This window comes from Hemiscyllium ocellatum, chromosome 28 (genome assembly GCF_020745735.1).
Source record: "Hemiscyllium ocellatum isolate sHemOce1 chromosome 28, sHemOce1.pat.X.cur, whole genome shotgun sequence".
Lineage (NCBI taxonomy): Eukaryota > Metazoa > Chordata > Chondrichthyes > Orectolobiformes > Hemiscylliidae > Hemiscyllium > Hemiscyllium ocellatum.
The window spans coordinates 18447639-18735996 of NC_083428.1; the positions used below are offsets into that span (position 1 = coordinate 18447639).

At 40.2% G+C, this 288358-nt stretch overlaps 1 protein-coding gene and 1 pseudogene across 2 annotated transcripts; both read right to left on the reverse strand.

Annotated features, from left to right (window-relative positions):
• Positions 1 to 465: 465 nt before the first annotated feature.
• stk11 (serine/threonine kinase 11) lies at positions 466 to 140545 on the reverse strand. 2 transcript variants are annotated; one of them, XM_060846412.1, is made up of 10 exons: positions 140116 to 140545; positions 88443 to 88526; positions 84219 to 84308; positions 81945 to 82077; positions 74142 to 74278; positions 73555 to 73682; positions 65685 to 65742; positions 54491 to 54681; positions 33921 to 34156; positions 1655 to 1743 (listed from the first exon to the last, which is right to left on the reverse strand). In XM_060846412.1, exons 1-9 carry the CDS (start codon positions 140475 to 140477, stop codon positions 33942 to 33944), a joined length of 1398 nt encoding a protein of 465 aa, XP_060702395.1. In that variant the 5' UTR covers positions 140478 to 140545; the 3' UTR covers positions 1655 to 1743; positions 33921 to 33941. The 2 variants fall into 2 exon arrangements, with proteins under 2 accessions (XP_060702396.1, XP_060702395.1); XM_060846413.1 differs by lacking the exon at positions 33921 to 34156 and having other exon boundaries at positions 466 to 1743.
• On the reverse strand, positions 132548 to 132648 carry LOC132829257 (U6 spliceosomal RNA; annotated as a pseudogene).
• Positions 140546 to 288358: the final 147813 nt, after the last annotated feature.

Sequence of the window (288358 nt, forward strand, 5' to 3'; positions counted from 1 at the left end):
ACCATCTGGTGTTAACCTATTAAAAAAATACTAGACTGCATAATTTCAACCTGAGTTGAGATGTTTCAATGCAAACTGGTTGATTTGTCAGGAAAACACATTTGTATTTTCTCATGTCTCTATTAATCAGAACAAGAACAAAACTCTTGGCTTTGTTCTCTTAAATCCACATTCAAATTTGGGTAACAACAGATCTAAACATAAACCAAGATTATGTCAGATTCCTACAGATAATAAATTTTTTTTAAAACCCTAATTATTCAGGACCAATTCATTCTGGTCCAGCACTGGATTTAATAAACGATTATACCAGCTGAATTTATTCCATCAGGGAGATTTATCAAACTGTTGCATTGTTTGATTTACTGACTCCAGGTGTGAGAAGGAAACACAAGTACCTATTGTCTATTTCCACTACAAAGAAATAAGATACAGGGTAAAGAATTCCACAGAGTCTTACAGTGATAATAATAATGGGAGCTACTTTAGTACAACAAGTAATGCTTTGGTTCCACTACAGTGTTTTGATAATTCACAAAAACAGCCAGTCTGCAATGTGTGCACTGGCTTCATCAAGAAATAACATGAAAAAACAGCAGCTGCAAATGTATACAAGATGCATTCGTACACCAGTGTGGGACCTGTTACAGAGGATGCTAATAAGACATCCTGTCTTATTATCAACACAAAAAAATTGAATGCATTACTCTCCTCTTATCAGTATTTTACCATACAAATTATCAATCCAATATTGCAGCAGAAGGTCCATCTTACAATGCTGGCTGTAGAAACTTTTCTGGTTATCATGCGTCAAGTCTTCTATCTGTGATCCATCGAAATACATTTGCATCTACCGCATAAACATAACAATTATCCTTGAAACTGTAGCATCCACTTATATCTGTTAGTGAACAAGACCAGGTCTGTGTGTATAGTATTTTCATTTTTGTCTCTTAAAGCTCTTTTGGTATAGAATACTGTGGACAAAAAATAAAACTGTGTCAAAAAGTTCATTGGCATACCATTAATGAAAGGAATGCATGTGTTGGTACGCCCAACAGGTGGGAAGCTATCTGCAGATTGATTTGCTTAATGTAAATCATTTCTAACAGTGATGTGACTATGGCTGTCAGAAAACAGTACCAGAAGGTAATACTTTTCATAATAGGCCTCTCAATAAATTGGGGTGTTTCCTGCAGCTTATCTACCAATTCCAAAACCTTGTCAAATAGTGAATATTTCAATACTTAAACTGCTCCTTCCATTGCTCCCAAAAACGGTAGCAAGACATTTTCATTCGACGTGTTGACTTTTCTTAATGAACCAGCTGCAGAGCAATACAGATTAACCCAGACAAAAGTACTAAACCTTTTGCCCTTTATAAATGTATATTCCCTTTCTCCAAGCCCTTTACAGCATGCATTTACACATCACAATGTGTACTATACTGCAGGTATAAACAGGAAACAAAGTAGTCTAAAACATAAAGTGCATCTAAATGGCTTTGCACAAAGTTCTAAACATCCATGGTTATACTTCTGTCAAACTCAGGATTGTTGTTATAAACTGTTGTCATTGGGTGGTAGGCTGGACAAACATGCTGTCTTCATTCTATAGAAGGCAGGAATTATTTTCTACTTATTCACCGCTTCTTTCTTCTTTTCTCCGTCGCTTGCCTCCAGTGCTGGTCCGCACAGGCACAGAGGCAGCAGCAACACCATAATCCTCCAACTTCAGTTTGAGCTGCAACAAATTGTGAGAAATAAGCATTAATTAAAATCTGCACACCAGTAAAGGAGTGACATCGAAGAAGTTGTGCAATGAGCCATCGCAACTGGGTTCAAAGGGTTGTCGAAGAAAACAACATTCCTGAAAAAGATACTCAAACAAAGGAGCTAAAAGGTTCAAGGATATCAGCCATCTGCAGTCTTAAGTTTATCACATGCTATATTACTACAAAGCCATTTGAATTAACCAGACAGTATCATAGAACCAGAAAATTGTGAGAGAACAGGAGGCCAATGACTTATTGCTGGTTACAAGAGCAGATTGGATAAGTCTTATTCCCTACAAGTCCTGCATGATTTTCTTCTCTTTAGGTGCTTATCCAATTCATAGAGTCATAGAGATGTACAGCATGGAAACAGACCCTTTGTGCAACTTGTCCATACTGACTAGATATCCCAATCCAATCTAGTCCTACCTGCCAGCACCCAACCCATATCCCTCCAAACCCTTCCTATTCATATACCCATCCAGATGCCTTTTAAATGTTGCAAGTGTACCAGCCTCCACCACTTCCTCTGGCAGCTCATTCTAAACACGTACCACCCTCTCGTGAAAAGTTGCCCCTCAGGTCTCTTTCATATCTTTCCCCTCTCACTCTAAACCCATGTCCTCTAGTTCTGGACTCCCACACACCAGGGAAAAGATTTTGTCTATTTATCCTATCCATGCCCCTCATGACTTTATAAACCTCCAAGGTCACCTCTCAAGCCTCTGACACTCCAGGAAAAACAGCCCTAGTCTATTCAGCACAGTGGCTCAGTGGTTAGCACGACTGACTCACAGCACCAGGGTCCCAGGTTCGATTCCAGCCTTGGGCAACTGTCTGTGTGGAGTTTGCACATTCTCCCTGTGTCTGCGTGGGTTTGCTCTGGTTTCCTCCCACAATCCAAAGATGTGCAGGCCAGGTGAACTGGCCATGCAAAATTGCCTCGTAGGTTAGGTGCGTTAATCAGAGGGAAATGAATCTGGGTGGGTTACTCTTCGGAGGGTCGGTGTGGACTTGTTGGGCCGAAGGGCCTGTTTCCACACTGTAGGGAATCTAATCTAAGGAGAAAGTGAGGACTGCAGATGCTGGAGGTCAGAGCTGAAAAACGTGTTGCTGGAAAAGCGCAGCAGGTCAGGTAGCATCCAAGGAGCAGGAGAATCGACGTCGATTCTCCTGCTCCTTGGAATCTAATCTAATCTATTCAACTCAAATCCTCCAACCTTGGCAACATCCTTGTAAATCTTTTCTGAACCCTTTCAAGTTTCACAACATCTTTCCAATAGGAAGGAGACCAGAATTGCTCGCAATATTCCAGAAGTGGCCAAACAAATGTCCAGTACAGCTGCAACATGACCTCCCAATTCCTGTAGTCCGTACTCTGACTAATAAAAAAAAAGCATATCAAATGCCTTCTTCACTATCCTTTCAAGGAGCTATGAACCTGCACTCTGAGGTCTCTTTGTTCAGCAACATTACCTAGGACCTTACCATTAAGTGTATAAGCCCTCCTAAGACTTGCTTTCCGAAAAGGCAGCACGGCACACTTATCTAAATTAAACTCCATCTGCCACTTCTCAACCCATTGGCCCATCTGATCAAGATCCCGTTGTAATCTGAGGTAACCTTCTTCACTGTCGACTACACCTCCAATTTTGGTGTCATCAGCAAACTTACTAACTACACTTGTTATGCTCACATCCAAATGTATCTACCTCCATCACTCTCTCGGAAAAGACATTCTAGCTCACAACTGCTGAGTGAATAGAAAAGTGTTTGTCTCTAAAAATCTGATCAAGTCTCTAAGATTGTCAAGATCTGTTTGAAGTGCACTAACTTGAAATATTAATTGTTTCTCCTTCCGCAGATGCTATTGTACCTGCTGAAGTTTTCCCAGAACTTATGTTTTTTTTTAAATAGGCATGTATTTGGGGCAATGTAATTTAATGCACGAGAGATCCGCCCTCATTTTCCAAAGCAAAATCAAGATCTAAATGAATGCTTGTGTAGATACAGTTTTGAAAGAGATTAATCTTAGAGTTCACTGTTATTTCAGGCAAATATGTTTTACCCATATTTACAGATATCATACTAATTTAATTTTGAGTTGATCTTATTTATTATAGTTAAATAATTGTCTCAGGTATTGGAAGTTTTAACTTTACCATTCTTGTCTGTGTAAAATCAGCCAACTAATTAAAACCATTTAATCTTTTTTCCAAAATTCCATTAACACCTCCACTTCTCTTCCTTCTACAGTTGGGAATTACCAGCAACATATTTCAGAGTTCATAATTTCAAACAAATAAGAATTAGGGTTGGGTTTGCCTTCCACATCATCTTGAGAACATTTTTTACAAATTCATGCATATAGTTTAAAATAAAAATTCATACTTTCCACACAGATTTAGATCAATATTTACTATGATGATACCAATTAATTTCCTGGTTTTTCAACTTTCTGATACACTTTGACTGTTTCATTCTTCCCCACCACAAACACAGGCATCCTGCCAGGTAGGAAATTGGTACCAACAGAACAATCTGTATTTGTATAGTATTTCTTAGAGAGTGAAGCATCCCCAAGGTGCTTACCAGCATGACAAATCATAACTTGATAGTAAATCACATGAGAAAATACTAGGTCAGAGGACTAAAACACTGGTCAGATAGGTTTTAAGGAATGTTTTAGAGGAGGAAAGAGGGGTTTTTAAAGGAAGATATTCCAGAGCTTAGCATCCACCAGTTGAAGCAATAGCCAGCAATGGTGGAGAGATTATAACCAGGATGGCAAATGGCCAAAATGGGAATGCAGATGTCCTGGAGGAGAATACAGAAAAAAAGGGAAGCGCTAGATCATGGAGGAATTTGAATAAAAGGATGATTATTTTAAAGCTGCTTAACTGGGACCTAATCAAGTCAGCAGGCACAGGGATGCTGTATGAACAGGACTTGGTTCAATTTAAGACACGAACGCAGAGTTTTGGACAACCTCCAGTCTACAAAATGTAGAATGTGGGTTGCTCACCAGGCATGTCCTGGAACAGTCAAGTCTAGAAATGACAAAACAGTTGAAGGCTTCAGTGCCAGATGACATGAGGCAGAGTGTTGTTGGAGAAGTGGATATATAGGTGACCTTAGTGATGATATGCAGCTGGAAGCTCCTTTCTGGGTTAAATATGATGCAGCGTGACAAACAACCTGATCCTGCCACACCCTTCTGACAGAATGAGGTGGTGCTTGGCAGCTAGGGACCAGCAAAGCTCCCCCTGAGGTGTGCTGCTCTGAGAGTTCAGGCACAACAAAGAGGGATCCACACAAGAAACATAATGAACGGAAACACAGGGGGACTAGAATTTGAGGTCAGAAGCAATGTTCTCTCTAAGCTTACTGAGAGTCGCACAGGTGCTTGATGTAAATACATGATCCCTTTTAATATTTTCTTGTGTAGCTTTGCATGCACTGTTAACTTAAGCAACCAGACTGATTCTTTGGGAACTTTCTGGTTATTATGTGGCCACTCAGCATGGAGAGATCTGAATGCATTCATTTTGGTCTTCCCAATATTTAGCTGGTGAAAATCTTTTGTCAATCAGGCTGGCAAGTTAGTGAAAAGGTCAAAAGGGGTGATGGTTGGGAACAACCTGGTGTTGTGAGAGTACATGTGTAAACAGAGGCTGCGTTTTCAGATGATGTAGGTTAGACTCTCAGAGAAGGTAAATAAGAGTTGCAGCGTGGGAGCAGCAGAGAAGTCACTGCCTGCCCCTTTTGCCCAGGGTGGGGGAGTCCAGAAAAAGGGGGTATATGTGAGAGGGGAAAGATTTAAAAGGGACCTATGGGCCAACTTTTTCCACACAGAAGGTGGCACATGTATGGCATGAGCTACCAGATGAAGTGGTGGAGGCTGGCACAATTACAACATTTAAAAGGCATTTGGATGGGTATACGAATAGGAAGGGTTTAGACGGATATGGGGCAAATACTGGCCAATGGAACTAGTTTAATTTAGATTATCTGGCTGGCATGGATAAGTTGGACTGAAGGGTATGTTTCAGAGATGTATATTTATATGATTATAAACAGAGTGGAACCAGGTGAAGGCACTCTCACCCAACTGGATAACAGGGATAAGATGATTGAGGAGGATGGTGCAGTCAACAGTGTCAAAGCCTGCGGACAAATCACGAAGGTTGAGGAGGGATAGCTTACTTTCATCATTGTCACAAAGGATGTCATCTGTGACTTTGATACAGAGCAGTTTGTGAACTGTATTAGGAGAGGAGTCTCAGGAACACATTTGGCAGGTGACAGTACGTCACCCAGGAGGATGTTACAAAACCCATCTCCTGTGTGACGTCAGAGTGGGAAATTTTCACAGAAAGCTACAAAAGCCATTACAAATTCTGCAATTAGGCTTAACTTTGAGAGTATAAAAAACAAGTTTGCCATGGAGAGATACTGAGAATTGAAACTTCTCTGCCTTAGGCAAACCTAACCACATTTAAACTGGGAATAACAATATAATGTCACTGAGTTATGTCAATAATTAAGTTTCCCTATAATGATCATCGACTTTGACAGTCTAGGTCTTGATGCATATGAACACAAATTGCTTTAATATCTGGAGAATCATGAATGCACCATGTTCCAAACTAATCATCAGTGAACATCCTGACCTCCTACCTTATGATGGAGGGAACATAACTGATGAAGCTGCTGAAGATGACATGCACATTACCTGAGTAATATAGCAATGTCCCAGTACTGAACTGATTGACTTATAACAAAAACAACCAGCATCCTTTGTGTTTGGTATGATTCCAAATAGTAGCCAGATTCTCCCTCGATCCCATAGACTCCAGCTTTGAGGATTCCTTGATGACACACTCAAATAATGTCAAAGGTAGTCACCCACACTTCCCCTTGCATCCAGTTATTTTGTCCATGCTTGGACCATGTCTGTAATGTGATTAGGGGCTGAGTGGGCCTAGTGGAAGCCAAATGAGCAACAGTTGGCAGGATACTGTTGAATTAATGCCACTTGCTAGCACTGTCGATGATACCTTAATGCCACTTGATAGCACTTTACTGATGTCTGAGAATAGACGATTCAGGTTGGATTTGTCCTGCTTTTTGTGGACAGCATAAACCTGGTCAATTTACCACATTATTGGATTCCAATATTGTAATTGCAGCACAAAGCTTGGCTAAAGGCATGCATAGTTCTGGATCCTCTTCAGCAGATTCTTGATATCAAGTAGTGTATCGAATTGCCAATAGACTGGTACCTGTGATGCTGGGGACCTCTAGAGGAGACAGAGTTGGATCATCCAGCTCCTTTTAGTTCTTACATTTCTTTCTATTCTGTTTTGTTTAGTTCATAAACATGAAGGAGAACATAATCCAGAGGGCCAGGTTAATACCTTGGGAACACAAATTTAAATGCCACCTTTGCACCTGGTGGAATTTGAAATAAATTGATAAAGTCAGAATTTAAAAAAAACCAGTCTCACCAATGGTAAACAAGAAACAACTATTGATTGCTGTTATCAAAAACCTACAGAGTTCATTAATACCCTTTAAGGAAGAAAGGAAATTTATCATACTTACCTGGACAAAGTGGCTGGTTCTTAAACACTCTTTCAACTGTTCCAGCAAACTACTCAGTTCAGAGGCAATTAGGGACAGGTGTCAAATGATGGCCTTGCTAGTGACACACACCCATGAAAGGATAAACAAAAAGTTGGGATCAAAAACCTTGGTTCAGGAATGCATCTCCTGATATTGATGATTCGGAGGAGCTGGTGTTGAACTGGGGCGTACAAATTAAATCACACAATACCAGGTTATAGTCCAACAGGTTTATTTGGAAGCACTAACTTTCAGGGTGCTGCTCCTTCAACTGGTAGCACAACCACCTAATGAAGGAGCAGTGCTCCGAAAGTTAGTGCTTCTAAATAAACCTGTTGAATTGTGACCTGGTGTGATTTTCAACCTTCTCCTGAGTTTACATACAATTAAAAATAGAAAACCTGCTTCAATAAGTGATTATTGATATTTATTACAGAACTTAGAATAGGGTATTCATGCTCACCTCAATTAATTGCTGTTGGCTAAACAAGGCTCATCCCTATATTTAGGGCCCATTCTTCTGACCCTTCTCAACAGAAAATTGATGATTTGGAAAAAACATTGTCAGAAGATAATAAGACTGCAATTTTATTGCAAGTCTTTAATATATAAGGTTGCATTCTGGTGTGTAACAAACTGTCTGGATAACTCAGTTTAACTGTAATATTTATCTCCGGTCATGATAATAGGTCAACACCAATCATCATCCTATTACATGTGGAGATATTCATTATATAACACATTGCCATGCCAGCTGCACTCGAGAAAGATGAGAAATCATTGCCATTGCACAACATTATGCAGACAGTATTGGAGAGAGAGCAATTGAAGATGAATATGTACTTTACATATATTAATAGGTCTGACCCATATGATTGGCAGTGGCAGCTATAGCACACAATGTGAACACATGGATACTGGCATTTCTTAAGTATGTTAAGTGACAGTGAATTGTCAGTCATTATAAATGTCTCAGGAACAGAACAAATTCAGACAGAATAGAAACTCTGATCAATTTAGCTAGTTCAAGACAAATAAAGGAAACAGTTATTTGGAACACAAGGGTGTTTATGTACATTATAATGAGGGCAGCAGTCAGTACTTATGGAAGATGACAAGAAGCAAGAAGATTGGGTCACAATGTCAATCAGCAAAGGTGTTATCCTCAGCATGTGTTATTCTGTACTTCAAACTAATTACTTATTGTAAAACTGGACACAAAAATGTTGGGAAAGATGGCTGAAGGGTCACCTGACTTCTTTTCTGGATTAGAAAATGTCCCTCTCTTAAAAGGGAATAAAAGAATATTCCAAACTAATACGATTCAGTTCCTGAATCCATGGCATCCTCATCATGTGACTTTAAACAATTTCTAGTCTTTTTCCCAAGTAAGGTAGAGTGGTTATGTTGATTACACATTCTGAATTGTAGCTGAACACCTCTGAAGATTTGAGACAGTCAGTATCTTTGTTTTGGAATGACGCATTTAAATCAGATAACAACTTAGAGTTCTGAGGAAGGGTCGTTGGACCCAAAACATTAATTCTGATTTGTCTCCACAGATGCTGCTAGACCTGGTGAGCTTTTCCAGCAATTTCTGTTTTTGTTAAAACCATTTTGATTGGTTTCAGAGACAAGTTTGAATCACATCAGTCTGGAGTATTCTTTTGATTCAGAGTCTTTGTTGCCTTCATTGGTTTTCAAGATAAAAATCAGCCAACAATTGTTTGCAGGCAGTTCCACCAAAAGACATCAAACCATTAGGTCAGCCAATCTGCAAACTCTGAATTTGCAAACATTTTCAGAAAAAGCAAAAAGACATCAGGTTGCCAGAGTATATAACTTATTTCAGTTTGAAGTTCACATGATAACCAACCTACCAGCTAGTCAATTGAATAAACCTAGTTACCTGTTACTTTCCAATTTACAAAATCTTTACTTCAACTTTAAGTTATCAAAATCATCCAAGAAACCATAGGTTGCCACATGGGAGGCAGGACATTGTAAATTGGAGACTGAAATAACTACAACCTGGAGCAGTATACCTTTGTCTTTACCTGCACCAAACTTTAGGTATGTATGTATATGTACGAGACTGAGTGGGTAACATTGTATTAATACAGGTTAAATGTGAGACAATAAATAACCTTCTTCATTTCAAAAACCACAAAGGCTTATGGCTGTAATAATCTGCTTAGAATGTACACTTCAGAAGATAAGAAAACATACACTTCTTACCATAAGAACAGACAGTAGGAGAGGAAATGACACTGTTGTTCAAACCCCTATCAATGTACTTAGCCACTGGGTGTATCATGCTAGTAATCTGGGATTGAACAAAAACCAAGTTGGTAAGAGTCTACATTATAGCAGAATCAGAATGGCAAATTCCAAAGTAGTTCTATTGGCTACAATACAGCTCCTTGCCAACATTGGGAATTTGAGGCAACTTCCAGTGGCTGCCACAGTCTCAACATACCTCAAATTTTATGCATCCAGCTTCCACCTACATAACCAGCAAGACAGGATGGAAGGAGCATGAAATGCCACAAAGTTTGCTGCTTTCAAATGTTGGTGGCTACTGGTATTTTATTTAGAATCATTGAGTTGATTACTTTCACCATTAACAACAACAGCACAATATATTACACTCAGTCTTGTTTATTTGCTACCTGTGGGTCCAGGTACTCTCAAGATTGGACCCAGGCCCTCAGCTGATTTGAAATGTCTCCAAATGCATATATGGTAATCCTCAGTGTGCAAGTGGGTGTAGGACTACACCCATTATCTCTTATAGCATCTGGGTGCAAGCATCTGCATCTCATGGTCTAGTCCAGTTCCACATGTGGTCTGTCTTGGTAATCTCTGCACAGGAGAGGGTATTAGTGGTCTCCACATTGTTATCTGCTGTTATATTTGTTCCTAGCAAATATCGAGGAGCGAGTGAGCACTCAATCCCACTGCTGACTCTCCGCTATTACGAAGGATTGCGCACATTAACCAGTCAAGATAATACTGAGTCATCACAGAATGAAAAAGATTGCTGCAGACTGGTGGGAAGGGGCATTGGAGACACTCTGAACATTCAGATGATGGGAAGCTACTAGAACAGAATGACACTGCTGACTACGTAGCTTCCAACCATAAAACTGTAAGGAATAAGAACAGTCGGCCATTCAGCCCTTCGAGCCTACTGTGCCATTCAATAGGATAACAGCTGATCCAACATTCCTCATGTCCGCTTTTCTGCCTTTTCCAGTAACCCTCGTTCCCTTACTGATCAGGAATCTATTTATCTCAGCTTTAAATTTATACAAGGACTCTGCCTTCATAGGCCTTTGTGACATGGAGTTCCAACGACTCTTAACAGTCTGAGGGAAGAAATTCCTCCCCTTCGCAGTCTTAAACTGGTGCCCTTTTATGTTGAGTCTATATCCTCTGGTCCCACACTCTCCCAAGGGATGAAATATCCTGTGAGCATTTACCCTGTCAAGCCCCATAAGAATCCTTTATGTTTCAGGGAGACCACCTCTCAGTCTTCTAAATTCCAATGAGCACAGTTCCAACCTGTTTAGCCTTTGCTCATTAGACAATTTTTCCTTATCAGAGACCATCCTAGTGAACTGTCTCTGAACTGCGTCCAATGAAACAATGCCCTTGCATAAGTGCACCTGTACTCCAGAAGTGGTCTCACTAGCACCTTTTACAGTTGCAGTAAGACTTCCTTACTCCTATACTCTAAAGATCCTTGAAATAAGGGCCAAGATTCCATTAGCCTTCCCGATTATCTGCTGCAGCTGTATTCTAGCTTTCTGTGTTTAATGCACAAGTACATCCAAGTCCCTTTGAGTCACAGCTTTCTTCAGCTTTTTCTCAATAAAATAATATTATGTTCTTCCTTTCAAAATAATCAACATTGCATTTTCCCACCATGAGGGCCTTTCCCAGTTTGCACTTCAACTCTCGAGTCTAATCACAAAAATTTACAGACAGGGTTGGAATAAAACTATATCATCTGTACAGAAAATCAGCTTGAAGCCTGCTCAACAGTCATAACACACTGTGGTGGGATAAATTGTCTTAACTGTGTGACTCCAACCCTCATTGAGTACGAATTCCTGCCCTCAGGAGCTACAGTGCCACAAGCTCTATTGCACACGTATTGCAGGCAGACCATACTGGTGATCCCATAAAACCCTGTGTTTTGTTAATCGGGGTATTGAGTCAGGGAAGGCTTGGAAAGCTTTGCACACACTAAATGTATTTGAGCATTGACAGTCTATTATCAAACTCAATCTGGGCCTTTTAACAATCTCAATAGCCCCAGAATTATTTATTTACAAATGGTGGTGGAAGAGGCATTGACTTTGCACACAGCTTCACTCTATAATTTGACTGAGGCCAGGGGTGGATGTGTAGGTGGCTGGCTGGGCACTGTACCACTAAAAACACACACATATTATCTACGTTCAACTGTTGCTCCTGGCAGACATGTCTAGTGGCATCCAGATGCTAGGCTTCATCTGTCCATTGGACATTGGACATTGTCTACTGCACAATGTCCAAAGTTTTGGCTGTTCTATGCGTAACCGGCAGAATCAAGTTCGCTCAGCAGTCACTGGCAATCCAGTATATGAGGCACAGCAACTTCAATTTCCAGGGTTTTTAATAGTTTTTAAAAATGCATTCAGATAAAATGGCAAGATTAGAAGCAATGGTAAAACTTCAATCAAAGGGTTGAACTGGATAGGGATAACAATGAACCTCAAATTTCTGCTTTGTTAATTTTTAAAATGAAGTATTTATAATGCTACATGCAGGCAGTTTACAGTAAATAGTTAACTAAAACAAAATAGTTTTAGTACAAATATTTGTTCGGATCCTATTGCTGTTTTGTGAGGTTTCCAACAGATATACAGCTAACATCAATACAGCTTAAAACATGCTGATTTGAAAGTAATTGATTATTGTTTAAATAAGCAGAGTTGTGTGATATGGAGTGACCCCGTACCTGGCTCAGGAAACAAATTCAATCTTTATATACCACCACATTTTCTATTGGATCTTGGAATGGTTAACATAGAAATAAACATTGAAAGCAAAAAGATTGTTAACAGTTACGTGAAGATTTTAGGTTCAGAAGAGTCCATTAGGTTAATTCTATGTAGTTGATTAAGCAGGCAAATCTTAAAAGGAAATAATGATGTGATCAATTGGAAGGGGAAGATTGAATTTTAAAGATATTTCATGGGATCGGGGCATCACTGGTAGGGCCAGTATTTGTTGCTCCTTTCCTAATTTGCCTTGAACTGAGTGACTTTGAGTCAAACGCAATGCTGTAGGTCTGGAGTCACATGTAGGCCAGACTAAAGTAGAATGGCAGATCTCTTTCCTCAGATGTTAACAAACCAGATGGATTTTTACAACAATTGATGATAGTTTCATGGCTACCATTACTGAGATTAGCTTTATACTCCAGATTGTACCATACCAATTTAAAGTATACCAGCTGCCATGGAGAGATTTGTATCTATGCTTTTGAAGCATAAGCCTGGGCCCCTGGATTACTAGTCCAATGATATTACTGCTATGCTATTGTCCAGTTAGTTTTTTCCCCAATACCATGGTCTGTCTGGGCCCTCCAGTCAAGTAATGCCAGTAAATTTCTACTAGAGTCAACAGCTAACAATGCTCACAAGCTTGGACCACTGATAGTTTTTCATTCAGCTTTCATTGCTACATGTTGAGAACCATCTGGACTTTTATAAAGCAGCAGGGCTGAAATCAAAAATTCAAAAGCCATAAGAGTGATCCAGTGCCCTCCCACTATTATAGTATCAAGTCTCCATAATTTTAAATAGGAAATGAATATTATTATTGAGATTCCCTGGTGTTCTTAGTCATGTTCCCTACTCCAGCACTTGACGGAAGGCACAATAGTGAAAATATCTTCAGGCACAAAGCCCATGCCTAAAAACCATTACGTTGACATAGTGACGGTGCAGTGATATGAACAGCTTTTATACTGAACGTTATCTTCTGAGGAAAGGCAGTAAAGAACCTTGACATGAAATAGTGTTCCGGTCATTTCTCTCACTTTTGTCCCTATATCTGTTCATGAAATATTTTCCTCTGAAGAAAATCCATTTCTAACCAGAGTTTGAGGGATTTTATACTCAACTGGAAACCGACAAATACACTAATCTCATATGTTTGTACTGCGCATATTGACTTTTACATACTTTAGAATGATATAAGGACATAAAACAGAGGAGCAGAAGGCAATTCAGCCCATCAAGTTTGTTCTGCTATTCAATGTCACCTGGGCTGATCTGATAATCCTAAACACTTCCCTGCCTTGTCCCATAAACCATCATTTCCTTCCCGATTAAAAATTTGTATGGCTTAGTCTCTACAATTGTCTGCAGTGAAGAATTGCACAAATTCACAACTCCATGGGAGAAGAAATTCCTCCTTATACCTGACTTAAATGGGTGACACTTTAATCTGAGATTACGCTCTCTGGTGTTAGGCTCTTCCACAAGGGAAAAACAAACGTTCCACATCTATCATGTCAAGTTTCCTAAGAACCTTATTTATTGTTGTGGTTCTGTTCGCCGAACTTGGAATTTGTGTTGCAGACGTTTCGTCCCTTGTCTAGGTGGCATCCTCAGTGCTTGGGAGTCTCCTGTGAGGCGCTTCTGTGATCTTTCCTCCAGCACTTAGTGATTTGTATCTGCCGCTTCTGGTTGTCAGTTCCAGCTGTCCACTGCAGCGGCCGGTATATTGGGTCCAGGTTGATGTGCTTATTGACTGAAGTTGTGGATGAGTGCCATGCCTCTAGGAATTCCCTGGCTGTTCTCGGTTTGGCTATTGTAAACTTCAAAACTTTTATAACTGTTCATGGATTGAAAGAATCAGCAATCATTTTGTCTAGAATAAACCTTTAGAGGGTATCGGGCAGCATGGTGGCTCAGTGGTTAGCACTGATGTTTCACTGTGGGTTCGGTTCCACCCTCAGGTGATTGTATGTGTGGAGTTTGCACAATCACCCTGTGTCCGTGTGGGTTTCCTCTGAGTGCTCGGATTTCCACCCACAGTACAAAGATGTGCAGATTAGGTGTGTTAGCCATAGGAAATGCAGAGTTACAGGGATAGGGTGGGTCGGGTGAACTCGATGGGCTGGCCTGCTTCCACACTGTAGGGATTCTATTGTACTTTGACAAGGACAAACCTATATACAAATTGAAAGCAATTAGCTATGTCTGGGGGAAAGAGTCATCAAAGCTACATTAACTGTTTTGATTTCGGGCTAATAACTGGCTGCTTTACACCATAAGGACAAATGATTGCCCTGCAGAAGAATTTAAGGAATTAATTACAGGAAAGTTGCAACTTCAAACAGACTGTTAAGGCTAACTGTAACAAGGAACAAAGAAGTTACTTCTAAAAAGGAAGCCGCTGCCGACTCAAGGACTCCAAAAGAGTGATCAATATTTTGGATGACAGAATCTAAAAATCTAAAGGACAAAAAAAAATCTGTATAAGAATTCAACTCCAGAACTTTTTATTAGCAGAACTTTGAAGAACAACGCTGTACAAGGATCAAACATTGGACATTTCCAGAGACAGACACTGTTGTTTGGAATCATAGCTGAATTCCACCATTAATCGGTTAATAGCCTGATTGGGTTGTGAGACTTAACTTGCTTACTTGAGGAGTCTTATTTTGGCTGCTACCTGCAATAAAGTTTAAACCATTGTTTTAGTAAGTGATTGCGAGATTTCTTAAGTTGCCAGATTAGAGGTAACTTGCAGTGATTTACCTACAACAGCAGATAAAGGTAATATAGAATCACCATCAATTTCTAACCTGAGCAGTCTTGAAAAGTTTAGGTTAAATATACAAAAACCTCAGATGTTTATGCTCTAATCTTATTCGCATAAATAGTACTATTGGCTTAGTCTGAGCACGAGTTGCTTCCTCTTTCGAATGAACAAAAATTTCTTTATTTCTTAAAGACTGCTCCATTTTGCAATTGCTTTAAATATTAAACCATAACCCATTAACCAGAAGTCTTTCTGGTATTTTTAGCTTTCCCCAAAGGAACTGACTTTAAACTTGTACATACTAATTTCCAATGAATTAAAAATTTCACCCATACCTACCCATCCATATAGGTACAATTCTTTTCTTCCTTTTCAATATAGATTTTTTTTTGCAAATCCCAATGCTGTAAAAGGAGGAAAAGGGAGACTGACTCATGGAATTTTATTAATATTGATTGCTGAAAAAAACACTAGGATGAGTCATTCCAGCTGAACTAGTATCATGACATGAATGAACAAAGCCAGAGGTAAGTTCAAAGTAAAATTACAATGTACAGCTTTTCACCCTCCTCCAGACTCCTACCCATATCCTTTAACGATCTCAAGGCTATAGAAGGCCCACATATTAACCCCTAAAAGAGGTTTAGCAATATAACACAAACAGGTGCAACAAACTTTACTCGTATCAAAATCTGGCATGCTCCTGTGCAGTGCTGTAGTTCCACTTGGCTGGTACAATGCTGAGATGTGAGCAAGAGCTGAGAATAACAGCATCTCCTTGGTGGTAATGTTTCAGTCACTGAATTGCTTGGTGTGTTGCTGCCAGGTTTTCAGAGGATTCTTTGGGAATTTACTTGTTACGCTACCACTAATGTGCAGCCAATTGGTAGATCAATCTTCTCCTTCACAAATACTTCCCCAGTCATCTGATCATCAGAAGGCCATTGCAGCACTCGGATTGCTGTAATTTTCATCAATTTTTAAACTTAAACAAAAAACAACCAAGATGCTCATCTAATTCTCAGTCCTTTTGGTTTTACATTGATCCATTTTTCTCTCTGGCATGTGAATACACTGGATTGACTTGACAACTTAGGCGCTGCCTAGAAGTAACCTACTGTTTTGCTTTGTTAATAACTGGTGCCTCTCTCTCTCTCATTAGTTCCTGGCCCAACAGTAACAGCAGCAGATCCACAGAGTTGTCCAGAAAATCTCTTCTTGCTCACACTAAGACTTGCAATGCCCCCAGTTGGTAAAGTTAAGTATTACTCAAAGTTAGTGTTTGAGACTTTTCATTAGTCTTTGTCACAGGCTGTCTGTAACTCCTTTGTCACCGAATGGCTAAATTTCAACCGAAAACAACAAATGCTGGAGATCACAGCAAGTCAAACAGCATCCACGGAGAGACAGCAAGCTAATGTTGAGTCTAGCTGACTCTAAATTCCAATCTGTGTCATTGTTAGCTATATGTATTTTCATGTATTTGTAATCAAGAACTTATTTCTGTTCACTATGCTGTTATAGGAGTGACACACCCAAAATTGGGACTTACATTGAGGTATCGTCATCTTCTGCAGCTCTCAAAATAATATTCACATCCCTTGGCTACAGTTTCAATACTATTGGTCATGTAAAATTCACCCTTTAGTGAGAACTTGCTTGTCTAACATTGTGTGCTGAACACCTTCACTCAGTAAGCCATACAACAGACATTTTCTTTGGTTTCCATCGAAGCTAGCCTTTACGCTGCAAGAAATATGCAGTTCCTTAACTCCATCAGAAACTGAAAGACTGTCTTGTCCTCTGACTGCTTTCGGCAAAGTTTGAATCTGTAAATGATGACTTCTTGTCATGGTCTGAAACACCAGTGCAAGTTCTAAAGCTTTTACAAACAGTTTATCTGCATGCTGTTCTGGGGCCAAGAGATTTCTCAAAGGCTTTTTTTAAAATTCCAACTGCTGTGCTGTGAACACACAGCATCACATTCCCTTCCTTGATCCCAGAAGACCAAAAAAAGACTCAATATAAGCTGCAAGTTAAATTATAGAGGTTGCAGGGCACCAGAAAACCAAAGAAATAAAATCTTTTCCTTGCTCCCACCTGCAGTATTAAATTAAAAGAATTAAAAGACTGATGCGGGCCTTCAAAGGCTGTAAAGCAGACTCCTGAAATCATGAAAGGCATTAGCCAAATATAAGCATTTATTTCTTTCCAATATTTAATTCATAGTGCATATTTAATAAAATTCAGTTTGCCCATGGGATTTTATTGTGATATTGGCCAGTGATCAGATTAGGATAGCTTTCTTAAAGATTTTGATGGTTTATCACCATATGTCAAAATCACAAAGCGAAAAACTGGCGTGATGTCTTGAGAGTTTCTTAAAATCATGCAAGGCGGCAAATTTTACAAAGAAATTTGGCAGGATACAATCACCAAACAAGTATGTGCAGTTGAGATTCAAACTGAATCATTATTAATGGATAGCAAAACTCTACAGTTTTTCAAACAAATCAACTGATGTTGGCATCAAAATTGTTCTGTAAGTATAGAGAACTGCAATGCATCAAACTCAGGCTAAGCTTAACTGCTATACTTTCACCAACTCTCCCTACAGATGCTGCCTGACCTGCCAAATTTCTCCAACACTTTGTTTTTATATTGTTACTTCCTATAATATCACGTGGTGGAAATTTACTCCACTTCCTTTTTCAGAAGTCTTTCTCTTGGGCCTCATTCATGATGAGGGGCTTTTGCTCGAAACGGCGACTCTCCTTCTTCGGATGCTGCCTGACCTGCTGTGCTTTTCCAGCACCACACTCTTGACTCTAATCTCCAGTACCTGCAGCCCTCACTTTAGCCCAGGATAGAAATACAGCTTGACCTTAACAGGAAAGCAATGAAGGAATTTAGAAATGGTCTAGGGGATTACTTCACTTACTATATTTCTAACTGCTGCTGATTTTGTCAGAAGTCTAGAGTCAACAGTTTACAGCAGATATAAGATGTGAAAAGTTTTTTTCCTAAAAAAATCAAGCTGCCAAATAACTACTCAACTGTCACTACAAGATCTTGATGGTGAATGCTAGGAGGCCTCGAGACCCCAATAGCACAGAGAGCATGTCAGAATATAAATAGCATCAGACTCATCCTTGAATTCTGTTCTTCGCAAAATATTATGCAAAGTTGTTGAGGCATTCTTCAGAATAATTAAGAGTAGAATTAACTGGCTTGGAGGATAAAACAACTGCCTGAATGCAGGATGCTTCTTGGTATTAGTCATTTACTAACAGAAGGAAGCCTTTCAGTCATCAAATCAGTCTTATTTCCCCTGCTCTACCACTGAAGCTCTGCAAGTTTATTTCCTTCATATGTCCATCTTATTTCCTTTTGAAATAATTGATCACCTCCACTTCCACAACCCTTCAGAGAGTCACTACTATCCACTGTATTGAAAGCTTCAACTACCTCCCCCACACCGCTCATCTGTTGCCCAAAACCTTACAATTTTGCTCCCTAGCCCTTCTACTATCAACTATTAGGAACAGATATTCTTAGTTTATCTTATCCATATTTGTTAGAATTGCACATTTCTATCAAATCCTCTCTCAAACCTTGCCTCCAAAAAGAAACAATTTCAAATTCTTGAACCTAACTTTGTAGGTAACGTCCTTCATTTCTCTGGAACTATTCTAGTTAATCTTGTCATCACCCTCTCGACATAGAAACGAAGTACGTCAATTAATTAATTTTGAAATGTAGTCAAACATTACTAACAATTTGTACACAGTAATGTCAAACAACAAGTGGAATAACTGACTGAGTAATCATTTTGATGTTAATTCAGGGAGGAATATTAGTCATGATACTGCAAAAAACTGCCTGCTGTCCTTGTGGTGCTGCAGGATCTTCTACAATCACTTGTACAAGTAGATGCAGCAGGTATATCTTATTTGCAATTCATCACGGAACATATTAACTAAGTGCTATTGAAAGGAAACCAGCCATCCAGGGATGCCACAGTTTGATAGGTGAAGCTATAATTCATTTAATAAGTAAAGTTTGTTAAGATAAATGCTGACTTTCCATTTCTAGATTATAACAACTTAAATTTCTGCTGGTATTTCAACTCTCTTGAGCCCTTGTCTCAATGGGTTTCCTAATAGTATCAAACCAAAGTATTTGAAAAAGAAGCAACTACCATGGATTGCCAGGCAGGAATGTACAGACAGAAAAGTAACATCTCTCTTTGGTAATATGATCAAAAAGTCCTCTCCCTAAAAGTTACTACAACAGCAGATTACAATAATATTAAAAAGATCAGAAATGCTTAAATAAGTTCATGGTTCTTCAGAAGAATTATGATAATAATGTGTTGTGCTTTACAAGGCTCTGCATGATACAAGCATGCCAAGTTAACTATCAGCAAAAATCTTAAATGCACATCTGCCAATATGTCATAAGTCATATCGACAGGCACTGTCATAGCCATCAAGCAAATGGAAAATTTTCAATCGCTGTTTAAAAAGAGCACAAATGGCTTCTGCAATCGGTTGTGATGGCTTAAAAGAATTGAGCTGTAAACTGCCTCATCAACATGCCAGCATTGCAACCTCATTGTGTCAAGGGTGTAGATTTGCTCGCTGAGCTGTAGGTTTGATATCCATATGTTTCATTACCTGGCTAGGTAACATCAGTGGTGACCTCCAAGTGAAGCAAAGCTGTTGTCTCCTACTTTCTATTTATATCTTTCTCCTGGATGGGGTTCCTGGGGTTTGTGGTGATGTCATTTCCTGTTCATTTTCTGAGGGGTTGATAGATGGCATCCAGATCTGTGTGTTTTTTGTGGCGTTGTGGTTGGAGTGCCAGGCCTCTAGGAATTCTCTGGCATGTCTTTGCTTAGCCTGTCCCAGGAAAGATGTGTTGTCCCAGTTGAAATGGTGGGTTTTTTCATCCGTGTGGAGGGCTACAAGGGAGAGAGGGTTGTGTTTTTTGTGGCTATCTGGTGTTCGTGTATCCTGGTGGCTAACTTTCTTCCTGTTTGTCCTATGTAGTGTTTATGGCAGTCCTTGCATGGAATTTTGTAGATGACGTTGGTTTTGTCCATGGGTTGTACTGGGTCTTTTAAGTTTGTTAGTTTTTCTTGGAGAGTGTTGATGGGTTTGTGCGCTACTAGGATTCCGAGGGGGTCTTAGTAGTCTGGCTGTCATTTCTGAAACGTCTTTGATGAATGGTAAGGTGGTTAGGGTTTCTGGCTGTGTTTGATCTGCTTGTCATGGTTTGTTCTTGAGGAATCTGTGCACTGTATCCGTTCTTCTTGAATATGTTGCATAGGTGGTTCTCCTCTGTTTTCCAAAGTTCGTCTGTGCTGCAGTGTATGGTGGCTCATTGGAATAGTGTTCTGATACAGCTTTGTTTGTGTGTGTTGGGATGGTTGCTGGTGTAGGTAAGCATTTGGTCAGTGTTTGTCCATTTTCTGTATACGCAGGTTTGTAGTTCTCCGTTGTCCTTTCTTTCGACTGTGACGTCCAGGAATGTGAGTTTGTTGTTGGTTTCTTCCGCCTTGGTGAACTTTATGCCTGTGAGGGTGTTGTTGTTGATGTTAAATGTCTCTTCTATCTTGTTTCGTTTTGTGATGACAAAGGTGTCATCTACGTAGCAGACCCAGACTTTTGGTTTGATGGTTGGTAGGGCTGTTTGTTCTAGTCTTTGCATTACTGCTTCTGCTATGAATCCTGATAGCGGAGATCCCATGGGTATGCCATTGGTTTGTTTGTAGACTATGTTGTTGAAAGTGAAGTGGATGGTGAGGCACAGGTCCACTAGCTTCATGATGTTATCGTTGGTAATGTGATTGATGGTGGTTGGCGTGTGTGTGATGGTTTCTTCTAAAAGTGTGGTAAGTGTTTCCTTTGCCAGGTCGATGTTGATGGAGGTGAACAGTGCTGTTACGACGAATGAGATCATTGCTTCATCTTCCTCTATTTTGGTGTTTTTGATGATTTTTAGGAATTCCTGGGTAGAGTGGATGGAGTGCTGTGACTCTTCTACTAGGTATTTCAGTCTTGCGTGTAGTTCTTTGACCAGTCTGTAATTTGCTGTTCCGGGTAGTGAGACTATAGGTCTGAGGGGGGCTCCTGGTTTATGGATTTTTGGTAGTCCATAGAATCGTGGGGTGTTGGTCCCGTCGGGTTTCATTTTTTGGAATTCTGTCTTGTTTAATTGTCCGGAATTGTGTAATTTTCTTAGGAGATACGTAATTTTGTTTCCTAGTTGTGGGGTCGGATCTAGTGCCACCTGTTGATTGGTGTTGGTGTCTGCAAGTAGTGCATTGGCTTTCTCTAAGTCGTCCCTTCTGTTTAGGATGACTGTGAGCCGACCTTTGTCTGCAGGTAATATAACGATATTTTTGTCTTTTTTGAGGTTTTCTAGGGCGTTCTTTTCTTGTGTGTTCAGTTTGTTTCCTTCCCTCTTTTGGCTCAGAGTAGGTGCAACTGTCTGTCTAATCGTTTGTTGTGTTTCTTCAGTGAATTTCTTCAATGTGGTTTCTAATGCTGCTAGGAAATCCTGCTGGTCAGCGTCTCAGTAATTGAAATTTAATCCTTTCACTAGCACCGCTTTTTCTGTGTCTGATAGGGTCCAGTCTGATAAGTTCTTTATCCATGCCCCAGTGTTATCGGTTTTGTCTTTTTTTGTACGTTCGTCAAGTTTTTTCTTCAGGTCCCGATTTTTCTTTATCTGTGTTTATCTCATTGTTGTATTTGAAAATTTCCAATAAGTTTTTAAAATTAGGCTGTTACTGATTAAAGTGCAAACAGTCTAGTTAGCAATTTTTAAAATCTTTTAATCTGAAAGAAAACTAAGAAACTGATGACTTAATTGCTCAGATTCGTCCATTACCAGTCTCTTCTTCCTATTTTAAATCCCTTGCAATTTAATACTGACAACATAAAGAAAGTTTCATTTTCTGCTCAAGTAATTAATGTACTCCAAAAACAATGGGTCTATGCTGTGGCACAGCGATTGGCACTGCTTGCTCAGAGTACAAGACACCTGGGTTCAATTCCAGCCTTGACTGACTGCTGGTGTGGAGTTCGAACAGTCTCCCCATGTTTACACAGGTTTCCGCTTGGTGTTCCGGTTTCCTCCCACAGTCCAAAAACATGCAAGGTTTGGTGGATTGGCCGTGCTAAAAATTGCCCTGTAGTGTCCAGGCAGGTGTAGGCTAGGTGGATTAGCTGCAGTCAATGTAGGGTTACAGGGATAGTGAGGGATGCTCTTCGAAGGGTCAGTGCACACTCGCTGGGCCAAATGGCTTCTATCTGCACAGAAGGGATTCGATGAACTAATTTCTTAAAAAAAAGTACTTTTTTCCAAATTGATACTGCCTTTAACATTTATGTTTATATTCTCTTTGTAAATCATTTCAAATATTGTTGCTATTTTGTAACTTATTACTTTGCAATTTCCTCCAATAATTACCATATACTTCCTCTGCAAAATTTGCAAAGATTTGTAATATCATTTGTTTTAATGAGATCTGCACACCTATCCATTGCAACAAATGATTAAACAGAGGCACAGAATTAACATTTATGTGAATAGTAAATTGTTAAGTGTAAATATTTTTGGTGAATGGAAAATAATTGGCAAATGAAGATCAAAATGGGAAAATGTGAACTTATTCACTTTCCCAGGTGAAACAGAAAACTAGCACAATACTTAAATGTAGAGAGACTGCAGTACAATGTGGTTTCTGGTGATCTGGGTGCCCAGGTACATGAATCAAAAAAATAAGTAAATGGATAAGAAGGCAAATAGAAATCTGGCCCTTATTGTTAGAGGCACGAAGTACACAAGTAGGCAAGTTTTATTACATCATCTACTACATCAGAATATTCATTGGAGCAATGCTTCCTTTGCTTTGAATTTAAAGCTACAACAAATTCTGAGTCTTCATCAAGAGTTTTATCAGTTTCTTTAGTCAATGCTGCTCTTTGTTCCACCTGGTGGTAGTATTTAGTATCATCAGAAATTTCATGAATTGCGTCTACACAAGTTTAACTAAAATTGCATTCAAACTGCATTTCTAAATTGTTGTATGGTTGTAAAGTAGGAAATTTATTTTCTCCTCAAATCTCTTTTTTTCTCCTGTTTGCACTTAGAGATGGCGAGTCATTGTGGTGTGCAGTCGTCTACAGAAGGAAATCTCACAACCTTTCCACTAGAATTGAATGTAAGCAATTAAGTCATGCTCTGATCAGTTACTTTGACAGAGTTTCAAAAAGCTATTAATTCACCCATGCAGTTAACATAGCCAAAGCAATGAGTTGAAGCCTTGGTCAATACTTCTCCACGATCTCTGGGCACCAAAATCAACTTCAACATTTCCACTATAAGCCTGGCTGGAAATATATTAACTTGTTGTTTGCGTGATTTGAAATAAAATATTAAAAGTTATGGATAAATTTCTAGGCTTAACCGAACTTATGAACTGGACTAGAAATTTTAATTCTAGCTGGGCATGCAAACTAGCTGGGCCAGAGTTTATGCTAGGTGTGATAAATTAATCAATAAAGTTACTTCATCAAGTTACAGATAAAATTTGCATTAATCCCTTCACTTTAAGTATTTGGTTTTAGGCTCAATTTCTGCAGGGGTCCAGGTTTTGTAGAAAATCAGCTAGGACTGGAAATTAAGACATGAATAAGGATCTTAGCAACAGATGGGCTGCAACAGGGGTGAAGTTAGGTAATGTTACAAAGGCGTTGCTGGGAAGAGCAAGGGGAGTTGGTGGCTTGGAAATGAAGTTGGGAGTATGGACAATAAACAATGGTTTTAATCTTAATATTTAATTAGAAGATTTCTTTTTCTTATTTCGCATTGAATACCAGTTAAGCAGTGAGATAATTTAGAGACAGTGGAGGAACCTTGAGAACTGCTGCGGTAACGTTAGACTAACACTCTGCATTTAGATGATACCGAAGGGTAGGACATAATCAAAAAGATGAGAGAGCCACTTGACCGGAAGAGATGATGCGGCACCAGGAAAGGAGGTCATTGCAAGAGTTTATCTGTGACAATTAGATATGAATGGAACCAGGTGAGAATAGCATGCCACAGTTGGACAGCGTGGAGAGGTGGAGGAAGATGGCATGGTCAATTGTGTCAAAAGATGCAGACAGGTTAAAAATGACAAGGATAGTTCACTTTACATAGACGCAATTTGTGACTTTGAGAGAAAAGGGAAGGATGATAACGCACAAAGACTATGGGGTCAAGGGTTGGCTTTTGGAGGAAAGAAGTAATGACAGAATTAAACCACAAAATTTTTTTCAAGTCAGTTTCCCTTGGATTTACAGAAGCAAAGATTAGGGTCACATTAGCAAAACCTGCCAGTGAGAAGTAATAATGATTTTACTAGGGATGAGAACAAAGGTGAAGGGGAGGTGAGAGCATAGTCCAGCAATATTCAAATAATAGATACACAGATCTAATGAGGATGGTTAGATCTCTTGAAATAAATCTAATGTTCTTGCTCATGGTAAAAATAAGACCTGTATCAAAGTACTGAAATCACAGAAGGTTATATCTTAAAGAACTATACATACAGAAAAGCACGCAAACTACTCCAAGCAACAGTTTTTCAGGTAATGAGGAGAAGAAAGCCAGTGCAGTAGTTTATGAATTATTCATGACAAGTCCAATATTTCTGATATCTCATGAAGGATGCTTCATAAGGAGATTAATGAAATCTATCAACTTTGAAATGAATAGTGTGAAACACTGGATGGAATATTAACATCCTGATTTTCTCAGATGAAATTATAGTATGATTTTAGAGGAGAAAGTGAGGTCTGCAGACGCTGGAGATCAGAGCTGAAAATGCGTTGCTGGAAAAGCGCAGCAGGTCAGGCAGCATCCAAGGAACAGGAAATTCGACATTTCGGGCATAAGCCCTTCTTCAGGAATGAAGAAGGGCGTATGCCCGAAACGTCGAATTTCCTGTTCCTTGGATACTGCCTGACCTGCTGCGCTTTTCCAGCAACACATTTTCAGCTATAGTATGATTTTAGCCAAGACAACAGTGTTCTTACAGAAGTTAACATCAACTTTTCAGCAAAGCACAAACTCCTAAAATTCTACCTGTTCAAAAAGGGGTTAGCTCAATGAAATGTAAATGCTACAAACGTCACCAATCATGATCTGATAAAATAGTTCTGATCATCAGTTTGTTCAAAATCAAATACTGCTCAGGAGTAAAATAACAAATAAACAGCACCAACATGTATGACATTCCTCCATTATATTTGCTGTGAAAGGCAAATAGATTTTCTTTATTCATAAAGATGAGAATGTCATTGGTAGGTACTTGTTATCGATACATTAATTATTTGGGAAGGGAGAACCACTTCTTGAACCACTCTAGTCCTTGCAGTAAAAGTTATCAGCATATTTGTTTGGTAGATAATTCTAGGATTTTTATCCAACAATGAAGAAATAGCAATTGCAGAATAACATGGTGGTCACTATGTTCCCACTGTTCTTGTCCTGGGTCATGAGTTTGAAAGATGCTGTCAGATAAGCCTTAGCAAGCTGCTTGAGTGCATCGCCTGGATCATACACTGTGCAATCACATGGTGTCAGTGAGTGGTTGGAGTGAATGGGATTCCACCGAAGTAGACGGTTTGATTTGAATAGTGTCAAGCTTCTTGCGTGTTGTTGCCGTTGTGCTCATCAAGGCTTACGCAGAGTACTCCATTACATTCCCGTGCCTTGTAAATGGTGGATAGGCTTGGAGGAGTCAGTTGGAGATATTTGCTGCAGAATACCCAGTCTCAGGCTCGTTCTTGTGGTCACAATATTTACACCACTCCTCTAGTTGTCTGCTCAATGGTATCCCCAAGGATGTTGATGGTGAGCAATCTCACAATGGTAATAACATTCAATCTCACTGCCTTGTTGTAGTTGGTCATTGCTTGGCCTTTGAGTGATGCAGGTATAACTGGTTACATTTTTGGCCAAACCCAAACATAATTAGACCTTGCTGCAAGTGGACACAAGCTGGAAAGTTCAACTTTGTTTCTTTCTACACAGTTATTGCCCAAACCACTGATTTTTTTTTCCTTATTAACTGAGTTTATTTTAAAGGACACTAAATCAAAGCTTAAACTGTTTATTCTGATTGATTTGGAACGTTTAAATACACTACTTAAAATGAGCAGATTTTCTTAGCATTCATCAAATTGCTGTTGTATGATCATTAGATGTAAAAAGTGGCAACCATGCATACCTATATAGGTCACTGCAATGCTCAACATTAAAAAGTATGTAATTTTTCAGAAATTATTTAAAAGATTGACTGAAAAGTCTAGATCAATTAAGGCAGTTGGAATACCAGAAAGATAATTAATTGGCTGGTACTGATAATGAAAAAGATTTACAGGTGCAGTTCAGAACTGAGAGAGAAATAGAGGAGTAAGATCACCAGTTACAGAATGACTGCAAGCTCCCAAAGACAGAGTTTTTAAACTGCTTCTATCTACCAACAGACATCAAATTGTATTTTGCTTACTTTGAAGAACTAAATTCAAGTTAGACATTTGACAATAGCCCTACCCACTGAATTAATTTTTAAAACTCCAACTGTACAGTAGTGGGAAGACATACAGCCAAAGCTGTTTTAAATACAAACAGGATTTTACACCATATAATAGAATCACAGCATAGATGTAAAGTGGTAACGTCATATATGAATTCAAAGCAATTAGGTGAGTAAATGTCACGTTAATCTTTACGATGGTTGGGGGTGGGGGGGGGGGGGGGGGGGGGGGGGGGAGTGAAAAAAACAGGTCTGAACTGAAAGCATAACAAAATCTTACTGCAATAGGGGATAAATTTAAAAATCGCAACACCAGGTTTATTTGGAAGTACTAGCTTTCAGAATGCTGCTTCTTCATCAGATAGCTTGCTGGACGATAACCTGGTGTTATGTGATTTTTAAACTTTTTCTACCCCAGTCCAACACCAGCACCTCCACATCATGCAATCGGGAAGGCACTGGCTGAATGGTATTATTGCTACACAATTAATCCAGACACCCATGTCATGTTCTGGGCAGACTAGCTCGAATTTCATCTACAACAGAGGGTGATGTTTAAATTCAGTACAAAAATCTGGAATTAAGAGTCTAATGACAATCATGAAATAAATCATTGCTGATTGTCGGAAAAAAACCCATCTGGTTCACTAACATCCTTTAGGGAGGGAAACTGCCAACTTTACTTGGCCTGGCCTACATGTGACTCCAGACCCACAACAATGTGGTTGACTCTTAACTGCCCATTAGGGATAGGCAATAAATATTGGCCTAGCCAGCAAAACTCACATCTCATGAATAAAAAAAAAATTGGAAGCCCCTTGTAGATCTGAATAAATGCAATATATAATTTTATTCTACTTATCAAAATAATACATTCCTGTGATAGTCATATAGCATCAGTCCAACTAGTTCATGCCAATCATGTTCCCAAACCAAACTAGTCCTACTTGTTGTGCTAGAGCCCTATCAAAACCTTTCCTATTCATATACTTATCCAAGTGTTTTTTTAATATTGTAACTATACCTGCATCCACCACTTCCTCTGGCTGTTCATTCCACACATGAATCATTCCCTGTATAAAAACGTTGCCCATGTCCTTTTTAAAATCTTCCTGCTCTCACTTTAAAAATATGCCCCCTATTTTTAAACTCCTTCATCCTGGGTAAAATACCTTTGCCTGCATGTTTTTTACATTTTTCATCTTCATCTTATCTGTTGTGGACCTAATTCAGCCACTTAAGGTCAAGGGAGTGCAATAAAGACTCTCAAGACTGAGTATTAATAGGAGATGATTGTCCTTTAAGAGGATTGAAAGGATGAGTTTTCTAGTTTCTGGAGTTTAAAAGAATGAGGGTGATCATATAAAATCCTTAAAAGGCTTGACAGGGCAATTTTCCCTTCACTGGAGAGTCTAAGAATAGGCATCAGTTTCAGATTTATCCATTTAAGACTAAAGTTAAGAGAAATTTGTTCATAGGGTTGTAAATCTTAGAATTCCTAAACTCAAGTGTTGTGGAAACAAGTTATTGAGTATGTTCAAGGCATCAAGGGATATGGGAATAGTGCAGGAATGTACAGTTGATGTAGCAGTTCAGCCAAGACTGCACTGAAGGACAGAATGGCCTTCTTCTGCTCCTATTACTTGTGTTTTATATACAGCTCATTAGTAAAGACAACAAATACAATGCAGCAGTGCAGTTTTGAATGCATTCTTTTAAGGGAAAGATCAAGGAGAAGGAAATTGTGCAGACAACTTTCACCAAAATGATATCTGAAATGACAGGCTTTAGTTATAAAAGGAAAGTTAAGAATTTTTTAATTATATACTCCAACAAAAAAAAACTGATAAAAGGTGTTTGAAGTTAAAAGCAGCTTTGACAGGATAATTTGGGAAATCCATGACTTGTTGCATGAATCAGTAACTTGGATGTACAAATTAAAGAGCAACTCCAAAAGAATGACTGGAGAGGTTACCCAGATGGTTGTTAGGACACATAATATTCTACAAGCAACAGTATTGAAAGCAATCGGTCTCCCTCCTGTTCTGTTTCAATTAAAAATGGATATGCTTCAAAAGTTTAATTTGTGTTTTCAAAATTTTAAAAAATGATTTAGAATGAGCAAAGAAACCATGTGCCCTGCACTGTATTTGTGCATTTCTCTCTATCTCATTGACCACACACAAGTGAAATTAGCTGTGGCCTGTTCTGTAACCTTCTGGAGTACAGTTATGGTCACCTAACGTAAGAAAGGATGTTTTGTATTGGAAGTATCAATTGATTTGTGGGATAAAAGTTTACCTTATGAGGAAAGGTTGAACAGGTTAGGCCCAAATCCACTGGAATTTAGAAGGAGCGGTGATCTTATTGAAACATTTAAAATCCTGAGGGCACTTGAAAGGGTGGATGTGGAGCAGGAAAAAAATGCTTCTTTTCCTTCCTCAAGGGTAGTATTTCATTCTCACTCACGTGTTTATTAGACGATGCAATTCATGTAGTAATAATACCTACTGTATTGTGTTGACACAGGATATTTAGGCTCAAATCAATCAGAATTCACTATCTCAGCAATTCTACGTCTTCTTGGATCCTACATAGTGATTCAAACTGTTTTCTCTCCTTTGCAGCCTTCCTCTCAAGCATCCTACCCTCCCCAGGCCCCTTAGACCCTCTTGTGGCCCTTATTCTCCCAATCTTACCCCTTGCATGGGGTAAAGCTTGTTAATAGAATTTAATGTGGGAAAATGTGACGTCATCCACTTTGACAGGATAACAGAAGATCTGAATATTATTTAAATTGGGTAAAAACTGCAGAAAGCTGTAGCATAGTGGGATTTGGGTATCTTCATCCACAAATCACATAAACCTAGCATCCCAAAGATCAGCATGCATTAAGAAAGAAAATGATCCCTTGACCATTATTTCAAGGGAATACAATATAAAAATAAAGATGTCTTGCTAAAACTATACAAGGCACTAGACAGACCATAACTGAAATAGTGCAGAGAGTTTTGGTCCACTTATCAAAGGAAAGAATATAGTGGCATTGGAGGTTGTCCAGAGCAGGTTCAACAGATTGATCCCAGGAATGTAGAGATTGTCTTAAAGGAGAGGTGAAGTAGGTTACCAATTAGCATTTAGAAGAATAAGAGGAGGCCTTATTGAAACATAAGATTCTTAGGGGCCTTGATAGGGTAAATGTGGAGAGGTTGTTTGCCCTTGTGGGAAAGTCTAGACCAGAGGCATAATCTTAGTGTAAGGAGTTTCCCATTTAAGACAGAGATGTGAAAGACTTTTCTCTCTCCAAGGGCAGTCAGCTTGTGAAACTCATTACCACAGAAGACTGGTCATCAAGTATATGCAAGGCTAAGACAGACAGATTTCTAATCAAAATAGAGCGTTATGAAGATAAGATAGAAAAGTGGAGTAGAGGATAATCAAATCAGCATGATCTCATTGAATGGCTCACTGGGTCAAATGGTCTACTTCTGCTCCTACATCTTATGTACATATTTGAATTCATTACTTAATTTAATCAAATTGGAGGATCATGTGTCATGGAAATCACCATGCTACAACAAACTGGTGTAAGTTTCCTTCTTAACTAACTTATATTCGCCTGGCACGTAGTGTATGGCAAGATAATATACTTGTGCCACTGAAGTTAATTTCAAAACTAATTCGAATGACAAGTGATAATTTCACTGTACATAATGATAATGTGTAACTGATAAGTAAAAATGAACCATACTTCTGTACTCATTCTAACCATTCCTTTTGTAAATGCTTAAGTTGCTGCAATTCAATATAATTTTCTAGAAGTAATATACACCATGTTTAAAAAGTTAACTGTTCACCACTGATAAGTTTAACAAAACTCATGTAAACTAAATAGGTTAAAGCACAGGGCTAAACAAAAATACTTTAAGTTTCATTCCAAATAAATGACAACTTAAACTAAAAATCAAATTTTGTGGCAAGAGTTTGTTCCACAGTGGGGTCTTTTCATTGAGTTATGAATTCCTAGGTATTAGTTAAGCATTTGCATTGGGAAATGTATATTCAGCACTTCATACAAAGTCTTTTCTCTGATCTCTACATATACTTATTTATTGAGCTAATCTTGTTTCATCCAATAAACTATAATTTAACTTAAATCATAACTTTTAAAATTGAAATGTTTTGTACACAAGCATTGAACAGAACTACATAAAAACATTAGGATCACTTATATATCTCTAAGTTGGTAGAAAAATAACATTCAGACTTTATACAACTAGAACTTTAGTAGCCTGAAGGACATCTCACTAGTTATTTTTAAAATATAACTAAACTGGGTGTTTGCTTATACTCTGCTGTTAAATTTCAGTTATTAAGAGTTCAAGCTGTTCTTTGACATGTTTATGGAAAACAGCAAGTTGTTCCTCGATGGTCTAAAAAGCAGGTGCACTGACAAGCAGAGCTAATTTGCAAGACAATGGCCACAGTCAATTTATCGTAGAAGTAATGCCAACAACAATACCTGAAATGCAACATGTTACTGGTGATGATCCCCATAAATAAACAATAATCTTTGGAAAGATCAACACCTCAGTATATTCTTTTTCCCTGAAAAGCCTACGAAGAGATGAAAGACCCATAAATGTTGTAACCACGAGAAGTTGACGAGGTACTTGGATAAAGAGAGGTCAATATTTTGTTCAAGAATCATAAACGCTGCACATTTCAATGGACTGCACATATACATGTTCTAAGTTGTTATAAGAGTGGTTCCTTTCAGAATGCAACAGGATACTTTCAAACCTTTTATTCAATTTAACACAGCACCTGCAACAACAAAAATACTAAGAAAAATTGATTATTTAAAATGTTAACCAAAATTTCTACAAAATTGGAGTCAGTAGTATTTTTGGGATTTAGGCTATCTGAACATACACGATACTGTTGTCACAGCACATCACTAGCAAAAGTTGGGAAAAAGGTTAAAGTTTTCATATTTTTTGTACACTAATCAGCAACTGTGACAACTCTTCAGGAGGCACAATATAAACACATTGGTTTCACTATGGTTAATAAATATAAAGAAAAATAAAATACAATGGCATTTCTGTATGAAATCATACAAAACCAAAAAGTATTCATTTACAAATATGTTCCATTTAATTTAGTCTTCAAATATGGTTTTCAAAGCAGCTGTGAACTTTCAATCACCAACTATTTTCTACCAAAACTGTGGTTTGCTATACATTTTTCAACATACAAAAGTAATCATTAAAAAAACTTTTATTTGCCAACTTCAAGGAGCAGCACGTCCTGGGTCTAGACAGGTTAGAGGCAGAATGGCTAGTTATTATTCTACTGCTAACAGTCAAGTGCACCTACACACATGAAATAATAATGGAAAATCAAAAGTTATTTTGTTCAGGTAGCACCAGCGCTATTAATTTAGTTTGAAAATGGGCACTGCAGCTGCACATTTATAACCAGCTGTAGTATAGAAGAATGGTAGTTCTTCCTTGGAGAATTGCAGAGACTGGATTTAAAAAATGATTAAATAATTGTACCAATTTATAAAAGAATACGTTAGGAGGGAGAGAGCAAGTAATAATTTAATGTTAAAAACATAAAACATCTAACGTACTGCTCCTTTAACAGGTTCAATTTTTAAAATTACAATCCTGTTTCACAAAATTAGAATTCAAAGGACAAAAGCTATGTAACATGGCAGTGTAGAGTCATTCCCACCAAAATACTACAGTTACATTCTTCAAATCCCAAAACAAATCAGTCAAATCTACCAACCACATGTACAATACACTCAAGATTTCAGGGTGATTGATGCAAAGCCTACAGGAGCAGAAAAGGCTGACATCATCAGTCTCATCTTGCATGTTAAAAATTAGTCCTGGAAGCTGCGCAGGAAACACCACCGCTGTCTCAGCCACCTAAATATTCCTTGCAGTTCATTTCCTCAGACAGAACCCAAAGCTGACTCAGACATAAACCATAAATAAGGCAGGAACAATTCTCAGCGTGTACATGACACTATTATTTGAGATTGGGAAAGAGTTTAGCTTTCACTACAAGGCATAAATCTAATGGTAGCAGATTGATTACCCATTATATGCACTGCTGGTGTTTTCTTTTACATAAACAACAAGGAGAATCAGGTGGGGTGATCCTTAACCAGCAGTTTTCCACCAAGCAGCGAAAATTAAAATCTATCCCACAATATCACAATTCTTGCTTTAAAAAGCAGCTCAATGTTAGACTGGCTACCTGCTTTAAGGAGCTTTGAGGGATCACCAACCTCAAATGCTCTGACAAATCATTCAAGCTCTTTCAATACTAAGAATACTCTTTTTGCATAAGAGGTTCTCAAAGTACAGCAACTCTAAATTTAGGAAATTGCAAAAACAAAAAGGGTGGGATAGTTACAAATATAACTCAATATGTATTGTAAAATATATATTATACTCATTAGCTGAACTTCACCTTCAGTGACATGAATGGGATTGCTACCCTTTATAAAAATGAACTGAAATAAAAGTAATGTCCTTCTGTCACATAAGTCTAGTATGTTTACAGAAAAATAAATCACTTTCAAGTATATATTTAAAAAAACAGTAACAGAGGCTGTTTTCTAAATAATTGAACAAAATTTATATGACAATAATCACCCAGTGCAAAATGAGTGACCTACCATATATTTTTTGGGAAGCTTTAATGTCTTGATCATATCATATCACAACATTAAGTCTGTAATACGAATATGGCATCTGGTGACTTCATGTTGGGTTTCCATTCAACTACAGTTCAATTTTACCCAATTTTTATTATGTTTGAACTGGAAAAGTATAGTTTAAAGCAATCTGTCACACTATGAAGTGACAGTAAAGAAAGTCATGTTCACTAATATAGTCATATCTCACAGAGACTAATGACTGGCCCTATTCGATTGCTATGAATCAATGCAAAGTCTCTATTCCTTAACAAACTTATATACACAATTGGACTGTCACATTAAAGTGTGCACTTCGATAGTGTCCAGTTCAAATATAATTTAATGGAAGCTCCAGTACATACCACACAGAGTTTACAGATGGGTCATTGCTGTTTACATGCAGAGAGTTTCCGAATTTTGCTGCTACTGGTGGAGGCTTTGCGGGATGGATTGGAAGAAGAGCTTGACCTCCGTTCATTTTTGACCTTGCTGTTAAACTGTCCTGCCTCTGTGCCATTCATGCACACTGTTTTGTGGCTGCCTTTGCTCCTGTTTTGGCCGTTTTGCTCAATTTCTTCTTCAGGCACCTGCACCTGTCCTGTGGAAATAATAGATTTTTTTTTGAGAACTGAGAAGTAATTCCAAGTGGCTTTTTATTTCCCCATGGGCAGAAAATACCCGCCCCATTAAAAAAAATAAAAACACTGTTAGATGGATCAGCCTATTAGGCACAGCATTTGGGACCAAGGACCTTGAAAGGACCACCTACAGAAAAGCCACATTCTTGATAAGCAGCCCAGATGGGTGGAAATCTGAAAGCTTGCTCAATTAGGCAAATAGTTTTGAACTGCTAACTGGTTAGGCATTTTTCAAAAAAAATATTAAAACCTTTAGTCAAAGTGAGTTATCTAAAAAAAATTCATACAGTTCTATGGTTGCTACCTAATTGCAGTTACAGCTATGCTAGGTATCAGCAGCTCAGCAAGTGTGGGGTCATTTTCCAGACATTTGCACTCTTGCATTTTGCAATCACTAAACAAAGCCACTGAGATAACTAATCTTCTTTGAAGTTACTTTCCCTCACCATTTGTTCTTAGGAGGGAGTAAATTTCACAACTAAACTAAAGCTATCATGCCAAAATTAACAAGACAAGTTTATTTATAACTAAGGTGCAGTCAAGAGCTACAAGACATGGCAAGAGATATGGAAGTGGATTTTCAACACGGCCCCAAGACATAAAACCATAATTAAGGATTTGTGCAGCCATCTATAGACATAGAATAATTTTAATTTCAAGTGAAAACAATGAAAATTGAATTGACTGGTTCTTGCAACAAATTTGGACAACAATTTAAAAATTTACCCTCACATATTCATAAGTCAGAATAGCTCTTTCCAAAATGTTTTCTTTGCACTGTTTGACAAGACCGTCATGTTTTGAATGTCTTTAGGGTTAAGTACAAATATAATGATTCTACGTCAACCTAAATTGTGGGATTATTTGGAGATGCCAGTGTTGGACTGGGGTGTACAAAGTTAAAAATCACGCAACACCTGGTGTTGTGAGATTTTTAAATTGTGGGAGATTTGGTTTTGCAAAATTGACTGAAAGTACTGAAAAGAGTGCAAACATATAAAAACAAAATCAAAAGTATTACAGTTCTCAATCACTCGAGATCAAAGATACAACAATGTACCACTACATAAGACATTTTTTAAAAAGCAACCATACTAGCAAGGCCATCCTTAGTTTATTCAGTTCTTGAGAACATTGAGATGATCATAATGGGCATTACAGAACAGTTTGTATATTTGCTGACTATCTTCCACCGCACGTTGTTCACACGTAAACTATTTACACAGGATCTAATAACATTTGGAAAAACTGCCCTCGTCAGCAAACATTGTTCCCCTTATCTAAAGACTGGCAGTATTCATAAAGCAGGTGAAGTGGCTTTTAAGTATGTAGATGGACCTGGACGGTTGTTTTTGGATCAAACACATGCTGAAAGATGGTGATAGATTACATAAATATAACAGAAAAGCTAAGATCTTATAACGAACAGAGTACAATATTTGTCCAAAAGAAACGTGAAAATCAGTTTGGTGATAATATTTGTGCCATTCAGGATCCACACTGTCCACAATATTACTTTTTTTCTAATTCACTTGCAGGATGTGCGCATTACTGACTAGCCAATTTTTACTGCCTGTCCCTGGTTGCCCTCAACAAAGTGGTGGTGATCTGCCCTCTTGAATCGCTGCAGTCCATGTGTTGTAGGTCAACCCACAATGCTCTTAGGGAGGGAATTCCAGGTTTTGACCCAGTGACAGTGACAGTGACATTCCCAAGTCAGGATGAGGAGTGGCTTGGAGGGGAACTTGCAGGATCAGTGGTGTTCCTTGTCCTTCTAGATGGAAGTGGTCATGGATTTGGAAAGTACCGTCTAAAGATATTTGGTGAATTTCTGCAGTGCATCTTCTAGATATTACACAATGCTGCGACTGAGCACTGGTGGTCGAGAGTGGATGCTTACGGATTTGATAGCAATCAACCACATCACTTTGTCCTGGATGGTTCCAAGCTTCTCGAGTGTTGTTGGAGCCAGAACCATCCATGCAACTGAAGTATACCATCACACTACTGATTTATGCTTTATAGATCGGTGGACAGGCTTCAAGGAATAAGGTGGTGAGTTACTCACCACAGTACTCCTAGCCTCTGACTTGCTCTTGTAGCCACAATGTTTATGTGGGAAGTCCAGTCAGGTTTCTGGTCAATGGTACCCCCAGGATGCTGATTGTTTGGGGAACTCAAGTGATGGTATTGCCATTTAATGTCAAGGGTGGTGGATAGATTGTCTCTTATTGGTGATGGTCATAGCCTGGGATTTGTGTGTTGCAACTTGCTACTTGCCAGCCCAAGTCTAGATTTTGTACAGATCTTGTTGCATTTGAACTTGAACTGTTTCAATATTTGAACAGTCACTGAACATTGTGCTATCAGTGAACACCCCTACTTCTGACTTTATGATGAAGGGAAGGTCACTGATGATGAAGCAGCTGAAGATGGCTGGGTCTAGGACACTTTTTTGAGGAACTCCTGCAGAGGGGCCCTGATGCGGAGATAACTGAGCTCCAACAACCATGACAATGCCAGGTATGACTGAAACCAATGGAGAGTTCACCCTTAATATCCATTGATTCCAGCTTTGTTAGGGCTCCTTGATGCCATACTCAGTCAACTTGCTGCCTAGATTTTAAGGGCTGTCACTCTCACCTCACCTCTGAAATTCAGCTCTTTTGTTCATGTTTGAACCAAGGCTGTAACAAGGTGGGGAGCTGAATGGCCCTAGCTGAACTCACACTGTATTTTGGTGAACAGGTTATTGCTGAGTAGGTGCTGCTTAAAAGCACTGCAAGCGACACTTCATCACTTTACTAATAACCAAGAGTAGACTGATGGGGCAGTATTTGACAGGGTTGGATTTGTCCTGCTTTGGTGTACAGAAATTTTCAACATGGGCAGATAGATGCCAGTGTTATAAGTATACTGGAAGAGCACAACTAGAAGAGGGTCAAGTTCTGGAGCACAAGTCTTTAATACTATTGCCAGAATGCTGTCAATGCCCATAACTTTAGCAGCATCCAGAACCTGCAATCAATTCCTTATGTCATGCGAAGTGGATTGAATCGATTGAAGACTGGTATCTGTGATGCTGGGGACCATGACAGAAGGCTGAGATGGATCACCCACACAGCACTTCTGAATGAAAACTGTTACAACTGCTTCAACCTTATCTTTTACAATCTTGTGTTGGGCTCTTCCATCATTGAGGATGGGCATATTTGTGGAGCCTTCTCTAGTAAGTTACTTAATCGTCCACCATCATCCACAACTGGTATGGCAGGACTGCAGAGCTTAGATACGATTGATCGATTATTGGATCGCTTAAGTCTGCATTTCACTTCTGTTTATGCTGTTTGGCAAGTAATCCTGTTTGGTAGCTTCACTAGGTTGACATTCATTTTCAGGTATACTCTCCTGCATACTCCATGGAACCAGGGTTGATCCCCTGTCTTGAAAAGTGTGGTGCTGGAAAAGCACAGTAGGCCAGGCAGCATCCGAGAAGCAGAAGAATCGACGTTTCAGGCATAAGCCCTTCTTCAGGAATGAGGCTGGTGTGCCAAGGGGGCTGAGATAAAAGGTTGGGGGGGTGGGGGGGGGATTTGGGGGAGGGATGCTGGGAATACAATAGGTGGAAGGAGGTGAGGGTGAGGGTGATAGGCCGGAGAGGAGGTGGGGGCGGAGAGATCGGGAAGAAGATTGCAGGTCAAGAGGGTGGCGCTGAATCCGGGGGTTGGGACTGAGATAAGGTGGGGGGAGGGGAAATGAGGAAGCTGGAGAAATCTGCATTCATCCAGTGTGGGTGGAGGGTTCCCAGGCGGAAGATGAGGTGCTCTTCCTCCAGGCGTCATGTGGCCAGGTCTGGTGATGGAGGAGGCCAAGGACCTGTACGTCCTTGGCAGAGTGGGAGGGGGAATTAAAGTGTTCAGCCACAGGGCGGTTGGGTTGGTTGGTACGAGTGTCCCAAAGGTGTTCCCTGAAACGTTCTGCAAGTAGGCGGCCTGTCTCCCCAATGTAGAGGAGACCACATCGGGTGCAGTGAATACAGTAAATGATGCGTGTGGAGGTGCAGGTGAATTTGCGATGGATGTGGAAGGATCCATTGGGGCCTTGGAAGGAGGTGAGGGGAGAGGTGTGAGCGCAAGTTTTGCACTTCTTGCGGTTGCAGGGGAAGGTGCCGGGAGTGGAGGGGTGGGGGTGTGTGGACCTGACGAGGGAGGAGCAGAGGGAGTGGTCTCTCTGGAACATTGATAGGGGTGGGGAGGGAAATATATCCCTCGTGGTGTTGTCTGTTTAGAGGAGGCGGAAATGACGGAGGACAATACGATGTATCCGGAGGTTGGTGGGGTGGAAGGTGAGGACCAGTGGGGTTCGGTCCTGGTGGCGATTGGAGGGGTGGGGTTCAAGGGCGGAGGTGCGGGAAATGGAGGAGATGCGGTGGAGAGCATCGTCAACCAAGTCGGAGGGGAAAATTGCGGTCTTTGAACAAGGCGGCAAGTTGGGCTGTTCGGTATTGGAATTGGTCCTCCTGGGAGCAGATGCGGTGGAGGCGAAGGAATTGGGAATATGGGATGGCGCTTTTACAGGGGGCAGGGTGGGTGGTGATGTAATCTAGGTAGCTGTGGGAGTCGGTCAGTTTATAGTAAATGTCTGTGTTGAGTCAGTAGCCCGAGATAGAAATGGAGAGGTCTGAGAAGGGGAGGGAGGAGTCTGAGACGGTCCAGGTAAATTTGAGGTCGGGATGGAAGGTGTTAGTAAAGTGGATGAACTGTTCAACCTCCTCGTGGGAGCACAAGGTAGCGCTAATACAATCATCAATGTAGTGGAAAATAAGGTGGGGGATGATGCCAGTGTAGCTGTGGAAGATGGACTGTCCCACATATCCGACGAAGAGGCAGGCATAGCAGGGGCCCATGCGGGTGCCCATGGCTACTCCTTTCGTTTGGAGGAAGTGGGAGGATTGGAAAGAGAAGGTGTTAAGAGTGAGGATCAGTTCAGTCAGTCGAAGGAGGTTGTCAATGGAAGGGTACTGGTTGAGTTGGCGGGAGAGGAAGAAGCGGAGGGCTTGGAGGCCTTCATGATGCCGGATGGAAGTGTTTTGGGACTGGATGTCCATTGTGAAGATAAGGCGTTGGGGGCCGGTGAAGCGAAAATCATGGAGGTGGTGGAGGGCGTGGGTGGTGTCCCAAACGTAGGTGTGGAGTTCTTGGACTGAGGGGGACAGGACAGTGTCGAGGTATGCAGAGATGTGTTCAGTGGGGCAGGAGCAGGCTGAGACATTGGGTTGGCCGGGGCAGTCAGGTTTGTGGATTTTGGGCAGGAGGTAGAAATGGGCGGAGTGGGGTTGTGGGACTATGAGGTTGGAGGCAGTGGATGGGAGATCCCCTGAGGTGATGAGGTTATGGCTGGTCTGAGAGTGATGGTTTGGTGGTGGGAAGTGGGGTCACGGTCAAGGGGGCAGTAGGAGGTGATGTCCGCGAGTTGGCGTCTAGCTTCAGTGGTGTAAAGATCGGTGCGCCAAACTACCACTGAGCCTCCCTTGTCTGCCGGTTTGATGGTGAGGTTGGGGTTGGAGCGGACAGCTGCACGCTGTGAGGGTGAGCGGTTGGAGTGGGTGAGAGGGGTGGACAGATTGAGGTGGTCAATGTCTCGGCGGCAGTTGGATATGAAGAGATCCCCTAGTTGATCCCTCGTCTTGACAGCAATGCCAGGTCATGAGGTTGCAGATTGTACTGGACAACAGTTCTGCTGCTGTTGATGACGCACACTGCCTGATGGATGTCCAGTCTTGAATTGCTAGATCTGTTTGTAGTTTGTTCATTTAGCACAGTGATTGCACTGCACAACCCGATGAAGGGTATTCTCAATGTGAAGACAGGACTTTGTCTCCACAAAAACTATGAGGTGGTCATTCACTGATACTGCCAAGGACAGGTGAATTTGCGACTGCCAGATTGGCAGGATGAGGTCAAGTATGTTTTTCTCTCTTGTTAGTTCTCTCACCACCTGATGCAGACCAGTCTAGATCCTTTACTATCTGACTAGTTTGATCAACAGTACTGCTGTTGAACCAATCTTGGTTGTGGACATTGAAGTCCTCCAACCAGAGCACATTTTGTGCCCTTGCCAGTCTCAATGCTTCCTCTAAGTGCTGTTCAACATGGAGAAGTACTGATTCATCAGCTAAGGGAGGAAGGTACGGAATTAGAAAGAGGTTTCCTTGCCCATCTTTAACCTGGTGCCATGAGATTTTTTTTTGGAGGCCCAGAGTCAATGTTGAGGACTCCTAGGGCAACTGCCTCCCAACTACATAATACTTGTTGCCACCTCTGCCGGGTCTGTATTACCAATGGGGCAGGATGTATCCAGGAATGGTGCTAGTGGTCTCTGGGACATTGTTTGTATGGTAAGATTCCATGAGCATGTTTGACTAGTCTGTGAAACAGCTCTCCCAATTTTGGCAAAGGTCCGGATGTTAGCAAGGAAAATTCTGCACTTTGTCATTTCCAGCGCCTAGATCAATGCAAGGTTGTCCATCCAGTTTAATTTCTTTGTTGAGACTTCAAAGCGATTGATACAACGGAGGGCTTTGCTAGACCGTTTCAGAGGGCAGTTGAGAGTCAATCACATTGCTATGGATCTATAATCACACACGGCAGATGGTAGAATTTGAATTCTGGGTTCCCAGAAAATTAGCTGAGTTTCTGGATTAGCATTCTAGCAATAATACCACTCGGCCATCACCTTCACACTCACCTTGCAGAAACCGGCAGGTGAGTGGTAATTTAAAATAAAATCATTCAGAAGATTTAATTCCTAGGTGCAGAGGGACTGCGTCCCCTGGCTGAAGAGTCTCGAATTAGGGGTCATAACTTCAGGATAAGATGCAATTACTTTGAAAATGTTAGAAGAAATTTCTTTACAGTCTTGCCAATCTTTGCAATTCTTTAGTGAAGAATGCTATGGATGGTCAGTTACTAAGTGTATGCAGGATGCAAGTTAATAGATTCTTTGGCATCAAGAGAATCAAGGGACATATGGACACGGCAGGAAAGCAGAGCTGATGTTCAAAAGCTTGACCATGATTTTATGGAATGGCAAGGCAGGCTCAAGGGATGAAGACCAGATCAGGTGCTTATTTCATAAATTCTAGCAGCTTTTGTCCACACAGAACCAGCATCTTTAATTATAACTTGCTGTAGTAAGCAGGTAGTAAGCATATCTACCTGAACACAGTCGGCTCCTTCATTAAGTATGCTTATAAGAATCAGATGAGATAATCAGGGTCTGACTACAATTTATTTCCACATGTCAGAGTTAAATATCATTTTGCCTTTCCTATCAGATGAACATAGAACAATACAGTGCAGTACAGGCCCTTCGGCCCTCAATGTTGCCGACCTGTGAACTATTCTCAGCTTGTCCCCCTACACTATCTTGTCAACATCCATGTGCTTATCCAAGGATTGTTTAAATCGCCCTAATGTGGCTGAGTTAACTACAATGACGGGTAGGGCTTTCCACATCCTTACCACTCTCTGAGTAAAGAACCTGCCTCTGACATCTATCTTAAATTTATCACCCCTCAATTTGTAGTTATGCCCCTCGTACAAGCTAACGTCATCATCCTCGGAAAAAGACTTCCACTGTCTACCTTATCTAATCCTCTGATCATCTTGTATGTCTCTATCAAATCCCCTCTTATCCTTCTTCTTTCCAATGAGAACAGTCCCAAGTCTCTCAGCCTTTCCTCATATGGCCTTCCCTCCAGACCAGGCAACATCTTGGTAAATCTACTCTGCACCTTTTCCAATGTTTCCACATCCTTCTCGAAATATGGCAACTAGAACTGTACTCAATATTCCAAGTGCGGCCACACTAGCATTTTGTATAGTTGCGGCATGATATTGCGGCTCCGGAACTCAATCCCTCTACCACTGAAATCTAACACACTGTATGCATTCTTAACAGCACTATCAACCTGGGTAGCAAGGATTCAAACCAAAAGGATGCCATTTCAGAAGAGTATAAAGGCAGTAGGAGTATACTTAAGAGGGAAATCAGGAGGACAAAAAGGGGACATGGGATAGCTTTGGCAAATAGGGTTAAGGAGAATCCAAAGGGTTTTTACAAACACATTAAGGACAAAAGGGTAACTAGGGAGCGTATAGGTCCCCTCAAAGATCAGTAAGGCAGTCTTTGTGTGGAGCCGCAGGAGATGGCTGGGGGGGGTGTACTAAACGAGTATTTTGCATCAGTATTTACTATGGAGAAGGACATGTAATATACAGAATGTGGGGAAATAGATGGCGACATCTTGAAGAAGGTCCTATATTACAGAGCAGGAACTACTGGATGTCTTGAAACTCATAAATCCCCAGGGCCTGATCAAGAGTACCCTAGAACTCTGTGGAAAGCTAGGAAAATGATTGCTAGGCACCTTGCTGAGATATTTATATCATCGATAGTCACAGGTGATGCACCGGAAGACTGTAGGTTGGCTAATGTGATACCATTATTTAAGAAAGGTGGTAAGGACAAGCAAAGGAACTATAGAGCCGTGAACCTGATGTTGGTGTTGGGCAGGTTGTTGGAGGAAATACAGACAGACAGGATTTACACGTATTTGGAGAGGCATGGAGTGATTAGGGATTGTCAACATGGCTTTGTGCGTGGGAAATCATGTCTCACGAAATTTTGAAAAAGTAATAAAGAAGACTGTTGAGGGCAGAGCAGTGGACACAATCCATATGGACTTCATTTAACAAGGTTCCCTTTGGGAGACTGATTAGCAAGGTTAGATCTCATGGAATGCAGGGACAACTAGCTATTTGGATACAGAACTGGCTCACAGGTAGAAGACAGAGGGTGGTGGTGAAGGGTTGCTTTTCAGACTGGAGGCCTGTGACCAGTATAGTGTCACAAGGATCAATGCTGGGTCTACTACTTTTCATCATTTATATAAATGATTTGGATAGAAACACAGGAGGTATATAGTTAGTAAGTTTGCAGATGACACCAAAATTGGAAGCGTAGTGTACAGCAAAGAAAGTTACCTCAGATTACAACAAGGTCTTGATCAGATGAGCCAATGGACTGAGGAGTGCAGATGGGGTTTAATTTAGATAAACGTGAGGTGCTGCATTTTGGGAAAGCAAATCTTAGCAGGACTTATACACTTAATAAGGTCTTAGGTAATGTTGCTGAACAAAGAGATCTGGAGTACAGATTCATAGCTCCTTGAAAGTAGAGTCACAGGTAGATAGGATAGTAAAAGTAGCGTTTGGTGAGAGCATTGAGTGTAGGAGATGGGAGGTTATGTTGCAATGTTGGTTAGGCCACTCTTGGAATATTGTGTGCAATTCTGGTCTCCGTCTTATCGGAAAGATGTTGTGAAACATGAAAAGGGTTCAGAAAGATTTAAGAGGATGTTGCCAGAGTTGGAGGATTGAGCTATAGGGAGAGGCCGAGTACGCTGGGGTTGTTTTCCCTGGAGCTTCGGAGGCTGAGGGGTGACCTTAGAGGTTTATAAAATCACGAGGGCCATGGATAGGATAAATAGACAAGTCTTTTGCCTGGGTTGCGGGGTGGGGTGGGGGGAGGTAGTGGTGGTGAGTGTTCAAAGCTGGAGGGCATAGGTTTAGGTGAGATGGGAAAGATATAAAAGGGATCTAACTTTTTCAGGCAGAGTGGTGCATGTATGGAATGAGCTGCCAGCGGAAGTGGTGGAAACTGGTACAACTGCAACATTTAAACTGGATGGACATATGAAAATGAAGGCTTTAGAGGGATATGGGCCAAGGATTGGCAAATGGATCTAGATTAGGTTGGAATATCTGGTCGGCATGGACGAGTTGGACTGAAGAGTCTGTTTCCATGCTGTACCTCTCTATGACCTGTTCTGATCTTTCTAGTACCTTTGTCCCATGACTATATTTGCAGCTTTGATTTCAGCCAGAAATAAAAAATGCATATGAAACAATTTTCAAAAATTGTGTGTATTTTAATTCCAGAAAAAAATGGCTAGTGATTTCAGTAAGCTAGACTTTATATACTGTTGATAATCTTCAATTCTTATCACAAAAAAAGAGTATCACCTATTTAATCTGGTAAAGAAATACAATTACAATGTTTACTTCAGGGAAATAAGATTTAAATCATAATATGCACTAAATGTTGTTAGTGAATTTAAAAACACAAGTTTATAATGACGCATTCTTAGTCACCCAGTTGCTTGCCCAGCAATTTACTTTGCTATTTCCAATCAACAACTTGTGCAACATGATATGGGATTAAGAGAAATTGTTTAATTACACAGCAGCTTTCTTAAAATAAAGTGTTTTATTTACTTGTGAATATTAGATTGTGAGAATTCCGAAACCAAAAAAATTCTAAAATTCATTAATAGAAAAAAAGAGTAAATGAAATTGGTAACTAAGTTTCTTGCTCACATTCAAGTTAAACAATAAGAAACTTAATGAAGACTGTACTGTGATTAAGTTTCAAGCATCAACCACTGCAAATTGGATTCCAAATTGTCAATATAAGTGACAAAAAAGATAATCTAACCCCAGCCCTGAGACTCTAAACATTTAATAAGTATTTATGGTGCAAACAATATAATGATTAACTAATAATTATCCAGTATCATTTAACTTTTAGCCATGCAACCTGCTATAGAAGATCTTTGTTGGAGAAACAGCTTTACTTTATGCACAACTGTTTCAATCTTCTGAAGAAGAATAAAGTTGAATTTACTGTCAGAGAAACATATATAGCTTTAAAATATAGAGTACAAGACAAAAAAAAACAGACTTTGCTCTTTCTGGATAGAATGTTAAGCCCTCTGAAAGATTTCAGGTCTCAAGGCCCAGAACAACTTTGTTTCAGCAATTTACAGAAGTGCTCAAACAACAGGCCAGATCACAGTTTACCATCCTATTAAGGATGGTAAATGGGCTATCAATACTGAGGGGCAAATTAGATGGCCCCAGAGGGAGAGATAAATGCTGCTTGCTGTATGATAGAAAACAGCAATATATATTCAAGTTTGTCTATATTTATTAATTCTTCAGCCAGAAAATACTGTTTTATGATTAATGTAACATTGCTGGCAGCTAATACTAATACAATAACAAAAAGAAAACCTGTTTTCTTATCTTTCAATCTAAATTTTCAAGATGGCTAGAAATTAAGAGCTATGACAATATCTATGCAATAGCATTTCAACTGAATGTTACTTTGCATTCAAAAGTAATAAACTTACCTTTGCTAGAGTTCAGGTTGAAAATGTAATGAGCACAGTTGTTCATTTGCGTAATGGTATGCTTAAACCACCTAGCTTGCTTCACATTTCTTAATCTGTGCAATATTCATTCTTACATCACTGAATCTATCCAGTCTAAATATTCCACTAACAATTCATAAACATCTTGCAGATTTTATGCCTTCTGTGCATAATTTTAATTTCTCCTACCACAAGATTTAAACCATTAAGGATAGATTTTCATCTGGGTATTTTCATAGGGAAATATATATCACTCAAAATTTTTTTTTATAAAAATGGCCATACTGTTTTTCCAAACAGCAAATGAAATTTTCTTAGAATCCTGAGCACAGTTCTTGCCACTGTTTTATGCCTTTTTCAGCCAATCAGATCTTCATTAGCCTTTGTAAATTGTATAACGCTTTTTGTTAATTTTATGCTCTTATTTCTTTTGTTGACTATAGTTCTTTGATTATACAACTTTTTTTTCCTTTCTTTTAAAGGTTTGCTCAGGTCTTTTACCAAATACATTTTTCTAAACTACTACTGTTCATCTGCAGTTTTAAGCATAAGCAAGTTACTGTGGTTAATTTATGTCTCCCTGCAAAGTCAGTTTTTACTCAGAATTCCATCGAGTTTACAGGGCACGAATGAACTACTCAACACAAATTACCTGTGCTCTACATGTCTCTTCCCACCCTTCACATAAACTTACGACATGGCCTTTCATTCCATTCTCTCTCCTGTAATTATAGAGTCAGAGTCAAGAGTTCCTTTAAATACACGTGCTGTTCACCTCAATGACCCCTTATGGCAGCATATTCCACATTCATAGAACTCACTGGGTGAAGAGGTTTCTACCGAAATTCCATAATTAAAATTACAAAAATCAGATCGTCCATCAGTCACCTCAGCCTTTCCTGGTAAATATTTCCTTGTCAACTGCTTTTACACATTCTCTAGTACCTCTATATTCTTTTCTCATAATCTGAAGGCGTGATCCAATTTCAAAATCTCAAGTTTGCGAGTCATTTTTCTCCCTCAAACCTAATATCGATTCCAATCATATGATGGTCACTTAAAATTCATGACAAAAAAAGAAAGCACTGCTTTTCATTAGATTTAACATGCAATTGAGTACGGTGCAAGGGTTTAACTAGCCATGCAAAGCATACTTATTTATTTTTAAAAAGAGAACAGTGAACCGAGGTAATTTCTTTCCAAAAGGTAATAATAATTCCAATTTGCATAATAGTGTCAATTAAAGAATCCTTGAACATCTGCAAGTGATAGTTATTTCAATTAAATATATTAATATTTCAGATAATTCAACAGTAAACCAGTGAAACTAGCCACCATAGATTAATTACATACTCAAAATTATGTACTCAAAATGTAAGGCAGCAAAACAACTGCAATCGCTAAAACTGCTAAATACAGAAACATAGAAACAGGAGCAGGAATAGGTCATCCAGCCCTCTGAGCCTGTTTTATTGTTCAATGTGATCATGAATTAGATTAGATTACTTACAGTGTGGAAACAGGCCTTCGGCCCAACATGCGCAACCCACCCAGACCCATTCCCCGACATTTACCCCTGTCCCGAACACTACAGGCAATTTAGCATGGCCAATTCATCTAACCTGCACATTTTTTGGACTGTGGGAGTAAACCGGAGCACCCGGAGGAAACCCACACAGACACGGGGAGAATGCGCAAACTCCACACAGTCAGTTGCCTGAGGCAGGAATTGAACCCAGGTCTCTGGCACTGTGAGGCAACAGTGCTAACTACTGTGCCACCATGCCACCCATGGCCAATCATCCAACCCAGTTTTGGTTTATCCCCATAACCTTTGATCCCTTTAACCTCAAGAACTACATTTAACTCATTCCATGTCTTGGCTTCAACCGTTCTCCCAAGGCTCACCATTTTCTGAGTGAGGACATTTCCCCTCAGCGCAGTCCTAAATGGCCAACACTGCATTCTTAAACTGTGACTCCAATTCTGCACTTCCATTGGTTGAAAATATCCTTTATGCTTACACTGTCTAGTTTTATTAGAATTCTATAGGCTTCTATGAGATCCCTTTCGTTCTTCTAAACTCCAGTGAACATAGTCCTAAATTATCCAATCTCTCTTCGTACATCAGTCCTCCTATTCCAGGAATTTGTTTTTATATAAAAGACCCTTTGTTGCTCCCCCTCCATAGCCATAATATCTTTTCCTAACTAATGAGAAAGAGGTGTGGTCTCACTATGGCCCTATAAAGCCGTGAAAAGGGAAGCCTGCTCCTACATTCCAATCATCTCGCTATGAAAGTCAACATGCTACTTGTACAAGGACACTCCGGTCTCGTTGCATTGTCCCCCTTTCCCAATCTATCGTCATCCAGATAATAACCTGCCTTCTTGGTTTTGCTACCAAAGTGGATAACCACACGTTTAGCTTCATTATATCTGCTATGCATTTGTCCACTCAGTCAACTTGTCCAAATCAATGAAGCATCTTTGCATCCTCCTCAAAGTTCGCCCTCCCACCCAGTTTTGTGTCATCTACAAACTTGCGAGATATTACATTTAGTGCCCCAATCTCAATCATTAATATATATGTTGTGAATAGCTCAGGTCTTAGAACTTATTTCCACGATAACCCACTAGTGACTGCCTCCCACTTGGAAAAAGAGATGTTTATTCTAATCATATGTTTCCTGCCAGTTCTCTGTCTATGTCAGTACTCTAATCTGAATCCCACACGCTTTAATTCTACATGCGGATCTCTTATGAAGGCTCTTATGGAAAGCATTCTGAAAGTTCAAATACATTACTTCCACTGGCTTCCCCTTATCAACTTTACAAGTTACAGCCTCAAAAAATTAAGTAAATTTGTCAAACAGGATTTCCCTTTTGGAAAACCATGCTCTCTCCGATCCTGTACTGCTTTCTATGTGCTTTGCTCTTAAATCTCTTATAATGGACTCTAGCATTGTGTCACTGTTCGTGTAAGACTAACTAGACTATAAAAGCACAGAAGTCAGGCAGCATTTGAGCAGCAGGAAAGTCGCCGTTTCCTACTTATGTTCAAATCGTCGATTCTCCTGCTCCTCAGATGCTGCCTGACTGGCTGCGGTTTTCCAGCACCATGGTCTTCAACTCTGATCTCCAGCATCTGCAGTCCTCAGTTTCTCCTAACTAGGCTATAATTCTGTTTGCTTTCAGCACCTTTTTCACAAAAAATAACAGGATTGCATTGACTACCTTCTAATCCATTGGAACTGCTCTCGAAAACATAGAATCTTGAAAGATGATAGCGCAGGAATAGTGGATGCCTTAGTTGACTTTAAGTATTTGGGGATGTAGATTACCGGACCCCGGAAATTTAATCAATCTTTAATCCCATCAATATTCCCTGCACAATTTTCCAATTAATACAGATTTCCTTCAGTTCCTCCCTAGCTCTAGATGCTACACTCCTCAACATTTTTGAGACATTGTTTGTCTCCTCCTTTGTAAAGGCAGAACCAAAATATACATTTAATTAGTCTGCCATCTCTCTCTGTTCCTCATTATAGCTTCCCCTGTTTCTGACTATCATGGACTTGTGACTTAAATAATATGTTTTCCTGCATGTACGTTTGAAGTTTGTGATAATTTTTTAATGTTCTCTGTAAGCTTACTCTTACATGCTATTTTCCCTTGTATTCCACTTCCTTGAATCTAATACTACCATTAATTTCCATTGTTAGCCATGGTTGGGCTACCTTTCCCATTTCACCTTTGTGCCAGACAGGAAAGAACTATTTTTGCAATTTAATCTATGCATTCTTTATATCTTTACCATTGCTTATGTACCAATAGCGCTTTAAGTAACGTTCTCCAATTTACTATAAGCAGCTTGTGCCTCATGCCATCATTGTTTCCTTTATTTAGATTAAGAAAGCTGACAATAATAGCTAGAAAGAAAGACATCCAATAAGACATCATTTTTTACAACAACCGAATATCTCAAACTGCTTTCCACGAATTGTGATGTAGCCATTGTTGTGATATCAGAAATGTGGCAGCCAATTTGTGCTCAAACTTCTACAAACAGAAGTGCAAGCATTGGAAAACTTGTACCGTTTATGACAGTTCATGGAGACTTGCGCCCTCACACACCCCATGCCTGTGGAGTGGTACCTCTCAAGCTATTCCTCCTCTCTGTATCTTCCCCCACAGAGAAAGATGCCTATGATTTACTGTGGACTATTTGGTTAACCAATACTTTTTTTTTTGTAATGTTGGTTGAGGGACAAGAATAGGTCAGGAATAGCTACCCTGCTCTTCGTCAAAATACCTGTTCATATCTACTAGTCATTTCGTACCCAGTTGAACATCTCTTCCAAAAGACAGAACTTCCAACAATACAGAACTGCCTTAAGTACTGCACCTTAGCAGCAGCCTTTATTTTTGTGCTCACTGAATTCAGAATGTCGAGATTCACTTAGCATGAAAGGAACATTTAACCTTACACTGTTGTATTTTCTTTACAAAGCCAGCCATGCATTTAAGATAATTGAATATGTAGTTAGTTGTAAAGATCAACAAAATAGCAGTTAGTTTTTAATGCCTACATAAGTCAAAAGAGTCATAATTAGCACTTAAAACTATCCACTTAATTATAGATTAAGCTTCAATCTGCCTAAGAGAGCATAGAAATATGCCTTCTATTTAAAGAGGGACTATTCAAACCCCATTAATGATCCACAACAGCAAGAAAATATTTGGATAAAGTACATACTTGATGATATTGCAGCACAACACCTTAAAAATATTTACTGTGAAATGAGAAATCATCTCCATCTCTCATCTTGAAAAGAAAAGCAGGGCTAATTCTTTTTTAAATAAAAAGTTATAATCAAAACAGATGTCACTACCAACTGGAGACCCACAGGCACCAGACTTCCTCTGGATTTTGCTTAGGTTTTCCCAAGAATGTCTCCACTGTGACAAAAATATTCATGTTTTAATATCATTGTTGTAAAGTTTATGACATTTCAGCTCCACCTTAATCCCTCGTGCACATCCCAATCATCTATTCATGCTGTATAAAATGTAATTGAAAGAAGAATTACAACGTGGTTTAACTGTCCATGACCAGTTGCTCCTTCTGCTTGATAACATCATTGTTGCTTGAAGCCTGGAGGTCTTATCCTTGTGTCAGATTCTAATTGTTACCAGGAGAAATTCAAAGCAGAGATCACGAGATGGGTTCCGAAGAGATTTACCAGCATGTTTCCTAGTATGGAAGGTTTGAGTTATAATGAAAGACAATCTGGGCTGAGACATTTTTTCACTGGAGTGTAGGAGGTTGAGCGGCAATCTGATAGAAGTTTATAAAACAATGAGAGGTATAGAAAAAGTCAATGGTAGTTGTCTTTTCCCTAGGATAGGGGAATTTCAAAACTAGGGGGACACATTTTTAAAGGTGACAGGAAAGACATTTAAAAAAGACATTAAAGGTTTTTATTTTACACAGAGGGTGGTTTGCTTGTGGAATGAACTTACTGAGAAAGCGGTGGACGTGGGTACAACGACAATGTTTAAAAGATACTTGGATAGATACATGAATAGGAAAGGTTTGGAGGGATATGGGCCAGGAGCAGGTAAGTGAAACGAGTTCAGTTTGAGATTATGTTCAGCATGGACTGGTTGGACCGAAGAGTATTTTTCCATGCTGCTTGACACTATCAACGGTAGTTCAAGGTCAGGTGCAGAACATCTTCACCGATTCCAAACAAGGCCCATATGTGTATACTTAGTTTCCCTATTCCTTTCTTCCAATCAATTTATTCCCCAAGCCTCGGGGAAACAAGCAACTCAGCAGTAAAAGATATTGGGAATGCTTACAAAGGAAACATTCATTCTGCACTATTTAATACTTCATAAGATCAGGAAGAAGTTATTCAGTCACTTGAGCCTATTTTGCATTCAATCGATCACTACTAATCTGGTTGCCAACTCAATCTGATCCTTTGATCCATATCATTTGTGTACCAAAAATCAGTTTATGTTGAGTCTACTTTGAAATTTCAATTGAAATAAAGTGCATGCATGGGCTTTTGGGGACTGCAGTCCCAGAGTTCCACTGGCTACTGTGAGATAAAGTGCTTCATGATTTCGCCATTTGCCACAATTCTCTTCTAGAAGCATATTCTATTCAATGATAGCTTTGATTGGTTTCAGAGCAAGGAATGTATCTTCTTTTCTGCCACACAATTTCCCTTCATTAGGATTCAACATGAATATCTTCAAAGCTAAGACTGCATCAAAAACTAGGTGATAAAATAGTGACTTCCACCCCTGCAACTGACTCACTCAACCCACATATTATTGTGAATACTTGAAACACAGAATATGTTCATAATTTCATATAAATATTTATTGGAAACTACTTCTTCTTTAACATATTGAGCATATCCTGCTTTAATGATGAAACATTTGAGCACTATGAAAATCGTGATAATATGATGAAAAACCTCCAAATCTCTTCGCCACAAATTCTTCACACTATTTTGGGTCTCAAAATTGTCACTGACTAATTTGCTAAAAATTTGAAAAGAACAGAAATGGTCCTGTGAAGTTGTTTATCGGTGTAGCTCAATCATTAAAAAACTTCACAGGACCATTTCTATTCTTTTCGATCCTGGGTGAAGCATGAAACAATAATGTCTAGTCATTAACACTTCCAAAATAGGGAGAGCCGTGGAGATTTGCAGAAAACGAGGTATAACATCACTATGAAACAGCTGAAAAACACTAAGTAGGGAAGCAGGATAACAGGATTGAAAGAAAACACCACAGCAGTAGATTCTACTTGCATGAACTTCATGCTACAGCAACAATAAATAAAAGGCAAATAAAAAAGGTAGTTTCCTTCTGCCATCCTGGTGTCTTCCATGCAAAAAAACTCAATGGCTGAATTTTAACATCCTGAAAGTAGTAGTCAAGTGAGATGCTAACATTTTACACATCACAAACCTGGCCTCAACCCACCTACATCCAGGTTTAATGGAGGTAAGACAACCCAAGTCGCGGTTTAGCAGGTGAACCATTTTAACGAGGCTAGCAGCTCCTGATTCAATCTGCTTTACAGATTGCACCAAGTGCCCACACCTCAAGATTGGCAGGGCAGATTTGGAGGAGTTATGGACCTTTGCAGGGTTCCCCTGAGCCAAATTGAGCATGAATGCTTCCCCGAGCACTTTGCCACTTTCTTGCTCAAAGGAGGAATGGATCTGCTAGCCAAGTTACAGAGAATTTCTCGGTTAGTGAAAAATGACATAGGCCAGGGATGAAAGCAAGTTTCATTTGGACATCCTAATAAAACAATGATGACCTCGTTTTTAGCCACAGTAAAATTGAATCTGACAACCAAAAAAAAAATCCGCTGTTTATGAGGCACTAAATCTAATTTAGGTTGCTTACTTGATTTCTGGCTGAATATATTGAAACTACTAACATAAGCTTGCAGTTTGTTATATAGATAAGTAACATTATCAATGGTCGTTAATTTCTTACTTATAAACATTAAATCTAGTATTTCTATACAAAGCTAAAGCGATTTCATGAACATGGAAATTATGATTTCAATATTAATTATCAAGCAGTGATTCCGCAAAGCGCCTAATATCTACTTCAAATCTTTCTGCAGAACATTCTCTGAATATACCACAAAAACAAGCAAATTTCTTTGTAAAGTTTCATAGCATTATAATGTAGTTAGCCAAGAATGGAAAGGTTCGTGGGTCCTAATGTATGATTAACATGACAAAGGTCTAATGTCACAGCAAATTACAGATATCGTATTACTTTAGTCATTCAAGTTGCTGCTTTTCAAAAAAACAACAAAATGCAGCTCATCCACAAATACCTGAATGGGCACATTATCAGAACACAGAAACACTGGAAAAATCTGCTTGTGTTATTTTAGTTGGTGGCAGATCTTTGCCTTTCTGATAAGGAAAGCTAAGTAAATGAGCAACAATACTTTGTAGCTCTCATAACAATTACTTAATTAGATCTGCTATATTGTAGAGAATGCATGTGGTGCCCATTTGAATCTATACATATCTGCAGGTTTCATTTGCTACGAGACTTTAAAATGCCAATTAAACAAACTGAAAATAAAAGAGCATCAGAAAACAAATCACTTTAATCACTTTCACCAAATCATTGATGAACACAGCAAACCAAGCAGACGAAAGCTTCTCACAGAACTCTTAATCCTTTTATCATCAACAGATGGGTCAATCATCTAAAGATTTTTCAATACCTCGCCAGCTTTGCCACAAGAAATCAGTTTCTTAAAAAAGGCTAAATCTAGTTGAAGATTTCAGGGGGCTTCAAGAGATTATCTAAGAATTACTGCTCCAGTATCAAGTGCAATTATTTCTTTCACTTTCTGAACTTCATGCCAACAGAAACAGGCTGTGAGATTAAAGGTGTCATAGTCACTTACTATCTACGTTCAAAAGGTTCCAAGACAACAAAAAACTTGAACTATGAAACTGACCTTCTGATACACATAATTCAGAGTAAAAAATCTTTGAAATTCCATAGAAGGTACAAAAAAAGCCAAAGTACTATTTGAAACACTGTACTTTGAATAAAAGCATTAATATATTTCAATGTCTCAGATTTAGTACCAGCACATTAAGTAATCATACAAAGCACTCAAAAGAGTAGAAAAAAACCCTGCATGACTCCAGAAAATTCCTTACCAAATTGTTGACAAAGTGTAAACTACAAATTAACTTAATCAGTAAATCATATCAATCTACAAAAGCAAAATATTGCAGATACCAGAATCATAAAATAAAATAAAATGCTGCAAATGGTCAGCCCCTGTGGCAGCATGTACAGAGAGAAATAAAAAAAGTGTTAACATTTCAGGTCAATGACCTCAAATATTAATTCATACTAAACTACTATTTCCTGAGAGATTACGTATTGATTAATTTGGATCAGAAGTAACAATTGAGAGATTAGTTACATACCTGGTACTGTAAAATCCTGAGTATAAATTATTTCATCTTCATTGAACAGATCTTCATCATCTTCATCATTATAACCATGCAAGTCTTCCAGGTAAGGCACCACTGTCATGCTTCTCCACTTGTCCTTGGTCTCTGGGCTTGGAGGGATAGGAACGAGATTTTCTGCCTGAGGGTGTTTTTTCCGAAACCAACTATATTTCAGAAAGAAAAAGGTCATTAGCTCAAAAGGTGATTTTAGAAAGATTCTGCACTTTCTTCTCCCCAATAATGTAATTTAAAAGTTTAATTTTTCTGGAAAATTCAAATTCACCTCACAAGGAGGATAGATACCAGTTTTATGTAGACAATTAAGTCACATAACTGAGTGGTTCTAGCTTCTGTATTAAAATCTGTTACATCTGGTTTGGGAGCCTAGCCATGTTGGAGAATAACCCCTCTTCCTAAGTAGATTTGCTTTTGGGAAAGTGAAGGGGTAGATTTATAGCGAGACAAATAAGTTTTTTAAAAAATTTCTGAAAAGTCCTCTTGACTTCTCCCAGTATTGTTCACAACAGCAAGTCCTGACTGCAAATCCTGTCCATTTCCACTACTGAAATTAATTAATGTGAAGGTGTTTTCCTGTTTTTACGCTTGTTCACTGAGCTGGTAGATTTGTTCCCAGATGTTTTGTCACCATTCTAGGTAACATCATCAGTGAGCCTCCAATGAACCGCTGGTGTTCTGTCCCACTTGCTATTTACGAGTCTTGGTCTGTTGTCGTGGGTGATATCATTTACGGTTCTTTTTCTGAGGGCTTTGTAAATGGGGTCCAAATCAATGTATTTGTTAATGGTGATCAGTTTGAATGCCAGGCCTCTACAAATTCCCGTGAGTGTCTTTGTCTAGCTTGTCCCAGGATGGATGTATTGTCCCAGTCAAATTGGTGTCCCCCCTTCCTCTGAGTGTATGGATATTAATGATAGTTGGTCATGTGTTTTGGTAGCTAGTTGGTGCTGATGTATCCTGGTGGCTAGTTTCCTGTCCGTCTGTCCAATGTAATGTTTTTTGCAGTCCTTGCAGGGTATTTTGTATATGACGTTCATTCTGCCGGTTGTTGGTACAGGGTATTTTAAATTCATCAGGAGATGTTTCAGTGTGATGGCAGATTTGTGAACTACCGAGGGACCTATCATCTCTGAGATATCTTTAATGTGTGGCAGGGTGGCTAGTCTCTAGGCTTGTTGAGTTTTCTCGTTTCGGTCTGTTGTGCAGGAATCGGTGGACTGTGCTTATCGGGTATCCTTTGTTCCTGAATTGTATAGGTGTTTTTCCTCTGCTTCTTGCAGTTCCTGGGTGCTGCAGTGCATTGTGGCTTGTTTAAATAGTGTCCTAATGCAGCTGTTTGTTGGTGTTGGGATGATTGCTCCAGTAGTTGAGTATCTGGTCAGTGCACGTTCTTTGCTGTAGATGCTGGTATGCAGCTCTCCATTGGGGCTTTTTGTCTTACTGCGACATCTGGAAAGGGTGGCTGTTGTTGTTGTTCTCATCCCCTTTGGTGAACTTTATACCAATAAGGATGTTGTTTATGTGTTGGTGGGTTTCTTCTAATATGTTGCGTTTCGTGATGACAAAGGTATCATCCACATAGCAGACCCAAAACTTTGGCTGGATCAGGAAGGACTGTTCGTTTTAACCAGTGCATAACTGCTTCTGCTAAAAATCCTGACATTGGCGATCTCATAGGCATCCCTTTGATTTGTTTGTAGATCTTGTCATTGAAGGTGAAGTGGGTTGTGAGGTACAGATCTATTAGTTTGGGGGTGCTGAACCAGGTTTGTGTCCTTGGTTCAGCCAGCAGTGAGGCCAGTCTTTCTTTGGCTAGGGTGATGTTTATTTATGTGATTAGGGCCCTTACGTTGAAGGAAACCACAACCTCATTGTTCTCTACCTTGGTGTCTTTCATGATGTTAAGGAATTCCAAGGTGGAGTGGATGGAGTGGCTTGAGTCTTCTACTGGGCATTTCCGTTCCTTTGATAGTCTCACTTCATGATATACTGGCATACAGACTATGGGTCTAAGGGGGGCTCTTGTTTATGTATCTTTGGTAATCCGTAGAAATGGGGTCTGTTGAATTCTTCAGGTTTCATTCTTTGGAGGTCTGTCTTGTTAATTTGTGAAGTTTCCTCAGGGGTGCTATAATACGGTTTTCCAGCTGTGGAGTCCAGTCCATCGCCACCTGTTGGTAGGCGTTAGTGTGTTTGCTTTTTCAATGTATTGTGTTCTGTTCAGGATGGCGGTTATGTGCCCTTTGTCTGCCGGTAGGATTATGACATTTCTGTCTTTTCTGTGTACTTCCAGGGCTTTCCTTTCCAGTGTGTTAAGGGTGTTGCCATCTTTCTTTCTTTCTGCTTAGTGTTGCTGCTACGGTCTGTCTGAGGGACTGCTGGATTTCTTCCGTAAGTCCATTGTCTTTCAGGGTGGATTCCAGGGCTGCTAGGAAGTCGTTTTTGGCCACATTCCAGTCGCAGTGGTTGAAATTCATCCCTCATACTAGGACAGCTTTTTCCATGTCTGAGAGTGATCAGTATACTGGTTCTTTATCCAAGTCTCTGAATTATACATGTGATTGCTATGCATGAGCTTTGCCAGTTTTTCTTGTAGGGTTATATGTTTCTTTGTCTTTGTCCGCTGTTGTTTAGTGTTGATGGTTCGTTCTAGTGCACTTGTCCTTTCATGGTCAGTCACATTAGTGTACGGAGTTTTTTGGTGCAAAATTTCTCATTCATATTTGTGGAGTCGGTTGTGGGCATCATTTCTTGTAGCATCCTGCAGCTGTTCTGTTCTGCTCTTCTTCTGGCTTGGGGGGTGTTGAGACATGGTTTGTATTTGACACATCACTAGTATCCAGACACAGAGGAAGGAGGGACACCAGTTCAACTGGGACAATACATCCATCCTGGGACAGGCTAAACAAAAGACATGCATGGGAATGCCTAGAGGCCTGGCATTCAAACTAGAACTCCATGATTTGGACTCCATTTACCAATCTCTCAAAAACAAAACCGTAAGTGATATCACTCACCACAACAGACCAATATACACAAATAGCAAACAGGTCAGAACACCAGTGCTTCATCGGAAGCTCACTAATGTTATCTAGCATAGTGATGAAACACCTGAGAACAAACCTACCAGCTCAGTGAGCAAACTTACAACCTGATCCACAACGTACAAATCTTCTCTAAAATCACAAGATGTTTTCCTGTTGGGGAGGAAGTGGAAAGAGAGAGAAAACAATAAATCAGAAGTTACATAACAGACATGCCAGCTTGAAGTTTACTTTCAGTGGCACAGCAAGAACACTTGCTGCTGACCTCTAAATTTCTGGCAATTTCGCAGGCAGGAGGTTCACTTCTATTGCTTTCCAGTGGTATTGCAACTACTTGCAGTAGTTGCGTCTCATTCCCAGCATGGAGCTAGAATGGTATCATCAGACTATCCAAGCTGCCAATCATAAAAAGGTTTTCAAAGCTATCAAAAACAGGAAGGAGGAACACTAAAAACTTTTGTTTATACAACGAACAAATTAAAGATTATAACATATCCATGGATGAAGACAGAAGCTAACATATCTTGAAGAAGCTTATCTTGGAATAACCATTTTAAAATAAGTTAAAAAAAGTCAACTAATTAATCCACAATTGTAAAATTATCCTTTCAGAATCAGTTTTGTTGATCAAAATTTTGGGAATCACAGCAACATTAAAAATCCAGCTACACATGATTGAGCAAGATGCAACTTTTTAATGGGTCAACTTATACTATGGGAGTGAGCAAGCTTTTGTTCTCTATGATTATAAGTTCAGGTTAAATATGTGGATGAAGAAGACAACAGAGGAGCTCTGAGCAACAGACTACAGCTTTAAGCTTTTTCACAATTTGTGCATGCATGACATCCCAAAACTAGTCAGTTTTCAAAGGATTATGATTATGAATGCTGACAGTTTGATTCCTCCTAGCACCCCCTCAATCAACATCTAGACCAGAATGTGTGCTGAAGGAGTTAATTTGGGAATTCATGCAAGATAAATTTATAATTACATTGTGCAAGACATACTATCTATAGCCTATCCCCAATCCAACATTGGGAATTAAAAAACAAGCTGCAAACATAGGCACAATGCACAGCTTTGGAATGCACAAAACCAGCTAGGAAGGAAATTAAAGATACAAACCTGTGGAGTACTGTAGTAAATAATGCAAAATCAAAACAAGTATACACCAGACATTTTAGCCAGTTGAGGTGCATTGTTTGTTCACAATTAACATTTCAAACATTTTATTTTTTTGGCAGAGGCAAATTTCCCTGGAGGATAAATTATAATGCTGTTAAAGTCTCCCTTTGACTGATTCATAATGTCAAAATTAATTTGACATCCTGTGTGCAAGGTGCCTTCATTTTCTAGTCTCTCACTAATCCTTCATCAATTAATTCAGTCACCCTTGGGCTGACAGCCTTCAAACAGGAAGTTACTGATTTTAAATGCTTTCTCTTAATGAGGGACCCGTGAGAAACAGCTGGCTTGTGAAGTACTGAAAGCACAGTAATTAATATTAAATGATTACAATTCAAGCAACTGCATCAGCTATTCTGCACAAGTATGACTTCAAAAAGGATTCTATTCAAAAAGGACTCCTCCATCGCCAGAACATAACACGACAGTTGGAGGAAGAGCACCTCAATTCCATATCCGCCACAAATTCACCTACACCTCCACACACATCATCTATTGCATCCGCTGCACCTAATGTGGCCTCCTCTATATTGGGGAGACGGGCCGCCTACTTGCTGAACGCTTCAGGGAACACCTCTGGGACACCCGGACCAACCAACCCAACCACCCCGTGGCTCAACACTTTAACTCTCCCTCCCACTCCACCGAAGACATGCAGGTCCTTGGACTCCTCCATCGCCAGAACATAACACGACGGTTGGAGGAAGAGCGCCTCATCTTCCGCCTGGGAACCCTCCAACCACAAGGGATGAACTCAGATTTCTCCAGTTTCCTCATTTCCCCTCCCCCCACCTTGTCTCAGTCGATTCCCTTGAACTCAGCACCGCCCTCCTAACCTGCAATCTTCTTCCTGACTTCTCCGCCCCCACTCCACTCTGGCCTATCACCCTCACCTTGACCTCCTTCCACCTATCACATCTCCATCGTCCCTCCCCCAAGTCCCTCCTCCCTACCTTTTATCTTAGCCTGCCTGGCACCCTCTCCTCATTCCTGATGAAGGGCTCTGGCCCGAAACGTCGAATTTCCTGTTCCTTGGATGCTGCCTGACCTGCTGTGCTTTAACCAGCAACACATTTTCAGCTACTTCAAAAAGGATTGGGTCATCACGCAATATTTAACTAATTTAATGTAACATTTAAGTATGTAAAAAGAGAGGTCAAGTGCAACCACGTATTAAAGTACAAATGATATCTATAAAAACTCATGATTTTGACTTTCAGGAACCTCAAAGCATTGATATAGAAATAATGCATTAGTAATTGTATTTGGAAAGGTAAGGAATAATTAGGGATAGTCAACATGGCTTTGTGTATGGGAAATATTGTCTCATCAACTTGATTGAGTTTTTTTTGTGGAAGTGAACAAAGAGGATTGATGAGTGGTGGACATGATCTATATGGACTTTAGTACAGCGTTCAACAAGGTTCCCTATGGGATACTGGTTAGCATGGTTAAATCTCATGGAATACAGGGAGAACTAGCCATTTGGATACAGAACTGGCTTAAAAGGTAGAAGACAGATGGTGGTGGGAGGGTTGCTTTTCAGATTGGAGGCTTGAGACCAGTGGAATGCCACAAGGATCGGTGTTGGGTCCACTACTTTTTATCATTTATATAAAATGATTTGCATGGGAACATAGGAGGTATAGTTAGTAAGTTTGCAGATGACACCAAAATTGGAAGCGCAGTGTAAAGCGAAAAAGGTTACCTCAGATTACGACAGGGTCTTGATCAGATGAACCAATGGGCTGAGGAGTGGTAGATGGAGTTTAATTCAGATAAAAGCGAGATGCTGCATTTTGGGAAAGCAAATCTTAGCAAGACTTACACGCTTAACGGTAAGGTCCTAGGGAGTGTTGTTGAACAAAACCTTGGAGTGCAGGTTCATAGCTCCTTGAGGGTAGAGTCACAGGTAGATAGGACAGTGAAGGCGGCATTTGGTATGCTTTTCTTCATTGGTCAGATTACTGAGTACAGGAGTTGGGAGGTCATGTTGCAGCTGTACAGGACATTGGCTTGGCCATTTTTGGAATATCGCGTGCAATTCTGGTCTGCTTCCTATTGGAAAGATGTTGTGAAACCTGAAAGGGTTCAGAAAAGATTTACAAGGATGTTGCCAGGGTTGGAGGATTTGAGCTTTTGGGAGAGGCTGAATAGGCTGGGGCTGTTTTCCTTGGAGCGGAGGCGGCTGAGGGGTGAGCTCAGAGATTTATAAAATCATGACAGGCACAGATAGGATAAGTACACATAAATAGGGCGAGAGAGTCCAGAACTAGCGGGTGTAGGTTTACGGTGAGAGGAGAAAGATATACAAAGGGGCAACTTTTTCCACACAGAGGGTGGTATGTACATAGAATGAGCTGCTAGAGGAAGTGGTGGAGGCTGGTACAATTGCAACAATTAGAAAGCAGCTGGATGGATATATGAATAGAAAGGGTTTAAGAGGGATATGGGCTAGATGATGGCAAATGGGACTAGATTAGGTTGGAAATCTGGTCGGCATGGATGAGTTGGAACAAAGGGTCTGTTTCCGTGGTGTACATCTCCATGACTGCATGACCGTATCATGCAGCATGTTTCCAATATTCTTTGAAATTGTTTTGATCTATTACCATTTTGGTCTATATACAAAGCTTAACACAAAATTTTACAAATCCAAAGTCTATTGTAAAAGTAGACTGCTTAAGTCTTCCAATGAATCAAAACTTTCTGATATCATTCTGTTTCATGTCACCTTGAACTCGTATGCATATTCCTTCAAAATGCAATACCTTAAAATGGGAAGCTTTATTTTAGAGGATTGTACAGCAGTTTTGAAATTTTTATGTAGAGAAATTTGGAAAACAATAACTTATCACAAACAAACATTTTATACTCCCATGTGTCATCCAATGATACAAAGACAACAATTTGCATATTTTAGTGCTCTATTTGTGCAGTTAGTTCCTCATAACCCTCTGATACCGTAGGAAAGAAATACACAGGAAATAAAACGCAAGAACACAAACACACAGGGGAGATAACAAGGAGAGGGGGAGAAAATGACAATTCTGTCCACCTACAGTCGTATGGAAAATCATTTCCTCAAAGGAGACTTGGATAAAGTTATAACACATAAAATACTGCTTTATGTAAGGCAAGAGATGAAATGCTTTAAGAAACTCCCTCCCCATTGCTATTCCTCCACCTTACCAAACATGGAATTCAAACCCTTCAACACCTCTTGCTAGTGAGTGGCTTTAAGATTCTTAAACACTTGTCACTGGTTTGTTGGCAATAAGGAATGGAGGAAAAGTAATGCATGCTCAATATGATATGGCAGTAAAGTTCAGAGAAAGTAACAATAGCGAACAATAAGAAAGGTATGGAAATGCTTGTCCCGTCTTCCTGCCTTACACAAAAACAGAAAAGGAAGAAAGAGAGAAAATGAGGCATAGGAGGAGATAAGAATTAGTGAATGAGAAAGGAATGAAAGATTGGGGGGCGGGGGGGCTTAGCGATATTTTCATTGCTCTCAGGTTCCACAGACCTAGATAACGTTCCAGCAACCTGAGTTCAAAACCCATCTTGGCAAATGGTAAAATTTTAATTGAATAGTATCTAGATTTAAAAGTCTAATGATGATCGAGAAACTGTAATTAATTGTCATAAAAACCCACCTGGTTCACTAATATACTTTAGGGAAGGAAAACTACTGGCCTTACCTGATCTGGCCCAACTTAATTCTAGATCCACATGGTGGTCAACTCTTAACTGCCTTCTAAAATGACTCACCAAGCTATTAAGTTGGATCATAACAACTAAAAATCTCAAGAAAGGAAAGAAACGGAACAGAACACATGGCAACAACCTAGGTTCCGGAAACACCAAATTCAACCCTGTTGGTGAGGCAAAATATTTCTTAGCATCTGGGAGCTCGTGCAAAAATTGAGAGAGCTGGCTCACTAATCAAAGAATAGCCTGATATAGTCATACTCAGTATCATACCTCTCAAACATGACCCTTGACAATATCACCATCATCTACAAGTAGGACATAGCCAGAGATGCTGCACTGGTACAGTGAAGAGTGTGTTGCCCTGGAAGTTCTTGACATTGACTCCTTACCCTTCAAGTCTCAATGCATCAGGATAAACAGGAGCAAGTAAATCTGCGGATTATCACATTTGCCGCTAAATCAGAACTATTTCATATTGAACACTTTAGAGGAAGTGTTGAGGGTGTCAACTGCACAGAATGCACTCTGGGATTTCAACAAGTAGCACCAATAGTGGCTCATCAGCACCACTACTAACTGAGATGGTTGAATTCTAAAGGATATAGCTGCTAGACTGAGTCTGTGACAGATAGTGAGGAAAGTCAACAAGTGGGAAAAACATATGATCTCATCCTCATCAATACTTCTGCTGCAAATGCACTTGTCTATGATAATATCAGTAAGAATGAATACTGCACAATCCTTATGTAGATGAAGTCCCATGCTTACATTGAGAATACCCACCACACTGTACAAATTAGAAAGACTTCAAGCAGACCTAGCAACTCAAAAGTTCAGCATCCGTGAGGCGCTTGGTCAATCAGCAACTGCAGAATTATATTCCAACCACACAGCACAACATATCCTCCACTCTACCATTACCATCAAACCAGGAGATTAACCCATTTCAATGAAGAGGGCATGCCTGGAGCTTAGTGAAACAGGAGGAAGTCAGTCTACTAAAAGCCAGGAGAAAAATTACCACTGTGTGCAGAAACCACTATAATCTGGCAGTGTATGTGGTGTAACACAATGTGGTGGGGTGTTTTCTATCAGGTTACGAAGCTGGAGGATATTATAATTCTAGTGTTCAAAATAAGAAAGAACTTAATAGATAAATTAATTTTATAACTACAGTCAGGTCAGTTACGAATGAAATTAGGAAATGCATTTTCTTTTAATCCAAGCCTAATGAGAATTTGGATCAACACATGGGTTGTGGTTGGTAAGCTACTTGATATTTTCATTGTTTCGATTAAAAGTATCAAAGGATGTAGAGGTGGTTTATGGAGATTAACATGCAAATTTACCATGTTATGTCAAAAGAGTCACAGGGTTGCAGGGGCAAAATGACTATCCCAGATTCTCCATTCTGATACAGTCTTATGGTTTTGTGATATTATTATAACAATATTACTCATATTTGAGTAAATTGTTTAATAGTTTAATTTCCATCTAGTTTCCTTACTATTTATAGAGTCAAAGTCAGAGATGTACAGCACGGAAACAGACCATTTGGTCCAACTTGTACATGGTGACCAGAATCCTAATCTAATCTAGTCCCACCTGCCAGCACTTGGCCCATATCCCTCTAAAACCCTTCCTATACACATAACCATCCAGAGACCGTTTAAATGTTACAATTGTACCAGCCTCCACCACTTCTTCCGGCAGCTCATTCCATAGAGGCACCACCGTGTATGAAGAAGTTGCATTTGTCATTTTCCTCTCTCAGTTCCTCTGGATCGTATTCTTTTTTTTGCATTCAGTTTTGCCCATTTGTTCAAATTTCACTAAATTATCTCACTATGAATGCAACTAAAGCAAATTGACAATAATTCCTATTGCTTTAAAATCCATGCTATCTACAAGGGCTTTTTTGAAAAACACCCACACTGTCTGGAGGCGTGGCCCAAATACAGCACTCATGACAGCAAAAAATGCTAAAGGTTATTAAGGCCAACTCACTGAGCAGCACTATTGACAGTGTAGTGCAAGCAACCCCACTCAGATATGTCAGCTGTAAAACAAGGTTGACTGTGAAATTGTTCATTGGTAAATTAAGTGAATAGCTCCTATGATCTCATTTATAATTCAGGCACCATCAGCCAGTTTTCGTTTCATCCAAGCCCTCTCCAGTAATTCCTGAAACCCAAATAACCGATGAGCAAAGCAGTGAGGAAGCCTTCTGAAACCATAGGAGAACGCAAAAATTATCTTTTTAATCTAAAAGAGCAATAGCATAGGATTAGCATCATAAGCATTCATATTTCTTTGCCTTGAGCACCTTTTGATTAAAACATCACAACTTTCCCTGGGGGCGAGGGTGTTGCTTATTTTAGCACATAAATAACACTGCCTCAGAAAAGACTTGTGTTTCACTCTGTACAATTAGAAGGAAAACTACAAAAATCCATTCAAGTAGCATTTTTAGCCACACTTTCTATAATATCAAATTTATATTAATTAGAATTTTTTAAATAATGTGGGGGTCAAATGAAGAAAATAATTGCGTTCTTAACAATAGATGCTCAAATGACCTTGAGCTAAAGTATAATAACTATTAAAAAGTACAGAGAGAAACCTCTCAAATAATAAGCTTAAACAGATGTATATGAATGATTTTGGTTGCAAATCTGATATTAAATGGTTTGATGTTCTACATATTGACTATTGGGTACAATAGGAACTAAATAATAAAACATGAAATCAAATTATTTATCCAAGGCACATTGGTGAAAACTAAGTTATCAGAGCCAGTGTTCACAATCGTAGGGAGCCAAAATCAGCCAAAAGAATAAGGACAAAGTCATCCAAATGTATAGTAATGGTCAGAATAGGGAAATGTTAACAGAGCAGATAATATCCAGTTGGGATAACATAAATGGAACTAATTATTAGGCTAAATGTTTTAGAGATGATGAAACTGTAGTTTGGTATGAAACAAGGCCTACAGGGGAGCAGTGATGAGTGACGTTGTGAGAATCAAATTTAAAAATGTATTCAAACTACAACTTAACACCAGCGCTGTCACTAAGTTTGCACACAAGCATTTTTCTGCCAACATACCTAATGTCAGCAAAAGAAGAGTATTATTAGGAATTGAGTTTTTTCTAATTCATGTGACTTTCTAACTCAATTTGACTTATGTAATAAAACTTACTTGTGCTGTCTGATCTGTTGTATTGAAAATCTTTTCACAGGATCATATTCAAGCATTCCTGCAGGGATAGATAAAGATTAATTAGAGAGTTTTGAGAAGATTTGTAACTCAGGTTGAGGTTTTGGATGTAGATTTGCTCACTGAGCTGAAAGGTTCATTTCCAGACTTTTCGTTACCTTACTAGGTAACATCTCCAGTGGATCTCATATGAAGCAATGCTGAAACTTCCTGCTTTCTACTTATATGTTTGGGTTGGTGATGTAATTTACTTTGGTGATGTTATTTCCTGTAGTGAAGTCACTTCCTGTTCCTTTTCTCAGGGGGTGGTAGATGGAGTCTAACTCGATGTGTTTGTTGATAGAGTTCCGGTTGGAATGGCATGCTTCAAGGAATTCTCGTGCGTGTCTTTGTTTGGCTTGTCATACACGAGAATTCCTAGAAGCATGGCATTCCAACTGGAACTCTATCAACAAACACATCGAGTTAGATCCCATCTGCCACCCCCTGAGAAAAGGAACAGGGGGTGACTTCACCACAGGAAATGACATCACCAACCCAAAGAACCCCAAACATATAAATAGAAAGCAGGAATTTTCAACATTTCTTTGCAAAAGGTCCACTGAAGAGGTTACCTAGTAAGGTAACAAAATGTCTGGAAATGAACCTTTCAGCTCAGCCAGCAAACCTACATCCATAAAGATTAATGTTAAATTAATGCAATGGCCACATGCTACAAAACCACAAAAAACAACTTCATGTTTAGTGTTCTCTGTGTACTTGGCCAGAATTTGTTGGACTTGAGCCTTCTATGTGGTACGTCCACATTATAGCACAAAAGGAAGGAAATGATTTGCAAGTAACTTACACCACACCACTGTTACTTTATGCTTCAATGTTGTTCTCCTGTTATCTTCAACAAAAAACTGGGACAATCAATATCAATGGCAACCACAAGTTTCCTGAATTTGTGTTTCTTTTACTGGCGCTGAACTTTAGGCTATAAAATATTTGGCTGGAGTTTCTTGATCAGTTAGTATCATAATGGATGTATTTAAAGGATCGATCAGCAGTTCAAGTTACCATATTTTTCCACTTAAAACCACAGGAAATTCAGCTACCAACACTGGGAGATTTAGAGGTAACTTCTTACCTTGTTAATTTAATCATACAATATTGTATAAAGAATTATTTAACATACATCCACAAACAGCATTCTAAGTAACATTTCAATCATGCAAAAAATTTGCCAAGTCTGTTTGTGGAGTAACAGGATCACCAATTGATTGAATAAAGGTTTTGCAGGTTCTGTTACTATTTACTTGTCTTGTTAATTGAATCAGGTACAAAGGATGTTTTATTACAACAATTTTTCACAATATCCCATCAGGCAAAGAGCCTAATTTATGCATACAAAATTAACATGTGCTCAAACAGATGTTGTAGCTACTTATGAAAATATCTTGTAAAAATGAAATTACAACAGCCCATAAACATTAGCTTGAATTTTGCAATTATAGCGTCAATGAAACTGCGAGCATTTGACATTAACATACATTTGAAACTAAGCAGCATTTGGTATCCACATATGGACAATGAAACATGGAGATTTATTTGGTCCAGAGCATATAAGCAAACTCTGCAAAAGTAACGCAACTAGTTCTACTCCCCCGGCTCTGCAACTTTTTCTCAGTCATTTATTCGATTTACACACAATATAGCTGTTCACCAACCCTAAAGAGTAACAACTCAGTATTGAGGGGTCACTTGAGTTGTAATTGCACTCTAAATCAAGAATATAGCTGGATTCTCTGGGATCCTGGAAAACTGTTTTTATATTTGTAACTTTTTCCATCGTGATTAAAAAACCTTTATTCTAGTTTTTTTTGCGAAGTTTTAACACTTCAGCCTCAATTGGTTAATTTTACAAATAGAAGTTAAGAACATTTAGGTGGAGGACATTAATTGATTTTTGAGCACATATAAAGAAACTGTTACTGACAGAGGAATGGAGTCAAAGAGATATACATCTGCAACATTTCACTCTATGATAAATCTATTCCAAGTGAAAACTGGCTTTGGTTTCACCCTTCTTCAAAGCGCTATCAGAAATTTGTCTTTATTTTCTTCATGGGATCCATGTGTGGCTGACAATGTCAACATTTGTTGCCTATCCCTAATTATCTTGAGTTGAGATGCCCATTTCAGTAAAGAGTTAATCACATTGCTTTGGGTCTGGAGCCACCTGTAAGTCAGATCAGGTAAGGATGGCAGATTTTTCTTTCCAAAAGGACATTATTGAACTGTATGGGGTTTTATAACCCTATGCTAGTTCTCATGGTTGCCACTGAGATTAATTTTATAGTTCCAGGTATTAATAATTGAATTTTTAAATTCTACCCGCTACCAGGGTGGAATTTGAATTCATATTCTTACATTAATAGCTTGCTCTCCTGGATCATTAGTCTAGTCTCATTACCATTCTGCCACGATCTTTCCCTGCTATAACAATAATGTCCCAATCTTCATTGGACTTTAAAAAATGAAGGATAAGGATATTTCCCTTTGTTTTCTGCGAGAATGCTACAATGTGATTTGCTTTTTGTTCTAGTGGCATCAACTGCAGTTGGATACCTCAAGGTCCCTTTGAGCTGACACCAAATTCAAATTAAGGGCAGAAAAGCAAAATCTATGCTAAAGAGATGGACAGATGCATGGAAGTAACTTTCCTGAAGCGGCAAGTTCCATCACTTCTCTACTAACCTCAAAATCTGGATCATAAGAACATACCATTCATCATCCATTGTTATAAATTCATCAACCACGTTTTGTTCTCCCTGTACATTTTGCAAAACGGCTCCAAAGAAATTCAAAATTCTACATATAGTGATAGGTAATATTGCTAAATGTGCAAAGCTATGAAAAAGCAATTAAAATCCAATAAAGCTGTTTATTAAAAGATGAAGATGATCATCACTGAAGCAAAGTGCTACATAAATATGCACAAAGTACCAATAATAAATGAGAATTCTTGGAGGACAGATATAAAAAGGAGTGAATTAAATTTCATCAATCCTTATACCCTTGCTGCTTCAAAGTTTTGCCAATCTTTTTACATATTTAATAAAATGATAAAAGTTGTACAGTTTTATTAAAGTACTGGGAATTCCTCAGTTTTAAATTATTTTTGTAACCAAGAAATCAATTTAACAGGTCCCATTTGATAAATGTCCTCAACTCTCAATTTAATAGATTGAAATCAATTGTTGTAGGAAGCTGGATGACTATATGAGGGTAAAGGGAAAGAAGCATAACCACCAGTATAGACCTGTTAGGCTGAATTCTGTCTCTCTAATGTATGAGTCTGTATTATTCATCAAATGATAGAAGTAAATGTGACAGACTTCGAACAGATCTATCAACTCAAGACTGGGCATCCATGAGGCTCTGAGAGCCATTCACTGCAGCAAAATTGTACTCCAACACAATCTGTAACCTCATAGCCTGGCATATCACCCATTCAACAATTACCATCTAGCCAGGGAATGAATCCTGGTTCAATGGAGAGTGCAGGAGAACATGCCAATAGCAGCACCAGTCATACTTGAAGACGAGGAGTCGACCTGGTGAAGCCACCAAACATAACTACTTGCATGCCAAACAGCATAAGTAGCAAGTGATAGACAGAGGTAAGCAATACTACACCAATGGATCAGATTTAAGCTCTGCAGACCTGCCACATTCGGTCATGAACGGTGGTGGATAATTAAACAACTCACTGGAGGCAGCTTCACAAATATCTCCATCCGCAATGGTGAAGAGCCCAGCACATCAATGCAAAAGATAAGGCTGAAGCTCTCAAAGCAATCTTCAGCCAAAAGTGCCAAGTGGATGATCCACCACAGCCTCTTCCAGTGCTCCCAGGATTACAGATACCAGTCTTTAGCCATTTCAATTCACATGATATCAAGAAACAGTTGGAGCCAATGGATACTGCAAAGGCTACAGGCCCTGACAACATTTGAGCAATAGTCCTTAAAGACTTGTGCTTCAGAACCTTCCACCCTCCCTAGCCAAGCTGTTACAGTACAATTTCAACACTGGCATCTCTCTGACAATGTGGAAAATTACCCAAGTATGCCTGTACGGAAAAAGCAGCAGGACAAATCCAACCCAGCTAATGACCACCCCAACTGTCTACTGTCAATCATCAGTAAAGTGATGGAAGGTGTCATCAACAGTGTTATCAGCAGCAAATGCTCAGCAATAAACTGCTCAGTGATGCGCAGTTTGGATTCCACCAGTGCCACTCAGCTCCTAAACTCACTACAGCCTTGGTTCAAACATGGACAAAAGAGCTGAATTGCAGAGGTGAGATGGAGGGTGACAGCCCTTGACATCAAAGCCACATTCGACTGATTATGACATAAAAGAGCCCGAGCAAAACTGGAATCAACGGGTATTAGAGGACAATCTCTCTGGTGGTTGGAGACATATCTGACACATAGAAAGATGGTCACAATTGTTGGAGGTCAGTTATCTCAGCTCCAGAACATCTCTGCAGGAGTTTCTCAGGGCAGTGTCCTTGGCCCACTCATCTCCAGCTGCTTCATCAATGACCTCACCTCTATCATAAGGTCAGAAGTGGGAACATTCACCAATTATTCAACAACATTCAGCACCATTTGTAACTTTCAGTCACTGAAACAGTCCATGTCCAAATGCAAGAACATCCAGACAATATCCAGGTTTGGGCTGACAACTGGCAAGTAACATTCACACCACACAAATTCCAGGCTATGACCACCACCAATAAGAGACAAACTAACCACCGCCCCTTGACATTCAATGGTGGTACCATCACTCAGTTCCCCACGATCAACACCTGGGAGGTTTCATTGATCAGAAACTCAACTGGACTCATTACATAAATGCAGTAGCTACAAGAGCAGGCCAGAAGCTAAGAATACTGCAGTGAGTAGCTCATCTCTTGACTCCCGAAAGCCTGTCCACCATTTATGAGGCACAGGTCAGGTGTGTGATGGAATACTCCCTACGTGCCTGGATGAGTGCAGCCCCAACACTCAAAAAGCTTTACACCATCCAGTACAAAGCAGTCCATTTGATTGGCACATCGAGAAGCGTCCACACCACCTACACTGAGTAGCAGTAGTGAGTACTATTTTCAAGAGGCCCTGCAGAAATTCACCAGAGATCCTCAGACAGCACCTTCTAAACCCACGACCACTTCCATCTAGAAGGACAAGGGCAGCAGATATATGGGAAAATCACTACCTCGAAGTTCCCCTCCAAACCACTCACGATCCTAACTTGGAAAGAGATCACCATTTCTTCACTGTTGCTGGGTCAAAATCATGGAATTTTCTACCTAATAGCAATGTGAGTCAACCCACAGCAGGTGGACTGCAGCAGTTCAAGAAAGCAGCTCACCACCCATTCTCAAGGGCAACTAGGGATGGATATCAAATGCTGGCCAGCCAGTGCCCACATCCCACAGAATGAACAAATAAAAAAACTCTCAGCCTATTTGCACAGCGTTTTGCTGCTTCTGATTTGCTGCTTAGTAATTTTGTGAAATTGAGGTTGGAAACTTTCATGGCCTGTATCACCAATTCCAACTTGTCAAGAAATGGTTGGACATTTTTCCGTACATTTAATTTTTTAAAAGTCACTTCTTCTTATGAATTAAAGAGGAAGCTTCTGCATTAATAAATATTGGTGAATACAAATGTTCATAAGGTTGACAAAAAATTTTCACACTGCAGGGACCATTAAATCACCCATGTAAAATACTCCTAATACATTAAGCATCAATCACTTTAATATTTTGTAAGTATATTAATTTACAGAAGTAGCATGTTACGATGTTCCGACAACAGGGGAACAGAAGAGGGGATAATTGCATAAAAAATTCTTTCAAAGATCTAGCATAGACACATAATGGGATAAATGACCAAACCAGTTAGTTGAATACTTTTGCCTTTTTGATAAAGGTAGATCTTGCCAGATCTATAGAAGATTATAGAAACATTTCTCAACTGGCAACAACCATATGATTAATTTGAATTAACAACAGGAGCAACAAAGTGGAGGAAAAATACAAGCAGAAGAAGAAGCAAGAGGACTAAGGCAACATCAAAACAGATCATTAAACCTAAAGGCAACAAAACCTAGTTATGCAAACTTACTGAAGAAGAAAATAATGTTAGCTGCTTTCTTCAAGGTATGATCTCTCTCAAAAGGGGGAGAAAAGGAAAAGACTACAGAAAACAAATGGGAACAAAAACAGATATAGGAGAGAGAGAGAGAGAGACAGAGAGGAGAGAGACAGAGGAGAGAGAAAGAGAGAGAGAGAGAGAGACAGAGAGAGAGAGAGACAGAGAGAGAGAGAGAGACAGAGAGACAGAGAGAGAGAGACAGACACAGAGAGACAGACACAGAGAGACAGAGAGAGAGACAGAGAGAGAGAGAGAGAGACAAAGAGAGAGAAAAAAAAACAGGGAAAGAAATTAGTTAATGAACTTGAAAGACCCCATATAGACAACATGCAAAATTACTGTCATTTACAAAATACCGTCCAAGAACAGGACCACACACTGTATTGGACAAACAGGCAGAAAACTAGCCACCAGGATACATGAGCATCGATTAGCCACATAAAGTCATGACCCACTCTCACTAGCACCCTTACATACAGACGAGGAAGGGCACCACTTCGACTGAAACAACACATCCATCCTAGGCCAAGCCAAACAGAGACACGCAAGAGAATTCCAAGAAGCATGGCATTCCAACCAAAACACAATCATATAAAAAATATCAACTTGGACCCCATTAACCATCCTTTTGAGAAAAAGAACGAGAAATGACATCACCAATCAAAGTGAACATAAACACATAAATAGAAAGAGGTCGCTAACAGCAGTGCTTCACCAGAGACTCACTGATGATGTTACCTAGCATGGTTATGAAACATCTGAAAACGAACCCTCTAGCTCAGCGAGCAAACTTACATCCAGGAGCTCAACCTCAGTGACAAATCTTCTCAAAACTCTAATATACTAAAATCAATGCATTCTTCATATATTTTGAAATAAGGGTGGTTATTAATGGCATCTCCTTTCTACATTGGTGAGTTCCTCAGAAAGATATTATTACTTTCAACTGATAATGAATGCCTTTTGTCCAGATTAGTAAGCAGAACGTCGTTTGTATAAAAGCAAACTGTGATATTTTAAGTATTTCATAGGGTATTTGTAGTCTTATTATCTATGCAGCATGCCATCTACTGTATCTTTAGGGTATAACTTGCAACCTTTTGGGTGCAAAATATCTGCTTGTTGTAAAACTTAACTGTTACTTAGCTTGATTGCAAATCTACAGGAAATTTTCACTCCAAGTTATATTTGAAGGTGTCAGCTCATTCATTAAAAGATACTTTGAGTAAATACTTTAAGTTTTAATTTGAAGATTTGAACATTACTTCTACTGATTTCACGGACACATTTCCCCCAGTTATACCACTTCGTTTTAATTTTTATTATTCTCCAATGTGATTTTTATGATTGTCCTTAAACAAAGTATTGTTACACATTTTACTCAATAATTTTGCTTCTTCTTGTTGTCCAAAGAAAAAGTCCATAGCAGGTGGTGCCCAGAAGTTTCAACAAAGATCAACATATTATTTCACATGTGTATCCGCTACAAAAGCGGTGTAATCTTCAACAAAACTTCAGCTAATGAAATTAGTACTTGGAACTACATCATCTGTGGTTGAAATTGTCCAGAAGCAAAGTCATCCTAAGTTTACCCATCCTTAAAATTTCACAACGATGTGTTTTCCTGTGCTTACCTTGCAGTAAATCGGACAACAACAGTCCACATTCTTCCGGAATGGTATATTCCCCTTTCCCTATGTTTTCAAACAATTTGTAGATGTTATCCCCCTCAAATGGGTAAAGTCCCGTTGTAATATTGTACCTACAAAAAAGTTCAGCATTTATCACATGATATCATTCCTCAAAAAAGCAGTTCATTTAAATATTTGTGTCTAAATCTATAGCATTAATATTCAGCGTACAGAGGAAGAACAGGAAATCTGGTCAATATAAAATAAAGTAAGTATTTTCAATAGATGTGTCAAACATTACACCTCAGCAGACTCTCAGCATGAAAGATTTTAGGTGAGAGGATGGAGTATTAATTTTCATCACAGTAACAGAGAATTTTTTTTTTTGATTATGCATTTGCAAAATGTTGTACATAATTGCATGAAACATAAAAATTATAGTGTAGATACTAAAAGGCCAAGGTTAGCTCGAAGTTTATTCTGTGTCGCTTTAGCATTCAGTTAACCAAGAACTTCTTTTGCATAACATCTCAATACAAACTTGTCGCTTTTCTTTTGCATCAATAAATGATTATGCAATTATTACTTACAATGTCACCCCTGCAGACCAAATATCCACTTTGAACCCCGAAAATGTATCAAGACCATTTGCGATTTCTGGAGGTTGGAATGCTGGTGACCCTTGACTTGTCCTACATGTGTCATCCTCTGCAAAAGGGTGTAATGCCTGAAAAATGATAAAATAAACATTTTTTGATCTTATGGTCTTCATTTAAAAAAACTATAAAGAGGGAATAACTTAATGTCATTGATGTTATTCACAAAACGCAAAAAAACCCACAAGAACTTGGAAGAAGCCTCAAATCCAAACCTGCAAGCAAAAAAAAATTAAAGGTTCAGCTATTTTCTATTATTAGTAGTCAGAGATAGTTTTGCTTCAAAGGAAAAATCTATATCTAGGATTTGGCTGGCACACTAGTTTAGATATTTGTTCGAAGTACTTTTCAGTCTGGGTTCAAACTGAATTAAGGCTAGTGAGACAGAATGTTTTAGCTACTCTATTTCACAGATGTCAACTGGCAACTCTGGAACTGGAAAACTGCAGTAGCAAATACAATTCTAATGTAGGCTATTACTGACAAAATGCTGAAGTAAAATTATCAATTCCCTAGAACTTACCTTGTCAAACATGAAATGCATTGTATACATTCTTTTAGCCCATTATTAAGATGAACAATCTACTTGCTAGTTATACCAATCCAGGAGCAGGGTGAAAGAAAGGGAATGGATATGTATTAGTGCCTTGTACTTTTTTCATGATTTAACTTCCATAAACAATTACATTTCTGAGGAGTTTTTAATTTTTGCTCAATGAAACAAGTTTCAAAATATTTTCAGCAGCATCCTGAATGCTAGGAACTTTTTGGGGCTAAACTGAATCAATGAGAGAGAATGAACAGGATATATCATAAGTTTAGACCTCACACTTTGCAGTTGGTTAAAGCCTATTGACTATTTCTAATAAAAATAAATATACTGAAGAAATTACACAAACAGACATTGAAACTCTGATGTTATTTTAAAAGACAAACAGACAAAAAAAGGGGCAGTCAAAATGAGCCCAGTTAAAATACTCAGTATACAATTTGCTGAGTGGGCTCTTATGGTGTAATGATAGGGTCCCTACTTCTGGGCCAGAGGCCTGGGTTCAAGTCCAGAGTTGTGTCATAATACATCTGAACAAGTTGGTTAAAAGTATCTAAAACTTCGAGCCATTTGTTTAGATGAGTATCAATATTAAAAAAATTGTGATGGTGGATGTGATCCCAAAGGAAAACAACTTGTGAAGATCCACAGTCAAACACACAGTCAACAACTTTTTTAGTATGTTTTATAGAGCATTTTAACTTAAAACATGAATAAGATCCTCAATCATCAGAAAAACTTAGACACCATCCTAAAGGAGGAGAAATGAGGATGCCAATGTTTTAAGAATTGTGAAGGAAAAAATAGACATGGGGATGCAGAGAGAGGGAGTTAAAGAGTAAAGAATGTAAACGACTGAAGGCACAACTGAAGGTACAAATGTTAGTGCTCAAGTCCCACCTGTCCTAGAGGTGTGTTATTGCATGTCTGAAGAGACTGGTTGAAAATTACAAGTAGCTGAAATCAGAGGGACAGACAGTACTGGTGGATGTGGTGGTGGTGGGGGAAGGATAATTGAAAGGTTGGTAGAGATTAAAGATATATTAAGATATGAGGATTTAAACATAAAAGATGTCAACTTTAAATTGGACTAATTGGCGAACTGGAAGCAGACACAGACGATCAGAGCAGGCATGATCGGTGAGAATGGGACAGGATGTGGCAAGTATTAAGTGAACCAAGAAGCAGAGTAAGGAAAACAGGAAGCTCTCAGCAATGTTGGAATACTTGACCCTGGTGTTGCCATTGACATGGATGAAAGGTTCAGTAACAAATGATTTGAAGAGAGCCTGAGAAAGGTTTTGTTTGACCCTTCATATTCAAAGATGACTCTGATATCAATATGCATTTGAAGATGACAAATCAGTCTATTTAAACAAAAAGATCTACTGCATGTTGGACACATATGAATCATTGGTGAGGAAGGGGTCCACACAGTCCTGGTCTCTTTCAAGACCTTTTGTTAATATACTCTCAGGATGTGGACATCGCTGGCGAGGCCAGCATTTATTGCTCATTCCTAACCACCCTTAAGGTGGTGATGGTGAATTGCTTTCTTAAACTCCTGCAACCCACATGGAGTAAGGACACTCACAGTGCTGTTAGAGAGTTCCTCAGCTGATACCAGGTGGTAAAAACATTCCACCCTGACCTTAAATTTACCTGGACCATCTCTGACACCTCCCTCCCCTTCCTGGACCTCTCCATCTCCATTAATGATGACTGAATTGACACTGATTTTTTACAAACCCGCAGACTCCCACAGCTACCTGGATTACACCTCTTCCCACCCTACCTCTTGCAAAAATGCCATCCTGTATTCCCAATTCCTCCGCCTCCGCCGTATCTGCTCCCAGGAGGATCAGTTCCACCACAGAACACACCAGATGGCCTCCTTCTTTAGAGACCGCAATTTCTCATCCCACGTGATTAAAGATGCCCTCCAAAGCATCTCGTCCACATCCCGCACCTCCGCCCTCAGACCCCACCCCTCCAACCGTAACAAGGACAGAACACCCGTGGTGCTCACCTTCCATCCTACTAACCTTCGTATAAACCAAATCATCGGCCGACATTTCCGCCACCTCCATAAAGACCCCATCACCAGGGATATATTTCCCTCCCCACCCCTTTCCGCTTTCCGCAAAGACCGTTCCCTCCGTGACTACCTTGTCAAATCCACGCCCCCCCTATAACCCACCATCCCATCCTGGCACCTTCCTCTGCCACCGCAGGAACTGCAAAAACTGCGCCCACACCTCCTCCCTCACCTCTATCCAAGGCCCTAAAAGAGCCTTCCACATCCAAAGTTTTACCTGCACACCCACCATTTATTGTATCTGTTCTCCCGCTGCGGTCTCCTCTACATTGGGGAGACTGGACGCATCCTAGCAGAGCGCTTTAGGGAACATCTCCGGGACACCCGCACCAATCAACCACACAGCCTTGTGGTCCAACATTTCAACTCCCCCTCCCACTCTGCCGAGGACATGGAGGTTCCTGGGCCTCCTTCACCGCCGGTCCCTCACCACCAGACGCCTGGAGGGAGAACGCCTCATCTTCCGCCTCAGAACACTTCAACCCCAGGGCATCAATGTGGACTTCAACAGTTTCCTCATTTCCCCTTCCCCCACCTCACCCTAGTTCCAAACTTCCAGCTCAGCACTGTCCCCATGACTTGTCCTACCTGCCCATCTTCTTTTCCACCTATCCACTCCACCCACCTCCCTGGCCTATCACCTTCATCCCCTCCCCCACTCACCTACTGTACTCTATGCTACCTTCTCCCCACCCCCACCCTCCTCTAGCTTATCTCTCCACGCTTCAGGTGCTCTGCCTTTCTTCCTGATGAAGGGCTTTTGCCCGAAACGTCGATTTTACTGCTCCTCAGATGCTGCCTGAACTGTTGTGCTCTTCCAGCACCACTAATCCTGATACCAGGTGGTGCATATGGGTTCATTCTTGTTCTCGGACTTTGTAGCTGCTCATACAGATGAATGGCCTATTAGGACATCTCAGTAGGCAAATGAGAGTAAATCACATTACTATGAATTGGAAGTAACATGCAATCCAGAACATGTGAAGAAGGCAGATGTTTGTTTACCAAAGTATATTAGTGAACCAGATAACTTTTATACTAATTAATGATGTCATGGTCACCATTAAGAGAACCAAACTGCAATTGATGTACTAATCATCATGCAAAAAGTAAGCAAAGAATTTGCCCGACAGACAGAGAGACATGAATTAGTTAATCCTAATGAAAGATCAAGGTAGATCCAGGAAGAGCAATATGATATTGGGATTTCAACTTGAGCACGTAGTTAGGATTGGACAAATTTCAGTCAGAAACATATAAAATGAAAATGCATAACTGTTAAATGAGTTGCAAGCATGTTTAGCTACTTGACTGTGGATTGATATGGCTAAGTTGGTCATTATAATCTAAGGATATTTTTAGATCATTAAAGCATTGACTTCAATTAGATAAAATTTAAAAACAAGAGTCAAGAAGAAAAGAACAAAAGCAGTTTGCATTGAATAATAAATGGGTTTGAAAAATAGGGAATACCTACCAAATGGAAGAATGTGGAAATTCTGAACAAGCCAAATGAACATTTAAACAGTTCTTGGAAGGAAACGATCTATGGCTCTATTTACAAGTTTGGAGCTTATAAATCTAACCATGCGCACAAGGTGAATTAATTGTTACTAGGTTTTGAGGGAAAGCAAATAATCAGGCATTTTTGAGCCTCAAGATTGGAACTATAGGATTGATTTTGTTTTTTTGATAATTAGTCACTTTCAGTTGATTAAACAAGTGAGAAATCAAACTATTATTTTGTTTAATTATGGCTAGCTATAAAACTATTTCAAAGGAAGAATAGCCATATGGCCCACATCAAAAGTCAAATAACTTGATTTATGGTATGTTTTTATAGTGTTATGTAAATATCTACTAATAAATATGAATACATTTTGATGTAAAAGGCTCTTACTCAAGAACACAGCCATGTTTAAAGTGGCTTAGTTCCTCAAGTTAAATATTTAACAGATCTGTGCATATACACACACACACTACTTTGAAATTATTTTCAGTGTGGTCTCTTGTGGTTATTTTGACCTTTTAAAATGAATTGATTGAACGTTTTCTAATTCATTTATGAGATGTGGATGTTGCTGTCGGTGTAAGCATCTGTTGTTCATTCCTAAATTGCTCACATGTGACTTGCTCGGCCATTTCAGAGGGCAGTTAAGAGTCAACCACACTGCAGTGGGTCTGGAGTCATACATTGACCAGAGCAGGTTAAGGACAGCAGATCTCCTTCCTGAAAAGGGCACTGGTGAATCAGATAAGTTTTTACAACATTTGATAGTAATAGCTTCTGTTAGGCCATCTTTTAATTCCAGAATTTCATTAAATGTCACCATCTGCCACAGCGGAGTTCAAACCCATGGAGAAAATGAGGACTGCAGATGCTGCAGAGTCAGAGTTGCAAAGGGTGGCACTGGAAAAGCACAGCAAATCAGGCAGTGTCCAAGGAGCAGGGGGTTGATGTTTTGGGCATAAGCCCTTCATGAGAAATTCAAACCCATGCCTCCACAGCATTATGCTGGGTATTACATAGTTCAGGCAATTGGGATTGATAATATGCTGTTCATGTATTGGAAAATCAATAGAGTTCAGGAGGTTTGATTATGCAAAGGGAAATATGGCCAGTAAGCATTAATAAGTGGTGATTTGGTGCACAAGAAAGGAAGATTGAAGAAGCAAAGCTTCGGTCAAGCAGAAACAGCACGAAATGTGCCCAAACAACCAGTGTAATGATGTGTCAGCTCACAAAGTGTTTCAACTGAAAAATCACCATTTTCATCAATTATTTATTTTGTACTTGTTTTGATAAACTTATTAAATTCTGTGAAACATTTGAAAGATTTTGGAAAGGGTCTTGGAATAATCAATACCAGTAAACCTTTCGACTATTTGTCTCAATTCAATCTATAATCCTAAATGTCTTAGGTCTTACAACTAAAGTTAGTGAACCCCAATATGTTACATTAATAGCTCAGAACAACACTATCTACACACATGGCAGCTTTGCTGATGAGATGGTGTCTATAAAATTGATTTTGTACAAGGGTCTCCCATATTTCAGAATTGTTGTTGGAACCTTTCAGTGAAACCTTCAGCTTATCCTTCAAGCACTTTCTCCAGCCTCTGAATATTTTGCTTCAATTAGCTCACCACAGAAGATCTTTTTTTGCAAGCTCTCATTAAACATTGTGGTAACACGTCCTTCCAACCTCATCTGAACTTTCTACAGCAGATTGACTGTTATGCTTAGCATCTACATCAAAACAAATCTCAGCATTAGGAATCTTGTCTTGATATTTGATTTTGAGCAGCCTCCAAAAGCAGATCATGTGAAAGTCATGTAGCTCATTTCCATGCCTGGAATAAAGTGGCCACATCTCACAAACAGAGTGAAAAGTAGAACCAGTTTTTATACCTTCATTTTTGTTGAAACTAACTCCTCTTCACTTCCAGCCGATTTTTTGTAGCCTGGTAAAGATAATGCTGGCATCACCATTTGGAAGTAATTTTGACATTAATGTGAACTAAGTGGAACAGAGTACTGCTGAGGTAAGGAAATTTGTAAATTGCTTCAAGCATTAGATGGTGAGACCAAAGTTATTATACATGGACGAGAAATATCTTTCCACACATTGCGTTTCTTGAACAGGCATTTAGGACAGTCATCAGTGAAAAGGAAATCAAAGATTATAGTTCTATATATTTTCATTTTGACTCTTTGTCTCAGCAACTTGGAGACATTTGGCCATTTACAATATCTAACGTAGATGCAATTTTTCTTAACTCAAAATGCTGCTGAGGGTATTGCAAAGAACATCTTAATGAGAACAGTAGGAGCCAACACAAAGCCCAGCTTCATAACAGTTGTGACTGGAAGGCACCAAAAAATTCTTCATCAAGTGTGGCGATGCTGTTGCTTTAGAGGAGTTATTTTGGCCTTGTTTTTTCTCAAGAGAGGTCATAAAGACAGAGGTGCCAAAATGTCTGGGCAAGAGCAAGAACCAAGTTGAACAATGACAGGAGAGTTGCTAGTTCTCTCAGTTCAGGTTTTTACTAGTTTGGTTTTGCTGTAACAGTGAGAAGCTGTGTGTAGTGAAGAAAGGTTCCAAGCTTCAGCTTTCTCTATGAAATCTCTTTGGAAGTTGTTTCCTCCTGCCTGTAAGAACCTATGCTTGAATTTATCCCTTTGTCAAAGGGTGTGTTTATTGGATGTGAGGGAATTGGAACTGCTGCTAAGTTGCTATATTGAGTTGATTGGGTTGTCAAACCGTTGTTGTTCCAAATTCTGTTTTTTTCTGCTTGTGTTTCAACTGTAGTGTTTAAATGAATTCTGTTTTGCTTAAAGCTGAGTTGTTTGACCAACTGCATCATTCTTGGAATGTCCACTTCACATCTCTCTTTAAAATAAGAAAAAAAAAGTTAGGGTCCAGGCTACCATCGTAAAATATTTGAAGGGGATGTGGCCTGATCCATAACACAAGCAAGCAGGTTATCAGAGGCAGGTGAACTTTAAGTGAAATACACAAATGGATGTTGGAAATAGTCTATACTACAAAGAAATCAAAGCAATTGGCACTGCAATGACATGATGGCATCAAAAGTAAGAGAATGCCAAATTCTATGGCTTCTAGTGCTGAGTCACACTGAAGGATCAAGTTCAAGGTATTCAACTTTCATCGATGGGAACTGATCTGAAAAGGACCAGCAGATTTTAAGTCAACCTCTCCTCATGTATGATTTACTGTCAAGTATTGTCTGCATGGGGCTGCATACTTCTTGCCAAAACTAAAATCCTTTAGCTTACTTCACCTTTTGAAGAAATCAAGGTTAGCCATCTATTCCAGTGAGAAAAAATGTCTTCCAGATTTCATTTTTAAGTATAAAACAATGCAAAAAATAAAAATTCTCTCCAGTGCTTTTCGGGAACCAGCAAAACACTGAATATCCTAGATTATACTTAAGCATTAGATAAGAAAAGGAACATGAAATTTATTTTTTGGAAAAATGTAACAGTAATGATATATATTACAACAGGCAACATTAAATGAAAAATATGAGTGTTATATGTCAGAATAAAAACCAGGATACATACTTCAGCTACTCCTAGATCTGAGATTTTCAAAGTGCCATCCGTTGTTAGCAGTAAGTTGCCTGGTTTAATATCTTTGTGGACTATTCCTTGACTGTGCAAATATTCTAGACCATCAATCAATTGGCAGAAATACCTGTCCAAATTATTGAGAAAGAAACAAACAGAAACATATTCAGTAAGACAAATCTAATTAAATCAAGGCAAAATATTAAGAAATATAGTTTGACCTTCACAACATTAAAAAGTGGAGAATACATCAAAATTTACAAATATAAAACTGTACTAAAATGAATTCTTTACTCATGATGGATAAGTGCATGCATAATATGTTCACTGATATAAATGCCCAAATCCTGTTCAGTTTCTGTCTCATTCCTGATGAAGGGCTTATGCCCGAAACGTCGAATTTCCTATTCCTTGGATGCTGCCTGACCTGCTGTGCTTTAACCAGCAACACATTTTCAACAGTTTCTGTCTCAGCACTGACTACTATTAAAGCCCTTAATTTGATACACCATCATATTGACAAAAGCAAACTTCCGCCAACCAGCAACTACTACATTCTCTAATACTTATCACACAGATGGAATACAATCTAGCAAAGTGTGAAGTTATGAATTTTGATCGGAAGAATAGGTGCATAGACTATTTTCTAAATGGGGAAAGGCTTTGGAAGTTTGAAGCTCAAAGGGACTCAGGAATCCTAGTTCAGGATTCCCTCAAGATTAACATGCAGGTTCAGCTGGCAGTTAAGAGGACAATCACAATGTTAGCATTCATTTATGAGAGGGCTAGAATACAAAAACAGGGATGTACTGCTGTGGCTGTATAAGGTCTGGTCAGACCACATTTGGAACATTGTCAGCAGTTTTAGCCCCTGTCTCTAAGTAAAGATGAGCAAGTGTTGGAAGGGGTCCACAGGACGTTTGCAAAAATAATCCTGGAGACGAAGGGCTTGCCATATGAGGAATGGCTGATGATCCTGAGTCTGTGCTCAAAGTTTAGAAGTACGATGGAGGGATCTCATTGAAACCTACAGAATACGGAGAGGCCTGGGCAGAGTGGACATATAAAAGATATTTCCATTATGAGACTAAGACCAGAGGGCACAGCTTCAGAAGGACTGATCTTTTAGAACCAAGTTAAGGAGACATTTCTTCAGCCAAAGGGTGGTTAATCTGTGGATCTCATTACAGAGGACTATGGAGATAAAGGCATTGAAAGCATTTAAGACAATTCTTGATTATTAGGGGATCAAGGCTTATGGGAAGAAGGCAGGAGAATGAGGTCGAGAAACATATCAGCCATGATCAAATGGTGGAGCAGACTCGATGGGCTGAATGGTTTGATCCTTCTCCTTTATCTTAAGGTGTTAAATATATTTTTTATATTACTTTCTATCCATATAATGGTAAAGACAGTTTGGCTTGCATCAGCAAAAGTCAAAGGGTGAGACTAATGGTGGACTGGATCAAAATGCTCTAGAGGTCAACATATTTAAATTTTTAATTCTAGACATGGTTATAGTCTGACCCCGGCTCAATTCCCAATTAGACTTTATTTTTCATTGAAGAAAGCAAAATTGAAGGCAGATGCATTGCTACAGGTTGAAGAATACAGGAAGAATACCAAATAAGTTCAGATGTTAGGCTACTCTTTTGCATGCTTTACAGCATATGGCCCAACAAACACAAACATCCAGTTGCCCCTTGTCCTTTCAGCATCAGAGAACCCCAACTGAAAAAGGTGACAAAACAGTGGCAAGGAGGAGACAGCATACAGTTAGGACAACAACATATTAAAATGTAACCTGTCCCCTAATTTTAAGTTAGGTTTTAAATCACACTATCATAATGACTTGAAAATCTCCCTTCTGATATGTATATGATCACAAATGTAAATAATTAAGTACTCACTGAATTAACAAATACCCTTTTGAACCAAACAACCTCACATTCTAACAAGGAGGGGGCAATGCAGGGAGACATTTGACTCTCCATACCTGATCATAACAACACATTTTTTAAAAATGTGACCGAAAAAGCTCTTCCTGTGGCCCACACAGACCTCATCCCATACCACAGTATCCCTCCACCTCTGCCCTAATATTAAAATACAGGTTTTTCTGGTAAACAATGCTCCCTGAGACACAAAAGAGAAATGATTCATAGGGTGTGGAGATGAGAGTCTGTGATACTGAGGGTACGTAAAGCTGACTTATTTAAAGATTGAAAAGCCATTTCTGTCATTTGGTAATGAAAGTAAGTTACTTACCCATGAGCTTGAAATACTGGGAATTTCTTGTCTGTGACACTGTCCAACATTTCTTGCATTCCACACACACAATATTCCATTACCATATACGTTAGCAATGTCAAGGAAATGCTATATATCAATTTAATACCAAACACCTCTGTTGAGCGTAATAGTATTTGAACAAATATAAACACAAAGGTCAGCAGGCCTGGCAGCATCTTTGAAGAGAAATCAGAGTTAATGTTTCAGGTCCGGTTCTGTGCAAGGGTCACAGATGCTGACAGACCTGCTGAGCTTTTCCAGCAATTTCTATTTTTGTTTCTGATTTACAGCAACCACAGTTCTTTCAGATTTTATAATCACATAGGTACTGCATTTAACTGGCATTTGTAGCCAAGTACTCAACAAAAGCAGCTTTCTAAAATAACTTATAGAACTAGAGTCATAGAAACGTACAGCATGGAAACAGACCCTTCGGTCCAACCCATCCATGCCGACCAGATATCCCAACCCAAACGATTCCCACCTGCCAGCACCCGGCCGATATCCCTCCAAACCCTTCCTATTCGTATACCCATCCAAATGCCTCTTAAATGTTGCAATTGTACCAGCCTCCACCACTTCCTCTGGCAGCTCATTCCATATACATACCACCCTCTGCCTGAAAAGGTTGCCCTTTAGGTCTCTTTTATATCTTTCCCCTCTCACCCTAAACCTATGCCCTCTAGTGCTGGACTCCCCATCCACAGGGAAAAGACTTTGTCTATTTACCCTATCTATGCCCCTCATAATTTTGTTAACCTCTATACGGTCACCCCTCAGATCTTCCAACCCTGGCAACATCCTTGTAAATCTTTTCTGAACCCTTTCAAGTTTCACAGCATCTTTCCGATAGGAAGGAAACCATAATTGCATGCAATATTCCAACAGTGGCCTAACAAATGTCCTGTACAGCCGCAACATGACCTCCCAACTCCAGTAGTCAATACTCTGATCAATAAAGGAAAGCATACCAAATACCTTCTTCACTATCCTATCTACCTGAGACTTCACTTTCAAGGAGCTATGAACCTGCACTCCAAGGTCTCTTTGTTTAGCAACATTCCCTAGGACCTTACCATTAAGTGTATAAGTCCTGCTAAGATTTGCTTTCCAAAAATGCAGCACCTTGCATTTATCTGAATTAAACTCCATCTGCCACTTCTCAGTCCATTGGCCCATCTCGTCAAGATCCTGTTGTAATCTGAGGTAACCCTCTTTGCTGTCCACTACGCCTCCAATTTTGGTGTCATCTGCAAACTTACTAACTGTACCTCTTATGCTCGCATCCAAATCATTTATGTAAATGACAAAAAGTAGAGGGCCCTGCACCGATTCTTGTGGCACTCCACTGGTCACAGGTCTCCAGTCTGAAAAACAACCCTCCACCACCACCCTCTGTCTTCTACCTTTGAGCCAATTCTGTATCCAAATGGCTAGTTCCCCCTGTATTCCCTGAGATCTAACCTTGCTAATCAGTCTCCCATGGGGAACCTTGCCAAACGCCTTACTGAAGTCCATATAGATCACATCTACTGCTCTGCCCTCATCAATCTTCTTTGTTCCTTCATCAAAAAACTCAATCAAGTTTGTGAGACATGATTTCCCACCCACAAAGCCATGATGACTATCCCGAATCAGTCCTTGCCTTTCCAAATACATATACATCCTGTCCCTCAGGATTCCTTCCAACAACTTGCCCACCACCAAGGTCGGGCTCACTGGTCTATAGTTCCCTGGCCTGTCCTTACCACCCTTCTTAAACAGTGGCACAACGTATGTGCTTTAAAAATAATTTTAAAATGTAATACTTTCCAGAACTAATTTTGAAGTCACATCACATCAGTCCTGATTCTTTGAAGATGTGGAATAATAACAAATTCTTGCACTTAATTTGGAAAACTGACCAAAATATTTCATCAACGGTTAAGATCGCATTCATTGAAATAAATATCAGCTATAAAAGGCATTCCAGTAATTTATAAATTGAAGCTTCCAATTAATCTGAAGGCCATTTTACAAATTCTATCCTTAAAAATGTTATTCAACTCCTGAAAAATGCTGTATGGAAATAATCTCAGATCTTCAATATTTAAGTATCTTCAATAGGACTAGAAGATAAGAGCAGAGATGCACTGCTGAGGTTATATAAAACTTTGATCAGGCCTCATTTGGAATACTGTAAGCAGTTTTGGACTCCATATGGAAGTGCTAGAATTGGATGGGGTCTAAAAAAATGATTTACAAGAATTACCACAGGGATGAAGGGCTTGTCATATGAGGAGTGATTGAGGACTCTGCGTCTGTACTCTAAGATTAGAAGGATGAGGGGAACTGAAACTGACAGACTACTGAACGGCCTGGACAAAATGGACATGGAGAAAACATTTCCACTAGTAAGAGAAAATGGGAACCAAAGGCACAACCTCAGAGTGAAGACTTGGAACGGAGATGAGGAGGAAATTCCTCATCGAGAGAGTGGTTAATCTGTGGAACTCATTGCTGCAGAAGGCTATGGAAGCCATATCACCGAATGTATTTAAGACAGAGATAGATAGGTTCTGGATTAGTATAAGAATCAAGAGTTATAGGAAGAAGGCAGGAGAATGGGGTTGAGAAAAACATCAGCCATAATCAAATGGTGGAGCAGGCCTGACAGGCCTAAAAGCCTAAATCTGCTCCTATCTTATGATCTTATAAAATACACAGTGCTGAAACAGGGGTAATTGATTTTCCTTAGCTTTATTAAGCTAGATCATTTTCTGTTTGGATACAATTTCCACTTATATCCAGAGATCCAGCCACACAGCGTGTTTAATTGACCATACTGCTTTACTTATGCAGTAAAGATAACCGAACTTCAATTTCCTAAATTCTATGAGATCAGACTGAATTTTATGCATTGTATGTGCTCAGTGATGCATAAACTTGCTTGTATCTTCTTTTCCCCGTCTCTGTTAATAACTTTGCTTACTAGAATTCATGTTTAAATCTATTCCACCTACAATAAGTCAGTACTATTCACTGAGTCACATCCAATATGTGAACAAGAGAACCACATCACAGAATTTTTTTAATGATTTATTTTCACGTTAGAAATATTTTAAATGTTATTGGTCTGAAAAATGGTGGTAACGTTTCGATATGAAAACAAACAATATGGAAAGATTTCCATCTAGTACTTGGAGCAGAAAATAGTCCATCACTATTCAGACCAGAGTTGGCTGGCAAGTTAATTTGCTGTGCTTTCTTTTTTTGAAAAAAAAGAGAACTGACTGTGCTGACGAATTTGTTCAGGTGTGTGCCAAGTCATCTTTCTGTAGTTGACAATATTCTTTTTCTCACTATAGAGTTGTCTGTTTGGAGTAAGTCATTCAAAGACACGGGTATTATTCATAGAGTTGATTTAGCATAATATTAAATCAGATATTTATTTACTTTGGAAGAGTCAGTCATTCTCAAAATCATTGAACGTTTATAGCACAGTAAGAGCCTGTTCAGCTTGTAGTAACCATTCCAACTCTAAGCAAAAAGAACTCCGCTAGTTCCAATCCAAGATACATACTCCTCCGATTCTTTTCATACTTCGACAATTATTCAATTCCCCTTTTAATGCAACAATTGAATCTGTCTCCATCTTTACCTGAAAAAAATATCATTTTAGTCAACCATGAAATTACCTTAGACCATAAATTATCCCTGATGGATTTCTTGCAAACTGAACAGTGGGGGTTATATCTATTGTTGGTTTTTTATTTTCCCAATTTACAACTGAGTTAAATTTCAACACTTTGTGCAGAATGAATAGACAAAATAAAATTGAATTACAGGTCATAGTTTTAAATTTCAGAATTGATTATTAACCAAAAATAATGAAACAAATTAACAAGAGTGTAGGTTTAAAAATGATAAGTTATTAATAAGTTCTTCAAATACAATGGATTATTAATATGAACAGAAAATTATATAAGACATATATAGCGCGAGTTTAAAAAGCAATCACTGTACCTTAAACCAAAGGAGGCACTAGCTACAATCAATTTCATGATTCAAAATCATCACAACAGAAAATTCCAAAATAAAGATAGCTCATCCAATTTTCCCCTCTCATACCCTAAAGAACTTCAGCAAAACCTAGTGATTATGCAACTCTCTTTTGCAGGACTTGGTACGGATTATTACACAGTCATGAAAAAAGGATATATTTTTTGCTTTTCTTCATTATACAGCACATCTACCAATTGGATTACATTTTTGTGTCGTAGTCTCCTGAGCAACTGGATTTCCCTGAAAACAAAAGACAAATAGTTGAAATAACTAAGGACTTGAGAGGCGTCTTCCATTTCAATGTGATGATATCAATATTATAAGACAAAACCAGTCAAACAAAGTAGAAAAGGGAAATAAATTTGTAAAAACACAAATTAAGCATATCGTATTTTTCCCCCCAAACAGGTTCTTATTACCACCATTAATTATACAACACCACAAGTGAAAAAAATTATTTCCACAGTATCTCGTGTTTTCTAGCTGTGTGTCCACTGTGTCATGCCAGTAAAACATTTCATATTCATAACATTAAGTGTGGCTATATTCACTATAGCAGTTTCTGAAACTGCCATCTCTTTTACAAATGTACATCAAAGGGCTGCTAAGATAGTTGCTGAGAGTCAGTGATTACAACTTTTGAATAGACTTATCTCAAATCTCCAGAAAGTTACTAAGTGATTGACGCTGGGTGAGGTGCCCTTTGAATACTAAGACAAAAACAATATTGGGAATCATTTTCTATTAATCATGGGGGAAGATGGTGGCATCATGATGATGTCATTAGCTTAGTAACCCAGAGCTTCAGACTAGAGCTCTGGAAACACAGGCTAGAAACCTAAGCTGGGCAAAATCTGTAATCAATTAAACAAGACCTTGGAGTTAATTGCTTGTCTTTTGAGACATCAGAGGAAGCATTTGATAATTATTTGGGTAAAAACAATGTGCAAGGGTATGGAGAAAAAGCGAGAGATTGACACTTAGTAACGATGCTCACTTAACAAGATTATGTAGCATGATGGGTCAAATGGCCTCCTTCTGTGCCTTAACACTTCTGTGATTCTATGCTACTCAACACTCAGAATCTATAGACTCCTAAATTTACTGGCTGTGAACGAGACTTAACAGCAAGAGCAACTGAGAAACTTGTCAAATCATAAAAGTAGATGTGAATGATAACCATCCATTCTCTATTGTAAAGCAATGGCTTCCAACTTTAAATCATCTGGTCGGCATGGATGGGTTGGGCCATGCTGTATATCTCTATGAATATGATTCTATTCTGGCTAGATGCTAAAAGCATTGATCATGTAACAAAACTAACTACAAATAACTTTCTTCATTACTCCAAGAACTGCAAGGAAAACCAGGCAATCTGGAAAATAATAGAACAAGAGAAACTGACTATTCCTCCAGTCACAACAGAGCCCTGCCCAATAACCAGGTAGCATAAGCAGTGCAAGAGAGTCCTTTTTTTTGCCTTTAAAGATTCACAGATGCAGAAATTCAGCCGCAGGTTCACATGGAGACCCAGAGGCCTCTAACTTCCATTCATCCAAACAATGTATCCATTTTAATTAACTAAAATTTTAAAATTTCATTCATAAATGTGCGAATGTATTACAAAGATCATTGAGTAAATTAACGACTGAGATAGATAGGCTCTTGAGAATCAAGGGGATCATGGGTTAAGGAGAGAAAACGGGAGAATGGAGTTGAGAAACTGATCAGCCATGGTTGAATGGCACAGTAGACACAATGGCCTAATTTCTGCTCCTATGTCTTGTGGTCTTATAAAATACACAAACACATGTATGAGGGAATGAGTGTGCTCCTTTACATTGTTTTTTGGAGTAATGCACAAATAAATGTTGCTTTTTTCTGAGTTGAACTATTTTATGCTAATTACCGAAGTCACAACAACCAAACTGCTCTCTTAAAATGCATCTAATTACACAACTGACAGGTTAGAAACAAAGACAAAAGTCATGTCACCATTTCTCTTCCAGTCTGTCGTGATTGTGAAGGCGACAAATGTGGCACTAATTTTGTAAATACAAAATTTATACCAGCAGCGAGAGAGATCCAACAATCAGCTTATCTGCTTTGCTGCTGTTAGTTGAAGGATCAGCACTAGCCAGGACCCAAAGTTGTTTTACAGATAATGAAATTTGAAAGATTTCATATTTAAAAATGCAGTGTTCCCTCCATGTTGAATGATCAGCTTAAACCTTGGGCTGGATGTAGGTTTGCTCACTGAGCTGGAAGGTTCATTTTCCGACGTTTCGTCAAAATACTAGGTAGCGTCAGTGAGCCTCTGGTGGTGTAGCCCACTTTCTATTTGTGTGTTTGGGTTTCCTTGCATTGGTGATGTTGTTTCCTTCAGTGACATAATTTCCGATGGTGATGTTATTTCCTGTTCTTTTTCTCGGGGAGTGGTGGTAAATGGGATCCAAGTCAATGTGTTTGTTAATAAGTGTTCCGGTTGGAATGCCATGCTTCTGGGAATTCAGGTGCGTGTCTCTATCTGGCTTATCCTAGGATGAATGTGTTGTCCCAGTTGAAGTGGTGTCCTTCCTCATCAGTATGTAAAGATACTAGTGAGAGAGTGGGTCATGTCATTTTGTGGCTCGTTGATGTTCATGTATCCTGATGGCTAGTTTTCTGCCTGTTTGATCAATGTAGTGTTTGTTACAGTTCTTGCAAGGTATTTTGTAAATGACGTAAGTTTTACTTGTTGTCTGTATAGGGTCTTTCAAGCTCATTAGATGCGGTTTTAGTGCGTTGGCGGGTTTGTGGGCTACCATGATGCCAAGGGGTCTGAGTAGCTGGCACTCATTTCCAAGATGTCTTTGATGTAGGGGAGTGTGGCTAGGGTTTCTGAACGTATATTTTGTATGCTTGTTTGGTTTTGTTGTTGAGAAATCGGCAGAGTGTGTTCATTGGGTACCTCTTCTTTTTGAATACACTGTATAGGTGATTTTTCTCTGCTCTTCGTAGTTCTTCTGTGCTGCAGTGTGTGGTGGCTTGTAATGTTCTAATGTAGCTTCACTTGTGGATGTTGGGACGGTTGCTTCTGTAGTTCAATATTTGGTCTGTATGTGTTGTTTTCTGGTAGACCCTGGTTTGAAGTTCCCCATTTGCTGTTCACTCTACTGCAACATCTAGGAATGGCAGTTTGTTGTTGTTTTCCTCCTCTTTTGTGAATTTTATGCCAGTAAGGGTATTGATGTTCTTGAAGTTTTCCTCTAATTTGTTTCGTTTAGTGATGACAAAGGTATCATCCACGCAGCTGACCCAAAGTTTGGGTTGGATGGTTTGCAGAGCTGTTTGTTCAAGTCTCTGCATTACTGCCCCTGCTGAGAACCCGTTGGTGTATCTGCAGATATTGATGTTGAAGGTGAAGTGGGTGTAAGTGACATCACCATCGGAAATGACGTAACCACAGGAAATGACATCAACTCAAGGAAACCCAAACATATAAACAGAAAGCGGGCTACACTCACCAGTGCTTCATCTGGAGGCTCACTGAAGATGTTACCTAGCATGGTGACAAAACATCTGAAAGTGAACCTTCCAGCTCAGTGAGCAAACCTACATCCAGAATGTCAACCTGAGCTACAAATGGTCTCAAAACTCGCTAACACCTGGTGTTCAATAATATGATATGACCTGAATATCAGACCTTCTGACACAGAAGATAATGTCACTATTGAATCAAGTTAGTCTTTCGGCTTATGCCCCATAAAGTGGTAAATTAAAGTACCTGAAGTATACATTCATTTGTTGCACAAACATATAGCACAGTGCACTGAACTGTAAATTTGTAGCGTTGTTGGACTTGGTAACAAACTACAAATGGTGGGTCACCAAACATTTTTTCTGTTCACATCTACAATTAGGTCAACAGCATTCAGTGCTTAGTGCTCAATTTTAAAGATAGATTCTCAACTGAAATCCGACAAATCTGTTTAAGCTCCATGTTCCAACATTTGGGTTCTCGTCAGCATACTTCCTGGGGCAAACAATCTGACTAGCAACGTACTGTAAATTAAATTGAAGCTATCATTTCTTCTTTTGAAACAGTTATGAATATTTGGAATTTTAAGTTTGCAGCACATTACTGAAGCTCTAAATATCTATATAACTTACATTATTGATTCAGAAAGCAGAAAACATTACTTAAGATCCTCTTTTCAAATTTTGCTCGCAAAATGGTTTATTTTTTTTCCTGCAGTAACATGAAAATCACATGCAAATTACACGATTGAAAAATATATACAGTAGAATTAAATCTGCAGTTGAAAATACTGACAGTTCCTTTTATGTGCCACAAGAGAGCAGTAAAAGGTTGTCTTATAACAAAGTGTTTATAAAACTGCTGTTGAACTTTACAACAGAAGCAACACTAGAAACAGTTTTTATGTTATGATATGTATGCAATGGCCCTTGGAATGAAGGGATAATTATTGAAATGCAATTTTAATCCATAATTTCAATCACTGCAATTCTTGCACACTTTTTAACAGGTAGTCATTATAAAACACCAGTGCAAATCTAAGAGTCAAATAACAATCATGGGTTATTGATGGGGCATATGCAGACTTCAAGGAGTCAAACAAAGTATTATTCAATGACTTCCTTAAACATCCTCATTATCAATTCTAAAAACTGAACATAGCCTTCTTGTCCAAAACAGTTGATCAACTGAGAAGTATGGAAAGGAACTGAAGTTAAACCTTTCTGAAGATTTCCTTCATCCTCTCCATTAGCCATCCACAACCCAAACAAAACCTCAGACCAGCTGAGATCTACAAATCACAATGGACTTTTGACCACAGTTTAAGAAGCATTTCATGGCTTAATAATGGCATAAGAACATAAGACATAGGATTTGAAGTAGACTATTCAGCCCATTGAGTCAGCTCAGCTATTCAAAGAGATCATGGCTAATTTGATCATCCTCAATTCCTACTTTCCTGCCTTTTCAGCATAACCCCGATTCCCTTACTGATTAAAAATCTGTCTCTCTCAGCCTTGAATATATTTACTGATGCAGCTTTGACAGCCCTGTACACTTAAGATGATCCTAACCCCAGAAGAAATTCCTTCTTACCTCTGTCATAAATACTTGACCCTTTACTCTAAGATTGTGCCCTCTGGTTTTAGACTCCCACAAAAAGGGCAAACAAACTTTCTGTATCTTCCCTGTCAAATTCCAAGAATCTTGCAATGTTTCAATAAAGTTAGCTTTCATTCTTCTAAATTCCAACAGATACAGGGTAAATCTACAAAACCTCCATAACTTGTATTAGCTGAGCAGAACTTCTCTTAACTGTTTCTAATCCCTGTATATCTTTCTTTAGATAATGGGCCCAAAATTGTTCACAGTATTCCAGATATGATAGGACATGTGTCTTGTATAATTTTAGAAAAGTCTCAATACTTTTATACTCTCTTTCCTTTGAAATAAAGGCCATCATCGAATTTATCTTCCTTATTACACACTGAACTTGGACACAAGCTTTTGGAGATTCGCAAACAAGGAATCTCAACTGTGTCGCTAAATACCAGACTAATGCCATTTACAAGTTGGCGGATGACACCACCATAGTCAGTCGAATCACAGACAGCGACGACACAGTCTATAGATGGGAGGTGGAAGATCTGGAAAAATGGTGCACCAAGAATAACCTAGCTCTCAATACCAGCAAAACCAAGAAACTAATTATTGACTTTTGGTTGGATGTTAATCATGCTCCTCCACACATTAACAGCACAGAGATGGAACAAGTGGAGAGTGTCAAGCTCCTGGGAGTGGTCATCCACAACAGCTTTTCTGGACTCTTCATATGGATGCACTGGTTACAGAGGCCCAACAACGTCTCTTCTTCCTCAGGCAGCTGAGGAAATGTGGCACAACGGCGAATACCCTTGCCAACATTTATAGGTGCACCATTGAGAACATTCTGTCTAGATGTATCACTACTTAGTATGGCAACTGTACCATTCAAGGTCAGAGACGGATACAGAGAGTGGTGAACTCGGCCCAGACAATCACAAAGGCCAAACTCCCATCTATAGAATCCATGTACCAGGCCTGCTGTCAAGGAAAGGACGCCAGCATTCTCAAAGATCCATTCCACCCTGGCAATGTTTTTTCTGCAACCTCTACCATCAGGGAGAAGGTACAAAAGCCTGAACACACGCACCAGCTGGTTTCGAAACAGTTTCTACCCTACTGGTGTTAGAATACTGAATGGACTCAAACTCTTAACATTCGCCTGGATCTGTGTTTTTGTATTTGCCGCTGTTTACCTATTATTTACTCATCTATGCTATTCAACTCTGTGATCTGCCTGTATTGCTCGCAAGACAAAGCTTTTCACTGTGCCTCAGTTCGCATGACAATAAATTCAGTTCAATTCAATTCATCTCAAATTCCTACATTCTGCAGCTTTCTGCAGTTTTTCTCCATTTAAATAATAAGTTCCTCTACTCTTCCTACCAAATTACAAAACCTTACATTATCCCACATTATATTTCATCTGCCAAGTTTTTTTACCCACTTGCTCAACCTGTCTATATCCCTTTGCAGATTCTGTCATCCTCAATACCTACCTTCCCACCAATTTTTGTGTCATCCACAATCTCAGCAATCCAACATTCATTTTCCTCATCAAAACTATTAAAATATATTGCAAAGAACTGTGGCCCTAGCATGGATCCTTGTAGCATACTAAGTACAGGTTGCCATCCTGAAAACACATCCCACGTCAACTCTATTTATTAGCCAATCCTCTATCCATGCTAATATATTAGGTCCAACACTAAAGGCTCTTATTTCATTAAGTGGTCTAAAGTGTGGTACCTTGTCAAACTACTTTATCTTAGTAGAATAAGGTCACAAAAGTATACAATGTGCTGATTTTTCTTAAGAGTTACCCACACTCAGATGTACAAAATCAATCAATGCTTATACAGAAGACTCAAAAATTATTGATTTCTGATCAGCAGATATCATTAAAGTAGCAACAAATTTTCTAAATTTGGAATTTCAGCACTTAACACACATGTTTAAATTTCAAAAGGTGACACTAGGTAAAATGGATTCAAAATGTTAATTCAACTTTCTCTCTATAGATGCTGCCAGATCTGCTGAATTTTTCCAGCAATTTCTGTTTCTGTTTCACATTTCCAGTATCCGCAGTTCTTTCATTTATTTTATTCCAGAGCCTATTTCCATTGCTGAACCCCTCCCCCCCACCCCCAATACCAAGCTGGATGACTTGTAGCTAACTTTCATCCCAACTGCAAGAAAGATGTGTATTAACAAAGAGATACAGATTTGAGTTTCTTTGCCTTGAAAATGCTAGATATAACTGATCAAGTGATCACAGTAGCTATCATAGGTCACTATTTGTTCTCTGTAAAATTCACTTTACTCCATGAAGGTCTCAATATTAAAGGGAGATGGAAGTTGAATATTGATAGTCCATGTGTATCTATCACAATATCTAAACTCCTTTACAAACTCTGACTGCAGAAACGAAATCAGCAATTTATCAAAGGTTTGGTAAGCTTTGTAAATTGTGTCTCGGGTTTATATTTTGGAACAGAGTGAAATCAGAAAACAGAATCAGGCCATTTAGCCCAACTGGTTTCTGTTTGTCACATAGAAACCTTCATCTAACCCACTTCATCGAACCCTATCAATACATTTGCTTTTCTAGCTAAAAGTGTCTTGGTTTCTCAGTCATTCCGAACTGCTACAACCTCGCAATTCTGGTGTTCTTAGTAAAACTCTTGAATATTAGCTCTAATTATCTAATTAAACATTTGATTCATTCAAATTTTAACAATTCTCCCTTGTGATAGAATCAAACAATTCAGAATGAAATTCCAAATAGTAAATTACAGGTGGCTCCAGGGCATCACAACTGCCCAGTCAATAGCTGGATCTTACCCCCAGAATTGTTAACATCTGTTGGAACTTCGACATGTCCTAAATTCCAGAACAAACAGTCTTAAATATCTGGTTCTTTTTCTACTTGAAGTTCTATAAAAGTGCATGTAGTAAAATAAAACCAAAACATGACTAATGAAACAAAACGTAGCAACAGTCAGTTATGCAAGTCAAGACTTGACCAACAGGACTACAATAGTTTGTACAAACAGAAATATAATAATTAAAACCATCACCCTAATTTGAACATTATTTGGTTCTCCCTCAAAACCTTTCAAATTAAGGTAAAGGTTTCAGGTATCATATTCAAAATTAACTAAATGAGAAAAAATGTTGAGACCCTACAATAAAATTACAAATAACATGACAACCTTTATTTGCAAGTCAAGGCGAAACCAAAAACAACATCCCAGGGCTCTCAGAACAATTACACATAGTTCTAAAAGTACACGAGCAGAATGAAGACAGGCATTTCAAAAATAATCCTTCATAGTCAGGAAGCCAAAATTCAATATTAAGGATGAGGATCATGGGTGGGAGGGATGTGATCAAGACAGAACAATCCATGGATTTCTGATTAAGCTGGAGTCTATTAAGAGTGGAGTAAAATACAGGGATGAGTAATAAAGGCTAACCTAGCCAGAGACACCCACATCCCACGAGTGAATAACAAAAAAATCTCAGAATAGACAAATCAGGAAACAGAAGGTTTTTGACAAACTATGATTGAAGAAGGGTTAAAGCTGGAGGCACCTATTGTTGAACTGAGTGATCTTGGCAATGTTTGAGAGTTAAAGCTGAAGATCAAATGGTCATGGCCAAAGGACATGAAGAGAAATCCCAAAAGAAAACTGTGCTCTCTTCGAAAACAAACACAGGGTTTGCAACATATGAATGAGTCATGGCACAAATCATGCTGAAGAATTCAATGAACTTTTATTATAGCACGAGTCATGCAGCATGTTATGCTGCAAGTGTTCTCAATAAGATAAAGATACACCTTCATATCATCGCATTACATGTCATGATGTCATGGTGATCTACGAGCATATCCCTTGAAAAGGCACATTACATACAAACGACATGATAACATCCCTCTTTTTCCAAGAAAAGAATTTCTAAACAGATATACATAATTGTACACAGGCACATGTTGTCAACTCAACATGCAAAAATAAAGTTACTAAGATTATAAATTTAAATTTCAAGTTAAAAAGTTTGACAACTCATCCTAATCTGGTGATTGTGGACCAATCTGGAGAGGTATAACCATATTCTTAGTTACTCTTGGCTGATAAAGTGGTTGACTTGCAGCTGGTCACCGTCAGTCAGAAACATTGCACAATTATCTCAGTCTTCTTCCACACTCAGTATATGATTGGCGTATCATGCATTGGTCAGAGCTGGTTTCTGTTCCTTTGCAATGCAGCATCATGATCATAACGACTTCACATGAACTGGGCTGTTGGTGTCAAAGAAATGGCCATTTTTGGTGTGCAACAAATCCTTCCTGAAGGCTTTGATCAAAGTAGGCAGGATCAGCAATTTAATTAGGCATTCTACAAATCTTCTTCAAGGAAAGTCTTCTATGTTCTAAATTACACCCATGCCTTTTGCTACAGCATCAATATAGTCTTGGGGTTTTTCTTTGCACATGAGTTGGGAGACCATTAATCTGGAAGTGGACTTATACCCTAAATTTATCAACTCATCAGGTTTTCTCTGGATCATTCTTATTGTTGAAGAGAAGATCAGTTGTAATTATCCTGCAGAATACATCCTTGTTGATCGTAAGAAAGATGTTCAGAGATCTCTTCAGGAAGATTTGTTCTGCGAAGTAAAGCTACATATGTTTTTGTTATATTGAAATAAAGTGTAGGGCTTATTTGTTCCTTTCTTTCACTTGTTTTTCTGTTTCATCCTTTAAATTATTCCTTCTTTTGATTTTACTTTATTTTACACTGTTGCAGCCTCTTTAAGATGTTTTGCAGAGTGCAGATCTGTGTCTTTAAGAGACAAAGTTTGGCAAGTTGCAGCTTTCTGCTACTACAGGATGTTCACACCAAATAAGGATAGATGGCATCACAACAGCTTTGGTGTCAAACTGAACTAAAAAGTGGCAAAACAAACTGACCACTACATTTGGGTAAGTTTCTTTAGGTTGGAAAATCATGTGAGTGCTTAAAATATTTTTTCAAACAAAAGGGCTCAGTTCAGTTGTTAAACTGACAGTATTGGGTGACTGTCAATGTTACTTTCAAGTCTGTAGAAAGCCTTTTGGCTGCCGATTTTGCTTTTAAACTGACAAGAAGTCAGTTAAATGCTGTATCTTATTTTGGGAAGCAGATTAACATGTAGTTCTTTATTTGTAGAAGAGATAGTGGTTGTTATGGGGGACTTTAACTTCCCAGATATTGACTGGGAGAGCTATAGCTCGAGTTCATTAGATGGGTCGGTGTTTGTACAATGTGTGCAGGAGGGTTTCCTGACACAATATGTCGACAGGCCAACAAGAGGGGAGGCTATATTGGATTTGGTTCTAGGTAATGAACCAGGCCAGGTGTTAGACTTGGAGGTAGGTGAGCACTTCGGGGACAGTGACCACAACTCGGTGACTTTTACTTTAGTGATGGAGAGGGATAATCGTGCGCCGCAGGGCAAGAGTTATAGCTGGGGGCAGGGAAATTATGATGCAGTGAGGCATGACTTAGGATGTGTGGATTGGAAAAACAGGCTTCAAGAGAAGAACACTAATGAGATGTGGGGATTGTTCAAGGAGCAGCTACTGCGTGTCCTCGATAGGTATGTACCAGTCAGGCATGGTGTAAAGGGCCTTGTGAGGCAGCCGTGGTTTAGTAAGGAATTGGAGTCCCTTGTGAAAGGGAAGAAGGCGGCATATGTAAAGATGAGGCGTGAAGGTTCAGTAGGGGCGATTGAGAGTTATAAGGTAGCCAGGAAGGAGCTAAAGAGGGAGCTAAGAGAAGCGAGAAGGGGACATGAAAAGTCTTTAGCTGGTAGGATTAGGGAAAACCCAAAGGCTTTCTATAGGTATGTCAAGAATAAAAGGATGACTAGGGTAGGTATCGGTCCAGTCAAGGATAGTAGTGGGAAGTTGTGTGTGGAGGCGGAGGAGATTGGAGAGACATTAAATCAGTACTTTTCATCAGTATTCACTCAGGAACAGGACACTGTTGCTGATGTGAATATGGAATCACAAATAATTAGAATGGATGCCCTGGAAATATGCAGGGAAGAGGTTTTGGGAATATTGGAGTTAAAAATGAGGTCTGCAGATGCTGGAGATCACAGCTGCAAATGTGTTGCTGGTCAAAGCACAGCAGGTTAGGCAGCATCTCAGGAATAGAGAATTCGACGTTTCGAGCATAAGCCCTTCATCAGGAATAAGAGAGAGAGAGCCAAGCCGGCTGAGATAAAAGGTAGGGAGGAGGGACTAGGGGGAGGGGCGATGGAGGTGGGATAGGTGGAAGGAGGTCAAGGTGAGGGTGATAGGCCGGAGTGGGGTGGGGGCGGAGAGGTCAGGAAGAGGATTGCAGGTTAGGAGGGCGGTGCTGAGTTGAGGGAACCGACTGAGACAAGGTGGGGGGAGGGGAAATGAGGAAGCTGGAGAAATCTGAATTCATACCTTGTGGTTGGAGGGTTCCCAGGCGGAAGATGAGGCGCTCCTCCTCCAGCCGTCGTGTAGTTGTGTTCTGCCGGTGGAGGAGTCCAAGGACCTGCATGTCCTCGGTGGAGTGGGAGGGGGAGTTAAAGTGTTGAGCCACGGGGTGATTGGGTTGGTTGGTTCGGGCGGCCCAGAGGTGTTCTCTGAAGCGTTCCGCAAGTAAGCGGCCTGTCTCACCAATATAGAGGAGGCCACATCGGGTGCAGCGGATGCAATAGATGATGTGTGTGGAGGTACAGGTGAACTTGGAAAGGATGAATATAGATAAGTCTCCTGGGCCTGATGGCATTTACCCCAGGATCCTATGGGAAGCTAGGGAGGAGATAGCAGAGCCATTGGCCTGGATTTTTATGTCGTCATTGTCAACGGGAATAGTACCAGAGGACTGGAGGATAGCGAATGTGGTCCCATTGTTCAAGAAAGGGAGTAGGGATAGCCCTAGTAACTATAGGCCAGTGAGTCTGACTTCAGTGGTGGGCAAAGTCTTAGAGAGAATGGTAAGGGATAAGATTTATGAACATCTGGGTAGGAATAACGTGATCAGGGATAGCCAGCATGGTTTTGTGAAGGGCAGGTCGTGCCTCACAAACCTTATTGAGTTCTTTGAGAAGGTGACTAAGGAAGTGGACGAGGGTAAAGCAGTAGATGTTGTGTATATGGATTTTAGTAAGGCGTTCGATAAGGTTCCCCATGGTAGGCTAATGCTAAAACTTCGGAGGTATGGCATTGAGGATACATTAGAGGTTTGGATTAGGAATTGGCTGGCTGGAAGGAGACAGAGGGTAGTAGTTGATGGATTATGTTCATCTTGGAGCGCAGTTACTAGCGGTGTACCACAAGGATCTGTTTTGGGACCATTGCTTTTTGTTATCTTTATAAATGATCTAGAGGAAGGACTTGAAAGCTGGGTAAGCAAGTTTGCGGATGACACAAAAGTCGGTGGAGTTGTGGACAGTGAGGAAGGAAGTGGTAGGTTACAGCGGGATATAGATAAGTTGCAGAGCTGGGCGGAAATGTGGCAAATGGAATTCAATGTAGCTAAGTGCGAAGTCGTTCACTTTGGTAGGAATAACAAGATGATGGATTACTGGGCTAATGGTAGGCTACTTGGTAGTGTGGATGAGCAGAGGGATCTTGGTGTCCATGTACACAGATCTCTGAAAGTTGCCACCCAGGTAAATAGTGCTGTGAGGAAGGCATATGGTGTACTGGGCTTTATTGGCAGAGGAATTGAGTTCCGGAGTCCTGAGGTCATGTTGCAGTTGTATAAGACTCTGGTGAGGCCTCATCTGGAGTATTGTGTGCAGTTTTGGTCGCCATACTATAGGAAGGATGTGGAAGCTTTAGAACGAGTGCAGAGGAGGTTTACCAGGATGTTGCCTGGAATGGTAGGAAAATCTTATGAGGAAAGGCTGAGGCACTTGGGGCTGTTCTCATTGGAGAAGAGAAGGTTTAGGGGAGATCTGATAGAAGTGTATAAGATGATTAGGGGTTTAGATAGGGTAGATACTAAGAACCTTTTACCGCTAATGGAGTCAGGTGTTACTAGGGGACATAGCTTTAAATTAAGGGGTGGTAGGTATAGGACAGATGTTAGGGGTAGATTCTTCACACAGCGGGTTGTGAGTTCATGGAATGCCCTGCCTGTATCAGTGGTGAACTCTTCTTCTTTATGGTCATTTAAGCGGGCATTGGATAGGCATTTGGAAGTTATTGGGCTAGTATAGGTTAGGTAGGATTCGGTCGGCGCAACATCGAGGGCCGAAGGGCCTGTACTGCGCTGTATCCTTCTATGTTCTATGTTCTATGTTCTATAAAGAGCTTCTAGTTTGATTGGTCTTCAAATTCAAGTTGAAGCCTCCTGCTATTTAAATTGGAGATGTATACTCATGTAAACTTATTGGTTGATTGTATCTGAACAATTTATAATCCAAGGATGTTGAAACTTAAATGAGGATTTTTTGAGAAGCAGTTTCTGGTGTCTGCTACTATGCTGGCACCATGATGTGAATGCTGATGATCGTCAGCTATCATGATTTTATTTTTTTATGTTAGCTCCTGTGACAATTAAGACCAAAGTCATGTAGTGCTGAAGAATTTAATTAATTTTTATTACAGCTCCTGGTTTGCACATATTACACTAAAACAGGAACTTGCATGTCTCATGCAATTTCAATGTACCATAACATGCTTCTCTCATTGGGTCATGCTGAAAAAGGACTCAGCAAGATGGAGTCCAAAACCTTTGCACCATTGGGTCAGCACACCAAGATACAACGATGACATCTTAAGCACATCCCTTAAATGTAGGTTGTATATCTCAGACATAACCATAACAATAATGTGACTGAACGGCAGCATGTAGGCAATAAAAATTGAGAAAGCACCTCAATGACAGCAGGGAGGAGAGTATACCATTATCCATGAAGACTTCTAGTGTTATACATACAAATTGGTTATAACAACTTACCATACAGCACCTTTAACATTCAATTTCCCAAGGCACTTCGCAGGGACATTACAAAACATTTCCTATTTGATTCAGCATCATATTAGCAATGATGACCAAAAGTTTGAAATAAGTAGTAGGTGTTAAGGAGCAACGTAAGTGAGCAAAGCAAGGCACAGAGCTAAAAGGGTTTACTTTCAGAATTCCAGAACTTAGGAACTCAGCAGATAAAGGCACATCCACCAATGGTACAGACAACAAAATAGGGAATGTTCAAATGGCCAGAATTGGAGGAATGGAGACATATTGGAGTTAGAAGAGATTGCAGAGATGGGAAGAGACCAGGCAACAGATAAATTTAAAAATAAGGATAAGAATTCTAAAATCTGAGACATTATTTAACCATAAGACACTGCAGATCAGTAATCAAGTAAATAGAATTTGGTGTGCACCAGGATAATGATAACAGAGATTTGGATGAGCACAAGTGTAAAGAGGGTCAAAATGGGAAGCTAGCAATTTTGTGAAATTTAACTTTTATTTCAAGAATTTATATTCAATTCATATTTTATAAAGTGTAAGATCTTGCCTGTATTCTGTTGTCAATGTTTGTCACAAAGAGATACTAATTTAAAGTGATGTCCATTTGTCCAAATATTTAAGATTAAATCACTTTTACATTGGGCACTGTTCCTTTTGAAAATGGTTCTAGGCCAACAGAACTTTTAATTTATTACACTGGTGAAATACTGGATTCAGAGATTTAGACAGAATCTAAACAGTCAAGTGAATGTTTTCCTACTGTTTTCTATTTACAGCCAAGTTAAGAAAATTGAAACTGGATGTGTGAATCAGAGAAGTAGAAAAAACAAACTCTACCTTGTTGGATTGAAATAATGCCTTTGATCTTCAGTGAGAAAACCTTTTTTACTCATGCAAGAACAGCCTCTTAAAGTGACTTTGGTGAATTTTTAAATGCCAGTGAAGTCAACATTTGGTCGCATGTCCTTTCATCTTGAAATAGAACAGAAGACAGGCTAGGAATAATGCAGAAGACTGCAATAAATTTATAAAATACTGAATTTCATAAGCCTGGAGTTCTGTGATAATTAACTATAATAATGATTCTATCAACAAGCAGAAAAAATGTGTTTGAAATAAAACTGCAATTGGGAATTTTTATTTAATGCTGTTGGTTATTTATGGTGAACTTAACCATAAATTGAGAAAGATCTGCCATTTCAGGACGATAGCCTAGTCTTATTAGAATACCATTAAAGCTTGCAACGAGCTACTGGTTATGATTTAAGGTAAAGATTTAGTATAAGGAATTTTAGCATCGCTGAAAATTTGTTTCTCATTTTCAATATCACTAAAATTTGCCGAGCTAAGCACTAAGAAAAGCAGTGTAAAAATTTCATCTTCCCAACAAAGCAATATCAGACAACTTATGTCCAACCCTCTAAAGGTCAGAATGAAGTTTTGAGTCAACCAGCTGGACTTCCTGCGTACTGAACACACTGAGCAGGGATAATGCCATAAACACATTCAAATATTGAATTTTAACCATCAGGAGAGAAGTCTTGTCCTGGATTGAAAAACATCTAGTTAGAGCCAGACTGTTCTGAAGGATCACTGGACTCGAAATGTTAACTGTACTTTTTTTCCACAGACGCTGCCAGACTACTGAATTTCTTGAGCAATTTCTGTATTTCTTTCGGATTTCCAGCATCCAGAGTTGGCTTTCCACTTCATCAAGGGAGAGTTGGTCTCCAGATAGTCCCTCAAATTAAACATGCCCTTCAAGAGTTAAATAAGCAGCCTTGTCACATCTCCTATTCATTCTACTGGTTGCTATAGCTTCCAAATCCAAGTCCTGGTGAAGCACTGCAAATTGTGCTGTGGTTCCTTTAGCTAGATTAGTCAGTGAACAAAGAAGGAGGAAATATTTAATTTGCTCTGGGAAGTGAAATGGTAGGACACAAGATCAGTAAGTTGGGCTTCTAACCCAAAAATATTCCTCACCCTTCCCTCAGTGACTGAGTGGAGAAGATTCCATCTTTTGTCTCAGTGGAAGAGGCAGCATAGCTTTGGTTTTATATCAGGACTCAGCCAAATTAATTTCTGAACCCTATTAATTGAAACCTAACCACTTTTGCACCAGACATTTTCTTAATTCACATTCAGCAACAATCATAGTGTAGAAGGTTCTTAGTTGTTGAAAACTTTTGACTAAACTTACATAGTGAGGAAATGACAACTTCTTAGCAATTTAATATTCATAAGATGTTTAAAACATCTAGAATATAAATTCAGGTTACAAAGCTCACTTGACACAATGACCCAAAAGTAGCAAAAATAAAAGCTATAACAAAAACACATGAGTGCACATGGAATTTATTTATATTAACTTCACTTCTAACATATCCTTGGGTCGACTAAGTTAACTAATTTTTTGTGTAAAGTTTAGTTTTGAGTTTAGTTTTATACCAGGATTCAGCCAAAATCTTTTCTGAAAACGCCTTCTTCACTATCCTATCTACCTGCGACTCCACTTGCAAGGAGCTATGAACCAGCACTCCAAGGTCTCTTTGTTCAACAACACTCCCTAGGACCATATCTTCAAGTGCATACATCCTGCTAAGATTTGCTTTCCCAAAATGCAGCACCTCGCATTTATCTGAATTAAACTCCATCTGCCACTTCTCAGCCCATTGGCCCATCTGGACAAGATCCTGTTGTAATCTGAGGTGACCCGCTTCGCTGTCCACTACACCTCCAATTTTGGTGTCATCTGCAAACTTACTAACCGTACCTCTTATGCCTGCATCCAAATCATTTATGTAAGTGACAAAAATTAGAGGACCCAGCACAGATCCTTGTGGCACTCCACTGGTCACAGGCCTCCAGTCTGACAAACTACCCTCCACCATCCTCGGTTGTCTACCTTTGAGCCAGCTCTGTATCCAAATGGCTAGTTCTCCCTGCGTTCCATGAGATCTAACTTTGTTAATCAATCTTCCATGGGAAACCTTGTTAAACACCTCACTGAAATCCATATAGATCACATCTACTGCTCTGCCCTCATCAATCCTCTTTGTTACTTCTTCAAAAAACTCAATCAAGTTTGTGAGATACGATTTCCCATGAACAAAGCCATGTTGACTATCCCTAATCAGTCCTTGCCTTTCCAAATACATGTACATCAGGTCCCTCAGGATTCCCTCCAACAACCTGCCCACCACTGAGGGCAGGCTCACTGGTCTATAGTTCCCTGGCTTGTCCTTACCACGCTTCTTAAACATGGCACCACGTTAGCCAACCTCTAGTCTTCGGGCACCTCACCTGTGATTATTGATGAGAGCTGAAAAATTTGTTGCTGGAAAAGCGCAGCAGGTCAGGCAGCATCCAAGGAGCAGGGGAAATCGATGTTTTGGGCATAAACCCTTCTTCTGGCTTTTCCAGCAAAACATTTTTCTGCTCTGACCTCCAGCATCTGATTCCTGAAGAAGGGCTTATGCCCGAAACGTCGATTCTTCTGCTCCTTGGATGCTGCCTGACCTGCTGCGCTTTTCCAGCAACACATTTTCAGTTCTGATCTCCAGCATCTGCAGTCCTCACTTTCTCCTTGTGACTACTGATGATACAAATAACTCAGCAAGAGGCCCAGCAATCACTTCTCCAGCTTCCCACAGAGTTACTGGGTATACCTGATCAGGTCCTGGGAATTTATCCACCTTTATGCGTTTCAAGACACCCAGCACTTCCTCCTCTGTAATATGGACATTTCACAAGGTGTCACCATCTATTTCCCGACAGTCTATATCTTCCATATATTTTTCCACAGTAAATACTGATACAAAATAGTCATTTAGTATTTCCCCCATTTTCTGTGGCGCCACACAAAGGCCGCCTTGCTGATCTTTGAGGGGCCCTATTTTCTCCCTAGTTACCCTTTTGTTCTTAACGTATTTGTAAAAACCCTTGGGATTCTCCTTAACTCTATTTATCAAAGCTATCTCATGTCCCATTTTTGCCCTCCTGATTTTCCACTTAAGTATACTCCTACTTCCTTTATACTCTAAGGAGTCACTCAATCTACCCTGTTTATACCTTACATATGTTTCCTTCTTTTTCTTAACCAAACCCTCAATTTCTTTAGTCATCCAGCATTCCCTATACCTACCAGCCTTTCCTTTCACCCTAGCAGGAAAATACTCTCTCTGGATTCTCATTATCTCATTTCTAAAGGCTCTCCATTTCCAGCCGTCCCTTTACCTGCGAACATCTGCCTCCAATCAACTTTCGAAAGTTCTTGCCTAATACCATCAAAATTGGCCCTTCTCCAATTTGGAACTTCAACTTTTAGATCTGGTATGGGGGAGCAGGATGTTTGCCAATGGAGGGGGACAAGGGTTTGGGATGGGCTCAAAACAATGTGTAAAGAGAAGGAGTGTTGCCATTTTCAGGGGGAGGAGTGCACCACCCCATTATTTCAGGCTGTTTTCAGCACTTTTTAAAAGTTGTGAATTCTACTCCTGCCTAACTGCCCACAAAAACTGTAGATGTATTAACCAACCTGTCCAGACAAGTCATTACACACCTCTGGAGCAGGAGAGTCTTGAATTTGGGTCATATGGACCAGAGGTAGAGATGCCATAATGGCATGAGCTACATAATATTAATAATTCCATATGGTGGGCAGACTGCGAATTTTGACATCTGCTCATCTTCTACATTGTGGGGTGAGCAAGAAGGGTGGTGAGCTATTCACTCTCCCCACATTACATTCATTCTCACCCCTGCACAAAATACAAATTTATGGGACACGTAATGTGCATCCTAGGTTTTTTTTTAAAAACAGCTGATATCTTAGAAATCAGGTCTTTTCAGTCAACTGAATGTTCTAAGCAAACGTATGCATTTCATTTCCAATTGTATTTTACAAACACTTGACAGAAAGAAATGTCATGAATCGTTTTGCCAAACAATATGCTGCACAAGCTGAATAAGGACACATTTCTGAAAAGAAAGACATTGCTGAATGGTTTATTCTTATTCTGATGAGTGCAAGCAAAATAAATGTCTCTTACATCATGAAACCTATGATACCTTGAAAGTAAAACAGAGTAACTAAAGCTTGATAACAATTCCATAATGTCGAATTCATCTAATAAAATGGAATTATATTTTATTTTAATACTACTAGACATCAATGCACAATTCTACAACAGTCCATTGTTCGTCATTTCACGTCCAGAATCCGAAGTCTATAAAACCATATGTCCTATTTGTACCTTTTCAACTTTCTGCTTTAAAAAAAACCATTTAAAATATTTTTCAAATGTATTCACAATTAAAATTAACAAATACGATTTCATTACACAATAAACCAAGAAAATGAACCCGTAATACAGGCTTACTAAACTCTTTGTATGCATCATCTAAAATAAGAACTCATTTATTGGCACATATCAGATCTCACTGGAATACAGTGCCTAAATAAACAAGTCAAGCTGTAGGAAGCAAAATTGGGCACAATACAATCTGCTCAGTACAGCTGTGTGTGCAATACAAGGGAGCCTGACAAGTTAGCAAAGGTAGGATTCTCAGTAATAAAAAAAGTTTCAACAATTTACACAGCTTAATAATATTAAACTATAATTTTTGACTCTGCCTTACCTAGATCAAGTTTTAAAAATTCTTTAATTTCCTATTGTTGTGAAAGAGACAACTCTGTTCAAAATAGTCTAGGAATGATTCAGAGCATGAAAATTATTATTTTAAAAAAGAACTGTGTAATACAATATATTTAAATTTGAATTGAACAGATGGAGCAAAATAATACTCCCCATGAAAGGAAGAAGGTTCTCATTTGTTTCAAAATTACTGAGAGATAGTAGTGCATATATATTAATACAAATGCAAAGGTATGCAGTAGAAACGATGATTTTAGCTAGTGTATGACTCACATCTATTTAAAGTAAAAGGTATTGTAAGTAAAGCAAGCCAAACAAAGTGAGAAAGTTACACCAGCTACTGGTGTTTAAGATATTAGAGAACTTTGTTGTGGTTCTGTTCGCCGAGTTGGGAATTTGTGTTGCAAACGTTTCGTGCCCTTTCTAGGTGACATCCTCAGTGCTTGGGAGCCTCCTGTGAAGCGCTTCTATGATCTTTCCTCCGGCATTTGTAGTGGTTTGAATTTGCCGCTTCCGGTTGTCAGTTCCAGCTGTCCGTTGCAGTGGCCGGTATATTGGGTTCAGGTCGATGTGCTTATTGATTTAATCTGTGGATGAGTGCCACGCCTCCAGGAATTCCCTGGCTGTTCTCTGTTTGGCTTGTCCTATAATAGTATGTGGTCCCAGTCGAATTCATGTTGCTTGTCATCTGCGTGTGTGGCTACTAAGGATAGCTGGTCGTGTCGCTTCGTGGCTAGTTGGTGTTCATGGACGCAGATCGTTAGGTGTCTTCCTTTTGTGCATTCCCTGCATGGGATTTTGTACACTTCATTGGTTTTGCTCATGCTGGGCATCGGGTCCTTCATTCCGGTGAGTTGTTGTCTGAGAGTGGCTGTTGGTTTGTGTGCTGTTATGAGTCCTAGTGGTCGCAGTCGTCTGGCTGTCAGTTCGGAAATGCTCTTGATGTATGGTAGTGTGGCTAGTCCTTTGGGTTGTGGAACGTCCTCGTTCCGTTGTCTTTTCCTTAGGCATCTGTTGATGAAATTGCACGGGTATTCATTTTTGGCGAATACATTGTATAGATGTTCTTCCTCTTTTTGCAGTTCTGGTGTATTGCAGTGTGTTGTGGCCCTTTTGAATAGTGTCTTGATGCAACTTCTTTTGTGTGTGTTGGGGCGGTTGCTTTCGTAGTTCAGGACTTGGTCTGCGTGTGTGGCTTTCCTGTATATCTTTGTGGTGAATTCTCCGTTAGGTGTTCTCTGTACCTTCACGTCTAGGAATGGGAGTTGGTTGTCCTTTTCTTCCTCTCTAGTGAATTGAATTCCTGTGAGTGTGGCGTTGATGATCCGGTGTGTGTTCTCAATTTCTGTGTTTTAATGATTACAAAGGTGTCATCCACATATCTGACCCAGAGTTTGGGTTGAATATGCGGTAAGACTGTTTGTTCTAATCTTTGCATTACTGCTTCTGCTAGGAGTCCAGAGATGGGTGAGCCCATGGATGTGCCGTTGATTTGTTCATATATTTGGTTGTTGAACGTTAAGTGTGTTGTGAGGCACAGGTCCAGTAGTTTGAGCATGCTCTCTTTGTTGATAGGTTCAACTTCCTGTTGTCTGTTCTGTATATCCAGCAGGTTGGCTATTATTTCTCTGGCCAGGGTTTTGTCGATAGAGGTGAATAGTGCCGTTACTCTGGGTCAGATATGTGGAAACCGGTCAATTTCATCAACAGATGCCTAAGAGAAAGACAACGGAACGAGGACATTCCACAACCCAAAGGACTAGCCACACCATACATCAAGAGCATTCCGAACTGACAGCCAGACTACTGTGACCACCAGGACTCAAAACACCACACAAACCAACAGCCACTCTTCGACAACAACTCATCGGAACAAAGGACCCGATACCCAGCATGAGCAAAACCAATGTAGTGTACAAAATCCCATGCAAGGACTGCGCAAAACATTATATAGGACAAACAGGAAGACAGCTAACGATCCACATCCATGAACACCAACTAGCCACGACCAGCTATCCTTAGTAGCCACACACGCAGATGTCAAGCAACATGAATTCGACTAGGACAACATTACTATTATAGGACAAGCCAAACAGAACAGCCAGGGAATTCCTAGAGGCATGGCACTCATCCACAGGTTAAATCAATAAGCACATCGACCTGGACCCAATATACCGGTCACTGCAATGGACAGCTGCAATTGACAACTGGAAGCAGCAGATTCAAACCACTATAAATGCTGGAGGAAAGATCACAGTAGCGCTTCACAGGAGGCTCCCAAGCACTGGGGATGTCACCTAGACAGGGGACGAAACGTCTGCAACACAAATTCCCAGCTCGGCAAACAGAACCACAACAATGAGCACCCGAGCTACAAATCTTTTTATTAGAGAACTTTCTCCTACAACAATATCTTCCATGACCTCAGACTTAATCTCAAAAGACAGGGTCAAGTTGTCAAAGACAAACAGCAGTATCATTCCAGAAAATGTTTAAAGCTTATGTACAATAAGAAAACATCCAAAAAAGAAAACAACTAGGAAAGTACAAAAGTTTGACAGCAAGATGGACAGGGATGTAATAACTATGCAAACATTCACCATCAGCCACTAAAGTCTTCCATTAACCCAGTAAGTGCAGTTTGAAAACTGATGTTATAAAATTGTCAGTGATCAAGTTTTACAGAAACAATTTTAAGAGAAATCATAAAACAGCAGAGGAGAAAGTGTACTAACCGATAGCCATGTCGGCTCAGTACTGACAACAAGCTTGTGGAAAACAACTGACTAAATAGCAAGAAAATTTTGTTCAAACATGTACTGAAATTTCAGATTCAAACATTGCATTCCAACTCATTAGAATGCCTTTGTCATATAATTTCACATGTTGCCTGTGGTAGAACTGGACAGTGCACTTGGCTGTGAACCATCCAAGGAGGACTGCTCTGCTGTTTGTGGGATGTGCTCTTGTGGCATTATGGCAGTATTGCTACCTTTGAGTCACAAGGCCTGGGTTCAATGCTTTCCTGCTCTAAAGGAGTGTTTCAAAAGTTGATTAAAAAAATCTAAACAATTAAACCTGATGCCACTTTAAAATGTCGCATTAGTGACATTACAACTCAAGACGCAACATGTCTAAACATCACACAGCTGCAGAGCAAAAAGAAAATGTGGTAAGAGACACATGTCCAACAGTCTGCATGCAATAAATCAGAAGTTGCAATAAGTACCAATTACTAAACAGCACAAAGAAAATCAAATGCATTTTTTCAAACAAAGCCTCTCACTACAGTGACAAAATATGGACCACAGATTTTAAAATTCCATCATCTCATTTTAATACTTGGAACTTTGATGAACCAACCATACCAATCAACTGACCACCCAGGTTAGCCAAACTTTCTGGATTAATAAAGAATTTTTTAAAAATTGGCCGAACTGAAATTAACATTTTTATCAAAAACCACCAAAACATTAAACCAGTCAGGCATTAAGAAACACATATCCCATTTTGTACTACATCCGTCTGATTCATTTCACATATTGGAAATGAAAGAGATGACCTGCAATTATCAAGCTTGGAAACAATGAATGTAGACTTTAAAATACAGCAAACTTTGTTTTAGCTAGTACCTTATGAACTGACCCCCTCGACAAACTGGCAAAAAGTATATACTTCAAATACCACAAAGCTTATTGTATTATTCCATCCAATTATTGCAGTTTTTAATTTATTTACATCCATGTAAATATACTTGATCACTCAAATGACCACAGGAAATGTCAACAATTGATTCACTTTTAAGTCAATTTCTCATCAAAAAATGCAAACTACCACAATTTAGAAGTAGTAAGTTGAGAGTGCGAGTGAGAAGGCTCTCTGTCAGTGTTTTATTTAAGGCAAAGTTACATTGTTATTTAAGCAATTTATGTTCTAAGTATAACAGTGGTCTATATACCTCTAGCATTAGGCTTCAATGACTAAGAATGTGTTTTATATTGATTATGTGGACCTCTTGATCAACCAGAATATCTGATCAACTGGCACATTCCTGGTCTCATAGTTTAATAAAAAGTTAATAAAAAGTGTGCACAATCTAGTTTATATTTCAGGAACTTGTTTCTGGCGAAGCAAGAAATGGTCAGAATGGAAAAAGCTCTCTCTGTCTCTAAGAATAAAGCATATGGTGATAATACAAACTGAAGTTAGATATCCAGACACTGAAAACTTAGAGATCCAAAATATTTGCTACTGAGGATACAGGAAATCAAGCATACAACTGTGTTCTCAGGTTAAAACCTTTACATTTCAAGGACACTCTAAGCTCTTTAAACTATTTATACTCTACATTAGCAATTTTTAACTTTGAGAAAAAAGTGTATGCTTGACATCTCACCTTTATTATTTTTGTCTGAATTAGCTGATAATAAAATTGCTCCCTTTCAAAGAAGAAAACCTTATGATTGGTTTCTTACTGATACTTTGGGAATTAAGAAATTACATTTTCATTAAAATAAACTTGAGACAGGTGTAACCTTGGGCATAAATATTTGTTGTGACTAAGCAATAAGACTGAAAATAAAGAAATTGATTCACTCTTCTCTACCTGATCACAGTGTTACCAAATATAAATTAGCAAGAACTATAAAACCAAACTGTTTAAATAATTTATTTGTATTGTTTTCAACCACTACTCACTCACTAACATCAATATAAAAGGAAAACTATAAACAAAATACATCTCAGGAAAACTTTACACTGCTCCAAAGAGGTAAAAAAAAATAAGATTATCCAAGGGTAGCAAAGTCACTTGAATCTGGTGGGTGGAAGTCAGTGCCCTTGGGAAATTTGCCCAAGACTCAGGTATGGATCCCATACTGAGGATTATAAGCCATGTTCTACAACAGAACCAGCATTTTTTGGTGGACATGGTGGAAAAGCTAGAACTTCAAGGGACCATGGCTGCTTACAAGCAGAGGGTGCTTTGGGAAGAAGAGATGCATTTTCTTCAAGCTCACAAGACAACAGGAAACAACCTTGTAATCTTTATCCTTGTCATATTGTTCGCAGAGGGTGCCAATGAGGGGAGCTGTTTTAAGCCATTGTCAAGGAAAGAACAAACCACAAGATGTGGAGAAATCAATATAGGATCTGCACATGGGTCATTAGGTTGGCCATTTAATGTTTAAATGCCTTCAAGAAGATTCCCCTATTCAAATCCACACCTGCAAAGTGGAGTTTGCGGGTTTGAATTAGAAACTTCACCTGTACCTTGATTTAGAGTCACAGAGATGTACAGCATTGAAACAGACCCTTTGGTCCAACTCATCTGTGTTGACCAGACATCCTAACCTAATCTAGTCCCACCTGCCAGTACCTGGCCCATATCCTTCCAAACCCTTCCTATTCACATCCCCATCCAGATGCTTTTTAAATGTTGTAATTGTGCTAGCCTCCACCATTTCCCCTGGCAGTCCATTCCACACATGCACCACCCTCTGCATGAAAAAGTTGCCCCTTTGATCTCTTTTATATCTTTCCCCTCTCACCCTAAACCTATGCCCTCTCTTTCTGGTCTCCCCCACCCCAGGGAAAAGTCCTTGTTTATTTACCCTATCCATGTCCCTCATGATTATATAAACCTCTATAAAAGGTCAGCTTCAAGGAAAACAGCCCCCGCCATTCAACCTCTTCCTATAGCTCAAATCCTCCAACTCTGGCAACACCCTTATAAATCTTTTCTGAACCCTTTCAAGTTTCACAGCATCCTTCCAATACGAATGAGACCAGAATTTCTGAAGATTTTCAGCAGCAATGACCCAAGACCGTAGGCACAAAGGAGCTCCATGATTGATACTGACTTTTCAACTTGCTTCGGTGAAACTGGGATAGTGAAAACCAAAAGTCTAAATGTTTATTTATTTAGATTTTGTAGAAATTTTACACAAATTGTTCAAATTCTAAGTGAACTGTGTTGCTTAGAATGAGGATTCATGTTTCACTGAATGCATTTTTTAGAAACCTGATAATGAGAATTTGTAGAAGGCATTTTGCTGCTAACATTGGATACAGTAGGCAGAAGATGTTAGCCAGCTAAACACAGATAATGGCAACTGACCATCAATTTAAATGTTACCGGAAACTGAAATGGAAAAACATTCCGGCTATTGGTTCATCAACAGCAACTTTCTAAAGATTTATAATACAACACTGAAAGCAAGGCAATCAAAAATCTTATTATAATCATAAAGAGCTGAATAAAAGGATATGTGTTTCACAGTGAAAATAATTTACTTTTCTGCCCAAGTAAGTTTGTGAAATAATAGGCAAATAATATTACAAATAGCACTAGATTTATAGTGTTCAATATCAAAATGTAGGTTAAGATTTTTACATACAGTCATGACACACTGTTTTAATAATGTGAACTTACTGAAACAACAGGAAAAAATAATTGCATTTTAGCTGCAGCAGGTTAATTAATCATCATGGACAGTGTTCCTGTGTCAGACTATCCATGAGCATTAATAGAAATCATCTTCCAGTTTTGGTTTTAAATAGTTTCACACTGTTCAGTTCAATGGATCACAGAATAATAGACTAATTACAGCAAAGGAGGTTGCTTGGATTCATATCAGCTACTTGCAAAATCAAACTGACCAGTCCAACTTCTCTGCCTAATTTCCACAAACTTATAAATATTTTCTCTCAGGCGTTTGTCCAATTTCCTTTTGAAAGCTATAATTAAACTTTCACTCCACTTTTTCACTTTCCATTTCACTGCAGAAGACTGGAACATAGCTAAGGTAACAGTCCTTTTAAGAGAGAAGGCAGGAGACAAAAAAATTATAGACTGGTTAACCTGACTTCAGTCATTGTTAAGATCTTAAAAGTCCATTATTAAGGATGAAATTGCAGAGTACTTGGAAGTATATGGTAAAATAGGATAGTCAGCACTGCTTCTTCAAGACAAAGTCATGCCTGATAAATCTGTTCGAATTCTTTGAGGAGATAATGAACAAGTTGGACAAATGAGAATCAGTGGACTTGATCTATTTGGATTTCCAGAAGGCCTTTGACAAGCTGCCGCACAGGAGACTGCTAAATAAGAGTCCGCGGTGTTAGGGACAGGGTACAGGCATCGATAAAGCATTGGGTGACTGGCAGAAGACAGAGAATGGGGATTAAGGGGTCTTTTACAGGATGGCAGCTGGTGACTAGCAGAGTTCCTCATGGGTCAGTGTTGGGACAACTATTCACATTTGCATTAACTATGTAGACATAGGTTCTGAGGGACATGTTGCCAGGTTTGCAGGTGGTATGAAGATAGGTGGAGAAGGATTTAGACTGTTGGGGGAAAATGGATAAAGAAGTGGCAGGCAGAATACAATCTGGGAAAGTGTGAGGTTATGCACTTTGGTAGGAAGAATGGAGGCACATACTATTTTCTAAATGGGGAACGACTTCAGAAATTTGAAGCATAAAAGGACTCAAAGAATTTTGAACTAGGACTCCTAACATACATTTGCCTTAACAGTCAACTGCAACACTAATATTCATTTTGAGGGCTAGAACACAAAAGCTTTAGTCGGACTGCATTTGGAATTGTGAGCAGTTTTGGGCCACGTATGTAAGGGACAATGTGCTGCCGTCAAGGGGAGACCAGAGGTGGCTTATAAAAATGATTCTGGAGATGAAGGGCTTGTCGTATGTGAAGCGGTTGAAGACTCTAAGTTTGTACTCGATTAGTTTAGAAGGTTGGGGAGGGATCTCATTGAAACTTACAGTATACTGAGAGGTCTGGACACGATGGACATAGTTCCATTAGTAGGAGAGACCAGGACCTTAGGGCACAGCCTCAGAGTGAAGAGCCAACCCTCTTACTGAGATGAGGAAGAATTTCTTTAGCCAGAAAGTAGTGAATCTGTGGAACTCGTTGCCACATAAGGCTGTGGAGGCCAAGCTACTGAGTGCAATTAAGACAGAGATAGATAGATTCTTAATTAGTAACAGGATCAAAGATTACAGGGAGAAGGCAGGAGAATGGGGTTGACCATTGCAGCCATGATTAAGCTGTAGAGCAGACTGGATGGGCCAAATGACCTAATCTGCTCCTACATCTATTGTCACTCTCAGACAGCACATTCCAAAAGCTAATAACTCAATACATTAATGTTCTTCAATATGTCATCAGTAGTTATTTTGCCAATCACTGCACAGTCTAGTCTGGCTCTCCAACTTTCCCCTAATCATAACAGTTTCTTCCTTTCTACTGTTTAGATCTCTCATGATTGCGATCACCACTTTCAAATTTCCTCTCCACCTTCATCAAGAGAACAATCCTAACTTCTCCAACCGGTTAACTTGGCTGAAATTCCTCATCCCGGGAATCACTTACAAAAATCCATCTTCTGACATTTTCAAATATTTCCTAAAATGTGGTGCCCAAAATCAGATAGAATTCGCTCGTTGAGGCTGAAGCTTTTTGTTTTACAAAGGCTTATCATCACCTCCTTAACCTTTAGGCCTTTTGTTTATAAAATCCAGGTGCTTGTATCTTGCTAACCACTTTCTCAAATTGCCCTGCTAATGTTAATTATTAATAGATATTTAACCCAAGCTTTCTTTTTGGAAAGTAATGCTCACTGCTATTTTACATTGCCTCTCCTTATTCTTCATACCAAAATGTTCTACCTTAAATCTCATCTGCCATGTATCTCCACCCCACATCACCTATGGCTTAACATGGTAGCTCAGTGGTTCGCACTGCTGCCTCACAGCGCCAGGGACCCAGGATGGATTCCAGCCTCGAGCGACTATCCCCATGTCTGTATGGGTTTCCTCCGGGTGCTCTAGTTTCCTCCCACAATTCAAAGATGCAAACGTTAGATGCTAAATTGCCCATTGTGTTCAGGGATGTGTGGGTTAGGTGCATTAGTCAGGGATAAATATAGAGTAATAGGGTAAAGGAATGGGTCTGGGTGGGTTACTCTTCAGAGAGTCGGTGTGGACTTGTTGGACCAAATGGCCTGTTTCCACACTTGTAGGGATGCTATGATCAACTTATGCACTTTTCAGTTGCACCATTCTACTCATAGTTCATATCATTTTCAAACTTTGTATAAATTGTTAATTTTTGTCAAAATCTAGTCCATTTATAAATATCAAAATGCCAACAGTGGGTAGTAGTACCAATGCTTAAAAAAGCTTGTTACCAACTTCATATTCAAACTCTCTCCTTTATTCCATGAGTTAAAACTTGCTGATAAATTCACCATTGCTGGAGGGTAGCGAATGTTGTGCCATTATTCAAGAAGAGTTGCGAAGAAAAACTTGGGAACTGGAAACCAGTAGGCTTAACATGGGTGGTGGATAAGTTACTTGAGAAGATTCTGAAGTATAAGATACACATGCATTTGGAATGGATGGTTTGATTAGGAATAGTCAGCATGGCTTTGTGAGTGAGAGATCACGCCTCACAAAGTTGTTGGAGTTCTTTGATGAAGTGAGCAGCAAGGTTGACAAGAGCATGGCAGTAGATGTAGTATTTTGGATTTCAGTAAGGACTTTGAGAAGGTTCCACACGGTAGATTACTCTGGAAGGTTAGATTGCATGGAATCCAGGGTGAGCTGGCAAACTGGATACAAAATTGGCTTGATGGTTGGAAACAGAGGGTAACAGTGGAAGGATGCTTTTTGAACTAGAGGCTTGTGACTAGTGGAGTAACTCAGGGGTCTGTGCTGGGCCCATTACTGTTTGTAATCTCTATCAAAGATTTGGATGAGAATGTACACGGTATGATTAGTAAACTTGCTGATGACACTAAAACAGGTGGCGTCATGGACAGTGAGAAAGGTTATCAGAAAATGCAGCAGGACCTTGATCAGCTGGGGAAGTGGGTCGAGAAATGGCAAATGAAGTTTAATATAGATAAGTGTGAGGTCATGCATGTTGGAAAGTCAAATCAAGATAGGAGCTTCATGGTAAATGTAAGGACATGAGTAGTGCAGTAGAGCATAGGGATCTTGGAGTTCAGGTTGACGGTTCTCTCAAAGTGGAGTCACAGGTAGACAGGGCAGTGAAAGCGGCTTTTGGCACACTGCCCTTCAGTGTTAGGAAGTTAGGCTGCAATAATACAAGACAATGGTGCGGCTGCACTTGGAGTATTGTGTTCAGTTTTTGTCACCTTGTGAAAGGAAGAATGTTATTAAACAGGGAAGAGTACAAAATAAATTTACAAGGATGTTGCTTGGACTCAATGGTCTGAGGTTGAACAAGCTGGGACATTTTTCTTTAAAGCGTAGGAGAATGAGGGGGACCTTGTTGAGTTGTACAAGATCATGAGAGGCATGGATAGGGTGAAGGCACTCAGTCTTTTTCTCAGGATTGGGGAATCGAGGACTAGAGGGTCTTAATTTATGGTTAGAGGGGAAAGAATAAAAAGAGAAGCTGAGAGGCAACTTTTTTTTTACATAGAGGGTGATATGCATATGGAATGAGCTGCCAGTAGAAGGGGTTGAAATTTGTGTTTTAAAAATGTTTAAATTAACAACATTTAAAAAGGCATTGGAATAAATACATGGATAGGAAAGGATTAGAAGAATATGGGCCAAGTGCAGGGAAATGGGGTTAGCGTGGATGGACATTTTGGTCGGCATGGGAACTGTTTGGGCCAACAGGCCCATCTCTGTGCTGTGACTATGACTCTGAACATCAAATCACAGAATTGATACTGTGCAAAGAAGACCATCTAGCCCATCATATCTGCACAGACTCTCTGAATGAGCATTACGTCTTTTTCCTGTTTAATACCCTATTATCCTGCCGATTATTTAACTAGAAACAATCACTGTATCCTGTCCTAAATGCCTTGATAGAACCTGCCTCCATCACACTTCTGGGAATGTTACAAATCCTAACCCACTTGCTGTATGAAAAAAAATTAACATGCATTAGTTCTCTTGCATATTTAAGCCTGTTTCCCCTCATTCTTGATATTTTCACAAGTGGGAACAGTTTCTCCCGATCTACTCTGTCCAGACTCCTCACGATTTTAAAATCTTCCAACACGGCTACTCTCGACTTTCTGCTTCCCAAAGAAAGCAGTCCCAACTTCTCGAACAAATCTTCATAACTGAAGTTACTTATCCCTGAAAACATTTCTGCAAACCTCTTCTGCATTCACTCCAAGATTTTCACATCCTTCTGGAAGTGCCCAAGACTGTACACAATACTCCAGCTGAGGTCTAACTAGTGTCTTACACAAGTTCAGTATAAACTCCTTGTTCTTTTACGCCATGTACCTTTTAATAAAACGTAGGATACAAAATGCTGTCTGAACTCCACCTGTCCAAACACCATTAATGACTAATGTACATGTACATCCAGGTTTCTCTTCCCTTACATACCCATAACATTAGAAGTCTACATTTTAGAGTTTCTCTCCACATTTGTTCTACTAAAATGTATCACCACACTTTTCCATTCTGAGCTTCACTTTCATTCTGAAGTTCCACATTTTCCTCTACACAGTTTGTAATGCTTCCAGGTCTTCTACAGGCTGCAAAGGTCTAGATTAATATGTTAATCACAAAAAGCAAAGGTCTCGTTACTGACCCCTGTGAACTTCAATTTCCATTCTGCTCCAGCCTGAAAAATATCCAGCTTTAATAATCTATTTTCTGTTGTTTAACCATTTTAGTATTCATATCGTTACTGCTCTATTATCTCTTGAGCTTTAACTTTGCTCAAACATCTATTGTGTCTCCAATTTTTTGTTAGAAATCCAAGTCTATCACATCAACAGCACAATCATCAACCCTCTCCATTACCTACTCAACAGCTCAGTATGTTGGTTAAACAATGTTCCATATAAAATCCATGCTAGTTTTCCTTAATTAACCCACATTTCTACATATATAACTATTAATAATATCCCAAATTACTGTTTCTAAATGTTTCCCCAAGTTATGTGAAACTTTTTAATCAAATGCCTTTTGAAAGTCAACCACAATCCTCTCAATCTCTTAATTAATCAAAACAATAAATGCCAATTATCTTAGGATAAACTTTTAACACATCTGTGCTGGTTTTATTTAATTAATCTACATTTGCCCAAGTTACTTGTTAATTATTTTCATGTTTAACGCAATAAAAGCTTCCCCGCCAGCTAGGTTAATTGCTAGGTTTATTTTTACGTCCATTTTTGAATAAATATCTAACAGCTTTTTAATTCTCCAGTCCCCTTCCACTATCCCCCACATCTGATATGGTCTCTTCTTTCCCTCAGCATCCTCAGATGCACACCTGGTGACCTAAAGCCTCTAAATACTGCCACTCTTTCCAGAGCGTCATAGAGACATACAGCAGAGAAACAGCACAAATGCGCTGGTGAGAAACATTCCATCAACTACTCTAATCCCATTTTCCAGCACTTAACCACTTGTATACCTTGGCATTGCAAGTACTTAAACATTATGAAGGTTTTTACTTCTGCCATCCTTACAACTAGCCAGTTCCAGATTCCAAGTACCCTCTGTTCCTCATCTCCTCTAAACGTTCTGCCCCTTACTTTTGATCTATTATCCCGGGTCACTGATCCCTCCAACAAGGGGAAGGTTCTATCAACGCCCCTCAACTTTATGCATCAATTATGTCCCCTCTCAATCCCCTCTGCTCTAAAGAAAAATAACATCAATCTATCCAATCTCCCTTCATAAATGAAACTCGCAAGCATCTCCTCTGCACATAACATCGGTCCTATAAAATGGATTCCAAAACACCACACAATACTCTAAGCATGGCTAACCAACATGTTAAATAATTTCACATTACCTCCCTGCTCTTAAACTTTACGCCTTAACTAAAGAAAGGCATTTTATGTGCCTTTTTAACTATTTTATCCACCTGTTCGGAAAGCTTAAAGCACCAATGCACATGCACACGACGTCCAGCTGATCCCCAATGCTTCTTAGGTATTCCCTTGCCTCTTTTGTCCTCCCCAAGTGCATTACCTCACATTTGTCCAGATCATATTCCATTTGCCACTTGCATCAGCTCAGCTGACCAGCCCTCAAATAGTCATAAGCTATCCTACTCATTATTTACCACCCCACCAATTTTTGTATCTTCTGCAAACTTACTGGTTAATCTTCTGACATTCAAGATTAAATCATTTATATAAACAATAACAAGCAAGGATCCTATGGCACCTCATTGGCCACATACATTCAGTCAGAAAACCCCTCTGCTTCCTGCCACTCAGCCAATTGTGGATCAAATTTACAAAATGTCTTTGGATCCCAAAAGGTTCTTACTTTTGCTATAAGTCTTTGATGTGGGAAGTTATGAAAAGCTTTGTCAGAAGTGAAAGTAGACTAAATGAAAAGTATTGTCCTGATGTACACACTTAGTCACCTCTTCGAAAAATTCAATCAAGTTGGTCAGACATGACCTCCTTTAAATGAAACCCTGCTGACTGTTCTTGATTAACTCCTGCCTCTCCAAACACATATTTTGCATTTCAAATAATTTCCCCATCACCAAGGTTAGTTAGATCAACCTGGAGTTTCTTGGTTTATTCCTTGCTCCTTTCTTGAATAAATGTACCACATTGGTTATCCTCTAGTCCTTTGGCTCCTCTGCTGTTGCCAGAAAGGAATTGAATATTTTTGCAAGCATCCCAAATATTTACTTCCTTGTCCCATGCAACAACCTGGATGCATTTCATCTGGCTTAGAGATTTGTATACTTTTAAGCCTGACAGACTACTTAGAACCTCCTATGCTAAATCGTACAGACCTTCTCCTCGATTTCTGTACCTGTATTGTCTCTCTCTTTAAGGTACAACAACACAAAATATTCATTTAGAAACCTAACTATAGACTCTAGCTCCATGCACAAATTACCACTGTGGTCCTTAATAGGCTCTGCTGTTTGCTTCCTTATCCTTTAAAATAAACAAAAAAAACAAAACTGTATTATGTGCCAATATTCTTTTAATCCTATTTTAGGCATCAATCTCTATCTTAAGTTCCTCCATTTACCTTTGGATCCTTTTTTTTAATCCCTTGATCTCCACAGTTCTCAGGATCTGATAGTACCACTCTTTTTCTCTATTGGAAAGAAGTTGACCCTAACTCTCTCCATATGTCCTTCTTAAACTGTATCCCACAATGCTGAGACAGATTTACCTGAAAAGTATCTCCTCTGATCCCAGTCAATTCTGGCCAAATCTTATTTGATCTTGTTAAAATCAGCCTTCTCCCAGTTGAGAACCATCCATGTCCTCTTCCATAACAATCTTGAATTTAGCAGAGCCACAGTGCCACCCCTTTATAAGATTCCTTCAACAAACTTGCGACACCTTTTTTAACCTTGTCCTGACTCAGCTGAAGGCGGTATAGCCTTGAATATGGAGTTTTCAATCCAGTCCCTCTCTCAACCATGACTCATTGATAGCAACAATATCAAATGCCCAAGTTTTAATTTGTGCCCCCAACTCATCTTCCTTGTCTGTCAGGCTCTTAGCATTAAAATAACTGCCATTTAACCTTGCCAAACTGCGTTGAGCCTTAACTGCCCTACAATATCTATGCCTTCCTCACTCACTTCCCGTCATTTCTAATTTCATTCAGCTTCCTCTGCTGAACATTATCTCTAGATCCAGGCTCTGCCAAGTTAGTTTAAATCCTCCCGAATAGCACTAGCAAAAGGATGCTGGTCTCATTCTAATTCAGGTGCAATCCGTCCATTTTCTACAGGTCCCAAAATCAGAAATCTAGAGTGCTCCCTCCTGCATGCTGTCTCTAGCCATGCATTCATCCGGACTGACCTCACATTCACATACACACATGCACATGGCACCAGAAGTAATCCAGAGGTTACTAACTTTTGGGTTCTTTTTCTTTAATCTGCTTCCCAGTTCCCTAATTTCTGCTGTCAGGACTTCATCTCTTTTCCTACTGATGTCATTGCTACCAATACAGTTTAAGACAATCTCTGTCTGTTTAACTCTCGATTCAGAATGCCCTGCAGCCATTCAGTAACATCTTTACCTGGGCACCAGAGAGGCAGCATACTATCTTGGAGTCTCCTTTGTAAATGTAGAACTGCCTGTCTGTTGCCCTTACAAATGAATTATTTACCACTGTAGCTCTGCCATTCTTTTTCCTACCCTCTTGTGCAGCATGCACACCCATGGTGCATGAAATTGGCCACTAATGCTTTCCCTTGCGCAGTCATCTCCCCCCAAAAAATCCAAAATAGTATATCTATTAGAAAGGGGGATGGCCACAGGGGACTCTTGAACTATTTGCTTTCCTCTACTCTAGCCAGTGGTCACCCATTCCCTTTCTGTCTGTTCAATCTGCAGCTGCAGCATGACTGAACATGCTATCCTTGGCTTACTCAGCATTCTAGATGCTCCAAGTTGATTGATCTACAGCTCTAGCTCCAAATTGCAGTTCACCAGTAGATGCAGTTGAACATATTTCGTACACATGTATTCACCAGGGACAACCTCCTGAAGCTTTCATAATTTGCCACATAGCACAGGAGGAGCATATGAAGGGTGTGAGCTCTGTTGCCATAAATTCTTTCAAGCCACCAACGTTTTTTTAATATTAAACAAAAATCATGCTTATCTAAGAATACTGATAACTTACTTCCCATATGCTAATTGTACTTCCCTTACCTTGCTTACTTATATTCCTTTATTGTTTTGGCCCTGACTTTCACGTATTCCTGTTGTTTCTTGGTTAATCCCTTCTTCGAAAAACACATTTTTTTTAAAATCACAAACCAATCAACTTACCACTTTCTTATGATGTCATTGTTTTGATTCATTTTCCCAATCAGCAGACCCCTGATGTTGCAACTGGTAAACTAGGACTCCCTTTTCTCTGCTCAATTGAAACTGAAAAACATAGCCTTACAACTATAAACGCTGAACAAGGGCTTACAAGCTATGAACAAAAACAAACACAAAAAAACTCTTCTTCCTCTGTAGACTGAATTCCCATAGTGCAGTAAATTTCCAGTTTCCAGCCATCTTCACCCGTTTTCAGTCCATCAAAATTTGAATTTTTTCTTACTATGGCAAACATTTTCAGATCTTCAAAGAAGAACACAAAGTTTGGTAAAAGCAATGCCCAAAATCAAATTTATAATTGCCCAGTTTGTGGTAATTCAATTTTTTTTTGTACTATTCAACAAAAACAAGCTTTCTTTTCCAGTTCAAAACTGGGTTTCATGTTTTCCAAAAGCCCCTAATTCAAGGCTCTGGAACTTTAAAACTGCTGTGATTCTGTCCAACAACACTGCATGATTAGCATTACCATCAGCAGTTGACTTCAATAGTAATAAATGTCAAATCTGATTATGAACAGTATATCGTCATCATGCAAGTTCTAAAAAATTCTAATGAGACACGTCAAAAGATACAGATAGTTCCCCAAACAAGAACTAGATCTTAAAGGAATCAGGCAGCGAGCTGACTAGGAGGAATTCCAGTAGACAACTTTTGCCTCAAAGGATCAAAACATTATTCCTATCTTAGTCATAATACATTTTATACCTAAACTCCTACAGATCTATGCCTGATGACTAATATAGATCAAAACAGATGAATTCACATACTTTGAACTTGTGTTCCACCAGCATGGCAGTAAAATGAGCTTATTTCACTTTTTTTATGCAGGAGTTAACTTATATCCTATTTCCTTTTCCAGAACATATACCTTCTCAAGTAACAGGAGCAGCACAATGTGACCTTAAGTATGTACCTAGAAGAGATAGACACAGCCGCCTGTACACATATACAGATTTAAAAAAAGGAGTGTCCTGGGTGGAGGGAAAGTCTGAGAAGGCAATTCAGTGGTTCTTGCCCACTGAGTTTGCCGAGACAATTCTGAAGATTTGTCGGGACGTGCTGATCCTCAACCTTCATTCCTCAGATACTTTCATTTGCTTGCAGGAGGCATAAGGGTGACACCACATTCATACTTTTAAAAACTCTGACTTACTAGTTAAAAGGCACAGATTACAGCAACTGATATGGGAAAATAAACAGGTTTTATTCAGACTTATTATTTTTTAAAAACCAGAACAGGAAAAACAGCTCCTTGCTTTACAGAGGTCCAATGGCTTATCACTAATCATTCATACCAACAAGTTATTCAGATGCCTTGATGGCAACCATGGTACAATTACAACATTTACAAGGTATCTGAATGGGTCTATGAACAGTAAGGGTTTAAGAGAGATATGGGCCAAATACTGGCAAATGAGACTAGATTAATTTAGGATATCTGGTCAACATGGACAAATTGGACTAAGAATCTGTTTCTGTGCTGTGTATCCCAAAGTCTCTATTATTCTAAATAGTTGCTGGCAGGCAGAAGGCCTATGTCATTGACAACTGTTTCAATGGTCAGAATATGAAGTATAGGAGTTGGGACATCATGTTGCATCTGACCAAGACATTTGTGAGGCCACTTTCAGAATACTGCATACAATTCTGGTTGCCTTTCTATAGAAAGGAGATTGTTAAACTTAAGAGGGTGCAGAAAAGATTTAAAAAGGATGCTGCTGGTATTGGAGGGTTGGAATTACAGGAAGAGGCTAGATAGGCTCGGGCTGTTCTTTTCCCTACAGAGTCAGAGGCTGAGGGAAAACCATAGGAGGCTTATAAAATCATGAAGGACACGAAAAAGGTGAATAGCTTTATCTTCTTCCACGGATAGGGGGAGCCCAAAACTACAAGGTATAGGTTTAAGGTGAGAGTGGAAAAATTTCAAAAAGGACCTGAGCGATAACTAATCACACAGACAGTGGTGCATGTGTTGAATGAGCTGCCAGCGCAAGTGGTGGAGGTGGGTACAATTACAACATTTAAAAGGCAACTGGATAGGTACTTGAATAGAAATGGTTTGGACAGATATGGGCTAAGTGCTGACAAACAGGACTAGGTCAGATTGGGATATCTGGTCGGCACGGATGGGTTGGACCGAAGGGTCTGTTTCCATGCTGTAGATCTCTGTGACTCTATGGTCAGTGCAGACAATTTGGACCAAAGGGTCTGTTTCTGTGCTGTATGGCTCTATGGCCACCATTTCACAGACCAATCAGCTACTTGTTACCAACAAAATTTTCCAAACTCCCCACACTTTATCCCAACTCCAGCTTGTCTGTAGTAACCTCCCTCACTGCTTGATCAAACAACTATGTAAACAGGTGCGTGTGTGCATGTTAACTTGCTTTTTTTAAAAAAACAGTGTAGTTATCCTTTTCCCAACCATTTCCCCACTTTAAACACAATCAAATAGATATAGAAAAATAACCTGTGCACCTCTAGAATGTAGCCATTTTTCACGTACCAACTTTCTACAAAAGCTTAACTTTAATCATAAACTGAGCACATTGTGATAAAACAAACAAGCATTCTTCCACTTCAGGAGCCTTGATATTTGAGTTATAAAATGCTCTTTTCTCTCCATGATTAACAGCCATGAATTATATGCTTTGCACTTACTACTCATTACTAAGAGCGAACAGACAGAATGATAGATATTAGTGAGCTCTGTTGCATGGCGGCACAATGATGAGAAATGCTGTGAACAAACCATATAGATGATCCATTCACATATGCCTGCAAAGGATTATGTATTCTGGGAAAATGTGGCCTAGATTTTTCTATTGTTTGTGCCTTACTGCTCTTGAGGCAGAAAGGGGATTAAGATTGTTAAAATCCAAAATTACAAAAATACATCATAACTGTAAAATATATTACCCCTGAAGTAAGAATGACCTATCCTGAATACGTTAGCTTCAGATCAAAAATGAAAGAAGCCAATCTAAGCAAAATCATTCATGATTTAGGCCAAATTTGCACTATCGAGTGCAAACATTTTCCTACACTGCCAATTGAAAAACTGCCAACATGTCAAAATGCACGAGCGGTAATTTAAATAACTGGTGAGTTCCAATTTGGGAAGCCCTTAAAGTCAAATATTTTCAATCTCCCTTACCCTTTACACTATCCATATTTCTCAACCTAAATGTACAATCTGCCCATTCTTCGGTTTTGTTTTATTTGGCCTGGGTGTCAGCATAGCACAAAGTAGAAAGATGAGATTGCTATCTTGCTTCCCATAATGAGCCTGGGAACAGGTGGAGTAAAAAAGCTACAGGAAGAAAAGATGAAAAAATAGTAATGCAGCAAGTTAATTTATTCTTAATTTGAAACTGGAGCTCAGTAAAAGGAAGCTTTGCTTTGTTTCATCCATGTATCTAGGACAATTCCATGGTTTACACTTACCAAAATTCAAAAATGCCGCACTCTGAACACTCATCTTCAATCAGCAAAATTATTGCATCACAGGCCTGATCAAACAACTAACATTCTAATAATGTTACAACAACCACAGCAGAACCACAACAACGGATACCCGAGCTACAAATCTTCAATCAGATTTTAAACATTCTAATAAACGTTTTTAATACCATGAGAATATATAAACATGTAATTCATAAATCTACATGACCATAACAAAATAAATAGGAATAAGAATGACGAGTTGGGTCCCACAAGCCTGCTCTGACATTCAATTGGATCATGGCTGATCAAACATTCCTCATATATACTTTCCTTGCCTTTTCCGATAATTCTGGATTCCCCTTCTGACCAAGAATCTATCTCAGACTGAACTAGAGACTAGGAATCTACCCCCACGACTCTGTGACAAGGAGCTTGAAAGGCTGTCAACCCTCAGAAACAAATTCCTCCTCATAGAAACATAGAAAATTTGTGCAAGAGTAGGCCATTCAGCCCTTTGAGCCTGTGCCACCATTAAATTCTGATTGCTGATCATGCAATCTCAGTATCCTATTCCTTCCCTGTCCCCATATCCCTTGATCCTATAGCCAAAAGAACCATGTCCAGCTCCCTCCTGAATATATCAATAAACTGGCCCCATCAGCTTCCTGTGGCAGAGAATTCCACAGGTTCACAACGCTGAGTGAAGAAATTCTCCCTCACCTTAATCCTGAATGGCTTATCCCTTATTCTTAGACTGTGACCTCTTGATTTAGACTTCCCCAAAACTGGGAACATTCTTCCAGCATCTGGCTTATCCAATCCCATCAGGATTTTATATGTTTTCTATGAGATTCCCCTCATTCTTCTAAATTCCAGCAAATACAAGCCCAGTCGATCCACTCTTTCCTCATATGTCAGTCCTGCCATCCCGGGAATCAGTCTAGTGAAACTTCGTTGGACTCCTTCAGTAGCAAGAATATCCTTCCTCAGACTAGGAGATGAAAACTGCATACAGCACGCAAGGTGTGGCCTCACCAAGGCCCTATATAACTGCAGCAGACATCCTTATTCTGATACTCAAATCCTCTCGCCATGAAGGCCAGCATGCCATTAGCTTTCCTCAATGCCTGTGTTAAGTTACTTTGCCTGAGTTCCTTACACACTTGATGCAATTGCAACACACCAACTTCTGTGAACAAGCATAACTTATTGAGCAAAGCACAGAGAGCTTAGAGCAAGTTAACTCCTTAATATCTGCATGCCAACCTTCAGTGACTGTTCCACCATGACACCCAGGTCTCATTGCACCTCATCTCTCCTAAACTGCCACCAGATAATAATCTGCCTTCCTGTATTTGTGACCAAAGTGAATAACCTCACACTTATCTGCATTACATTGCATCTGCAAAGTATTTGCCCCCTCAGCCAGTCTGTCCAAGTCACCATGCAACCTCTTAGCATCCTCTTCACAGCATACGCTGTCACCTAGCTAGGTGTCAGTGAAGATATGGCATTCAATTCCTTCTTCCAAATCATTAATGTATATTGTGAACAGCTGAGGTCCTAGCACTGAACCCTGAGGCACCCTATTCATTACTTACCTGCCACTCTGAAAAGGACCTTTGTATTCCAACTCTCTGCTCCTGTCTGTTAACCAGTTCTCTATCTATTACCTTTGATACCATGAGCTTTAATTTTGCCTACTAATCTTGTGTGGAACCTTGTGCAAAGCCTTTTGCAAGTCCAGATTCACAACATCAACTGATTCACCAACTGTCTACTCTACTGGTAACATCTTCAAAACACTCCAGAAGATTTGTCAAGCATGATTTCCCTTTAGCGAATCCATGCCTACTTGGACCAATTCTGTCACCGCTTTCCAAATGCTGTTATTACATCCTTAATGATTATTCCAGCATTTTCCCCACCTTCGATGTCAGGCTAACAGGCCTATAATTGTCAATTCTCCCCCTCCTTTTTTGTTGAAAGAGGAGTGAAGTTACATTAACTACTCTCCAGTCCATTGAAACTCTTCAAGAGTCTACAGAATGCTGGAATTGTTCACCAATGCATCCGCTATATCTAGGGCAACTTCCCCAAGTACTCTGGGACATAGAGCATCAGGCCCTGGGGTCTTATCGGGTTTTAATCTCCTCAATTTCCCCAATGCCATTTCCTGATTAATACAGATTTCCTTCAGTTCTTCCTTCATGCTTGATCCTCTGACCCCTAGCATTTCCTGAAGATTGTTTGTGTCCTCCTTAGAGAAGACAAAACCAAAGTATTTGTTCAACTGGTCTGCCATTTGTTGTCCATTATGGATTCACCTAATTTTAACTGCTTGGGACCTACATTTATCTTCACCAGTCTTTATCTCTTCATATCTCTATTGAAGTTTTTGCATTCAGTTTTTAAGTTTTCCACAAGCTTACTTTGATTTTCTATTTTTTCTTTCTGAATTAAACCCTTTGATCTCCTCTGCTGAATTTTAAATTTCTCCTCAGGTTTGCTGCTTTTTCTGGCCAATTTATATGCCTCCTTTTTTACTTTAACAGTGTTCCTGATTTCCCTCATTAGCCATGGTTGGGCCACCTTCCCTGTTTCACTCCTATGCCAGACAGGGATGTACAATTGTTGAAATTCATTCATGTGTTGTTAAACGTCTGCCATTGCCTATCCACTGTCATTTCCACCTTAAATTAGCAGCCCTTTATTCCAAGACTATGCCTTCTGGTTCTAGGCTCCCCTACAAGGGGAAACATTCTCTCAACATTAACCCTGTCAAATTCTTAAGAATCCTTAGTGTTTTAATACACTTTAATAATAACATACTTTCATAACACCAAATAATTGAAAGCACTCAACACAAAATGAAAAATGTCCAATATTTCAAGAGTTGAGCCACTTCCAAAAGTGAAGAATCTGCTGTCAACATTGAAATAAAGAAGCAGGAACATAAAGGAGGCCAGAGAGAAAAAAAGCACTGAATGAATGTTGGACCATAGGACTGAATTGATATGCCCTATATGAAAGAAGAGATACAAATGAACACAACTTGTAAATCTACGCATTAAGGAATCTGAAATAAATAAAAGGAAATCAGGACTGAGAAAACAGAGCAGGATGAATTTGGTAGAGTTTTGGACCAGTTACAATTCATACAGAGTAAAACTTTGAAGTCTTAAACAAAAATGAACACACAAAGGTTTCTAAAACTGTGACGTCAGTTGGAGGCAATAATATGCAACACAGCAGAGATGGAAATGATCATTTGGTTGAGGCCCAAAACCTCAGCTCGGGGCCAAATAGGAACGTAGCAGCATGAGTAGGCCTTTTATGTCAGAGTGTGTTCAGCTAATCAATTCAATAACAGCTGATTTGTGACTAAATCCATATAGAACACTAACATGCATCATCAGACCCTGCCAGCTTACAGAGTATGAGAGATGGACAGAGATAGAGGCTATTGTACAGTGATTTAGGTAGCAACTGAAAGTGTCGCTAATATTTAGTTCTGGAAACTACTACCAATGCAGATATAAACCTGCAACTGGATTGTATAATTATGTTGCAGGTGTCAAGAGTGATGGCAAGTGAGACACAGAGAGAGAGAGAGAGAGAGACAGACAGACAGACAGACAGAGAGAGACAGAGAGAGAGAGAGAGAGATGCAATTAAATACATTGCAAGTTGACCTTGTACCTACAAATGTTAATAAGAGAAAATAAAACAAGAATAAAGATGTTAAAGCACCATCACCACATAAAACACAACTACAATTATTTTTTTTTGCATAGTCACCAACTCAACCTATACCGAATGCTATTGTTATGAAGGTGTAGGTGTATACTGTACCTTTGAGAGACAAAGGAAGCTGGTAAGGACTGAAAGCATAGGGGGTGCTGAACAATTTCCAAGTGCAACATTTGGTTGACACAAGTAGCTGGTTCTGTGTGGCCATGGTACAGAAACAAATTCTAATTCAGACAACCAGAGACCAAAGTCCAAATGAATTTGAATTTAGTGTTTTGGTGACATCAAATCAATGAAATGACCCGACGTTTTGGGGTATAAAACCAGACATTTTGAACAGTTAGAGGGTAAACTAATAGAACACATACAAGTACATACTGCAAGCCAAATAACTCTCTGAACGGTCCCTGTCCAGAAGCTGTGCAGAAAACCGAAGAACAGACAACCCAGGAAAACAGAGGAAAATACAGAGGGAAAAAAATCTACAAAGGAGAATTGACAAAGCTGACTGTTTTGAAACTTTTTTTTTGTGTAGATCTTAATCATGGTTTTCTATTGGACCAATATTGTAGAATGGGCGGTAAAAGATAGGTTTAAGAGAAAGGAGTTGTAAATAGTTGCTTAATGTTCCCTTCTGGGCTGAATAAATTCGTTAATTTTTACTTCAAATAGTGATCTCTGGAATAGCTCTTTACTTCTCGAAATTTAATAGGTTAGGGCACGAGATCAGCTTCTTTGTGTATCGGGTTTAAGTTAGCAGAGGGGCTTATCCAGTGTCATAGCTCTATACTAAAGCAAATCACAACCTTTAAATTTAAAAAGTGCAATCATGTAAACCAACAGCAGAAAACTAGCAGACAAACAAGCAAATTATGAATTACTTTCTCCTAACAAATATCAGTGTGTGGTTCAATCATCGCAAGTTAATTGTGAAATAGGAACAGAGTTCACTCAGTTCAAATACATTGACCCTTGTTTGAGCAAAATTGTGCAAAGAAGATCAGCTTTATGCCAACTTTAATACTGTTCCACAGCTAGTACAACAGATTAAAATATCCAATTTACAGCCTTGACACAGCAACCTTGTATTGATACACCAAGTTAACATTTCAGTTAATAAGGAAGGATAGACTGTTTCTTTTATGATTTGTTAGTGATATTTCAATAGGTTGCAAATAAGTAATTAATCATAGTCCACAAAGGACCATAGATAGCTCTCACCACTAGAGAGAGAGACAGTTGAACAGATATAGCTTGGGCAGAATTTATCCTTAAGTGTGGGGCAAGATGAAGTGGCATGCTACCTTGAACTACCTCAGCAGGTATGAGGGTTGAACATGCATACTGGCATTCACTCTCACCATCTAGTCAACTGAGCTCATAACCCATACACATATTCATGAAAAATTCCATGTTTTGTATCATCAAAGTACAAAGGTCATGCTAATCTTCCCAAAGTTGTTCCAATTTTACTATATGTGCAGCCAAAAACACAGTCAGCAGTAACAAAGGAATAAAAACCTGACATGTTATGTAAAAATGATCCTTCACTATTAAAGGTGGTGGCTAGTTTTGCTTTGACAAATAGTATGACCAGACGCATGGAGATATCCTATTCTAAAAGTGAAACATATTCCTGATTAAGAACCAGAATCCCAAACTTTTCTCTCTGCCAATGTGATCATTTCTAATGATGTCAAAATGGAAATAATGCAAATGCAGCTCTGAACACAGCTGGAATTCCTTCAAGTAGAAGCACTCATACTATCTTTAGTATCAGACATTCCTAAATAAGTCACAATCAGACATGATTTCTAGGGATGGCAGAATAGACTTTATTCAAACTGTGCTTGTCTCAACTCAAAGTCAGTAATATAGTCAAATAAGTTGCTAGTTGCTGTCAAAATGCTGTTACTTTTAATAAAACCTCAATGATTAATATTAATAAAAATTTTCATTAGGAAACCCTCAAATCAAGTGTTTAAATCACTGCTTACAGTGAACATAGATTAATTTACAGTCACCCTACAACTGAAAGCTGAACAGCAGGAAGTTACATTTTATTTCTTATTAAAAAAAACTTAGCATGACTAAAACCATTCACAAATGTGCCAATATTACTTTATTGTTGTGTGTGAAGATAACGGTCTTGAACATCTTCACACGACTAATTGCTTGACAAAACGTGAAGTCAAATCTTGCCTTTTTTTGGCTAAGTATGAATTGTGTTGAGTTCAGTGGAATGATTTTCGCTACAAAAGCTCAAACAAAAAAAGTGAGAAAACTAATTCAACCTCATAGCATGAATTGTTTCATCAAACTCGATATGACTCATACTCAGCCTCAAGTCGCGAAGCATACACAGGTGCCTCGACAATCTCTAATTGGGATGTGGCTGGGACTTTGGTCCAGCCCCACTCCAACATTGGGAGTTGCAGCTGAGGATAGTTAACTTACCTCTGGCAAAATCCGCCTTGGCATGTCTGGCCCACTCAGACTCTAACAACTCCTCGCTCAGTTGACCCAACCTCCAGGGCCAACATGTTCCACTATGGAGCAGGCTCCTACCACCCCATCTGCAGAGCAGAGGAACTCTGTGCAATTTTGCATGGAGAATAGGAAGCAAAAAATGTACTGATGTTGTGTTGATGACAGCTAGCAGATATGTACATAGATTGGTGATCCATATATCTGATGCAAATAATTTGTCTACCACATTAGCACATCCAATGGTTAATTAAGAAAACACATTAAAGTTTCTTTTACAACCAATGACATACAAATTGATTTAGTATTTCATAAATCCTTATATCTCACCATTCATGTGACTGTCCTGGTCTATGTTGTGGCTTTAGATACTTCATAACATCCTGCAGAATCACTACCTGGCTATTAATGAGGTGCAGTGGTAGAGGATTGTGACAATCACCTTGTGGAAGCAAGGGTAGCAATACAGGTACACGGCACTGACTCACCCAAATGCCTTAGGCCTGCCCCATCCCTCAGCTTTGCCTACCGTAGAGCTAACTGCATATCTCAGAGTTTGTCAGTAGTGACAGAGGGATGCAACCAAAACAGTCAATGCTGCAGAACATCTGGGACAGGCACCCGCACCATATGTTGGGGGGCAATTTTTTCTCTTGTGCACGTCCAGTGAATGGATGTAGATGCAACTCCTTCCTCACAAGTCAACTCTCTCACACTGCCCACCAACAGTCCCTTTACAACCATTGTACTCAACATTGCACACTGTCTACATGCTTCACAGTTGGCTACTTGTGGTCCTCTCAAGTAGCTTTCAGCTTCAGTGTTCATACGCTGCTGAGACACTCATCATTAGTTCCTTTCGAGGTGCCCATTCTGTTAATCCCATGGGTTTTTTACTACCCCTGGTCATCACCCGAGCCTTTACTGGTGACTGTCTAGCTGTCATTTTCTCCCCAATTACAATACATTTCTAACATAACAGAAATGAATGAGAACAAATTCTTTATGTAAGCTGATGATCCAGCTTTACTTTCAGGTCTCGATCACCGCTTTATGCCATGCTCCAACATTAAATGCAAATTAACATAGAACCTTTCTCACTTGGGCAATAGAAAGACCAAAGGCATTGAATTTACACTCTTATCAATATCATCCCAAGTTCAAATTTCTTATTTCTCTCTTTTGTCAATATGTCCTGCCCACTTCAGAATTCAGCTTTAAACCCAACATGTTCTTCCAAAAGTAATGAACAAGTCCATGGGATGCATTAATATTTAAGAGATACACAGAAGTTCAAAAATAGCGATGTAACATTAATGAAAGGGTGTCAGCTTTCCTCTTAATATTCTGTCATTTAATAATTAAAATTAATGAATTGCAGTATAAAACATTTGATTTGCAAACAACTCTGGTTTTCAGATGGACAGATGTGAGCGTATGGCAGCAGCAAAGACAGCTAACACAAATGGGTGTTTAAAGAGATCTTGTGGGACAGTGGGCAGAATCTCCGCCTTTTAGAATCAAATCCAGGTTCCACGGCCTCTCTAGCATATATGGAAGCAAAATATTGCTGATCCTGGAAATCTGAAACAACAAAAAAAAATGCTGCAGAAACTCTCAGATCTGGCAGCATCAATTAAAACAGAAACAGAGTTAATATTTCAAAATAAGAGTCACATCAAACTCAAAATATTAATGCGGCCAGACCTGTTGCATTTCTCCAGTACTTTCTCTTTAATGATCCATTTCAGGACTTGATGGCCATAGAAGAGATGCATTTAAACAAATTCAAACATTTAGCCAAACAAATTCAATATCAATCTGCAAATCCTTCCAACAGTTCAATACAGAATATTGGATTATCCTCCACTTTGAGTATCAGGTACAATTAAGGTCAACATAGTACTTAAGCACATGCTGACTTAAGAGAAGGACAGCTACTGTAACAGAGTCAGGAGGCTTATTCTCCCCCACCACAGCTTTTCCATTCATTCACTTTTCTGTCCCAGAGCCTTTTCCATCAATCACATTACAGCTGATCTTTAAAAAGAACTCCATACACCTGCCTCTGTTCCACATCCCTATACCTTAAAATAATCTACTAATCTCTAGAAAATTTGAATTGTCACGTTCATGGTCTTTTTTTCTGTTTCCTCAAAAATGTCCATTATTTTCCCTGAATTGACTTTTTCCCAGCATCAACATTTTGACCTTAATCTCTTGTATGCCTGATCTCAGGTCTGTTAAGCTGTCCTTTTCTCAAGTCAGGATGTGCTTAAGTACTGTGTTGGCCTTAATTGTACTTGATACTCAAAGTGGTGGCTGACTTAGTATTCCATATAAAGCTTTTGGAAGGATTTGCAGAATGATATTGAATTTGTTTGGCCATGTTTTAATGCATCTCTTCCATGGTCAAATCATGGGATGGATAAAAAATAGAAAATACTGGAGAAACTCAACAGGCCTGGCATTTGTGGAGACAGAAGCTGCATTAATATTTCGAGTTCAATGCAACTCTTCCTTTGAAATATTAACTCTGTTTCAGTCTTCACAGATGCTATCAGATGTGCTGCGTTTCTTCAACATTTTCCGTATTGCTTCAGATTTCCAGGATCTGCAATATTTGCTTCTATGTAAGTCCTAGAATTGCCTCTGGAACCCAGAGCTTGATTCTAAAAGGCAGAGATTCTATGACTATCACTGTAAAATGAATCCAACTAAATTGCTTGACACAATCATAAACACATAACTCACAATAATAACAAACGGCAATCCCAGGAAAACTGAATGCAGTAAATATGTTATAGTTAACTGTTTCACATAGCAGTTGGTAAATCTGCAGAAGGAGTGACTATCATAAGGAAATTGTGTGCTGAATAATTTCTTTCATAAAAGAAAGCATTCACAAATTGCCATATGGCCCAAGTCAAGCCAGTAGTTTTTGTTCCAGTCTTACTCAGGTTCCCCTTATCAAATCTTTTTCTGGCACACAGATGACTGCATTAATGCCATGACCTATTCTGAAGGGCGACACCTTCAAGAAGGACCTGATGAATGTATTGCAAGATCTTAAAAAAATATGTGGATGCAACGGATGCATTGGTGGTAATCTTTCAAACATTTCCAGATACTGAAAAGCCTCCTGAACACTAAGAATGTGCAAAGGCAATACATGCTCAAGAAAGGAGGAAGACAGAATGCAAAATCTATAGATGAGTTAATCTTTCTATTTGAAAAATGCTAGGATCCAATACTAAAGCAGTACATTCAGAACATTTAGGAAATCTTAATACTATCAAGCAGACTCAATATGTAGTTGTGAAAGAGAATTCATGTTTGATAAATCTATTGCCATTCTTTGAGGATGTGGAATGCAATGTAGAAGAAGAGGAACCTGTGGATGAAGTGTATTTGAATTTTCAAAAAGGAGTTGATAAGGTGCCAGAAAAAAAAGTTACCACACAAGATGCACATGGCACTGGGGATGATAAATTAGCACTGGCTAACAGTCAAGAGAAATGGCTGGCAAACAGAATCTAGTGAAATGGCACAGGGATAAGTACTGACACCTCATATACCTTGGACTAAAGAACAGTATACTGTCACAAGTTTGTAGATGATACAAAAGACAGTCGAAAAGCATCTCATGAAAAGGATTCAGAAAGTATCTAAAGTGATAGCGATGTATTAAATGAGAGGCAAAAATTGACAGATGGAGTAGAAGGTGGAAAGGCATGAACTTGCCACTTTAACAGGGAACACAGAACAGTAGAGTTAAAAATTAAACAGAGACCAAGAATGAATGCAAAGCCAACATCTGGGTAGAAGGAATTATCTTTTGACGAAAGGTTAAATAGGTTGGGCCTATACACATGAGTCCAGATGAATGGAAGTTGATCTCATTAAAACATAAGGTTTGAGTGAGTTTGATAGGGTAGTTGCTAACAGGATGTTTCTCCTAATGGAAAAATCTAGATCTACTGTGCCATTTAAAAATAAGGAGTCTCTCATTTAAGATCGAGATGTGACGAAATTTATTTTTTGAGGATCACTAGCCCTTGAAATTCTTCCGGAAAGCAGTGGAGGCTGGATCATTGAATACATACAAAGCTGAGGTAGATTGATTCCCTTGTTGGTCAAAATTCTAAGGTTTCAGGCAGCATTCAAAAGATCAGCCAAGATCTTAGTGAATGGCAAAGCATATCAGACAGGCTGAATGGCATACTCCTGCTTCTGTTATTTTATGTTGTGTTATCAATTCCTTAAAAAGGCCAAATCAACAACTTGCACTTATTTTGCACCTTTAGCATATTAAAACATTCCAAAGTACTTCACAGGAGTGTTATCAAAAACATTTGATACTGAGTTACATAAACAAGAAAAGTCTATGAGAGATGACGAAACTGTGCAAATACATTGGTTTTACAGTATAGAGAGCATTGAAAAGAAAAAAAAAGAGACAGAGAAGTAGTGAGGTTTACGAAAGCAATTCCTGGACTCAGGGCTTTGGCAAGGCAAAGGTACTCAGTGATGAGACAACATGAATCAGAAACACATGAAAGGTCAAAATCTGAGCAGCAGAAATTTCTCAAAAGGACAGATTACTGTAATCATGAGAAGTAAGGCCAAAAAATGATTTGAATACAAAGACGAGAATTTTAATTCAAGGTGTTATTGAGATCAGAGTCATGTACATCAGCGAGGGGTGATGGGTGAAAGGAAGTTTGTGCAAGTTAGGATATGGGCAACAGAGATTTGGATGAGCTAATATTTACAAAGGATAGAACAGGGGTGGCCAGTCAAAAGAGTAGTAGTGCCAGAAGGCCTTCAGCAACCAATAGGTTGATGCATTATCCACACTTGATTTGGATCAGATGTTTTAGACCGATCACAGTCCAAACTCACTTGATCAAAACCAGTAATACTAACTTTTAAACACTATGAACCAACATAAATTAAGAAAATAATTACAAAGCCTATCCAAAAAGCTGACTACCAATTCAGAAAAAAAAACCGCACTTGTCTTCTTGATTCTTTGCAGCAGGCCAAGTTTCCATTACAGCAATCAACAAATATTGTTGAAACTTTAGCTTGTCAAGAATCTAAGTGAGATTAGCTGTGCTGAAGCAAATCAGATGCCAGCTACCTTGGAAGAGGAAGGCATACAACAAAAAAATGAAGCAGGACACTTATTTAGGATTTATTTATTATTTGCAATGTAAGTGATCTCCTTTACACATTTTATTTCAATAACTGAGGCAAAGGTACGAAGATTTATCTAGTGTTTGTAAAAGTAAAGATTTCGAAGATTACTGAACAAATATTAGCTATGTCACTATCAGCATTCACAAAAATCACACTGCTTTCCCCAAATCCAAGAAGTCCTGTATGCTTTCCTCTTCAGTTTCAAAGTCACAAACTCACTTCCTTACCAACCTGACAAGATAGTCTTGTCCTGACTCTGAAAGAGAATAGTCCCAAATTCACAATCACACAATGACCCATTAAAAACTGACTCAGTGAAACTTCAGTGAAAGCAGAGCATGAGTATTAACTAAAATTGAGGACTCAGCCAAGGAATATGCCTAATATTTTTGTTTTGCAAATTCAAAGCTCAAATTTTAATAGAACTGTGATAAAAGGTCTTTAAATTTTAACCGAGGTATCATTTTCAATGAGAATTGTTTCCCTGTTTTACATTTCTAAACACACACTTCATAGTTACGCCAAATCCAATACTTAAAACAATGTAAGTCGCTGTTCAGTGGTTGAGTTTTTAAAACCACAAAAAGAAATGGAGCGGGGAGGTTGCAGCATTCAACTGACTAAACCTCTCTTTTGGTTAAAAGTAAAATCAAACATAACTTTTAAATGTCATTGCTACATGTTGCAAAAAAAAATTACTGCAAACTATATAGTAAATCAGCTGGCAATTGTAATCTTTCCTCTTTGCCCTACATCACTAAAACTGGATGTTTAAATGGAAACAGCTGTCCAGTGCCAATTTAGTATGTTCAAAATGTTAAACTCTCAATATTGCTACAGTTGCGGGATTCAAGAATACTAAGTCATTACCCTAACAGTTACTCCTCCCCTTTTCAAAAATATGTCAACTTAATAAGTCGAGTATCAGAACTTATTTTTTTTAAATCAGAGAGAGGGCATGAAAGCACTGCCTTTGTTATGTCAAAAAATATATGATCATCAGAAATTCAAAGATTTCAAACGAACATCCAGGTTGGCTGCAGCAAGAGGGGCTACTAGTTCGCCTCTCAGCGTCCCTGTTGGGACCAAGAACCGGGACGATGGACTGACGGGTCGGTTGTCAAAAGTAATAAGTGGAGATAGGGAGGGGTGGGGTAGAGTCTGTCCAAATACCACTTCGAGGGATTCGGGTGCGAACTGTCAGTAAGCATGACCGGCGCTTCATGAGCCTCGATCGTGTGTGCAATATTTCTACTTCCATCCACTTACTTTTTCACATTCGCTTCCCCGTTCGGGATCCTCCTCAGCTTTTTCTTCTTGAGGATTTTCACGGCCCTCCTGCACAGTGTCTCAGAGTCCAGCATCTCCTTGACTTTGCCGTAGGAACCCTCTCCCAGGAGGTCGCCCATTAGGTACTTTCCGATGATTTTGGCCCTTTTCTTCCTCGGCTGGTAGATCACGTCGGTGGAGTCTATCCTGTGGATGAAAGTGTCCACTCCCATGAGGTCGTTGTCACTGATGTAGTCAATGACCTCGTCCATCTCGACATAGTCTCTGAAAGGCGCCAGGATCGACTCGGATTCCTCAGGCTCCTCTGGCTGCTGTTGTCGTTGTTCCGCTCCATGCAGCATCGCCTCTCCTCCCTCCTCCTGCAAGGAGTTCAGTTGTTAGGCAGCCGCCATTTTGTTTACCTGCCCCGAACAACTCCAGAGTTGCCGTTGTGCGTCATCACCCCCAGCCCGCTGGATCCTATTCACTCTTCCAATTGGTCTTCCTCCATGTCCGTCAACGGCGTTACCAGGCGATGCCACAACAGGTCCCGCCTTGAAACGCCATTCCCCGTTTCCATTGGTCCGGCGTCACGTCAATTATTGCCGTTACCTCACAACCAGCGGGAAAGACCCGCCCCACAGCAGAGTGTTCTAAGACTCTATTGGTAGCCGCTGGAGAGGAATGGGAGGTTTCATTGGTTGATATGTGTGTCAATCAAGAGCATCTCAGCAAATCAGAGAATGCCCTTCCAATGGTCTCCTGTCCACCTCACGTCCACTTCAATCTTCTGCATTAGGGAGGGTTGAGTTGGTTTGGTTCTAATCCAGGGGTTTAATATAGTTATGAAAGAGACGGGAAGGGGAAGTTATTTTTAAATGCTACATTCTGATAGACTTTGAACTTCGGGCCCTTGGATTTCTAATATTTTAGCAGGACAGTGAGACAAGAAAATCAAAAATGTTTCTTGCTACTGAAAAGTTTTAAACTCAATTCACAATTTTTTTAAAGAAGGTGACGATTTGCCAATTTTATGTCCTAGAGAGCATGGACTGTGACTACAATCCGATGTAGTAAAGTAACCAATGCTTCTAATCAGAACTGAAATTTTGAATGAATGATTTTTTTTGTCACATGTATCTTGAAGATACAATGAAAAGTGTTTTGTTGCCACAAACGGGCACTGTTTTGAGTTACAGTAAGGATAAAAAGAAATTACTTAAATAACAGCTCATCTTCTGTTCAAATTGGTGTTTCATGCACAGCTCCAAGGCTTCTGCGAGGTCTCTGCAAGGTATCCTGATCCTCAAGGAGTCCCGCTCTGGGAACAGCAACAAAAACACCAATGCCATAGGAGATCCTGCTCTCTGCTGCCACTGCAACCTTTCCTACACTGCCAAGAGTCCAAGCACCAAGCCAAGCCACCACCACGAGTCCCTGCTCCGGACACCACCACCACAGCCACCAATAGTCCTGATCCGTGGTGTCCAGTGCTGCAGCCACTGCCTCACCGGCACCTCTCCAGAAAAAAGGGATGAAGAAAAACAAAAAAACATGAAAAGTACACAGAGAAAATGATGCCTCTGGGCCTGAAGAAGATGGGTTTCAAAGAGCCTAGACACCACTTAGCATGTTGGTGCCACCTTCATCAACTTCATGTTCCTGGAATTTAGCTTAACCAAACTACTTTAACCGGAGATAAATTATTGCCAACTTTGGTAAAATCTTGGGAAACTCACTTCTCTGAAACAGCATATATGTGCTCAAAACCATGTCTCCCAAAACTCTTTTGAACTAAAGAAGAACTTTTCAGCCAATGTTTTGATAAGTGTATTTTTTTATTTATTGAAGGGGATTTTTTCAAAGACCTTTCAACCAGTGGCAAATTAACTGAATTCTTAAGAACTTTTTGTGATTGAGGGGCATGGATAGGATAAATAGACAAAATCTTTTCCCTGGGGTCGGGGAGTCCAGAACTAGAGGGCATAAATTTAGGGTGAGAGGGGCAACTTTTTCACGCAGAGGGTGGTACATGTGTGGAATGAGCTGCCAGAGGATGTGGTGGAAGCTGGTACAATTGCAACAGTTAAGAGGCATTTGGGTGGGTATATGAATAGGAAGGGTTTGGAGGGATATGGGCCGGGTGCTGGCAGGTGGGACTAGATTGGGTTGGGATATCTGGTTGGCGTGGACAGGTTGGACTGAAGGGTCTGTTTCCATGCTCTACATCTCCATGACTATGCTAATGTTTTGCATCAGATTTTAGAACTAGAATTAGCCTTTGTTGTCACATATTATCACCACTGTGAAAGATGCCTACCACTCCATCACCTGCCCTCATTTCAGGAACTTCGACCACAATGCCATGTTTCTTCTCTGGCTTACAGGCAAAAGTTCAAGCGGGAGACTCCCCCGTCGCAGATACAGGTCCAGTGCTGGTCAGCGGAGGCAGAGGACCAACTCTGGTGCTGTCTGAAATCGGCTGATTGGGCCATGTTCAAACAGTCCACAAGTACCTTGGACAAGTACACCACCACCATCACAGACTTTTATCAGCAATTGTGTGGAGGAGTGCATACCAAGGAAGTCAATCTGGGTGTTCCCCAACAGGAAACCCTGGTTGAATCAGGACACACAGAACCTGCTAAAAACCAGGTGTGAGGCCTTCAGGTCAGGAGACCCACTCAAATATCAGGAATCCAAGTATGACCTTCACAGAGCCATTAAGACAGCCAAGGACCAATACCGATCCAAACTAGAGACCCAGACATACACCCAGCAACTATGGCAAGGACTGAATGACATCACAGGTTCAAAAAAGAAACAATGCAAGATAGCAAATGATAACACATCCCTCCCAGATTGTCTGAACGCTTTCTGTACTCGCTTTGAGCAGAACTTCAGTTGAGAGGTAACACCTAATACCGACAAGTTCTGGCAAACCTATCCCAACAGTCATTGCATCAGAGGTCAGATCAATTTTCCTTCGTGTGAATCCAACAAAAGTGATGGGACTAGACAGAGTACTAGGCCATGCACTCAGAGCATGCACAGATCAACTGGCATAGGTGTTCACGGACATCTTCAACTTCTCCCTGCAGCTAGCCACTGTCCATGTCTGTTTTAAGAGGGCTAACATCATCGTTGTGCCTAAAAAGGCTCATGCAGAATGTCTCAATGACTACCACCCAGTGGCCCTAACTTTGGTGGTCATGAAGTGCTTTGAAAGGCTGGTCATGGCATTATTCAACTCCAGTCTCCCCACTACTCTTGACCCACTCCAATTTGCCTACCGATCAACAGAGCCACATCAGATGCCATACTACTTGCCCTTCACTCCTCCCTTGAACATCTTGACACCAAGAACAGCTATGTAAGAATTCTACTCATTGACAACAGTTCAACCTTCAACACTATTATTCCCTCAAAACTGATTGCTAAACTTAATGATCTCGAACTAAGCCCCAGTCTCTGCAACTGGATCCAGTTTCCTGATCCACAGGCCACAATCAGTGAAGACTGGGGACAATATTTCATCCTCCTTAACACACAACACTGGAGCACCCCACCAGTGCGTACTCAGCCCCCTACTGTACTCACTGTATACCCATGACTGCATCACCAAATACTAGACTAATGCCCTTTACAAGTTCAATGATGAGACCACAATAGTCAGTCGAATCTCAGATGGTGACAAAACAGACTACAGATGGGAGGTGGAAAATCTGGAAAAATGGTGCACTGAGAACAACCTAGCTCTCAATGCCGGCAAAACCAAGGAACTCATTATTGACTTTTGGCAGGATGTTCCTCATGCCCCACTACACGTTAACAGCATACAGGTGGAACGAGTGGAGAGTGTCAAGCTCCTGAGTGTAGTCATCAACAACAAGCTTTCTTGGACTCTTCATGTGGTCGCACTGATTACAAAGGCCCAATAACACCTCTTCTTCCTCAGGCAGCTGAGAAAATTTGGCATGACGGCGAAAACCAACTTTTAAAGGTGCACCATCAAGAGCATTCTGTCTGGATGTATCACTACCTAGTATGGCAACTGTACCACTCAAGATCAGAGATGGTTACAGAGAGTGGTGAACTCGGCCCGGACAATCACAAAGGTCAAACTCCCATCTATAGAATCCATCTACCAGGCTCGCTGTCAAGGAAAGGACGACAGCATTTTCAAAGGTCCATCCCACCCTGGCAATGTCTTTCTGTAACCTGTACCATCGGGGAGAAGGTACAGAAGCCTGAACACGCACACCAGCCGGGTTTGAAACAGTTTCTACCCTCCTATTGTTAGAATACTGAATGGACGCACAAACTCTTAACATTCGCCTGTACCTATGTTCTGGTTTTTGCTGCTGTTTACCTATTATTTACTTATCTATGCTACTGAACTATGTGATCTGCCTTTATTGCTCGCAAGACAAAGATTTTCACTGTGCCTCAGTACATGTGACAATAAATTCAATTCAATTCAATTCAATTCACATATACTTAATGAGTGCAGTGAAAATTTTATACGTCACCAATTACAGCCCTGACTTAAGTACAAAGATGCCTAGGGACAGCTTTTTTAGTTACAAGATCTTACGTAATAGAGAAATAAAATGTCCAGCATTGCAGAAAAACAAGAACAAACCATGCTGGCAGCTAGTTTCCAGCCCGCAATGGGCCCTGTTTCCAGTCCGCTGCTGGCTTCACCTTGAGGATCATGAGACTGGGAGATCACTTCAGACTGCCATGCTGGGCAGAGGACAGCACAATAGGTGGGGAGGTGGCTAAAATGCTTATTGAAAGCTTTACTCTGTTTGCAGCTATTTTGACATTTAATTTGTGCTCAACATCAAAGCAGCCCAAGAAGGAAATGAGAGACCTCACGTTTCCCTGGTGCCTTTTTCTCTAAGGGAGACAGGGTGCTGCCAGCCAGCAGCAACAGGAGGGAGCGACACAAAGGGCCCCCTTATGTTTGTCTCTGGACACTTAAGAGCCACCCAGCTCTTCCACCTCCCCTGTGATGCCAGAGACTGCAGAAATCAAGCTGTGGAGAGTGAAACCTCATCTGCACAGGGTACCCTCAGTAGGCCTTCACTCTGTAATCCAAAACATACCCAGGGACAACAGGTCAAGACTTGCAGGCCAACAGTGTTACTGCAGACCAACAATAGGGCAGGCTGTTTCCACCCCAGTTCAGAAGTTAGAACTGCACATAGAAATAGTGGGATGGGAGAGTAAACCTACTGAGGACACATATATAGAACAAGTGACATCATTGTAAATTAGCTTGCACATTTGTAGATATGCATTTCCACCTTTAAAATGTCTTCTGCAATATCTTTGCTGCTGCCAGACTTAATTATTTTGCACTTTGGGAGATATTCTTTGCAGTCAATCTCCTCATCTTCATCTTTAGGGGGTTTGTGTCAATTCCCAACTTCCTCTGTGACCAAAACATCTGCCCTTTATTGGCTTCTTTCAGTTTCCAGAACTGGCTTATCAGTTCTAAAGGTCACAGCGTGCCCCAACGATGCAACATATGTTTTCTGGGTTAAACTGCAAGGTTATGCTGGAGTGATGTAGGCATCAAGACCTCATCTTAGGAAGCCTATGGTCTATTCCACAATGGCCCTGGTGAAAGCATCGGCAGCACTGTATCTTCACTCTGCGTCAGTCTAAGGGTTTTGTAAAGGTATTATCAATCATACTTGGACGGAATATCTCTTATGTCTCATCAGCTGTTCTTGTGTAGCCCAAACATCTTGTAAGGAAGCAGAAGCCTGTGACTTCTCTAACATGTACACGTTATGGCAGCTCCAGGACATCTGAAGCACACTTCCAAAATCTGACCTTGATAGCCATATATAATTTATGCAGTGGGAGCATTTTCATTTGATGAATTCTGCAGATTCATGTTAGGGTTTTTACAAAGCAACGAGTGCAGTGTAGAGCACCTTGCAATTGGGAGTAGCCAGTACTGGTGGTGAATCCCGCTACACAATCTGTGTGACTCTCCTTGTTATGGTGGAAAGATATGAACAGGTGTGATCTGGAGAAAATGAAATTTCCCATAGTAGGATTTGAACCCACATTTACCTGGAGTTCTGGATTATTAATCCAGTGACATTACCATAACACCTATGCCTCAGTCTGCTCTGTTATGGCATTGTACAAGGTGGAGCAGATTAATTTTAGTTCACTTTTTGAGCTGAGAAGTGACCTTATAGAAGTTTATAAAATCATAAGGGGCATGGATAGAGTGAATAGCCAAAGTCTTTTCCCCAGGGTAGGGGAGTCCAAAACTAGAGGGCATAGGTTTAAGGTGAGAGAGGAAAGATTTAAAAGGGACCTAAGGAGCAACATTTTCATGCAGACGATGATGCATGTATGGAATGAACTGCCAGAGGATGTGGTGGAGACTGGTACAATTACAACATTTAAAAGGCATCTGGATGGGTATATAAATAGGAAAGGTTTAGAGTGATATTGGTCAAATGCTGGCATATGGGACTAGATTAAAGATATCTGGTCAGCATGGACAAGTTGCACCGAAGGATCTGTTTCTGTGCTGTACATCTCTATGACTCCATGACTCTATAATTGAACTTCAAATTCATCCCCTCTTTGTAGACAGGTTTCTGTAAAAGCAAAGCAGAGATGAATACACTATATGGAGAATCATAAGAGTAATGTCAATCCAATCAGTGTATGCTTTACCACATTAGTACACCATCATGCAGTGTCATCACAGTATTGCACATGTTCTGTATTAAACAAAAATGCCTGACTGACTCAGTATTCAAGTGCAGAAAATTGACATTAGATAAACTCCAAAGGAAAAGCAAATTCCACCAGCAAGCAGCCATGCATGAAGCTTTAAACAGCAAACACCAAAGCATTGAGCCGTAGAAATATGAGGGGAGGATATGCTGTTTCCATTCCCTTTTTCTGATCTGGATAGCCATGTTTTGGCCAATGTGTAAGGATGCTGAGCAAAGGCCAAAACACATCTTCCCAGACAGAAGAGTGAAGCACAACTGCTGTTGCCTGCTATTTCTCACACTATCAGTGATTGCCAGTCCAGTAACATTCATATTTACTATAGACATGAGTGGAGTATGATCAACAATGGAAGGATTTGAATGAATAGAAAGGTTTGATATGCGCAAAACAAATTAAATAAGATTTGTAAAGTTTACTAGAAGTACTGTCAACCTAACTCATGTCTTCTTTCTAAATTACTTCCTGTTTACCAGTCTGTAAGAGGAAAGAAAACTGCTTCATCAGAGAGTAGAAATAGGGTGGAAATGTTATGTTTAAAAGCTGCACAATGCACATTCAGCAAGATGTTAATACATCTATAAAAACAGACTCTATTTCTTTTAACAGAGGATGTACACTATAAATTCAGACTGTGACAATATAATGTGGATTGTGAAAGTTTATGTGCTGCGTTGTGAATGCTAACAAATAACACCAAAACGTTCTCCTTTTGTTAGAGGGACATCCTATTAATAAACTGAGGATCCATCAGCTATGAGGCGGCATTTCATAGAGTTTTAGTGTAAGTCAAAAACAAACACCTAACTGTTTATAATCCTAGCGTATGATTTTAATGAAAGGTGAAGTTGTCATAGTCCTACTGGACACAGGGCTCTCGTTAGAAAGAGATGACTGGTAGTGACCTAACCTGCGGGTCACCATGCTTCTGACACAGGAGAGATTGAAAAAGATAGCTCTTCATGGTAATCTCAGCTACTGCAGGAATTAATTTCTTCTTTTTGGCATCACTAACCAACCATCCAGTCAACTGAGCTAACCCACAAAAATCACAAAATACCAGCATCCAAGTTCAGCAGACAATAGGAAAGGCAAATGAAATGGTGACCTTTATTTCAAAAGGAATGCCATATAAAAGTATTGTTAAATGTTATACAAAATACCCATCAGCTGAAATACTGGAAATAGTCCTCTTATTAAGGGGGTTCACTAGGTTGCTCCCAGTAGGGGGATTTTCAGATGAGGAATGGTTGAGTAGGCTGGGCTTGTACCCATTGCACTTTAAAAGAATGAGAAGAGACCTAGGTTTATAAAATCATGTGGCTGAATAGACAAGACCATATTCCCCGGGGGAGTCGGAACTAGAGGGCATAGATTTAAGGTGAGAGGGGAAAGATTTAAAAGGGACTTGAGGGACAGCATTTTTGACATAGAGGGTGGTCCATGTATAGAATGAGCTACCAGAGGAAGTGGTCAAAGTGAGTACAATTGCAACATTTAAAAGAATGGGACTAGTCAAGCTTAAGACACTTAGTCGGTATGGACAAGTTGGACCAAAAAGTCAGTTTCTATTTGTATAACACTACGACTCTATGTAAAATGCCAAGGGGGCTTGACAGGGTAGATGTGGAAAGGTTGCTTCCCCTTCTGGAGGAGTCTAGGACCAAAGGTTACAATCTTAGAATAACTCACGTTTAATACAGAGTTGAGGAGTTTTTTTTTCTCTCAGAGGGTAATGAATCTGTGAAATTCTTTACCACAGAGGGCTGTCAAGGCTGGTTTGTTAAGTATATTCAAGACTGAGTTGGACAGACATCAAACCATAAAGGGAATTATGTGTTGTAGGATAAAGTAGAAAAGTGGAGGTGTGGATTATCAAATTAGACATGGCCTCATTGAATGGCAGATCAGTCTCAATGGGCCAAGTGCATCTCCCTCTGAAAGTTATGGCCTAAGTTTCTCACTGCCACAATCACAAGAGTAAAGTAACCAATTTTTTAAAAAGGTGTCACGTTAATGATGGTGATTAATTTACATGTATGCACATAGTTATACCTGACTCCATGTGCGATAATATATTATTTCATTTTATTACATTTAGCTATCCAAAGGTGTTTGTTTTGACCTGCTGACTGTTGGACATATTCTTTACTGTGTATGTCAGTTACCAATAAGTTTCTGAAAACTTAAAAAGAAACAGGACTCAGAATTGAAAATTTCATTAGATAAGAGAATTTAACTTACGGTTTCAAAATATAGGCAATCCCAAGATTCTGGTCATTCTCTGTAAAATTTCACATTTATTCTCAATCAGATTTGGTTCATTTGGTAGCAGTCTCATCCCTGAGCTAGAATGGTATAGATTCATTCCGTATTCCCAAGAATAAAAATCTAGGCTGATGATCCAAAACAGTACTGAGGGAATGCTGCTGTATCAGATGAACCAGCTTTTGCATGGAGTTGAGCTGAAACTCTGCTGTTTTCTTTCAGGTGAGCACAAAAGATCCCATTGCATGGAAGTTACTGTCTAATTTTAGGTTTGAGTTATAAAGGAAGGCTTTATAGGCTGGGACTTTTTCACTAGAATATAGGAAGTTGAGAGACGGCCTTATAGAAGTTCATAAAAAAATGAGGGGCATAGATAGAGTTGATGGTAGTAGTCTTTTCCCTAGGATGGGGGATTTCAAGGTGATGGGACACATTTTTAAGCTGAGAGGAGAGAGGTTTAAAAAAAGACATGAGGGGCAAATGTTTTACATAGAGGACGGTTCACATGTGGAGTGAACTTCCTGAGGAAGTGGTGGGTGTGGATACAGTCACAACATTTAAAAGACATTTGGATAGTGCACGAAGAGGAAAGGTTTGGAGGGATATGGGCCAAGGACAGGTAGGTGGGGCAAGTTTAGTTTGGGATTATGTTTGGCATGGATTGGTTAGACTGAACAATCTGTTTTCTTGCTCTATAACTCTATAACATCACAAAACTGATTAGATGGTCATTATTATATTACTATTTTAAGAACTTGCATGCTAGTTGACTGCTAAGTTCCAGATCTACAAATTGTGTCAACTCCCTTTTCTCTCACAAAGTGAACAGTCAGCACAATATTTTAGTTGTTGCAATACAGCAATTCTGTACAAAGAACAAAAACCATCCCGTCCTGAGGGATTTAACCAACCTCATTCACAGATATTAATTAAACAGTCCACTTCATCAAGTTTAGAAAAGCCATGGCCAAGGAAACACTGGCTACACTATTAGAAGAACCAAAGACACATACACCAAACACCACCAACATCATCAGCAAAGATAACATTGTCAAGATAGTGGACCTATGCCTTACCAACCACTTTGCCTTCAACAACAAAACCTGCAGACAAACCAAGGGAACACCCATGGGATCTCCGATATCAGGGTTTTCAGCAGAAGCAGTAATGCAGAGACTTGAACAAACAGCTCTGCCAACCATCCAACTCAAACTTTCGGTCTGCTACATGGATGACACTTTCGTCATCATTAAGTGAAACAAATTAGAGGAAACCTTCAAGACCATCAATAATACTCTTACTGGCATGAAATTTACTAAAGAGGAGGAAAACAACAACAAACTGCCATTCCTAGATGTCGCAGTAGAACAAACAGCCAAAGGGGAACATCAAACCAGCATCTACAAGAAAACAACACATATGGACCAAATATTGAACTACAGAAACAATCACCACAACAGCCACAAACGAAGCTGCATTAGAACATTATTTCAATGAGCCACCACACACTGTAGCACAGAGGAACTACAAAGAGTAGAGGAAAATCACCTATACAGTGTATTCAAAAAGAACGGGTACCCAATGAACACAGTCCACAGGTTTCTCAGCAACAAACCCAAACAAGCAGACAAAACACATCCAGAAACCCTAGCCACTCTCCCCTACATCAGAGACAGCTCAAAAATGACTGCCAGACTACTCAGACCTCTTGGCATCATGGTAGCCCACAAACCCACCAACACACTGAAACTTGAAAGACCCTATACAGACAACAAGCAAAACTAATGTAATTTACAAAATACCATGCAAGGACTGTAACACACACTACATTGGACAAACAGGCAGAAAACTAGCCACCAGAATACATGAACAACAATTAGCCACAAAAAAAAGACCCACTCTCACTAGTACCTCTACATCAAGATGAGGAAGGACACCACTTCGACTGGGACAACACATACATCCTAGGACAAGCCAAACAGAGACACATGTGAGAATTCCTAGGAGCATGACATTCCAACTGGAACTCTATCAACAAATACATTGACTTGGATACATTTACCACACCCTGAGAGAAAAAATAGGAAATAACGTCACCGGAGGAAATGATGCACCAACACAAGGAAACCTAAACACTTAAATACCACCAATGCTTCATCCGGAGGCTCGCTGTTGATGTTACCTAGTATGGTGACAAAACGTCTGAAAATGAACTTTGCAGATCAGCGAGCAAACTTATGTTTAGAAATGCCTCTGAAATTAAATCGACACATTGTTGAAGAGCTACTGTTGGTGATCCTGGAAAGACAACACTCCTAGAAACTATAGAAACATTTAAGTTTCTCAATTCCATGAAGGAATATAAAAGAATCAGGGCAATTGTCTATCTTGAACAAATGGGAAACATGGCAGGCTGTTTTGTGCTCTGTCTAATTTTTCTGTCACAGTGTATGCCTTTTCACCATTTTACAATTCATATTCTACCAATGTTGAATTTGAAGTTCAGTGGAAAATGAAATAGGATGGATCTCCTGCCTGTCATACAGATTTCAATGACAAAAGAAGCCCTGACAATTTTCTTTTAGATTTGTGTTACTTTAGCTGTCGGAGATTTGTATTGTTCCTGAAACATCTTCTGGCTTGTTGCTGCTCTTATTCAGCAAAATGTGCAGTCATATTACAATGAAACCACAAACTATAATAATTCTATTAATTCTGTTAATAAGTTACCTTAAGATACATCAAAGCTTAAACATTTTCATCATTAATTTGAGTGTAAGCCCCTATGTGTGCAATGCCATTACCTAGCTTGGATAATTCCACTTTACATTCTTGACCTACTTTAAAGAATGTATACAGTCGTGAAAATTTGTGAAAATTTCTCAAATGACATCTTAACTGATTTGATTGTAGTGAACAATTTGGATATTTTTGGTGTAACTTGCATACCACAACATTGACCCCAGAACAAAATTCAAGACATTGTCATCTCACCACCCAGATATTACATTCATTTTGGAATGTGTTGGTATTTACCTAATCAAATATGGAACTGCAGAATTCTGTAAGCCAACACCGCTGCAAAATCAAGAGATATTAATCAGTTCTGAAGAAAGGTCACTGGACTTGAAACATTAACTCTGTTTTCTCTGCACGGATGATGCCACACCTGCTGAGTTTCTCCAGCAATTTCTGCTTTTGTTTGTTTCAGATGTCCAATATCTGCTGTTCTTTGTTTTATTCTACAGATATTAATGTCTGTGATGTAATTTTGTGTGTTGTATCAGAACACAGTTTGGAATACCATTGTCAAAATAATAAAATCCTGATTTTAAAATGCTCAGTTTTGCGGTATAATGCAGCCTTTCAGTGTGGGCAATTCATCAGTCAGGTAAGTCAAGTTTGTTCAGGCTGTCTCCTGCTTTCATGCATTTACTGTTCCTCAAACACTTGTGTATATGGCCATGATTTCACTTTTGTTTCATATGTCTCTCTGCAAATCACAACGGACAGACTTTATAACATGAGGTCGAAAGCCATGAATCTATTTGCTGAACTACAGACCATACAGCCACATTTGCAATAGAAAATCAAAGACTGTGATGCCTTTGGCCTATGTATTTAGGAATATATTTTTATTGGTTCTTTCACAGGTCTCTGTGTGTAGAGACAAATTAGCACATTGACATCACAGGAAACTAGGATGCGTCAATCAGAATCCTCTGTCGCTATATGACAGAAAATCTGCCTCCACTTCATGACTGCAGCCTATAACCTTGCTAAAATTACCTGCTGTAATTTTAAGCATTTTCACAGACATCAGTGCATGATCATAAAATGCTCAAGTGTACAAATGTGGAAGGAAACCTCCAGCTATTTTCTACCCAACATTCTCCCCTCTTGCAAAAGCAGCAAGAGGGGAAGGAAATTGATTACTGGACAAAAGCAGAAGAAACACAGTAAGACAGAAATTAGTGAGGAAAAAAAATCAAAAAGTAAGTAAACAAAATAGAAACAGCATCAGGGAAGAGGGCAATTGTACACATATGGTGGTAAAGAGCAGATCATGGCATCTGACGCAAGGCTTTAATATATATTCACCATAGAATGTGTATTAAATTGTCTTCCAGTGATTAAGAATGATCACAATATTTCAAAGTGTCTTGTCATAACATAAACCATTAAAATTCATACCAGAAGTAGTTAAATACTGGAAACTATTACCAATATGACATTAACTTTACAAAGTGGGACTGATAACATTGGCACGAATAGCAATCCTATCTGATGCCAGGTGAGGTTCTTCAATTTGTTGCTATTCCGAATAGGGTTTCTGGAATTGTTAAACTCCCTGGTGAGGAGGGCTGATCTGGCTCTCAATGGTTATTCAGCCATCCCTCACAATGAGTCATGAACTATAATACGAATTTAAAATAATTCTTCAATCTTTTGAAACAATCTCACAGTAAAATCAAAGTCTACATAACTAGGAGCTTTCTTATATTTGGAGATGCCGGTGTTGGACTGGGGCGTACAAAGTTAAAAATCACACAACACCAGGTTATAGTCCAACAGATTTAATTGTTTTAATTTATCACGCTGTAAATTTTTGCTATAAATTCTGTGCCTTACAATTGAGCCCTCCACAACCACCTGATGAAGGAGCGGCGCTCCGAAAGCTAGTGTGCTTCCCACTAAACCTGTTGGACTATAACCTGGTGTTGTGTGATTTTTAACTTGCTTTAAATTGAAAGAGGTTCCTTTCCTCATGGATATCTTTCTCCCAGACCCAAATGAATGGATGTTTCAAACGCAATCAATTTAATGAAGTTTTCTTGTATTAACAAATAGACTGAGTTTATTAATTGCTAAATGCAAGTTAAGATGGTAAAGCAACATATATGCACACAGAGTAGAAATAAGGTGTGTCAAAAATGAAAAAATATATTGGCTTAAGTATCCGAATTGTCTATAAAAAGCAGATAAGATAATATTATATTCATTATTGGATGACATCAGTAGCACTGATGTTGGCAATTAAGTAAATTCATTTGGGATTTTTTTTGTCTTGCAAACTTTGTCTTGAAAATTCTTTTGTTCTGATTCCCTTTGACAGTGGCTGAGTTCTAGCATTTAAAGTGAGAGAGAATTTTCCGCTTTGTGTTACCTGAAATACCAGGGAGTTTAAAATGGCCATTCAAATAATTTGGCCCTCTTTGGATTCTAGTCCACATACGTGGATGTCTAGTCAATAATACACACAGACTGATGTCACAGTCAATCTTTGACTGATTTTTTTTGCAAGAAAAAAACAGAAAAGGTTAATATTGGAAAATCTGATGGAGGCCATAATATGGGATAAGGTAAATATACACTTTGAAAATTAAGTTAATAGTAGACAATAAACATGGCTTTATCAATGGTGGGTCATGTCTGACAAATTTGATTGAGTTCTTTGATGAGATGACACAGGCAGGGTATGAGGGTAGTGCTGGGGCTGTTATGTATTTGGACTTTCAGAAAACATTTGATACAGTACTACGTGGCAGTTTGGCTAGACAATTAGGAATGTTTGAGATTGAAGGGTTCTTTACAAGCATGAATTAGAAGTTGGCTAAAAGACAGGAAACTGAGTAGGTACAGAAAGGCATTTCTCAGACTAGAGACAAGTTGAGAGTCATGTTCCCCAGGGTTTAGTGTTAGAAATTTGCTTATGCTGATTTGTATACACTGTTTGAAGATGGATGTTGAGGGCAAAAACTCTACATTTGTAGATGATACTAAGCTAGAGAGAGTAGTGAATTATGAGAATGATGCTTGGCAAATTCAGAGAGACATTGAAAGTTGGCCAAATGGAGAGACAGCTGGCAGATGAAATTCAATGCAGCAAAATGTCAGGTAATGCATTTTGGTTGAAGATACATGAAGAGACATTACAAGCTCAATGGTACAACTTTGAAGGGAGTACAGGAGAGGAGGGACCTCAGGGTTCATGTGCATAATTCGCTGAAGGTGGCCGGGCAAGTTAAAACAATTGTTAAGAAGACATACAGGATTCTTGGGTTTATAAACAGAGTATAGAAGCAAGGAAGTGATGCTTAAGCTTTACAAATAATTGGTAATGTTACATTTGGAGTATTGTGTTCAGTTCTGGGTGCCTTATTTAAGGAAGAATGTTAAATCCCTGGAGAGAGTACAAAGGAGATTTACTAGAATGATACAAGGAGTGAGGGATTTTAGATATAAGTGCTATGAAGTTGAAGGCATGTACTGCACCTGTAAAAGAGAGAGAATGCTGTTCTGAACTGAGAGATTACAAGCAATTGTGTAAATGACATGATGGCAGAACCAAAGTATACTGGAAAATTGAAAATATGTAACATTTGGCTGTGAAATGGATACTTGAGTTTTGGTTGCTATTTTGACAACAATTCAAATTTAACCAATCAGTTTAAATTATGCTCCAGGATGATAAAACCCAAGTTTGAATTTATTGTTTTGTCAACATCGAACAAATAGATGATCCAGTGTTGGGGGTATAAAAATGTGGACATTTTGAAAAATAGTCAGAAAGCAATTGCTGTAGAGAGAGAGAGCTAATTGCCCATCTAACATCTTGTTCTCCAAGAAAGATGGAAAGACTCTCCATAAAAGATACATTTTCATGTGAAACCTACTTACAGTAAAAAGAAAGAAGATGACCCAGGGAGATCCTCAGCCGGAAGAGTGAAGACACAGAAGAAGACAGCAATTGTGTGGTTTTGAAATTAAGTTGATATAATTTTAATAAGAGTAAAAAATGAGGTCTGCAGATGCTGGAGATCACAGCTGCAAATGTGTTGCTGGTCAAAGCACAGCAGGTTAGGCAGCATCTCAGGAATAGAGAATTCGACGTTTCGAGCATAAGCCCTTCATCAGGAATAAGAGAGAGAGAGCCAAGCCGGCTAAGATAAAAGGTAGGGAGGAGGGACTAGGGGGAGGGGCGATGGAGGTGGGATAGGTGGAAGGAGGTCAAGGTGAGGGTGATAGGCCGGAGTGGGGTGGGGGCGGAGAGGTCAGGAAGAGGATTGCAGGTTAGGAGGGCGGTGCTGAGTTGAGGGAACCGACTGAGACAAGGTGGGGGGAGGGGAAATGAGGAAGCTGGAGAAATCTGAATTCATACCTTGTGGTTGGAGGGTTCCCAGGCGGAAGATGAGGCGCTCCTCCTCCAGCCGTCGTGTAGTTGTGTTCTGCCGGTGGAGGAGTCCAAGGACCTGCATGTCCTCGGTGGAGTGGGAGGGGGAGTTAAAGTGTTGAGCCACGGGGTGATTGGGTTGGTTGGTTCGGGCGGCCCAGAGGTGTTCTCTGAAGCGTTCCGCAAGTAAGCGGCCTGTCTCACCAATATAGAGGAGGCCACATCGGGTGCAGCGGATGCAATAGATGATGTGTGTGGAGGTACAGGTGAACTTGTGGCGGATATGGAAGGATCCCTTGGGGCCTTGGAGGGAAGTGAGTGTGGAGGTGTGGGCGCAAGTTTTACATTTCCTGCGGTTGCAGGGGAAGGTGCCGGGGGTGGAGGTTGGGTTGGTGGGGGGTGTGGATCTGACAAGGGAGTCACGAAGGGAGTGGTCCTTGCGGAACGCTGATAGGGGAGGGGAGGGAAATATATCCTTGGTGGTGGGGTCCGTTTGGAGGTGGCGGAAATGGCGGCGGATAATACGTTGTATGCGCAGGTTGGTGGGGTGGTAGGTGAGAACCAGTGGGGTTCTGTCTTGGTGGCGGTTGGAGGAGCGGGGCTCAAGGGCGGAGGAGCGGGAAGTGGAGGAGATGCGGTGGAGGGCATCGTCGATCACGTCTGGGGGGAATCTGCGGTCCTTGAAGAAGGAGGCCATCTGGGTTGTGCGGTGTTGGAATTGGTCCTCCTGGGAGCAGATGCGGCGGAGACGAAGGAATTGGGAATATGGGATGGCGTTTTTACAGGGGGCAGGGTGGGAGGAGGTGTAGTCCAGGTAGCTGTGGGAGTCAGTCGGTTTATAATAGATGTCTGTGTTGAGTCGGTCGCCCGAGATAGAAATGGAAAGGTCTAGGAAGGGGAGGGAGGAGTCTGAGACAGTCCAGGTGAATTTCAGGTCGGGATGGAAGGTGTTAGTAAAGTTGATGAACTGTTCAACCTCCTCGTGGGAGCACGAGGCAGCGCCGATACAGTCATCGATGTAGCGGAGGAAAAGGTGGGGGGTGGTGCCAGTGTAGTTGCGGAAGATGGACTGTTCCACATATCCTACGAAGAGGCAGGCATAGCTGGGGCCCATGCGGGTGCCCATGGCAACTCCTTTAGTTTGGAGGAAGTGGGAGGATTGAAAAGAGAAGTTATTCAGGGTGAGGACCAGTTCAGTCAGTCGAAGGAGGGTGTCAGTGGAAGGGTACTGGTTAGTGCGGCGGGAAAGGAAGAAGCGGAGGGCTTTGAGTCCTTCGTGATGGGGGATGGAGGTGTACAGGGACTGGATGTCCATAGTGAAAATAAGGCGTTGGGGACCGGGGAAGCGAAAATCCTGGAGGAGGTGGAGGGCGTGGGCTTAGCCGGCTTGGCTCTCTCTCTCTTATTCCTGATGAAGGGCTTATGCTCGAAACGTCGAATTCTCTATTCCTGAGATGCTGCCTAACCTGCTGTGCTTTGACCAGCAACACATTTGCAGCCATAATTTTAATAAGAGTCTTATTGGAACACCATATTGTTATAGAGTTGGAGGCAAATAGTAAGCAGTTAAGAGAAAGGTCAGACTTGGAGTTGTGAATAGTTATTGTTTAATGTTCACTTTTAGATTAAAAAAATATGTTATTTTCTTTACATATGGAATTTTGGAGTTCTCTGTAATTCATATTTTAAGAGATTATGAGGTGAGGCGAGCTTTTCTGGGTGTTTGATTTAATTAACAGAGATGTTCACCTCCATGTCGTAACATCAGGATAGATTAGAAAAATTAGATTATTCTCCTCAGAACAGAGAATGTTAAGAGGTTACCTTATTGAGATGTTCAAAATGATGAACAATTTGACAGGCTAAAGAAGCTTCCACTAGTTTGTGTTTCCACTAGTCGGTAGCGAGCAGTCACAACTCCAAGATTGTCAGCAAGAGAGCTATGAGTGAAATGAAGAGAAACTTCTTTATGCAAACAATTGGGATTTGGAATGTGTTGCCAAAGTGGTGGAGGTGGATTGTATATGAGGTTTCAAAAGAGAGCTGAAGAGATATTTGAAAGAGATGGAATTAAAGGGCTACAAAGATAAGGCTGGAGAATGGGACCAGCTCTGTCAGGACCCAGTATAAACATGATGGATCAAAAATCTATGAATCTCTAAGAGGTGGCTTTCTGCTGAGAAGGGGGATGATAGTCAACTCCCTCATTGTTAGACCTCTCTTTGGAGTTTCCCTGACATTTTATAGGTACAACATTCCATGGGCTTTACTTAATACAGAAGAAAGACTGTGCATAATAACACAAAGATTTTCAGAAACAAAATTTCATTTGATAACTTGTATAATTGAAATATGTTACTCCATTATATAATTATATTTGTTTTAAGAATGTAATTTGATTCTAAATTCTGTTTCTTGTCTCGGCTTTGTCTTTTTAATATCTTGATATTTTAGTCAACTTTTTCTATCCCCTTTCCCATGTATACACAATCCTGCTTTCACCATTAGGGCATTAGGAATATGAGAGAAGGTCTTCGCGTGAGCAATCACAGGCCTCAAACCCCACATCTGGCCTGAGGCCTATCACGGTGGACTGGTTGAAATCAATTTGGTCTTAAAAAATTGATGACTGGAAGTCATAGGTGATGCAGGAGTAAGGCCTTCATCAACCTCTTAATTAGATCAGTTCCAAACTATTTATTCACCCACATCTTGCCAATGAACAGATAATCTGGCTCTGTCTTGCCTCTTTGAAAATGGCCTAAGTTCAGGTCATGATGTGGGTATTGGCACAACCATTGTTGATCAAACTGAGGGTGTGTCTACCTCTGGTCTGAATCCTCACCTCGATTGAAGTTTCCACGTTTAAAATCAGAACTATCTCTCTCGGTTTTAAACAAAACCACAAAAGAATTAACTATATTTTAAAAGTATTGTTAATGATAACAATGTTAAGTCAAGGTGGACGATGCAAAAGGAAAACATCTTCAAATGAAAATGAGTAATTTATAAGCTTTGTGTTGAGAACAATTTTAAAATGTAGCTAAACTTAAGGATTTTCTTTAATCTCAAACTTCTTGTCAGAACATTATTGAAATAAAACTGTCATGTAAGATCTAGAGTAAGATTCTTACAAATTGGGAGCTAAGGTTGTTTCCATGACAAACAACCTGCAAGTTTCAGAGCAAAATGCATCAGGCACAATTTAATTTTGAGCTGTGCAAGATCTCTGCTTCTTTATGAAGCTCTAGGGAAGCTTTCAGTACCACATTGGATTTAGTTCCTGATTTGAGGGTCATGCAGAGAAGTAATTGATAGTATATCCCATCACTTGTAGTGCTACACAATGGATAAGCATAATTGGATAAAATTGAGTAGTGATAATGGCTGCTATTTTAATCAGATGCTCAAAATGGAAGTGAAGTTAGTGAATATCCCAAGCCATTTTCAACAACCTGTCCAGTGCTCAGTGTGGGCTAATGGCCAGTTAACTGAACCAGAAAATTGAAAAGCTGATGGTTCCATGGGAGATGGGCATTTGGTAAACATTAAAAGTGGGAGATGGGGGCTCATTCAGTAACTAAGCGGCAGTGGATCGACCACATTTTTCTCAGTCCAGGGTCACGTTTGCTCCACCTGGCTCCATGAAAATTCCACAATGAAGATTCCAAACCAATTTCAGAATGACCTCAAGAGACCCCTTAAAATATTATTGGCCAAGGGGGGGGTGGAGTGTGTAGGTTTGCTCGCTGAGCTGTCGTTTTGATATCCAGACATTTCATTACCTGGCTAGGTAACATCATCAGTGGCGACCTCCAAGTGAAGCGAAGCTGTTGCCTCCTGCTTTCTATTTATATCTTTCTCCTGGATGGGGTTCCTGGGGTTTGTGGTGATGTCATTTCCTGTTCATTTTCTGAGGGGTTGATAGATGGTAGAGACATGCCAGAGAATTCCTAGAGGCCTAGCACTCCAACCACAACGCCATAAACAAACACATAGATCTGGATACCATCTATCAAGAAGTCTTTCCTTAGACTCTAACCACAATTGCCCCTTGGACGTAATCAACAATGCCCTGCAGAGCATCTCCTCCACTTCCCACACCTCCACTCTTGAACCCCACCCCTCCAAGCACACCAAGCATAGAAACACCTTGGTTCTCACCTTCCACCCCACAAATATCTGGATACAACACATTATCCTCGTCCATTACTGCCACCTACATTCAGACACATATTTCCCTCCCCACCCCTATCTGCATTCTGCAGAGACCATTCCCTCTGTGACTACCCTCGTTAGATTCACGTGCCACCCCCCCCCCCCCCACCAACCCACCCTCCACACTTGGCACCTTCCCTTGCCACTGCAAGAGGTGTAAAACCTGCGCCCACACCTCACCCCACATAATCTGGCCAAGACCCCAAAGGATCTTTTCACATCCGGCAGAGATTTTCCTACACACCTACCTACCTCATCAACTGTGTCCATTGCTGCAAATATGGTCTGCTCTATATTGGAGAGACAGAACACCAACTCGGGGAGCATTTCAGGGAATATGTCTGGGACACTTGCATCCAACAACCTCACTGCCCTGTGGATGACCACATCAACTCCCCTTCCCATTCTACCAAGGACATGCAAGTCTTGGACCTCCTCCAGTGGCAAATTCAAGCCACCCAACAATTGGAGGAAGAACGTTTCATCTTCTGCCTTGGGACCCTTCAACCACATGGCAAACATTGACTTCACTAGTTTCCAAGTCTCCCCTCCCCCCACCTCATCCCAGATCCAACCCTCCAATTCAGCACTGCCCTCTTGAACTGTCCTACCTGTCAATCTTCCTTCCCACCTATCCACTCCACCCTCCCCACCGACGTATCACAATCACTCCCCATCTGCATCCATCTATCGCTTTCCCAGCTACCTTCCCCCCAGCCCCATCCCTCCTTTTATTTATGTTTCAGCCCACATTTCTGATGAAGGGCTTATGCCCAAAACATCGACTCTCCTGCTCCTTGATGCTGCCTGACCTGCTCTGCTTTTCCAGTGCAACACTTTTCGAGTTTGGTGAAGTGAGCAGACAAGTCACAGCTCAAGTCCAATATAAAGATGTATGTAACAAAATGTTTTGATAGAAAGAACATGGAGAAACAGTGTAAAATAAAAGATACAATTGCAAAGTGCGCAGGAACAGAGAGACCTGGGTGCATAAGCACATAAATCCATACATTTACATTATCATTGACTTCATGAATTGGAGCATAGATTACAAGATCTTGGAGTGAACGTTCATAGCTCCTTGAAAGTGGAGTCTCTGATAGATAAGATAGTGAAGAAGGCATTTAGTCTGCTTTCCATTATTGGTCAGAGCATTTAGTATAGGAGTTGGGAGGTGATTTTGCAGCTGTGCAGGGCATTGGTTAGGCTACTTTTGGAATATTGTGTGCAATTCTGATCTCCCTCCTATAGAAAGAATGTTGTAAAACTTGAAAGAGTTTAGAAGGATTGGCCAGGGTTGGAGGGTTTGAGGTATAGGTAGAGGCTGTATAGGCTGGGGCTGTGTTCCCTGGAGCGTTGGAGGCTGAAGTTTATAAAATCATGAGGGGCATGGAAAGGGTAAATAGACATCCTTTTTCCTGGGAGGAGGGAGTCCAGAATTAGAGGGCATAGGTTTAGAGTGAGAAAGGAAAGGTTTAAAAGGGACCTAAGGGGCAACCTTTTCATGCAAAGGGAGGTGCATGTATGGAATGAGCTGCCAGAGGAAGTGGTGGAGGTGTGGCACAATCACACCATTTAAAAGGATGGGTAAATGATTAGGTAGGGTTTAGAGGAATATGGGCCAAGTGGTGGCAAATGGGGCTAGATTAATTTAGGATGTCTGGTTGACATGGACAAGTTGTACCGAAGGGTCAGTTTCCATGCTGTACATCTCTATGACTCTATGACTGTATGAGCAAGGAAATTATATCACACTTGCATATGACACCAGTTAAGCAACAGTCAAGGTACTGAGCACAGTTCTGGGTGCCACCGTTCAGGAAGGATATGAACAAATCGAGAGTGCAGAAGAGGATTAAAGAATGGTCCCAAGATCGAGAAACAGTTGTTACAAAGATAGATTGGGGAAATTGGAACTGTCTTTCTTGGAGGGGAGAAAACTCAGTGGAGGTTTGATAGATGTTTGCAAACTCCTGAAGGATGTGGACAGAATTGACAGAGATAAACTGGCGAGTTCTGGTCATCACATTACCAAAAGAAGGTGGATGCTTTGGAGAGGGTGCAGAGAAGGTTTACAAGGATGTTGCCTGGTATGGAAGGTGCTAGCTATGAAGAGAGGTTGAGTAGGTTAGGATTATTTTCATTAGAAAAAAGGAGATGGGGGGGTGGGGGAACCTGACTGAGATTTACAAAATCATGAAGGGTATAGACAAGGAGGATAAAGACAAACTTTTTCCCAGGGTGAAGGATTTAATAACAAGAGGTCACTTTTCAAGGTGAGAGGTGGAAAGTTTAAGGGGGATACATGCGGCAAGTACTTCACACAGAGGGTGGTGGGTGTTTGGAATGCATTGCCAGCAGAGGTGGTAGAGACAGGCACAGTAGATTAATTTAAGATGCGTCTGGACAGATGCTTGAGTAGGTGGGGAGCAGAGGGATACAGATGCTTAGGAATTGACCGACAGAGTTAGACAGTACATTTGGATTGGCTCAGGCTCGGAGGGCTGAAGGGCCTGTTCCTGGGCTGTAAATTTTCTAATTCTTTGTTCTTGTTCTCTGTTTCTGCTAGTAAAAGATCGAGAATGAGAGGACACAGATTTTTAGATTGGATTAGATTAGATTACTTACAGTGTGGAAACAGGCCCTTCGGCCCAACAAGTCCACACCGACCAGCCGAAGCGCAACCCACCCATTCTGCTAGTAAAAGGATCGAGAATGAGAGGACACAGATTTTTAGATTAGATTAGTACTGCGCTGTATCCTTCTATGTTCTATGTTCTATATTACTTACAGTGTGGAAACAGGCCCTTCGGCCCAACAAGTCCACACCGACCCGCAACCCACCCATACACCCACACTTACCCCTTACCTAACACTACAGGCAATTTAGCATGGCCAATTCACCTGACCCGCACATCTTTGGACTATGGGAGGAAGCCGGAGCACCCGGAGGAAACCCATGCAGACACGGGGAGAATGTGCAAACTCCACACAGTCAGTTGCCTGAGTCAGGAAATGAACCTGGGTCTCAGGCGCTGTGAGGCAGCAGGGCTAACCACTGTGCCACCGTGCCGCCCACAAATTAGTTTGCAAAAGAACCAACTGCTAAATGCTTGTACTCACACGGTGGTGGAAGCAAGTTCAACCTAGGCATTCAAGAGGACATTGGAAGATCATTTGAATTGAAATAAAGTTACAGAGAAAAGACAAGAGAATTTCACAATCAATGGACCGAATGGACTCCTTGAACATTATTGTGTTGGGCAGCAATTATATCAGTTGGGTCTTTTGGCATCCAAGAAGCAGTCAAAAAACACACACACCACTTTCAACTTTTGATTACTTTAAATAGATCAGGGAGTAATTGAAAAGTTTCCGCAATATATCTTGGGTGCAGCTTGAGTGAACTATTACATAAAATGGAATAAATTTATAACCATCAAACCCTGAACCATATTCTTTTAATAAGGTTAAAGAAACAATCAAATCTGCCCCCCAATAAACAATTTTGTACTTTGATTTCATAAAAGCTTTCTAAAGAGGTCAGTTAAATTTTTTTTAAAATGTTTAGTAATGTTAAGGCTTTGATAAGAACCAATTTCTTCACGAGCATGTTTACCTCTATAAAGGTTTCAAATTCAGCTTTGCTTGATAAAAAATAAGCTGATGTTATCAGATTTCTGGTGGTGATAATGCTTCATTGTGAATTGCTGCAACTGTATGTAAAATTCCTATAAGTGAATAATAACTTGTGGTTAAAGATAATTCACCTTGTGCAGATTGATTACTTTTTGTATAGTTGCTGTCGCAATTAAATAAGTTAGAGCATAAATTATGAATGGATTGTTAAACATAACTTTACAGGATGTCAAAAGTTAATAAACTGAAGTTTATTGGTATTGAACAGAGTTAAATAAAGCTGATAAAGTTTTACAAACCTCCTGATTAGCAACATTGGGTTTTAAAAGCTGTTGTGTTGCGCTGGTATTCCAGTACAGGTTGCAGACTTAATGCTGCAGTAAATAATGTCAAGTATTTAAAAAGAAGCTGGAGCCACATTATGGTAGGTTCAGCTTTATTATATAAACCCCTATCTGCTAATATTGTGTAAAGTATGGAAGTATTTCCATCCTAAGTCTTTCATTAATTATTGCTAATTCTTCAGATAATAAGTATAGAAAATTACACTTCTGAGAAATGCATACTACTTTTATGTTTCAGGGAGAAAGTGAGGACTGCAGATGCTGGAGATCAGAGCTGAAAATGTGTTGCTGGAAAAGCGCAGCAGGTCAGGCAGCATCCAAGGAGCAGGAGAATCGACATTTCAGGCATGAGCCCTTCCTGAAGAAGGGCTCATGCCCAGAACGTCGATTCTCCTGCACTTTGGATGCTGCCTGACCTGCTGCGCTTTTCCAGCAACACATTTTCAGCTCTACTTTTATGTTTCAGTCAAGTAATTAACAATCATAAATCCTTAATAAATGGTTCTATATATAATCTTAAAATATCTCAAGCCCCAAAGTGCTTGTCACTTTCAAAACTTGTAGAATACAATACACAGTACAGTTCTATGCATGATTTAAATATGAATGACTAAAAACTAGAATTTTGCTCCACTACACTATACCCTATGCTAAATCTCTGCAAGTAGCTGTCGTAGTGTCTCTTACTCCAATAAGGAGAAGGCCTCATTAGAAAAAGTCTGTGCTTGCATATTCGAACACACAATACTCTACTTCATAGCCTTCAAATTCTAAGGTGACAAGAATGACAAGATATTCAACTGTTTCTGACCTGCAGTTATAAAAAAGTGATGGACTGGAACACCTATGGCTGAAGTTTTTTTTTAAATTGCTGTTCCCTATCCATGATTAATTATGGGTCATGAGCTTCACTGAAGTGCACTGGCTGAACCAGAATTTCATTGCTGGACAATATGAAATCTGTTGAATTTCAATAGTTGTAAATCCAAAGCAAACAAATAATGCAGAATCATTAGCTGCACCGACAGCATAATCAGTAAAGACATTCTTCACTGTAACACAGTACCAAACTAGAATAAGATGTCGTTTTTTAAATACCTTTCAGTGCAACAAGATGGAAGTTAGAAAAGAAAATAACCAAGATCTTAGAATGCCGGACAGCCTCGAAAGACCAAATAGCCAACTCCAGTTCCTATTTCTTATTTTCTTAAATTTTAAACTGCGCAGGCAAGGAAGATGCTTTGTTCGATCTCCGGTTGAGCCAAGTTAACTGGTCTCATTTGAGGCAGCATTTTAGACTGTTAAAGTTGGCCTTAGAGAAATACTTTAACATTTGGGAAGGGCAACTTAATCCCAGTTCTCACAGCTAGTCACTATCTGTTGACCAAACTGGTGTGTGTCTGGATGTTAGCAGAGCACATGATTGGGCTTGTTGTGATACCATCAGTCATAAAATAGGCAACCACCATTCACTAATTACAATAATCATAAAGAACTGCTGTCATATGTATTCCTTTCAAATAGTGCCAAAAAATAATTTACAATCACTTGAATCAGTCAAAGGGACATTAGTTCAATATGTTTTCCAAAAGACAGCATCTCCGATTGTGCAGCACATCTTCAGTGTTGCTCAGATGTATCAGCCGCAATTTTATGATTCACAAGAGTGCTATCCACCACTGCCTGACACTTTATTACAAGAAAGATCTGCACATTGCCTTCTTTCGTTGAATTCACATTGTCCTGGACTGTTGTGAGTGGGGGACAACTCTTCATCTACTCACCTCCTACAACAACGTATTCAGTGCTGCACCTGAGCACCTTGGAACATGCTTTTTCCTGTAAGCTCCATTAATTGGTGTTCTTCATGCTCAGAATGTCTTCTCAGCCACTTCCAGTGTTAGCAGCAGCCAGAATGCCCTTCCCCTTTAGGAGATGCAGACTGGCTTTATCTAGTGCAAGCTAGTGACAGAATCACAAAATTGTTACAATACAGAAGGAAGCCATTCAGCCCATCATGTCTCCTGGTTCTGTTACGTAGTGTTAATCTCCTGCCATTTTTCCATTTCACTGCACATGATTTCAATCTAAATAATCACTCAAAGACCTCTTGAATGTCTCAATTGAACCTGCCTCCACAACATTTCCAGGCAGTGCATTTCAGACCCTAGTTGCTGAGTGAAAAAGTGTTGTCTTACTGCCTCTTTGTTTCTTTTGCACCTCACTTTGAATCTATTCCCTTTTATTCTTGTTCCTTATGTGTGTGGGAACAGCTTCTGCTGATACACTTTATGCAGTCTACTCATGATGTTGAAAATCTTTATCAAATCTCCTCTTAGCCTTCTTCTCTCCAAGAAGAACAGCCACAAATTCTTCAATGTATCTTCATAACTGAAATTTCTCATTCCTGGTACCATTTTTGTAAGTTACTTCTGTACTCTCTCTGATGCATTCACATGGTTCCTATAATGTGGTGCTAACAATCCAGCAGATGTCTAACCAGTTTGGGCGGTATGGTGGCTCAATGGTGGGGTGGCACAGTGGCTCAGTGGTTAGCCCCTATTTTATATTGTCTTTCAATGTTCTTCCAACTAATGTGCATCACCTCATACTTCTCTGCATTGAACTTTACCCGTTACCTACCCACCCACTTGTCAATGTCACATTAGAGTATCACATTGTCCTCACAGTCTATAATTCTTTTAATTTTTGTGTCGTCTGCAAATTTTGAAACTGTCCGCTGCACACCTAGGTCCAGATCATTAACGTATATCAGGAAACTCATGTGACCCTTGCATGAAATTAGGACTCCTGTTGAGACATTGGTACATTTAGTGTTGGGCTGCCTATTGCCATCATTTGAAGTGGTAGTGAAAGTTGCCTTAGTCCCAGAGGACATGAGACTCCTTCTCATTTGAGTGATGACTTGTAACGAGTTTAACTGAAGGTTCACCACACCTCAGTTGAGGGTGAGATTGAGAAAACAGAATCTTCATGGTAACCTCAACAGATAGAGGAATTGAACCCATGCTGCTGGTATCACTCTGCCTCACAAAACAGCTGTTCAACCAACTGAACTAACCAACCTCCATAATTAACAGGCAGCACAAATTTTCCATAATTCCCAAAGAAAAGGCCATGGATTCATTGCAGTTGTATTTCAATTCCTCTGTCAGTTTTGGGGGGCTTTCAGTTTGGTTCCTTATGGCTTTAAAACACAAATTCAGCAAGTTTAATCTGTTCTATGATTTAATATATTTTTTCCCATACCTCTCAGTCAGTACAATTAACAATTAATTGATGGAACAGAACGTTTCTCTATTTGTACCAGACCTTTAAGAGCCCGATACAATACATTTTACATAGATGAAAAAAGTTTACACTTTTAAAATTACTTTATTACATAACTCCCTTAATTCCTGAACAAAACATCTCCAGGTAACAGTTAAAGACTTAATTGCAGACAGGCCTTTCCTATGTCAGAACAATCGAATGAAATATTTCACAATGTCAGGATGCGCCAGTTAAGTCAGGGCAGTCGAGAAACATGCCAGTGTTCACAGAACGATAAATTGATTATTATGTAGAAGGACATAGGTTTAAAGATCAAACTAAATTTACCTGTCATTGATGCTCACATAGATTTGTTTGCAATAGAGTTTCAGTTATCTTCAGTTGCAGCATTGATTTTATTTTGTTATAGTTTTCACCTAGATGATTTACATGGCTCACAAGGAGCTGAAGCGAGATGTTCTTTCTCAGTTTTCTATCCTTGTGTACTACATCATCAAAACATTAGTGCCATCTCAATGAGTCATCAAAAGAATCACAAATGTTGGCAACATTGTGTGAATCGTGGAGAGTAGTAAGTCATCCAACTGGTTGTACATTGACTGTCAAAAACCGTTTGCAAACATGGTAGACATAGTTGGTTTTAATACATCCTATTTTACATTTCCTTTGTGTCCCACATGGTAACCAAAAATTATGTATACTCTGTAGATGCATCTCGGTAAAGAAGATGGTGGGATCACCCATCAAGAGCGCGGACAGAAGTCAGAATGTCAACTGTGTAACCAGCTGATTTGACACTGGCTCTTTGGAGTATTTTAGAGCTCCATGCTCCAGCTGATATGCTCTTCAATCATTAGCTGAATGTTTGTTACGCAGCATAAAGGAAGTACTCCCTCACTGACTATCCCAATTACCAGTATTGTTGAAAGGAGTCAACAACTGTAGCTTGGTTACTGCACTATTTCTTCAGGTTGCTATTACAATTCTTTGAGTGTTTGGTGCCTTTAAGAGTTCATTTCAAGTGGTGCTTTTTGCTGATTTCAATCTTACAGCACAGACTTGTTGCTCTCTAGCACAGGTGCTCTAGCAGACATTATTCTTTGAATTGGAACTAACAGGGAGAATAAGCAGAGGCCATGGAGATCATGAAAAGCTGCCAGAAATGGGAAGAGGAGGAGACAGGCAGTCACCAAGACATCACACCCTCCTTGAGTATTAAGAGAGCATTTCTCCTATCTAAACCTCAGTGAGAACCAAATCTAAACCTCAGTGAGAACCAATATTTTGAGATGTTTGTGTTTTATTGAGAAGGCTGTAACTATAATCTGCCTTTTGCTGCAATGCATAGTCAAAACACAGTGGGCCAGTGGATATCTCCATCTCGAAAAGTCCCAAAATCACCCCTGAAAATTCATTAACTTGGACAACCAGTTAGAGGAAAGAAGGCATTTATACCTTATTATACCATAAAATACCTCAAATACTGTGAGGATAGTAAAGAAGGCATTTGGTATGCTCTCCTTTATTGGTCAGTACATTGAGTGTAGGATTTAGGATGTCCTGTTCCAACAGTACAGGATATTGGTTAGGCCACTTTTGGGATACTATGGGCAGTTCTGGTCTCCTTCCTTTAGGAAGGATGTTGTGAAATTTGAAAAGTTCAGAAAAGATTTACAGGAATATTACTAGAGTTGGAGGATTTGAGCTACAGAGAGTGGCTGAATAGGCTGGAGTTGTTTTCCCTGGAGCATCAGAGGCTAAGGGGTGACTTTATAGAGATCTATAAAATCATGAGGGACATGGATAGGGTAAATAAACAAGATCTTTTCCATGAGGTAGGGGAGTCCAAACCTAGAGGGCATAGGTTAAGGATGACAGGGGAAAGATTTAAAAAGGACCTAAGGGGCAACTTTTTCACTCAGAGGGTGGTGTGTGTATGGAATGAGCTGCCAGAGGAAGTGGTACAATTATAACATTTAAAAGGCGTCTGGATGGTATATGAATAAGAAGGGTTTAGAGGGGTATGGGCCAAATGCTGGCAAATGAGACTAGATTAATTTAGCATATCTGGTCAGCATGGACAAGTTAGACTGAATGGTTTATTTCAATTCTGTACATCTCTATGATTCTATGACTCTAAATGCAGTGATTGTGTTAGAGACAAACACATAACAACAACCTTCACAGGAAGTGAGTGAGTATGAGAGTATGTGAATGTGTGATTGTGAGAATGTGTGTATGTTTGTCAATTATTTATTCACAAAATAAATATAAATTCTTGCTAACTTATCCCTGTTACTTCATGCCAATATAAATACTGTGGTGTTTTGAAAGGCATGTTCCACTTGGATGCTTTATACTTAAAGGAGCAATGAAGATCATTGATGATTTTGTTCATTTCTACTAATTCTGCTTATGTGTGAGACTACAATGTGACGGTTCTGCTGCACAAGAATCAAATGAAGATTTCAATGAAACTAGCTTTGATTAGAGCTTTGGGTGAATGCAACAAAACATTTGGTACATTGAGAAGCCTTTCATAAAACATTCATTCAATGCCACAGGGCACAAAGAGTCAAGAGTAGCTTTATTTATTATTTCTCGAATATATGGCTGATACAGTAAAAATGAGTCAATGTTCTTCCAGGTGCTACATGAACAACAATAACAGTAACTACAGTGTAATTATGAATTGTTTTAGCAGTAACTTGGAAAGTTTTGCAACAAATTTCAGATGGAGTAATGTGTGATCGTACAGTGTTCGGGAGCCTGATGGCTTGGGGGAAGAAACTGTTGTACAGTCTAGCCGTTCGAGACCGAATGCCCCGGTATCTTCTGCCAGATGGCAGAAGGGAGAGGAGTTTGAGTGAGGGCTATGTGGAGTACCAGCTTGGCCCTGCATTGTTTGAAGAACTTGGCCCTCCATCTTTCCAGTGTGGTCAACTCAATCACTTGTGGACCCAACCATTTGATGGTTGATGCCTCATTGCAGCTGAGGGGCTTCTAACAAAATGCTGAGTTCTACTTTTCATCTGCCGGCATGGAAATTCTAGATGCATTCATTGATCTTGACATGAAGTCATTAATATTTTGTATGGCACAGGATCCAGATTCTCATTGCTAAACTGTTGGCATTTAACTCTATGCTTATATGTTCCCACTGGCTTCTCACAGCACGTCTGGTGAATCTCTTGCAAGCGCTCATCACTGCGCTACCTTGCAGATCAGGGACATTTCTTCTTTTTTTCTCCTCCTCCACCAAGGCTTCTAATGCTGCTTCAGGAAACCAGCAGTGCACTTTCTCAAATGGTTGTTTATTTGCAGCTTCAATATGAAATGATCTCAGTACCTCCAACAACCAAAATGTACCTTCCCCTTCAATGGTTCAGATAGATTTAAGCAACCCAAGTTCATAGTAAAATTTGGCTCGCAAATCACAATATTGGGACCCTTCTTATGCATGCGTTGACTGGGGGCTATCGAACTTGTTCCCCAAATGGTTTGGTTGGAGAAAAGTGGTAGAAAGTTTGGAGTTCAGCTGATGTGAAATGTAGAAAGGAAGACTCACTTTACCAGTTACTTACATTCTCTGGTATTTAAAGGTACCCTTTTCTTGGTACAAAAATGGAAATTGCTGGAAAAACTCAGCAAGTCTAGCAGCATCCGTGGAATGAAATCAAAGCTAACATTTTGGATCCAGTGATCCTTCTTCAGAGCTGATGGTAGTAAGGAAAATGTTACTATTTATTCAGAAGACGGGGTAGGGGAAGGGGGAAGAGTAAACGATAGGTGGAGATACAGCCCAAAGAGAGAGAAAAGTGTTTAAGCAGATAAAGGAGTGGGTAAAGGTCAGTCTAAGAATGAATAGTTGCTAATTGGGATTATTAGTTGCTGACAATAGGTTTGAAGTGTAGCAAACTTTTCTTAGTGATTTTTGTGATTTTTATTTCAACAATTTTCTTCATTGGTTGTGATGTATTCTGGAATGTCCTAAGGATATGAAAAATGCTATGTGAATTATTTCTTACTTATTACTTTTTCAGATAGTTTTTGGCCAACAGCTTAATCTGGAAGTTGGCTGAACTCAGCCCTACTAGGCCACACATTGCAATAGTAGAATCATTCAACACAAAAGAGACCCTTTGGCTCATTGTGTCTTTGACTTTCTAGCCTAATCCTACTTTGTAGCATTTGGCCCATAGACTTGAATGGTATAACATTTCAAGCGCTCATCCACATACCTATGAAAGATTGTGAGGTTTTCCACCACTATTTCTCTCCCAGACAGTGCATTCCAGATTCCCACCACACTGTCTGAGAGAGAAATAGTGGTGGAAAACCTCACAATCTTTCATAGGTATGTGGATGAGCGCTTGTAATGTTATAACAAATTCCCTCTAAACTTCCTGCCCTTCATTTTAATATTATGCCATTTGTTATTGACCCTTCAACTAAGGGGTGGAGCTGCTTCCTATCCATAACCCTCATAATCTTATTTACCTTTATCATGTCTCCCCCTCAGCCTTCTCTGCTTTAAAGAAAATAACCTAAGCCTATCCGTGTTCTCCCCATCATCCAACCCAGGTAACGTCCTGGTGAATCTCCTCTGTACCCCCTCCAGTCCAATTACATTCTTCCTATTGTGTGGCGACCAGAACTATATACAGCACTCCGCTGTGGTTTACCCAGCATAACCTCCCTGCTCTTATATTCTATGCCATAACCGATAAAGGCAAGAGTCCTTTATGCCTTCGCAACCATCCTATCAAAAATTATGCCCAGATTTAATGCAGTTTCAATTTATTACTTCAATTGTTGCATAGGTAATTGAAGATAATGATGATCCCATCTCTGCTTATAAACATCCCTAGCAATTCATTCCAAGTGCCAACAGCTTGTAATTTGGTAAAAAAGCGCAGCACAGTAATAATAGACTGCAGAGTCAGCAAAGCAAAATGGAACCAATTATAACATTCAGCATCCACAGCTGCAGTTGGTATGTAATTTTGGTAACTGTGCAACGCCACTGAATTGAATTGTGGGCATAAGGCAATGTAATATATCACAGTCAGGACAAGAAACATAGTCCTGTCAGGACTTAAGCAAAATACTGTAGATATTGGACAAACGCAGCAGGTCTCTCATTTCTGTGGAGAGAGAAATCCTCTCAGGCCAATCGACTAACAATATGAGCATTCGAAATATAAGACCATGGTAGTCAACAGTTTTCAGATGCTTTTACATTTTACTGGCAGTGAGTTTTAACCCTTCCAAAATTTCAGAAGGCTTTAATAGATGATAATTAATTAAGGTTTTTTACTTTCAATTATACCAATAGTTGGATTTGATTTTCTCAATATCACTAAAATATAGTGTTCTGTTGCTCTTCAATAAAGTTATGGCAGAATAACAGCTACAATCAATTCGAAGAAAGTTCCATGCTCCTATGCTCTTGTCTGTATAGTTAATTTTTATTCCTTATCAGTTATTGAATTATGAATAAGTATTGGCAATGTAAAGAAAATGAATACACAAATGTTTTAGTGCATATGAAAGGTATATTTTTAAAGATGCATTTATACCATTACAGTAATGTTGGTACAAATTAAACTTACCTCACACTAATGCTGCACTAAGAGTGCATTTCAGCCTGGGTTTACAGTCAGCACCTGACCTGATTAAGAAAAGCAGTGGGACTCCAAAGGAGCTAGTCGCATTCCATTTCAACCCCAGCCTCCCAGCTAAGCTATATAGTACTCTAAAATTAGCATCAGTAAAAAAAGTGGTTTTGACTTTGGATTGATATCAAACTTGTGGAGTGTGAACAAACTATTTAATTGAAGGTTCACTTGCCTCTGCACTGGGGGAAGATTTCACTACATTAGCTCAATGAGCACTTAATGAAGATGTTTGTGTTTCTGTGCTGCCGTCACATAATTGGCTATTTTTTCAACAGTGTTTTTGCTCTTTCCTGACTCTTCCCCTCCTCTCTCCTGCTCAGCTTCTTCTGCTGATGCCCAATGACAATGGAATACTGTAATGATTTTTCCATTTGGAATCAGTGCTAGAGAAATACACATTTTTGTAAAAACTCTCGATATGCTTTTCTAATTTTAGAATCAAAATTTTGCAATTATTATATTTCAAAGGAACATCTTTTGAGGATAAAATTCGAAGTCTGTGCTTCTTACATGTTTTCTTGTCACAGTCATGACAGTGATTCAGATTTTGATAACTTCAGGATGCTTGCAACACAACCCTTTTCAAACTCCATATATTTTAGTTTGAGTGTTTACATGCGTAATGAGAAAGTAAATCAAATTAATTTTGTGATATAGTGCTTAATCTGAATTCTTTGTTGTAATATTCCTTCATTTATGTTCGACACAAAGGCCAACATTTCTCTGATCATTTACATTCCAATTTAACATTGCAAGATAATGATCAAACCGGGTGATTTCAAAGGCCATTTAATACAGGCCTTCAGGACCTTCTGGTCACAAAGAAAGAAACCAAACATCAGCAGAATTCTGATCTAGATGAAATGATATCTCTCTAAAAAGCAGGGAATAACTGGATAATTTTAATTGACATTTAATTATATTGCTTTTTCAATTTGCAGCTAACATACAAATGAGAAAAAGTGCATACAGTTATGTGGTGTCAAGTTTTCATAAGGAATAAAATTGAACTAAAAAGTTTTGCAATCTTTCAGAGCAAAATTTTCTGTTGATTTATATTTTAGAATCAATCACCAGAGAATATAGGGTGCAGAGTACTGGGGTCAAGTAACAGGACCTCCACCCCCCCCTTTAATATTTGCAAAATCTACCCAGAGGAATAGGAATGTCATTCATGCACAGAGTTTAGAGGACACAAAACTCTAGGCAATCTATGCTTAGAGGAAAACTGGAGGCTGACCACTGACTACAAGCATTCATTCACATCCCCTAAATGCTAGTTCAAGAGAAGCAGCTGTAGATTTCACTGGATAAATGAAAGACCTGGAGATTTGCTGCTCCAAATGCCTCTGGGCTTTCATTTAGTTTCTCTATCTGATACCCGAGTTTGAATTCTGCACCTTCTTGAATTAAGCAAATAAAAGAAATTGCCTTATTGTGGGTGTCTTTTATGATATCTCAAAATGCGCCACAGTATTTTTGAAATGTAATGTATGGGAACAAGACAGTTTTTCTTAGTCATTCATGTGACGTAAGCATCACTGGTTGAGCCAGCATCTATTACCCATCCCTAGCTGCCCATGAGAAGTTGGTTGATACATGATTTCTTAACAAACATGCACTTCATTTGCTGTAGGCTCACTCACAGTATACAGGACATATCTGGGCAATTTTCCACATTGTTGGATAGATGCCTATATTCTATCTCGACTGGAACAGCTTGGCAAGTGTGCGACAAGTTCTGGAATACAATACTTTGCTCGAATGTTGAAAGTGCCTTTGCAGTATTCAATGCCTTCACCAGTTTTTGGCATCATGTTGAATGAATTGTATTGCCTGAAAACATGCATCTATGAAGGTTTAGCAGTGTTAGCTGATGGATCAACATTAGCCTTGACCCCTGGAACCCTCTCCCCTTCTTTAAATAGTCCCACGTGAAACCTGTGTTTAACATATCCATTATTTAAGTTGCAAAATTCCAGAATGGCAATATGATAATGACCAGATAATCTGTTTTAGTGATGTTCATTGAGAAATATACTTTGTGCAGGACACCTGGGCAAATATCTCTGCATTATAGTACCAATAAATGTTTTATTTACCTGAAAGTGAAGATAATTATCTTGATTTAAGCCCTTATCTGACAGATATCATCTGCAAAAATGCAACATTCCCTCAAATTTACACAGAAATGTGAGCCTATTTTTTGGACTCAAATCATTGGAATGGAATTTGAGTCCATGCCCTTTCGACAGAAAGGCAAGAGTGGTACTGCTGAGCCACAACTACACATTTCCAAACAGGAGTCACCTGTTAATATGTGTTGCAAGATCACTCGCCCCTTCCTACTTCACTCACTGTACCAAATTAGTCTATTAACTCTGGCTGTTCACTTAACCCCAGAACAGCTGCTTGTGAGATCCTTGACCCTGGCATCAGGAAGGTGGATGTGATGTCTATGTCATGTCATAGAGTCATGTCTATGGCTGCAAAAATGCCAGTCTGTTCTTCTAATGAAGGAATCCTTTATCACAATTGTTTTTCCTTGCATCGTTTACAAACAAACCACATGTGGAGCCAAAAAATTGTCTCTGATTTTATATCCTTTGGGAACAAATGTCCCAGCGAGTTTTGAGAAGATTTATAGTTCAGGTTGAGGTTCTGGATGTGGGGTTGCTGGAAGGTTCATTTCCAGACGTTTCATCACCCTACTAGGTAACATCTTCAGTGGGCCTCTGGGCAAAGCACTGTACATGACTCCTGCTTTCTATTTATATGTTTGGGTTTCTTGGGTTGGTGATGTTCATTGGCTGTTTGCTCTACAAACCAGCATCTACAGGAAAACAACACATACGGACCAAATATTGAACTTCAGAAGCAATCATCCCGACATCCACAAATGAAGCTGTATCAGAACATTATTTCAATGAGCCAACACGCACTGCAGCACAGAGGAACTACGCAGAGCAGAGGAAAGTCACCTATACTGTGTATTCAAAAAGAATGGGTATGCAATGAACACAGTCTGCCAATTTCTCAGCAACAAACTCAAATAAGCAAACAAAACACGTCCAGAAAACCTAGCCACTCTACCCTACATCAAAGACATCTTGGAAATGACTGCCAGACTACTCAGACCCCTTGGCATCATAGTAGCCCAGAAACCCACCAACACACTAAAACAGCAGCTAATGAACTTGAAAGACCCTATTCAGACAACAAGCAAAACTAATGTCATTTACAAAATATCTTGCAAGAACTGTAACAAACACTACATTGGACAAACAGGCAGAAAACTAGCCGCTAGGATACATGAACACCAACTAGCCACAAAACAACATGACCCTCTCTCACTAGTATCCTTACATACAGATAAGGAAGGGCACCACTTCGACTGGGACAACACATCCATCTTAGGACAAGCCAAACAGAAACACACATGAGAATTCCTAGAAGCATGGCATTCCAACAGGAACTCTATCAACAAGCACACCGAGTTAGACCCCATCTACCACCCCCTGAGAAAAAGAGCCGTGGCATGACATCACCATGGGAAATAACATCACGACAGTAAATGACATCATAAACCCATGCATATAAATAGAAAGCAGGAATCATGTACAATGCTTCGCCTGGAGGCCCACTGAAGATGACAAAACATCTGGAAATGAACCTTCCAGCTCAGTGAGCAAACTTACATCCAGAATAAATGTTCTCATCAGCTTCCAAAACTGCTAGCTAGTTTGTGAGCAGGACCCCATGCATTTCTTGCACAAGCTGCATGTTGCTGTTGAATTGCTTAGTGGTCTCTCATTCTGACTTCAACTCTTAGACTGCGCTGTAACCACCTCATGCTAATGTGCTCCTCATGCAAATTTGAGACTCGCAGACATGTAACAATGACTCCGGCTGCCACTCAAACTCTGAAACGCTGGAACTCACTTCTTCAGCTGTAAACAATAAGGTTGGCTCGGACACTGCAGGGTCCATGATATCCCCATTTTACAGGCCACATATTCCACTCATCTGAGTTGCACTGCCATATCTTAATTTTACTTCCCTAATGTTAATTTTATTCTGCTTTGGATTACTTTTATAACATAATTATATTGGGCCAAATTTGCCTTTATTCCTGTATTTTTAGTTAAATCCAACAATCGCAGCTCCTTTAAAATACACTTTTCTCATTTACAGCATTTTCAATTCAGTCCCTAATACCTGTAGTTCCTTACTAATGAATGAACTTACTGAAAAAGAGTAGAAGATAAAGGGACCTTCGGCCTGCACTTCACCATATTCCCCACTCAGCACACTTCACCTTTTCTGGTCAACTTACTTACTGCACCTTTGTCCCTGTTTGCACCGAATTCCTACTTTGAACATCATTCACAGATATTCGCATTTGACTTCTATCTCTGTCTCTGTCTCAGTCAGACAATATGCCCCTGCTGCTAACTATGCACCCTTACTCACTGTACACTTAAAAAAATCCCTTTTTTATGTAGGGTTGTGACAAGTCACTTTCTAGTTTAACACCCTGCTACAATAATCAACACCATATTCAGGCAAGGGAATTCAAGCTTTTCTTTCTCCCAAGCATGCCATCAACAACCCCATGTCTCCTTACTTGTCATTTTCTCTCTCTCTGTGCTCTAGCTCCACTAGTCTGCTCAGTGTCCCCACTCCCTATCTTGAGCATAACTATCAGACCTCAAGAAGGATGACTGAACATGAAACATTAACTCTGCTTTCTCTCCACAGATGCTGCCAGCGTTTCTCCAGCAATTTCTGTTTTGTTCAGGGATTTGATGTGATTGATGTCACTATCAGGCCACTGCCTGCTTAATGAGATTATTAAAATTTACGTAAAACATTGTTAATTCTAGGTCAAGTTTGAGTCTTACATCAAACTTGATCGTGAAAAGGATTTGCCAGCTGAATTCCTACTTTGAACCAAATTCTCAAATACATGAGCTTAGCCTCTCTCCCACTCAGGCAAACTCTCCCACAGTTGATCATGTGCCCATCTTGCACTCAATTTCCTGACAGAAAATTGAAATGAAAATGATCAGTTTAGCCATGTATCCCAAGGACATCTGAAATGTCTCGTGCAAATATTAGACTCACGTAAGTTTCAAGCATTTTCAGTGGCCACCAGAAAAAACACCCAGCTTACTCAGAAATGCCTTTCTGAGTAAGCTGCGTGTTTTTTATTTAAATTTTGACTCAAAGCTGGAAAGAAGGATATCTGCCCCAACACCAAAAGATCTCCTGAGGGCTGCAACATATCATTAATGAATGCCACCATACTGCAGCTACCCAACTCATACCCGGTCCCCTGAACCCTCCATAAGACCATCAGATATAGGAGCAAAATTAGGTCATTTGGCAATATTAAGTCTGCTTCACCTTTTGATCATGTTTCTCAACTTCATTCTCCTGCATTCTCCCCATAACCCTTGTTCCCTTTACCAATCAAGAACCTATCTAGCTCTGTCTTAAATACACCCACTAATGTGGCCTCTACAGCCTTCTGCAGCAATAAGCGTGACAGATTCATTACTGTCTCGTTGAAGAAATTCCTCCTCATCTCATTTCTAAAGGGTAGAGGCTATTCTGAGGCATTTCTGTGGTTATTCCCTTGGCTGCTAGTGTCTCCTGCTAGTGAAAATATCTTCTCCATGCCCATTCTATTTAGGTCTCTCAGTTTTCTGTAGGTTTCAGTGAAATCCCCCTTCATTCTTATAAATTACATTGACACAGACCCAGAGTCCTCAACTGCTCTTCATAAGAAAAGCTCTTCATTCGGGATCATTCTTATAAACCTCCTCTGGACCGACTCCAAGGTCAGCACATCCTTCATTAGATACAGGGCTCAAAACTGCTCACAATATTCTAAATGCAGTCCGACCAGAGCCAAGTACTATCTCAGTAATACATCTCTGCTCTTGTGTTCTAGTTCTCTTGAAATGAATGCTAACATTGTGTTTGCCTTCCTAACTGTCAATTAAACCTGCATGTTAACCTTAAGAGAATCCTGAACTAGGGCTCCCAAGTCCCTTTGTGCTTCAGATTTATGAAGCCTTTCCCCATTTAGAAAATAGTCAATGCCTCTATTCTTCTACTCTATTCTTAACAATCTAGGATTGCTCAATGTATCATTGTATCACTGTAATCTTTTGCTTTAAATTTTGTGTCTCATGGTCCTGCTTTGCAACAACCTGATGAAGTAGCAGTGCTTTGAAAGCTAGTGCTTCCAAATAAACCTGTTGGACCATAACCTGGTGTTGTGTGATTTTTCACTTTGTCCACCCCAGTCTCACACTGGCTCCTCCAAATCTATTGTTCCTGCCAAAGTGTGTAACCTCACAGTTTCCCACATAGTATTCCACCTGCCACTTCTTTGTTCACTCTCCTAGCCTGTCCAAGTCCTTCTGCAGTTGAAAGTGTGGTGTTGGAAAAACACAGCATGTCAGGCAGCATCCAAGGAGCAGGAGAATCGTTGTTTCAGGCATAAGCCCTTCATCGGGAATGAAGTCTCATTCATGATGAAGGGCTTATGCCTGAAACGTTAATTTTACTGCTCCTCGGATGCTGCCTGACCTGCTGTGCTTTTTCAGCACCATTGTCTCGATTCTGATCTTCAGCACCTGCAGTCCTCCTCACTTTCTCCAAGTCCTTCTGCAGCCTCCCTACATCCTCAACACTACCTGTCCCTTCGCCTATTTTTGTATTGTCTGCAAACTTAGCAACAATGCCCTCTGTGCCTTGGAACAGATGAGTAATATATAACATGGATAGTTATGGTTCCAGCACTGATCCATGTAGAACTCCACTAGTCACTGGCTGCCATCCTGGAAAAGACCTCTTTATTCCAATGGTCAGCCTCTGCCAATCAGCCAACCTTCTATCCAGGCCAGTACCTTGCCCCTTGTCTTATTTAACAGCCTCCTGTGCAGCACCTTGCCAAATGTCTTCTGGAAATCCAGATAGATCACATCTACTGGCATTCCTTTGTCTAAATTGCCTGTTACCTCCTCAAAGTATTCTTACAGATTTGTCAGGCATGACCTCACCTTGATGAAGCCATGCTGACTCAGCCCTATTTTTCTATGCAAATCCAAGTTTTCTGCAACCTCAGCCCTAATAATGGACTCTTAAAATCTTACCACCAACTGAGGTCAGGCTAACGGGCCTATAGTTTCCTATGTCAAAAAGTGTGGCATTAGAAAAGCACATCCGGTCAGGCAGCATCGGAGGAGCAGGAGAATTGACATTTCGAATATAAGCTCTTTATCATGAATGCTCAAAACATTGATTCTCCTGCTCCTCAGATGCTGCCTGACCGTCTGTGTTTTTCTAGCACCACATGTTTTCACTCTGATCTCCAGCACCTGCAGTCCTCACTTTCTCCCTATAGTTTTCTATCTCCTATTTTCCTCCCTTCTGAAATAAGGGTGTTCCGTTAAGCATTTTCCAATCCTCTGGGACTCTTCCTAACTTCAGTGATTCCTGAAAGATCACCATCAATGCCTTTACAATCTTCAGAGCTTTCAGCTTCCTCAGCACTTTTTCTGCAGTGGTAGCCATTATAGTCACCTCTGCTCCCAATTCTCTTGAAGTTCTAGTATGGGTGGAATTTACCAGGCAGCAGTTCTTAACAATGCAGTTGGTCCAAGTTGGATACAGTAGACAGATGAGTAGTGTCAGGAGGCGTAACAAGAATCAACATGCAGTTCTTCTAATCAGCAACTGAGGCCTGAGGCCCAATTCTGGTCAAGCTTCAGGTGCCTTAGTTAACAGGCTATTTCTGACACTTATAAATCAACCTTGCACTGAAATTAAAGGAAGATCCAACAGTCTGCATTATGTAACACAAATAACACAGCAAGTTGGGGATTTAGACAAATGATTCAGCATTTGTAATTAAATTATTTTAAATCACGAGGAGTAGGTCAATTTTTTTTTATTGTATCATTGGTTTGAATTTCAGCCTTCACTTGGTGCAGTTGTTTTGAACTTGCTGCTTCACTTGAATGCATAAGCCTAATGGGAAATGACATTTCATCAGTTTCAAGGAGCTGCTGACATGCTGGCATTGAGGGACTAACAGAATAACCTTGACTCTCACACTAACTATCTGCATTGTTGAATCAGCCTTTATGCTGTTCAGTTCTGACATACGTTCGATCAGAATTATTTGACTTTCAAGTTGATGCATTTGGTTCTTTTGTATCTCAAGCTATATCCTCAAGCAAAGGCATTTAAGTCTAGTAAAAAAAACTGGATGAGAAGTTGAAGAAAAATGTCTGTAACAATATGAATAAAGTCTGGAGTGCCTTTGGCTTATCTAAAGTTTTGTTACATTCAGTGATGCACATTGCTTTGTAATTGGGAACAAAGGAAAATATGATCTGCATTAAATGTACTTTGATGAATTTCCTTCCCTTCAAATAGAAAACAGCACTTCAGTGAAATGTTCTTTTACAACTTCCAGCAAAATGTTTCTATCATGAGAGTAAGAGGAACATGAAACAGGAAAATATAATGGTTTAAAAACTAAAGGTTCAACAATCTCTGGTGGTAGTCCAGAAAAGAAAGTTGGGTCCTGGATGCCAAACAAAGTAGTGAGGCAAAAAGTCCTGGACCTAGGAACATCATAATATTTTAGTGTCTCAGTTTTCTCAGGATCTCAGTCGAATAGAAACTCTGTCCACGCTAAATATAGCCCCGCATGTTAGGATGTGATTGGGAAGCAGGACTGTACAAAGGAATCTTTCACATCAGAAATAGCTTTGATTCCAGCCTGGGACCTGAAATCTACTTTGAAGTTAATGGGCAGTTTGGCTCATTGAAGGGAGCGGGATCAATGAAGAATCTGACCTGAGACCCTTTGCTATCCATTTGCCCAAGCAGAAAGCCAGCAGCATTAGTTATATCAATGTTCATGGTCTATTCATTGTATTATGAAGGTTAAGGGTATACAAGTGAAGAGCATTGATGAATTAAGTATCTTAATCACTTGGGTAACAAGGGGGGTGAGGGAGGTGAGGTTGTCTTGTGGTGTCATGTTAGTATCCCTACCTCTGGTCAGAATTTCCAGGTTCAAGTCTCATCTGTTACATAGATGCCGAAACCTTTGAATTACTCAAGTCCATGGTGATGGCTAGGGAAGAGAAAGACAAACGTTGTGTTCCATACTTTAAAGAAATCTGGTGTTAATTAGTCAATTGGCTTCTGGTACAGAAGAAATCTACTTCCAAGACCAATCCTGTAAAACGATCATTCAATGCTATTTTCTTGTCTTTCAGTCCATTTCCTCAAAACGTGGTGTAGGAACTGTGTCAGCGTGCTGTGGGTGTTCAGGGTCGACTTCTTCAACACAGACTCACTCTATCATATATATTTCTTCAAGCCAGCTCCATGGACAGCAGTAGGACAGTTGTTTAGCTGAAATATAGAAATCAGTCTAGTGCTGAATTGCAAGAGTCGTTCAGTGAAGTGGGGAACAAAGAATAAAAGCTTCCTTGCTAATAACAAGTGTTGTGAAAGGAATTCTGTGAAACGGAACAAAGCAGACTGCTTGCAGCACTACTGTAGAATTGCTCAGTATGCAGACTGACACTGACTGTATAATTGAATGAGTTGAAAGGTGTTAGGTGTTGCTTTAAGATTTTCAAATTTGCGTTCACCCAGCCTGTTGAAACTTTGCTGTTGGTCTCCTGAGGAAAGATATAACTTGGACTCATGGCTCTTGACAAAACATTAGGTAAAGCAAATTTATGTTGTCATTTGAAAACATTCATCTGAATCAGTCATAAAATTTGTTTTTTTATTTAATGTCAATAATAAAGAAATCTTTTGGTAGTTAACTAAAATGTTGATAATCTCATAAAGGTGTGTTTTTCTTCACTATGGATATGAAAAGTTCTGTGACCCCTGATTTTCTTTATGCACAAATTAATAATTTCACTACGTTTATAAAAAGTAGCAATAATGTGTGTTGTGCAACAAAATGATTGTGTTGCGATAATACCATTTTCAATAACATCAGAGTTATAAAAACATATGCTAATATGGCGTGTAAGAAGAGTGTCTCTTTTGCAATATTTTCTTTGAAATAATGGCAATAATTTTCCAAACCTGTTATAAAGCATAACTGTACTGCTTATTGAAATAGGGGTACTTGCATAAAGGGAGAGGAACTCATGCAGTAATGGCATTAACACCTTCATTCTGGATTAGTGGTGCTGGAAGAGCACAGCAGTTCAGGCAGCATTCAAAGTGCAGCGAAATCGACATTTCGGGCAAAAGCCCTTCATCAGGAATAAAGGCAGTGAGCCTGAAGCATGGAGAGATAAGCTAGAGGAGGGTGGGGGTGGGGACAAAGAAGCATAGAGTACAATGGGTGAGTGGGGGAGGGGAAGAAGATGATAGGTCAGGGAGGAGAGGGTGGAGTGGATAGGTGGAAAAGGAGACAGGCAGGTAGGGCAAGTCCAGACAAGTCATGGGGACAGTGCTGAGCTGGAAGTCAGGAACTAGGATGAGGTGGAGGAAGGTGAAATGAGGAAACTGTTGAAGTCCACATTGATGCCCTGGGGTTGAAGTGTTCCGAGGCGGAAAATGAGGAGTTCTTCCTCCAGAGGTCTGGTGGTGAGGGAGGGGCGGTGAAGGAGGCCCAGAACCTCCATGTCCTCGGCAGAGTGGGAGGGGGAGTTGCAATGTTGGACCACGAGGCAGTGTGGTTGATTGGTACGGGTGTCCCAGAGCTGTTCCATAAAGCGCTCTGCTAGGAGGCGCCCAGTCTCCCCAATGTAGAGGCGACCACATTGGGAGCAACAGATACAATGAATGATATTGGTGGATGTGCAGGTAAAACTTTGATGGATGTGGAAGGTTCCTTTAGGGCCTTGGATAGAGGTGAGGGAGGAGGTGTGGACACAGGTTTTACAGTTCCTACGGTGGCAGGGAAAAGTGCCAGGATGGGAGGGTGGGTTGTAGGGGGGCGTGGACCTGACCAGGTAGTCACGGAGGGAACGGTCTTTGCGGAAGGCGGAAAGGGGTGGGGAGGGAAATATATCCCTGGTGGTGGAGTCTTTTTGGAGATGGAGGCCATCAATACCTTCATGCATTGCATGGCTGCTGGTTGTTCTTCAACAACATTACTAAATATTTCCAAAAATGTAACAATATCTGCTTGTTAGGCAGCAGAAGCTCCTTGCTTAGCATTTATTGTCTGTTTGTTTAATGCAGTACTTATGTACCAGCTAGCTTTCTGGCAGATCCAGAAAAGTGACTAACGATTCTCCCAGCCTAATAACTGTGGAGTATGTTGGATCAAAACCACCTTCACAGAGACAAATCACAATTGGAGCACTGTAATAGCACATGATTCACCAAATCAGCAGCGTCTGAACTCTCTGGCAATTTACGTCCAGGTGAAGTGGCAAATTTACAATTTACTAAATAACATGGTTCATATTTAGCAATCCTTTCTTTGGTAACAAATCAGTCATCGGTGAAGATGGCTTGTCATAAGATGTAGTGTCGATTCATTAGCAAATCGTTCATATAAAGAATATGAACACATACAGAGGTTTTAAGAGCCAAAGGTCATCAAAAATGGTGGTTCAATGGTTAGCACTGCTGCCTCACAGCACCAGGGACCTGAATTTGATTCCACTCTTGGGCGACTGTCTGTGTGGAGTTTGCAAATTCTTCCTGTGTCTGTGTGGGTTTCCTCCAGGTGCTCTGGTTTCCTGCCACAGTGCAAAGGTGTGCAGGTTAGTTGGATTGGCCACGCTAAATTGCCCATAGTGTCCAGGAATGTGCAGGTTAGGTGGATTAGCCATGGGAAGTGCAGGGATAGGATAGGGAGTAGGGGGATGAGTCTGGATAAGATGCTCTTCAGAGGGTCGGTGTGGTCTCAATGGGGTAGGCCTGCTTCCACCTGTCGGGATTCTATTATGAAAGAGTAGCTTTGAAGTGTAGTTCTTGTTGTAATGTGAGAAAGTGCTCTAGCCAAGTTACACACAGTGCTAAGGTAATATCCAGGTAATCTCAAAAAGTAATATGGATTTAGAGATAATGTCCAGAATATTTGGGTGAACTTGTCTCATTAACTTTGTTGATCTGACCTTTGATTGAGCAGCTTAACATCTCATCAAACAGACAGCTCCTTTAACAATGGATTACTCACTGATATTGTCCTGAAGGCTCAATGTCAGGAATCAAGTATGCATGTTTGTTTTGTCTTCATTCTTGCATAAAATAGAATTTGATGATGAATGTTTGATTTGCCTCTCTGAGCCAATACACACATGACAATGGGATTACCTTGCTTTTATTTAAATGTAGTTTTGACCCAGTTTTAAACCTATTGAAAATGCCAGCAGTCATTTTCAGTGTCCTTTGAACTTTTGGAGCTGTCAGTTAAGGTTCTCGGGGAACAGTGTAAGAGAGATATTAAATCTTTGGCAGAATACTTGGACATGTATTCATGACGTACTTCAGGGCTCAGCCCGGCAGCGTACTCAAGAGAATGAACATCAGGTAACCACAATAGGGGAGGGACAACAAAAAACAGTAAAGCAAGAATGCAGCTAGAGGGAAAAGAAATGCTAGTTTTCAGAAAGAGTGAATTATATAGAATATACAAACCATTATCTGACCTGACGATAAATTTTATCTAATAATTTTGCAAGCTTTGCAATATTTTCCATCATCCACTTTCCTTTTGCCTCTTTCTGTCTTGAATATTCCTGAATGCTTGCAACCTAAGTAATCTTTTGGAGTTATTGATCTTGGACAGTGAGTTTTGGTAGGCTTTAGTTTATGAAGACCATTTTTACTTTGGGTCACTGGGTAGTGAGTGGACCCTAGAGGATCTTTTCCTTTTCTAGCCCAACATTGCCCAATGATTCCAACTCTGTCAGGTTTGTTAACTCAATGGAAACAGGCAAACTGCGCATGTGATCTTTTAGTCTTTGTTCCACCTTAAGCAATGCCTTTCCCGACTTTAGGAGCAGTTGAATTTCCTAGTTTAGAGAAAAAAACTATATCTACTTAAAAGAAAGATAGACAAATATATCCGTGGTTTGAGTGCATTTTTAATTCTCACAAGATGATTGGGAAGCCTTTAAAACCCAACAGAGACAACTAAAAGAGCATAGGTGGAGGAGATAAAACCTAGCTAGTAATGGAAAAGAAGATTTCAAAGTTGTTTTAGATATATAAAATGTAACAGACAGGCAAGAATGGATGTTGGATTACCGGAAATCAAGGCTGGAGAAGTAGTAATGGGGAATAAAGAAATGGTGGAGGAACTGAACAGGTACTTTGCATCATTCTTCAGTGTAGAAGACAGCAGTGTCATACCAGAACCTTATGAGAATTGGGGCAGGGGGGTTGCAGAGGTGAGTGTAATGGCCATCACTGAGGAGAAGGTGGCAAGCTGAAAGGTCTTAAGGTGGATAAATCATCCAAAACAGATGGACTAAACCCCAGGTTTCTGAAAAGAGATTGTGACGGCATTGGTAGTGACTGTTCAGGAATCACTGAAGTCAGGGAGTGTGCCAGAGGATGAGAAAATAGCTAATGCAGTAACACTGCTTAAGAATGGAGTTAGGCCGAAGACAGGAAACTATAGGCCAGTTGGCATGACCTTGACCATTGGTAAGATCTTAGAGACCATTAGTAAGGATACGACTGCAGAGTAGTTGGAAGTGCATGATAAAATATACTGAGTCTGTATGGCTTCATTGAGAGAGGGTCATGCCTGACAAATCCGTTAAGATTCTCTGATGAAGTAATGAGTAAGTTAGACAAAGGAGAGTCAGTGGACGTGATTTATTTGGATTTCCAAAAGGCCTTTGACACGGTGCCATACAGGCATTGAGGAGATGGGAAGTTTGCAGAAGGACTTGGGCAGGATAGGAGAATGGGCAAAGAATTGGCAGATGGAATACTATCTGGAAAAGAGTGAGATTATACACTTCACCAGAAAAATAGCTTTGTGGACTATTTTCTAACTTGGGAAAGGCTTTGGAAAGTTGAAGCGCAAAGGGAGTTAGGATTCTAAGTTCAGGCTTACTTTTAGGTTAATATGCAGGTTCAGTATGTAATTAGGAAAGTAAATGCAAAATGTTAGCATTCATTTCAAGGGAGCTAGAATGCAAGAACAGGGATGTACTGCTGAGTCTGTATAAGGCTCTGGTCAGACCACATTGAGAGTTTTGTGAGCAGTTTTGGGCCCTGCATCTAAGGAAGGATGGGCTGGCATTGGAGGGTGTTCAGAGTACGTTTACAAGAATGATCCTGGGGATGAAGAGCTTTTCATATGAGGAGAGGTTGAGGACTCTGGATCTGTACTCCATGGATTTTAGAAGGATGACGAGCATTCTCATTGGAATTTACAGAATACTGAGAGGCCTCAATAGAGTGGAATTGGACAAGATATTTTCACTTAGTTGGAGAGATTAGGACCTGAGGGCACAGCCTCAGATTGAAGGGACGACCCTTTACAACTGGGATGAGGAGGGATTTCTTCAGCAGAGGGTGGTGAATCCATGGTATTGATCACCACAGAAGTTTGTGGAGGCCGAGTCTCTGAGTGTATTTAAGACAGAGGTAGAGAGGCTTTTTTGATTAGTAAGGGGATCAAAGATGATGGGGAGAAGGCTGGAGAATTGGGTTGAGAAACACGTTGGCCATTATCAAACGGATTCGTTGGGCTGAATTACCTAATTCTGCCCCTATATCTTATGGTCCTGTGGAAAAAGGAAAATTGGATGCAGTATTGGAAAAATAATGCAACTGACCAAATTGTTTGGAATTTAATGGATTGCCAACACCATTCGGTTTCAGCAAACATGAGGTGAGCTCTACGTGAAGCCTTAGCTTCCTCCCGCCATTTGTGTTGCTGACCCAAAGTGAGACTTATCCGCAGCCGCAGATTATTCCATTTAATGTTACAGCTTAGAGGCAGTGAGCTTCTCTCTTCCAAATAACAATGTTCAGGAGCTGTAAATCAAATCAGACCCTTAAGCCCTGCATTCCAGTATTTGTATTATTAAGCTTTCTATCTGAAGCTTTATCAGTGCTGGATTTCAGAATCTGAAGCAGTGGTCAATGGGCATCTGGATAGTGAGTGCCACAGTCTATAATTAACTGGTTTATCTTTTCCCTTCAGATTTATTCCTGCTGGCCTGCATTATCTGCACTGAAAGCAATCTACTTATGTATGTGCATGTGATCACTTTGAACTGATTACAATTACATCACAACAGCAGCCAATGGTAATGGCAGAAACAATAAACGGTCTCGCCTTAGTTACTTGACTGATCCGTTCTCTTAAAATAGATACGCCATCCCATCACGATAAGCAATCCAGTGCTAGGACAGGAGCATCATTGTTTTCTATTGGATACAAAACCGGACAGATTAATGGGAGCAAGATGACATCAGAGTGGTAAAAATTGTGTTTTTGAAAGAACTCAACTAATGTCAACAACGTAGCTCCTTTACACACATTCAACTCAGCATTTTTAATCTTGGTCAGCCATAACTCTGTGAGATTTTATTTGATTGATCAGATGGGCCAATGGGCTGAGAAGTGGCAGATGGAGTTTAATTCTGATTAATGCGAGGTGCTGCATTTTGGGAAAGCAAATCTTAGCAGGACTTATACACTTAATGGTAAGGTCCTAGGGAGTGTTGCTGAACAAAGAGACCTTGGAGTGTAGGTTCATAGTTCCTTGAAAGTGGAGATGCAGGTAAATAGAATAGTAAAGAAGGTGTTTGGTATGCTTTCCTTTATTGATCAGAGTATTGAGTACAGGAGTTGGGAAGTCATGTGCGGCTGTACAAGACATTGGTTAAGCCACTGTTAGAATATTGTGTATAATTCTGGTCTCCTTCCTATCGGAAAGATGTTGTGAAACATGAAAGGATTTAGAAAAGATTTACAAGGATGTTGCCAGGGTTGGAGGATTTGAGCTACAGGGAGAGTCTGTACAGGCTGGGGGTTTACAAAATTATGAGGGGCATGGATAGGATGAATACAGTATTTTCCCTGTGGTGGGTGAGTCCAGAACTAGAGGGCGTAGATTTAGGGTGAGAGGGGAGATTTTTCACACAGAGGGTGGTACATGTATGGAATGAGTTGTCAGAGGAAGTGGTGGAGGCTGGTACAATTCCAACATTTAAGAGGTATTTGAATGGGTACATGAATAGGAAGGGATTAGAGGGATATATCCTGATGCTGGCAGGTGGGACTAGATTGGGATGGGATATCTGGTCGGCATGGATGGGTTGGACAGAAGGGTCTGTTTCTGTGCTGTACATGCCTATGACTCTATAACTATATAAAATGTGGTTAAAGTACATCTGAGTCATATTCTAAATCCCATATTAGGTCTGCATAAAAGTTCCACAGACACAGTATCAACATTAACTACACAAAATGTGTAGCCAACAAATTTGAGTCCATACTTGCCAACTTTGGCGTGTTAAAATGAATATCTTACTGACTGACATTTTGGACCATACTTTTTCTTTGACACAGTGAAGGCTGGAGGACCCAAGAGCTAGAGAAACATCCAAATAGCACCATTTATTTGTCTAAGGGGCAAATTTTTCACACAGAGGGCGGTACATGTATGGAATGAGTTGTCAGAGGAAGTGGTGGAGGCTGGTACAATTCCAACATTTAAGAGGTATTTGAATGGGTACATGAATAGGAAGGGATTAGAGGAATATATCCTGATGCTGGCAGGTGGGACTAGATTGGGATGGGATATCTGGTCGGCATGGATGGGTTGGACAGAAGGATCTGTTTCTGTGCTGTACATGCCTATGACTCTATAACTATATAAAATGTGGTTAAAGTACATCTGAGTCATATTCTAAATCCCATATTAGGTCTGCATAAAAGTTCCACAGACACAGTATCAACATTAACTACACAAAATGTGTAGCCAACAAATTTGAGTCCATACTTGCCAACTTTGGCGTGTTAAAATGAATATCTTACTGACTGACATTTTGGACCATACTTTTTCTTTGACACAGTGAAGGCTGGAGGACCCAAGAGCTAAAGAAACATCCAAATAGCACCATTTATTTGTCTGTCATTATAAGTTCAACACATGGCAGAAGTGGAGATTAGAGTCAAGATTAGAGTGGTGCTGGAAAAGCACAGCAGGTCAGGCAGCATTTGAGGAGCTGGAAAATCGACGTTTCGGGCAAAAGCCTTTCATCAGGAGGGCATCCTGATGAAGAGCTTTTGCCTGAAACGTCGATTTTCCTGCTCCTCCGATGCTGCCTGACCCACTGTGCTTTTCCAGCACCACTCTAATCTTAACATAAGTTCAACACATGTCATGGCCTTTAGGATCAGCTCCAATCTCATAATCAATAAACTCATCGGAAATGTACAAATTGAGCTGGTTGACCACTCAGAATAACCTCGTACCAGATGAGCTAGAATTCCAGAAAAGTACCTGTGGTGTCCCACCTTTATATTGCTCAAAACGTAAAATGAATTAAGTACCATTAAGACTGGCAGAGATAGGCTCAATTGAGGTATTCAAGAGGACATTAGATGATTTTTTTAAAAACATGAACAATGTATAGGGTTATGGGGAAAAGCCAGGACACTGGCACTAAGTCAAAATGCTCAGAGAGCCAGTGTAGACAAGATGGGCCTAATGGCTTGCTTCTGCACCACAACACTTCTGTAATCCTGTGAGATGTAAGTACAATAGCTGTGTATAAGGTTAATACATGAGCACTTCTGGGTTCATACAGCACCCTCAGACTCTTGCATGTACACAGTGCATCTTTTCCTGTTTATTATTCTCTAGCCATTTCACATAGTTGAAATTGAAAAATTGGCAACATTCATCTCTACTCCCTTATGTCATAAAACATTATACATGATCCAACTATCACTCACCACTGATACTTAACACTTCTTTACCAGACACCGCTTAACGTTTTTGAAGTGTAGTCCCTGTTGTCACTATCTCACAAAGATGACTATTTCTAGCACAGATTATATTTAAAAATAAACTGGGAAGCCTGTAAAAGAGACAGCCCACCAACAAATGTAATTACAATGGAAGTTGAAAGGGGTGGGGAGCTGTCATTTGTGGTTTGACTTCAACGTCTTCATTTGCATTTTGCTGCACAGGACAAAATATTTTTAGAGTGTAAACTTTAGTTTTATCAAAGTTTAAGTGGTACTAAACATGGAGAGGTGCAATTAAATCACTCCTTTACATTTTCTAAGGGATAAGAAAAAATATGTTTCTAACAGAAAGCTATTATTCTCTGACTCATGGTATTCAAAACTCTGAACATGAAATATCTAAGGCTGTGTGTATTGTTGATTCCTCCTGGCCCCAGAAATACAATTTTTTTGCTTCACCTCCAAAATATTTCAAAGAAAAATATTCTACTTCATACTTAGTTGTCAAGCAAGTTGCAATATGTCAAAGTAACTTGTTGTCAATTAGGGCCTTAGCAGGGTCCGAGATAGGGATCTTACTGCTTATAATCAGCCCCCATTTATTCTATTTCCTTCCTCTCTGAAAATGTACTTGTTCCAAAGAGGCAAATGGTGCAAATTTGAATCTATCGAAAGGACATGGAGACACAACAAACAGCATCAACTCAGTTGGAATATGTAAATAAACGTAAAGACCAATTCTTGGTCCTGCCTCTTCAAAAACTTCAAACAGGGATTATTCCCAACTTATGTGTCACTCTAAAAATGTTTTAACAGAATTTCTAAGTTATTAATGTAAGGGGAAGCAGTGGCATCACTGGATTAGTAATCCAGAGACCTGGGTACTTTTATTCAGAATGCGGGGTTGAATCCCATCACGAGGGATGGTGACATGTTTAAAAAATTCTGGAATTAACTCTAATGATGACCTTCGTTGTGAAAACCAATTGGATTCTCTATGTGGATTTCCTTCAGAGAAGGATATCTGCTGCACCTGCCTCGTCTGGCCTACATATGACTCTACCACAGCAATGTGGTTGACTCATAACTGACCTCTAAATGGTCTAGCTAGTCAAAACTGTTAAAAGTCTCAAAAAAGAATGAAATCGGATAGTCCAACTGGCAATCAATCTAGACAGTGGAAATGGCAATAGCAAACATAGCCCTGTTGACCCTGCAAAGTCCTCCTTACTAACATCTGGAACTAGTGGGCGGCATGGTGGTTAGCACTGCTGTCTCACAGCGCCTGAGACCCGGGTTCAATTCCCGACTCAGGCGACTGACTGTGTGGAGTTTGCACGTTCTCCCCGTGTCTGCGTGGGTTTCCTCCGGGTGCTCTGGTTTCCTCCCACAGTCCAAAGATGTGCGGGTCAGGTGAATTGGCCATGTTAAATTGCCCGTAGTGTTAGGTAAGGGGTAAACGTAGGGGTATGGGTGGGTTGCGCTTTGGGGGGTCGGTGTGGACTTGTTGGGCCGAAGGGCCTGTTTCCACACTGTAAGTAATCTAATCTAAAAAAAAATTCAGAGTGCTATCTCACAAGTCAACCCACAGCCTGACATAATCAAACTCACAGAACCATAGCTTACACACAATGTCCTAGACAACACAACCACCTTTTGTGGGTACATCCTATCCTGCCAGCAGGACAAAACACTTCAGAGGTGGTGGCGCCATAGTATAAATTGAGAGAGATTGTCCTGGGGGTACTCAATATTGACTCTGGACCCTACGAAGTCTCATGGCATCAGGTTAAACACACTCAAGAAAAATTCCTAATGATTATCATGTACTGCTACTGCACAGCCTCCCTGTCTCCTTTCAGCTGATGAATCTGTGCTCCTTCATACTGAACACCACTTGAAGAAAGAGTATGGAAGGGCACAGACTGTATTCTGGGTGGGGGACTTCAATATCCAGGAGAAAGTGAGGACTGCAGATGCTGGAGATCAGAGTCAAGAGTATGGTGCTGGAAAAGCACAGCAGGTCAGGGAGCATCTGAGGAGCAGGAGAATTGATGTTTCAGGCATAAACCCTTCATCAGGTGTTAGCCCATTCCTAATGAATGGCTTATATCCAAAACGTCATTTCTCCTGCTCCTCGGATGCTGCCTGACCTGCTGTGCTTTTCTAGCACCACACCCTCGACTTCAATGTCCACCACCATGACTGGACTAACAGCACCTGAGTCCTAAAGGACATTGCTGTTAGATTGGGTCTGCAGCAGGTGGTGAAGGAACCAACAACAGGGAAAAGCATATTTGACCTCATTCTCACTAATCTGCCTCTCACAGATACATCTGTGCATGAAAGCATTGGTCAGAATGACCATTGCACAATTGTTGTGGAGACAATGGCCCATCCTCACATTGAGAATATTCTTCACTGTGTTTTGTGGCACAGTCACTGGGCTCAATAGGATAGGCTTCAAACAGATTGAGCGCTCATGACTGGATGCCCTATCAACACCAGCTAAATTGTACTTCAACACAATCTACAATCTCATGGCCTGCCATAAACACATTACTATTAACCCTGGTTCAATGGATAATGCAGGAGGACATGGTAGGAAGGTGTCGCCAAAGGCTAAGCAAGAAGCTGCTCACTGATGTTTTGCTTAGGTTCCAGCAGGACAATGAGCTCCTCACCTCATTACTGCAATGGTTCAAATATGATCCAAACAGCTGAATTCCAGAGGTGAGGTCACAACATTGCCCTTGACATCAATTCTCATTTATCAGTGGTTCAATTCTGAAGTCCCTGCACAGCAGCAATTTCCAAACCTGGAAGTCAATGCACCATCTCACTGATCACGTTGATCGGCATGCACAGAACCTTGGAGTGGCTGTGCAGGTTGACATTAAAGCAATATATGACAGAGGGTGACATCAAGGAGTCCAGCAAAACTAGAGCCAATGGGAATCAGGTAGAAAACACACCCTGTTGGTTTGGAGTCATAACTAGCACAAAGGAAGATGGCTATATTTACAGAGATTAGCCATCACAGTTCTGTGACATCTTTTCAGAAGCTCCTCAAAGTAGTGATTTAGACCCAATCATCTTTAGCTGCTTTAGCAATGGCCTTCCCTTCATCATAAGGTCAAAACTGAGATTGTTCATTCCACAATGTTCAGCATCATTCGCAGCTCCCCAGGTGCTGAGGCAGTCTATGTCTAAGTGCAGCAAGACCTGGACAATATCTACGTTTCTCCTGACATGTGGTAAGTAATATTTGTTCCATGCAAGCAGGAGGTAATGACCAACTCCAACAGGACAGAACCCAACCATTATCCTTTGATGTTTAATGATATTGCAATCACTGAATTCCCCACTATTAATATTCTGAGGGGGTCACTACTGACCAGAAAATGAACTGGCCCAGCCATATAAATACAGTGACTACAAGAGCAGGTCAGAAGCGAGGAATGTTGCAGCTCTTGACTCCCCAAAATCTGTCTACTATCTATGTACAAAGCACAAGTCAGGATTGAGATGGGAGACTCCCCACTTGCCTGGACAATGACAACTCCATCAACTCTTAAGAAGCTTAATGTAATCTTAACCATAGTTGTTTGGCATAACATCCACAGACATTTACTCCACTACCAATGCTCAGTAGCAGCAGTGTGCACCATTTACAGTATGCACTGCAGAAATGCATCAAGGCTCCTTAGACATTACCTTCTAAGCCCATAACCATTTCCATCTCAGGACAAGGGCAGCAGATACATGGGTATTCCATCACCTGCAAGTTCCCTTCCAGTCCATGCACCATTCTAACTTGGAAACATGTTGCTGTTCCTTTACTGTTGCTAGTTTATAATCCTAGAACACCCTCCCTAACAGCAGTAAAAGCACCTAGGCTACATGATTGCAGCAGTTCAAGAAGACAGCTCACTACCACCTTCTCCTGGACAACTAGGGATGGGCAATAAATGTTGGTCCAGCCAGCATCATCCACATTTCATGAACAAATTTTCAAAGAAGTTCAATGCCAAGACATCTTTCATTTTGCAGCAATTCATCTAGAATAGATTGTCAGAATGTGCAGTGCATAAAGATTTGTTTTGTCTTTTGGAGATGAATGTATCTCAAGTAGGAGAATGTGATTGGCTTTGAGGACTAGAGTGACTTTTCCCGGACTTTTTTCTAATGCTGAAGGTTCATCCTTTCATTTTGTGCCTCTTTGGAGTTTCCAATTCTGGGAAAGGGGTTGATGGATACTCGCAGATTATACTATATCCAGATGGAAGGTATCGGGTGAATCATTTTAATTTTGAGTCTCTTTGATTCCTTTCTGTTCTTTGGCATGCTCCCTTTTCCCACTTCAACCCAGCAAAAGTGCACACACAGTGCAAGCACTATTTTCTCAGCTTATGTTTCTGGATCAATATATCCCCTAAGTCATGTCCGGAATTATTTTTATAAGTTTTTATGATTCACAAAAGTCAAGAATTGGCTCATGTGATATGATATCTTTCACCTTTTGCCAGTTTTTGCCTGCTCAAGTAACTAGGCAGGAAAGCATCTGACGTAAGAAGGGTTTGAATTTCTGCAAGAATTCTGCTGAAAAGCCATATAACTCCAGGAAACAAAAACAACGCTAATGTTATTTTACTCAGATTTCCATGGTTCTCCCATTGATGCTGCAGCAATGGAATGAGGAAATCTCACAGAAATTCATCTCCAAAATTGTTACAGATACTCATCTAATAATCAGATGTAGAACATAACGCACTCTTCCAGCAAGCTGCTGTAGTTCATTTCCCATGGTCCACATTAATTGTTGCCTCAACATTTGTTGGTGAATTTCTTGTACTGGTCTGTGATGAAAACCTTAATCAATTCATTGGCACTTATGTTGAACTTCCAATTGTTCTTCCTGTTTTTTCTTCACCCTTGTTGAGTTTGGTATCATGTTCCTGCTGAGTGTTGCAAAACAATGATGCTTGCGTCAATGGTAACTATGTGCTCAAAGAATAAAAGACCGACACAGTGATACAAAGGAAATTCCAGAAAGCAGATAATGATATAAACATATTCAAAGGTCAACAGTAATGAATTTCTACCAATTACGCTACAGATACCAAAATTCAGAGTGCATTAAATGTAGGAAACATTCTGCACCAATAAACTGTGATTTCATTTCTTCAGTGATCATTCCAGTAATGTTTTTTTCCTTCAACTTTGTCCCTATAATTCACAAAATGGCATACACATTTTCGCCCATTTGATTTATGCACTATTACTGGGGCTTTAAGGTCATTATTAAGTGCATCAACTTTTGTAATCACGTCCAAGAAAAGATATGTGCTTCAGTTTTCCTTTTTGTTTCTGAGTAAGGGCAACATTTAAACTGGGTTTGGCTGTTGGCTGTGCACACTGACCTTCCGGAGATTTCCACCAGTATAGACTTTGTGGTTACATTTGCAGCCTCCTCCAACTGTGTTTCCTGTCTTCTCACAGGCTTGATATTAGCAAATGCAATAAGAACCAATGTATCACAATCCCTATTTATATTTCACGTGCATCAATACCATAAGATTATTCCTTTAGTGTTTTTTCAAATAATGTAGGTCACAGATATTTTTGACCAGATTTTAATTCTTATGCCCCAAAGCTTTAAGTACATGACATTTCCATTAAAGTGCTTGTGTTATGTATGTATTCACTCTTGATACTACTGACAAAATAAACAGATTGGTGAAAAATGACTTTTTATTATCATCATTGAACATGCATCCTTGGAGATCTTGGAGTTTTTAATACAATCAGTGATTTGCACAGACTGGTTTCATCCTCACATTTGTACAGTTTTGTTTCACTTTACTGAGCAGAGGTTAGTAAATTAATTTTCTTGTTTTTAGTCCCAGGAGTAAATTGTGTTTGGGGCTTCTTTTAGCCTCTGAATAGCCTCTTTAATTGTGAAACGAAAGTTGTTGTCCAGGTTCTCAAAGCCATGGAGCCAATCAGAGGTTTAGCAGCAACAGATAACTACCCAGCTGCAGTACAAAATAAGTAGCTCAGAGGACACAAAAACATGAAGGCATTCTGTCAAATACATTTTAAAACATTTCAATAAAAATAGCACAAGTAGCAGCCAGGCCATCATTGTGAGGGTTGGGGTAGCCCCAGTAGAGTGTGTTTTTTTGGCTATATCCAAATCCAGACAGCAAGGGAAGATTTATGCATCTGCCCGAAGTGTTGGCAACCCAGTTTGCTGCTCTCCTGCTCCAACTCCTTCCATCACATTCAGATACTGGAAGCCTCTGGAATACCCCAAATGCTGTCATTAGTCCCTGCTAAGCTTTTAACAAATCTAATTGCCTTCCAGTCTTATGGGAGTGGCTGCCTTCCCAAATCCCATATTAATCAAAATAGTTAGGAATGGGATCAGGAAACTGGTCAATTCCAAGCCATCTATGTTCCCAACACTTAGGGAGCTAACTTCAGGCACAGCGGCTAAGGGGACAACTCTGAAAAGGGGTAGTCAACACAGGACTGAGGATGTTGTACTGAAATACAAAACAAGGTAAATGGCAGATTGAAATTTGTGGTTATAATGTTGTGGGTATCACAGACACATGGCAGCAAGGGGACCAAGGCTGGGAAGTAAATAAGATATGCATTCTATCAAAGGCAGATGGGCAGAGGGGTCAGAGTTGCCTTATTAGTAAGAAATGGAATTACATCAATAGCAAGAAGTGATGTAAAGTCAGAATGTGTAGAATCTGTATGGGTTGAGTTGAGGAACAGCAAAGGTAAAAAAGACACCCGAGAGCAGTTATTTACAGGCTTCCTAGCAATCGTCAGGATGTGGGGAAGAAAGAGGCGGCACGGTGGCACAGTGGTTAGCACTGCTGCCTCACAGCGCCAGGGACCTGGGTTCAATTCCCACCTCAGGCGACTGACTGTGTGGAGTTTGCACGTTCTCCCCGTGTCTGCGTGGGTTTCCTCCGGGTGCTCCGGTTTCCTCCCACAGTCCAAAGATGTGCGGGTCAGGTGAATTGGCCATGCTAAATTGCCCATAGTGTTAGGTAAGGGGTATATGTAGGGGTAGGGGTATGGGTGGGTTGCGCTTCGGCGGGTCGGTGTGGACTTGTTGGGCCGAAGGGCCTGTTTCCACACTGTAAGTAATCTAATCTAAAAAAAACCAGAAAATATAGAAAAGGCATGTAAGAAAGGCACTATTACAATAATCATGGGGGACTTCAATATGCAGGTGGACTTGGAAAATCAAGTTGGAAGTGAATCTTGAGAAGGAATTTTAGGAATGTTTCCATGTTTTTTTGGAGAGGCTGGTTATAGAGCCCACTAGGGAACAGGCAATTCTGGATTTGGTAATGTGTCATGAGGCAGGCCTGATTAGGGATCTTAAGGTGAAGGAATCCCGAGGGGGCAATGACCATAACCTGATAGAATTTATCCTGCAGTTTGAGAGGGAGATGCTGGAATCAGATGCAAAGATATTATAATTGAGTACGGGTAACAAGAAAGACATGACGGAGGAGTTAGCCAGAGTTGATTGGAAGGGGAACCTAGCAAGGAAAACAGTGGAGCAGCAAAGGCAGGAGTATCTGGGGTAATTCAGGAGGTGCAGCAGAAATTGATTCCAAGTAAGAAGAAACATAGTACGGGCAGGACAAGGGAAGCTGGCTGACAAGGGAAATCAGTGACAGCATGAAAGCAAAAGGAAAAATGGGAAACCAGAGAACTGGGAAGTCTTTAAAAACAAGCAAGGTACAACTGAAAACGATTAGGTGGGAGAAGTGAAATATGAGGGTAAGCTCATTGGTAACTTAAAAGAAGATTTCAAGAGTTTTTTTTAGATACGTAAAAGATAAGAGAAAGGCAAGAGTGGATGTTGGATCACTGGAAAATGAAGCTGGAGATGTAATACTCAGGAAGAAATGGTGAAGGAACTGAATAGGTATTTTTACAGCAGTTTTCACAGTGTAGGATCTCACTATGCCACAACTTCAAGACAGTCGGGGGCAGAGTTGAGTTTGGTGACCATTACTAAGGAGAAAGTGCTGGGGAAGCTGAAATGTTTGAAGGTGAGTAAATCACCAAGACTCATGGACTATGCCCCAGGGTTCTGAAGGAGACAGCAGAGGAGATTGTTAAGGCATTGCTAGAATTCTTTCAGGAATCACTGGAATCAGGGAGGCTCCCAGATGATTGGAAAATGACTAACTAAGACCCAGTTTATGAAGAGAGGGAGGCTGAAGACAGGAATTTATAAGCTGGTTAGTCTGACTTCGGTCCTTGGTAAGATTTTAGAGTCCATGATTAAGGATGAGGTAAAGGAAGATAGGAGGAGGGATAGGTAGTATTGAAGAGGTGGGAAAGCTGCAGGAAGACTTGTACATGCTGGGGTAGAAAAATAAAGGCATAAACTATTTTCTAAATGGAGAAAAGCTTCAGAAATCTGAAGCACAAAGAGATTGGAAGTCCTAGTTCAGAATTCTCTTAAAGTTATCATGCAGTTGGTTGCTAGGAAGGCAAATGCTAATGTGAGCATTCATTTCAAGAGGGTTAGAATACAAGAGCGAGGATGTCCTGCTGAAGCTATATAAGGCTCTGCTCACACCACATTTTGAGTATTATGAACAGTTTGGGGCCTTGATCCAAGGAAGGGTATGTTGGCCTTAGAGGGAGTCCAGGGGAGGTTCACAAGAATGTTCCCAGGGTTGAAGGACTTGATTTATGAGGGGTGGTTGAGGACTCTGGGAGTTTAGAAGGATGATGGGAGAGCTGATTTACAGAATACTGAAAGGCATGAAGAATATCTTCTCTCATGCTTCCTAAAATTATACTGCAGAATATTTTCTCTGAGGAAACTATCATAAAATTCTCCAAATTTATGTGACTGACAAAATTAATTAGATTTGGATTATTTTGTTCAATAGTTCCATTTAATTCCTGAAACAAAAATAAAATGCTGGAGAAACGTAGCAAGCCTGGCTGAGACTGGAGAGAGAAACAAAGTTAAAGTTTCAAGTACAATATAACTCTCAGTCATAGAGATGTACAGCATGGAAACAAACCCTTCGGTTCAACCCGAGCATGCCGACCAGATATCCCAACCCAATCTAATCCCATCTGCCAGCACCCAGCCCATATCCCTCCAAGCCCTTCCTATTCATATACCCATCCAAATGGTAAGTGTTCTTAAGAGGTATTATGATCCTGTTGAATGGTGCAGCAGGTTCAAAAGAGTGAATGGCATACTCCTGCTCGTGTTTTCTATGTTTCTATGTTTCCACATTTAGACATTTTGTGAATCCACTGTAAATATTTTATTATATTAATCTGAATGCATGTTGGCATAATCTCTTGGCACTTCCTGGATATAGTGGAACAGAAAAGCATTCAGTAACATTCTTTTCCTACATATCTTTGTAAAGATATTGATAGAAATACACCATGTTTTTCATCCAATTGTTTAGACTAGATCTTGCTTTTGTAATGAGATTTTACTAAAAATTTCAAATCTTTTTAAAGTTGCCGTCTGTCTGATTACAGATATTCATTTGCTTCTGTACAAGTACAGAAATAAATGTTTCTACTTATCTAAGATACACAGCTTTAGTTCTAAATATATTTCTGATCTGCAATACAAATTATATATAATTAGAATGTCTTACGATACATTTTAATTTAAAAGGCAGTTCGTTCCAGATGGCAAGCAATGCTGTTCCACAATTTGATTGAAGTTCGAGGTCTTGACTCATATCAAAGGAATTGTCTGGTCATTTGTGTTGGCCTAATAGATAGGAACACCAGCTCGCTTTTCGAGTTAATGTGGGAAGTAACAAATGATCTTCACAGTATGTGAGTACCTTAACATCATTCCTGGAGTTTAACTTTCATTTAAAGCAGATGCCACATGGATAATCACTTTAGTCATGTTGCTTTACACCAACATAAAGCATCTGCATTTTGGTCTGACATCATCATTGACCATGAGTAATCTGCTAGAAATTTGCTGGTTTGGGAGAAAGAATATTTGGATCAGGGTGGATGTTCACATTGTAAGCTGGCAAACTGTTTTTAATCCTAATGTGATTTACACACTCTTGCCAAGTAAAATAGCCATTACAATATTCAGAATAGGGGAATAGTGACACCAATATTAGCATCAACAATGATTTGCCTGTATAATGTACTCTTTTATGTCGTAAAATGTCCCAAACTACTTCACAGAAGCATCATAAACAAGATTTGACAGTGTGACGTGAAGCTGACTCAAGCAAGAACAGAGGAGGACTATATTCAGAGCAAGAACACTACGCTGTGCAACCATTCGGAAATAAATCTAATGTCAGCTTTTATAAACCGCTGAGGTACCTGCAACATCCAATGTACTACAATCATTTGTACATACAACCAGCATGGCTGATAAAACAGGCAGCAACTTTGTCAGGGAATGAGCAATGAAATTGCAGTATTTAAACAGAACCACTGTGGGGTGATCCTAAAGAAAGAACAGGAACATTCTTCTTCACCTTTTTTTGTGGCATTCCTGCTAGCTCCACAAAGGTGTTGCTAGCTCATGCATCCAATTCCCTTTCCCAGGCGAAACATAACAAACAGCTGACTTCACCCCCACCTTCAAACCCCACTCTGACAATCAGCAAACTGAACCTTCACATATGGCTATCAGCTACATTCAGATGAAAGTGATTCAGACCCCCTGACATCAGTTTAAGGAAGCCAACTTAGCTATTTGCTTTTTGTCTAATGTCACACTCATGATGTGCAGAAACTGAAAATTAAATTAAAAAATCATGCTCTATTAATCAATTACACATTTATCATTGTTTCTAGTATTTCTATCTACATCACTCCATTTCTGCATTTCACAGCATAGAACCCTTACATCAAACAGGAAAACTTCTCTGACCTTATCTCTTAGAACAGATCCTTCAGAGTAATATCATAAATTGACATCTTCCAAAAGCTTGTTGTTATTGATTCTTCTTGTCATTGACAGTACAGTTTTATGAAAAACAGCAGACCTTTAATTGTGCTGGATCAAGATAATGTTATGGCATGAGATTTGTCATTAGAGTCATACAAGTGTGTACAATACCCAAAGACTAGCAGTCAAAGCACACTATCAGTTTAATTATGTCTAGTAAAACATCAGTTTGGGTACCGTATTAATTCTTGGAAAACCAGAATAGACTAGTTGTCCTCTTCTATAGGAACACACAGTAAATGCACGAGTAGGGTAATCATTGCAAATAGTCAACTAAATTAACGGGCAAATGGTGGCCAATCGATTTCAGTATAGACAATGTGACGTCATCCATTTTGGGCATAAAAGGATAGAATGGGAAAATTTCTAAATGGTGATAAGTTATAAATAGTGGTGGTCCAAAGAGACTGTGGGGGGCCCAGATTCATTGATCATTAAAATGTCAAGAAGAAGGCAAGAAAAAAGAAAATTGTAAAGGTGTGCTATCCTACACACACAAAGGATGTAGAAGTCATGTTTCAGCTCTGGTTAGAGTACACCCAGATAACTATGAGCTGTTCTGGCATCATGCCTTAGGAAGGATATGGTGCTTTGCTGGCAGTGCAGAATACACTGGAATGATAAGTAAACTCCAAAGGTTGCATTACAAAAGGAGATTATACAGTGTAATAGAATATTAAGAGACAATTTGATTGAAGTTTTCAAAAGATACGAACAGGAACAGAATAAGTAGCTTCGAAAAAAATTATTTCTACTGATGGGAATCCCAGGACCAAAAGGCATGATTCAAAGGTTAGGGGCAAAATTTCCATGAGTGAAAGTAGAAAACATTGATACAAACAAAGGACAATAGTGCTGGATTAGTTGTTAATTTTAAATCTGTTTCTGAGGATTATTGAATTTAATTTGATATTTAAGAATGATTGTTAACCAAAGGTATTACAAATATAGTGCAATGCCTGGTAAATAAAATTAGATCATGGATCAGCCATGGTACTACAGAATCGTAGAAAAGACTTGAAGGTCAAAATGATCTCCTCACATTCCTATGTTACTACAGTGAATGCGCACACACAAAAAACCTATCTGGTATGACTTGTTTGACTCATCTATATGTGTACAGAACGGAAAATAGTTTTGCTGTATCAGAGCCATTTCCCCCACCCACCCCATTACCTTTATTGGCTCTGTAGCATTTGTATTTACTTAATGCATCTGGAAAATGCATTCTGTGATGACTCGGAGTGATCAGAACATAAATGATTCATTCTGCAGTAATCTGAACTGCCTGTGTGGTTGATATTACCTACAGGCTAACCCAAAGGAGAAGGTATGACTCCAAACAGTTTCCATTGGAAATTAGAGGTAGCAAAGACTGCTCCCTTATAATATGTCCAGCGATTCCTTGAGCACGGATATATTGTGAATGGAATACTTGAAGTTTTTTCACATCTACACTTGCAGTTCCTTAATGAAGTCAGTATTCTCATCAAAATTCTGGAATATTATAGAACACACCGAGCCCCAGGAATTCTCTTGCTTTGTTAATTTTAGTTTCAAATTAGCAGCCAGAAACATTTCAGGTGAGCGATGAGTCTTGCTAAAGTTAATGTTATGTTCCAGTATGTTATGAACATGCAGCCAATGCTATTAAAAATTGGGCACAAACAAACAATTAAAATGGACTATAAATCATTTGACCAATAACATTTCGATCTCCAGATAGGTTTGAGACATGAATTGATTAAAATAGCACCAAGTGAATGTTCAGAAATTTACTGAAATGTAAATACCAGTTGAACAAGAAGTTTTAGCATGGAAATAAAGGTGACTCATCACTAAGGTTGGACTGTAAAGTAGCAGGGAACCGAACCTGTAATTTGGAGTCTGATGGGAACACCACTACCTGCAAGATCCCCTCAAAACCATCCTGACTTGGAAATATATCACCATTCCTTCATTGTCACTGGGTTGAAATCCTGGAATTCCCTCCCCAATGGCATTGTGGGTCAACCCGCAGCAGACGAACTGCTGCAGTTCAAGAAGGCAGCTCACCACCATCTTCTCAAGAGTAACTAAGGACGGGTAATAAGTGCTGGCGATGCCCCATATCCCACAAAATGAATAAAACAATGATCAATTATTTTCCCATATCTTGAGTGAAAATGAGGACTAACAGGGCGGAATGGCTCCCAATTGCAAAGTGGCAAGGAAGCTGGCAGATGGGGCAGATCATTAAGTATGATGGCACTGGGGAAATACCATACGCCCTCCTGTCCCATCAGAAAATAAATTCTGTGGTTTAAGGCTCAGATCGATTTTGCAAATCTGCTAATTAAAGAATCTTAAGTGATCGCTTGAGGAGCTCATTTGAACTGGACTACAATTATTTGAGCTCCAGGTGAGTCAAGAAAGCATTTGCTTACCTGGCTGCTGAACTAGAGTGCAGGCAATCAGTTCAGAGAGGGGGTGGGGCAAGGTCTTTCGATCTGCACTATCTGATGGATAGCCTCTGAAAGCCTTGCTTCCAAAACCAAGTTGCCCCTTTCCCTCCAATCCCAACCTCAGGAAGTCCTCTTGATACCAGGGCCTTATCACTTCTGATCCCACCACCCCCGCCCCCCCTCCCCACCCCCTAGTGGAATTCTGGAATTGGTGACTCGTGCTTGGCATTGCCAATTTCTGCTTATGGGAAAATTCCGCCCAGTGAATAAAAAACGAAGGTTGAGGTTTTATATGTTTTTTTTCAAGGGACTTTAGCAGGGCTTTGTGTCAAAGCACAAAAGAAAGGCAGAGAAAATTGTTTTACCCCTGTCTTAGCCTGAGCTCTGTTTTCAAAGACAGTCCTGCAGATTAAACCATATTCAAAACTATAATATAGTAAGAGTGCACAGACAAGGCCATAAGAAAAATGTCCCTGGGGAAATTATTTACCTGCCTGCTAACCACTACACATCAGACTTTAATTTTATTATATTCCATTGTTCAATCAGTGCTGTGTCAATTTCCTGTCGCTTGTAATTTCTTTGGCTCAGTACTTTTAATGCTATCTACAGCTCATTACCTTCCACTGCAACCTCCCAAGTGATGAATAGGTTTTTGATTTAATATTAAATTACTGAAGGTACAATTAACTACAGCAATTCAATTTAATTACTTTTGCATGCAATTCACGTAAGAGCCAATGAACAAGAATTATACTGACGTTGGTGGAATTGACGATCTGAAGTCAGCAGAATTTGATTATTTCCATGACGATATTTGACCAGTATGCTTGATTTAAATTTTTGTTCCGCTCTCCTGAAGAAAGAAAAGTAATTGATTTAAGAGAATATTGTTGTCAGTATGCTTTGTGAACACACTGATGTTAGCATCCTTTGGTTATTGATCCCTTCATGGTTTATGTGCGGTCTTGGATGTAGGACATCCTTTTGGGCATTATGAGGCTGTCCTCTTTCTACTAGACTATCATCATTCTTAATGCTTATTCATCTTTATTCTAGAGCAAGGCTCTATCACTTTCTTCAGTACAGTAGCACTCTTTTTTCCTCTCAGATCTATTCATTTTACTGAACACAGCTTTCTCATTCAGTATCTCACTCCTGCTCCATTACATACTTTTCCCTATCCTCCCAGTTCTGTGTCATACAGTCGTAGATCATACCTCATGGAACCGGACCTTTCAGTTCAATTAGTCCACACCTACCATGTTACCAAACTAAACTCGTCTGATCTGCCTGCATTTGGCCCATATCCTCCAAACCTTTCCTATTCATGTTCTTATCCAAATGTCTTTTAAGTGTTGTAACCATACCTGCATCCATCGTTTCCTCCGGTAGTTATTCCACACACTAACCAATCTCTGTGTAAAAAAGTTGTCATAGAGCCATAGAGAGGTACAGCACAGAAACAGACCCTTCGGTCCAACATATCCACACCGACCAGATATCCTAAATTAATGTAGTTCCATTTGCCAGCTCTTGGCCTCTAAACCTTTCCTATTCACACACCCACATAGATACCTTTTAAATGTTGTAATTGTACCAGCCTCCACCACTTCCTCTGGCAGCTCATTCAATACACACACCACCCTCTGCATGAAAAAATTGCCCCTTAGGTCCCTTCTAAATTTTTCCCCTCTCACCCTAAACCTATACCCTCTCGTTCTGGACTCTTCCACCCCAGGGAAAAGATCTTGTCTATTTACCCTATCCATGCCCCTCATGATTTTCTAAACCTCTATAAAGTCACCACTTAGCCTCTGATGCTCCAAGGAAAACAACCCCAGTCTATTCAGCCTCTCCCTATTGCTCAAATCCTCCAGCCCAGACAACATCCTTGTAAATCTTTTCTGAACCCTTTCAAGTTTCACAATGTCCTTCCAATGGAAGGAGACCAGAATTGCATGCAGTATTCCACAAGTGGCCTAACCAACATGCTGTACAGCCGCAACATGACCTCCCAACTCCTGTATTCAATATTCTGACCAATAAAGGAAAGCATACCAAACACCATCTTCACTATCTTATCTACTTGTGACTTACCTGTGACTCCACTTTCAAGGAACTATGAACCTACATTCCAAGGTCTCTTTATTTCACAACACTCCCCAGGACCTTACCATTAAGTGTATAAGTCCTACTCTGATTCCAAAATGCATTACTTCACATTTAGTTAAACTAAACTCCAACTGCCACTCCTCAGCCCATTGGCCCATCTAATAAAAATCCTGTTGTACTCTGAGGTAACCTTCTTTACTATGCACTACACCTTCAATTTTGGTGTAATCTGCAAACTTACTAACTATATTCACATCCAAATCATTTATATAAATATCCCCTCATGTCCTTTTTAAATCTCTCTCTTTTCACTTTAAAAATATGCCCCCTAGTTTTGAACTCTCCCACTTTCAGGAAATCACCTTAGCTATTCACCTTATCTGTGCCCCTCATGATTTTATAAACCTCTATAAGTTCATCCCTCAACTTCTTATGCTCCAGTGAAGGAAGTCCCAGCCTATCCAGCCTATTTTTATAACTCAAGCCCTCCATTTCTGGCAACAACCTTGCAAGTCTTTTCTGAACCCTCTCAAGTTTAATAATATCCTTCCTAAAACAGGGCGAACAGAACTGCGCACAACAATCCAAAAGAGGTCTCACCAACGTCCTATACAGCCTCAACATGATGTCGCAATTCCTATATTCAAAGGTCTGAGTAATGAAGGAAGCGTGCTAAATATCTTCTTAACCGACTTGTCCACCTGTGACGCAAATGTCAAGGAATTATGTACTGAACCCCTAGGTCTCTCTGTGCTACAATACTATCCAAGGCCCTGATTTTAATTGTGTAAATCCTACCCTTTTCTATTTTACCAAACTGCAAACCTCACATTTATCCAAATTAAATCCCATCTGTCACGCCTCAGCCCATCGACCCAATTGATCAAGATCTCTTTGTAACCTTAGATAACCTTCTTCACTGTCCACTATACTACCAATATTGGTATCATCCACAAGCTTATTAACTATGCCCCCTACATGAATGATAAACTAAAGTGCACCCAGTAACAATCCCTGCAGAACACCGCTGGTCACAAGCCTCCAGTCTGAAAAACAATCCTCTACCACCACCCTCTGTCACCTACTGAAAAACCAATTTTGAATCCAATTAGCAAGATTGCCCTGAATCCCATGTGATCTAACTTTATTAATTAGTTTACCATGTGGAACCTGTTTAAAGGCTTTACTAAAGTCCAAATACACCATGCCTACTGTTTTGTTCTCATCAATCTTTTTGGTTATATCCTCAAAAGACACAATCAAGTTTGTGAGATACAATTTCCCTTGCATAAATCCTTGCTAACTGTCCCAAACCATTCCTTGCCTTTCCAAATGCATGTAAATCCCATCTTTCAGAATCACCTCGAAGAACTTACCCACCACCAATGCCAAACTCACAGGTCTGTAATTCCCAGGCTTCTCCTTGCAACTTTTCTTAAATAAAGGCACAACATTAGCCATCCTCCAGTATCTCATCCATGGTTATAGATGAAACAAATACTTTTGCTAAGGGCCCCACAATTTCGTCTTCTATGTTCCACAATGTGCTGGTCAAATTTGAAGATATTAAATTCAGTTACCTCATCTAAATCAATAACATATTATGATTAGCTGGAGTTCCAGCAGTGAATCTTCCCAACAGTCACTGGCCGCCATTCGGAGAAAAGAGTTGTTTATTCTGACATTTTGTTTCCAGTCTTCCAACCAGCTTTCTGTCCATTTTAATACACTACCCCCAGTCCCATGTGCTTTAAGTTTACATGCCAATCTCTTATGTGAGACTTTGTCGAAAGCCTTCTGGAATTCCAAAAATGTAACACATTCACTGGCAACTCTAAATAGTTACATCCTCAAAGAATTCTAGTGGACATGGTCAAGCATCATTTCCCTTTTGGAAATCCATGCTATGTCTGTCCAATCCTGCTACTGTTTTCAAAGCGCGTTGTAATTAAATCTTTTATAATGGATTCTAGCATTCTTTTCACTACTGAATCAAGGTATCTGTTCTGTAATTCCTGGTATTCTCTCCACCTCCCTTTTAAAGAAAGGGGTTATATTAGCTACTTTCCAATCTCTAGGAACTGTTCTAGAGCCTGTAGAATCTGGAAGATGACCACCAATCAAGTCACTCTTTCTAGAGCCTCTTTCTTACATATCTGGGATATAGAGTATCAGACCCTAGGGATTTATCTGCTGTCTCCTGCTTTTTGTCTTAGTTCAGACCTGCTCTTTTCTTCTTTTCTCCATTCTCCCCCTTTCACTTACTTAAAACTAATTACATTTTGACATTTCCCATTTCAACCTAAAATCTTGTCTCTGTTTTCTCTACCTTTGCAAATACTGCCTGACCTGCTGAGTATGTCTCGCCTTTTGTGTTCTAGATCCAATCTCTCGCATCAACAATGTTTTCGGTTTCACTGTTTTATATCAAGAAAGCAGCCACTGGCATGTACTTTCCATTCTCAACCTGAAGCATCCCTGAAATGTCTTTTTAATGTAGTTGTTTAGATTCTTTCCACAACCATTAAAGTTTGAGTTGAGATGGAATAAATCGAGGTTGAAAGTGTTGTGCTGGAAAAGCACAGCAGGTCAGACAGCAATAGAGGAGCAGGAGAATCAACGGTTCAGGCCGGAGCCCTTCGTCATCATTCCTGATGAAGAACTCCAGCCCGAAGCAACAATTCTTCTGCTCCTCAGATGCTGCCTGACCTGCTGTGCTTTTCCAGCAACACACTCTCAGCTCTGATCTCCAGCATCTGCAGACCTCACTGTCTCCATCGACTAAGCTCACCTTACACAAGCCCCATTCATATGGAAGTTGGAGAACCTCTTTAAACCAACTGATTCATTTAAATTACTCTCAGATCTCAGGTGTGTTGTGTTGAAAATTGCATTGTGCATTTGTACAATTGATGCTACCATAAACACAGACCAACAACGGGAATATGCTAGGAACAGAATAGGACTTTTTAAAAGTGCATTCATGTCTAACAGTTTGTGCTCTTACAATTTTAACATCTCTGGCTTAATATATTGCTGTTTCTGTTCCAAACAATTCACACCAGATGTGTCCAGCCTCCAGAACTAACCTTTTGACATAAAATTATCCCTACATAGCATTAGCATACTCATGTAGCAATATTACATTTTCTGAATTGTACATTGATTTACACTAATATTAGAGCTGAAAATGTGTTGCTGGTTAAAGCGCAGCAGGTCAGGCAGCATCCAAGGAACAGGAAACATCGAATTTCTGACCTGCTGCGCTTTAACCAGCAACACATTTTCAGCTCTGATCTCCAGCATCTGCAGACCTCACTTTTTACACTAATATTAACAGGTTTTATACTCTGAACGCACATGAGGAGTAAGCTAGTTACTCCAGTTTTCTGCTCCAAAGTCAATTCCTCTCCTATCCCGGATATGCTCATTTGCAAATATTAAATTGAGGACCAGTGCTTCTGTAATACTGAATTTCCTGCTCATACACTTGCAATGTACCCTGAATATGTTTGATTAAAAATTAAAATATGCTTATAAGGATCAAATCGGACAAGTAAATACAAGAAGTTGTGAGTGTGAAGAGCTTGGAATAATGTTTTGCAGAATTCTTCAGGCCCCTGGTTCAGCCTGAAACCTGTTTCCATCTGCTTCTGAGAGGATGAGATCACTGAGATATGTTAACATCCTGCTCCATCGCAGTGCTTCTCAACTGTGGGTGAGGAAATCCCTACTGGCTTAACCTTGTGCACTGATTTTGAGGAGGAGAAAGAGCAACAGCACAGGATAATGCAAAAGAGAGTCAAGCAACACTTTCCAGGATTATTCCATCTCCATCGATTTTATTGGAACTTTAATGAGAAGATGTGTTCAAAAATAGTGAGTTTAATCAAATAAACAGTAGGATCATACTGATACCTACTGCAAGAGGACTGTGAGCTACGGTCATCTCCTTAGTCTCTGTAAGTATGAAAAACTTGACCACATTGAGGGTTTTTCTATTTTAGCTAGTACAGCAATGTGGGTGCTGTGTATTGCAGCCTGTTATATGGTACATTTCAAGAAACCATGTGGAATCACTGTAATATCAGAAAAGTGCAGTCCACATACGGATCCAACAAGGTACTGAAATAGTTCACAGGGAACCTGGGGCACTTATAAATAAGCTTTAGCATCAATGCAGGACATGCATGATATGAGGTCATTCAGTTTAATTGAGTTACTGCCTTTGCCCAAGTAACAGGCTGCAATACACAGCACCCACATTGCTGTACTAGCTCAAATAGAAAAACCCTCAAGCACATCAACAGGTTGTACACTGCATGTATTTCACATGCACAATGGTATGATTACAATTGGCTTCAACCTATTTTCTACAACTGCATGATTGCACTCTGAAGAACCTCTCAATGCTCAGAAATGCAGCCTATGTTTTGGAAAGGAAAGCACTGCTCTCACCCATTCCAGGTGTAGTCACTACATTTTCCTTTTGTAGGAATCAAGAGATCATGGAAATCAATGCAGGTCATGGTGGGCTCCGTGCTCACACTGGTCTCAGGTTACCAACACCCCACCCCAAACATGACCCTTTCTACCAGGCATTCTCTGAACAGGCCATCACTATCGAACTCCTACACGGTACCAGCCATCACTTGAAATTACAAATTCAACTGTCTGCCTTGCCGCCTGAACACTGTCATTACAGTTAGCTCCTTCCTGCCATCATAATGAATGACCTTCCCTTACCCCCAGTCAAAGCCACGGTAGTGGTGATCGCAGTAACAAAGAGCCTGCTGCATTCCATATCTTCCAATGCTGTCTCACATATTCCCCTTATATGTCCGATTTCCTGCTTTCACAATTGGATGCCAAGTCTGTGAACATGGGGTGCATGTTATTGCGCATGGAGTATGCCCTGAGGTAACGGAGCCACAAGTCTGAGATGGAGATCCAGATGAGAAAGTGACAAACTGGAGTCACCAGGTGCACTTTTCAACTTTCATGTCAGGAACTCCTGGCATCTAGTTTCTAGCCAGTGGGTAGCAGATAGGAAACTGTACATTAATGAGGTAAAATTACATAATAATGAGGATCATATTGATACATGGTAATAGACGTCTTCTCACTCACTAGCTGCAATCTCCAGGATATCCAGGTTGTAGTTGGAAAATGTGACTTATTGGACTTGGTATCGAGAAGGCCTTCATTGAATAACTCACCCAATTTTTTCAAATGTTTTGCCATAGCCCATATCATTCAAGGCCTGAGAAGATTCCACCCTGTATGTTTTGGAGTTGCTGTTGTTTTGGTGTGCATTCATTTAGAACGGGAACACGGGAAATTCTATAGGGTGAAGGATACCTTATACTGCTTTCAAATGTTACTTCTTTCAATATTAATAGCACCTTTTGAGAGCAGTGCATTTTTTATTACACCTTTTTCCATCTTTCTAAAAGCCTCATTAATAAGTTATTTTTGCAATGAATTGCATGCTAAACTAAGTGAAACAAACTCATCTAAGATGAATGTAAACATTTATTCATTGTACCCAGAAGTATCGTGGCACATCTGGATATGAGTCTAAAAGTACTTCAAATAAAATCTCAAAAGCAAAATGGGCAAACAGTGTTGTCTAAACTTCTGATTACATTTAATTATATAGAAGATGCATTCTATGATTATAGTACACATCTACAGTGGTATCATTACAGCGTATAACAGCAAAATATTGCCCTCAAAATTATTTCTAACAGTTTTATTTTTTCCATATAAAAAATGGAAAAATATAATAAAAAACAGAAGCTGTAATTATATCTGACAATGATGCGTTACATTTAACGCACAGAGAACATGGTGAGATTATGTCTCATTGAACACATGGCATCCCCAAAATTGCTAGAATCTGAAGGAAGCTTATATCTTGCTGCTGGAAGAAACTTGTTCTCCAAAGGTAATATTGTGTTGCACACAAGTGGAACTTTGGTCTGTTGCACATGCCTTAGCAGGTCCTTGAAATATGGGGACAAATCTTCATTCCTACACACTTGGGGTATTAGGCTCCACTTGAATGGAGCACAGAGGAAAATAGAATGGGCTGATCTTAATGGTATAATGCAGTTCTTCCAAAGATTTAAATGGAAAAAGTATTTAGCAAATAGTTTCAAACGTATGTGCTCTGGAAGGTCCTAACTTACAACATCAGCTGCGCCCTGCTGAACCTGGATCAGAGATTCGGGAAAGAAATACCTTTAATATTAACTGCAAAATGTAACTTTTAAATTGAATTTTGCTTTACATAAAACTTTAATTTGTAGTGAGTAATCCGTGTTTTTGTTTTGCTGTTGAATTTAATTATTAATTACGGGAAGATAGTACTTTACTGCATTTGATTCACTGCCATACGCAGTGAAACTCATATGGTTCCAAAACACGTGCTGGGCAGGATAATTACCAAATGCAGTAAATAGAGTCATTTAGCCAGAGATCATCTTTAATGCTTTAGTAAATAATTTTCACTTTTACTAAACTTTGTCAAGCCTATGTAACAAGACTTACATACGAACCTGGAGAAAAGTGTTTCTCATCAGGGAATATAACAAAGAGAAAGGCCCTGAATTTCCTCAGATTATCTGCTGCTGTACACATAATGGAGTTTGCACCTCACTTTCACCAAAGTTACAGTAAATCAGTGACAGAAAGTTTGGCATATTTATAGTCTTTTAAATCCTTTTGAACACCACTTACAATGGGCAGACATCATTAAATATACCGATGAATGATAGGTGAAGACCTTCTTCAAAAATAGTTTCACAAGAAATAGCCTACTTTAACATTGCAATTGCAACTCTAACTTACTCAATTATAGGATACTAATTTGATTAAATTGACAATGCTTTTGTAGATTATAGAAATCAGTTATAGGTAACGACGAGGTATTTTAATTTAGGTTATGCTGGAAAGAGAGATCTTTTAGGAGAAAGTGTGGACTGCAGATGCTGGAGATCAGAGTTGAGAATGTGTTGCTGGAAAAGCACAGCAGGAACAGGAGAGTCGACATTTTGGGCAGAAGCCCTTTTCTGATGAAGAAAAACATTTTGTCAAAGTTTTCATTTTACACTTATCAGAACAAACACAAAAATGCCAAATTTCAAACTATCATCATAATTTATGCTGCAAGAGAAAAGGATGCTCAGAGGCTGGCAAATTGACCCTGGTTGATTCAGCAATAAGGGAATATAGACTCCTTCAGCACCCAGATATTTAAAAAGGCACATAGCTTAAATATACTATTTTAATTTGCAGAGAAGGTTTCCTGCATTTGAATGTATGTTACTTTATAAAAAGTCTAAATGAACCATATTGCAAGATCCACCGATTGGTTAAACTAGTCATGAGTATAGCTACCCACATGGTCTGGGTTGTTTTACAAATACTGCCCAATTACAAAATCAAATTTAAAGGTAGACATTTTGTTTTGGATTTTGCTAGTGTGGACTGGTTGACCACTATTCATAGTTAACCTATTACAAACAACTGAAGTATATGCTTTTTGATACAATCAGCCAATCAGGACATACAGCTAATGTACCTTCTATTATGTCTAATGCTTAAAGACATACACAACATTCCTCAATTGAATGGTAGGTAGAACATATTTTGGGACTGACTGTAACATCCTATTATTAGAAAATATTGCTTACATAGCTACTGCTTAGCAGCAGTGTGAAATGGATTGCTAAAACTGTTGTTCAAATTGTTCACGCATTTTGTCTTTCTAGAGGTAGACTAGACATTTTTCAGATTTAAAAGTGACGTCAGTACTGTTGGAAGTTTGCCTGATACACTGTGAACAATTAATTGATCAATTCCCTAATGTTTTCTCCCTGGCAACACCTCAGCCAATCATGATAACAGAAGATGATAAGACATAGAAACAGGAGTAAGCTTTGGTCCCTTTAACCCCCTCCACCACTCATCAGGAACATAGCTGACCTGACATTCCTCACATCCACTTTCCTGCATTTCCCCGTAACCCTTGGTACCCCCTACTGATCAAGAAACTATTGATTTCAGCCTTAAATATGCACAAGGACTCTGCCCCCACAGCCCTTTGTGGTAAGGAGTTTCAAAGACTCAGTCTCTGAGAGAAGAAATTCCATCTCAACTCAGTTTTAATTTGACATCTTTTTTACCTCTACCCTCCAGACCTAGACTCTCCCAGGGAGGGAGACATCCTCTCAGCATTTATTCTGTCAAGCCCCTTAAGAGTCCTATATGTTTTAATGAGGTCAATTCCCATTCTTCTACAGTCCCAAACTGGTTACTCTTTAATCATAAAACAATCCCTCCATATTAGGGTCATTCGAATCAACCTCGTCTGAATTATCTCCCATTAAATGATAAACCACAAAGCAAAAAAAGTCAAAGATCTGCAGACACTGGAAATCAGAAACATAATTTAAAATTGCTTGAAAATCTCAGCAGGACTTAGTCATTTATATAAATGATTTGGATGTGAACATGGGAGATATAGTTAGTAAGTTTGCAGATGACACCAAAATTGGAGATGTAGTGGACAGCAAAGAAGGTTACCTCAGATTACAACAGGATCTGGACCAGATGGGCCAATGGGCTGAGGAGTGGCAGATGGAGTTCAATTCAGATAAATGCGAGGTGCTGCATTTTGGGAAAGCAAATTTTAGCAGGACTTATACACTTAATGGTAAGGTCGTAGAGGGTGTTGCTGAACAAAGAGACCTTGGAGTGCAGGTTCATATCTCCTTGAAAGTAGAGTCGCAGGTAGATAGGATAGTGAAGAAGGTGTTCAGTATGCTTTCCTTTATTAGTCAGAGTATTGAGTACAGAAGTTGGGAAGTCAAATTGTGGCTGTGCAGGACGTTGGTGAAGCCATTGTTGGAGTATTATGTGCAATTCTGGTCTCTTTCCTATTAGAAGGATGTTGTGAAACTTGAAAGGGTTCAGAAAAGTTTTACAAAGATGTTGCCAGGGTTGGAGGATTTGAGCTATAGGGAGAGGCTGAACAGGCTGGGGCTATTTTCCCTGGAGCGTCGGAGGCTGAGGGGTGACCTTATAGAGATTTACAAAATTATGAGGGGCATGGATAGGGTAAATAGGCAAAGTCTTTTCCCTGGGTTCAGGGAGTCAGAACTAGAGAGCATAGGTTTAGGGTGAGAGGGGAAAGATATAAAAGAGACCTACGGCGCAACTTTTTCACACAGAGGGTGGTACATGTATGGAATGAACTGCCAGAGGAAGTGGTGCAGGTTCGTACAATTGCAACATTTAAGAGGTATTTGGATGGGTATATGAATGGGAAGGCTTTGGAGGGATATGAGCTTGGTGCTGGCAGGTGGGACTAGATTGGGTTGGGATATCTGGTCGGCATGGAAGGTTTGAACCAAAGGCTCTGTTTCCGTGCTGTACATCTCTATGACTCTATGCCACTTGTTGCCTAATCTGTAAATTGTGTTCCTATTGCAGCTTGCTTTTCTATTTTTTTGTCAACTTGCCAACAATCAGCACCCTTTGCTCATCTATTATAAATTGTTATGAATGATAAATTGTATTTGGATGTGAACATGGGAGATATAGTTAGTAAGTTTGCAGATGACACCAAAATTGGAGATGTAGTGGACAGCAAAGAAGGTTACCTCAGATTACAACAGGATCTGGACCAGATGGGCCAATGGGCTGAGGAGTGGCAAATTGTATTTATCATTCTTGCATGTGTCTTGATGAATGCAGATTAAAAGCTCTAGTAACATGTCTCTCTTTTCAGCAACATTGTCTGTTCTACCTTGTTATAATTTAGGTTGTTGTACATTAAAATTCTCTTCTTCCAATGTATCAATTATCTTGAAATCATTTAAGAGCACACGGGGGTATTATCCAATACATCTATTTTGTAATGCATGACCTATGATTTTTTTTTCCTAATCTTTCATTATAAAACTTAAATTGGAAAAACTTTCTTTTTCTGAAAAATCAATTCCCATCATTTTCCCAATGATATTTCCACAGAATTATTTCCACAGCAGAGAGCTGTTTCTTTTCTGTTCATTTGTCAGATTTGTGAACAAGAAGCTGCCCACGTAATAGAAGCATAGAGCAACCAATTGCCGTTTGCTTCTGTCCTTCAAACTAGGCTTAAGCAACTAGATGGCTGGAAGTGCCATAATAATGGGGTAGTCCATCAAATGAAGAGATAGACATATGACCTGCACTTCTTAAAACAAAAACTCAATGGATCTTTGTCAGTGCTCATTCCCCACTGTTTTGATGATTCTTTTGACTCTGTGAGTGGGGCCTATGGAAGAAGATTATCTCCAATATCTTGCCCAAATGGCCATTATGTATCAGCATCCATAGAGAGAAAGCAGAATAAACATTTCAAGTCCAGTGACCATTCTTCAGAACTCTTCCAAGACATTAACTTGGTTTTCTCTCCACAGATGCTGCCAGACATGCTGAGTTTCTCAAGCAATTTCTGTTTCTGTTTTAGACCTTCGGCATTGGCAGCTCTTCGTTTTATATTTTGGCCATTAGTTATGTCCAGAAGCACTAGCACTGAGGACACATAGTTTTAAGATAAGTACCAAAACAACCAGGTAACATGAGAAAATTATGCTTTTACACAGCAAGTTGTTTTGATCTGAAATGCACTGCCTAAAAGAGAAGTGGAAACAGATTCAATGAAAATGTTCAAAACTAAATTGGTGCAGTGAGAGGGAAAAAAGAGATGTGCTGCGCTATAGGAAACAGCTGGGGAATAGGATCAATTGGATAACTGCTTCAAAAGTATGACGGACCAAATGGTCTCCTTCACTGCTCTGTTATTTTGTGATTCCTCGATTTACTAGCTAGCATTTCCAGTGTAATAAACAGCTGGGGACCCAATTGCTGAGTATATCTTCACTCATTGTCCACCTTGATGCCCACCAGGTGTAAACCCCATGGTTCTAAACTATCTATCAAAGAAACAGCGAAGCCAGTGGCAGTAGCACAATTAGATGTATGGGACATTACAGTATGGTAATCTGCAGCTGTTCCATGGATGTGCCACTGGGCAATTCATGGTAAATCTTTTATGACATGTTCATGAACTTTTGTAAAATTTTTCACATGAATTAACTTGGTGCACTGACCTAGAAAAGGCTGATGTCAGAATCTTTTTGCAGTGAGATCTTCTCTCCAACAATCAAACTACAATCATTCTAGAATTCACTTTTCCCAGATTAACATAATTGCTTTCAAGCACAGGAGATTGTATTTATTACTGATTGAAGAACATTTAATCAATTCTCTCTTGACATTTTCTAATCTATTTTTCTCCAGTTTTGTTTGTAACCTCGTTTATGAATGTGCTAAAAGTAGTCTTCAGGGGAATATATTAGCATTATTCTCTTTAAAAATATATTCAAAAGCCTGAAATCTAAACAATACATATATGTGCATGCAATTATATATCCAAACTAAAGCTGACAAAGTGTCTCTTCACATCTATCAGAAGTTAATCTCAGTAAGTAAAATCACGTAGAAAATCATTTTCACAATGTTTGTTCAATAAGGATATCAAGGGATATAGAGTCATGGAGTTATAGAGTCATATAGCATGGAAACAGACCCTTCAGTCCAACCAGTCCATGCTGAATATAACCTCAAACTAAATCAGTTCCACCTGCCTGCTCCTGGCCCATATCTCGCCAAACCTTTCCTATGTACTTATTGAAATGCCTTTAAACATTGCAAATGTATCCATCACTTCCTCATGTGAATCACACACTAAAAAAAATCCCTCATGTCTTTTTTAAACCTCTCTCCCCTCACCTTAAAAATGTGCCTCCTTGTCTTGAACTCCCCTATCCTTGGGAAAATGATACTTAAAATAGGTAAATACAGTGAAGGTTCAGGTTAGCAATAATATAATTAAATGGCAAAGTGCACTTGAAAGGCAGAACGCCCAAATTTTGTTCATTTGTTTCTGCTCTGGATTTGTCCACCAACAATTGTGAAACACTAAGATCTGTTAATATCCTCAGGTTTATTAATGACTTGCTCAATGCCACAGAACTCTAACATCTGTGTCAGTAATTCCAAATCCCACTCACAATAGCTGGACTTCACTGATTTCCAGTTTGAAAATGCCTTAACCTTTAAAGCTTCATTTTTGTGTGCAAATCCATCCATGGTTTTCTGCATCACAGAATTATTTTGGTCCCTCCTAATTGCTGTAGTTTCCTCCAGCTACAAGTATCCAAGATCTTGCATGCTTACAATTTGAACCTTTTGATCATTTCTGATCTTAATTGCTTCACACAGCAGCCTTGTTTTCAAAAACCTTGTTAAAAATCACAGAACACCAAGTTATGGTCTAACAGGTTTATTTGGAAGGACTAGCTTTCAGAGCGCTGCTCTTTCACCAGGTGGTTCTCGAGTATGCTGAGCAGCGCTCCAAAAGCTAGTGCTTCCAAATAAACCTGTTGGACTATAACCTGGTGTTGTATGAATTTTAACTTTATCCATCCCAGTCCAACACCGGCTCCTCCACTTCAAAAACCTTGGCACAAAGCCCTGGAATTCTCTCCACTCATCATCTCTCTCTTTTAAGCTGCTCCATAAACCTACCTCTTTGATCAAACCTCTGGTCATCAGTCCTGCCATTTTCTTTATGGCATTCCTTAGGAGGTTTTACTCTGTGAATGTGCCATATAACTCCAAACTATTTTAGTCATTACAGAGCATTATTCACTGAGAAATTGATTAATTTCTCAGTTTCTCCTTAATCTCATTCAAAAATCTAATACTGTTGCCTTAGTAATTAGTGTGGGAAAAATATTTGAATGCTAATGCTTATTATGTTTCACTAAATTCACGGGACACCACAATGTTATTGGCTCGGTCTGAGTGCATTGGGCTATTCAGAGGGTTTTCTCTCCATTTTTCTCTCCAAATCTTACCAAATTCAACTCATTAATTGCCTATAATGTCTGTATGGCATCTCTCACATCCAGTTTCTGCCCAATCTTTCTAAATGCTATCAGGAACAACTTGCCAGTCATCAGATATACCAGCATCCCATGTCCATGTGCCATCTTTAAAAGTCCGTTGTACATCCTTACAAGCACTGTTATTTGGGACCACTCTGCATAGTTGCTTAAATTTGCCCCAAACATGGCAGACAGGGGAATTCCACACCTCACTTTTATACCTTGACCGACTCGGCTCAGAATGTTGAATGAAAACCAGCTGACAACAACGACAGGCTTCCTCATTTTGTGTCTGCTCTAAACAACTAGGAAGAGAGCATCAATGTGAGCCTGATATCACTGGATGAGGGGGTCAAAGTGCGAAAAGGTGAGGCAATATATCTCGGTTGGGTCAAAGTGTGTACTAGCACAGCAAGGGAATATCCCAGAGTTGCAGCCTGGTCCAGTCCATGAATTGGGTGCATGTATCTGAATATGTAGTGTCCTTGCAGCAGCGTTTCAATGATAATTGCGAATGCAGCCTGAGGTGCAGCATTGAAATGTAGAAGTGTATATAGAATAGTAATTTATTGCCATTTAGGGGTTGTTAGAGGCTGGGAAATACCGAACGCTGACATCTGGACCTGCAACGGTGAGTGTGGCCTCAGATGTTGATGCCCAATTCCCAATATTAAAGTCATCCAGGGCAAGCAGTAAGCTGAATCTGCTAAGTACATGCTTCGGTTTCCTTGCCACGTTTTCCCAATGTCGAGTTTGTTTGGCAAGATTAGATGCTGAATATTATTGCAACGAGTTGCGGATTTTAATGAGCATTAATCTCCCATTAAATGGTATCTCACTGTTACCTAGGGACAATCACATCATGCTGCTTGTGAAAAGCATAAAAAATAGAGTGGGATGATGTGGATGTTGAGATCACTTATCACCTGATTCTGCCACACATTTCGTCATGGATCTCATCACTCAGACCCCGATAACATTTTTTCTCTATTTATTCTGGGAAGTTCTGCAGATGACAACAATCTTTTAATTTTGACTAACCTGCATGTTATTACAAATTTAATACCATGGATTCATTTCCAAGTTCAGTCTCTTTATGTCTCAATAAATCTGCAAAATGTTAATGTGAATTAGATCTGGACAGTTCGGGAACAGAGTAAGTATCAATCTCTTAACCGGTTGCACTCATATTTGTACACTAGGATACGCTGATTTATAACAAGTGATTGTTTCTGATATTATTTGCATATTAATAAAAATTAGTTGCTGCAACAAAAGCACTGATAAACAAATTATTGATTGCAACAGTACGGAAACAATTTTTGAAAATATGAAAAAGGATTCCCTTTTGGGCCTAATTAGTAGTCATGAATGACAAATTACACAGAGCACCAGCTTTAATATGCTGCTGTAATCCGATGGTAATGAATGTGACAAGCTGGTCTCCCACATAGCAGCTGTGTGCATGGCTGACACAACAGCATCACAGTGTTTGAGCGTGAGGGATTTTATAGTGTATCATTATTGTCAGTATTGTAGTAGCAATTAGACATTCCGTGCTGGGTGTGGGCATTATAATGATGGATTTTGAAGTTGAAATTACCTTGTGTATATTTTCAGTATGGGTTTGACTCTAACTGTTAATGATGGAGTATCAAAAGACCGATCAACTTATATTTTTATATCAATTAAAAAATTGCAAGTCAAGTACCATCTTTAGTTCTAAGCTCTATAATTACTAATCATATTTATATTTCAGAGTTTTGACAGTTAATTTCTGCTGTTTTTTGGTGATAGACTCATATAGGATATTAAACCATGCTTCCATGGACCTATAAGCAAATATTGAGAATGGATTTCACGAGGTCCCAAGCCATAACTTGCCTGTTCCTCCTCCACCTCCACAATGTACAACTTTTTTTATTCATTCACAGGCTGAGGGCATTGCTGGTTGGGATTGCCCATCCCTAATTGCCCATTGTTGTGGGTCTGGAGTCACATGGGGGCCAGACCAGATAAGGATGGCAGCTTCCTTCCCTAAAGGACATTAGTGAACCAAATGGGTTTTTCCAACAATTGACAATGGTTTCATGGTTATCATTAGACTCTTAATTTCAGAATTTTTTCTACCATCTGCCATAGCGATATTCGAACCTGGGACCCCAAAACATTACCTGGTCTCTGGATTAACGGTCCAGCGATAATACCATGAGGCCATCACCTCCTAAAAGCCTTGGGATGGCCAGTAAGATAATGGTAGCTTCACTACAAAAGGAATGGAATTAAGCACAGCTGGAATGTCTGGCACAGCTAACACATAGGGCCCAATCGAAGAAATTTAAAGTTCTGATTTTCACTGCAAAGTCAGGTGAGGAAATTATCCATCACTGCAGGCACACCAACTTTAAGGGCTCTTTTACACCAGGTTTCCACACTGGAGAGATAGGAATGGGATGGATGAGGCCTACCGATTCCAAAAACAGGTTTCAGGTAGCCAAGTGCTAAATGGGCTACTTAGAAAAGGCATTTCAGTTCTTTGTGTCCCTGTAGTATTAGAAGCTGTTAGGTCCTCCTGCCCTTATCCCTCATTCCCCTCAACACTACCCATGCCAATTTTATCTCCCATCCATGGCTTCCATGCATCCTCCAGGGCAGCTCCTACTCCCATGTGACTTCCATAGCTCCTCACCATGATTCATTATGAACAGATATCAGGATCTATGTAAAGACTAAAAAGACAAACCTCCAGTCGTCCATTAGATCTCTCACACATGACACTGTGACACATGACGCTGAATAGACTCTCATACATGAAAAGCATTCAACACTTTTAAGCACCTCCAGTGTTCAAACAGTTAGAAAAGTAAACAAAGTTCTAGTCAGTAACTAGGACAGAGGCAGCTAACTTATTAATAACATTCTTAAAGTGTCCATTAAAGTGGGGACTCAGCCCCTCCACTGAGTTAAATGCCTTTTCAGATTTGGAAACTCAGCCAAACATTCACTTTGGGAAATGACAACAAAGGCATCTATTGAAGCTGAGGGGACAGGTGGTATTTTTTATTTGATCTACACCAAACAGCTCATTAATCAAAGTAATCCCACAGAGTGTGGTTTTCTTTTTCCAGCCTCACCCTTTTTGTCATGTTTAAAGAATGAGGGAATTATCTTACTCACCCTTCACAAGTGTTTCTGTCCACTTCATAAATTTGAGAATCCCATACTATAGGTAAAAGTCCTTGGAATAGTGTTACTGCAGTTTGGGTGAATTTAGTATTTGCAGAGTCCAAGTTTCATGCTTGTCTGTTTTATGCTTCACTCCCCTTTCCCTCCAGTAAAAATTGGAAGAGTCGGAAATAGGGGAAAGATTTCTGCATCTGGGCCATGCCTGCAATATTTAAGGATTTCCAGAGCTGATTGAGAAAATCTGGCTCTCTTTTGAAAAACTAGGTCATCAGATAGGTAGTAAACCAATAAATAGACACTGAACTATATGCAAACAATTTTGGGAGCTTCTGGCAGCAATTTAGCCACTTAACAGAAGACATTCAACAATGGCCTTCAAACACAGTGATCATTCATAAATTACCCTCCATATAGAATTCATTTGATGCTTAGAGGGCATCTTATAATACAAGGTGATTGATGTGTGGCTGTATTTCAGGAAATAAAGAACACATTAACAGCCTCATGGTTAGCTGTGTTTAGCATTAGAGTTGTTGGATTAAAGACGAATTCTACTCCCTCTAAATTTAAATCCAATCTAATCCAAGAAAATAACAGAAATGTTACATATATTTTCAAGCAGATTTGTGTCAGATCAATGAAATATTGGCCCAGAAACTATGATCAGGATTGCAAACATTAATTCTGACCCTGATCAGATTTAAAAAACACTCACCTTTTGATGACTTCTGCATTGGATTCTGCCCAGGATTTGTCAGCACAAGTTCCTTACTCTGTCATTTAAATGTCCATCAAACACATTGAAATTTACCATGAAAGGATAAGTATGTAGGTTAAGTGAAGGGTAGGATGGAAGATGGGTGGAGATGGGATAGTGGGAGGTGGGTGAGGTTGCAGGCAGGTGGCTGACGGCTTTGGTGCCAGATGGGGGAGAGGGTGAAGGGCTGGGTGAGAAAGGGAGGGGTAGGGTGCCATTTGGCTGAGAGGCTAGGGTTCTAAGTTGTGATGGAAGAAGTAATGCACCAAATCAGTGAGGGAAGGGATAGAATGCCAATAAAGTAAATGGCCTTTTTGGAGAGAGGGGTCAATTAGATGTGGTGAGTAAAATAACTCCACACGAGTTGGTATCCCGTCACCAAATTCCCCTTTGTTTACACATGGAGAGTCCTTGGCTCTAGTACAGTCTTGTCAGAGTCAACTCCCAGAGTGTCAGGATGCCTGACATTTCTGTTTATATCCATCATCCAGGGCTTCCTGATTGGGCCAGAGTAGCAGCCTCTATCAGGGAACTCATATTCTCGGTTCAGTTCTGAGGAAAGGTCATTTGACCAGAAAATTTAACTATAATTTCTCTTTGCAGATGCTGCCAGACCTGTGGAGCTTTTCCAGCAATTTCTGCTTCTGATTTATAGCATCCACAGTTCTTTAGGTTCATATTCTAGGATGTCCATCTGGCTGGCCTCATTATAACCACTACAGTGAAGGTGGGTCAGAGCGCAGGCCAGAGTTCAGGTCAGGGCAGTTTGTGGAGTAGGATACAGCAGGGTCACACTGAAATGGGTGTGGGACATTGTCAGGGACGGTGGTGTTACAGTGAAGGGAGACTGGTACTGAGTCTGGTACAGTCATGTTGAGCCTGGTTAAGCGGTTCTGGAGGGAGGGCGGGCAGTCGCAGTGGGTGGGTACTGCGGCCAGCCTGGTTGGGTTAGGGTGATCCCTGGAGGTGGAGTCTGGTGGAGCAGGTCTGTTGCATCATAAGACTGGGGAGTCTAGTCAGCTGTGAGGTGTCAAGAAGAGTTCTTGGGGTCAGGTTGTTGTTGGGAGAATCAGAGGTGAGTCAGACTTTCACTTTAATAGTTACTAAGTAACTTTATTCTAAGCTTATAAAATCACGAGAGGCATGGATAAGATAAATAGACAAAGTCTTTTTCCTGGTGTGGGGGAGTCCAGAACTACAGGGCATAGGTTTAGGGTGAGAGGGGAAAGATATAAAAGAGACCTTTTGGAATATTACATGCAATTCTGGTTTCCTTCCTACCAGAAAGATGTTATGAAACTTGAAAGCTTTGAGAAAAGATTTACAAGAATGTTGTCTGGGCTGAAGGATTTGAGCTAATGGGAGAGGCTGAATAGGCTGGGGCTGTTTTCCCTGGAGCATTGGAGGCTGAGGGATGACCTTGTGGAGGTTTACAAAATCATCAGGGGGCATGGATAGAATAAATAGACAAAGTCTTTCCCCTGAGGTGGACAAGTCCAGAACTAGAGAGCATAGATTTAGGGTGAGAGGGGAAAGACATAAATGACACCTAAGGGGTAACGTTTTCACTCAGAGGGTGGTATGTGTTTGGAATGAGCTGCCAGAGGAAGTGGTGGAGGCTAGTACAATTGCAACATTTAAAAGGCATTTGGATGGGTATATGAATAGGAAGGGTTTGGAGGGATATTGGTCGAGTGGTGGCAGGTGGGACTAGATTGGATTGGGATATCTGTTCGGCATGGACGAGTTGGACTGCATGGTCTGTTTCTGTGCTGTACAACTCAATGACTCTATGACTATAGGCTGCTGCAGTGACTATCTGGCCATTGGAACATATAGGCCATTAGTTGCAATAAAGATAAGAGACACTGCTCACATGAAAATAATCATTACTGGTGCATTTTAATAACTACTCACAAAGTCTTAATATCGAGCATTCTTTGTTCTACTGTATAAATGGTAAAGGCAAGATCACAGTCCTTCACCAAAAATGTACTCATGGTCCTTAGTGAACAATGCTATTAACAAAGTTCTTAGATTCGGACTTAACAATAATTAAAGAGTGGAGATGTATGTTAAAATCAGAACAGGCGTGATTAGAAGGTGGCATGTCTCCAAAATATTGCTATGCATATTTGTCTTTATGGTTATGGTTTTTAGGGTGGAAGCTACTATTGAAGAAACCAGAACACATTTCTGCTTTGTCCTAGAGGCCAGGGGTTGGAGGGGGGGGGGGGGGGTGCAGGGTATCTTGATACATTCATTTAGACAGGAAGTGAATATTCTAAGAAACTTCTTCATGAGTATTATTGATGGCTTTAGCACTGACGCAAAGTTCCTGCATCTGTGATATTCAATGTGCACACATGCATGGACAAATTCTCATAAATGCACAAGGGCATGCACTTACACTCAAATTCAATTCTCACAAATAGCCAGCATCATTTGCCCTAGATAGACATCATTGGCTAATGATTCAGCAGCTACCATATTATTAACAGTGTGATTGATGACATAATCACCAGTGGGAACAGGAAATTTAACATAGTATGCTATCAATCACATTGCTATCACACTACCAATACACAGCATGTCTAACAGTCAGTGAGGAAAGTCTCTGTACTGATTAAAAATCTAAAGCAAAATGTAAGCTATCTTATAATATTACGGCAGATATGTTTTATTACTACTGTAAGGGTTCATTACACTGGAATAACTCTGAGATAGCCGCAATGAAAGGCATATCATTTATGTCATTTTTCAAGGTTGGATTTTCAAATAGTGGCATATGGCTATTTTTGCAAAAAGTTATTCTTTTAAAATAACATCAAGGCATCCACCCAAAACTGTGACCCAGTTCAGCATTTTTCAAGGAGCACGTGTTGCAAACCTTGAGCTGTTAATTGTAAGACATTTATACTGTTCAGTTTATGACTTGTAGAGAAATCGTGTAAGGCCATTAGCTTTGTTTTCAGTTTAGAAGAAGTTAGGTTGAACAAGGTTTCTTCAAATTCCACTCAGAAGCTATTCTTTTCTGTTCAGTTCAGAAGGCAACAGTGTTGAATTTAGAAACACAGTTAGTTTCTCTCCTAGAAGAAGTCTAGGAAATGGTTGAAACGGTAACATCAGCAAAAAGGTTTAGTTGGTGAACCAGTCAAACCAGGAGAGTTTCATGCTATTAGAACTGAGAATGTTTAGATGCTCAGATTTGTGAAATGTTAATTAAGGTAGATTTGGAAAGGAGTCATCAAGCTACTTCCACAGTTCACAGCAAGAAAACTGGAAGAGTAAGAGGCTGAGGGGTGCAGGTGCATAGTTTCTTGAAAGTGGAGTCACAGATAGACAGGGTGGTAATGAAGGTCTTCATTGATCAGAACATTGGGTGTAAGAGTTAGGATGTCATGTTGTGGCTGTACAGGATATTGGTGAGGCCACTTTTAGAATACTGCGTATAATTCTGGTCACCCTTCTATAGGAAAGCTATTGTTAAACTTGAGAAGGTGCAGAAAAGACTTACAAAGATGTTGCTGGGATTGGAGGGTTTGAGCTTGGGATGGGGAGAGGCTGAATAGGCTGGGGCTTTTGTCCCTGGAGAATCAGAGGCTGTGGGGTGACCTTATAAATGTTTATAAAATCATGAGGGGCATGGATAGGGCAAATAGCCAGGGTTGTTTTCTTAGCGTAGGGGAATCCAAAAATAGAGGGCATAGGTTAAGGTGAGAGAGGAAAGATTTGGAAAAGGACCTGAGGAGTAACTTTTTTACACAGAGGGTGGTGCATGCATGGAATAAGCTGTCGGAGGAAGTAGGGGAGGATGGTACAATTATAACATTTAAAGGTATCTGAATGGGTATATGAATAGAAAGGGTTTAGAGGGATATGGTCAAATGCTGTCAAATGGGACAAGGTCAGATTGGGATGTCTGGCTGATGGAGATGAGTCGGGTCAAAGGGTTTATTTGCATATTGTATAAGTCTATGGCTCTGAATCAACCAAGTAGAATCCTAGGTAGGGAGGTAATTTCTCTGGACTTGAGTGTCTATAACAGATGGTGTTAGGAAATCAGTCAAATTGTTGTTATTTTAACTGATGTACATATTTAGACAGCTTTTTAAATAAATTTGTTTCATTTATTTCTTACACTGCACAACCTATCTGGGAACAGGCTATTTTCCATCTAGTAATGTGAAATGAAGTAGGCTTAACACTAGCAGTCATTGTTAAGCATCCTCTCGGGGAAAGCATTCACATCATGGTAGAATTTTGAATTCAGTTGGAAGGAGAGTAACTTGGCCTCAAAACTGTGACCTCAACTTAAGTAAGGGTAATTACAGAGGTAAGGTTAAAACGTTGTCAAAAGCTGGTTTGGAAAATAGTCTAAGGGAAAGATCTGTAGATGATCAATGGCAAATATTTAAGCAGAAATTTTATAATGTTCTGCAAAATTATTATTCTGATCAAAAAGAAGGAATTGATGCGGAGGATGAACTACCCATAGTTTACAAAGGAAGTTGAGGAAAGTATCCAAACAAAAACTCATGCGACATATAAAGTGGTGAAAACTGATTGTAAAGCAGAGGATTGGACATTTTTTAGGAACCAATATTGGAATACTGAATAGCTAACAAAAAGGGAGAATATTGATTATGAAATAATGTAGGTGAGTTGGCAAGAAATAGTAAAACAAACAGCAAGAGATTCTGTGCATATATAACAGAAAAAAAAGGCTAAAGTGAGTGAGGTACCTTCAGAGAATGTGACTGCAGAAATGATAATGGGAAAGAGAGAAATGGCAGAATATTCAAAACAATATTTTGAATGTTGGAGGACAGGATTGTTGGAGGGATTCCTGAGGGACAGGATGTACATGTATTTGGAAAGGCAAGGACTGATTAGAGATAGCCAACATGGCTTTGTGCATGGGAAATCATATCTCAAAAACTTGTTTAAATTATTTGAAGGAGTAACAAAGAAGATTGATGAGGGCAGAGCAGTAGATGTGATCTATATGGACTTCAGTAAGGCATTCAACAACGTTTCCCATGGGAGACTGGTTAGCAAGATTAGATCTCATGGAATACAGGGAGAGTTAGCTATTTGGATACAGAACTGATTTGAAGGTAGAAGATGAAGGTGGTCGTGGAGGATTATTTTTCAGACAGGAGGCCTGTGACCAGTGAAATGCCACAAGGATTGGTGCTGGGTCCACTACTTTTCGTTATTTATGTAAATGATGTGGATATAAACATAGGAGGTATAAGTGTAGTGGAAAGTGAAGAGGGTTACTTCAGATTACAATGGGATCTTGATCAGATGAGACAATAGGCTGAGAAGTGGCAGATGGAGTTTAATTTAGATAACTGTGAGGTGCTGTATTTTGGCAAAGCAAATCTTAGTAGGAATTATACACTTAATGGTAAGGTCCTGGGTGTGTTGCTGAACAAAGAGACCTTGAGTGCAGGTTCATAGTTCCTTGAAAGTAGAGAAGCAGGTAGTTAGGATAGTGAAGAAGGCGTTTGGTTTGCCTTCCTTTATTGGTCAGAGTATCAAGTACAGAAGTAGGCAGGTCATGTTGTGGCTGTACAGGACATTGGTTAGGCCACTTTTGGGATATTACATGCAATTCTGGTTTCCTTCCTACCAGAAAGATGTTGCGAAACTTGAAAGCATTCAGAAGAGATTTACAAGGATGTTGGCAGTGTTGGAGGATTTGAGCTATAGGGAGAGGTTGAGCAGGCTGGGGGTGTTTTCCCTGGAGCATCGGAGGCTGAGGGGTGACCTTGTAGAGGTTTATAAAATCATCAGGAGTGATGGATAGGATAAATAGACAAAGTCTTTCCCCTGGGTGGAGGAGTCCAGAACTAGAGGGCATGGGTTGAGGTGAGAGGGGAAAGACATAAATGAGACCTAAGGGGCAACTTTTTCACGCAGAGGATGATGCGTGTCTGGAATGAGCTGCCAGAAGAAGTGGTGGAGGCTGGCACAATTGCAACATTTAAAAGGCATGTGGATGGGTATATGAATAGGAAGGATTTGGTGGGATATGGGCCAGGTGCTGGAAAATGGGACTCGATTAGTTTGGCATATTTGGTCGACATGGACAAGTTGGACCGAAAGGTCTGTTTCCAAGCTGTACATTTCTATGACTCTATTCGGCTTGATCCTACTAAAATAGAAGACGTCCAGAAGATGCTTTCTCCACAAGACAAAAGTGACTTACTAAGGCGACTCAGTTTCTTCAGCTCTTTAGCCCTATACATTCTGAATCTTGTGGCCAAAGTATCTCCCTATCAAGATTTACTTCACATGTAATAGGAAGATCGCCACCATATTTTTCAATCTTTCAAAATGCTTTATCTTTCCGCAAGTGTATTCTTCAATATTCTGATACATCCAAACTTACCATGTCAGAAGCAGATACGTCCCAGAAAGGCCTTGAGCATGTTTCTTACAAGGTGATAAGCCTATTGTATTTGATTCTCAACCCTAACTCTAACCCTGAACCCAACAGAGAGAGAGAAATTATTGTTTTAGATTTTGGAGTGCAAAGGTTTCCCACATACATATTCAGCAAGCATTTCATTACTTTCAGCAACCAGAAATCATTGCAAATGATCTGCTGAAAACCTGTTACAGTGCACCTCCATCACTACAAGTCTACTTGTAAAGAGTAAAAAATGAGGTCTGCAGATGGTGGAGATCAGAGTTGAAAATGTGTTGCTGGTTAAAGCGCAGCAGGTCAGGCAGCATCCAAGGAACAGGAAATTCGACGTTTCGGGCACAAGCCCTTCATCAGGATGCCCGAAACGTCGAATTTCCTGTTCCTTGGATGCTGCCTGACCTGCTGCGCTTTAACTAGCAACATATTTTCAGCTACTTGTAAAGAACCAAGGGTACAATTTTGAAGTTTAATTCAAATCAGGCTTGCAGATGACTGTTCACCATACTCTTGGCTGACTTCCAAATCCCACTGAGAACAAAAATATTCTTCGAGACCTATAAGTAGATACTGTCAAATCTACGATTGAAGATTGTTTCTAAGTTTATCACATTCTGTTTGGTCATGGCTGAGCAGAACAGATTCAGCAAACTTTATCTGATGAAGACCAGCTGCAACAGCACCAAAAGACCATCCTCAGTAGGAGGCCTGCAAATGTTCAGCAGGTCGCTGAGCAAACATGTCCTTTCTGATCATCCAGAAACAATTTAGGACTCTCCCAGGAACAAAATTTTCCATGGCAAAAAAATGATTTTGCAACAAACTCTGAGCAACAAAGATAAATGTGGGTCACATGGAAGAAGGAAAAAAACACGATATTTATACGTGAATGTATCTATAGCCCTGGCATCAATCAGTAAATCTACCAACCAGCGAAGTCATGTGAAACAGCTCAATACCATCAGCCTCGACAATTGAGTGAACCTCTCATTCTACATGAGATTCCCTCTGAGTCATGGTGCAAGATCACAACCAGTATATCCTGCTGATTGAATACTTCACCAATTTCCCTCTTGTGAGGCAAGCCAAAGATATCACTGGTGCAGCACTTGTTGGCACATTAACTGCCTTATTCAAGCGTTTGCTTTCCTCAACAAATTGAATGTGACAAAAGTTTAAGTACAGTAGTGCACCCTTCTAAGACATGTGCAAGAAAGGGAATTTTCAGCATATTATTCCTCTCCTGTCTGCCTTCACTCCAATACTTTTGTAAAATACACTGTTCATATGGTGAAATCCATGATCACCAAATGCAAAGCTACGGGCCAAGATTTTTGAATTGCCATGTTAAATCTATGTGCTACTATTCCTTAAGGCAATGGTTACCCTGATCAGTAGCTCCCATTTTGGAAGAAAGATGTCACAGTAGTCAAATGTTATGACAAAAGGCATGACTTATCGATTTGTTACTCAACCAGTCATCTGTCATGTAAGATGATGAAATAACTCCACAGTGGCTGGTATCCTGTCACCAAGTCACCGTTTATTTACGTGTGGAAAGTCCTTGATACTGATCTAGCTCCTTCAGAGCAAGCTGTCAGGGTGTGCGGAATCCCTGACCTTCCTGATTATATCTGTCATCTAGGACTCTCTGATTGGACCAGATTAACATTCCCAATCAGGGAACTCATATTCTATGAGTTCTACGTTGCTGCCCTCATTACAATCTCTACAGATGATGTTTTGATACTGAAAATATCACATCAGACAGCAACTATACATTTATAATGAACAATACACTTCCATCCTCATAGACAACAGCACACTACAGAATGAAGCTACAGCCAAGAAGGGCATTGCTTGTCATTGACTACTCAAGTGTTTCCTTCATTCCTGGTGGTGGAAATTGAATAAAGATTTGTACACCTTGTGTCTTTCACGGTGTCTCACACCAGCACATACGCAAAAAGAAACAAGACAAAGAAAAGAAAAAAATATATAAACAGGAAAGAAAAAAATTGAGAAAACAAAAATGAAGCTACAGCCAAGTCTTTATTAAGGACTTTACCTGGTCATATTGCATGTCTACTGATGTGTTATCTTAATGAATAGAGTTAAATGGACTAATAACCTCACATATATTACCAGAATAAGTTTTCCACTCTGCAAAGAGAGAAGGTAGGATGCTATACTGTTGTACAGAACTCAGGAAGCACTATACTCTTAAGATAGCTATATGATATCACAACATGTGGCATTCTGTATTATCGATTTCTATCTTACTCTCTGTATAATTAGTCTGTCAGTTAGTTAGCAAACAGCCAGCTAGGCAGTCAGTAATTATAACACTCAGATTGTATACATACATTTGAGTCATATTACTTTACAATATTATTTCTTAATAAACTTCTAAATATCAGAATCAATTGGAACCCATGTCTCTGTGGTTTCTGTTACATGGACTAACAGGAAACTGTACCACATCATTTCCCTTCTCTGAAGAAAAGCAAACTCAGTTTCACTAATCTATCTATGTACCTAAAAGCTATCATCCCTGATAAGCCTCAGAGTCTCTTTATTAAGGGCATCTATAAATCCCACTCCTAATTATTATCTATTGACCAATGCTGGAAGTGCAATTGGATGAATATGCAGTAAGGGTAAGGTTGGAGTCAACCATGCCTAGTAAATGAGCAGGTGACACATACTGATCCAGACAAAGAAATCAGTAATCCCATAGGGATTTGATATTGATTTTCTAAGTACTAAATCCTGAGTAATTTTTCAGCAAACAGTTAAAGCTTTCGGGAGAGGAAAGGAATGGAAAGAATGGAAAGAGCAAAACAAATATGTGACAGAAGGCCACACATATCATTGGTTCAGATGCTGCAAGTCAGTGAGAATAGATGAACAATGATGGTTCTGCATCCTCTTCGAAAATAAGGGCCTGATGTTGCAAGGTGCCCGATCTAGTGGCACATCTAGGATGGATCCCAAGTGTTGCATAACCTGAGACCATCTGTTCAGGAATCCAGCACTCTGTCTTTTGGGCTGCAATTCTTTTTCCAAGTGATGCTGCAATTCATTATAACTGACATTGTCTTCCAATCCATTGAGCAAATGTAGAGTATAAACCTTGCAGCATCTGCTGAAGGCAGCACAGTATGACAGCGACATATCTTTGAGGATGAACTGTTCACAAAAGCGATGTACAACAGCAACCATTTGGAGCAGTGCCCAGCAATTTCTACATACATTATGTTACATGCTGATGACATAAAATTATCACAGAAGATAGTTTGCTCAGCCACAGCTTCTGCACTAAATTTAACAGCCATGAACCCTCAGCAATGCTGGCTAGAAGCTTCAGTTACAAAATCTCAGCTGTGCAACACCAAGGTTGTTTCCAACTCTATCAGGTTAACCCTGTCAAAGTCAGGACATGTGAATGAAAGAAGTTGCTCTTCTGAGATTTGGATGTCAAATTTCAAAATATTCTTGTTAACGCAATGACAAGCTGTTAATAATAGGAATTCAAATGTTTATTTTAAGCATTTTCTCTTTTTCGGTTTTAATGAAGCCTGTGACCTCTTCAAAGCATTTGCTGCAAAAGTAAATAAATAATAATTTGAGTATTGTTATCCTGTTCTATTGTCATCTGAATGTTTTCACTCTGGGACAGGTTCCACTGGCACCTTGCTCTGGTGATCACTCTCTTTAGAAGGAGCGATTTTTCTGACTAAAACAAATATCATTTCTCCCTGCTGATGTTTAACATTTGCATTGGGCTAAAGAAACGCGATTTCTTTATGAATAATTCACACATGTGGAATGAGGGGAGCATTAATACATGGACTTATGAAGCTCGAGTCCAGAGGGACCCAAACAAACATGAGGTCTCAAGTGGCACTGAAAGGCATTGCTCTAATTTCAACTGTGCTGCCTGTCTCCTGAAGTAAATTTGGTTGAAGCAGCATCAGCATGAAAGTTAACGCATTAATAGCTGTTGATGGGTGGCACAGTTGTACATTGGGCAAGATGGTATTAAACTTTCAAATTGCAATTGATTGTCAGTTAGCCTACAACATTAAATGATAAAGAAATATCACGGAGAGTGCTGGAGAAAATGGTGACTGTTGACAAAGTAATGTAATCAAACATGAGTTGAAAGGAAAGGAAGATATCTTGGTTATGATTTCTATCAGGCTATTTATGTGACATCATTTATCTGGCTTGTTACATGGCATCCTATTTTCAGTCTTTAACATTGCATCATCTGTTTATGTGACATTCCCAACAGGCTATTTAAATTACATCTGCTAAGCTAGTTACATGCAGCCTCTATAAAGCCATTTCTATCTCTATATTTCACCCATAAATACACTTGCAATTTATTATTGCTTTATTCGCAGCAAAGAAAATTGAATTTTTGAAAGAACCTTAACAAAGTCAACATTTCAGATATTATCAGTAAAGGAGTGCATCTACACGCTAGCAATAAATGCACAACCTAGCCTGATAGCTGAAGTAAAGGGGAAAGGAAAGGCAATTTTTTTTATTCAATGTAAAATTGTATTCTCACCAAAGATTTCTTCAAATTTTAAATTTTATTTATTTTGCATTTGAAATTGAAAATGACACTACATTGTTATTTAATAAAAGTGTTTAGCACTCCATGTGCAATTAAATATGAAAATTTCCTGCACACCATACTTTCCTTCAAGATAATAGAACATAACTTATTAACATTAATTAATGCCCCTGTCATATCTAGATTCATATAATTCCAATTATCTGAACCTTAACAAACAGAAGTGATTTTTAAAGAATGCTTGTCCCGACTATAAAATCTTATTATGAGGAACTTGATTAAATTGAACTATATTTACAAATTAGTCTAGCTTTCAAACATGTATAGTATAATCTTCTTCATATGTCTTGAATGAAACTTGACTGTAAGTCCAAGTAGCAACAAGGAAAATAGCACTAAGGGCAGCTTGCCTTTAAAGTCAGAATAATGATTAATGAGACTAAATTTTAAAATATCCAATAAGAGCAGCCCGCTGAATTACAAAATCAGGGAAAGGCACAACTGTGTTTAAAACCAGTTTTTGTATTGTTGCACTTGGTATTTATAGTAGCACTTTTATTGATTAACCATTAGCATGATAATTATTAAAATTATACACAAATTGCACATTCAATCATCACAAGAGTCTTGAATGACTTCATCATACCTCTGCCCCCTTGTGGATGCAGTGTGGAAAGAAATTATAAGCAGATTCTAAATTAAGTTAATTGGATCCCACAGCATGAATGTGCTTCATTATACCCTTGACCATGACATATAATTAATCATTACCTGTTTGAGAGAAATGCACATCTTTCATGGGAATTTTATTTTATAGGTCTCACCAGAGGATTTTTCAATAATACACTGAATTATATATGTAATCGTTATGATTTGCTTCGCTAAGTAGCTAAGTAGCTATTAATCATTTGTTGCCCAGTAGCTAGATAGCTGCATTTCTGCACATTCATGTAGTGCTTTGTGTTCCCACTAAGTCGTGCTTGCAATCAATGAATAACGTTTTGTCTGTTTCTTGTGGGATGGCTTCTGTCCTGATGCTTCGCTTACTCAGCGGGTTAAGGAGAAACTAACTGAGCAACTGAAATTCATTTTGATCCTCATTGACTTTAATATAAGAGACTGGGGAATTGAATCTGGCCTCATTCATTCCTAGTCCTGTATTGGCAGATAATCGATTGATCCTGGTGAGGAATTAAAGTTGGAATATATCCTTAAGTATCAGTCTTAAAGTTACCTTTGGGCAACACAGTGGCTCAGTGGTTAGCACTGCTGCGTTAGGTTCCAGCCTTGAGTGACTGTATGGAGTTTGCATATTCTCTCCCGCCTCCAACACACCCCATCCACCTGGACACCCCGTGCTGGCCTCCTACCCGCCCTCGACCTCTTTATAGCCAACTGCCGCCGTGACATTAACCGACTCAACCTGTCCACCCCTCTCACCCACTCCAACCTCTCACCCTCAGAACGTGCAGCCCTCCACTCCCTCCGCTCCAATCCCAACCTCACCATCAAACCCGCAGACAAGGGAGGCGCGGTGGTAGATTGGCGCACTGACCGTTATACCGCTGAGGCCAAACGCCAGCTCGCGGACGCCTCCTCTTATCGCCCCCTTGACCACGACCCCACCTCCCACCACCAAACCATCATCTCCCAGACCATCCATGACCTCATCACCTCAGGGGATCTCCCATCCACCGCCTCCAACCTCATAGTCCCACAACCCCGCACCGCCCGTTTCTACCTCCTGCCCAAAATCCACAAACCTGCCTGTCCCAGCCAACCCATTGTCTCAGCCTGCTCCTGCCCTACCGAACTCATCTCCCAATACCTCGACACGGTCCTGTCCCCTTTAGTCCAAGAACTCCCCACCTACGTTCGGGACACCACCCACGCCCTCCACCTCCTCCAGGATTTTCGCTTCCCCGGTCCCCAACACCTTATTTTCACTATGGACATCCAGTCCCTGTACACCTCCATCCCCCATCACGAAGGAGTCAAAGCCCTCCGCTTCTTCCTTTCCCGCCGCACCAACCAGTACCCTTCCACTGACACCCTCCTTCGACTGACTGAACTGGTCCTCACCCTGAATAACTTCTCTTTTCAATCCTCCCACTTCCTCCAAACTAAAGGAGTTGCCATGGGCACCCGCATGGGCCCCAGCTATGCCTGTCTCTTCGTAGGATATGTGGAACAGTCCATCTTCCGCAACTACACTGGCACCACCCCCCACCTTTTCCTCCGCTACATCGATGACTGTATCGGCGCTGCCTCGTGCTCCCACGAGGAGGTTGAACAGTTCATCAACTTTACTAACACCTTCCACCCCGACCTGAAATTCACCTGGACTGTCTCAGACTCCTCCCTCCCCTTCCTAGACCTTTCCATCTCTATCTCGGGCGACCGACTCAACACAGACATCTATTATAAACTGACTGACTCCCACAGCTACCTGGACTACACCTCCTCCCACCCTGTCCCCTGCAAAAACGCCATCCCATATTCCCAATTCCTTCGTCTCCGCTGCATCTGCTCCCAGGAGGACCAGTTCCAACACCGCACAGCCCAGATGGCCTCCTTCTTCAAGGACCGCAGATTCCCCCCAGACGTGATCGACGATGCCCTCCACCGCATCTCCTCCACTTCCCGCTCCTCCGCCCTTGAGCCCCGCTCCTCCAACCGCCACCAAGACAGAACTCCACTGGTTCTCACCTACCACCCCACCAACCTCCGCATACAACGTATCATCCGCCGTCATTTCCGCCACCTCCAAACGGACCCCACCACCAAGAATATATTTCCCTCCCCTCCCCTATCAGCGTTCCGCAAGGACCACTCCCTTCGTGACTCCCTCGTCAGATCCACACCCCCCACCAACCCAACCTCCACCCCCGGCACCTTCCCCTGCAACCGCAGGAAATGTAAAACTTGCGCCCACACCTCCACACTCACTTCCCTCCAAGGCCCCAAGGGATCCTTCCATATCCGCCACAAGTTCACCTGTACCTCCACACACATCATCTATTGCATCCGCTGCACCCGATGTGGCCTCCTCTATATTGGTGAGACTGGCCGCTTACTTGCGGAACGCTTCAGAGAACACCTCAGGGACGCCCGGACCAACCAACCCAACCACCCCGTGGCTCAACACTTTAACTCTCCCTCCCACTCCACCGAGGACATGCAGGTCCTTGGACTCCTTCACCGGCAGAACATAACAACACGACGGCTGGAGGAGGAGCGCCTCATCTTCCGCCTGGGAACCCTCCAACCACAAGGTATGAATTCAGATTTCTCCAGTTTCCTCATTTCCCCTCCCCCCACCTTGTCTCAGTCGGTTCCCTCAACTCAGCACCGCCCTCCTAACCTGCAATCTTCTTCCTGACCTCTCCGCCCCCACCCCACTCCGGCCTATCACCCTCACCTTGACCTCCTTCCACCTATCCCACCTCCATCGCCCCTCCCCCAAGTCCCTCCTCCCTACCTTTTATCTTAGCCTGCTTGGCTACTCTGTCTCATTCCTGATGAAGGGCTTATGCTCGAAACGTCGAATTCTCTATTCCTGAGATGCTGCCTGGCCTGCTGTGCTTTGACCAGCAACACATTTTCAGCTTTCCACTAGGTGCTCCAATTTCCTCCCACAGTCCAAAGGTGTGCAGGTTAGGTGGACTGGTCAAGCTGAACTGCCCCATAGTGTCCAGAGATTTGCAGGCTAGGAGGATTATCCATGAGAAGTGCAATGCTACAGGGATGGAGTGGGTTGCACTTTGAAGGGGTGGTGTAGTCTTGATGGGCTGAATAGCCTACTTCCACACTGTAGGGATTCTCTGTCCCACTATTTAATTTAAAGCAGCATTCCATATTATACATGTAAAAGATTTACTGTCCTGCATAAAATCACCCTTTTTCTTGCAGCCTACATTCCCCAAGGCTTTCCATAATATAGATCTATGACATTTGGAATTGAGTCTTCTCTGTGCTCTATCCAGTACTTGGGTTTCTCCAATGTTCGTTGGCAACCAAGACTGAGCAGGTCTGATACAGTAGATAGTGAGAGGATGCTTTCCCTTCTAGAGAATCTAGAATCAGGGGGCATAGTTTCAAACTAAGATGTTTACCATTTAAGACAGAGCTGAAGATGAATTTCTTCACTTAGAGCTTTGAACCTTTGGAATTTTTGGTCCCAGACATCAATGGTGGTTGAGTTACTGAATATATTCAAGACTGAGACAAAAAGATTTTTAAACTGTAGGGGAGTCACGAGTTATGAGGAACAGGAAGAAAAGTGGGCTCAGGACAAATTATATGATGATAAGATGTGGGTATTGCTGACTCAGCCAGCACCAGGGATATATTTTCCTCCCCACCCCTTTCCGCCTTCCACAAAGGCCGTTCCCTCCGTGACTACCTGGTCAGGTCCACGCCCCCCTACAACCCACCCTCCCAGCCTGGCACCTTCCCTTGCCACTGCAGGAACTGTAAAACCTGTGCCCACACCTCCTCCCTCACCTCCATCCAAAGCTCTAAAGGAGCCTTCCATCAAGGTTTTACCTGCACATCCACTAATATCATTTATTGTATCCGTTGCTCCCGATGCGGTCTCCTCTACATTGGGGAAACTGGGCGCCTCCTAGCAGAGCGCTTTAGGGAACATCTCCGGCACCAATCAACCACATCGCCCCGTGGTCCAACGTTTCAACTCCCCCTCCCACTCTGCCGAGGACATGGAGGCCCTGAGCCTCCTTCACCGCCGCTCCCTCACCACCAGACGCCTGGAGGAAGAACGCCTCATCTTCCGCCTCGGAACACTTCAACCCCAGGGCATCAATGTGGACTTCAACAGTTTCATCATTTCCCCTTCCCCCACCTCACCCTAGTTCCAAACTTCCAGCTCAGCATTGTGTCCATGACTTGTCCGGACTTGTCCTACCTGCCTATCTCCTTTTCCACCTATCCACTCAACCCTCTCCTCCCTGACCTATCACCTTCATCCCCTCCCCCATTCTCCTATTGTACTCTATGCTACTTTCTCCCCACCCCCACCCTCCTCTAGCTTATCTCTTCACGCTTCAGGCTCTCTGCCTTTATTCCTGATGGAGGGCTTTTGCACAAAACATCAATTTCGCTGCTCCTTGGATGCTGCCTGAACTGCTGTGCTCTTCCAGCACCACTAATCCAGCATTTACTGCCCATCCCCAATTTCCCAGGGAGTAGTTAAGAGTCAACCGTATTGCTGTGAACCTGTATATAAAACTAGTAGGGTCATAATTAACTTTTGATATTCAATGATATATCAGCAATGGAATTTCTACAGGTTGCTTTTCATTAATCTGTTTTCTGTTTCTGTTTGCAGTTAGTCTGTATTCAACAGAAGTAAAGACAAGCAGCTTGAACTTGAATAATTAACAACTTAGCTGACGTGAATTCACTTCTGTTGAAGCAATTAAGCTAACAGAGTTTCTTTATACTTCGATAGACATTAGGATAATGGTCTGCAGCAATCCTGTTTGCTTTGCATTTTTCCTGCAAACTACTCTTACAGCTGGCTGCAACTAGGCATCACAAATGTGTCTTCTCAAAGCCACCAGCAGAATGTCCACTTGGGCGAAACATCACAAGGTATCCAAGTCTGTTGAGCAATACACTTTTTAAAAAATGGAAGTAGTTGTTGTGTGTAGCATGCAATACAGTTCAGCTCGCTGGACAGAGCAAGATAATTTTTAACCAGTAAGACACAATGGCCAGAATAGATTCATTCACCTCGGTAAATTTTCTGTGTTTCTAAGAGTTGACTTAACTCCTACGGTATCTGAATTGATTTGATGTTGTTTGAAGTCAGCTGTGAATAAGCATTTTTTGAACCAGTGTGATGTTAATCAGTCTGACAGAAATTACCCCCCACCCTTGCCTAGAAGCTAGAGCCTGTGTCTCACTGATCCAATGAATTTGTATTTCTTTTGTTTGTTGCTTATCTGTCAGAAATTCAAAAACAAGTACAAAGTAATGATAATTTATTGGGCACAGAAAAACAATTAAAATAAGTATTTATGAGATGACCTTAAAATTTGCTTCTGAAATTGTCAGTGTTTGCACTGAGTGTTGTTTCATGTCAGAAGTTTGATTATGGTTGATTGATCTTACAGTTTCACCACAGTTAAAGGCATTATCTTTGCTACTCTTGAAGTTAGCATGGTGAATTGTGTCGTCGCTTATTTGCTGTAAATTCTAGAATGTCACAAATTACCGTAGCCACAGCTTGATCTTAACATTGCCTGACTCACAGCAACATAGTGGCAGGGTGGCACAGTGGTTAGCACTGCTGTCTCACAGCGCCAGAGATCTGGGTTCAATTCAGACGACTGTCTGTGTGGAGTTTGCATGTTCTCCCCAGGGTTTGCGTGGGTTTCCTCCGGGTGCTCCGGTTTCCTCCCACTGTCCAAAGATGTGCAGGTCAGGTGAACTGGCCATGCTAAATTGCCCGTAGTGTTAGCTAAAGGGCAAATGTAGGGGTATGGGTGGGTTGCACTTTGGTGGATCGGTGTGGACTTGTTGGGCCGAAGGGCCTGTTTCCACACTGTAAGTAATCTAATCTAATAGTCTTCAGCCCAGGGAGGCAGGTTCCGAATCTACTCCAGCTAGAATGGGGGTTAAACTCCAGGCTGTCCACCAGCACGCTGATCCACAGCAGCCAACAGGCTCCAAATGAGTGGCAACATAAACATTACTGTGCTTGTTGTAGTCTCTGAAGTCTCTTTTCTAACCTACAGTCTTCTCAGCTAATTTTCTTTTCCCTCTCTTTATCCTTTTCTCTCTCCTGAAACTCGACTTCCAGCTTCTCTCTGACTTTCAAGTCCATAAAGTTTCATTTCAACCTGCTTCATTTCTTTCTCATGTTCAAGCTGTTTTAATTATAATTTAATTCTTGCTAACTCCAGCAACTAGCCACTCAGTGTCTGTAGGCCCTCCTGCATTTCTATCAGTCCCAGATGCTTTGACAATATTTCAATGACCTGCACTTTCTTAGTTCTGGCAGGCAATTCCATCTGCAATTTATTTGCAATTTTTTAAGCTTGACTTTTATTAAGTTTTGTAAATCCATTTGCCATTGGGAAATGAGAAAATGCTAGTGTCCAATATTAAGGAAGAAATGGCAGGACATGTAGAAAAGTTTAACACAATCAAAGTCGCCTTGGCTTTGTGAAAGTGAAATTGAGTTTGACATATTGCTCAAAATCTTTGACAAAATAACAAGTAGAGTTGACAAAGGGGAACTGGAAGACGCAGTGTATTTGGAGTTTTGAGAATGTATCTGATAAGGTGCATGTATAAGGTTCATATAATTGATGGTAATGTATTAGCATGGATAGAGGATATACCCTTTTAAAACATCAAACACATGCCTTAATTCATGGAAAAGGGCAGACAAAACAAACAGACCTCATTTTCAAGGTGCAGAACAAAACCTCTGATGCATTTTAGTTACACAGCTGCATTCAATTTCTGTTTTCCAGTTTATAGTTCAAAAGGAAAAATATATTGGCCCCTCATAATGTTGAACCTGTTTGACTGTGATATGAATGCATCTTCCTTGCCATCAAGTCCTGAAGTGAGACTTGAACCTGAAGTTTCTGACTCAGACACAGGGATGCTAGGACACCTACTTTCTTGACATTAAATCTTCTTTTAATGGAGAAAACGTGAACCACAGAATGCATTATGGAAGGACTAGGCTTGAGATAGAGAAGAAACTACACAAAATGCTGCACAGTGGGTAGCACTGCTGCCTCACAACGCCAGGGAGCCGGGTTCAATTCCAGCCTCAGGCGACTGTCTGTGTGGAGTTTGCACATTCTCCCTCAATCTCTGTGGGTTTCCCTCAGGTGCTCTGTTTTCTTTCCACAGTCCAAAGATGTGCAGGTTAGGTGGATAGGCCATGCTAAATTTCCCATAGTGTCCAGGGTTGTGTAGGTTAGGTGGGAAATGCAGAGTTACAAGGATAGGGGAGGGGGTTGGGAGCTGGATGCAATGCTCTTTGGAGGGTCAGTGTGCACTTGATGGGCTGAATGGCCTGCTTCCACACTGTAGGGATTCTCTGAATTAGGTTTTATGGAAGCCTTTCAAGGTGGGGTAAGGTAGAGGACATTGGGAGAGTGGTGGCTGCAGCAGAGATCTGTTGTTACAAGGCAAAGATTCATCAGGGAACTATTGTCTAAAGGATGTTGTTCCTGTACATATGGCCTAAATCATTTGGAAGAAGTTGCCCAACTTGTGCTATCAAGAGAGGAACAGGAACCAGCAAACAAGCTGGTGAGTCAAACTTGGCCATTTTGTTTATTACAACTGAAAATGAGTTCAATGAATTTTCATCGGATCTTTTTATGAAACAGTGAAAATCTCAATGATTCTGTTTTGAAACATGTGAGAACTCCAACATCAATTGATGGATTTACATTCCACACTGGGCTGAAAGTGTCAGGATTTTCAATAAACTGAATCATTCAGGGATGATGGCAGGTATACAACCTCGGAGAACTTCTTGAATTAAAGGCAGTCAGTTTTGCTTGAGCTGGAGCTAAGGGAAGATCTTAACAAGGGAGGGAAGGTAGCAAATGGATCCAGCTTATGTCAATGCAAGTTTTTAAAAATGATTTGGGGCAGGGTTGAGTCTCCTATGGAGAATAAGGTCTGGGATGGAGAGATTTAATTTTTGGTGATTTGTCAAAATCTGTTCTAGTCCTAGTCTGATGTGTGACCAAACTATACTCACTTGTGTTAAAATGCATCTGAAAAAAATGCATTTTTAGTCAAATAAGATTCTCTATCTGGCTTTGGATATTTGTGATGAAGGGCTCTGGCCCGAAACGTCAAATTTCCTGTTCCTTGGATGCTGCCTGACCTGCTGCGCTTTAACCAGCAACACATTTTCAGCTCTGATCTCCAGCATCTGCAGACCTCACTTTTTACTTGGATATTTGTTCCACTTCACTGGGGTAGCACATTGATAATCAAGTCCCACTCTTCCTAGAGTCATCAGAAATGTTTAACAATGTTATCAAAGTATGTAAAGTTTCAGATTTATCTCAGATAGACCCAGTTGAGCAGAAAACATGGACCAGTTTTCTGTTCTTAATGAGAATGACTATTGAATAGATTCTAACCACAGGCAAACTAATATGAACTGGTGACATACGCAGCACCGAAGCAGAGTCTTTGGTCTAACCAGTCCATACCAACCATGTTCCCAAACAGTACTAATCCCACCTGTCTGCACTTGGCCCATATCCCTCCAAACCTTTCTTATTCATGAATGTATCCAAGTGTCCTTTAAACATTGTAACTGCATCCATCAGTTTCTCTGGCAGTTGATTCTACACATGAACCACTCTCAGTGTAAAAATGTTGCCCGTCCTGTCATTTTTAAATCTTTCTCCTCTCACCTTAAAAATATGACCCCAGGTTTTGAACTCCTCCACCCTAGGGGAAAGAGTCTTGTCATTCACCAAACCTCAAGAAGGTCACCCCTCAACCTCCTACATAACTATTGGTTAAATTTCTAACCCCACTTCTAAAATATCCCTACACACGCAGACGGACAAATTAGATTGGTGTTCTGAGGGAAGGAAAGAAAAATACTGGGCTAACAGGTCAACGGCACCCGTCCTCAGGATTTAATGAGTAGTTCCTTTTGTTTCTGAAATCTTGCAATTCTATGATCTTTTACTGCAGCTTCTCCCACTTTTTCGCAGGAAGCACAGAACGACTGGTTCATGAATTATTAAGTCCTTGATTTACTGGTTAAAAGAGATGCAGAATGGCATATTGAATGCTCTGATCTGTATTGCTGAGTTTTACACCAGGCAGTATATTTATCATTATAGGACGCATCGTTTAATTTTCTTGGATTACAAAAACTATAACTGTTATTGCACTCATTGATTTATAAATTCCTGGGCAAAACTTGTTTTTTGGGCCCTACTCATTTGCAAATATTTCAATACCACCGCTAATCTAATGTGAGAGATGAATTTCACTGATTGTAAGGAATTGAGAGTATGACTCAGAATTAAAACCATATTACAATTCAAAATTGAGCATTTAGCTAAGTGAAACCTTCTGTTGGAAGTTAGGAATTCAGTAGTGGTGTTGGAAGAGATGGTGAGTGTTTTGGGAAGATAGACCTATATTTTGGGATGGCACTAGGGTCTTATCTTTATCTACCGCCGCCCCTAAATGGCAGAAGGCAATACATGCATATTCCTAGCTGAAAGTATTATGGAAGAAATATACAGTGGGTGACAGTTCAAACAGCTGTTGCTAGGGGCTTGACAACTATTAGTGGCCCCCATTACAGGATTAGTTTTCCAAAAGGAACCAGCATCAGTACAATACATGCTCAGTAAAAGTAGCACTTAGAAATGTAACTAATTGGTGTTTGCTTGATGGGACCTGAGGAGGAGCAGGCATGCTCCATCCCCTATCTCAGCTAAAGACTGTGGACCACCATTCCCAATTCCAACTAGAACTACTCTCCTTTGTTCTCCTTCTCCCCTTCAATCCCCCATTCCAGCATCCTATTATTTCCTTGTCTTCTTCGCCTCAAACTCAGCCTTCAACCCTCTGGACCCCTGACCTCATGTCAATCATCCCCTGCCACCCAACTGCCTAAATTGCTCCGCCCACCATTTTCACTCACCTCTGACCTTCACCACTTACTTGGCTGACCCCCAACCCACCTTCTCACCACCTGACCTCTGAACTCCAAAACCCCATCCTCCCAACTCCTCTAACCTACTCTCCATCCACCCTCCCCTTGCCTGTCCTTCCATCCATCCTCTCTGTAACATAATTGGAGGAAACATGTTAATGGTGATAATTTGGTGGTGATGCAACGTTGATGTCAACAGTCACACCCTTTTGAAATTCCATAAAGGGAGGAGTGGAAGGAATTTTCTTGAGAGGTCACTCAATATTTTGTACAATGGAATGTAAATAAATAGTTTTTAGGATCTACTGAGAGTTTGGTAATAGTTACTCTGAGATAATGTAAAGACAGAGATGGAGCAGGCTCCAATACGAACAGTCTAGCTAAGTAAAGCAGCCATGAGAGTGCAGTAAGACACCTAATGCCTGCAGACTCCTTGAGAGTCATGAATCCATGACAGTGTACAACATTGCAGGCTTAGGTACATGAAGCAACACTATCCATCGTGACTGCAAAATGAGCACAATCCACTCGCCACCCACACCACCAGCTCCAAGACTTCACACATCTCTGAAGGCCCAAATTCTAACTGAATAAAACATTCATTTTAATTCCCTAGAGTAGCAGAGTTCAGTGGAAATTAACCTCCTTATAAAATGGTGTTCAAAAGTTTGGGAAATAATGAGTGTCCGTGATTGCAACATCCTTAGGTGACGCAGTTGCTGGCTCTCTCCACAAGATGGCATCCATTGCCTTCATCACAGGCCTTGCAAAAACAGAGTCTCCCTCCCAGAGGTGGATGAACTGGTGTCAGATTTTCCAACTGAAAATGACAGTTCTGATCATGATGATAAAGATGCAATTCTATAATTGCAAGCACATACTTATCGTTTTCCATTACTTAAATCATTCAAACGGACCATTGACTGCATTAAAATAAAAGGACAAATCCTGTGAAGGATGAGCCCAAGAGACAAACAGCCTTTGCAAGTTAATTGTTACTAATTAATTTCTGGACAGAAATACTGCATCTGTTAATTACTCTTTCACAGAAGTAGAGATACAGCATGGTAGGTATATTTAAAGATTGTCGAGATGCTCAACGCCTCTGCCCCGATCCCTATGTGCCTTAAGGTGAAAGGTAATAAGATTGACTAAAATATAGAAGCCCTGCTTCTCTCAGAATGTTAAAGGTCAGGACTCATTAACAGATGGATTGTTGGGTGGTTCTGGGGTTCCCTGTCAGCTCTGAGCTGCTGCAATGTCAGGCAGCTACCAGCTGTCCAGGTCAGAGGGGGAGGAGGGATTTTTTTCAAAAAAAGAGCTGGGTTCTGTGTCCTTGGAGAGACAGCAATGACCCACCAATAACCTTGAAGCTTTGTGAGACAGGTGGGCGCTATAGGGCTGGAGTGTATTACCTAACCCTCCAACAACAGATCGATTCAATCCATCTCTTGCTTCCTCCCCTTTTGGATTTTCATTATGCTACGCAGTCCCAGATGAGCAGTGTCTGTGATTTGTTCACTGGGTGTTTAGTCGAATTGGCAATGGGTTTGTTTTATTAGAAACAAGAGCTAGGTTCTTCCCCTGTGGGTATTAATTGATGACCTGTCAAGTTAGATGACTTGGCAGTTTTCAAAATGAAAAAGAGCTGTGTTCTTTGATAACAAAGAAAGCTTGGTTTCTTATCAGTGAGGGCTAGGGGCTTCTGGCTGGGGAATCAAGAAGGGAGGGCTAGAAACTGGTACTTGTACTGCACTGCAGTTCAACAATAAAGCCTTTGTAAATCATGGAAAGCTGCCTCATTCAGTCTTCCCTTTAAACAAAAAGATGGTGATTTTGACAGGTTCTGACAATGTGTGGTGGACAAGCAGGAGGTTGGAAGGACACAGAAAGCCAGGCAGCACCAGGAGGTGGAGAAGTCAGGTGTAACTCTCCTTCAGACACGCTGGCCTGGTCCATTTGTCAAGGAACCTGCTCACACCAGTGAATATCTAGCTGGAAATTTGGAGTTTGTTGAGGCATTGCTGTTCAGACATAGCCAGGAAGTTGCTCCTCTGCTTGTAAACTCTGTGTTGGGGGTATTGCCGTGTGTAAGTTTGAGCTCTTTGCTCACTTGCATTCTCTTTTGGAGCCACAAGTGGGTGGGGCAAAATGCTGCTGGTGTTCCTGTTGATGGTTGGCTGCCCACCTTGGTCCTCATCTCAGATCCACCTTTGACTGAGGACTGACAATGAAACATGTGGATTGAGCATGCAAAGTAGCAGAAATAACCTCAAAGGCACTCATCGGGTTGTGTAAACCAAAACCATTCCCTTAGGCAAGGGAACAAGGCACAAAAGAGAAAATGCTGGAAAATCTCAGCAGGTCTGACAGCATCTGTAAGGAGAGAAAATAGCTGATGTTTCGAGTCTACCTGACCCTTTGTCAAAGCTAAAAAAAGGGAGAAATAGGGAGGTATTTATACTAGATTGAGAGAAGGTGAGTCATGGCTCGGAAGCAAAGGTAGCAATAAAGAAGTGATAATGACAGTGCATAGAGAGATTATAGAGAGATTAGGAGCTGTGAACGACCAAGGCTGAAGCCAGTGCTATGTGATAAAAAATGGGGGGGGGGGGGGATGGGTGAAGCAGAGGCAAAATGGAAAACAGGGGAGAAGGGTAGCAAAGGGGGAAGAGGAGAGGAAAAAGGTGATGAGAGAGTGGGGAGTGAGAGAAAGACAATTAAGAACTGAGAGGAACAGAACAGTGAAAAAAATAATAAATAAAATAAATGAAATAAAATTATGGAGCAGAATGAAAACAGAGGCTTCGAGATGGGATAATTATCTGAAGTTGTTGAATTCAATGTTGAGACCAGGCTGTAACGTGCCTAGTCGGGAGATGAGATGCTGTTCCTCCAGTTTGCGCTGAGCTTAACATTGCAGGAACATTGCAGCAGGCCAAGGACAGACATGTGGCCATGGGAGCAGGGTTGTGTGTTGAAGTAGCAAGCCACAGGAAGGTCCGGGACCTGGTTTCACAGACCGAAGGTGCTCAGCAAAGCGATCACCCAGTCAGCGTTTTGTCTCTCCGATATAGAGGACACCACATTGGGAGCAACAAATGCAATAGACCAAATTGAAAGAGGTACAAGTGAAACGCTGCTTAATCTGAAATGAGTGTCTGGGGCCTTGGATGGTGAGCATGGAAGAGCTAAAGGGGTAGATATTGCACCTTCTGCGATTGCTTGGGAAGGTGCTGTGTGTGATGGGAGAGGTGTTAGGTGTGATGGAAGAGGTGTTAAGTGTGATGGGAAGATGCTGTGTGTGATGGGAGAGGTGTTAGGTGTGATGGAAGAGGTGTTAAGTGTGATGGGAAGGTGCCGTGTGTGATAGGAGAGGTGTTAGGTGTGATGGAGGAATGGACTAGGTTGTTCCAAAGGGAACGATATGTGCAGAATGCAGACAGGGGGAGGGAAGGGAAGATGTGTTTCGTGGTGGCGTCGTGTTGGAGTTGGCGAAAATGGTGGAGGATTATTGTTTGCATGTGAAGGCTGGTGGGCTGAAAGGTGAGAACAAGAGGGACCCTATCCTTGTTCTGGGAGGGGAGGGAGGGGGTGAGGGTCATGGCGCGGGAGATGGACCGCACGCTGTCGAGAGCCCTGTCAACAACTGTAGGTGGGAAGCCACAGTTGGAGAAGAAGGAGCACATATTAAGAGCTCTACTTTGGAAAGTGGAAAGTATCTCATGGGAGGGGTTTCCATCACTCTTGAGGGTTCAATAAGGTTAGAGGCGGAAGTCAACCAGTCACTATCAGCCACAATTTCAGCTGTTTTAATTTGCTTTTATCCAACAATTAAAGCATTTCTTTCGCTCGATAGTTCAAGGTCCTCAAATCTCACTACCACCTCACCTTGATTTCTCCAAAATGTTTTACAAAGTGCAGGAACTTTGTGCACACCCAATGTCCAAATTAAAGAAATGAGAACCGCATATTTCAGTTGCCAACCCACCTATCTCATGGGAGGGGTTTCCATCACTCTTGAGGGTTTCAATAAGGTTAGAGGCGGAAGTCAACCAGTCACTATCAGCCACAATTTCGGCTGTTTTAATCTGCTGTCCAACTGTAAAACTATCCGTTTTGTCAGGTTTAAAATTCTACCTCCAGCCACTAGCCACCCCATCATCCTCCACCCAACCTCTGGTCGTCCACCCACCTTAACCCCGCAGGGATACAACATTTTGAAGAATTATTTCAACAAGCCACTGATTGATTACAGTTGTGAGAAAGGGAGGACTGCAGATGCTGGAGATCAGAATCAATAAGTGTGGTGCTGGAAAAGCGCAGCCGGTCAGGCAGCATCCAAAGAACATGAGAGTCAACGTTTCGAGCTTAAGCTCTTTATCAGGATTGCAGTTGTGTCAATGGACTATGCTTTCCATTTTGCTGATTCTAAGGTCAACGTTCACTGAAAGTGTGAGATATCAAAGTTTCAATTTCAGTTCTTCTAATTGGGCATTGTGCAGAGTGCAGCAGAGCCCAATCATTTCTGCAGTCATTTTTTTTCATTTACTCAAGCGTCTCCAAATTTCCCAAAGCCTCCACAGAATGATTTATTTTCCAACACATGAAATTGGAATGGGATACTTTGCTTTCTGATCTCCAGCCAAAGGAACAAAACCCACAACATAGATCATGTGGTCTCCAGGACTGCAGGTTATGTTAGTGAGCAACTTCAGTATCCAGAAATGACGCTGATTATTTCACATGAACTTAAGTCACAAGAGAAATGACTAACTGCAATACATGGTTATAATCTCCCTATATATTTGTGTCGCAATATCTGCTTTACCAGCATTGTAGAATGCTTGCATGCTATCATTTACCAATAATCACTGCAGATAGACTTTAATCTGGGACATGAGGCAAGCATATGGGGCTAGTGGATTCATCATCAGGCTTGCTAACTGGAGATCCATCTCCTTTGAACTCTTGCAAACAATTAGACCTGGCAAGCTCCTTCCAGACTCAGCTTCAATAACATACAGCTGTTGGTGGTGGATTGAAGTCATTAAGTTGTCAGATCACAGCGAGGTGCCCAATGGAACGCATATGTTTTTGTCAAAACTCTTCGATCAGGACGTTTCGCAAGAATACCAATTAAGGGGGAAACTGACATTTTTGCAGCATGAGAGGAGATTGGTTGGCAAGAGGACTCCATGTATTGCTGTGGAGAACGCAGCCATTAATGCTGATTAAAACTTCAATAAAGCCTGTCTATTAACTGTTAGTCATCGTTAATGGCTACATCCAAGGCAATGCTTCTACCCAGGTGTGTTGCTGGGTCTCTGCCCAAACAGTAAATTCACCTCCGTACCTCCAGGCTAGGGAGCTGAGAAAATTAATTAGAGTCTTGATAACTTCTGGGAATTAATTGTGAATGTTACATTAGACTCACGTTTACTGTAATATTCTGCTAATATTCACTGTCTTGTTTCACACATGAAGAATGCTCACCTGGGTGAGGTTTACTGGATATGTCCTTTGCTACAGTAGCAGGTCTAAATAAGGACTAGGAATCAACATATACTTGGTGGGCCAAAGGGCCTGTTCCTGTGCTATATTGTATCATATTATACCCAGTATTACAACCAGCTTGAGGAGGGATAAATCAGCTATCATTTTTTCAACCTTCTCAGCTGGCTATAGCAAATATTTAACAATCTTATTTAGTACAGCGCTATACGTCATTTCAATAAAAATGTAATTCACCAGATACAACAAAGGAACCAATTATGACAGTTTCTTAAGTAGAAGGGAAAGGAATTTTATTATTTGCAAACCGTATACAAATAACAAACGCAAGTCAAATACACACACACAAGCACAAGTACAACATTTAAAAGGAGATTACATCCTGCACAAAAACAAAGATGAAAGGATATGCAGTTTACCATCCTTAGGGTCTTTTTCAGGTTTTAACCTTAGATCATAATTGGTGAGGGATGTCGACAGCAGCTGCGAAAATTGCAGATATTGAGTTCTCAATGCTCAAGCATTCTCTCCAGTTTGCACCATCATCTTTTAGTGCTGAAACAGCTTTCAATCTTTTTCTGTTGATTGTCAAGTCATAGTTGACCTAGCTAGTTGTTGGTTGGGAAGGGTCGCTTGCGATTATAATGCTTCAGTTGAACAGAGAACAGAAAGGTCGAGGGGGAAGATTGTGGGGGAGGCTGGTCCAATTGTGGCGGAGGATGAGGAGATGGTTCAGACAAGTTGTAGAGGAAAGTTTAATTTTGGCTTCTAGGGTTTGGATGAAGCACACAAACCTGTTGCTCTTGGCCCACAAGCAATGCTGTCAAGATCTTCAGGTCATGGATCTGTCCCTGCTGGGCTTTGTGAGGGCTGGAGAACTCTGATATCTGTCATTAAATTCTGAATCATTTATAAATGAATGTCTGCATCACTATTTATTAAAATAGTTAAAGAACCAACTTGCCTTTTGAGAATATTAAATTACCTTCACTTCTCATCTGCCTTTGTTATAACCAGGTTAAGTAACATCACAATTTTAAATTCTCATCCTTGTTTTCAAATTCTTTCATGGGTACACCCCTCTGTAAAGCAGGTTGTGATGTTTTTTCTCATTAAATGCACAATATAAATATTGATGTTTTCTTCAAAAGCACAGAGCCCGCCAGCCATTACCCTGTCCTGTTATCTCCTATGTTAACATCCATGTGTGGGAATGCTCTGCTCTCACTATTGGCCATGAGGACAATTTAATACAATTCCAGCACCTTATTTTGACTCAGTCTATTTGGAAACACCACCAGTGTAGTCTTGCTTATGTTCCATTCCAAATCTTATGGTTACAGCCTTCAACAGATTCCACACAATATTATATTAAACATTTTGAATAGAAAGCTTCCAGTAAACTCGCAACTCCATCAAAGGACAGCAATGTATGGATATGTTTTTATCCTTCTTGCTTTTACAGAGACACCTTAGCTAAAAGTAACATTCAAATAGGTTTCAATTATTAATTCAGTGGCATCAGTTTATTCAGGCCAGATTTCTGATGTATAAGATGTCCTTAAGCTTTCAATCAAGACTATTCAAGTTTCTGAAGCAGCTCTGTAAACTCATTGATAATTTTTTGCATATAAGTCAGCAATTCTGTTTTCCTGAGAAAATTGGTAGGAACCACCTGATCACTAGGAAATGGGAATTGAGCCGTCAGAGCCACAGTCTTAATGTAAAAATCCTTGAGGCCAACTTTTGCCCTTTGCACTAATTTAGTTGACAACAGCTGTTAGACTGTGGAACACTATCCCGGTTACAAGAAAATTCCTTGGTGTTTCCAACCTTATGGACCTCTATTGCAGAATGAGACTATTCTTCGCAAGTCAAGAAAGACTTATAAAGCACCCTTACAATCTCAAGACATCCCACAGCTCTTCACAATCCATGATGAATTGCCACTATTTTAAGGTAGGAAAGTCAATTCAGCACAGCAAGGTACTATATACAACATTGTGATATTAAACAGCTATTCAGTTTCAGTGCTGTTGATTGAGAGATCAACATTGACCTGGGAAATAAGCCACATCTATCTGAAAATTATACTCAGTGACAAATATGATGACTAAGTTTCTACTCCTCTTTAGACTGACAATGCCTTATGAGGCCACCCTGTTTTCTACCATAGTTGTGCAAAGCCATTGCAATCTGTTTTGGTCACGGTCAATCAAGTTTGCAAAACCTCTCAGATATTTATAGTTAACTGATGTGAAATAAAGCTGAGTTTGCAAAGATATAAAAAGACCAACTGCACTTTATGCTTTATAAACAGAAAGATCAAACAGAAGAATAAAGGAAGTAAATATAAATTTATGCAAAACATTTGTTCAGCCACAGTTATAGCACCATTTGAATGTTTGCGATCAGAACTTCAAGCCGTACAGAATGCCCATGGTAGGTCCATTCAGATAGGGTCACATTTGTGAAACTAAATAAATGGAGGCTAAAAATACCAAGATTCTTTTCATTGGAGCAGGAAAAGGGAACAATAATAAATGTTTAACAATTACGCAAGACTGAATAATGCAAGACTATTTATAATAGCTGCTGAGTCTCAATAATGAATCATCAGTAAGGCAGTGGGGAAAGAGCTTAAGACAAGAATTTTTAAAGAAAGTAAATAAAAGCAATATGCTGGAAATATGAAATAAAATCAAGAAAGGCTGGAGAAACTGAGCGGGTCTGGCAGCATCTGTGGAGAGGGAAACACAGTTCACATTTCAACTCTGATGGTACTCTTCAGAGCTGAAAGGGGCTGGAAAATGGTGTTTTTTTCCACTGCTAATAGAGGGGAAGGAGGAGCAAGTGGAAGAGATTGTGAGGATGCACAGAGCACACGCAGTGATAATAAAGGTAAAGAAGAAGTAGAGACGTTGAAAGGGTATATATGAAGGTGCAAAAAAGAGAACATGGGTGCACTCTGCAAAGCCAATGAGAGACAAACATGACATGACCAAGGGGGTGGATGGATGTAACAGAAACAGAGTATAAATATCATACTCTGAAGTTGTGAAACTCAATCTGGAGTCCAAGAGATTGTAAAGTGCCTAAGAGGAAAATGAGGTGCTGTTTGAGTTGAGCTTTGCTAGAACAAAGATCATTTACAAAAAGGATTGTTGGAGCTTCAAAACCATCACCACATGTAATAATTGAAGCTATTACATACAGTCATTGAGTCATAGAGATGTACAGCATGGAAACAGACCCCTCGGTCCAACTCATCCATGCCTACCAGATATCCCAACCCAATCTAGTCCCACCTGCCGGCACCTGGGCCATATCCCTTAAAACCCTTCCTGTTCATATACCCATCCAAATGTCTCTTAAATGTTGCAATTGTACCAGCCTCCATCACTTCCTCTGGCAGCTCATTCCGTACACGTACCACCCTCTGAGTGAAAACATTGCTCCTTCGTTCTCTTTTGAAAGAAAATGTAAGACATATTTGAAAGTAGGCTATGAAGAGAAGATATGACAGGAGGATTAATTTTGGATAGTTCCAAAGAGTTTAGTTTAGTTAAAGCTTTCTCAGCTGTAAAATTAGAGACAGAAAGACTTAGGGAAGAGATTTATTGAGTCTGAGAGTGTAGAGAGAGACTATGAGTAGGAATGTGTGTGAGAGAGAGAGAGAGGCCACCTGTGACAGTATGCCTGTGAAAGCAAGATGGTGAGAGAGAGGGAGACAGAGGCAGCAAGAGAGATTACCAGTTATGGTATGTGAGGGAGAAAATAAGATTAGTGATCACAATAGATAATAGTGAATAAGAATGCCAGTACAGGAGGTAAAGAGAATGAATGTGACAGAAAATGAAAGCCAGCACATAGCGGTACATGACAATGAGAGGAAAGCTCCATGAGGAAGAGTGTGTTCTAAGCCAACCTGCCCCACATCACGTGGGGTAGCGGGGGGCAGGATAACAGTGAGGGGTCCACCTCATACCATCCTGTCTGTGGTACAATGAGAATGGATACGGCAATGAGGTAATGATGCATATATGATATTCATGTGACAACAGCAGTCATGTATGAGTAACTGTGAGGAAAGGATGGACTATTCTCCACTTACAGAGAGTGGCATTGTATAAAATAACACAAAGAAAAGAAATTGCAGGACCTAATACAGTAAGACAAGAGTCACTCCTAGATAAAAGAGAAAATCACAGCCAATGATAAACTATCAAAAAGGCAAGGATAACCACTTCTCCAAGGTACAATTACAACCCTGAGCCAAAAGCCTTCAGGTGACAAAAGTCACCAAATGATCAGAAAGCCCCTTCTTCCTCAGAATCACCTCCAGGGAACATTGATTCTACCTGTTAACTCAGTTTCTCTCGATACAGATACTATCTGACCTGCTGAGTCATTTCAACATCTTTTACATTTTGGATTAGTCCTGAACTTGATGTTTGACAGGCAACTGGTGAGTGTAGCCACAGTGCTTAGAATGATGAAGGAAGCAGATGTGTGACACTAGCTGTCATCGTTCATCTACTCAAACTGACCCCATACTTCCTGATGTGTTGCTAAGAATTGCAGGTAGATGGTTCCAAGGAAAACAAAACCCTCAGAGTATACCAGAGGTTGCCATGGGAGCATACATTCATAAAGCTCCCATGTTCATTGCCTAAAGGCAAGTACATTGTCGTACTGAGGGAGTGCTCCACTTTTGGAGACAAGATAGTTCAGATGAGGTGTTAAATCAAGACATCAGACACTCTTTTGGGTGAATGTATAAGGTCCCATGACACTTTTACAAAAAAAGCAAGAAATCTCCGTGATATCTTGGCCAGCATTTACCCTACTTCCAAATAATATCACCAAACAATGTAATCTGGTTACCATCACAGTACTGTTTGAAGTTTAGTAAATTAATAATAGAGACAAGCTGAGTGGTTGCATCAATTTATCATAGAATCATCAGAACTGAGCAATGATGCAGGTTCTCTACCTTAAGCCACCTTTTAAATACCACTAATTTGAATGATGTCCTTTTAATATGTCATACAACACAATGAACCAGAATGTAGGAAAGCTGCTCATATCCAAAACAGAATCTGTGCAACCATTAGAAACTGAAAAAAATCAAAATCATCAAAAACCCCTCTGTTATTCACACATACAATTCTTTACACAGTTCCTCCTCCTTAAGAAGCAGAACATCTTACAGACCTCAGCAGATGGAAATGTTGGGTGCAGTGCCCTTCATTATCAAAGGCTTAACATGAGCGTAATCTTTCATTCTATTTTCCATTAGCATGGACTGAGTATGATTGAGTTGTCATCCAGTGACAGATGCTACAAGAGGGTAATAAGATGGCACCTTCAGTCAGTATGATATCCAACATGGTCTTGGGATAGTAATGTGTAGGGATTGTTGTGGATTTGGCAGTATGGTAGACTGTCACCTTAAGATCTGATTATGTGATATCAAGATGATGCCATCAGCCATTTTTCATTGGAAACAGTCTAATCTTGCTGACTGCAGTGTGAACACTTCCCTAATAACGCTCCAGCCTTGGGTAACTGTCTGTGCAGTGTTTGCACGTTCTCTGTGACTGTGAGGGTTTCCCTCAGATACTCTGGTTTCTTCCCACAATTCACAGATGTGCAGGTTGGGTGGAGGGTGGATTGGCCATGTTAAATTGTCTGTAGTGTCCAGGGATTTACAGGTTATGTGGATTGGCCATGGGAAATGCAGAGTTACAGGATTGGATGGTGGAAGTGGGTGTAGGTTTGTTTGGGATGTCCTTCAGAGGGTTAATGTGGCCTTAATAGGCCTCTTCAACACTGTAGAGATTCTATGATTCTGTGAAAACTCTGGGCACTGACATGAACATTTTTATATCAGTGCTTTCTTCCGAGTTCTGAACCCTGTCCTGCTGTCATCTCCTTTCCACTGGGAAAGTGCCCACTGGTGGTAGGGCATCTAGCAATACTTGCTGGTAGTCCATTGTTTCAATCTCAACAACCTGCTGACTGAATCTTGAGGCATACAAGCTTCACTAGCATCAGATTATTTGCATTTATAGGAAGAAACATCTCAGGCCATGAATTTGTCTGTAAATGAAGTTGTAAGAGGGGCATATCTCCGCCACTATCACTGCTGTAAAGTGGGAAGGACAGACTGCCTGAGAAACACACAAGTACAGTTTGGCATGATTTGATAGCATAGGTTCCTGGGTGATAACAGTTGCACAAATAAAGAAAACATTTGTAATTGATCCTTCATTTTGATCATTATATATTGACTGACAAGTGACTTAGTTGCATGCTAAAGGGAGATAAACAATATTTATTGCAACTGACCAAGAAGGATTTAAAAAGGAGGATTGCAGTTCTGAGGAAATGTCACCTGACCTGAAACATTCTCTCCACAGATGCTGCCAGACCTGCTGAGCTTTTCCAGCAATTTCTGTCCTTGTTTAAAAAAAAAGAAGCTGCATCATCTGTCCTTACCTTGTCATAACATTTAACCAAATTAACATTTAAGAAAAAGGCAACAATGCAGTGGAAAGGGAGTGTAAAGTTTAAATGTGGAGGAGGGTTCACTTCTAAAATACCAGAAACCTGAGCTCCCTCTCCCCGATAAATGCAAGCTTCAGTTGGGTTATTAGGGTTTGGTTTCAACTAATATGTTTTAGGCTTTTGTTTTCTTTTCAATTTTAAGTGGTTACAAGTTTGTTACTGGAGCTAGAAAACATGAAATACTTAAAACTATTTACACCTAAAATGTTTTCGGGTGTAATGTATCAGGGTATAATTTAGCTGACTCTGCTTTATAGGTTCTACTAAAGGGTGCAGGATATGTGATTTGTGCCTGTCGATTTATAGATGTGGACACATTATGAAATGAAATAGCCAAGACAGATAGGAAGTGGATCAAAGTTGCATCAAAGTTGACATTTGGTGTTGTGAAGGAGCTGTTTCACTTCTAGAGATGTTTCTCACATGAAGAGCTGTCACGCTGTAATGGATAAACAATGACAGCAGGCCAGATCAGTACTACTGAGGTGGATGACGAGACAGGAGATTTTTCAACTCTCCATACTCCCTCAGAGAAACATCTTCTGAACATTGCCATCTCTTCTTTGTGGGTAGAAGTGCAGAGCAGAGTCAGGCACACTAACACCAGAGGTTGAGAGGAGTTGGCTAAGGGGAATAGATACATGGCAAGCTGAGCTGGTAGAAGTCCTAAAATAAATCAAAGAACTGTGGATACTGAAGCTCTGAAACAAAAGCAGAAATTGCTCTAGAATCTCAGGCAGCATCTGTGGAGAGAAAGCAGCATGAACATTCGAGTCCAGTGACTCTTGTTCAGAATAGTTCTGAGTTTCTCCAGCAATTTCTGCTATTGTTTGTGGTGGAAATTCTAGCTTGGTTCTCTGAGTTTTCATCCCAATTATGTTGTGAAATTGTAGATCTTCTAGCCCTCACCCCAGACACTCTCTCAAACACATTGACACTCCATAGCCATTTATATCATTCACACTGTCATGCTTCACCCTATGTTCCATTATGGCCCATGCCAACTCATTATCCCAATCTTCATGGTACCATTTATCTCATGCCAATTCAACATGTATCCAATCCAGGCAAACCTCTGCAGCCATTTGGAGATGAAATAGTTCTTAGAACTTCATACAGATTTCACTAGACAGTGTTAATAATTTTAAAAACTCACATTCTTGAAATCCAATGGAAGCATTTTCTTAAATCTTAAAGGCTTTGTATCTTGAAAATAAAACACACTTACCTTATGTCAAAGATTGGCTTTTAAAGCTGTCAATCAAACTGTGCACTTAGAGCTCCCTCCACGCTACTGTTCTAATTGTAACTTTGAAATTCAGACAAGTGATCACAGAGTCAATAGGGAAATGTTAACAAAGAACTTGAACCTCCTAGAACAGATGCTACGACACCTGTCCAGTAAATAAAAGCCATACGATATAGTTTAACTCTCACTGACACGTGTATCGTTTGTTTTTGTATTTTTAAAGGGGTGGGAATTTAAATAACTTAAGATCATAACAGTTAAAGAGAGCCTGTCTGCCCTTCAGGCAAAGTTATATAAACTCCATAAATTTTGACTCCATTTTTTTTTTGAAATCTTGCAACAGCCAACATGAAATCTGTTTGTCCCTATCTCTGTCAGAAATCTGTGCTCAAGTCCCTCTGTTGAAGAAAACTCTCGAGACTCAGATCTTACAAACTGATTAGTTTATTACACAATATATCACGGGCAATTCACTGTCCTAACTGTGGCTCAGTGTTATTCTGAAGTACATCAGGATACTACAGGATTATATAGAGAAAGCAGATAGGAGCTGATCGTTAATTACGCAATATGGTATGCTTACAAGTTGGTACTAAATTAGAGGTTAGTCATTAAGGTAAAAATTAAAGCACTATTATGCATTCCACAAGTGGACAGAACAAATGGTATCACCATTTGTTCTAGTTACACAGATTGCTAACACTAAGCAGAGATGTCCCTAATTAGCTGAATGACCATGAAGTGGCAATAACTCATGGAGGAACTGGGACTAATTGACAAGTCTATGTCAGCTTGACTGGTTCTACAGCCTGCACTGATCATTCATCAAAGGGAGGAAACACTATCTTGACACCTTAGGAATATAAGGCCTACCTTTCACATTACCTCATAGTAAGGAACGCACAGCCAGCAACGTTCTGGGGACACAAAATGGTTTCTCAGCCAGATTAGGAAAATGGCTTCCAGGCAAACCTTGTTAACTTTTCCCCAACACCCTCCTTCCTGAGAATTGTGTCACAGCATTTCCAGACAAGTTGATTAAAATAAAGAGCCAGGTTCTTCCTCAACAACACCATTTTGATTTAATCCTCCTCCTTATTGGTTCATTGTTATTGTTTGACTACCCTGGAGGGCTATGTGGGTGTTAATTTGGTAGGAGATCCATTTTTTAAAAGAAAGCTTGGTTTTTGCCAAACATGGTTTAGAATTTTATTCCGTGGCAGGACCCCCACTGGAAAGCTCTCTACACAGACGTCCTCCCAAGTTCCATCATGGACCTGGGCTGAAGGGTGCTGCTTGGTGCAGTTCCATATAATCATAGGTTGGTGTGATCACAATATTCCCAGGACAACTGTTTATTATGGCGCAAAAATGGAAATTACTGGAAAACTCAGCAGCATCTGCAGAGAGAAAGCAGAGTTAATGTTTCAAGTCCAGTGACCCTTCTTCAGTTTTGAACAACCTATTTGCTTCTGTTCACTTTGAATTGCTTCTGGACTTTCTTCAGACCTGTTGATCAAAGAAGAGCTCCAAGCAAGTTCACTGCCAGCTGATGGGAGCACTGTTAACGTGAATGCTCCAGATATGAGCTGAGGTAATTGAAGGACCATGGTTAAGGGATGAGAGTGTTTCTGCTACCTTCTTGTTCATTATTGTAACATTGGGGATGTTCAGAGCCAAATCCATCCATTTAGAAAAGCCTCTGAAACTTCCAGACAACTTAAACGAGGCAGATACCTGGTATTTTCCACAGGGAAAGGAGAGGAAAATGATCTAGAGGGTTGGAAACATGCAGCACAACAAAAGTAATCTCACATAAAGAGACACTTCTACACACGACTTTATAAATAATCGCACATCCGCTTATAAAGTGGTGGACCAAGGTAAATGGGATTAGTATGCTTGTTGGTCAGCATAGACATAGTGGGCTGGAGGGCCTGTTTCTTTGCTCTATAGAGTCGTGTGTAGAAGTGTCTCTTTATGTGAGATTACCTTTGTTGTGCTGCATGTTTCCAACCCTCTAGACCATTTTCCTTGACATTGTAAGTACTCACCCAGATGTTTCTGAAATGTTGCCAGAGTATCTGCTTCCACCACCCTCTCAGGCAGCACGTTCCATATTTCTACCACCCTTTGGGTGAAAAGATTTTTTTTCTTAGATTGCCTCGAAAACATTTGCTTCTGACCTTAAACTTATGCCCTGTAGTCTTAGACATGTCTGTTTATGTCTTTCATAATTTAACATCCCTCAATCAGAAACTCCCTCAGTCTCCCCGTTCAAAGGAAAACAATTCCAACCAATCCAGTCTCTCCTCACAACCGAAACTTTTCATCCCAGCCAGCATCCTGGTGAATCTTCTCTACAACCTCTCCAGTGCAATCACATCCTTATGATTGTGCGGCAACCGAATGACACATAGTATTCCATTTGTGTGCCTGACCAATGTTTTGTAAAATTATAATAAGACTTCTTCCTCCTATATTCTCTGCTCTGGCTAATGAAAACAAGCATCCCATATGCCTTCACTGTCCTGTCTACCTGTGGTGGCACCTTCAGGAATCATGGACTTGTACACCAAGGTGCCATTTTGATTAGATTAGATTACTTACAGTGTGGAAACAGGCCCTTCGGCCCAACAAGTCCACACCGACCCGCCGAAGCGCAACCCACCCATATCCCTACACTTACCCCTTACCTAACACTACAGGCAATTTAGCAAGGCCAATTCACCTGACCTGCACATCTTTGGACTGTGGGAGGAAACCGGAGCACCCGGAGGAAACCCACGCAGACACGGGGAAAACGTGCAAACTCCACACAGTGCTAACCATTGTGCCACTGTGCCTCAATATTCCCAAGAGACCATTGTGTAAATCCTTCCTTTATTATTCCTCCCAAATTGCATTGTCACAGAGTCATTGGGATTAACTTGTATCTGCTCTTACTCTGCACAATGTACCGCCTGTAGCCTGGAACCATCGTTTTCACTATCAACAACATCCTCTTTTGAATCATCTTACTAATTATACTTCTGACATCCACATCCAGGTTGTTAATGTGTATAACAATGAACAAGGGTCCCAACACTGATTACCTTTGCCTCCTATTTGTAAGCCAATTTTGCATCTACTTTGTCCACTTGTCTTGGAACCCATGGCCTCTTGCCTGTTGGGCCAGTGTTCCATGTGGGACCTTATCAAAGGCCTTACTGAAATTCATCGAAACCTCATCGACTGCAATACCCTCATCCATATATTTAATCACCTTTACTAAAAGAGCTCAATTAAATTAGTCAGACAGGATCTGCCTCCAACAAATCCACACTGACTAAGCCCTGATCAGTCCCTGCCCTTCCAAGTATTAAATAATCCTGCTCTTCAGAATTTTTTCCAATTATTTCCTTATCATTGATGTCAGACTAACTGGTCTGTAATTACATGACCTATCCCTGCTGTCTTTTTTGAACAAAGGAACCACGTTAGCTACCCTCCAATCATCTGGCACTTTGCCTATTGCCAGTAAAGTATTAATAATATCCTCCAGGGCCCCAGCAATCTCATCCCTTGCCTCCCATAGTAGCCTGAGATATATATCATCAGGCCCTGAGGATTTATGCATATGTATGCCTGCTAAAGCATCTAATATCTCTTCCTTATTAATCGTAATGCATTCTAGAATCTTACCATCCCAAAAGACATCCCCGGCTACAATGAATTTCTCCTCTGTGAATACGGATGAGAAGTTTTAATTTAAGACCTCATCCACATCCCCTGACTACACATGCAGCTTCTCCCTTTGATCTCTAATAGGACTCACTCATTCCTTGGTATTCCTGCTACTCTTAATATACTTGCATGAAGCCTTGGGGGTTTCCTCAATCCCATTTACCAGAGATGTGCATGGCTCCTCTTTGCCCACCTCATTTATTTTTTAAGCAACCGCCTACGCTCCCAATTTTTTGAAAGACCTCCCCTGTTTCTAAAGCACTGCACTTGACCGATGCTTCTTCTTTTCCTTCGTCAAACTCTCAATTTCTCTTCGTATCCAGAGTTCTCTGATTTGCTGCCACTGCCTTTCAGCCTTAGAGGAATGTGCTAGCCCTGAATTCTCACTGTACTACCTTTGAAAGACTCCCACTTGCCAAACATAGACTTGCCTGCAAGTAGTTGCTCCCAGTCTACGTTTGCTATATCCTTCTCCAGTTCCAGAATGACTGAGAAAGTTACAGTGTTATAGTCACTATCCACAAAAATACACACCTGCTGAAATTTCAATTACTTATCTGACTTCATTCCTTAGGATTAGGTTTAGCACTGTGCCACCTTAAGTAGGACTCTTGATATATGCTGTGAAAAGCTCTCTGGATGCATTTTAAAAATTCCACACATCTAATCATTTTGCACTGAAGCAATCCCCTAATGTTAGCAAAGTTGAAGTCCCCTACAATTATAACGCTGCTTCTCTAACGCCTTCCTGAGATTTGTTTATACATTTGCTTCTTTATCTCTCTCTGACAGTTGGAAGGCCTATGATTTAATGTGAGCACCATAACTGCTGCTCTTTAATTTCTAAGCTCAACCCAGAAGACTTCATTTCAAGACCTTTCTAGGACATCCTCCCTCGTTAATGATGGTTTCCTTAAAAGGATCTCTTCTGAAAGATCTCCCTTCACCTGATATGAAACGTCATTGATTCTACCTCCCTGAACGTGAATTGTTGTGCTACGTTTTGCAGCAGATGTGCGATCTATCTTTAAGAGACATGATGACGATGTCATTTCCATGTTATGGCATGTGACCTAATGGTCTAAAGGTCTCAGTTCACATTTTACTGAGTCCTTTCTTGCAGCATGACATGTTCTAGGTAGCTTGTGACAGTATATCCGAATTTATATCCTTGTGACAGTTTACTTTTTCAAATTTCCCATTGTCTCTCAACTTAGCAAGACAATAAAGTGCGACCATCAATGAAAGAATCACAGCTATTTCCAGTATATCCACCGTACCATTGTGGTTAGTATCCAACAACAGACTGCAATTCACTGACAAAACCAATCCAGGATGTGTAAAACGGGGAGTGAATCAGATTACGTTATCATCTCATTGTGTCTACTCTAATTGTCTGGTGTGGTATGTACCATCAAATCAATAATCATTAAGCTCAAGCAACAAACAAAGTTGTCACTTTGCATTGCTACATTTTTATATAGCACCAATGAAGTAGTGCTACCACTCCCAGACAACTTATGATTGATGTGCAAGTATGAATGACCTTGCCTAGCAACCAATTGTCCAACCATTCTGAGCTGTCGGATACTTTTCTTTAACTACAAGGAAGAATGGAAGATATGCACAATCAAAGAGGAGGTGGAGAGCTACCACAACCATGCAATGGACACAGTGTGCGAGTCAGAAATTCAATCTCAAATACCTGGATATCGGTAAAGGTTTCTGTGTTAAACAACCAGCATGGATCATATGAAATCATTACCATTCATGGTTCAACATTGTGAAGGGACAGGCACCAGTTCACATCAAGTGATGATGCAGCAATCATACATACAGAGGGTGAGGAAGAAAACTCCAATGCCAATGGTTGTGAGTGACAGTAATCAGTGGCAAGATAACCAAATTGCAAACCAAGGTCAACCAGAAATAACACAATATACCAAATAAATTACCAAATCAGGACAAGTGTCCTGTCTTTATTATTAAATTAACAGCATGTGCCAGTTACAATAATGTATATCTGTTTGAGTTTATTTTCTTTGGAAGAAGGGGAATATTGCATTCGGTCTTGTAGTAAATATGTAATAAACCTTTAAAAGATATGTTCATGATGTTATCACTGTATCATGGAATGTTGCCTAAGTTTATAAAGGTCTCAGTTTTCATCTTACTGAATTCTTTGATGTATGACTTCTTGAGAGAAGTGTGATGCAACGCATCAAATTACTCAGTTGCAGCACAGACACGTAAGTGCCTGTGATTTTGATATATATACGTAGATGCCAGGAGCTATAATAGAAGCTTAGTGAATTCTTTAGAATTACGTGACCCACATCTCATTCATATATTGTGGGCACTGATAAAAGATCATGTCAAACCACATCAATTATTCTCTTTAAAGCAACTGCATTTTTAATGTACATGCTAAGGAACAAGGGAGCAGGAGGACAGGCCTATTGTTTACCACAGGCTAGACAATCAAAGATAGTTTAATTCACTTTGACCTTCCCTTCTCGACAGGTTGTTTTGGTCCAATGTCTCAGTCATTGAGTAACCAGGCAAATATGCTGACTTGGTGTTCCTCCTTTCAGAGCAATACCTAACTCAGGTACTAACTATTAGCTGTATCCAGCAGCTCACTCTGTATGACTCGGCATGGGTGTTTTGTTTTGCAGCCCATGGAGAAATCTACTTACTTTTGAATGTGAGGCTGCAAACTGCACTGTGATAAAATGTGCTAATACCACAAAGTGTGTGCAGCAAGTTTTTTTTTCACAGTGATGCAAAACTGAAAGGTGTCAACCTTGGCTCCATCATAACAGTCTCGTATCTGAGACAGAATGTTGTGAGCTAAAAAACGGAAGGAAAGATTTGTAGTTTTACAACAGTTTTCACATCCCTAGGATGTCCCAATGTTTGTTTGCAGCCAATGAAGTACTTTTGAACTATAATCAGTGTTGTCCCCATGAGCAAACCCAGTTTCTATTTGTGTTTTGTGGGCTGGGAGCCTATTGAAGACGTAACATTTACATAGACATGATTTGAAGGTGCTGGTGTTGGACTGGGGTGGACAAAGTTAAGAATCACACAACATCAGGTTATGTCCAACAGGTTTATTTGGAAGTAATAGCTTTCGAAGTGCTGTTTCTTCATCAGGTGGTTGTGAAAAGGACCATAAGACACTGAGTTTTAACATTTCCGTATGCTGTATTCTAGTGCAGGTTACATTTGATCCTACGTAAGAACGAGGATGGACCTTCTTGTGAGGTTTTTAATGGAATTTAGGATTAGGCTTATTGTCATATGTACTCACCTGAGTTCAGTGAAAAGGTTACAGGTTGCCATTTATGGTGCTATCCAGGTACAAAGCAGAAAAATAAAGAAAAAGGCTTAAAAAGTTGAACATGACAGTCCTCATTACTAAAAAGTAGAAAAACAAAGAAACACTGTTAACAGTTCCACATCACAGTGCATTCTGGATTCATACCCCTCACAAGGACTTGACTTGCCCCTCGTCACTGCCCTATGCTGCCTGTTGTCGCTGACTTGCAGTCTGTTCCTCCTGCCACTGCCATCTTTGTCTGCCTCAGGCTCCCTGTTTCTCCTCTCACTGCTGGTCGTCTTGCACTGCCTGTTCCTGCTCCCACTGCTGTCTCGGGATGACTGATATTGACATCAGGGACCTCTCTCACTGCCATATTGGACTCACCCTCCCCACACTGGCTTAATCTCCTCCGCACTGTAAATGCTCAAACCTGACATTAGGGAAGTAGATTAAAAGAAAAAAATAGTGAAAGAAGAAAAAAATATATAAATGGAGGGAGGAGATGAGCTCCAAGCAGGAGCCCACACACTGCGCTGCTATTCCACCACCATCTCTGTTGCAATAGATTACACAAATCTGTTCAAGGGACAACAAAGGGCAGTTTGGAGTCAGTCAGTCTTTTTGGTGAGAGGGAATCAGAGAAGGTAGCACCATGTTGCTAAAGTGTCCCTGTTAGCTGCTCCCATGCAGTTGGAGCAAAGCATGGTCTGTGGACAGCAGGGTTCTGCTCAGAGCAGCTGGAGAGATGACGATGTGTCAATATAGGATGCTTAGATGCTGACTCGTGCAGGCCAGTGGGATGGAAACTCAGAAGCAGGTTAGCTCAGCTGGAAAAGCAGACCAAGATGCCTGAGTTTGGGAGCTCACAGAAATACAGGAGCTGCATCAGCTCAGGGGAGCATGCTGTTTGATAAAGGCTGAAATTGTGACAGCGATTAAATACTTGTGAGCAGTCTCAGAAATCCTGGGAGCATGAGCTTGGAAGAAGGAATTGAACTATGAGCAGAACATTGAATTGAACATGAGCAGGCTTTGAGGCAGTTCAAATCAGTGTTTTTAAGGAAAGGGAGCTGGATCTTTAAAATGGCCGTTGATATCCCTTGTGAAGGAAATTTAGTGTCAGTAACACCTGAATGGGTTGCTGAGAAATCCATGTGATTTATCTGATATACTCTGTAGAATGATAAACTACAGTTAGTCTAAATATGTGAACCCATATTTAACAAATTCTGGATGTTGGAGTTTAAGTTACATATAGATTTCTACAATAAAGTTTAATTTACTGGTTCATAATTGTGGAATCTTGTGGGCTTTGCTATCTTATTGGGCTTACAAATGTCGTTTACTTTACTTAACATCATTATTGGTCAATAACCAAATCATAACATAAATTTAGCAGTCTTGTCCAGGATTGTACTGTATTTTAGCAATCTCATTTGGGATCAAAATATCTACTCTTGGAAGACTTATGAATGTAATCAAGACTTGCATTTCAAAGCAGTATATATAGATCACAAGCAAGTTCTGGGATCTTGAGACACAAGAGGACTGGACGCTATGTTATTGCAAATTAATGAACATTTGTACACATTCCAGAAAGAAAACCTAGTAAAATTTCCAAACATCACTTACTGATCTGAATTTTCTTCTTTAGCTCAAAATGGATGTCCAATATGATTGGTACAAGTCATACTTTCCTGAAGAAGGGCTCAAGCCCGAAACGTCGACTCTCCTGCTCCTTGGATGCTGCCTGACTTGCTGCGCTTTTCCAGCAACACATTTTCAGCTCTGATCTCCAGCATCTGCAGTTCTCACTTTCTCCTACAAGTCATACTTTACAAGTAAGAGTGTTCCTTTACTGGTCTTCCCTTAATCTATAGATGGTCCTTCTAACTTCACTTGAACCTTCCCTTCGATCCAAGTCTCTTATGATCAAGCATCATTCATGGCACACTCTAACTGAGAGTACAAAGCTATTGGTCCCAAGTACAAATGCAGCATTGAGGCTAGCTAGCATGGCATTTGTCACTCCCAACCTTTGGATGAATGGGAATAGATTCACACTGGATGGCGTTGGGGAGGATTGACAAGTCAGCAGGACCGATGAAGAAAAATAAGTGCTTTTTTTACGAATTCTTGATCAATCCCTTTATACAGAGGATCTCAGTTGTTGGACTTGGACAACACCACACTTCCCAATGTTGGACAATTCTGAATTTTTTGATTGCATGGGTAAGCAGATGAGCAATGCCTTTACATTCTAGTCTTGCTATTATAGGAAAGATGTTGTTTAACTTGAAAGGCTTCAGAAAAGATTTACCCAGATGTTGCTGGGAGAGGAGGGTTTGAGTTTTAGGGAGAGGCTGAATAGGCTGGAACTTTTTTTCCCTGAGGCATTGGAAGCTGAAGGGTGATCTTATAGGGGTTTATAAAATCATGAGGTGCATGGAGAGGGTAAATGTCCATGGTCCTTTTCCTAGGATAGACGGCATAGGTTTAGGGTGAGATGGGAAACATTTAAAAGGAATCTGAGGGACAACTTTTTCACTCAGAAGGTGGTGCATGCATGGAATGAGCTGCCAGAGGAAGTGGTGGAGACTGGTACAATACAACATTTAAAAGGCATCTGGATGGGTATATGAATAGGAAGCATTTGGAGGGGATATGGGCCAAATGCTGGCAAATGGTGATAGATGGGTTTAGGATATCTTATCAGCATGGATGAGGTCGACTGAAGGGTCTGTTTCTATGCTGTATAACACTATAACTCTATGACTCAGTGGTACCTATAATGCAGTTTCTCATGGAAGATAATTAATGTCTGTCAGCAGGGTCAAAACTGAAAGACCCTGGATGGTGGACTGCCAGACTAGCCATTAGGAATTTAATATGTGAGTGATGTATACTCATATGGTGGTCAAACTCCTTCCTAATCACTCTTGACTATATAAAGTTTGAAATAATTGTCTCTAAGTTTGTAAACTTGATTATAAATCTAAGAGCATAATCTTAAAGAGAGAAACCTGGAAATGCATAGCAGGTTTATCAGCAACAATAAGGAACAACAATTTAAAGTTTGACATAGGTTCAGTTCCAACGAAGAGAACACATACAAGAAAATTAAATCGGCTTTTAATTTTATAGATTCTGACAGACTATGTTCTTTCAACCTTTCTGTTCTTAAATTTGATAGGCTCAGCCTTGGCAGTGTTAATTCTCCACAAAATAAGGGAGAGAAAGATTTATTTTAAAAGAAATGATCTAAAAAAGAAAGTCTAGGCTGAGAAACATTTTCTCGGTCATGTTCTCTTACAAATGAAAACAATAGCGTAAGCAAATTATTTCCTGTGAGGTTTTTTATAAAGATCAAATGTTTTGTAGTCCTGTGGAATCAGGCCTTCTTTTCTGCTTGGCCATTTCAGTATCATGGGACATCAAAATAAAAACCACATAATAGACTGGGAACTCTTGACGTAATAGTTCCATGTTCAAAATTCTGCTTCACAGGGATAAAATTAGAAGTGCTCACTTTGTGGAAGAGAGTGTTCCAAGCAAGAGAAGCATTAAACTCAAGCAGTGTGCTTTTGGACTTGTTGGATTGATATTTCAGTCTGCTCACCTGGGTGTAAGAATGGAGGGAGGATTGTATGTTTTCAAAGAGATCATTCAATTGAAGCCTACCTTAGTTCAAGGAAGCAAAGTCAAGTTTGTTCCTTTATATCATGGAAATCTTCTCTGTTCGATTGCCCTCTCCAGGTGATTCTTCATGATCTAGGGAATGAACTGCAAAAACTGCCCCAAGCAGTGTGAAGGTGCAGTTTTAACCACCTACATCCAAGTGGGAGGGAAATGTTAGCATCTCATAGTGCTCCATTCCATACCTTCTTTTAATTGTAAAATTTAAATGTAGGTTTTAATGGCAGTTTATTAGATTGAGTTCTGCAGCCACAAAGAACAGTAATATTCAATCATCGGTTATGAATTGTGATACTGTGCAAGTTTTCCATCCCTTGTACTGGATTCATTAATTGCTCCAGAGAAGCTCAGATGTGATATTCAAACTCAGGTTAAAATAAGACCTTACGAAGGGAAGTGAATGAGTAACATTGCAATTTGTAGAACTATTTATCACCAGCTCACTATAAATGTCCACAGTTACAATGGCCTGAAAACACCACAACCAAGAAAGTGTTTTACAAATATCGATGTTATTGCCCTCACCTTGAAGTCAAACATTGGCTGTTTTGCTTATCAAGATAATGGAGTTCACTGCAGGTGAATTAAACTGTTTTGATTTCTTGGCATCGACATTATAATCTAGAATGAATTGGTTGCAGAATAAAGCACTTACTTTTAACTGTGATTTCTGAACGCTCAACCTCACATTACTGTTGTGTTAACTGGCCAATTTTATGGCCTTTCTTCATGAGCTGGCATTTTATTACAAGTTTATGACAATTTGTGAGTAATATACTATTGCAAAACAGTACTGTTTTAAGACTGGACACTTTAAAATCAGTGAAGAGGAAAATTTAATTTCATGTGAGTCTATGGAATCTGAACCCAGAAATGAAAATGAGATGTTCCATACCAGATTACTTCATTCTCACTAAATTTGGTTCCTTCTCCAAATTCTCAATATTTGCCCATGTATTTGAATGTGGTTCATGTCACTTCTCTCTCAATGTCTGAACCCTTCCAGCTAAACTTTAGTCCAGTGCTATAGGACTGAAATAGCTCTAACTGAAGCCATAAATGACATTTTGTGTGGGTGTGACTGCAATGCATTACTGCACCTCATTCTCCTTCACCCTGTTACAATTTTGAACAACTTCATATGTCCATCATCACATGATTATCCCTTTTTGTTTGAGTCAGCTATGACTCCATTGATTGCATTTGATTATGTATTCACATTTCACTTCAGAACTCTTCTACATTCTTTCTTCCTTTTTCACTTTTACCTTTGTCTCTGAAGTTCAAACATCTTAAGCAATGGCCATTAGTGTTTGCAACTCTCTTCTCCCCAGAGCTGTGGAGGCTGGGCTATTGGTTTTATTCAAGGTTGAGGTGGACAGATCTTTGTTAATTGACAACAGACTCCAGTGTCACAGAAAGCAGGCAGGAAAATGCAGTTAAAACTACAGATTTGTTCTGATTTGACTGAATGATCAGGCTTGATTAGCCAAAAGGCCCACTCATGCTGTTATTTCTTATGATATTGCAACTGATTCATTTTCAAAAAAAACAGCCATCATCTCCAGAATTCCCAAGGATCTGTCCTTGTCCACCTCCTCGGTCGTTTCTTATGCCATGTTGATATTGTCTGAAGATGTGGGTGTTGGCTTCCATGTGTTACATGTGTGCTATCAAGCTCTACATCTGTACATTCTTTCTCAAAGCCTCCATTGTTTTTGTGTTGTTTTTCCAACACCCAGGCTCTGATGAACCATCGCCTGTTCCAGCTTTATGGAGGGAAAATGGAAGCCATCATTTTCAGATGCTACCATTGCAAACTCCTACCTCTCCCACTGACTTCATCCCTATCCCTGGCCACTATCTAAGACAAGATCAGGCTGTTTGAAATCTTAGTGGCTTTTATGCAAAACTACATTTCCCTACCTACCTCTGATTCATAAAAAAGACTATGTGCTTCCTCCTCTGTGATGTCACCTGCCTCTGTCTTTATTCTAGACAACCTGCCACTGAAATCCTCATACATTTATTTAGTCATATTCTGACTGAAAGTCTCCCAAGTTTTCCTGACTGGTTTCCATTGTCCTTAAACTTCTGCTCATCCGAAACTCCACATCTATCCTATACCAAATGCAATGTTACCCATCCACATTTGTAATGGCTCAGTGATTAAGACTGCTGCCTCACAGTGCCAGGAACCCAGGTTTGATTCCAGCCTCAGGTGGTGAGGAGTTTGTACATTCTCCCCGTGCCTGTGTGGGTTTCCTCTGGGTGCTCTGGTTTCCTCCCACAATCCAAAAATGTGCAGATTAGATGAATTGTCAATGCTAAATTGGCTATAGTGTTCAGAGATGTGTAGGTTAGGTGCATTAGTCAGGGGTAAATGTAGAGTGATAGGGTGGGGGAATGGGTCTGAGTGGGTTACTCGTCGGAGGGTTGGTGTGGACTTGTTGGGCCAATGGGCCTGATTCCACACTGTAAGAAAAAGAGTCTGCCTTTATTCATCAATGCTTATTTTCAGTTGCCCAGTCTTCACATTTAGAGTTTGCATTTTGATTGAATCTCTCTGTGACCTTTTCATCCATATTCACAATCTCTTTTGACTCTTGTACATTGCTTCTTTCCCCTCACTATTGTTCTTGACCACACATCCATCCACAAAGGTCCCTTCTCTACAAGGCCATCCCTAAATACTCCAACATGCTCACCACCTTAAAAATCCTCCTCATGACCAAGAATTTGGTTATACCTGCAAACCTTGTTCAGTATTTGTTTTCCCTCATGCCTCTTTTTAGCTATTTCTCAACCTTGGGATGTATCTGTCTGCTAACGATGTTACACAAATGCAGATTATTGTTGTTGTACAGCTACCACTCAACTGGATGCTACCCAGGTGTGAACAATTATTTGGTGCAATCAAATCTCAAATGTTCACCAGGATAATTTGCAGTCTTCTTGAATGCATGATCGTAAATTGGTGGACAGTTAAAAGTTTCTGATTCTCACTTATAGCAAAACTTCATAAGCAAATGTAACTTACTAACTGACATTTTTAATACATTTCGATAGTCTAGTCTCTCTTCAGTATCCTGGCCCAAAGCCCTTAACATTCTGACTGATAATGAAAGGCGCAGACTGCTGAGGTTCTCATGCACATCTCAAACATACAACATTACTGATATTTTCTGCTGTAAAATCTCATTTTTAATTATTAGTCATAAGCCAGCAACGCAAACAGAATATTTGCCTTTTGCTGCTGGAATTTTGAATGCCAGCCCTCACACAATTATTAAAATCTCCCAAGGAACACTTCAGGAAAAAAATTAAATTTACCTGTGGTCAGTTGGTAGGCGAGTGGAAGGCCTGAGAAAAGTGTGGGTGGACCCAGATAAACATAGGAATAGTGAGATAAAATCTGAGCTGAAAAGGCAGAATGCTAAATTCATGATCTTCACTTTAACTGTCTGAACCAGGACTTGCTCAGTTTATACACATTAATAGCAAGTTTGTTAACTCAAAATCATTTCAAGTAAAATAGTTACCATTTCCATATATTTCATATTTCAGTCACATTTGAGAGATTCATGGCTCCTGTCCCAGCTATGGATGCACACAATGAGGTTTTTGTGTTATTGACCATATTTAGCTGAGGACTCATTGTGTTTTCTTTTTGAAATCCAGCTAAAAAAAAATCCAAAGGAATGGAGCACATTGGGATTTTATAGCAAGATTAACAACTTCAATCCCCTTAGGAATGTAATAGCACAGTTTTTACTGTGAGGGAAATATTGCCCTGCTGTCATTTTTGTATGGAGTAGTGTGCCTGAAAGTGTGGTGTAATTCTAGACATTTCTGCAGTTGCATCATTTGCTCAATAACTCACGATATCTTTCACCTACATGTGAAAATAACATTGTCACCTACATGTGAGAACTAACATTCTGAAGGCGGGCTTCACGTCCTTATCTTGCAATAGAAAAAGAAAATCGAATAAAAATGTATATACTAGCTGATAACAATACAATATTTAATGAGTGAGTCAAGATCCAAGTGTTTTGAATTGTGTTTTTATGATATGAAGACAAACTCTGAAACATTGAATATGATTGATTAAATGTAAAGACATCCAGAAGTTATAATGACATTGATCAGAATAGTGTTTGGCTGATTCCCTTATCATGCACCAATGGTCTAGGCGAGCAACTAAATAATCTGTGAAATGGTCAAATCTGTAAGTGCTAGAAAACAAATTAGTATGCGACCTGATGTCATCAAGTGAACACTTTGCCTGGAACAAAATAGCACATGGGGTATTTGGTCAGTGGTGGCTCACGTGGTAGCATGTTTGCCTCTGAGTCAGAAGGTTTCAAGTTCTACTTCGGGACTTGAGTACAAAACTTGAGTCTGAAGTTTAAGTGCAGTTTCGGTTTTAAACTGAAACCTTTTCACCTTCTCAGATGGACATAAAAGATCCTAAGGCTACATGTCAAAGAAGGAAAGTGAGTTATATATTCTGGCCATATTCATCCCTCAAATAACAGCACAAAAAGCTGATTAACTGGTCATTATGATATTGCTGTGCCCAAATTGGTTGCCACGTTTTCTCAATTACAGTTGTGACTTCAAAATTGCTGCCCTGACTGCAAAGCAATTGGGGATTTTTGAAAGATGTGAAAGGTACAATATAAAACATTGATTTATTTTACAGATTCCAAAGCTACTTACATAATGTCCCAGTAAGTTCACCAATTAGATCTATTTTAATTCACATCTGCATGAACTTTCATATTTTATCCCAATGTAATCAGATTATAATAATCATGGTGGGAGAGCAATAATTGCTAGGCATCTAAAGTTTTTTAACAGGTGCGGTGACGTGGATTCAAAAATATATATTATCATTGCATCTTAAACAATTTATTTTAATCTGTATATCATCATTAATAATATCAGTTTGCCCATAAACACATTTGAAACAGTCACTGTTTGAAACATAAAGCCAATTTTCAACCAGGTCTTAAATATAGACAGGAGAAAGTGAGGACTGCAGATGCTGGAGATCAGAGCTGAAAATGTGTTGCTGGAAAAGCGCAGCAGGTCAGGCAGCATCCAAGGAGCAGGAGAATCGACGTTTCGGGCATGAGCCCTTCTTCAGGAATCATTGCTGAAGAAGGGCTCATGCCCGAAACGTCGATTCTCCTGCTCCTTGGATGCTGCCTGACCTGCTGCGCATTTCCAGCAACACATTTTCAGCTCAAATATAGACAATTGACAATGGCAAGACAACTTGCTTGTTGGCTGTTGATTGGTAGACAAGCATCAGCCAGGAAGCCCAAGCTCCTTGCTCTTCCTCAACCAGTGCCATGAGATCTTTTGCATCAAACTGAAAGGGCAGTTCGGAGCTTTGGTGTTGTCTAAAAGATAGGACAACACTCCCTCTATACTGTGCAAGAGAGGCAGCCTAACATTAGTACTCAGGAATCTAGAATGAGGCTGGAAGACACAGGCTTTTGCCTCAGGAGCATGTTTGCTACAGATGGAGCCGTAACACAATAGGAAAACTGCAAGAGAACTTCTCTTTTAAATATTCTTGATTACAGAATGGAAAAATTCTATAAGTATTCCTGTGGCACTTGGTTGTGGTTCTTAACTGTACTGCAGTTTATTTGTTTCTTCAGCATTAATTTGTAATAGTGGAATCAGCCAAACACATTCATGGCAGGGTGGTTTAATTGAGCAGGCAGTCATGAGTTACCTCTGACTGTGTTCTAGGCCATTTCAGAGCATTGTTCAAAGTCAACAAGGTGCCACTGTTTCCCATGGGAGACTGATTAGCAAGATTAGATCTCATGGAATACAGGGAGAACTAGCCATTTGGATACAGAACTGGCTCAAAAGTAGAAGACAGAGGGTGGTGGTGGAGAGTTGTTTTTCATCCTTGTGGAATGCCACAAGGATCGGTGCAGGGACCTCTACTTTTTGTCATTTACATAAATGGTTTAGATGCGAGCATAAGAGGTACAGTTAGTAAGTTTGCAGATGACACCAAAATTGGAGGTGTAGTGGACAGTGAAGAGGGTTACCTCAGATTACAACAGGATCTGGACCAGATGGGCCAATGGGCTGAGAAGTGGCAGATGGAGTTTAATTCAGCTAAATGCAAGGTGTTGCATTTTGTGAAAGCAAATCTTAGCAGGACTTATACACTTAATGGTAAGGTCCTAGGGAATGTTGCTGAACAAAGAGACCTTGGAACGCAGGTTCATAGCTCCTTGAAAGTGGAGTCGCAGGTAGATAGGATAGTGAAGAAGGCGTTTGGTATGCTTTCCTTTATTGGTCAGAGTATTGAGTACAGGAGTTGGGAGGTGATGTTGCAGCTGTACAGGACATTGGTTAGGCCACTGTTGGAATATTGCATGCAATTCTGATCTCCTTGCTATTGGAAAGATGTTGTGGAACTTGAAAGGGTTCAGAAAAGATTTACAAGAATGTTGCCAGAGATGGAGGATCTGAGCTATAGGGAGAGGCTGAACAGGCTGGGGCTGTTTTCCCAGGAGCGTCAGAGGCTGAGGGGTGACCTTATAGAGGTTTACAAAATTATGAGAGGCATGGATAGGATAAATAGGCAAAGTCTTTTCCCTGGGGTTGGGGAGTCCAGAACTAGACGGCATAGTTTTAGGGTGAGAGGGGTAAGATATAAAAGAGACCTAAGGGGCAAATTTTTCATACAGAGGGTGGTATGGGTATGGAATGAGCTGCCAGAGGAAGTGGTGGAGGCTGGTACAATTGCAACATTTAAGAGGCATCTGGATGTGTATATGAATAGGAAGGGTTTGGAGGGATATGGGCCAGGTGCTGGCAGGTGGGACTAGATTGGGTTGGGATATCTGGTCAGCATGGATGTGTTGGACTGAAGGGTCTGTTTCTATGCTGTACATCTCTATGACTCTATGACTGTGAATCTGGAATCACATGTAGATCATACTAATGACGGCCAGTGGATTTGCCCTCCTGAAAGGAACTAATGAATCAGATTGCATTTTTTTTAAGACAAGCTAAAAGTTTAGTGATCACTATTAACAAGACCAGCATTTTTATTGATTCATTGAGATTTGAACTTAATTCTGTAGAGCACTGAGCCTCTAGTCCAGAAAAATGACAAACTATACTATTGGCCATTTGGAACTAATGAGATTACAATTTCAAGGACACAAGTGACTAAACGCATTTACAATTCTTTGACAATTGTAAATTTTATTAAACATATAACTTCCTTTCCCTGTAACATGAAGTGAAATATAATATTCTTGTATCATCTGAATCATGGAGAATATTATTCTGTCATAAATGATTTGGATGCGAGCATAAGAGGTACAGTTAGTAAGTTTGCAGATGACACCAAAATTGGAGGTGTAGTGGACAGTGAAGAAGGTTACCTCAGATTACAACAGGATCTGGACCAGATGGGCCAATGGGCTGAGAAGTGGCAGATGGAGTTTAATTCTGATTAGTGCGAGGTGCTGCATTTTGGGAAAGCAAATTTTAGTCGGACTTATACACTTAATGGTAAGGTCCTAGGGAGTGTTGCTGAACAAAGAGACTTTGGAGTGCAGGTTCATAGCTCCTTGAAAGTGGAGTCACAGGTAGATAGGATAGTGAAGAAGGAGTTTGGTATGCTTTCCTTTATTGGTCAGAGTATTGAGTACAGGAGTTGGGAGGTCATGTTGCGGCTGTACAGGACATTGGTTAGGCCACTGTTGGAATATTGCATGCAATTCTGGTCTCCTTCCTATTGGAAAGATGTTGTGAAACTTGAAAGGATTCAGAAAAGATTTACAAGAATGTTGCCAGAGATGGAGGATCTGAGCTATAGGGAGAGGCTGAACAGGCTGGGGCTGTTTTCCCTGGAGCATCAGAGGCTGAGGGGTGACCTTATAGAGGTTTACAAAATTATGAAAGGCATGGATAGGATAAATAGGCAAAGTCTTTTCCCTGGGGTTGGGGAGTCCAGAACTAGGGAGCATTGTTTTAGGGTGAGAGGGGAAAGATATAAAAGAGACCTAAGGGGCAACTTTTTCACGCAGAGGGTGGTACATGTATGGAATGAGATGCCAGAGGAGGTGGTGGAGGCTGGTACAATTGCAATATTTAAGAGGCATTTGGGTGGGTATATGAATAGAAAGGGTTTGGAGAGATATGGGCCGGGTGCTGGCAGGTGGAACTAGATTGGGTTGGGATATCTGGTCAGCATGCACAGGTTGGACTGAAGGGTCTGTTTCCATGCTGTACATCTCTATGACTCTAGTAATGTTCTAATTTGAGCCTTTCATTACCATCAGTGTCATTTCAGTCCCAATTTTAATCATCATAGCTATAAATTTCAACATATAACATGGCATATTTTAAGGCAAGATGTGATAGGCTGTGAATCAATGGTAATGACTTATAGAAGGGCTTCAGGTGACGTCAATGCATCATTCAAACTTTCTCATTGTAGTTACTAACTTCAAATCTCTGAATTAAATAGCAAACTTATAAATCATCTCTATGTATTTCCAGATTCTTAGTTATACACATAGACTGATTTGTGACTTGTTCTTATGGTAACATTTCAGAACACCTTTTTTCAGACTTTGATAATCACGTTAAATTTGTACTTAACTGTAATATTTTCACATACTTTAAATGTTTGTATCTTTCAAACTGGAATCTCACAGGCTACAAATGATAACAGATCAAAATGGGTTTAAATATCACATTTCATTTTAGAGACAGGGTTCCAGAGCAACAATTGGAGGTAATTCTACTTGACCTGTATGAACCCCCACATTATATTATCTCACGTGCAGTCAGACTGACAGGTTCAACATGGCCAAGCTCTACCAGTAGAGGGAGCTTCAGAGCCTCTTCAAACCCAGAAAGAAGATACCATTGCAGCCTCCTGCCTGGATAGAAGCAATGTCCTTGGTGTTTTTAGATTTAATCTGTGATTCAATTTTACTAAATCTCTCTCTCTTCTCTCTTGCTCCTGTCTTCCCACCTCATCCTTCCCTGTTTTTCTCTTCCACATCTCTGTTTCTTTTTCTCCCTTCTTTTGCAGTCCCTCAGTTCATTCCTGCCTTTCTCTTGCACTTGGCAAATTCTACAGAGGCAGGGGTGAAGAGTGAGTGCAACAGCACTGGAGAGTACATTGTCCTGCCTCCCTAATTCCTCCTCCTCATATCCCCTTTCTTAACCCATCTTTCTCCTTTCCCTCCTAACTGTTCATCCTCTCTGCCCCCCATTTCTGCACAGTAACCCTCCCTCTGCTATAGCAGGCTACAAGAGAGGAAAACAAAGACCACAAAAACGACTTTAACCTAGGTCTCTGACCAGGGATCATCACAAAGTGAGAATTAAAGTGTCAAAGGAACTGTCTAATGGGAGAAGAAAAACAAATAGAGAGCTTGAGGTTTCAGGTTAGGCTAGTTTGGTCAGGAGATCATGAGTCCCACATCTACAATTCTATCCTTCATTAGGTTTCATACACATCACAGAAAAGGTGGGAGCTCCTTAATTAACCCACATTAAAGGAGGAAAGCATTTATTTAAACCATCGGGAACAGGAATTAAACAGGAAAGAAGCCTGAAACCAGAATATTATTAGCTATGTGTGAAGCCATGTGCCATTGATAGGTTGTTTTATTTTAAATTAATTGCAGCAAATTCCCTAAAGTATCTCCCTTGTGAATTCCACCAATGGTTCCACTGATCAATGCACTGGCAAGAGCTAAAATGAATTTCACACAGCAGGAACATCCGATGTGTTTATTGAGTTGTTCTCAGCTGGGTCACTGGGGTGTGTGAATGTAGTACCAGGCTACAATTGAATAACCACTGACTGCTGTTCAGTAACATTTTAAAATGTTTCAAGCACTTTCTTTCCGGGCAAAAAGTATATCGCTCCCACATTCCTGTGGTAAGAAAGAGTATTCTGGTCATTATTAGCAAAAGTTAACAATCACCCCTTAATCCTGACTGGTGAATTATGTATCAATTTGTGGAGAATCAATGGTGCCTCAGTACATTTACATGTTCCTGGCCAACAGAAAATAACCCATGAAACATCAATCTTCTTGCAGTTGTTATTTTGTTTTGTAGTATTTCATGAACAGAATTGAAAGAATAGGGTCAGTAGCAGTCCTGGTATAGTTCACACAATATTTGATCCTTTATCAACTTCATTTCAAAGCTTTGCCCTGACAGATAAAAATACAGATGGTTGTATCACTGCAGAGGGAAAGAGAAAAGTCAAAGGAAAAACCTTATAACAAATAAAGTGTGATCTGATGATACCTAATGTTAGATTTTGTTCTTGAATAGTTCATGCATCTTTGATAATCTGTGGACTATAATCATGTAAAGGTACACAGAAGGAGACCATCAAATCCATCTTTGCTGGAATTCAGTTAGTCGCATTTCCATGCCTTTTTCCCATAGCCCTTCAAATATTCTCTTCTTCAGAGAATTGTCTCTTTCATTGAACTGAAATTTCCACAGCTGCTATGGTGGGATTTCAACTCATGTTTCCCAGGCATTAGCCTAAACCTCTGAGTCACCAATGCAGTGACATTACCCAAGAAGGCATAGGCTTAGGGTGAGAGGGGTAAGATGTAAAAGAGACCTAAGGGGTACTGTTTTCACGCAGAGGGTGGTACGTGTATGGAATGAGCTGCCAGAGGATGTGGTGGAAGCTGGTACAATTGCAACATTTAAGAGGCATTTGGATGGGTATATGAATAGGAAGGGTTTAGAGGGATATGGGCCAGGTGCTGGCAGGTGGGACTAGATTGAGTTGGGATATCTGGTCGGCATGGACAGGTTGCACCTTCCCCTGCAACCGCAGGAAATGTAAAACTTGCGCCCACACCTCCACACTCACTTCCCTCCAAGGCCCCAAGGGATCCTTCCATATCCGCCACAAGTTCACCTGTACCTCCACACACATCATCTATTGCATCCGCTGCACCCGATGTGGCCTCCTCTATATTGGTGAGACAGGCCGCTTACTTGCGGAACGCTTCAGAGAACACCTCCGGGCCGCCCGAACCAACCAACCCAATCACCCCGTGGCTCAACACTTTAACTCTCCCTCCCACTCCACCGAGGACATGCAGGTCCTTGGACTCCTCCACCGGCAGAACACAACAACACGACGGCTGGAGGAGGAGCGCCTCATCTTCCGCCTGGGAACCCTCCAACCACAAGGTATGAATTCAGATTTCTCCAGTTTCCTCATTTCCCCTCCCCCCACCTTGTCTCAGTCGGTTCCCTCAACTCAGCACCGCCCTCCTAACCTGCAATCCTCTTCCTGACCTCTCCGCCCCCACCCCACTCCGGCCTATCACCCTCACCTTGACCTCCTTTCACCTATCCCACCTCCATCGCCCCTCCCCCTAGTCCCTCCTCCCTACCTTTTATCTTAGCCTGCTTGGCTCTCTCTCTCTTATTCCTGATGAAGGGCTTATGCTCGAAACGTCGAATTCTCTATTCCTGAGATGCTGCCTGGCCTGCTGTGCTTTGACCAGCAACACATTTGCAGGTTGGACTGAAGGGTCTGTTTCCATGCTGTACATCTCTATGAGTCTATGACTCTAAAGATAGAATAAGCACCCATTATAGACGTGGAACCCATGAGCCATGGTCTCCTGACCAAGCTGAAACCTCAAGCTCTATATTTGTTTTTCTTGGTATTTCATTTGAATTACTCTTGTAATTATTGATATAAATCTGATTATCTCTTGAAATGCCTGAACGCCTTGACCCATCTGCCTTTGAATGCCAGACCAAGCATTGTGTAGACTAACGTTTATCACTTCTTGTTCATGCATACCTATTAAAAATGTTCTTCACGAAGAACTGATTTCCTTATTGCGGAAAGCTGTCTGTTTCCTCTTGAGTCTTTATTAAGTACTTGTTAACAACAGGGCCCAGAGGCTAGTGTTTTGGATATTAGAGCATAAATTCCTGCCATTCGGTCCATCAAGCCTACATGATCATGGCTGATCCTCAATCTCATAATGTGCTTCTACATTCACCGTATAATCACATGACAACTTTATCTGGTGGAAATCTATTTATTTCTTAAATATATACAAAGACTTTGTCTCCACAGATTTCTGTGAGGACAATGAACACCAGAGAAGTTTGAATGGCGTTTGTCCCTTTTGCGGTAGAAATGAATGGATTCGTGATATTAAATAGTAAGTTATATTTATTTGGTATCTTTAACACTCAAATCATATCACACACATTTTGAGAATTATAACAATGTGGTTGGTAAATGGGAAACAAGGACAGGGCAATTAAAAAGAGGCAGCAAGAGAGACTGCCACAGTCAAAACTTAAATCCCTTTAATTTATGTGGATTGGCTATACTGGGGAAAAAAGAATTCTCAATCCTCCAAAGACTTCTTTGTATAGCTGCAAACAAAATACACTATTACATTTCAATAAAATCAATCCTGCTCGATTTGTGGTTACTACAGCAGTTGTTGCAGGGTAAATGTCTTATTTAAGTAGCTGCTTGTAATAGCTTTTCCAGGAAAGATAACTGTTATCATTTATTCAGTTCTTTAGTTTTGCACAACTTTCAGAAAGTGCAGCTCTTAAACATATGTTCAATATGTAATATCAGAAGCTGAAATTCCCACTGGTGTCTGGTTTCTCAAGTAAGCAGTGTCAATCCAATCTATTCCTGAATATAAATACAAAGACATTGCTGAAATTTCATCCATAACAGAAGGTCTGCTGTATTAATCACAATTTTAAGAGAGCAAAACAAATGTACAACAGTGCAATTTACACGTCTGGGTTCAGCTGCACCTACCCCTGTCAAAACAGCATCATTCCATAGAAATAAAACAATGTACGCATTGCTGAATGATAAACTGGAAAAATGCCTATCCATGTGGAAGTACGTTAGATCCCAGTTCCATTGGAAATTATGGGCCACATCAACAAATGAACATTCACATGAATTAGAGTAGAAACATAGACATAGAAACATAGAAGTTAAGAGAGGAGTGGGCCATTCAGCTCTTTAAGCCTACTCTGCTATTCTGTGACTTGGCCTCTACAGTCTTCCGTGGTAGAGAATTCCTTTTCTCCCATTGATATATCCTATTCATTTCCTGATTCATGTCATTTATGCCATTTGTTAATATCTTTGTGTGAGTGGATATCCTCAAGGCCTTACTGGCGAAGTGCGGCATTCCCACAGATACCTGGGAATCACTGGCCCAACACGTGGAGGAGGAGCATCAGGAATGCACCAAGCACCTCGAGACTTACCGTTGGGAGAAAGCAGAAGCCAGGCCAAGACAGGGCAAGGACCACGTTGCCATACCAATACCCCACCCATCCCTTCCCACAATTACCTTCACCTTCAGCCCCAAGTGTGACAGAATCTGCAGAAGCCACAATGGTCTGTACAGTCACCTACATACTCACCCTGAGAGTGCAATAAAGTCATTCCTGTATGCAAGGGACTGCCAATGATGATTAGATTAGATTAGATTCCCTACTGTGTGAAAAAAGGCCCTTTGGCCCAACAAGTCCACACCGACCCTCCGAGGAGCAACCCACCCAGACCCATTCCCCTACATTTACCCCTGACTAATGCTCCTAACACTATGGGCAATTTAGCATGACCAATTCACATAACCTGCACATCTTTGGACTGTGGGAAGAAACCGGAGCACCTGGATGAAACCCACACAGACACGGGGAGAATGTGCAAACTCCACACAGACAGTGCCCGAGGCTGGAATCAAACCTGGGACCCTGGTGCTGTGAGGCAGCAGATGAGGATGATAATTAGCATGTGGTTGATGTTTTGACTATCGCAAAGCAACAGTCTCTTAGATACTCCTATGACAAGAAGCTGTATCTTTCAGTGCCACCCATCTTGGCACAAACCATGGCTGTGACACATTCTGGGCTTTGCCTTGCACCATTACACATTTCACCTTTAAATGTCAAAGAGTGATCAAGTAAAAGACAGTTAAACAGTTCAGTTCCAACTGGATTAACAATGTCTACTCGGTCAGGGTATTAATAAGACTGATTTTTTTTGTTCATCATGAGATGTGGGCATCACTGGCTGGCCCGTCTCTAGTTGCCTTTGAGAAGGTGTAGTGAGTGTATGAAGGCGTAAGGGGTACAAAGGGAAGATTCAACAGCTGCCTGGTTTTGAAATTTGAATTTTTGGTAAATCTTAATTGGGGGTTTTATCAGACTAGATTTATAGAAGGGGTTGTAAATAGTTGTTAATTAATTATTTTCTGTTATACTTAAAGAAATAAAGTTGTTCCATTTTATTTTAAGTAGTTCTTCACCTCTCAAATTTTAATAGATTATAGCACAGGGTGAATCTTTTCTGTGTGTCCGGTTTAAGTGAGCAGAGGTGTTTACCCCGTGTCATAACATGAGCTACCTTCTTGAATTAGTGCATTGCATGTGCTGTAGGTTGAGCCGCAATGTCATTACAGAGGGAATTCCGGGATTAGCAATTAATCATTGTTGCTGACATAACTACCTTATCTTCACTGCTTCCTGACAATGGAAGACAATGAAGTTTCATTTTCTTCACATGGATCTAGCCTTGGTGGCCCAGCCACTGCCAGAGTGACTCCTCTCTCCTGCAGGGTTGGCTCAGTGATAGAAATGTTCTCTTCTCATGCTGCCTTGAATCAAGTTAATAAAACATCTTCAAACATTTCGCTGCACTTTGGATGCTGCCTGAACTGCTGTGCTCTTCCAGCACCAGTGATCCCAAACATCTTCAATGTCAGGATAGGCAGCTGAAATATTCTGTCACCAAGACCCCCTTTATTTACATGTGGATAGTCCTTGACACTGATCCAGCTTCCTCTGAGCCAGCTATCAGAATGAACAGAATCTCTCTGACACTCTTACTATTCTTGTAAGCCAGGGCTCCCTGATTGGACCAGATTAACACCCCAATCAGGGAACTCATATACTAAACGGTCCACCTGGCTGACCTCGTTACAATCACTACACAATCATTCTCTTTCCTGTTGCAGAGAATGTTTGTTTGTTGAACTGTTTCAAGATGGTCACCTTGTGTCTCTGAAAAGTTGCCAAACTTGATCGTGGAATCCTCAATTCCTCAGCGATGTCTACTGGTCTCCTCAGACCATACTCTTCCACTCACTGTATCAACTTTGCTTTGTTTCCAACTGACAGCACTTTTGGTTTTCTCATTGATTTAGCCTTGCTTGTAGATATTTAGCTCTGGTATGGCCTGAATCTGCTCCAACTGGTTGGTGTGGTCATATAGCAATCATACACAAGGGTCCCATGTTCAAATCTCAGCAGTATCATTCTTCTGATATGGCCTATAACTTAAATGGCTCATGTGGTTCTGTGGTGGTACCCCTACCAATTCCGCCTGTCCTATGTTGCATAAGTACACAGATAATCCTACATTTCAGGTGATGATGGGCATCCTTTTCCTGGATTTTCCATTCCACCAGCAGGAATGGTTGGCAAATTGCACAACACTCCAAAGCACCTGGATTATTGGGATTTGACTGATTTCACTATAACTACCTGTTAATTGTCTCACGTTAAGAAATTCAGTCTAGACTGTTCCACTCTAGGAATAGGTTCCCTGAATTATTAATCCAGACTCTAACATACTGCCATTTCCTAACAGCCATATTTCCTGTTAGTTATGATTTGTTCTAAAAAGGTCTACTGGCAAAAAGTGACGGATAACATCAACAAGCATAAAGCTGAAGATTTGAATTCATATTCACAAGATTACAACACCACACAAAGTCTGGTTTGAAGGTAAATGGGTCAGGAACATAAAAGATTAATATCATTGTTCTGAACTGAGTCAGAGATCCTCATTCTGTGCCCCAATAGTCATGTCATGATTGCTGTCAGTGTTCTCCAAAATAAAAATGGAGAAATTCACGAGTGTGTGACCTCTGGGAAGGTATGCCACTGCAAATCAGATACTTTCCAATCGACTCATTCACAGATGTTATTACACACCTCTGGAACAGGTCAGTCTAAACCTAGGCTTCTTGACTCAAATATAGGAATTAAACCCAGGTCTCCTGGCCCGGAGGCAGGGATGCTACCACTGTGCCACAAGAGACCTTTCCCTTCTTAACACACACAATATAGAAATGTAATTATATCTTAAAGGCTATACATTTTAGAATCCATGTTTCCAACTAATAGTATATTATGAACAATTCATCGCACCTGTACCAGAGTTAACTTTAGCACAATAATTAATGTCTATGATTTTTTTATTTAAACATTTCAGTAGAATCTAGAAAGCATTAAGACATTGGACATGCTAACGTACAAATTGACATTGAGTTAAAAATAATTATCGTTTTAAAATAGTTCAATAACTGACCACAAATATGTTTTCTCTTGATTACAAACCACAAATTCATATGGCTTTTATATACTTTTAATTATAATTTATCCATAATGACCAGGGAAGTACCTGGGGACTCTACTTTGAATACTTAGAATAACATACTATTTGGATCCAGAGAAATATATTGATCAATGTTCCTAAACTATATGAAACATGGACAAGGACCTGACCTCCAGAGTTGAGGAGAGTGAGACTGACATTGATATCAAGGCTGCATTTGACTGAGTGTGGTATCAAAGAGCCCTAGCAGAACTAATGTCGTTAAGAAAACTCTCTGTTGGTCAGAGGCATCCCAAGCACAAAGGAAGACGGTTTTGGTTGCTGGAGATCAATCATCTCAGCTCCAGGACTTCTCTGCTGGAGTTTCTCAGATTAGTGTCCTAGGCCGAACATTTTCGGTTGATTCATCAACGACATTCCTTCCTCCATGATGTCAGAAGTGGGGGCACTCACTAATGATTGCACACCGTTCAGCACATTTGCAATGTCTCAGATACTGTGGCAGTCCATGTTCAAATAAAGCAAGATTTGGACAATAGTGCACCACATATTGCCAGATAATGGACTTTTCCAACATGAATGAATCTATTCAACACTTCCTGATATGCAGTTATACAAGGCCTTGGTAAGGCCACACCTTGGGTGTCATGTGCAGTTTGGGTCTCCTAGTCTGAGCAAGAACATTCTTGCTACTGAGTGAGTCTAGCAAAGGCTCACGAGACTGATTCCTGAGATGGCAAGGCTTACATATGAAAAAACATTGGATCGACTCGGCTTATACTCACTGGAATTTAGAAGAATATGGGAGATCGCATAGAAATATTTAGAGTCATAGAGTCATAGAGATGTACAGCATGGAAATAGATCCTTCGATCCAACCTGTCCATGCAGACCAGACATCCCAACCCAATGTAGTCCCACCTGCCAGCACCCGGCCCATATCCCTACAAACCCTTCCTATTTATATACCCATCCAAATGCCTCTTAAATGGTGCAATTGTACCAGCCTCCACCTCTGGCAGCTCATTCCATACACGTACCACCCTCTGCATGAAAATATTGCCCCTTAGGTCTCTTTTATATCTTTCCCCTCTCACCCGAAACCTACGCCCTCTAGTTCTGGAGTCCCCAACCCCAGGGAAAAGACTTTGTCTATTTACCCTATCCATGACCCACATAATTTTGTAAACCTCAAAAAGTCACCTCTCAGCTTCCGACGCTCCAGGGAAAACAGCCCCAGCCTGTTCAGCCTCTCCCTGTACCTCAGATCGTCCAACCCTGGCAACATCCTTGTAAATCTTTTCTGAACCCTTTCAAGTTTCACAACATCTTTCCGATAGGAAGGAGACCAGAATTGCATGCAATATTCCAACAGTGGCCTAACCAATGTTCTGTACAGCTGCAGCATGACCTCCCAACTCTTGTACTCAATACTCTGACCAATGAAGGAAAGCATACCAAACGCCTTCTTCACTATCCTATCTACCTGCGACTCCACTTTCAAGGAGCTATGAACTTGCACTCCATAGTCTCTTTGTTCAGCAACAATCCCTCGGACCTTACCATTAAGTGTATAAGTCCTGCTAAGATTTACTTTCCCAAAATGCAGCACCTTGCATTTATCTGAATTAAACTCCATCTGCCACTTCTCAGCCCATTGGCTGATCTGGTCCAGATCCTGTTGTAATCTGAGGTAACCCTCTTCACTGTCCACTATATCTCCAATTTTGGTGTCATCTGCAAACTTACTAACTGTACCTCTTATGCTTGCATCCAAATCATTTATGTAAATGACAAAAAGTAGAGGACCCAGCACCGATCCTTGTGGCACTCCACTGGTCACAGGCCTCCAGTCTAAAAAAACAACCCTTCACCACTACCCTCTGTCTTCTACCTTTGAGCCAGTTCTGTATCCAAATGGCTAGTTCTCCCTGTATTCCATGAGATCTAACCTTGCTAATCAGTCTCCCATGGGGAACATTGTTGAACGCCTTACTGAAGTCCATATAGATCACATCTACTGCTCTGCCCTCATCAATCTTCTTTGTTACTT

Excerpts from the sequence above, each read along its gene's own strand:
- stk11 (XM_060846412.1), bottom strand. The coding sequence starts at position 140,477 with ATGCTGCATGGAGCGGAACAACGACAACAGCAGCCAGAGGAGCCTGAG. Across the intron at positions 82,078-84,218 it reads CCAGTATTTCAAGCTCATGG|GTATTTCTGCCAATTGATTG; the intron begins GTAAGTAACTTA and ends TAATTTGGACAG. Across the intron at positions 65,743-73,554 it reads GTTGTCCGATTTACTGCAAG|GAATGCTTGAATATGATCCT; the intron begins GTAAGCACAGGA and ends CTATCCCTGCAG.